Raw genomic sequence first — 241,664 nt, 5'->3', positions numbered from 1 at the left:
TCCCGGGGGCTCTGAGTCTCGCTCTCTGGGTTGCACCAGGAGAGCAGCGGTGCCGAGGGGCGGTGGCAGAGAAGCAATGGCCGCCTTTTCAGCCACAAGTGAGGGTTTGGCCGGGTCGTGGTGAAGACGCTTCCTGTCCCCAGCTCTGGCTCCTGACCCCAGCTTCCTGGCGGATGAGCTTTTTGGCTGCAGAACGTCTGTTCAAGCCCCGGCTACTCGGCTTCCAATCGAGCGCCCTGCTAGTGCACCTGGGAAGGCAGCGGGGGATGGTCCACGTGCTGGGCCCTGCACCCACGTGGGAGACTGGGATGGAGCTCCTGGCTCCTGGCCTCAGGTTCCAGCCTGGCCCAGATGTGGCCATTGCAGCTGTTTGGGAAGTGAACCAGCAGATGGAACACCTCTCTCTCTGTCACTCTGCCTTTCAATACATAAATAAATATTTTAAAAAAAAACTGCTTGAGTTTCAGTCTTTCTTTTTTTAACGGTGAAATTGCTTATCTTTCAATTTTGTTTTTCCATGAATGTCTTAAAGTTTCCTTGTTTTTCTGCATTGGCCTGGGCAGCTCTGAGGTTGCTCGGGTCACTTCTTGGGGGGCTCCTCCTCTACACACACCCCCATTTCTCAGTGTGCCCTTACCCTTCTCTGCCACTCTGGCCTCAACTCTTTTTTTATTTTAAAGATTTATTTATTGATTTTGAAAGGGGGGGGAGGGAATCTTCTATCTGCTGATTTGCTCCCCAGCTGGTTGCAATGGGCAGCGCTGGGGCAGGCCAAAGCCACAGGGCCAGGAGCGTCGTCCAGGTCTTCCAGGTGGAAGCACCATCCTCCGCTGCTTTTCCAGGCCGTTAGCAGCAGGGAGCTCGATCAGAAGTGGAGCAGCCAGGGCTCAACCGACGCCCCTATGGGATGCCAGTCCTGTAAGGGGGCGGGCTTTACAGCATAGGTCACAACCCTAGCTCCGCCTCAGTTCTTCTATTTTTCCTCCATTGCAACATGCACCCTTCACCCCAGAAAGCGATTTCTAGAACCTTCCTCCTCTTGTGATCTCAACACACACTGAAGGCGGTGATGGCTCCCATGGCTGCCCACAGGCTCAGATGGGGCTTTTCCTCGGGGCTACAGCTGTGACCTGCTGGGCAGAGGCATGGCTGGTGGTCATGGGTGCCTGATGGACCTCCTTGGTGATAAAGGGTCAGCCTGGAACATGCGGGGACACAGGCCACCCTTCCCTGTTGGCCTGAGTGCTGTGGACCCCTGTGTCACCGGGGGCTGCCCCTGTCCACCAGCTCTTCTCCTGCCAGGCTGGAGGGGGTGGGGGGGCGAGGCTGAGGCTGCCCGGGGCACTTCTCATTGTTCATCTTTGCAGACGCTGAGCCCAGGCAAAATCCGGAAGCAGCCACTTCCATGCAAATAATCACCCTTCGGATAACAATACGCCAAGTCTTGAACTGGGACTGGAGCAAAAACAAGCTAAACAAGTCTCTTCCTTGAGACTGATCTGAACCGTGCTGCCTGCCTGGCCGTCGCTCTTCAGGGGGCTCCAGGGAGCCGGGCAAGGGGCTGCGGCAGGCTGAGGTCACCTCCACTGGGAACTGCCCAGAGATGACCAAGGAGGGGTCAGGGGTGGGGAATGGACCCCCGGCCACACACCCGAACGAGCTGCTGGCTGAACCAGGAGGGACGCCCCCAGGACACTTGGTGGGGGAGGGCACAGCCCAGGGGCAGCTCAGTGCTGCTGGGGTATTGGTTCCACTCTGCTGGGTCCTGTGAGAGCAAGGGCCCCAGCGCAGGACGGCTGGACATCCTGCTCTGTGCTCCTGAAGCTTGCTTGCTTCCAAGCACCTTGCCAAGGTCATTGCCAGGAAGTAGAGGGTGCAGGGGCCCAGGCACTTGGCCATCTTCTGCTGATTTCCCAGGTGCATCAGCAGGGAGCCGGATCGGAAGTGGAGCAGCCGGGACCCGAACCCGCAGCTCCGTGACGCTAGCCCTGACCTGCACTTTCTTTTTTCCTTTTGGGTCGGACTTGGTTGCTTATTAATTTCTACCTGGTGGCTCCAGAAAGCATTCAAGGTGGAGAGAGAGTTCCTGAGCACGTGGTGGTAGGGCATGGTTGTCACCTTTTGGGGAGGGGACACTGTGTGGTCGTGAGCTCCAGAGACTCCACTGTTCTCCTCAAGGCAGTGGGGCCACGGCGCTTTCCTGAGCCCTGAGCCCGCACAGGTCATGGACCAGGGCCTGGGGCTCTCTCCTAGAGACGAGATGGAGGTCCCAAGGGCCCTCACCCCCCTGGCTGGCCTGGAAGGGGTTAAGCCAGAGCAGATCCTGCAGTGGCCCGGGCGCTGCCTGGCATGGTTTTGGGCGAGATGGGCGCAAGCTTTGGCAAGGGCCCAAGGCCCATCTGGGGAATGGACGCCATGGGGGTCAGTCTACACAACACGGGGTGCAGAGAGTGGGCCAAGGAGGGGAGAAGGTGGGGGCACGGCCTTGTCCAAAGATGGGCTCAGCCCACACTCACAACCTGGGGGACCGCTCATGAGCAGGAGGCCGGGACGGCTGGGCCCCCACACCCCAGGCCCTGCCTGGCGGATGGGTGTGAACAAGGAGCACAAAAGTGATCTTTCGGGGCCGGCGCTGTGGCATAGTGGGTGAAGTGACCACCTGCAGCGCCGGCATCCCATATGAGTGCCGGTTCGAGTCCCGGATGCTCTCCTTCTGATTCAGCTCTCTGCTGTGGCCTGGGAAAGCAGTAGAAGATGGCCCAGGTCCTTGGGCCCCTGCACCCACATGGGAGACCTGGAAGAAGCTCCTGGCTCCTGGCTTCGGATCGGAGCAGCTCCACCCATTGTGGCTATTTGGAGAGAACCACCAGATGGAAGACCTCTCTCTCTCTCTCTCTGTGCCTCTGCCTCTCTGTAACTGCCTTTCAAATAAATAATCTTTAAAAAAATTATCTTTTCAAAGCGATCCTCTGGGAACCATGGCTTTGGGGGCCTCCCAACTAGAAAGTCAGGGGTAGGGATGGGTTCCAGTCCAAGGAGGCTGGTTGAGTGCCCTGGTGGAGCAGTGGATGGAGTCTCTATTGGTGTTGCCCTTGCTCTCTGCCACTCTGCCTTTCAAATAAAAATAAATCTTGGGGGGGGCTGGCACTGTGGTGTAGCAGGTAAAGCTGACACCTGCAGTGCTGGCATCCCATAGGGGTGCTGGTTCAAGTCTCGGCTGCTCCACTTCTAATCCAGCTCCCTGCTAATGTGCCTGGGAAAGCAGCGGAAGATGGCCCAAGTCCTTGGGCCCCTGAACTTGCTTGGGAGACCTGGATGAAGCTCCTGGTTCCTCGCTTCGGATTGGCGTAGCTCTGTCCATTGCGGCCATCTGGGGAGTAAGCCAGTGGATGGAAGACCTCTTTCTCTGTCTCCCTCTCTCCCTGACTCATTATCTGTGTAACTCTTTCAAATAAATACATAAATCTTTTAAAAAGGGAGTGGAGAGAGATCTTCTGTCCTCTGCCTTTCAAATAAAAATCCTTTAAAAACAAACAAACAAATTTATTGGGGCCAGTGCTATGGTGTAGCAGGTAAAGCTGCGGCCTGCAGTGCAGCCTCCCATATGGGCGCCAGTTCGAGTCCTGGCTGCTTCTCTTCTTCTTTTTTTAAGATTTATTTATTTATTTGAAATAATTACACACAGAGAGAAAGAGAGGCAGAAAGAGAGAGGTTTTCCATCCACTGGTTCACTCCCCAGTTGGCCGCAGTGGCTGGAGCTGCACTGATCTGAAGCCAGGAGCCAGGAGTTTCCTCTGGGTCTCCCATGCGGGTGCAGGGGCCCATGGACCCAGGCCATATTCAACTGCTTTTCCAGGCCATACCAGAGAGCTGGATCAGAAGTAGAGCTGCCAGGACTTGAACTGGTACTCATATGGGATGCCGGCACTGCAGGCGGTGGCTTTATCTGCTACACCACAGTGCCAGCCCCTGCTTCTCTTTTGATCCAGCTCTCTGCTATGGCCTGGAAAAGCAGTAGAAGATGGCCCAAGTCTTTGGGCCCCTGCATGCATGTGGGAGACCTAGAAGAAGCTCCTGGCTTCTGGCTTTGGATCAGTGCAGCTCCAGCCATTGTGGTCATCTGGGGAGTGAACCAGCAAATGGAAGACCTCTCTCTGCCTCTGCCTTTCTCTAACTCTGCCTTTCAAATAAATCAATCTTTTAAAATTTTTATTAAAAAAACCAAATTTGTCATTTTCTTATTTTTTTACATTTATTTATTAGAAAGGCAAAGTTAGAGAGAGATCTTCCATCTGCTGGTTTACTCCCCAAATGGCTGCAACAGCCAGGGCTGGGCCAGGCCAAAGCCAGAATCCAGGAGCTTCTTCCAGGTCTCCCATGTGGGTACAGGGGTCTAAGCACTTGGGCCATCTTCTGCTGCTTTCCCAGGCCATTAGCGGGGAGCTGGATTGGAAGCAAAGCAGCCAGGACTCAGAATGGGGCCCATACGGGATGTCAGTGTTACAGGCTTAACCTGCTGCACTATAGCGCTGGCCCCTCCTTGTGGTTTTGATTTATATTTCTCCAGTGATTGCTTAGGCTGTATGTTTATTTGGCTAGTCACAACTCTTCTGTGGAGACATGTCTGTCTATTCAAATCCTTTGCTTATTTTTCTTTAAAAAAAAAAAGGATTTGATCTATATCTATCTATTTATCTATCTATCTACCTACCTACCTACCTACCTATTTATCCAAAAATCAGAGTTACCAAGAGAGGGAGCAAGAGAGAGACATTTTATCTGCTGGTTCGCTACCCAGATAGCTGCAGCAGCCAGGGCTGGGCCAGGCCAAAGCCAGGAGCCAGGAGCTCCATCTGGGTCTTTCACGAGGTGTAGGGGCCCCAGCACCTATGCCATCTTCCACTGCCTTCTTAGGAGTATCAGCCGGGAATTAGGTTGAAAACAGAGCAGCTGGGACTTAAAGCAGGCCTGTAACATGGGATACCGGGGTTGCAAGTAGCAGCCTATCCTGCTGAGCCATGGAGCCGGCCTGCTTTGTCCATTTTTTGAGAGTTTTTGTTGTTGTTGTTGAGTTTTAGGTGTTCTCTGTGCATTCTGGATCAAAATCCCATAAAACAAATGATTTGCAAAGATTTTCTCCCACTCCACGAGTGACTTTGTTGCTCTGTTGGTAAAGTCTTTGGGTGCACACAATGTCTTTTAAAAAAAGATTGATTTATTTATTTGAAAGGCAGAGTTACAAAGAGAGAGAGAGGGGAGAGAGAGAGGTCTTTCACCCACTGGTTCACTCCCCAAATGGCTGCATTGGCCAGGGCTAATCCTGACCAAAACCAGAAGACAAAACCTCTTCCCGGTCTCCCACGTGGGTGCAGGGACCCAAGGACTTGGGCCATCTTCCCCTGCTTTCCCATTTTTAAGCAAATGTTGCAGGGAATACTGGACATCCACCTGCAGAAGAGTGACGCAAATAACTCAAAGTAGATCAAAGACTGAAATGCAAGACCTAAAACCATAAAACTCAGAAGAAAACACAGATGTTGGATTTGGCATGGATATCTTGGATACGTCAGCAAAGGTACCAGCAAAAAAACAAACAAACAAAAAAGCTGTGTATCTGGGGGCCGGTTTTGGAGCACGGTGGGTTAAGCCTCAGCCTGTGACCAGCATCCCACATGAGCACCAGTTTGAGTCCCGGCTGCTCCACTTCCAATCCAGCTCTTTGCTAATGTTCCGGGAGAGCAGCAGCAGATGACCCAAGTGCTTGGACCCCTGCATGGGAGAAGCTCCTGGTTCTGGCCTGGCACAGCTCTGGCCACTGTGGCCATTTGGGGAGTGAACCAGCAAGTGGAAGCTCTCTCTCTGTAACTCTGACTTACAAATAAACAAATCCTAAAACAAAACAAAACAAAGAACAAATAAACACCTGTCCTTTCCCTACTGAATGGTGCCCAAGCCGAGTTTCTTGGTAGTCTCCGGGTCTTGGTTGCCTATGCTCTCTCCTTCTCACGACAAAAACACACTGGAGACAGTTTTTTTTTTTTTTTTCCCCAAGATTTTATTTATTTATTTGAGAAGTAGAGTTACAGACAGGGAGAGGAAAAGACAGAGAGATCTTCCATCTGATGATTCACTCCCCAAATGGCCTCAACAGCCAGAGCTGAGCCTATCCCAAGCCAGGAGCCAGGAGCCTCCTCCAGGTCTCCCTGCAGGTGCCCAAGCAGAAGTGGAGCAGCCTGGACTTGAACCGGTGGCCATACGGGATGCCAGTACTGTAGGTGGAGGCTTGGACCACTATGCCACAACCGTTTTTTTTTTGTTGTTGTTGTTTTTTTGACAGGCAGAGTGGACAGTGAGAGAGAGAGAGACAGAGAGAAAGGTCTTCCTTTGCCATTGGTTCACCCTCCAATGGCTGCCACGGCCAGCGCACTGCAGCCGGCACACTGCACCGATCCAAAGGCAGGAGCCAGGTGCTTCTCCTGGTCTCCCATGGGGTGCAGGGCCCAAGCACTTGGGCCATCCTCCACTGCACTCCCGGGTCACAGCAGAGAGCTGGCCTGGAAGAGTGGCAACCAGGACAGAATCCGGCACCCCAACCGGGACTAGAACCCGGTGTGCCAACGCTGCAAGGCGGAGGATTAGCCTATTGAGCCGCGGCGCCGGCCGCCACAACCATTCTTTTATAAAGACTGCAAACACCTTGCCCCTCCTCCACCAGGTGAGGCGGGGTCTGCGTCCCCTCCCCCTGACTCCTGGATTCGTCTAAGTGTGACTCCCCAGGGACACCTGGGGTGGCTGTGTTAGCGGTTGCCCACCTGCCCAACCCTCTGGTGGGCAGAGGGGCCTCTGCAAAGGGCGTGGGGGAAGGGCACCCTGCTGCACAGGCACTGCCATGTGGAGCAGATGAAAAACCGCCTGGCAGAGCCCTTCCTGTGTTCCTGGCCCACAGCCTCTGCACTTGTACACACACACACACTCACACACACTCTAACACACTCACACACACACACTCACACTCACACACACACACTCACACGCACGATGGCTTTCACAGTGATGCCGAGTTCTGGGCAGCTGCACCAGCCTGCACCGGCGTGGGCCGCCTGTGAGGACAACGGCAGGAACGTGTCTCCAGCTGCCCCTGCCCTGGGTAGGGCTCAGGGATCGCCGGGTCTTTTCCTGAGAGCCACAGCGGCCTCTCCCGTTTACCGGTGAGAATTCCTGGCTCAGTCTGGCCTGATCCACTGCCTTGAGGTCTGACTCACCTGGCAGGTGCCCCACATTTGCCCAAGACAGGGAGGTGGCGGCCAACAATCTCGCAGGCTCCATGACCGATGATGACATCCTATGAGCACACAGTGGGTGCTTTACTGACCTACTGTGTACATGCTGCTGGAGGTGCATGGGCAGAGGGCCAGCGGCTGCTCCCCAGAGCCCTTGCAGTGGGGTGGTGTGGACAAAGCCCATCCAAAGGCCCTGAGCATCCACTACCAATTCTCTTGGCTTCATTCACCATTCGTGTCCCACTTCTTCGTGCTGGGAGATTTTATGCCCCCTTTGGTGTCTGGATTCTCTGTGGACACCCTGATTGGGGCCGTGGCAGTGGTGTGCTGGCTCATCAGCACTTGTCACTCCCGCCTGGCCCTTGTGGGCCACAGATAAGAGCCAGTGTGCATGGGAGCTGTGCCACCGGGGGAGCTGACGGTGCCAGGAGGTTCCTTGCAAGCCCCACATGCAGGCTGAAGTCTTGCAGGTGTGCCAGGGCCCCAGGAGGAAGATGGAGCAGGCGCGCCCTCCACAGGCCACGGAGTTGGCTCGACAGTTCACCTGCACGGGGCACGAGTGCACGGGTGCACGGTGAGTTCAGCTCCAGTGCTTTCGGGGCTGGTTTGTCTTCCACACTAGGGCTGTGCTTGGAGGTCATAGCTGGTTGAGACTCAAGCATTTCTCAAGAACCCCCTGGAGCGATGCTTCTGCTCTGAGCAAACAGCTCTTTGTGTGGAGGGCGTTCCGTGGGCCTTGGCAGAGGCACAGGTGGGGAGCACCTGACCCAACGTGGCTCCCGGCAGTGTGCAGGCATGCATGGCCCAGCAGCAGGGAAGCTCCAGGTTGGGGGAAGGGGCGCTGGGGCCCCTGGAGTTAGTCCCCGCACCGTCTCATAGCATCGGCTGGCCCGTGGGTGTGCAGGAGCCCTGTCTGGGCAGCCTGCAGGTCACACACTGCCAGGCCCACACTCAGGAGCAAAGGAAAAGGCGCTCAAGGGAGGCCACTTGCCCAGAGGGACCCAGTGCCTACTGATGACGACGGCCAAGCTCACTTCACAGCGGGGTGCGGGGTAGGTGGGGCCAGCTGCTGAGCATGGAGCCACCTGTCCAACGTCTCCTCGGCAGACACCTGCTGCTCCCTGCTCGGCTTCCTGGTGCCTTTCTCCAAAGATGGACCCGCCATGGCTGCTGTCACAGGCCCTCTGTGGCACCCACCTGGGTGCCTGTAGGAGCCACCTGCAGAGCGGCTGAGGCAGACCCACGCCTCTCGAGGGACGGGACAAGGATGAGCAGAGGTTTGGCGAATGCGCTGTTTCCGGGCCAGGCATTCGGGTGGGGTGCTGGGGGACCCTGCTTCTTATGTGCGGAAGGTCCCAGAAGGTCCAGATGCGTGGTGATCTGTAACGGCATCCTGGTGATGCAGAGGCCGCACGGGCCCTGCTGTGGCTCCAGGCATGGAAGACCCCAGGTGCTTGCCTACCAGGTCCACCCAGACCCAGCATGCACTGGAGGAGCAAGGGCCACAGGGTCAGCATACAGGGCTGGGGGGAGGTGTCCTTGTCCTGCCTGGGACACACCCCCCTAGCTGCAGGCTCCAGTCGCCTTCTGCAAGTACGTCGTATGTGCAGGGGGGCATAACTGGGGGTTAGGAGTAGCCCCACCCTCCCAGCACATGCCAGGGGCTTCTGGGTGGGAACAGGGTGCGCCGGGGGCTTCGGGGAGGCAAGGACCAGGCAGCTGCTCCCCCAGAGCGCCCTCCGAGGCTGAGGCCGGGCAGATGGCCCTAGAAGCTTTGCTGAGGGGTGCTGACGCATGTGAGGGACGCAGGGGCCCCGATCTGCATGGAGCCACGCCAGCTTCTCACTGCCAGGCTCTGAGTGCCTGGTGAATTCAGGGCCCCTGCACTCCGGATGGGGCCTTCTGCCCATCACTGGCCCGCACCTGCTCTGCCACCTCTCTGCGGTGCCCACTTCTCCCCGGGTCCCCGGTGGGCCTGGCTCTGCCCACTGCGCACTCTCTCTGCCCTCCTGGCTCATCCCTTTCCTGGCCCTGGCCTCAGTCCTGGGCATCAGTGGGTGGCTGCGGGTCCTTGGCCTCCTGAGGCCTGGCCCTGGGGACCATACTCTGGGTCACCCACTGGTCAGCAGGCCGAGGCCAAGAGCGCTGGCCCCTGGTCGGGGAGGGGCGGGGAGAGGCTGGGGGATGTCTTCCCACGGCGTCTCCACCTTGAGCCTGCAGGTTTCCAGTGCACAATTTATTGGAAAATGCCCTCGGGTTTCCCGGGGCGGGGTGTGTGTGTTATGGGGAGGCAGACAACACTGCCAGGCCTGCGCCACGCCTCTCACGGTGGCAGTTCCCAACAGGAAGGCGGTTTCGGGAGCAGAGTGCGGGCTCTTTGGGCTGTGACTTTCGGTCCTCACAGGCCCTGTGATGCTCTCCCACCACGAGGTCCGGTGCCCGCCGCCCCTCCTCGTCACTGGGGGGGGGGGGGACGGGGAATGACGTGCGCAGGCAGTCACGTGAGTCGGGGCGTCACGTGCGCGGGTAGAGGGACCAGACGCTGATGCGCTGGTCCTTGGAGCCCGCAGCCAGCAGGCCGTCGGAGGCGAAGGCCACGCAGTTGACAGTAGCGCTGTGGAAGGCCAGCACCGCCAGCGGCTTCATCGTCCGCCAGTGAAACACGCGGACTCGGTGGTCCCAGCCCGCGGTGGCCAGGAGCCTGCGGTCCGGCCGGAGGGCGAGGTCGGCGATCCCAGGGTTGGTGAGCGGGTGGGTGCGGCACACCTGTGAGCGGGATGGAGGGGCAGGGACACGCGTGAGGCTGTCTCTGGGGCTGCCCTGCTGTCCATCAGCGCCAGCTCCGCCCCCGGCAAAACTGAGAGGGAGGAGGCACTGGGGTGGCCGCGGGGTGGGAGCCGGAGGGGGCGGCTGTGGCTGAGCGTGAACCCCCGCTCCGCCCCGCGGCTGAGACCCCAGTCCTTGGAACTGGCTCCAGGGAGGGGGCGGGGCACTGGCACATGATGGGGTGAGGCAGGCTCCTTGTTGGACCCCACCCAGTGCCTGTTGTAGGGAGCTGGGAGCCCCCAGCCGGCTCCCGGCAGTCCTTGGCTACATGGCCGCGGGCTGCTAACCCCGCATGCTCAGTGATGGGGCCTCTGCCATCCTGCGATAGGGGCAGACACTTGACCCTGGGTGCGGCCCCAGCACTTTTTTCCAATGCTGCCTGCTGGGGCCCAGCCGCCAAGAACACTCATTTCTACAAAGGGAGCGCAGAGGAAAGAGGAGAAAAACAATCCATCTTGCCATGAGTGAACGGGAGAGAGAGACCTCTGAGGCTGCATTTGTAAAGCAAACGCTCCCAGCAGGCGTGTGGCCTCCTGGTGACTGGGATGCACCTGCTGATAGCCCCTCCCTGGGGCCTGGCTCCAGCTCCCTGCTGATGCAGACCCTGGGAGGCAGCTGGGCCCCTGCCGCCCACATGAAAGACCTGGATGGAGTTCCTGGCTCCTGGCTCTGGCCTGGCCTGGCCCAGTCCCTGCCACTTAGAAGCATCTGGGAAGTGAACCGGCAGATGGGAGACCTCCATCTCTCAAAAAAAAAGCAAGATGCCAAATTGGCAAAACCCCAAAGAGGAAACCAGACATGCCAGAGCCGAGCAAAGAGACAGAAGAAGAAAAGGCTCAAGGGTGCTCACGTGCAGGAGAGCAACTCCTGACTTCAACAAATCCTGGAGCAAAAGCTACAGAACAGCCGATGTTAAGGGGTGCTCTCGGGGCCGGGACTGTGGCATAGCAGGTAAAGCCGCTGCCTGCAGTGCCGGCATCCCACGTGGGCGCTGGTTCAAGTCTCGGCTGCTCCACTTCCGATCCAGCTCTCTGCTATGGGAGACACGGAAGAAGCTCTTGGCTTTGGACTGGCGCAGCTTCAGCCATTGCAGCCAACTGGGGAGTGAACCGGATGGAAGACCTCTCTCTCTGCCTCTCCTTCTCTCTCTGTGCAACTCGGACTTTCAAACAAACAAATCTTTAAGAAGACGTGCTCTCATACAGTCACCAGGCCTAGGAGATTCTTCCGGTGGCCAAGTGGAAGGCTCCTACCCGCCATGGCCCCACCCGGGGAGCGGGCAGCGTGGTGGTGCCCGCGAGGGCTGGGGAAGGGAGAGTTTTATATCCAGCCAAACTGTCGCTCAAGCGCAGAGACGATATGAGACATTGTTGAACATGTAAGGACTCAGAAAGAAGACTGCTCCGTAAGCTCCTCAGGAGAACGGAGCGAGACTCAGCTCTCCTAGAGGTGACTGGGCGCCGCAGCAAGTGGCCTGGCACACGGCACAGCAGGATTAGGCCTGAGACAAAACGGGGATTAGGGCTTCAGAACCGGTTGAGTGACTACCAGAAGCCTGGGGAGGGACCGCGAGTGTGGAAAATGCGTATTACCACAAAACCGTGCCTGGATTTCAAAATTCGCCTGCACCAAAATAAAGGTATCTTGCAACTAAAATTTTCCAGGAAATTTTTAAAAAATTACTCGCACATCTGCATGGAGTCATAAAAACAGTAGCGCTGCACGGCAGCTCTATGATTATCCTATGTTAAATCCGAGCCTGTGCAAGTGTAGTGAGGGGGACCCAGAGGTAGGACTGACAAACAGCAGGAGGCCCATCTTAGCCGTGAACTTCAGAACCGAAGCATTAAGTTAGGCCACCTGTGACGTGCAACAATAGTCACAGAAGGTTAAGGGCCTGTGACGCCAGCACTCCATATCACAGATGATGGTTCAAGTCCTGGCTGCTCTGCTTCTGATCCAGTTCCCTGTTAATGTCCCTGGGAAGGCAGTGGAAGACGGCCAAGTGCTTGGGCCCCTGCCACCCTTGTGGGAGACCTGGATGGAGCTCCTGGCTCTTGGTGTCGGCCTGGCCCGGCTCTGGCTGTGGCAGCCACTTGGGGAGTGAACCAGGGAATGGAGAGCTATGGCTCTTTTCGTTCAGCCTAGAAACAGGTTTATCTCTCATAAGGTAAGAATGGCAGGACAGTGGCCACCACAGAGCAGCAGGTGCCACACCAGTGTCCTGGCTATAAGCAGCCACAGCAGAGGACAAAGCACACAGGCAACTGTTTGCAGGCCCCAGGTGGCAGGCACAGAGAAGGCCAGCTGCTGGGGTGACCCTCCCAAAAGCCCAGTGCCCTCTGCCCAGGGACAGTGTCCTGGCCAAAATGTCCAGGCAAAACACAGAGCTCACGTTAAGCTGAGGAGGCAGAGGGCGGAAGCTGGGGGCAGCTACAGGACGGATCTGCAGGGCAGGAGAGCGGGATGAGGAGGCCTGGGGGAGCTTAAGACGATGCGTGGGCTCCCTTGTCAGTCTTTGTGCGAGGACCGAGCTGTGCGTGCTCAGAGTGGCTTGGAGCTCAGCCGCTGGGGGGGAAATGGACCGAGATGACTGCAGGGAGACCGGGGGAGATGCCACAATGGCCTCCCTTCAGGAACAAGGTCTCCCTCCTTGGAGTCAGGCCTGCCTTGGGCCTCCTCTGTCACAGAGCTGGAAGCCAAGCCCGGCTCCGTGGGAAGGGGAGCAGTCTGGGGGCTGAGCTGTACCCATATGGCCACTGGTTCAAGTCCTGGCTGCCCTGCTAATGTGCCTGGGAAAGCAGCGGAGAATGGCCCAAGTGCTCGGGCCCCTGCACCCACGTGGGAGACCTGGAAGAAGCTCCTGGCTCCTGGCTTCAGATCAGCCCTGCTCTGGCTGTTGTGGCCATTTGGGGAGTGAACCAGCAGATGGAAGCTCTTTCTCCCCCTCTCGGCCTCTCCCTCTCTGTAACTGTCTTTCAAATAAAAAAATAAATCTTAAAAAAAAAAAAAAAAAAAAAAAAGAGCCCGGTGCCGTGGCTTAACAGGCTAATCCTCCACCTTGCGGCGCCGGCACATCGGGTTCTAGTCCCGGTTGGGGTGCCGGATTCTATCCCAGTTGCCTCTCTTCCAGGCCAGCTCTCTGCTGTGGCCAGGGAGTGCAGTGGAGGATGGCCCAAGTCCTTGGGCCCTGCACCCCATGGGAGACCAGAGAAGCACCTGGCTCCTGCCATCGGATCAGCGCGGTGCGCCGACCACAGCGCGCCCGCCGCGGCGGCCATTGGAGGGTGAACCAACGGCAAAAAAGGAAGACCTTTCTCTCTCTCTCTCACTATCCACTCTGCCTGTCCAAAAAAAAAAAAAAAAAATGACAGAAAATTTTCCAGTTTTAATGAAAAGCACTAACTTATAGGCCAAAAAAGCTTAGCAAAACCCAACTAGGATGAGAAGAAAATATGTACACATGAGCACTGGATGGTCAAGCTGCTGACAACCAAAGGGAACGGGAGCCGTGGCCACGGGCATGGGACCGCTGCGCCCCTAGCGACAGGAGGGGTCGTGAGTTCTCACCAGAGACGGCAGAGCAACATCTCCCAGGGCGAGAAGAAAAGCAACCCCAGGCTTTGTCCCCTTTGAGATGCCACAGCCAGGGAGGGGAAATAAGGACATTTTTCAGAGAAGCAAAAGCTAGAGAAACGTTTGCTAACAGAACTGTAGCACAGGAGTGGGCATCTGGAGCAGTGGTTAAAACACTGATTGAGGGGCCGGCGCTGTGCCCTAGCAGGTAAAGCCACCGCCTGCAGTGCCTGCATTCCATATGGGCGCTGGTTCGAGTCCTGGCTACTCCACTTCCAATCCAGCTCTCTGCTATGGCCTGGGATAGCAGCAGAAGATGGCCCAAGTCCTTGTGCCCCTGCACCTGCGTGGAAGACCTGGAAGAAGCTCCTGGCTCCTGGCTTCAGATTGGCACAGCTCCAACCGTTCACTGGGGAGTGAACCAAAAGATGGAAGACACTCTCTCTCTCTCTGCCTCTCTGTAGCTCTGCCTTTCAATAAATAAATAAATCTTAGGAAAAAAAATCGGGCTCGAGATGCCCGCAGCCCCTATGACAGTGTCTGGGTTCCAGTCCCTACTCCACTCCCTATTCCAGCTCCCTGCTAATGCAGACCCTGGGAGGCAACGGGTGATGACTCAGGTGCTTGGCCTCTGCTTCCCAGCCACACGGGAGACCCAGATGGAGTCCTGGGTCCTGGCTTCATTCAGCCTGGCCCAGCCTTGGCTCTTGTGGGTATCTGGGGAGTTGAACCCATGGACAGAATACCTCTGTCTCTCTGGCTTTGAGATAAAGTGAAAATAAATAAAACATTTTCAAAAAATAAAAGAGATTGGAGCTGGTGCTGCGGCATAGCGGGTTAAACTGCCGTTCGCAGTGCCGGCATCCGAGTCCCAGCTGCTCCATTTCTGATCCAGCTTCCTGCTAATGGCATGGGAAAGCAGTGGAAGAGGGCCTGAATCCTTGGGCTCCTGCACCCGCGTGGGAGACCTGGAAGAAGCTCCTGGCTCCTGGCTTCAGCCTGGCACAGCCCTGGCTGTTGTGGCCATCTGGGGAAATGAACCAATGGATGAAGATCTCTCTGTCTCTCCCTCTCTTTCCCATGTAATTCTGCCTTTCAAACAAATAACTCTTTAAATAAATAAATAAAAGAGAGTGTCAGGGTAAAAAAGCAAGAACTGCCAGTGCCCTGTGCCCCCAGGCACAGTCCCTGTTCCGTGTAGGCACCGGTGGTTGTGTGCCATGGCCAAGCACCAGCCCAACAGATCCCCCACTGATGAAACTGTACCAGGTGTACTCACTGACAGCAGGCTCAGACTAGATTAACGGCAGCTAACAGATATGTGGAAATGCAAGAATGTGCCGCCAAGGAAGCTACCGATGACCCAGAGGAAACCATGAGGGAGGGTCTCCCTCCTCACCCCATGGAGGGAGATGGGGCTGGGGGCTGACTCCAGCCCAGCAGAGGGCCCAGAACCCAGGGGTCTTCTCGGAGCAGGGGTGCCATGGATGCCAGCTGCACACGCTCAGTGGCCACCAGCACTGGCCACCAGGGCTCCCCACCAGAGGCATCTCCGCCAGATGGCCTCCTGGAATCAGAATGCCGGGAATGCACCCCCTGGAGCCAGCCCCAGCTTTGCATGAGAGACCCTCCCTCCCCATCTGAAGGTTCAGAAAGGTGAGAGGTAAAAGGGATTAAATACATATACATGTATTTAAATGCTGTAAAGGAAGTAGCAGCCTAAGGGAACCTGGCCTGGGCCACACAAGAGCGCTTCTGGAAGTCGGTGGAAGGGACCTCCCGTGGACTCTGGAAGTGCCCTCAGGTTAGCAGCCGTTGGGGTCAAGCGTGTGGGTTCCTAAAGCCAGCTCCCAAATGCATAAAGCGAGGTGGGTTCCCTGCCCCCCCCCCCCCCCGCTGGGAGGCAAAGCCACAGGGAGGGGGCTGAGGCGTGGGGGCGCCCCTCCACGCCGGCCAGCACGCCCGACCCCGCGTCTACAGGTACAGCTGTGCAGGCAACGCCACAAGCACTTTTCATTTGAAGCAACATGTGTGGGGCTTATGCAGACTGGACGAGCCTCCACATTTCAAAGGACTGATATCATATCGACCTTGTTCTGTGACCACAGTGCAATTAAGTTAGAGCTCGAAAAACGAAAGATAACGGGGCGGGGCGGGGGGGAAGGGGGAGAGTCAAACATTTGGAACCATAAAAACACTCTAATCAGCTCAGCGGCCAGAGAACAAATAAAAACAGGGTCCGCCAAAAAGTGAGGGCTGATGAAAACAGTGACATCTCGCAATGTGGGACCCAGCAGCCGGCTTCACCCCGTGGAGCACGGGTGGCGGGAGCCGAGGACGTGCAGGGCACACACCAGCTCCACTTGGAGCTGCAGATCCAACCCAGAGGGGACAAGGACAGACATGATGACACGAAGACAAAGAGTTCTCCAAGATGGACAAAGGCAGCACAGTGCTGACCAAGGCACGCAAAAGGAGCAGCACGGTGGGTGTGGCTGGAAGACACACAAATCACGACAGTGCGACCCGAGGAAGCCACTAGGGAGACACCTTGAAGAGGTTCACACCTACAGACTCACTCCTAGAAAAATACTCCTTCCCCCCAAACGGGCAGGCGTGGGGGCCCCTGCCTGGCGTACCCAGTGACTGTGAGAGGAGGGGACACCTGTGGCACGATGCCACTGCACAGGAAGCCACAGGAAGGGAAGTGCAGCCCCACCTTGGCCCAGCAGAGCCGGGGGCACATCTTTTTTCCCATTTTTTTAAAGCTCCTGGGGCCAGCTCTGTGGCATAGCGGGTAATGCCACTGTCTGCAGTGCTAGCATCCCATATGGGCGCCGGTTCAAGTTCTGGCTGCTCCACTTCTGATCCAGCTCTCTGCTATGGTCCAGGAATGCAGTAGAAGATGGCCCAAGGACGGGCCCCTGCACCCGCGGGGGAGACCCGGAAGAAGCTCCTGGTTCCTGACTTTGGATCAACCCAGCTCCCACCATTGTGGCCATTTGGGGATTGAGCCAGCAGATGGAAGACCTCTCTCTGCCTCTGTCTTTCAAATAAATAATCTTTTTTTTTTTTTAATTAAAAAAATTTTTTTGACAGGCAGTTAGACAGTGAGAGAGAGAGAGACAGAGAGAAAGGTCTTCCTTTTCCGTTGGTTCACCCCCCCAAATGGCAGCTACGGCTGGTGCACTGTGCCGATCTGAAGCCAGGAGCCAGGTGCTTCCTCCTGGTCTCCCATGCGGGTGCAGGGCCCAAGCACTTGGGCCATCCTCCACTGCCTTCCCGGGCCACAGCAGAGAGCTGGCCTGGAAGAGGAGCAACCGGGACTAGAACCCGGAGTGCCGGCACTGCAGGCGGAGGATTAGCCTAGTGAGCCGCGGCGCCGGACTTTTTTTTTTAAAGAAAAAGATCCACAGGTTTTTTTTTTGTTTGTTTGTTTTTTAAATCTACTTGGAAGGCAGAGCAAGACAGAGCTCTTCCGTCTGTGGGGTTCCCTCCCCAAATGCACACAACGGTAGGACTGAGCCAGGCCTCAGCCAGAAGCCCAGAGCTCCACCCTGGCCTCCCACGTGGAGGCAGGGGCCAGACCACTAGAGCTGTCACCGGCTGCCTCCCAGGCATGGTAGCAGGGAGCTGGGAGGGAAGTGGAGCGGCCGGGCTGGAAGCAGAGCTCGTGTACGGGGTGCGGGCAGAAGATGCCTCGTCCGGCAGGTGTTTTTAGGGGTATTCGGTTGTTTGAATGTTAAAGAGAACCACTGGATGATGACGTTCACTAATTTAACAGTGGGGAGAACTGTCTGAGTCTGGGAGGCAGAGCCGTCAACGGCGTTTGGCAGAACCCAGCACCCACTCACGCCTTGGGCTCCTCCGTGGGGGAGGGGGCAGTGGAGGCTCCCTGTCCACCTGCCCAGCACGGCCCTCCGCAAGGCAGGGTCTGGGCTGCTGAGAGACCTGCACTGCCTTCAGCCCCTTCATGCCCGCCGCTCTGGGGACAGCAGCCTCCCCAGAGGCCTGCGCCCCCAGCCCACTGCTCTCGGCCCATTGCCACCAACACTGTCTCCACATGCCCTGGGCGCTGTGCCTACCTCCTGTTTGTGCCCGGCAGGACCTGGCGCTGGGTCCACCACGCTCCCCGCCTGTGTGCGTCCTCTAGCAGCTGAATTGCCATGGTGCAGTGCGGAGCCCCGCCTGGGCGCCCCTCTCCACACAGGGCAAGACGGGGCCCCGGCTGCGAGGGCTGGCACACACTGGGGCAGGCTGGGGGCAGACACGGCCACGCGCCTGTGCGGTGGCAGTGGTGGGGAGAGGCACCTGCCTGTGTCTGCAGGCCCCGGAGGCCCTGCCCTGCCACTCAGAGCAGGCTGCTGTCGCACTGCCACCCTTTGCTCTCCTGCGTACTTTGCCCCTGGGCCAGGGGACCCCAAGGGGTCCCTCCCTGGGGTTTTCCTTCTTTATAGGAATGCACTGATGGCGTGATGTTTCCAGAGAGAAGAGAGCTGCTTTCGACCCTGCCATGGACACCCAGAGCCCAGGACAAGTGGGGGTTTGTGGCACAGCCCTGAGCCTAGGTCCCTGCAGGCAGAGGGTGGTGGAAGCACCCAGCCCCTGCCACGGGGAACAGGAGGGACGCCATATCCCACCCAGCTGCTGCAGGAAACAGGTGACAGCACAGAGGCAGAGCCGCCTGGCATAACTCAGCAAGAAGGGGAGCCCTGGAGGGCGAGTGATTCTCATGTGGATAAAGACCTGCACATGGGGCCGGCCCAGCGCCATGGTGTGGTGGGTAAAGCCACTGCCTGCAGTGCCAGCATCCCATATGGGCACCGGTTCAAGTCCCAGCCGCTCTACTTCCAATCCAGCTCTCTGCTATGGCCTGGGAAAGCAGTAGAAGATGGCCCAAGTCCTTGGGCCCCTGCGCCTACATGGGAGACCCAGAAGAAGCTCCTGGTTCCTGGCTTCGGATTGGCACAGCTCCAGCAGTTGTGGCCATCTGGGGAGTGACCCAGTGGATGGAGAACCTCTCTCTCTCCTTCTGTGTAACTCTGACTTTCAAATAAATAAATAAACTTTTTTTTTTTTTTTTTGACAGGCAGAGTGGACAGTGAGAGAGAGACAGAAAGGTCTTCCTTTTTGCCGTTGGTTCACCCTCCAATGGCCGCCGCGGTAGGCGCACTGCGGCCTGCGCACTGCGCCGATCCGATGGCAGGAGCCAGGTGTTTATCCTGGTCTCCCATGGGGTGCAGGGCCCAAGGACTTGGGCCATCCTCCACTGCACTCCCTGGCCACAGCAGAGAGCTGGCCTGGAAGAGGGGCAACCGGGACAGGATCAGTGCCCCGACCGGGACTAGAACCCGGTGTGCTGGCGCCGCAAGGCGGAGGATTAGCCTAGTGAGCCGCGGCGCCGGCCAAAACCTTTTTTTTTTTTAAATAGCATTTCAGAAAGACCTGTACATGCCCTGGGGAAGGAGGGGTGGGTACAAAGCTGGGCCACAGTGATGGTAGCCAGAGGAGTTGGCCCTGGGCCCTGTGGTCCCTGCCTGGCAGCCCCTGGTGACTGCTACTGGCGGGTGCTGAGTGAAGCGGGGGAGGCGCCTGCAGGCCACCCCCTGGCGCTGGCCCCCGCCCGCAGCCTCCTGCTCAGGCACACCCGGGAGGCAGCAGCGACAGCTCCAGTCACTGGGTCTTGGCCACCCACGTGGGAGACCTGGACTGAGTTCCTGGGTCCCAGCTCCAGCCCGGCCCAGCCCTGGTCCTTGGGGGCATTTGCGGAGCAAACCAGCAAATGGGAGCTGTCGGGCTCTCACATCAACTAAATGAATAAATAAGCCAGTGGATAAATGAGTGAAGGAATCAGCTAAGTGAAAGGTTTAACAGGCCGGGGAGTGGGTCGGCAGTGGCCGGTGCTGTGGTGCAGATGGGACCACGGCCCAGGGCGCCGGCCGTGGCCGGGCAGGGAGAGCCTCCGCTGCTCTGATCCTGGCCCGGGGCTGACGTGGGGTGGGGGAGCCTCATTATTACTTAAAGACCTAAAAATACCCCTGGCTGTAAATCAGTCCCGCTTCAAGGCGGCGGCTCTCGCGCCACGTGTGGGAGGGAGGCACAGGCCTGCGCGCCACCTGGGCCCGATGGCAGGCGCGGCCCGGGCCCCACGCTCACAGGAGAGCCACCTCGGGAAGACGGGCATGTGGCCGCGGCGTGGCTGGGTATCCCCCCCTTCCCTGCCCTGTCCTTGGCACCCCTGGGGCGCGTCCGGGCCAGGACGGCTTCCCGTCGCTGCCGCAGCCCCCGGCCCGGCCCGGGACCCTCTGGGAAGCATCTCTGGCCACCAGTGGCTCGCTCAGCGCATGACCTCAGGTGCCAGGAATGCACGGCACGGCCGCCATCTGGTTCCGATTACCCACGCTCCGCGGCGGGAACCTCACCCGCGGCTCTGCTCCCAGGGCCCGCGGGGGGAGGCTGATGTGGGCTCATTAGAGGCTTCGGCGGGAGGACACGAGGGAGGCCCATCCGGGCCCACGTGGCTCTCACAGCGCCGTGGGGCCCCCGTGGACGCTGAGGGCCTTGAGGCGGCCTCACCTGCCCCCAGGTGTCAGGGACGCCCTCAGGTGGGGTTTCTTAGCAAAGCTTCCTCCTTAAGGGCAGGGCCTCTGGGGCCAGCGCTGGGCATGAGGCCGGGTCAGGCGCACCGGGCTTGCACCCTCCCTCCCGGCACGGAGCCGTGCGCCCGCTTTGATGCGCCTCCCCCCTTTCCCCGGCTCTAACTTTCCGATTCATTAATTCCTGGTCCCCCTTCTGCTTTAACTTTTCGATTCATTAGTAAAGTAAAAGTTCGTCTCTGCACCGGAACGTGCCCATAAATTTCAGTCTTAAGTTCCAGCAGCTGTTTCCCAAACACACCAGGAGAGGCAGGGCGGATCTGGGCCGGGGCAACAGGAGGGCCCTTCCCCGGGGTCCTGGGTGCAGGCAGGGGATGGGGGCGAGGGGGAAGGCAGTGTGGCTGGGGCTGCAGCCCCTGGGGAGCCCTTAGGAAAGCTGCCTGGGTGTCCAGCCCTTGGCAAAGTCAAACCCACTGCAGGATAAATGCCAGGGAGCAGGGTGTGAGGGAGACACCCCCACCCCGCCGCCCGGCCGCCGCCGTGCCCACCTGGCCAGCTCAGCACCCCCACCCCCGCCCCGCCAGGCTCAGCACAGACTGAGGACTCAGCACCCCATTCAGCTTCCAGTTTGTGAAATGACTGACAGCTCTCTGCCTGGCCCCCACCTCCCACCTGGGGCCACCTTCTTCCCAGGTGGCGGCTGGGGAGCCCTGCCCCTCGCAGAAGGGCCTCCCTGGCTTCACACGTTTGACAACTGCCTGCCTGCCTGTCTCACCGATGGGCACACAGAAGCCCTCCCCTCCATTCAGCTCCCGGGCACCTTGCAGGGACCAGCCCCTCAAGCTGGCCCCAACTCCGCTGGGTGCAGCGCCTTCTCGGGCTGCCGCATCACCTTATGTCCCGGTGACCCCTGTCCCAGGATGACCTTGTGACAAGTCCCTCGGTTGTACCCCAGCCATCAGGATGCCCACAGGGCACTGGGGGCGCTCGGCAGCACCCTTGTCCCCTCAGCGTGTCCCCATTCTCACTGGGGGCCTTTCCATCCCTCCCTCCTTGGGGGCTGGCAGTGCCCACTCCCACGTGGGCCTGATGGCCAAAGCTAAGGTCCCTTCTGAGCTCCAAGCACCACATCTGCCAGGCAGCTTCTCCCCTTGGGGGCTGGCCTTGGCGTGGCCTGGCCCTCCACAGCCCACAGGCCCTGTCCTCGGCGCTCCAGGGCTGGGATCCCGGGGTTTACCACCCCCCACCTGGGTGCAGAGCTGTTTCCACTCACCGCCATGCTCAAGTCTCGGTCGTCTGAGGCTCGTGGCTCACAAGGAGGGTCTTCGCCCGCCCCCAGAGCCCACTCTGCAGCCAAGCCCAACCTCTGGGGGCCTCGAGACCCGGGATGCCCCAGCACCTCAGGGCCCGTGTGGCCTGCACCACCTCCAGCTACTCAAATGAGCCACGCATGCAGCCCGGCCACCCCGTGCCGGGCACCAGGGCTGCAGGCCCAGGCCTGGGCACCAGCACCCCGGAGCCAGGCCAGGCCAGGCTGGCTGGCAGAGTCCACAGGCATTGTGGGAAGATCTGTAGGCGCTCCCACTGGGCCCCGAGGCCTGCTGGGTGGGCGTTCCTGCTGCCTGTGAGCAGCAGCCTCCCTCGGGGCCTGCCCCCGCAGACCACCACAGGGGGCCTCGGCTCCATGAAGTCCCCCCTCCTTTTTTTTTTGATTAATCAGTTCCTCACTGAACAAATTCCTCTGAGTTTCCCACAAAGCGGCCTGAGCCCTCCTCAGGACTCTACGTGCCTTTTCGCTAGATGGACAAGACGTGACTGCTGCTAACCCGGGGTCTGCGAGAAACCCAAACCATGTGAACGGCCCGGCCGCGCCCACGCCCCCTGCTTCCTGTGCCGCCCGCGCCCGCCTCCGCGTGATGGATTAGCCGGGGATGTGCGCCGGCTCCTCTTCATGCCTAAATATTGTTTCAGCCTATCAGACTGTTAGTGCAGGGCAGGATGGATGGGGCCGGGCCCCCACCCCACCCCCGCACACTGACCTGCAGGGCCTGCTGTCCGTCCACGCTCCAGACAGCCAGCGCTTTCCCCGCCGAGCCTGAGACGCCCCGGGCCCTCTGGGGGTCGAAGTCAAGGCCCATGACCGGCTCCTCGTGGCAGGCGATGCGGCTGCACACCTTCCGCTCGGACACGTCCCACAGGGCCACCGATCCGTCCTCGTAGCCAGCCAGGAGGAGGGGGCGGGGGCTGGAGTCAGCCTGCCGGGGCGGGGCAGGCAGCAGAATCAGGGACCCCATCTCCAGAGCTTCAGGGTGAAGGGGCTCTGGGGCTCCTGCCTGTCCTGTGATCCCCACGTGGCCCCGGCAGCCATCAGCCCCAGAGACTCGGCTCCCTCACCGTGCAGCCGGCCAGGTCCCACTTGCCCCTTCCCTGCCTCTCATGCCCGGGGACCCGTGCTCCTGTATCCTCTCCCCTGGCCTACTACGCGGGTCACCTGTCCAGAGCCGCCAGCCAGGGGCATCCCGAGCTCCCTCCATGAAAAATGAACTTTCTGGGCCTTGTCAGCATGGCTGCGGAAGCCGCCCCCACTCCCCGCCCCCGCCCCGGCAGCCTGGTGTGAGCGGCTCTGCGGGGCCGTGCAGTCGTGATAAATGAGGGCCAGGGTCAGAGGGCTCCGTGCCCTGGGCAGACGCCTCGTTTATTTATCCTCTGAAACAGCCCCAGGAGAGGAGTGGGCTGGGACCCCGCGTCACCCTGGAGGAGGGCTGGGCGCAACCCGTGGCTCTGACGAGTGGACGCCGGGGCTGCCTGCAGGTCGGAAGGGGAGACTGAGGCTGGGCAGGGGGACCGACACGGGCACCAGCGCCTGCGTGTGGCCGTGGTTCACCTGCCAAGGCCAGAGCTGGTCCAGAGGCCGCCTCTGTGTGCCCGGACAGGGCTGCAAACCACGGTGCTCTGGTGACTTTGCCTTCACTGCGGGGCAGGAAGGAGGGCGGCTCCCCAGAGGGATGCGGGTGGTTGTTGTGCCTCCCTGGGTGCGCCTCCCCAGCGTCGTCCCTGACATGAGGACCTGCACCTACGTGCATGGGGCCCAGCCATGCTGCTGTGCTGTCCTGCCATGTCAGCCCCGAGCATGGGGACCCAGGATGCTCTCTCAGGCAGAGCTCAGGGCTCCCCAGACAGGGCTCCAGCGGCCGGCAGCTGTGCAGGGCAGGGTCGGGGCCAAGTACTCTGTCTGGATCCCAGCCACTGCCGGGACTCTGAAGACCTTGCCTGGGGCCCGGTGGGGTCTGTTACGCTACACAGTGGCTCGGCTCCCTTCACTGTGTTACCTTCCGCCTAGCCTGCCCATGCTCTCCTCCTGGTCTCCTGGGCCCAGGGGTCTGCTCACCACTGAGAGTGGCTCTGGCCAGGCTCGGTGTGAAGCCTGTGTGTGGCCTGTGAGCCTGATGCTCAGAGAACACCTGTAGTGGTGCCCAGCAGCAGCCGGCCCGGCCCTGAGGTCCTCACCTGCCCAACCCCACTCCCTGCTGGGGTCTCCCGGCCTCCTCCCAGGGACAGACGCTGCATTGCCAGTGTTTCTGGGGCAGGGGCTTTGAAGGCTGCAGCCTTGGAGACTCCTGACCGGAAGTGGCCCCATCTGCTCTTCTCTGGCCCCTCCTCCACTCCCTACGGAGACCCCTGTCCTTCAGCCTACAGCCCATAGTGGGAGGGGGTCCCACGGGGGAGCGGAAGCCACTTGCAGCAGGGCCTCTGCCAACTCTCTGCCATTCAACGCCGGCCGGGACGGCTGCAGGGACCTGAGACTCCGGGGCCGGGAGCCAGAGCCTCAGGCCGGGTCTCGTGTCCCCGACAGTCACCGCCTGTCCTCCTGTTGGCTGTGCTAATTACCCTGACAAGTTGGTACATCCCTTCCGACACATTTTTCTGCTGGAATTTTTACACGGTTGCGCAACACCACGGCTCCCAGGGTGTAGCCAGGGGCATCCGTCTGGCCCCGAGGCACTGTGGTCACCGCCCGCCTGCAGGCCCCAGGCCTGGACACACACCTGCTGGCCCAGGGGCTCCTTCAGAAGCCCCCCCGCCCCCTGCTCACCTCCACCAGGGGCAACACCACAGCCCCGGTTTAATTCCAGGTCTCCCTGGGGGAGGCACATCTGGCGTGGATCCCACCTGGCACACAGGCACCTCCGAGCAGCACGAGCCTAAAGCCCAACTCTTGGGAAGAGTTCAAAGGGCACTGGGGACAGGAGTCCCCTCCCCCACCCCTGGCCCAGCACCGGGTGGCTCTCGGAACTGGACAGCAGTAGGAAGACGCCCGGGAGGCAGGCAGGCAGGCGGGGGGCGGGGGGCGGGCAGGAGGCAGCGGGCGGGCGGGCGGGCACTCCGAGCCCAGCGCCTAACAGTGACTGAGCCTGGGATTCCCAGGACGCCGTTACTCTGCTGCCCGGACCTGACCCCAGGAGCTCTTGGTGACCTTGAACCCTGGACCCAGGCCAGCCATGCTGCCAGCCACCCCTGCCCCCGCCCCTCTATCCAGAAAGAACAGTCTAGAAAGATGGAAAACGGCTGTGGCTCAGGACGCCTGGGTGTGGCCGTGGGGTAAGCCATTGCCTTAAGCCCACTTCCGCCTCTAGGAGGGAGAGAGGAGAGCCATTCCCCAGCCAAGTGCGGACGCCCGGGCTCGCCGGGGCCGAGCTGGCACCGAAGGCACAGGCGCGGTCCCTCCAGAGAGCGGCCCCTGACTGTGAGGCCTGAAGAGGATGGGCACCCGCCACTGGGCTGCAGCTTCCAGCCAGGCCTGGCCCCTCTGGGTGATTTACAGGGGAGCCCCTTCTGCAGGCAGCAGCCCAGGGGGGCAGGGCGGGGGACATGGGCTGCCGGGGGTGGTGTGCACATGTTCTTGGAGGGGGTCCGGGGATAAATCAGACCCTGCATGGGGCATGACTCATGGCGGCGGCGGCGGGGGCGTGGCCGGCGTGCGCCCGCCTTACCTGCTGCAGCCTCAGGCACATGGGCATGCCCAGCTTGGCGCCCTGCTCCGGCTTCAGGGTGCACACCGACGTCTTGGATGGCATCTCCAGAATCCGAACCTGACGGTGAGAAAACAAGCCGATCTGGGCCGGTGCCAGGGCGGGCTGGAGTTGTGCAAACATGAGACTTTTAAGGCGATTAGCCAAGGCCGCTCTGAGTTTCTGTTCCCCTCCCCACGGGAGCCCAGTCTCCTAATTAGGACGCTGTGCATGGGGCTCCCTGCTCGCTTGCTCGCTCCTGGGGCCTGGGTGCTTGCTGGGTGATTGTGACACACGTGTTCGCATGGTGCCCGAGTGCCCGGCCCTCGGCGCTGGCTGCCTGGCAGCCGCCCCGGGCCTCTGGGTGGGGCTGGTAGGGCGCTGGCTCAGCTCGCTTGCCTCTCTCCGCTTCCGGTTCCTGCTGCAGGTTTCACATGGGGTGACCTCAGGCTTGTCCAACGGAGCAAGGACTGGCACAGCAGCGCCAGGGACCCCCCCAAGCTGGCCTAGGGAAGGAGCCCTGGCTTTCCCAGCACCCCCTGTGCCTGTGTCCCCTGGACAAGGGCCGTGGACCTTGCCCAGCCTGTCCTGTCCACCTGAGCTGTGCATGTGCTGATCGTCCCCAGGGGGACAAGCAGAGTCCCAAGGGGCAGACGCAGGTGCTGGAACGCCCAGACCAGAATCAGCCCCCAGCTGCGCTGTCCTGGGTCCCTGGGTCCCTGGGCTCCCTCCCTTCCCTTGCTGGGGTCAGGACAGCCCTCTTGCAGAGCTCTGAGAAGCAGGGGTTCCCACGAGGTGCGCTGCGGCTGGGCTGGCGTTGGTGTGGCTGGCTGGTCGGCTCCGCCAGTGCTCCGGGACTGGGGGTCTCTGCAGGCCCTGACCATCCCAGGTGGCAGTGATGGCGGCTCCCTGCCACTCTTGTGGCTGCACCCACGCCAACCACCTGGGACAGAAAGCCTGGCCAACTCTGCGCTCCCCCAGGATCGCAAACAAAGAGCCTGAGTTCCCAAGAGGTTGGGGCTGCTGTGTGGCCAGGTTGGGAGGCAGTGCCCAGAGAGCAGTGAGTGACTATGCGGGTGAGAGCCTCACTGCTCACTGGCCCACACAGGATGGGCCTGGGGCTGAGCGCTGCCGCCGGGCAGGGGCGGGGAGCTGAGGCTGCCCCTCAGCAGCACAGTCCTGCTGACCCCCGCCTCCCACAGCTGGGCCACACACTCCCCTGATGGCGGCGCTTCTGCCCAGCTTGGCTCACAGCTCTGACGGGCCTGCTGCAAAAAGTGAGTCCTGGAGTATGCCCACACGCGTGCACATGCATGAACGTGCACACGCACACATGAGCACACAGGCACGTGCACATACGCACATGCATACAAGCGCACATGTACACACGCCCAGATGAACACATGCACACACACACACATACAAGCACGTGTACACACGCCCAGATGAACACATGCACACACATACTGCACACACGCATATGAGCACGTGTACACACGCCCAGATGAACACATGCACACACATACTGCACACACACGCATACAAGTGCACATGTACACACACCCAGATGAACACATGTGCACAAGTGATGCACACACATGCATACGAGCACGTGTACACACGCCCAGATGAACACATGCACACACATACTGCACACACGCACACACATACGAGCACGCGTACACACGCCCAGATGAACACATGTGCACACATGATGCACACACATGCATACGAGCACGTGTACACACGCCCAGATGAACACATGTGCACACACATGCACGTGCCCAGAGATGCACACACACTGCGCACACACGCACAAGCACACAGACTCCCTGCCTTTCAGGCCCAGCACCCAGGGTGACTGAAGACGCCCACGGGCAACAACTGCGGCCATGGGATGAGGCTGTCCAAGGCTGTCACAGCCCTGGGACGAGGCGGCGACCAGGCGGGCCCGATGCGGTGGGGGCTGTCTGGGCACCTAGGGCTCCTCAGGGGAAATCGCTCAGGGAGAAGTTGCTGCACAGTGAAAGGAGACATGGGGAAGAGGACGTGCAGCCACCTGGGCAGGGAAGGGGCTGGGGGCTGGGGGCGGGGCTCTGAGCCTTTCCCTGCTTGCTGCAGGGGTCACAGTGGCTCTCTCACAGGACTCCAGCCGTGGTGGGAGGGGCCGTGGGCACGGGGGCGTGGCCCACGTGAACCCGAGTCCTCACGGCCACCTGGGGGGCTGGCTGGAAGTTCTGGGGAGCCTGGCTCATGGCCCGCAGGTCCCCGCGGTGGTGAGCACGGGCTCAGGGGCAGCAGGGGAGTGTGGAAACCAGGGCGGCCCTGAGGTCGCAAGCTGGGAGCTGTGCGGGGAGCCTGGGTGGCGGCACCTAGGGACCCTTCTGCGGGCAGCCCTGGCAGGCAGGCTGGTACACAAGAATGGGCCTCTGGGGTCAGGGGAGGGGCCGCAGAACCTCCAGTACCAGACCTGGGGGAGCCTGCCACCTGGCACCCAACTACACTCTTGCTTCCAGAAGGGAAGGAAGATGCTGGGTTCGGGCAGGTGTGGCCACCCAGAGCTCCGGGCACTGTCTGGGCACAGCCAGGGAGGCTTTTCCAGGGCCTGGTCCAGGCAGATTCCAGGTGGGACTGTGGAAAACAGCCCTTTTCCCTGGGGATGCCAAGGTCCCCACACCAGCAGCTCCTGGAAAATACAGATGCTTCCCGCACAGGCAGAGCCGCGGCCGGGAAGCCAGCCTGCAGCCTCCGGGGTGAGGGTGGGGGCAAGCTGACTGTGGGCCAGCACACGGAGAGCGGCCGGCAGCGCTGGCCCTGGCGGGCGGGGGCATCTCCAGGGTCTGGCAGCTCCCAGGGAGTTGGCACTGCTGGCTGCCACGGTCCAGGAGCAAACACGCCCCTTTCTCACATTAATAAAACTCAGAGCAGGTTTTTGGCAAACCAGCAAGAGAAGTGTGTGTAGCTCCTAATTGGCGATTTAAACGCAATCACGAGCAAATAAATGCCTGTTCCCGTCTCGTTATTTATGAATCTGCTCGAAGCCACGACGGCTCTTCCTGGCTGCGGGCCAAGGCGAGCCGTGCGCAGGGCCCTGGGCTGCCAGCTCCGGCGGAGCTGCCCTGCCCGAGCCGAGCCGACGCTGGCTGCAGAGGCTCTGGGCGGGTGCAGGAGGCCCTCCCTGGCCCCACTCCAGCCCTGAGGCAACAGTGAGCCGCACCCCTCCTGCTCCTGGAGGACGTGGCTTCCCCAGTGCCCAGGGCTATGGACACTGCTGTCCAGCCTGGCCCTTCCCATTGTCACCAATGCCTCTGGTCACTTTGGCCTGAACCCCACCTGCCAGTGATCCCTCAGCCCTGGTGTAGGCCCATCCACTGGATGCACCCCTGCCCACCTCCCCCTGGGGCGGCGGTCACTGCCATCCCTCACCCCTGCACCCCAGCCCTGACATGGTGCCTGTTGCTGTGCCCCTCCCTTCCCCACCCCAGCTTCACCAGGGCCTCCATCTCTCTCCCACCATCTCCTGCCCCTACCCAGAAGGCTCTTCCTGCTCCCCCAGTCCTCTGCAGACCTGGGCGGTCTCTCCCCATCCACTCCTGGTGGCCTTGTCCTTGGCACTGGGCCATCCTGGGCTGTTCTCTTCTGTGGGCGATGCCAGCCAGTGCCCCCTGAGCCCCTCCCTGATCCTCTCCACTGCCCTGGGCAGTGTGGGAGAGGGGAGATCCGAGGTGGGCACACCACCAGGGCCCAGCCAGCTGCTCACCCACCTCTGGAGGCCCCTGGAGCTGCAGTTGGGTGGCAGACCCCAGACCCCAAACTTGACCCCAGCTGCTCCCGCAGGGTCCTGTGCCGGTGGGTGCCCACCCCTACCCTGAGCGCCCAGTGGCAGGCTGGTCCTCACCTCATCACTGCCCTGGCCTGGCACGGCGAGCGTCCAGCGTGGCTGCTCCCCGGCCAGGATGGAGCTCCTGCAGAAGCCCACACTTTCCAGGGGCACGGAGTCCACGACGGCGTTCCTGCCCTCTGCCAGGCTCCAGAGGCACAGTCGCAGGTCCCGGCCCTGGCTGACAAAGCAAGAGGAGGCCGTGAGACTCCCATGGGTGGGCTTCGGGGCCTGTGTCTGCCGCCCCCTCCCCCCCAAGGCTGAGGGCTGGCAGGGACCATGGTTCCGGACACTAACTGCGGTGAGCACAGAGTCTTCGTGGATCAGGAAGTTCGGTTGAGGAAGGGCTTCTCTCTGCCAGGAGAGTTGGCATACAGAGCGCCCAAGGCCAGGCCAGGCAGCAGTCTGTGCCCGGCATGCTCTGCGGCATACACCCCACCTCCCACGGCCGCCACCGGCACCACAAGGTGCATGCCGTCGCGCCCTCCGCTCTGTGGCTGAGGCTGCAGCAACCCGGCAATCCCTCCCTCGGGGGAATTTCCCAAGTCAGCGGTTGCAGCAGCTCTAGTCACCACAGCCCAAACCGGAAACAGCTGGCTCGGCGTCGCCAGCAAGGCGTCCATCGGCAGGACGTGGCGGACCCAGGCCTGGCCATTTCCCCAGTAAGCCTGTTCTTCCAGTGCAGAGAGCCAATGGGAAGCCCAGGTCGGGGGCGCTGGTCCCCCCCCCCCCACGCACCACTGCCCAGGGCCCACTGCCTGCAGCTGTGGGGGATCCACAGACAACAGACTGCCGGCCTGGCTCAGCACTCTGCGGCTGGGTCGGGGGCGCCCACACACCCAGCAGCAGGGCACGCGAGCATGAGCGAGATGGACAGCGGGCAGCGGCAGGGTCGGCCGCGCTTCCCCAGGAAACCCGCTCCTGCACCCCTGCCTTCCTCAACGGCGAGGGCTGGGCTGGCTCTCTCCCCAGCTCGCCCTGCCTCCTGCCTCTGCTGACGTTCCCGGGGACAGGGAGAATTCAGCAGGAGTTTCCGAGGGGACGTCCAAACCGCAGTGCACACATGCACACGCGCACACACACACACTGATATCAGCCACACGGACACACACACACCTCTCCCATGGCCAAGGCCCCTCCCATACCCCGCCAGCTCACGCAGAGCCCCTCCACCCCACCCAGGCTCTGGCTTGCCTTCGCCTCTGCACAGCTGTGACCCACTAGGCGACGTGCTGTTGCTTAGCCCACCTCCCTTCTCTGGCTTGGTGTTGGGGGGAAACCATGGGTTTCCACGTGGGAGGCACAGCCCACCCTGCACCCTGGCCTGGAATTCTGCAGGCCGGCCATGGCTTCAAGAAACCTCACAGAGCTGGTGTCCCCCGCAAGACACAGGAGGCACAGGCCAAGACGGGAATTCGCCAAAGGGCCTGGCGGATCTGACTCCATGAAGACGAAGAATAATTCGGATCATTAGGCACTATGACAGAGTGGAAAACGCATGCCACTGTGCAGGGGAAACAGACTGGTGATGAAAAGCATCCACCATGTCCAGAATATACATTTAAAAAGAAAAAAAAAGACTCCTACTAAGAAAACAGCAGCTAATCCCGCAGAGAGGTGGGCAAGAGACGGAGAGGTAATGGGGGTTTATGCCATGGCCGACATGCCCCAGGGGACCCCAGCATGAAGTGTGGGTCACCCAGGATGCCTCTGACAGGAGGAGGTGAGATGTGGGCACACAGCCAGCAGGAGACACACAGCAAAGAGCAGTGTCCGGGATCGCGCGCAGCCACACACAAGGCCCCCAGGGGCGGGGAGAGGACCTCGTGGGAGAAGCAGAGTGCAGGGAAGCTGTGTCCTTTACGGCTCCATTTTTTTTTTAAAGGTTAAGGGGAAGAAATGGACAAACCCAGTCTAAGCTCTTCAGACACATCCAGACAGTAAAGCAAGAAGGAGAGGCTGGGACAGGAGTGGGGGTGGGGTACAGGCGATGGTTGGGGGAGGAGGTCCCTGGGTGCACATTCTGATAACACAATGGCCGTCTCTGAAGTGTGCTCCATTCAATAACAGAAAGAAAAAAAAAGGTGAAAGAAATGCCGAGCCAAGGTGGCTGTGGCAGGCACAGGTGCGGTGGGGCTGGGGGACATGAAAGCGCAGGGTTCTTCAAGGGCCACTCGGAGGGGCTCGGCGTGCAAACACAGCTGAGCGCTGAGCGCGGCCACGGCGGGCGGCCTCCAGTGCCCCGTAAACGCACCTGGCCATTGCGCACCTGCCGTCTCTGCCTGCGGAGCTGCTGACCCAGGGCCACCCCGCCTCCCACACGGCCCTGACCGGGAGCACAGACCCTGGAAGAACCCAGGGACCCCCAGACAACGCTCACCCTTTGCCACCTGCCAGCTATCTTCAGGTGGGGGGAGGGTACCACCTGAGTCTGGAACAGGAAGTGCTGTCTAGATGGGGTAGGGGCCAGACAGGCCTGGTCTGCTGGGATCTGATCCCCCGAGCCCAGGAACCCCAGGCGCTGGGGCTGGAGCGGAACAGGCCTGGCCTTCTGGAGCTGAGCCGGGAGGGCGGCAGCACGTGCCTGCTCCACATGGAAGTGTGCAGGCCCCCGGAGGGGCAGCAGCAGGCCAGGCAGCACCCTGGGCTCTGCTGGAGCTGCAGCCCAGCACCGGCTCCCAGGCAGAGCGCCTGTGTCTGCTCAGGTGCTTCTCGGCAGGCCCCTGCCCGGGGGCGCCGCGGATTCACAGATACCATGGGGGCCAGCAGCCAGCACCTGCCACACGAGCTGCCTCGGGACGGCCAAGGGCCCCAGAAAAGGGTGAGCTAAACGGATGCTGGGCCAGTGCCTACACAAGTTGATATCCAAGCGATCTGTGGGGGACAGGAAACACACACGTACATGCGTGTACACATGGGCACATGCACGCAGGCACCCTCAGAGGGAGCCTGGACCAGCAGAGATCACAGAGGATGCTGCAGGGAGCTGATGGGGAGCAGGACCCCTCACCACAGCTGCCCAGAACCACACTGAAGTAGGCCATCGTGGCGCAGTGGCTAAAGCCTCCGCCTGCAGTGCCCGCATCCCAGTATCCCATATGGATGCTGGTTTGAGTCCGGGCTGCTCCACTTCTGATCCAGCTCTCGGCTATAGTCTGGGAAAGCAGTAGAAGATGGCCCAAGTGCTTGGGCCCCTGCACCCACGTGGGAGACCTGGAAGAAGCTCCTGGCTCCTGGCTTTGGCCTGGCACAGCCCCGGCCATTGTGGCCATTTGGGGAGTGAACAAGTGGATGAAAGACCTGTCTCTCCTCCTCTCTCTGTAACTCTGCCTTTCGAATAAATAAAAAATTAAATCTCAAAACAAATAAAAAGTAGAGCATGGTGCCTGGTACCTCATGCGCTGTGGCTCAGTCACACACAACAGTGCTGAGAACAGGCAGGTGGGCCGTGCCAACCCAGGCAAGGGGCACACTCTGCTGTCAACCCTGCCCACTCCCCGACGCCACAGGGGGCTGCGAGGGGACATGCGGCATGGCCAACCTGGGTGGACCCTCTGGCCCCTTCCCCTCCCTGCCCCAGCCTCCAGCCACCAAGATGGAGCCACAGGCCTCCCTCAGAACTCCTGGTTCCCCGGACCCACCTGAGGAGCTGGTGCCCCCGGGGCAGCGTGTGCAGCCAGGTCACACACTGGCCCCCGTGGCCGTCCAGGGTGGCCTCGGGTCTCCGTGTCCGCAGACTCCAGATGTGCACCAGGCCGCTCTGACACCTGCAGGAGGCAAGCATGCATGGGAGGGGCCAACAGCTGATGGACGAGGGCGCTTCGCCTGGGGGAGCTCTAACCTCGAACCAAGGGCAAGACGGGCAGGATGCCACCCTCCCAGCCTCGGCAGCAGCCACTGCTCTCCAGAGCAGGAGGAGGCAGGGCCATGCAGACCCCAGGGGCTCAGTCGGCACCTGCAGCTCCAAGCAGAGCGCTCCAGGGCCCAGCGTGCCCATCGGGCTCTCGCTAGCTACCACCCTAGCCTCAGCCTTGCTCTGGGATCAGGCCTGACGCAGCTACTCACCCCGAGAAGAGGAGCGGGTGCCCCTGAGCCTCGTCAGCTCCGTGGAAGTGCAGGGCACACACTGCTGCCTGGCTGCCTCGGAGGACAAACTGGGGGTCTGGTGGTGGCGGTGGCAGCGGCGGCGGGTGGCCAGGGGCCGCCATGGCGGGCAGCGTGCAGACGCCTGGGGGCTGAGGGAGGATGTGTGAGTGCTGGCACACAGGTGTGTGAGACATTGCTCAGAGCCCCAGCCCTCCTGGGGTGCGGACAGAGAGGCAGGGTGGGGGAGACCCCTGCACCAGCAGCAGGGTGGCGCCATGAGCACCTTCTCCCAGCTGCTGGCCTCTTCTGATCCTGCTCCCAGTGGAAATCGGGGAGCCCTCCCTGGGTGCCAGTGGCCTCCCCTCCCCCCATCAGCCTCTGTACCCAACCAGCACCTCCCCAGGAGGGACAGCAGCATCCACACCTGTCCAGGCTGCTCTAGGGCTCCCTAGGGGGGCCCCCAGCCCCTGTCCTTGACGTGGGCAGGTCAGCTCCCAGGCACGCACGGATGAGGGGGGGTGTGGCGCCCCCTGGGCAGGAGGCGGAGGGGAGGCAGGCCCTCCACACTTGTGCAGCCAGCAGCCCCGCTGGGTCCTCTACCACCACAATCTGTTACAGCACTGTTAGCCTGTGTGCTGCCGCCAAGGAGCAGGCTGTCCAGCACACTGGTGTGTGGCTAGTCTGATCCCCTGGTCACTCTCGCAGGGCTGCTCCCCAGATCACGTGACCTTTGCTCAAGGCCTGCTGCATGGAGTCCACTCCACCCTGCAGCAGCGGCTCCCCAGTGTCCCCGCTGAGCACACTCCACCCACTGAATCCTGCAGCACCCCTCCTGGCACCCCCAAGGGGCCTGGGCCAGGAGCAGCCTGCTCTGAGGGCCACCTGCCAGCTGGGGTGGCTCAAAGACTAGGAGCAAAGATAGGCAGGAGGGGCAGGGGCCGAAGGCCAAGTGGAGGTGGGAGGGAGGGGCTCCAGGCTGAGGGTGGAGGCCACGCAGGTGCACAGGCAGGAGAGCATGGCCTTCCAGCGGGCACTCCTTCAGCCCCACCCACCCACCTCCCACACTACGTCCACCCCTTTCCCCACCTCTCCAGGGCAGACAGGCAGCAGCCAATGACAGGAGCACAGGGTTCCAAATGCCTAGGAGATGCCTGTCAAGGAGAATGGCTGGCGGGTTTCAAGCCACACAGAGCTCAGAGGGCAGGCGGAGCCGGGAGCCAAGTTCTGAGACCACCAGGGGCTCGAGCAGGGTGGACTGGGGAGGAGGGGGTGGCAGAGGCCTGGGGCCACACAGCAGGGGCCGCTCCTCCCCAGTGAGGAGGCTGTCCCCTGGTCTTCCCTGTATTCATGGTTGGGGTGCGGGAGAGTGTTTCTGCCTAACAGCCTCTCTCCCCTTTGGCTAAAAGCCAGAACTGACCCTCCCCAGATGCAGGGGCCGCCTCCTGCCAGCCCCAGCCCTGGTCGCTGAAGGTCAGTTTCCTGCAGGTGTCACCAGGCCAGGGCACCGGACGCTCCAAGGCTGCCCTCGGGCACACTAGCCTGGGGGACGCTGCCTGCCTGCGCTGAGCCTGCCAGGAGAGAGTGGTAGCTGGGCTGGGGCACAGGGCTGCAGGGCCCCACCCCAGGAGCCCCAGAAGGCAGGACCGGCTGATGCCCCTCAACTCAAGTCCAGGCTGGGGGCCTCCCACAAGGCTGGTGTGGGCAACGGAGTCTGACAACCACCCCCACAGGCTCCCACGTGCAGGCCAGACACGGCACACCCAGCACTCACACATGTGCCCATTTTACACCCACGCACGCCTACACACACACCTGTGTCCTCAGACAGGCACACACATGCTCATGACCACACGTGTGCAAGAGCTCACACACACACATACACACAGGGGCGGGGCCAGCCGAAGCCCAGCCCACACCTGCCACCTGCCTGCAGCCTGGCGGGAAGCTGCAGAGGCTCACGGTGAGGTGATGAAATCGAGGCCCCTGTATTGTCTTCCCCCAGGACGGCGGGGAACACACCCGTCACGTCGTTACAACAACCCCTCAACTCAGGCCAGAATGATGCATCGCCAATTAAGGCCTCCATCATTGCAAGCAATTAAAATAAACGCTTTATTTGAAAACTAATTAATTCTAGCTGCATATTTTTCCCATGACAATATCCTAGGAGTGCTTGATTTATGACACCTAATTATTCTTTATTAATCTAATTGAGAATAATCGCATTATCCTATCTCCCCTGGCACTGGGCCGCCCAGAGCAGAGGCCGCAGCCCCCGGGGCCAGGGATGTGCGGGACCCGCCTCACGGCAATGTTGGGGCAAAGGAAAGGAGACCGGATCCACCATGGCGCTACGCATGTACTGCCTGCTCCTGGAGATGTCCGAGCCAGACGCGTTTTTTCAAGAGTTAAGACAATCTGACACATTCGGCGTAACCGAGCTCTTCCAGAAGATGCCACAAACGCAGCCCTCCCCAAAAGCCCTGCGGGGCTCCTGGACTCAGCGCACAAAGTGCCGATGGCAGTGTTCCCCGTCCACGCTGCCCCACCAGGCAGTGCCCTAGGCAACGAGGTGGCACACGCTCACCCACCAGGTAGGCAGAGCAGCCACGGGTGTCCGAGGGCACCCTTGTGGGGGCAGCTGAGTGGGCATGCAACACCTGGGCGCTGGCACAGACCTGCCCATGGCCTGCAGGGCACATGGAACCCACACGTGGTTTGAGGCACATGAGCAGGGCTAGCAGCCGCTGGCGCCAAGACTGCAGGACCACTGTTCACTGAACACATCGGCAGAGCAGAGGAGTGGAGCAGGGGAGCCACCAGCCAGCACGGCCTGGGCACTGCCCCTGCCTGCCCCAGCCCTCTGGGTCCTCCTGGGTGGGTGAGAATGCTGGGACAGGCTCCCCGGAGACCTGGGCATTGCTCAAGGTCACGGGTGCTTTTCAGGAGGAATGCCATGGACTACCCTGCCCCCAGTGCTGACGAAACAAAAAACAAAACTTCGAAGATGGTCGCTGTGGGCACTGCCAACAACGCCAGGATCCATACGGGATGCGCAGGTTCAAGTCCCGGGTGCTCTGCTTCTGATCAGGCTCCTGGCTCATGTGCCTGGAAAACTGCGGGTGATGTCAAGTACTTCGTTCCCTGCCACCTGGGTCTAGCCCAGTCCCGGCCATCCGGAGAGTGACCCCGCAAGTCGATTGCTCTGTCCCTCTGTCCTTCACATTGAAAAAAATAAACTAAAAAATCTTTCAAAAAGTCAAAGCCATTGCTGAATTGGCCAAAAAAAAAAAAAGGAAAAAAAAAAAAGTATGGAAAAAAAAAAAGTATTAGAGGCCAACAGCCGGGGGGTGGGGGGTGGGGGGGTGGGAGCAGGCGCTTGGCCTAGTGATTAAAACTGTAGTGAGGATGGCCACACGCTATGCTGGGGAACCTGACCTGACTCCTGCTTCCTCCTAACACAGACCCTGGGAGGCAGTGCTGACGGCTCAAGCCACTGGGAGACCTGGACTGTTTGTCGTTTGTGGCTTCAGCCCCAGCTCAGTCCCAGCCACTGCAGATACGGGAGTGAACCGGATGAGAGCACTAACAGTAATAATGGTAGTAATAATCGTTAATAATAACAACGCTGCAACCTCATGAGGCCTGCGAAGCCAGCAGCTGGCTCCTGCCTGGGCTTGCGCTGGACGAGGAACGAACTGGTTCTCATGTCCTCCAGGAGACACAAGACGAGGCCTGGAGGCCTCCTGCGGTGGCTACTCTCCCAGGAAAGCCCCGTAGGGACGGGACTGGGAGCTCAGCCTCAGGCCCTCGGGCTTCTGCTGCCATTGACACCCCCCACACCTCAGGCCATCTTCCCAGGAGGGACTCACCTTCACCCCGGGACTGAGTCCACAGAGTCGGCAGAGAGGCATCTCACACACCACACGAGGAACCACCGCACCGTGAGTGACAGGCACCAGCAGGAGCAAGCAGCGGGAACCACCGTACCGTGAGTGACAGGCACCAGCAGGAGCAAGCAGTGGGAGGCCCACGGGCAAAGCCTTCTAGGTGCATAAACTGTGGATGCCGCGTGGTTCTGAGGGAGCTGACACAGTAAGGCAGCGGGCACGTCGGGGCTGGCGCTGCGGCATCCCATGTGGGTGCCGGTTGAGTCCCGGTCCCTCTTCCAACCCAGCTCCCTGCAGATGCACCCGGGAAAGCAGCACAAGATGCCCACACCCTTGGGTCCCTGCGCCCATGTGGGAGACTGGGAAGAAGCTCCTGGCTCCTGGCTTCAGCCTGGCCCAGCCCTGGCCGTGCACCCATTTAGGAAGTGAACCAGCGGATGGAAGATCTCTAACTCTGCATTTCAAATAAATAAATCTTTCAAGAAAACCCCTATGGGTTTGGCCTGGAGGACTGTTGTCGGGAGAAGGTGTGCATCCTGCCAAAGTTTCACTCCCCAGACTACTCATTAATCACAAGAGGAAAATGTTCCCTTACAGCGGAGACACCTGGCTGTCACCACCTTCACCGGTCACGGAAGCCCGCATGACTACCTCCCGATGTGACTCAACAGGAAGACGCGGCCCCCAGCACTGCTTGTCCAGGAACGGGCCACACCCAGACGAGGCCAGTAACAGAAGCACAGTAGGGTGACGCTTCCACGGTCAGAGACTGAAGGAGCCTCAGAGCCAAACACAACACATGGACCTCAGATCCTGGGCTGTGAGTGTTTGGGGAACATCCATGGAGATCTGGCTAGACTGCAGACCATACGGAATGACAAACTTTCTTGGAAAGGATGATGCCATTTTCTGAAGAAAAACAGCCTTGGGGGCCGTGCTATGCTGTAGCGGGTAAAGTTGCTGCCTGTGGCATCCCATATGGGCACCGGTTTGAGTCCCGGCTGCTCCACGTCCAATCCAGCTCCCTGCTGATGGCCTGGGAAAGCAGTGGAAGATGGCCCAAGTCCTTGGGCCCCTGCACCCACGTAGGAGACCCAGAAGAAGCTCCTGGCTCCTGGCTTTGGATTGGCCCAGCTCCAGCCATTGTGGCCATTGTGGGGGTGAACCAGCAGATGGAAGACCTCTCTGTAACTCTTCCTTTCAAATAAATAAACAAATCTCTAAAAAAAAAAAAATGTCCTTAAACCTAAGAGACATGCTAAAACATTTAGGGGCGAGATGTCCTAACGTCTACGAACTGTTCTCAAATGTTCCATAAAGAAATTTCAAAAATTTATTTGAAAAGCAGAGAGAGGGAGAGCAAGAGAGAGCGAGTGCGAGCGAGCTTCTATTCACTGGTTCACTGCCAGGTGACAGTGGCTGGGCTGGGCCAGTGTGAAGCCAGGAGCCCGGAGTTTCTTCCAAGTCTCCCACATGGGCGCAGGGGCCCAAGCCCTTGGGCCATCTTCTGCTGCTTTCCCAGGTGCACCAGCAGGGAGCTAGATCGAAGTGGAGCAGCCAGGTCTGGAACCGGCTAGCGTTGTAGGCGGCAGCTTAACTTGCTAAACCACAATGTCAGCCCCAGAAAATTTCTCTTAACTGCTACCTTCGTACAAGGGTACGTACAAAGCTCATGGAAAACTGGAATGAAAGGTTTATGGTGCTACGAGAAACCTTTAAACCCAGGCACATTGTTTTCATAATATGCATTCTCCATGTCCTTTCCCCTCACTCCCTCTGTGCCCCGACTCCACCTCTGAGTAACCGCCCACCGGTCTCTCGATGACAGCATGACAGTGCGGGCGCAGCCAAAGCAAAGCGTGATGTGCTGAAACACCCGGTGCCCGCAGCTAAGGATGAACAGGCACTTTCGATGCTACACCTGATAACTTCTTGGTGGGTTAAAGCAGAAGTGCACGGTGGGGTGGGGGAGGGGAGGGGACGGGAGGGGGACGAGCCCCAGCGGACTTGTAGCCAACACAGGCCGACGGACAGAGCAGGAAAGCAAACACCAGAAAGGAAAATGAACGGAAGACATCGAAGGGCAACGTCCATGTCCGATAAACACACGGAAAACTGCTGGCCTAATTAATAATCTTGGAAATGCCCTGTCAAAGCCACAATGTGGTATGATTACACTCCTAACAGATCAGCAAAGAAATTAAACAGTCTGTCCAACTGGCGCTGTCTCCAGGCTAGAAGAACCATCTGGTGCTAGCCTGCACGCCACACGTGTCAGCGGTGCTACCCTCACGTGGGCGCCCCCCAGGAAACGCACACCTGCGAGGGAACTGGCCCCAGAACTGCCCAGACACAATCCAAGTGGTCATCAGCTACTGAATTTATGGGATAAATTCGGCGAATTCTCCCCCACAGAACTGGAGACGAATCAGCGTGTGTCCACGCGGATGAAGCTCAGCAGCATAATTCTCACTCGCAAACATTAAAGAAGTAAATATATACACATGAGGCTACAGCCAGAGAAAATGCTCGCAAGTTACCTGCTGGACAATCTGCTCACTGACTCAGAATATGCATCACAGAATCCAACCAGGGACTGGGCAACGTGACATCCTACTCTCAGTACCAGCCAGAGCAAGCAGACAAGACGAAGCCAGGAGACCAAACATGAGCAACCATGGACAGCTCGATCCAGGTGGTACTTCGCCCTCTGGAAACAGGCTGCCCGCTTTTCTCAGGGGCACAGGGGATGTGTGTGAAAACTGACGGCATAGTGGGTCACAAGGAAACACCAGTAATTATCAAAAAGAAGTATTATATATAATATTTTATGGCCACAGAATTAAATCAGAAAGCCATGAGATACCACAAAGGCCCAGTCCACTAGAAATTAAAAACTATTAGGCTGGCGCCGCAGCTCACTAGGCTAATCCTCCACCTGCAGCACCGGCACCCCGGGTTGTAGTCCCGGTTGGGGCGCCGGATTCTATCCCGGTTGCTCCTCTTCCAGTCCAGCTCTCTGCTGTGGCCCGGGAAGGCAGTGGAGGATGGCCCAAGTGCTTCGCCCCTGCACCCACATGGGAGACCATGAGGAAGCACCTGGCTCCTGCCTTCAGATCGGCAGAGCGCCAGCCATAGTGGCCATTTGGGGGGTGAACCAATGGAAGGAAGACCTTTCTTTCAGTCTTTCTCTAACTCTGCCTGTCAAAAAAAAAAAAAAAAAAAAAGAAATTAAAAACTATTTATTGGGCCGGCACCGTGGCTCACTTAGTTAATCCTCCGCCTGCGATGCCGGTACCCCGGGTTCTAGTCCCGGTTGGGGCGCCGGATTCTGTCCCGGTTGCTCCTCTTCCAGTCCAGCTCTCTGCTGTGGCCTGGGAAGGCAATGGAGGATGGCCCAAGTGCTCGGGCCCTGCACCCGCATGGGAGACCAGGAGGAAGCATCTGGCTCCTGGCTTCGGATCGGTGCAGTGTGCTAGATATAGCAGCCATTTGGGGGGTGAATCAATAGAAAAAAGGAAGACCTTGCTCTCTGTCTCTCTCTTTCACTGCCTAACTCTGCCTGTCAAAAACAAAACAAAACAAAACAAAAAAACTATTAACTCTTAAGGGGCCCGATGCTGTGGCGTAACAGGTAAAGCCGCTGCCTGCAGTGCCGACATCCCATATGGGTGCCAGTTCAAGTCCCAGTTATTCCACTTCCTGTCCAGCTCTCTGCTAAGGCCTAGGAAAGCAGAAGATGGTCCAAGTCTTTGCCCCTGCACCCACATAGGAGACCTGGAAAAAGCTCCTGGCTCCTGGCTTCAGATTGGCGCAGCTCCGGCCGTTGCGGCCAACTGGGGAGTGAACCAGCGGATGGAAGACCTCTCTCTCTGCCTCTCCTCTGTGTAATTCTGATTTTCAAATAAATAAATAAATAAAGTCTTTTTAAAAAAATTAGGTAAAATAAGAATTACGGGCCGGCGCCGTGGCTCAACAGGCTAATCCTCCGCCTTGCGGCGCCGGCACACCGGGTTCTAGTCCCGGTCAGGGCACTGATCCTGTCCCGGTTGCCCCTCTTCCAGGCCAGCTCTCTGCTGTGGCCAGGGAGTGCAGTGGAGGATGGCCCAAGTGTTTGGGCTCTGCACCCCATGGGAGACCAGGATAAGCACCTGGCTCCTGCCATTGGAACAGCGCGGTGCGCTGGCTGCAGCGCGCCTACCGCGGCGGCCATTGGAGGGTGAACCAACGGCAAAAAAGGAAGACCTTTCTCTCTCTCTCTCTCACTGTCCACTCTGCCTGTCAAAAAATTAAAAAAAAAAAAAATTACGGAAATCACAAACATTAAAAAATGACCATGAACACTTCACACCAGAATGTCTGCTACATTTACAGCTCTCATCAGAAGTACAGGTGAGTATCAGTTGAGTATCTCACAAAAACCGAGTGAAATAGGAGAGGCCAGCACTGTGGCATAGCAGGTAAAGCTGCTGTCTGCGGTGCCAGCATCCCATATGGGTGCTGGTTCATGTCCCAGCTGCTCCACTTCCTACCCAGCTTTCTGCTATGGCCCGGGAAAGCAGTGGAGGATGGCCCAAGTGCTTGGGTCACTGCGCCCAGGTGGGAGACCCTGCAGAGGCTCCTAGCTTCGGATCAGCACAGCTCTGGCCATTGCAGCTGAGGAGTGAACCAGAGGATGGAAGACCTCTCTCTGCCTCTCCTCTCTCTGTGTAACTTTCAAGTAAATATATATATATATATATATATATATATATAAATTTTTGACAGGCAGAGTGGACAGTGAGAGAGAGAAACAGAGAGAAAGGTCTTCCTTTGCCGTTGGTTCACCCTCTAATGGCCACCACAGCCAGCGCGCTGCGGCCGTCACACCGCGCTGATCCGAAGGCAGGAGCCAGGTGCTTCTCCTGGTCTCCCATGGGGTGCAGGGCCCAAGCACTTGGGCCATCCTCCACTGCACTCCCTGGCCACAGCAGAGAGCTGGACTGAAAGAGGAGCAACCAGGACTAGAACCCGCCACCCATTTGGAATGCCGGTGCTGCAGGCGGAGGATTAACCAAGTGAGCCACAGCACTGGACTCCACATAGAAAATTAATACATGAGGGGCCGGCGCCGTGGCTTAACAGGCAAATCCTCCGCCTTGTGGCGCCGGCACACTGGGTTCTAGTCCCGGTTGGGGCGCCGGATTCTATCCCAGTTGCCCCTCTTTCAGGCCAGCTCTCTGCTATGGCCCGGGAAGGCAGTGGAGGATGGCCCAAGTGCTTGGGCCCTGCACCCGCATGGGAGACCAGGAGAAGCACCTGGCTCCTGGCTTTGGAACAGCACGGTGCGCTGGCCGCAGCGGCCATTGGAGGGTGAACCAACAGCAAAAAGGAAGACCTTTCTCTCTGTCTCTCTCACTATCCACTCTGCCTGTCAAAAAAAAAAAAAAAAAAAAATTTAATACATGATGACCAAGCAGAATTTAGCCAGGAAATGCAAGGTTGGTTCAATTGGGAAATCCATTAGTGTTACCAGATCACAGGAGACAAAGCAGGACATTATCTCCTCAGAGGCAGAACAAGCATCTGACAACTCTTAATATCCACTTTTTATTACAATGTAAACAGAAGTTGATGGATTCCTTTTTTTTTTTTTTTAGATTTTATTTATTTGAAAGACAAAATTAGAGAGAGAGGTAGAGCCAGAGAGAGAGGTCCTCCATTCTGCTGGTTCACTCCCCAAATGACTGCAACGGCCAGAACAGAGCTGTTCCTAAGCCAGGAGCCAGGAACTTCTTCCAGGCCTCCATTAGAGTGCAGGGGCCCAAGGACTTGGGCCATCTTCCACTGCTTTCCCAGGCCATAGCAGAGAGCTGGATCGGAAAAGGAGCAGTGGACTTGAACTGGTACCCATATGGGATGCCGGCACTGCAGGTTCGGGCTTTAACTCGCGTGCGCCATGGTGCTGGCCCCTGATGGATTCTTTAGAAACGAATGAAACACACACAGGCATCCCTCTTGGTCCTGAAGCCGATGCATTCCTTTTCAGGAGGAACTTAACACCCACTAGCACTACTATGAATACTGTGCTGAGGGGTTAAGCCAAAGCTATCAACAGGGAAAACCAAGTAGAGAAACATGAATTGAGGAAGAAGCCACTGAAATACCTTCTAGATTATATGATGGCATACAGGGAAAGCCGTAGGTAATAATTAAAAACAAAAACCTGCAATATGGTAACAGGATAAAAAACGAATAGAGGTTGGATAGCTTGCATAAACACAAAAATTCCATTCCTGTTGTAGTTCAGTGGTTAAGTCACCACCTATGACGCCAGCATCCCATCTGGGCTCCACTTCCCGTCCAGCTCCCTGCTAACGCGCCTGGGGAAGCAGCGGAAGACGGCCCGAGTGCTTGGGGCCCTTACTCACATGGAAACCCAGATTAAGCTCCTGGCTGTTGCAGCTACTTGGGGAGTGAACAAGCTGATGAAAACTCTAATTCCACCTCTCAAATAAATAAATCTTAACAAAAAAATTTCCATTTATGAGGATGATTAAATAGTCAGGAATTAATTTAACAAAATATGTAAAATCTTCTCAAAGGAAATTTTTAAAGACTCCTGAAAGACATGAGTGGACTTGAAGGAAAAGATTGCTTTGTTCTTGGCCAATACAATTCAACAACACACAATTCTCTCTTCTTCTGAGGACAGGCTTATGAATTTAACAGAACCCTAACAGAAACTCCAGCAGGCTTCTTTACGGAGTCAGACAAGCTGATGGTCACATTCACTCGGACAGACAGGAATACAGAATGCCCAGAAAACACACCAAGAGCCAGAAAAAAGGCTGGCCCTCTCCACACTGCACTGGAGCCTTAGGGTACAGGCTGGCCAGACCCAGCACCAAGCAGAAAGCCCAGGGATAAACGCAGGGATGCTGGGAGTTTCACAGGGAGAAGAGGGGCACCTCCCATCGCGGGGGGAAAGATGGACCGAGCCGGTTGGTCACTTGCGAGATGACGGAACCAGCTCCCAGTCTCACCGTCAGGGCGTACACCATATACGAGAACGCGATCCACACAGATCTGGGACCAGTATGCAGAAAACAAAAACCATGTACGTACCAGCAGAAAACACGGGGGAGCTGCTTTATCACTTGGTTTTAGGAAAGGTTTGCTATCTCTCACAATTTCGATGCAATAAAAGTTGAGAAGTCTGATTAGATAAAAATAAAAAACATCTTTTAAAATTTACATGGCCAAAAAAAGACCAAAAAATCTATTTAAAATACATATAAACATTTTAAGTTTAAGGAAAGGGATTAAAGACCTAATGGTCTAAAAAAAATGGGTCAAAGGCAATTCACCTAAAAAAGCAGTAAAACAGCTGTATAAAGCAGTAAAAAGTGCTGTGGTGTACTGGAGTAAGACCGCGGCCTGCAGCGCCGGCATCCCATATGGGTGCTGGTACTCTCCATCCAGCTCCCTGCTAATGGCCTGGGAAAAGCAGCCGGAGATGGCTGAAGTGCTTGGGTCCCTGCTGCCCATGGATGAAGCTCCTGGCTTCAGCCTGGCCCCAGTGCTGGCCATTTAGGACCATCTGGGGAATGAACCAGCAGATGGAAGGTCTCTTCTCTTCCTCTCCTGGGTCCCAAACACTTAGACCATTTTCCACTGCCTTTCCCAGGCCATTAGCATGGAGCTGGATCAGAAGTGGAGCAGCCAGGACTTGAACCGGCGCCTACATGGGATGCCAGCATTGCAGGCGGTAGCTTTAATTGCTATGTCACAGCACCAGCCCCAGTAAGTGAATATTTACAAAGGAAAAATGCTTAGCCTCAAGTGCTTTCATGGACACAAGGCCAGGACAAAGCTCACTCCAGTCTCCCTCTCTCAGGCCAACTGCAACTAAAACTCTGGACAAGATACAAACAGCAAATACAGGTGGTCTGAACCCACCAAACCAACCCACCAGCCTAGCGTGGTGACACAGCACAGGGCCTCTGCTGCTGTCCCTCACAGCCATGGGCTGACTGGCAGCTGGAGCTCCAGCCATGGCCCAGCGCTGGGAGAGAGGACTGGGGACACATCGCTAGCCTGGGAAAAGACCAGAATTCAAATCCCAAAGTGTGGGTCCCACTCAATGCACGCTGCCTTCAGCGCCAGGTGGGGAAATGAGAAAGTTCAGCGCTGTCTGAAAACGGGCAGCTAGAGCAGGTTCTAGAGGCAAGCAGGAGTTCTGGAGTGGTTGTCACAGGCGGGCGAGTGTCCTGGCCCCAGAGCTACAACTTGAATACAAAGGCCTAATTTTTGGAGCAGGGGTGGGGGTGGGGAAAGGCTCCTATGGTTCCAAGAATGTGAGGGGAAATCCTGAGGGTTCACTTTACAACACAGTAACGTTAGAGAGAAGCCTTTCAGGCCAGAGAAACCAAGGAAAGAGGCCCTGCAAAACGGAAACGGTGTGTGTGTGTGTTGGAGGGTGCTCTGCAGAGTGGGAAACCCAAGACAAAGGTCCCCAATCCTGTGAGGCACCAGGCTCACTGCTGAGGTGCGAAGGCACGGGGCAGACCCAAAGCGCCAAAGCGCCATCCACTCTGACACTGACCCGGGGCCGGAAACGGTTGCTCAAGGCTCTGGCCGAGTCCTGAAAGCAGCTGATGTGTGGGACAGAACCACACACTGGGGAGATGGGAATGAGATTAAGTCCAGAGCCCGCCAGAGCCCGTCGAGGGCGAGACGGAACTGGTGATACGCATCTAGCTGGGTGGACTGAGTGCTAACACACACCTCGACACTGTCCAGAGGACCCCCACGTCATACGCAACCCGGGGCACGTCTGGGATCCAACCCAAGATCACTCGACACACAAACACAGGAAAACAGGGCCAGGTCCCGGGAGGGGAAAGGCAGCCCACAGATGCCAGCCTTGAGACGAGTCAGATGTCTCACGGATCAGATAAAGGCTCCCAAGCAGCTCTTACGATTCTGCTTCACGAGGCAAAGGTAAACATGCTTGAAATGGATGGGAGGAAAAACATCCTTGGCTGCGAACAGGAGTTAGCTCTTCACAAAATGTGGATGTGGCAGAAAAGATGTCAGAAACAAACACACAGAAGACCCTGAGGATGCAGAGGGAGATGACAGAGGTGCAAATGTGAAGACGATCCACAGAGACCATTCAGTGGAAGAGCAAGACTGAGCCATGCGACCAGTGCACCAGGGACCTGCAGAACAGCAGCCTGATGGAACATTCCAGACAAAGGAGTCCAAGAAGTTGAGAAGAGGGATTGGAACAGGAAAGGTCCTTGAATATGTACGTAATGCCTAAAACCTCATCCATTTAGGGGAAGCCAAAAACATTCACTCAAAAACAGGATGAACCACTGCTGTTCTCTGTGGAGAGCAACTTTCCTTATATGCCAGGAGTCACTTCTGGGTCTCCCACATGGATACAAGGGCCCAAGCACTTGGGCCATCCTCCACTGCTTCTCCAGGCCATAAGCTGAGAGCTGGACTGGAACAGAAGCAACTAGACACGAACTGGTGCCCACGGGGAAGCTGGTGCCACAGGTGCAGGCTTAGCCTACTATGAAACAGTGCCGGCCCCCAGAGCACTCATTTGGGAACAGGTTGCTACTGAGGAGGAAGCCAGGGATGGACAGCTCTCTCGCTTCCCGTCTGGCAACGGGATCCCTCCTCCAACCACCGCAAGGCCATGTGCTGTTAGGAAACCATGGAGGCCCAGCCCTGCGGCTGCCCCATCTTGGATTTTTCAGCCTCCAAGACGGAACCACATGAACCCATTTCCTTTGTCAAGTCAGCCTGCTGCGGGCACGCTGTTACAGTAACAGGAGACATCATTAAAGTACTGAGAATTCTGTATTCCGCAAACGGCCCACTGGGAAGTGAGGGCTAAACAGAGACACTCTCAGGTGGGGCCAGGCCCTGGTTTCTGCCAGCAGCAGCACACTGACAAATGCTAACGAAAGCCTTCAGGAGGCCAAAGAAACCATCCTGGACAGAGGGGGAATGCCAGAAAGGCAGAGAAAGGGGAACGCTAACCACACAGAGAATGTAAGACGTTTCTTGAAAAACATTTCGTTCTTTAAAGGTCAGAGTTAGAGAGAGGGGGCAGGTAGATCTTCCACCCACTGATTCATTCCCCAGATGGCTGCAACAGCCAGGGCTGGGCCAGGCTGAAGCCAGGAGCCTCATCTGAGCCTCCCACATGGGTGCAGGGGCCCAAAGACTTTACTCATCTCTTGCTGCTTTTCCCAGGACATTAGCAGGGAGCTGGGTCAGAAGTGGAGCAGCCGGGATAAACCATTAACTGCTGGCATCTTCAATGACAGCTGCGACATAACCATGGGAGGCTAAGGGGCCTGTGTGGTGGCAGGGCTTCCACATTTCACAAGAAAAATTTAGGCTAAAAAGACTGGGGGGGGGGGGCAGCATTGTGGTGTGGTGGGGTGGGCAGAGCTGTTGGTTGCAATGCCAGCACCTCATATGGGCGCTGGTTTGAGTTCCAGCTGCTCCACTTCCAATCTAGCTCCTTGCTAATGTGCCTGGGAAAGCAGTGGAGGATGGCCCAAGTGCTTGGGCCCCTGTACTCTCATGGGAGACCTTTGGTGCAGCCCAGCTCCGGCCATTCCATTCCAGGAGATGAAAGATCACTTTCCCTGCCACTCAAATAAATAAATAAACCTAAAAAAAAATAAGACTGTGAAGGGCTAAACACGCATACTGTAACTCCCAGTACAGCCATTAAAATAACAAAATAAAGTGAGCCAAAAAACCAATAGAAAAATCAAAACATCGTACTTAAAAATATCTAAATAGCTGGAAAGACATGAAAGGGAGCACAGAGGAACAAAAAAGTAAAGAAAAATAGACAGAAATATTTGACCTAAGCACAACCAGATCAATTATTACAACAAATGTAAACACAACATGTTCATCATGAGCCCCAACTTTTTTTTTCTGGAAAAAAAAGATCCAGTTTTAAGTTATCTAGATGAAATCCAGTCTAAGTGTAAAAGTGTGAGTTAAAAAAGTCAAAAAGATGACAAAGATGTTATACAAATAAAAGCACCTGGAATGTGTTAATCAAAGTAGACCTCAGAAGAAATATTTATATAATAGTGCCAAGGAGACATAAAAAAAGGCATCAACCCATCAGGAAGACATGAAAGTACATTTTTAGCTAACAGAATTTCAAACTGCATGGATGAAGAAGTGACAGAACTGAAAGCAGAAACACATACACAATTATAGGTGGATGCTTAACCAACTCCTGAGGGTCACAGACGACCTGGACAACAGTACCCACCCCCACGACCCAGCTGGCCCCACAACAGCCAACCCCAGCAGGAAACTTTCCTCTCCATCAAGGCAGGCCACACCCAGGTCATAAAACAAACCTTAAATTCGTGTAAGACGGACACAGTTCTCTATCCCTAAGAAATTCAACTAGAAATCAGAAACAGAAAGGTAACCGGAAAATCTTCCAGCATTAGCAAGTCATCATTTTCATTTTGTAAAATGTGTACTTTCATCAATTTGAAAGGGAGAGACACAGAGATTTTCCACATGCTAGTTTACTCCTAGCATCAGCCAGGAACTCCATCCAGGCTCTCACATGTGTGCAGGGAGCCAAGCACTTGGACAAGCATCTGCCTCCTCCCAGGATACAATCTGGATTGGAAGCAGACTGCTGGAACCTGACCCGGCAACCTGATGTAGGACATGGGCACCCAAAGCAGTGGCTTGAGCCACTGTACAACACTCAACCCTCAACACTTCAGTAAAATGGGTCAAAGAAAGACAGTCAAAGGAAATTAGAAAATACTCTGAACTGATCACAATGAGATCACAACACATCAAAAATACGAAGGATGCAGCTGAAGCAGTGCTTTAAGTCACGTGCATTTATTCATAACTGACACACCCATCCACCCATATGGGGTCCAGTGCGGTATTCCAGTGCATGTACACAACATGTAGTGACCAGGTTAATTAGCATGCCTGTCACCTCAAATGCTGATCACTTGTGTTGGGAACATGCAGAATCCCACTAGCTACTCTGAGACAGACAATTCCTGTTCAGTGAGTGACCAAGTCACCCCTCCCACCCGGCTGCACCCGGGCACCCATGCCCGTGCTCCTCCTCCCGGCCTCTGGGGGTCCCTGTTCCTCTGCGGTCCGCTTTCCAAGCATTCACGCTGCAGAAGAACACGCAGTGGCTGTCTTTCTGTGCTGACACAACGTCCTCCTGCCTCACTGCTGCTGCTGCAAACGACAGACTGCACCCTTCTTACGGCTGAGCGCTATTCCACCACACAGAGGTGGCCATGTGCTCTTCATCCACGCGTCCGCCAACGGAGCACCCAGGTCGACTCCGCACCCTGGCTGTGTGAGCAGCGCAACCATAGACACGGGAGCGCAGGCGTCTCTTGGACATTCCGGCTTCCTTTCCTTTGGCTATAAAAACCCACGGTGGGACTGTTGGACCGTACGGCAGTTCTGGTTCTAGATTTCTGAGGAAACTCCAGTTTCCCACAGGGCCGCACTGATGACCATTCCCATCAACGGTGTAGGAGAGCTCCCCTTTCTCTACATCTCCACCAGAATCTGAGTTTTTGTTCGTTAGCCATAGGAACAGGTGTGATAGTATTTCACTGTGGCTTCAATTTCCCTTTCCCTGATGACTTCAGATACTTGTTGCCCAATTGTGTATTTTCTCTTCAGACATGGCTACTCAGGCCATTTGCCCACTTCTTAAATTGGATGTGGGTGGGGTGGGTGTTGGGTTGAGTTCTTTCATCTCAGCAGCTGGACAGCTTGGAAGTATTTTCTCCCATTCGGTTTCCGTGAAGAATGTCATGGTACTGTGACAGGGGCTGCACTGACTGTAGACTAATTTTAGTAGTATGGACATTCAAAAACATTAGTTCTTCAAACCCATGACCACGGGATGGCTTTCCAGGTCTTAGTGATCTCTTCCACCCCTTTGTTTCAATTTAGTCCAAGTTATTTTTCAGTTTTTGCTGCTGTTGTTTTAATGGGACTGCTTTCTTCATTGAAATGTTACTAATTTTTGCAGCTGATCTTGTACCGGCACTTTCACTGAAATCACATCAGTTGACACGTCTTTGTTTTGTAATTTTGGGGTTTTTTGGTGGAGGTTTTGTTTTCCTATATGTAGGATCGTGTCGACTGCAAACAGGGACAATTTGGCTTCCTCCTTTCCAAACCGGATGCCTTTATTTCTCACTTCATTGCTCTGGGCAGCACTCTCAGTCACTGTTGATAAGGGATCCACTAATCTGGCATGAACATGTAGTTCAATGATTTCGGTTTTTACAAATCTGTTGGTCCTCGTTTGGTGTTGGTCTAATGTCGGGTGCAAGCTGCAGCCAGGAATGTATGTGCAGCTGGGGGCAGCACTCCACAGACGCCAAGTCCGTCTCTTTCACTGCTGTCTGGAGACCTCCCGTTGACACGTGGGTGCTGAGGTCCCCAGCTTCTATCGCTGAGCAGCCTCTCCCTGCCTCTAAATGTAACAGCAGTTTGATTTACAGCAGTGTATGTATGTGCTCACAATGGTTACCACCTTTGTGAACCAGTCCTTTTTTCATTATTTAATGTGTCTGAAGAAAGTTTCTCATAGGCAGCACACAGCTGAATTTTGGTTCTCATCCAGTCTATACTCTTCTGGGAGCGGGACCCATTTACATTGAAGGTTATTGCTAATAGCAACAACGTACTTCTGTCATTCTGTCCAGTGTCTTCTGGCTGTCTTGTGTGTCCTGTCAATCTCCTCCTCTCTTACTGTCAAGCTCTGTGTTTGGTGACTGCAGTGGTAACATCTAATCCCTTTCCGGCTCATCTGTGTATCTACTCTACTAATGACTGACTGCACACGTCAGTGGGCTTTCCTGAGGGCAGTCACTGTACTGCCTCTAGATGTAGGACTTCCTGGAGCACTTCCTGCAAGGCTGGCCTGGTGCTGACGAATTCGCTTAGTTTCTGCTTATCTGAGAAGGACCTGACTTCCCCTTCGTGTCTGAAGGTTAGCCTTGCTGGGTACAGGATTCTCGGCTGGTAGTTCTTCCCTTTCAGCACTCGGAATACATCATTCCACTCTCTCCGGGCCTGCAGGGTTTCTGCTGAGAAGTCTGCCGTCAGCCTCACAGGAACCCCCTTGTACGTGACCTGGCGTTTTCCTCGTGCTGCTTTAAGAATTCTCTCTTTGTCTTTGACTTTGGACAGCGTGATCACAATGTGCCTGGGCGAAGACCTCCTGGGGTCGTGTCTACTTGGGGTGCGTTGAGCTTCCTGGATCTGGATGTCTGTGTCTTTTCTAAGACTTGGGAAGTTGTCAGCTATTATTTCATAAAAGATGCTTTCTGTGCCTTTCTCCATTTCTTCTCCCTCTGGAACTCCTAAAATGCGAATGTTTGTTTGCTTAATGGTGTCCTGTAGGTGTTGCAGGCTTTCTTTACACTTTTTCAATGTTTCTTCCTTGTCTTTTTCTGACTGGATTAATTCAGAAGACCTATCTTCGACTTTAGAAATCCTTTTTTCTAAACGATCTATTCTCTTGTTGTAGCTCTCAAATGCATTTACTTTGTTCACCGAGTTCTTCAGCTGCAAGACTTCTGGTTGGTTCTTTTCTTTGGTATCTTTCCCCACACTGACCACGTTACTCAAATCATGAATCGACTTTTTCATATCTTCAAGCTGCTGACTGAGATTCGCCTCTATCTCACAGAGCAACTTCAAGATTTGTACACGGAATTCCCTGTCAGACATTTCTTTAACTTCCTCTTCTTCGAGAGGTGCTGTTACAAGCTTAATGTGCTGCCTTGAAGGTGGCATGGTTCCTTGCTGTTTTACGTTTCTGGTGTCTCTACGTTGGTATCTGTGCTAGTGCAACAGTAATTTTTTTCAGTTTTACAGGTTTTTTTTTCTCTAGAGAAAAACAAAGGTATCGATTTGCTGTGAAGTGTCAGCTTTGATTGTGGGTGGGCACAGCACTGCACTTTCTGTGTGTCTTCTTCAGCTGTTCCACTAGCCCTAGGTTGTGAGTAACAGGGCGCACGGTGCTGCAGCCACTTGTGTGAGTGCAGGGGGAGAGCAGGGGGTGGGGGGATGACAGCAGAGTCTCGAAAGTGGGACTGCGCAGGGCGATGCACTCCAGCACCAGGTCCAGTTTCACGATGGCACAGAGTTACAGGAACGGAGGTCACGAGTGACAAGGGTAGATGACGTGGACTCGTACTCTGACATGCAAACTCCAGGCTGCGGTCAAGGGCGCTGAGGGCTGGGAGCGTCTGTGTGGTCGTCCACAGTGGCAACAGGGGCTCCAGGACAGCCTGGGCAGGGGAGCTGCTGGCAGGGGGCCTGGCTGTCCTCCCTGTGGTGCTGTGCTGGATTCCTGGGCTCCGCGGGGCTCTCACTTGCCCCTGCCACTACGCAGCGTGCAGTCAGAATGCAGCCGTGGACTCTGTGGCGAGCCCTTGTGCAGAGGGGACGAGCGACAGGCAGCTTACTCAGCCATCTTGCTGAAGTCACTCTCCTAGAGGGAAATTCACAGTGTCAGATGTTGACATTACAAGAAAAGAAAGGTCTCTAAACAGCCAGTTAGCTTCTTCATTAGACTAGAAAAAAAAAAACAGCAAAATAAGCCCAAAGTAAGCAAAGGAACAACAAAATTACACAAAAATAAATGATAGAGAACAACAAAATCATAGAGAAAAATTTTAAAAACCCAGAAGAAAGAAAAGAAAAAACACAGGATGTTTTTTAAAAATATCAATAAAATTGGGGGCTGGCACTGTGGCACGTGGGTAAACCCCACCACCTGCAGTGTCAGCATCCCATATGGGCACTGGTTTGAGACCTAGCTACTCCACTCCTAATCCAGCTCTCAGCTATGGCCTGGGAAAGCAGTGGAAGATGGCCCAAGTGCTTGGGCCCCTGAACCCACATGGGAGACCTGGAAGAAGCTCCTGGCTCCTGGGTTTGAATAGACCCAACTCTGGCCTTTGCAGCCATCTGGGGAGTGAACCAGCAGATGGTAGACCTTTCTCTCTGCCTCTCTGTAGCTCTGCCTTCCAAATAAGTAAATAAAAGGATTATCACTACAGATATCAGAAATGTTAAAAGATGTTATACCATGACCAACTCAATGTACATAAATTAGATTACTTTAGCAAAAATAACAGTTGAAAGGCTCAGAATAGGTGGAGAGAGATGACCAGAAGAGCCCCACAGTGATTTAGGGAATGTATTTTTATATTAAATCCTTGCCAAAAAAGAAAAAAAAAAAAAAAAAAAAAAAAAAAAAAAAAAAAAACCACTCCAGTCCATATTATGTTAATGGCAAATACTACCAAACATTTAAAAAAATAAAACTAGGTTTTTAAAATATATATACATATTTTTTTCTTCCAGAAAACAAAGAGTAAATTTTCTAACTAACTTTGAGGCTAGCAATAATTTAATACCAAATCAGTTTAATTAATCATTCATGATTTCTTAAGTTTTGGGGTAGGCATTTAGTATAGCAGTTAAGACACTACCTGGGTCCTTGGTGTGGAGTCCCCACACTGGGCCCCATCTCTAGCTTCCTACTAATGTCCCCTGGAAGGACAGTGATGGCTCAAGTGGTTCAGATCCTGCAACCCACCTGGGAGTACCAGATGGAATTCCCAGCTCCCAGTATCAGCCTGGCCCAATTCCAGCTGTTGTGGGCATTTGAGGGGTAAATCAATGGAGGGAGAGCTCTCTTTGTCTCTACCTTCCAAAACAAATGTAAAAATAAGTATCAAATACTTTCAATAGGTATAATCCATAAGAGAAAAAAAAAAAAAGAAAAGCTTGACTTTTCCTGAGAGATAGGTAACTGTTAACAAGGGACAGGACAGAGCTGAAGGCTCTGCTTCCTGCATCCTGGGAAGCAGAAAGAACTCGGGTCCCTGCCACCCACATGGGAGCCCCAGATGGAGTTCCTGGTCGCTCTGCCTTTTCAATACATAAAGGCCGGAAGCGCTGGCATCCCATATGGGCACCAGTTCAAGTCCCGGCTGCTCCTCTTTCAATCCAGCTCTCTGCTATGGCCTGGGAGAGCAGCAGAAGATGGCCCAAGTCCTTGGGCCCCTGCACCCACATGGGAGACCCAGAGGAGGCTCCTGGCTAAGGATCAGCTCAGCTCTGGCCATTGTGGCCATCTGGGGAGTGAACCAGTGGATGGAAGACCTCTTTCTCTGTCTCTACCTCTCTCTGTAACTCTTTCAAATAAATGAAATCTTAAAAAGAAAGAAATGAAAAGAGAAATCTATAGACAGGAAGAAAACTCTTGCCTACAGATCTGGCAAAGAGTCTGTGTAATGAATCTGAAGAACTGTCAAGATTCAGTAATAAAACAAAATAAAAACAGAATTTGAAATGCAGAAAAGATCTCAATACTTCAACAAAGAAGATATGCAAATAGAAAATAAGGGCCGGAAATCCTCAGAACATCTGTGCTCCACAAGGAAGCACAGACTAAGGCCACACTGAGATGCCACTGCACACTCAGCAGGGGAGCTAAAGTGCAGTGCGTGGAGCTACTGCAGGAATGCACTGCCAGGGAGTTCCAAAATGGCACAGCCGCTTGGCCGTCAATTTTGGTCATTTTCTTTAAATCGCACAAAAGGCCCCGAATGGAAACAACCCCAGCGTCTGCCAGCAGCTGAACAAACAGTGGCACCTCCACACAATGAAATACACTCGTACTCCACAGAGAGGGTAGGAAGTACTGACACACGCTTCCACAGGAACAAGTCTCAAAATAATCGCGTCGGGCAAGAGGCGGCAGAGAGAGAGTAAACAGTGCCAGTCTATTTATGTAAAATTCTAGGAAATGCAAACTGACCCAGAGCCACAGCAGGCGGGTTAGTGGGGACCTGGGGAAGGGAAGTGCGGGGGGCGCAGTGGGGGAGGCAGCCTTTGGGAACAATGGAGATGTTCTTTATCTTGAGTGTGGGGCTGGTGTCACAGGTGTTGAAATGTGTCCAACTGTCCACTTTAATTATGTGACATTTACTGCACATCAATTACACCTCAGTAAAAAAGCACCAAACTCAGCAGCAGCGTAGCCATCCAGTCACAAACGCACTTGGCATAGAGGGCCAAGCTGCCACTGTGACACCCACTTCCCACACCAGAGTGCCTGGTCAACTCCTCACCTCTGCTCCCAATCCTGGCTCCTGCTAACGTGCACCCTGGAAGCAGCAGGTGGTGGCACAAGGTCTTCGGTCCCTGCCACCCACAGGGAGTCAGTGCTTCAGGCTCCTGGTACTGGTATAGCCCTGCTCTGGCTGTAGCAGGCACTTGGGGGGTGAATCAGCAGATGGAAGATATCTCTGCCTTTCAAATAAAAATGAAAATAAAATGTACTACAGATTGGAACAGACATTCCATCTAGGCCGACAGATGGAAAAGCACAACGATTTCCAAATACTAGTAGCCAACTAGGGAAGCACAGATTAGACGCATGATGAAACACTACCGCACACCTATTAGAATGGCTAAAATCAAAAGGGAGAAAAAAAAAAAATCAGATGTTGGCAGAGCCAGCACTGTGGGGTAGCGGATAAAGCTGCCATCTATGGCCCCAGCATCTCATATGGGTGCCAGTTTGAGTCCCAGCTGCTCCACTTTTTTTTTTTCCCTGATCAAGGTTGGTTTATTCAACAAATCCAGTAGTATTTTAACATGACCAGCACACAAAAGATTTACATATCTAAAAGACTTTTGGGTTTACAAAGAGTTCTTCTACTTAACAGATCATAAACGTAATCATTGATTACAAGGGTACAATAAAACCCCTGAGGGACACATGCAGGTTTCAGGTGTGACTGATTATCGACATCCTCTCTTGTGAGAAGTCTAACAGTGAGACAGGGTTCTTCCTGCCTCTCCTGGAACCTCCTTAGCCTTTTGTCTGCGGGATGTCTCCATCCATATGTTTCAGCGTAAACAGAAAGGGCGACTGCCTGTGGCTGCCCACATTTCCCCCTTTTTTATTTTCTAAGGCACTGTTCCTGTCTTAGGTTGCCCACGTCTCTTCTTGCCCAGACATCTTCTGAGGCTCCTGTCTTAGGTTGGTACAAGGAGAACGAGTCTTACTCGTCATTGGAATTCAATGCCATCCTTTTTGGCTCGAGGGTGAAGCTGTGAGGGCAACTTTATTAGACCAAACGGCACCAAATAACACCGAGAGGCATTGGAATATACAGGGGAGGCACAGGAGAAAAAGCAGGGCTGCTCCACTTCTGATCCAGCTCCCTGCTAATGCACCTGGGAAAGCAGCAGAGGATGGCTCAAGTGCTGGGCCCCTACACCCTCGTGGGAGACCTGGAAGTTCCCGGCTCCTGACTCCAGATTGGCCAAGTTCCTGGGGTTGTAGCCATTTGGGGAGTGAGTCAGCACATGAAAGGATCTTCTCTCTCAACTCTACCTTTCAAATGAATAAATCTTAAAGAAAATAAAAGTATGCTACTTTAAAAAAGTATCAAGTGTTGGCAAGAACATCAACAACTGGAACTCATCACTGGTGAGAATACGAAGTAGGTAGGTGTGCTAGAAAATAGCTCGGCAGTTTTTTACAAAATTAAACGTGCATACATCACATCACTAGGTATTCCACTCCTAGATACTTAGAGAGAAATGGAAACTTAGGAGCCAACAAACACCTGTACACATACGTTCACGGCAGCTCTATGCATAAACACCCAAATGAGCCTGGACGCTGGGCAGCAAAGGAACAAACTGACGAATACAAAGACGTGTGGGAGCCTGCAGGGAATCACGCTGAGAAAAAGGCCATCTACCCTACAATCCCATTTCTACGCATTCTGCAAAAGGCAAGTGTGTAACAAATACCCCAGGCAGAAGAAGTCACTGCACAACACTCCACCGAGGCTTCCAAATCACTGCTTTATGTGAGAGGCAGAGACAGAGCTTCCTGTCTGCCAGCTCACTCCCCAACCACAGCTGGGACTGGGCCAGGCCAAAGCTGAGAGCCAGGAACTGAATCCAGGTCTCCCAGGTTGGTGGCAGGAACCCCGCTACTTAAGCCATCACTGCTGCCTCCCCGGGTCTGCACTAGCAGGAAGCTGGAGTCAGGAACCGCAGTCTGGCATCAAACCCAAGTACTGCAACATGAGTCGTGGGCATCCTAACCAGGGTCTTACTCTTGCCCTAATATGGACTTAAAATTAACAGCACTACCCCTAACACAAGTTGGTGGCTACTTGGTGGGGCACATCAGCTGGCGCGTTCATCACCACCCCCATGCCTTCCAGGATGCACCTTCTTCCCACACGAGCAGCAGCAGCAGCACACCAGGGCGCTGCTCTCCCCAGCCTGAGACAGGCAGACTCAGCATCCGCGGGTCCAACAGGCGAACAAGAACACGGCCCAGGCTATGAGGCCCAGGCGTGGCACGGACTCCATCCTGCCTCCTGCTCACCCCGCACCACACATGGAATAGGAAAGGCACTCCGTGTGCAGGCCCATCCTGAGCCTGCCCCCAGCCTCAGCCGGTGGCCCTGTCCCCACCAGACCCGTCCCAATATGGGAGCCACCTGGCAGTCTGTCTGCTCACTGGCACACGTCCTAGTGCTGGGGCCACTTCACACCAGGACACCAAGGTCTGAGCACCCTCCCCAGAGCTTGCACCCTCCTAGGGTCAGCATCCCATGCGCGGCCTTGGTTCTCTGCCCAAGACGAGGACGAGGGCAGCCCCAAAGTGATGCCTCAGCTCTACCCAATGCCAAGAACACAGCCTCCTCCCGGAGAGGCCAGAGCTGGCCCCAAGGGATGCAGAAAAGCCTGGGACAGTAAGAACCTACCCCACTACCTGCTGCTCATGGCCACAAAGAACCGGACATGCCCCCAGGCCAAGGAAAACGAGCAGCAGCTCCCGGCTCAGGCCCACGGCTCCCAGAGCGGGCCGTTAGGGGCGCCCAGGTCTCTGCCAGCGTCACCTGGCACTGGCCTGGCTGGGAAAAAGACCAGATCAGGCTGCCCACGCCACTGTGGCCCCCTCCCTGGCCCAGAGTGCGGGAAGCAGGGCTGCCCACGGTAACTCAAACTCCACAAAGGCCCCATTTCGGGCCCGGGTTGCGCTGGGTGCTGTGGAGTCAAAGGCGCACTTCATAGCTCCGTTCCAAATCCGGGCATTGTCAGCCCTCTCCCCTTTGAAGCCTCGCTGAGTGATTGAAGCGCCTACTTTCTGAGGGGCAGATAGCACCGGGCTGGTAATCTGACTCTAAGCCACGGGATAAAGGTAGTTTGTTTCCTCTCAGCCCGTCTGTCAACACCTCCTCAGTAATTAGCCCTAATTATTACAAAGGGCCAGCCTCCCATTCGGTTATTAAATCAGAAATAGTATCGTGGCCGGGCATCTGTCAACACCCTGCCTGGCGACCTTCGATGCATTGAATCCTCTGTCAGTATCCGCCTTTGGGAGCGCCCAGGCGGGCAGGGAGGCAGCGGCTTCAAAGATGCAGATCCCGGGGAGGCATTCCAGGGAGGCAGGAGGGCGGCTGCCGTGGGGGGAGCTGGGCAACCCCCGCACCCACACACCGCCTGGCAGCAAGTGCACAGCACAACACCCACCCCCCCCAGGGCTGAGCCCCATCTGCGTGTGGTGAGCATGGGGTGACAAGGCACCCCAACAGCCCCTCCCCCCAGAGGGCAGGGCGCCTCCAGGCCCACGTTCGCGCATGTGTCTCCAGGAGAGCCAGGCAGGCTGCAGCCTTGACAGCGGCCCACAACAGGCTCTGGGAAAGTGTCCAGGAGGGGGCGCTGAGCCACACACAGCCAGGGCACCAGGCACAGCACTGACCACAAGCAGGAGCCGTCACAGCCCTGCCGCCAGCTCCTGTGGCCTGCTCCTTTCCCCAGCGGCGCTACCAAGTCCCTGCCAGATGACCCAGGCCCCCACCATCACACTGACAGGGCCAGGCCAGGCAGTGGGAGAGGAGGACCCATGCTCCCTTCTTCCTTGGTGAGGTATAGAAGGCAGGGCACGTGGGGAGTACAGGGCCAGCTAGCCCCACACTCAGGCTCCCTGAAGCTGCAGGTCAGACCGCTGGAGACTGGGAGCGGAGAGGAAGTACCCAGGCAAGGGGGCTGCTGGGCCACAGCCAGGCTGAGCCAGGGGGAGGGCAGGAAGGAAGCCCAACTGGGATGCTGTCAGCCGGCCTACACCCCTTCCAGGCAGAGGTGGGAACCCGGGCAGCAGTGGGCCCGGGGAGAACAGAGACACGTGCTGGTTTATGGGACGTGTGACCATTCCTGTGCACCAGCAAGCGCCAGCACTGGAGCCCGCTCCGCTGTCTGCCCCACTGAGGGCAGACAATGCCCACTTGTGTGGGATGGGGAACGATCCCCTCAGACTGGTGCCTGGGAACAGGTCCAGCTGTGGTGGGGACATTTCCTGACAAGGGCTCACAGGCATGGCTCCTCCTGTGGCAGGGCCCACCTCAGGGGGTGGGGGGAGTTTTCCTCACATGCACAGGTGTGGCTGGCCAGGAGCACGCCCATGGACTCAAGCACTCACTCACGGGCACTGTTGGCTGCGCACTCCCACACGTGCAGGCGATACACCTGCCACAGCCAGGTCTACACACATGCAGAGGGCAGCGGCCAGTGCTTCCCGCCCTGAGGGACCCCACCTGCACAGCCAGAAACAGAGCACCATCCCCACGGCCCATAGGCTGCGAGACCCCACCCTGGCCAGGAGCCCCCATGTCCCACCTGCACTCACAGGAGCCCCCAAGGCCCCAGACACCCTGCGCTGCAAGGACAGAACGGGGTGGGGGCAGTCAGAAGTCCCTCTGCACTCATCTCTCCCCTCCCCCTGCCCCGCCACAGCCCCACCAGCAAGGAGTTGGAAGAACCCAGCAATGCAGGAGCAACCATCACTCTGGTCTGGGGGGCCCAGGGACAGGAGGGAAGGAATGGCCGCGCTGCAGGCACTATGCCCGTCATCCAGAGGCCACCACGGCCCAGGGAGGGACGGAAGCCCTGCGGGCTCCCAGGGCCCCGTCTGCTCTGTGCTTTAACAGCCAGCCTGCTTCATCTGATGGAGACTCCCGCAGTACAGAGGGATGGCAGCAGAGCCAGGCGTGTGTGACAGGGACAGCGCAGCAGGACAAAGGCACCGAGCAGTGGATGCAGGGGACAGGAGACACGGACCTCCTACCAGTCAGGATGGAAAACACCAGTCCCAGCTCACTGGCTTCGCACATCAAAAATTTATTTCTTGCTCATGTTACACACCCATGGCAGCAGCAGAGGGCCCGCCCTGAGGACCGCAGCTCCTCCCTCCAACCAGCCCCACTGACAACGCACTCAAGGTTAAATGTGAACAGCAAAGCCCAGGGAGCACAGAGCGACGTCTTAGTCCAGCCAGGCAGGGACTAAGACATTGTTTCTGAAGAATGAAAAAGCCTGGGGCACAGAACCAAGGGCAAGCTCACCTCTCACACAGGCCCGGGTACTCAGCATCCCGGCACCGGCACCGTTCAAGACTGCAAACATGCAAAGCAGACGCCCAGTTTGGGCCCTGTTCTAGGGTGGGCTGTGCCCCTCCCCTGGCTGTTCTGCTGGGACCCCACAGTCCTAACTCCTGCATGGGGCTGTATTCAGAGACAGGGCCCTCCAAGAGGTAACTGAGGTGTGGGTGTGGGCCCCACCCTCGCACCAAGCTGACTGGTGTCCAGTCAAGGTACATACAAGGGACTTGGGGTGGGGGCACCAGGCAAGCCAAGCAGAGGCGTCAGGAGAGACCAGCCAGCCAAACCTTGGTCTTGGTCTTGCAGCCTCTGGAGCTGGAAGACCGCAAATGTCTGCTCGAGCTGCCCAGCGCCAGGGTCAGGTGGGGACAGACTCGGCCCCCACCTGCAGCATGGCGCAGGCTCAACAGAGCATCTACCGGCTACTCACACGCCTCAGCCCTACAGGCCCTGGGTCTCAAGGGGCTTCCACACCCTCGGCGTCTAGAACTCCGGCCCATGACTACGGTCCTTCCTGCCTCTGGGTTAGCAGGGAAATCTGGGCCCCCAGGGGACTGAGGCAGCAGAACCCTGCCCAGTGCACCCAGGGTGGGTGTGTGGCGTGAGCAGGAACCCAGCGGGGCTGCTGAACATGGGAGGTATCCATCGGGGACAGTGTAACCAGGGCCGCCCTGGCTCCTGCTGACACCATGGGCAGCAGCTCCATGTGCTTGCTCCTTGGGACTGGGTACCTGAGCTTTTTCATGCAGCTGTTCCTACGGCACGGAACCCTGCGAGGCAGCCACCACAGCTGGGGTCCTGCAAAGGGAAGGGGTGGACGTGGTCCTCACGTAAAGCTCATCACAGCCTGTGAGCACCAACCACTGACCGGCCAGCTCAGAGAGCGCAAGCAAGTGCGCCTAGAACCTTCCTGTGGACAAATCACCTTCACACTCCTGCCAAGAGAAGTCTACTTCTCCATCCCATCAGCAAACCCCGAGCAGCTGGAACAGGGAACACAACCCACCCACGTCTCCCTGTGGAGCTTCAAGGTTTTTGTTCAAGGAAATCTAACGTACTTGCGATACAGGCAGGGACCTGGCTTCCCTATTTCCCAGAAGCCAGCGGTCACCCAGCTGCTTGTCCTGACTAACCCATTCCCCTCCCCCCACCAACAGCGTGTATTACATCTCCATGCTTCTGTGGCTCCACTTCCAAATTCTCTTTTCCCTGCTACACTGATACCCAAGTGCTTTAAGTACTGCAGCTTTCTAAACCACCCCAGCATCTCACAGGCCCTCATGTTCTGGACTTCCTGTTTTAGAATTCTCCTTGGAGACGGGCACTTTGAAAGCCATCCCCTTAGCGCTCATCACGTCCTATCCTTGGGAAGTAAAAACTGAGTGCTGCCAAAGGAAGTGAGGGGCAGCTGCTGGAGGCCGGCCCGGCACTCGGGCCATGCTGGAGCTCGCCCCTGCAGACTGCAGCTCAGAGTCCCCTCCTCCAAGTTGCTGACCCACGTGCGGGCGGCAGGAGGCCCACAGCCTCCTCTCCCAGGCCCTCGTCCCTTCCCCTGCCTGGGAGCAGGAAGGCTCCTCAGTGCGGGCAGGATTCGCACTGTCTGTCTGGAAGGCTAGGCCAGAGCGCCGCCCCCGTCCTCCATCCCACCCACACAAGCACCTGGGGTCATCCCCCTTTCCTCTCCGTAGTGGCAAAAGCCCAAGGGCAATAAACAGGACCCATTTTCCAAATTAAGACCAGGTCACCTGGGACTCTCCAGCCTGCCTGGGTTGCCACTGCTGGCACTCGGAGAGGTATGGCGTGTATGAGCCACGCCCCCGGGAGCTGCCCCCTGGGACAGGCTCGCAGAGAAGCGCAGGGATTCACAAGTCCACTAAAGGCAGACGGGGAAGGCGGCTGTGCAGAGCCCAGTGAGATGGAGGTGGCAACCCCCACAGCCAGGCCACCCCAGCTCTGTGACCTGGCAGAGGCCCCTCCCACATCACGCCGCAATCCAGCCTCCACCCTGGCTGCTTCTGTCTACTTGGCATAGGTTTACTTCCCACTTATTCCCAGAGTTCCAAGCTATCCACGCCTTGGAGCTCACACATAAAACCAAAGGGACCCAGAGCCTTTTTTAAAGTGACAGTGATAACCCCCAACAATTTCCAAATGTTTGCTTTTTCTTAAAATAACTGTTATCGTCCCAGAATGGGTATTTCTCCACTCCAATCCCCTCCCTGGGGCCTCACAGCTCATCTCCAGCTATGGGGAGGAGGGGTCCTGTTCTCAAGGGAGATGGTCCCACAAGCTGCTGCAAGGGGCCCCGGCCCCCACAACATTGAGTCAGAGCCCCCAGGGGAAACACAACACTGATACTGACCTGAGCCGCTGCGACAGCCACACCACACCACACGCTTGGCCGTGGATCCAGCACGTTTAACGAGCACCTGTGTACCACAGACCCAAAGCCAAGACAGAGCCCTTGCCCTGCTGTAGCGGCTCCCATGTCATTTACATCACTGGGGGTTTCAAGGGTTCAATCTGTGATGTACAAGGGGCTGCCAGTGCCAGAGGGAAGGAGGCCCTGAGTCCCACCCCAGCATCTGATGAGAACCAGGTGTGGCCAGCATTGTCACCCACTCCACAGAAGGAAGCGTGCCTACAGGTAGGCTGGCCAAGGGGCTTGCAACCCACCTTCCTGCACCCAAACCTCACCAGATCAGGCCACAGTAAACCCGCAGGGAAGCTGGACTCTCAGCCAAGATACCATCCCACTGGGAAACACCACTCACAATGTCCAGGATAGGCAATCAACCAAGGGGCACAGATAACACAGGGACCGGTGCTGTGGCATAGCTGATAGAGCTGCTGCCTGCTGGGCTGGCATCCCATATGGGCACCGGTTTGAGTCCTGGCTGCTCCACTCCAGCCCAGCTTTCTGCTATGGCCTGGGAAAGCAGAAGATGGCCCAAGTGCTTTGGCCTCTGTACCCCAGTGGGAGACCCAGGAAGCAGCTCCTGGCTTCAGATTGGCCCAGCTCTGGCTGTTGCAGCCATTTGGGGAGTGAACCAGCAGATCAAAGACTTCTCTCTTTTTCTGCTTCTCTGTAACTCTGCCTTTCAAAATAAAATAAATTTAAAAAAAGAAGTCAGGTATCTTTCAAAAAAAATGTCAAGCAATATAGGCTAGGTGATGGAGCAGCATTACAAAAAAAAAAAAAAAAAAAAAAAAAAAAAAAAAGACCCTGTTGTCTGTGGCACCCAGACGAAGGTGAACCTGGAGGACAACATTAAGTGAAATAAGCCAGGCACAGAAAAATACTACATGACCTCATTCATGTGTGCATTTAATGGAAGCAGGAGGGGATTATAAAGGCTATTAGGGCAACGGGAAGAGGGAGAGAGGGACGATGGACATAGGGCATCCAAGAACAAAAAATAAAATCTATGTTCACAGCACAATAGGGCAACTATGCAGACAACAGAGCACCATGTGTATGGAAAGATCTAGAAGACAGGGATTCAAAGGTGCCCAACACAAAGAAACGACCCCTGTTTAAGGAGACAGGAATGTTAACTACCCTGGCCTAATCACTACTCGCCGCGTGCATACAGCGGGTCGTTAACAAAATTCCCTCTACAATGAAATGGTACAAAAATGGGGGGGGGGGGGGGGGAGGGCAGACGGCACCAGAGGCAGTCACCAGGCAGCGACGAGCCCAAACCGGACAGGAACCCAGCCCAGTCCTGTCCTAGCCAGTGCTGGACACAAGGCACCTTTCATTAGGTGACAATGATGCAAATGCCCGACAGGGGACGACCCAGGGAGCGATGGCCCGGTGGGAAGAGGTCCAGGTACGGCGGCACTCCCAGGTGAGGACGCAGCTGGGCACCCGGAGCAAACAGGAGACGGAGGGCATGGGGCAGAGGCTGGGGGACAGGGAGCGGCTTGTGCCCAGGCATGGAAGGGCCTGAACAGGTGTGCGTCCTCAACCGGCTGTGAAGTCACCTGGACCAGTGGGAACATCACTCTGCTGAGTGGGGGTCCCGGGGCTCCCCGGCCTCACAGGCTGCTTCCTCACAAGGGGCACCACCACTGCCTGGGTCACGTTCAGAACCCAGGGATGTGGGCCGCGGAACAGAAGAAGATGATGCCCCCCCTGGGGCCCCCGGGGTATCCAGCACTTCCTGTGGGGCACCCGAGGACACCTCCAGATCTCCCTGCGCATCAGAAACCTCCTCTGTTTTTGGGGGTTCTGGACCCCCTGTACAAGTCAGGTCCGGTTTCTGGGCAAGGGGTCTCATGGCTTCTGAGAGTACAGGGGCAGGTTTGGAGGCCGCTGCCCCCACAGCACCAGCGCTTCCGGCGGAACTGGAGAGGGCAGGGGTGGGCCCAGGGGTGCCCTCCTTGGCCAGCTGCTGCTCAGCCAGGCCATCTCCAGGTGCAGAGTCAGGCCTAGGTGGAAGAGCAGGGGTGGCCGGCCCCGCTGGGGCAGGCCTGGGGACAGCGCCCATGTTGAGAGCCAGGGCTTCCGAGAACCTAGCTAAGTACTGCCTCACGACCGGCAGCTGCGAGGCCACGGGCGGCTGGCTCGAGGCCGGGGGCAGGGCGCAGGGCACTGCGGCGCGGTACTCAGCAAAACTGTGGGGGTCTTGAACAACTTCCTCCAGATCCTGGCAGAAGAGCTCGTAATCGTCAGGCAGAGGCAGATCGCCGTCGAGGTAGGGGGCTGCCCAGGCACGGGCGCGGCCAGTCAGGCGCCCGAGGATCTCACAGACGCGACTCAGGTTGTCCTGGTAGTGCTCGAAGCGGAAGGACATGTAGTCACCCAGCTGGGCCAAAAAGCGGTCCAGCAGCCAGGGGGAGCCATCAAAGGTGCCTGGGTCTGAGCCTGGCACCCAGTGGAAGTCCACCCTGAGGGGCCAGGGGCCAGGCATGCGCCCCGCCGGGGCACCCCTCTGGGCAGGCTTAGCACTGGGAGCACCACTAACCGGGCTCTTCTGCTCCATGACTGTGCGCACGCACACAGGGTCCCCACAGCAGGGCCTCTCAATCCAGGGGTCCACCAGGGGGGTGTACGCCACCCCAGGAGAGGCCGGGTCCATCTGCTGCCAGGGGTGCGCGTTGGCGTAATTGGCTGCCGCCCGGATGGGATTACGAGGGCCTTGCCGCCAGCGCCGGCCGCGAGGCATGCTGGGAGCAGAGGGCAGACAGGAGCTGGCGCAGGAGGGAGGGTGTGGATGGAAGAGGCCCACACGCCACCACAGGCTGTGGCTGAATGGGATGTGGCAGAGCCGGGAGCTGGCAGCTGCGGCCTCAGGAGAGCCGAGCTGGGCTGAGCCGAGGGGACTGTCAGACGCAGGCCATCCTCCGAGGCAATCTGTCCAAAGACAAGTGGGAAAGCGGGAACTAGGCCCAACCCTCACCACCACAGGCCGGCAGCAGGAGGGAGGGAGCAAGCAGGCAAACCCGAGACCCAAGTAGGAGCCTTGAGTGCATAGAGCAGCCCGGGGCGGCTGGCCGGGGGAGTCCACGGGAACAGGCAAATGCCACCTGTGACGTTGCCAGGGCTAGGTCCGATGCGAGATGCTGTCTATCCCAGGAGAACGTGGGCCAGGTGTTAACTGTCAGGGACTCCCAGGACAACAGGAGTGACGACTTCCCAGAGGGCTCCAGTCGTGCCAACGACACCCAGCCCAGCCCATCATGCGATTAGTGTGACCATCATCACCCAGGCACTGTGGTGACACGGCGTGGCTGGGGGCCACACACCAACCAGAAGTAGCAGAGCCAGCAGCAGTCGGCTCTAGAGACCGCAGGCACGACCACCACACGTCACGCAAGCTACACGCCAGGCTTCAAGGCTGGCTGAGTAGGCATCCGGCAGCCCCGAAAACCATGAACCACTACGTGCACAGAGCGTGTCATGAGGTTCTTGCCTGGCCTGGCCCAGCCCAAGGCACACCCAACAGAAGCAGGGTGCCCGCTGTTACCTGCTTCCTGCAGGCCCTCCCCGATGCCTTCCAAATTCAGCTCTCCCAGCACTGAGTGCCACCCGCACTCCGGCACCGCCTTCCTCCATTGCAGTCACAGCCCAGCAGCCTAATGTAGAATCCCAGAGTCCTCCTCACTGCATGCGCCCCCCTCTCCAGTCACCCCTGCCAAGAGCCTGGAGTGCCCCCTTCTAGCGGCTGGACCTGCCCTCCTCCGGACATCACCAGACATCAGCAGTGACAGCTCTCTGCCAGGACACAGAACCCTCCTCCGAGGCTATGGCTCTGTCCAGGTCAAGTGCAGCGCCCCCTCCCCCAGCTCTCTGCTCACTCAGGACCTCTGTGAGAACCCCTCTGTTCCTCCCCAGCTCTCGCTCAGCCAGCATCTAGGAGCATACAGGGTCTGCACGCCCAGTGTCCGACTTGCATCCCACCCTCCATCACAGCTCTTAACCCTGGTCTACCTGCTTCAAGAAAAAAAAATACAACACACACTAGCTGGCTGGCAGCAGTACCGCCCACAGTACCTGCCCTTCACAGAGCTCTAACCGAGCGACCACCACCTAGGACAAGGCTAGGCGTCAGCTGCCCCCAGAAGACCACAACCCCATGCCCAGGAGCCACGGTGCTACCCAGACCTCTGCCTTCCCTTGTCCCCAGTCTCGACGTCCCATGGCCTCCACTCCTGACGGTGGCTCTGCCGGCCCACCTGTACACCTGTGTGCTCCCCCGCCCGCCCGCCCTGCACCCCTCGGCCCTTCTGAGAACCCTGTTCGCCCCCCACTTCCCTCGCCTTAGTGATCATCTGGGGTTGGCTGCTTCCTCTCCGCCACCTTGCCCGCCCGGCACCTGGGGGATTGCGGCCCTTCTCCTGGACTGGACAGCGCTCGACAGGCAGAGCAGCGGGACCACACGGCGCATGTGCAAAGTCAAAGGCAGCGCCCGGGACGCCGGAGCGTCCCCTTCTCCGAGGAGACCCCAGGGACCCCGAGAGCAGGACTTGCCCGAAGCCTCGCAGCCAGTGGAAGGCAGACGACTGCCCCGCCCGCCCACCGCCCTGCGGCCGCCATGCAGGAAGTGGACCAGCATACAAGCACCCCCGGCCGCCACGTACCCACCTGCCCGCAGAGACGGGGTCCAGGCGCTCCGCAGCCGCAGACCGGGAAGGCGAGGGCGAGTCCAGGCGCCACCTGCAGTGCGGAGAACGAGATGGGAGGCCGTGAGAGCAGGCACGGGGGCGCGCCAGCCCCCTCGCACGGCAGGAACCGACCAGAGCCGTCTCCACACGCCCCTACCAACCCCACGACCCCGAACCCAGAGCGGGGCGTGCCAGCCGGAAACGGACCAGAACCCAGACCGGGAGCCCGAACACCCCTCCGCGGGCCGGGGCTCAGGAAAGGACGCGACGGCGCGGCTCCAGGCCTGCGCACGCGGCCACACTGACCCGCCAGCCCACGACGACGACGCCCTCTCGGCAGCGGCGCGGCGCGCAAAGGCCGACGGCGTCGCACGGCCACGCCCCCGGCGTGCGCGCGGCCACGCCCTTGCGTCGTCGCGCAAGCTCCCGGCACGCCCCCTCGCCCGCCTCCCTGGAGGGCCGTGCACGCGCGCTCCGCCGGCCGCGCCTGCGCCGTACTCCGTGGGGCTGCGGCCGCGCAGGCGCTCCCGAGCTCTTGCCAGCGCGGCAGCGCGGCGCGGGGGGCGATGGGAGCGCGACGCCTACGCCGCGCCAGGTGCCACGAGAGCAGGCGGGGCTGCGTGCGCAGGCGCGGGGCGGCCGCGGCGGGGAGGCGCTCCCTCAAGTTTCGCATCCCTCAGTGCGTGGGGCCGCCCCCGCGTCCCCGCCGTTAACTGCCCTGGGGCCCGCTCCGCGTCCGGAGGGCTCCGGGGGAGGCCGGGAGCCGCCTGAGGATCTGCGGGCATTTGAGCCTCGTGGGTGCTCCGTGGGCCGGCACGCGTGTCTGTGACCGCCCGCAGGCGTCAGAGGCGAGGACAGTGCCCCAGAGAGGAGCGGACAAGGAGGGCAGGCGGCAGACAGCTCCGAGGGCGCCCAGCTCCAGCCTCGACCAGCCCGGTGGACCCCACGGATCCTCTGCGTGTCCAGACCACAGGGGGTGGGTGTGCCGGTGGGAAAGCCACCCTCCCCACCCCACCTGCGAGCCCTCGGGTCAAGGCCCTGGTGCAGGCCCGGAGTCCCTGGGGCTCCCCTGGGAGATGAGGCTGCTCAAGGCGAACACGCAGACACACCGACTCCCTTTTGTCCTGGCCCAGCGACTCCTTTCATGAAAGATCTCCGGAACGTTATCTGCATTTACACCCCGGCTTACCGCTTTGATCCCTGGGACGCGAATCAAAGATGACATTGTACTCCCCCCCCGGGTCTGTGCGACTCTAATGCCCGGGCCAAAAATAATAAAAAGTGGCACCCGGCCAGGAAACGCCCCCGCGAAGTGTGAATGAAACTTGGAGTTTTTCGGTCGTGTCTTTCCTAATTGACCTGATCATTTAAACTTCCTCCCTCAGGGCAGAGGGGGGCGTTCCCGTCAGTGCAGCTTCACCTCAAGGCTCTGAGCAGCTTCCGGTCAAGGCCAGGCTCCAGCAGGCTTGTGCAAAAGGCACCTCCAACTGGGCCAGGCAGGAACCTTTTTTTTTTTTGCTTTTCTTTAAATGAATATAATCAAATAAAGAAATTTTGCCACTCCAGCCACTCTTGGGTATCCAATTTGGTGGCATGAAATAAGGTCCTTGTCTTCTAGCCATAAATCATTCAAAAATGGGGCCGGCATTGTGGCTTAGCAGGTTAAGCCTCTGCCAGCAATGCCAACATCCCATATGGGTGCCAGTTCGAGTCCTGGCTGCTCCACTTCCAATCCAGCTCCTTGCTAATGCGCCTGGGAAAGCAGTGGAAGATGGCCCAAGTGTTTGAGCCCCTGCACCCACGTGGGAGACCTGGAGGAAGCTCCTGGCTCCTGGTTTCCAACTGGCCTATCTCTGGCCATTGAAGCCATATGGGTAGTGAACCAGTGGATCAAAGAACTGTCACTCTTCTCTAACTTTGCTGTTCAAATAAATTTTATTAAAAAAACTTAAAAAAAAAAGAACTCAGGGTAAAAGCATGCTAGTCAACTTTCTTTTTTCTTTCTTTTTTTTTTTTTTTGACAGGCAGAGTGGACAGTGAAAGAGAGAGACAGAGAGAAACGTCTTCCTTTGCCATTGGTTCACCCTCCAATGGCCGCCGCGGCCGGTGCGCTGCGCTGTTCCGAAGGCAGGAGCCAGGTGCTTCTCCTGGTCTCCCATGGGGTGCAGGGCCCAAGGACCCAGGCCATCCTCCACTGCACTCCCGGGCCATAGCAGAGAGCTGGCCTGGAAGACGGGCAACTGGGACAGAATCTGGTGTGCCGGCGCCGCAAGGCAGAGAATTAGCCTGTTGAGCCACGGCGCCGGCCTAACTTTCTTTTTTCTTTATAAGATTTACTTATTTATTTAAAGGCAGAGTTAGAGAGACATCTTCCATCCACTTGTTGACTCCCCAGGTGGCTGTAATGGCCAGAGATGTGCCAATCCAAAGCCAGGAACCAGGAGCTTCTTCTGTGTCTCCCACGCGGGTGCAAGGGCCCAAGCACTTGGGCCATCTTCTACTGCTTTCCCAGGCACATTAGCAGGGACTCGAACTGGTGCCCATAGGGCATGCTGGCACTGCAGTCAGTGGCTTTACCCACTAAGCCACAGTGCCGGCCCCACCAAATTACATGAAGAGAGTACACCTGACAAGGCAGGTGGGCATCTCAGGAAAGAAGCTAGGGCCGGTCTACACCAGTTTGGAGTTACTATAAAAGCTGGGTGCAGGCCCTCTATTTCTCCTCCCCCTCCCTCTCCTTGGCTATCATTCTTGGGTGGAGGGTTTTCTGGGAGGTGGAGTTCCTGAAATTCCTCTTAGACATTCACAATGCACCTAAAAGCCCCCTTGGTGTAGGGTGGGAAGATCCCCCCCCCCCCCCAGCTGCCCCCTGGGATAGGGTTGGGACCCACCTAGCCAGGTCATTAACAAGAGCAGTACTTTACATATATAATTGCTGTTCTGCATTCTTCTGCATTTCTTATTCAACCACACAAAAATTCCCATTATCCTCAGCCTCCCCCCACACACAGGCCATTGTCTACCCAGCTACATGAAGATAATCATTTCCACCATCAGTTTCCAAAGCTTTGGGGCCTGCCCTGTGGCATAGTAGGCTAAGCCTTCACCTACAGTACTGGCATCCCATATAGGCGCCGGTTCAAGTCCCAGCTGCTCCACTTCCGATTCAACTCTGCTGTGGCCTGGGAAAGCAGTGGAAGATGGCCCAGGTGCTTGGGCCCCTGGTCCTGCACGGGAGACACGGAAGAAGCTCCTTGGCTCTTGGCTTAAGATCAGCTCGGCTCTTGCCATTGTGGTCATTTGGGGAGTGAACCAGCAGATAGAAGACTTCTCTCTGTCTTTCCCTCTCTCTGTCTGTAACTCTACCTCTCAAAAAAAATAAAATTTTTTCCATAGCTTTTTTATCACCCCCAGAAACTCTGCTCCCCATGAATTGACTTCCTGTGCCCCCGCCCCATCCCGCCCAGGACTTGGGCCATCTTCTACTGCTTTCCCAGGCCATGGCAGAGAGCTGGATTGGAAGAGGAGCAGCCGGGACTAGAACCGGTGCCCATATGGATGTGGGTGCTTCAGGCCAGGGCTTTAACCCACTGCACACAGCGTCGGCCCCAACCCTTCCTTTCTGAAGCTGACTGACGTTCCGTTGTCTGTTTCTGCCACAGTGTTTACCCACCCTCACTTGAGGTCCTTCCATCTTCTGGCTGTTATGGATAGTGGCACTGTGAACACTGCTGTACAGGTATCTGTTTGGGTCCCGATTTCAGTTCTTCTATGTAAGCAGAACCCTTGAGAGTGAAACTGCTGAATGCTAGAGTAGCCTTTTGTTGAACTTCTTGAGGACTTGCCAACCTGGCTTTCCCATCAGCAGTCCAGTCTCTCCCTGTCCCCTGCAGCCCTTGGTTATTATTATTATTATTTTTTGTAATAACCACCCTCATAGATGAGGTGAGAACTGCCATCTGTTTTGCATTTCCCTAATGACCAGAGAGAGACATCCTGTCCTGTTTATTGGCCTTTTAAAGATTTTTTTTCTTAATTGTCTTCCACTGCTTCCCCAGGCGCATTAGCAGGAAGTTGGATTGGAAGTGGAGCAGCCAGAACACATAGGGGGATGGCAGCTTCAACAGTAGCAGCTTAACCTGCTGCACCACGCCAGCCCCTATTCATTCTCTTCAATATTATTTTAGGGCCAGCGCTGAGGCATAGTAGGTTAATCCTCTGCCTGCGGTGCCGACATCCCATATGGACGCTGGCTGCTCCTCTTCTGATCCAGCTCTCTGTCTATAGCCTGGGAAAGCAGTAGAAGATGGCCCAAGTCCTTGGGGCCCTGCACCTGCGTGGGAGACCCGGAAGAAGCTCCTGGCTCCTGGTTTTGGATCAGCACAGCTCCAGCTGTTGTGGCCATTTGGGGAGTGAACCAGCAGATGGAAGATCTCTTTCTCTCTCTGTCTCTCCTCTCTCTCTCTCTGTAACTCTGCCTTTCAAAGAAATAAATTTTTTTAAAGAAGTTTATTTTGATACCAAAATTTTTTTTAATTAATTAATTTATTTGAAAGGCAGAGTTAGAGAGGTCTGCCATCTGGAATGGCTGGAGCTGCACCGATCTGAAGCCAGGAGCTTCCTCCGGGTCTCCCACACACGAGCAGGGGCCCAAGCACTTGGGCCACCTTCCACTTGAACCAGGGCCCAAGTGGGATTCCAGCACTGCAGAACTCATTTAATAATATGCATCTTCCATGAGTTATTTGAAGACCTCTCATGCACAAGGATCTCAGTTTTTGCATCAAAATAAACTTAATTTTTTTAAATTCACCTTGCAATGCCATTTTCCATGAGCATGCTGCAGTGCTCTTGTATGGGACACCACGCCCACTCAGAGAACACAGTTTGGTGAAATCCAGACACGCAGCCCCTGGGGAAGCCGAGCCAACAACTCAGCCTCTCCGGTTCCCTCCTGCCCTCTCCCGGGCTTCCCTCCCTCCACTTCCAGCTCCAGCTGATCCTCGCCCTTTCACCACCGACGGGTCTGTGTCTGATTGTTAAGAATGTTTTTCTTTATCTGTGAAGCAGAAACAGAGAGTTAGAAGGCAGAGTGCTCTTCCATCTGCTGGTTTATTCTTCAAGTGCCCACAACAGCTGGGACGGGCCAGGCCAAAGCTGAGAGCTGCGAACTCAAACCAGCTCAACTCCCACGTGGGTGGCAGGGACCCATCGCTGCTGTCTCCCAGGGTCTGCCTTAGCAGGAGGCTGGGCTCGAAGCCTTACAGTCCAGCTGGGTATGGGCGTCCCAAGAAGCATCCTTCCCAGAGGCTAAACACCTGCCCTTCGGATTCTTTCTTTCTTTCTTTCTTTCTTTCTTTCTTTCTTTCTTTCTTTCTTTCTCTCTTTCTTTCTTGGGGGGGATTTATTTAAATATTTGAAAGGCAGAGGTAGAGGTGGGAAGAAAGAGCTCTCCATCCACTGGTTCACTCCCATTGTTAGGCCGTCACAAAACACACCAAACACGGGAATAAGGGAAAGGGTTTATTGGGGAAAACTGACAGACTGGAAGGAAGGGACGAGGAAAGAAAAAGAGAGAGAAAGAGAGAGTAAGACAGAGACAGAGAGGAGAGGAACTAGTGAGGAGAGAAGAGAGAGAGCAGAGAGAAGAGAGCGAGCAGGAGATGTAAGAGAGAAGAGAAAGGAGACCAGAGGAGGAGGCTAGAAAAAGCCACATGTGCAGGAACAGGCCCTTTTAAAACTTCACTGGAGGGCGGGCAGGGAAGCAGGAGCAGGGAATCCCATTAGGAAGGGGGTAGAGCTGCCACCGGTGGCTGGGCCATGTGGCCACCTGGCTTTCAGCAATGGCGTTGGGAGCCAGGGCTTAGGATGTAGATCAGGGTGTAGATCGCGCCATAGATAAGATTTTCCTAACAGCAATGGCCTGAGCGGAGCCAATCCAAAGCCTGGAGCCAGGAATTCCATCCAGGTCTCTCCTGTGGGTGGCAAGGACCCAACTATCAGAGCTGTCACCTGCTATATCTCAGGGGTACAACAGCAGGAAGCTGAAACTGGGAGCTGTGGCTTGGGGTGTGCGTGTCCCAAGCAGTGTCTTAACCCCTGCACCAAAAGCCTCCCCATAGATGCGACTGTCAAACAAACAAACAAACAAAAAAACGTGTCCTGTAGTAGTGGTTGCCAGGGTACTCAGTCCAGAGATGCCACTTCTGTTCAGGTGTCTGATGGCGTTACAGGTCTCAGAAGAGATGAGTCTGCTCCCTGTGCTGACTTGGGAGTTCTGTGGTTAGCGGCACACACGGTTGTGGTTATGCTCTCTTGATGAACTGAGCCCTTTATCAAGATGAAATGTCCTTTCTTCTCTTGAAGTCTACGCCATTTGATATTGATACAAGCCGCACGATTTTGCTGGTGTTTTCCTTTTGGATCATATAAGGGCACGTTCAAAAACGTTGTGGGAAGATGGAATTAAAAGGCAAGCTCGTTTTGGTGCAAGGAATTTTGAAATCGTGCATAGTTTATTTGTAACGTGCATTTAAAATTTTTTTTAGCTTCTGTTTGATTTATTTACAAGGTAAAGACAGACAGAGATCTTCCATCCACTGGCTCTGTCCTCAAGCGTCCGCAGCAGCGGGGACTGGGCCAGGCTGAAACCAGGAGCCCAAATCTCAGCCTGGGTCTCCCACGTGGGTGGCAGGGACCCAGGTGCCGGGGCCGTCGCCTGCTGCCTGCCAGGGTGCACAGCAGCGGGAAGCCGGGAAGCCGGATGAAGAAGAGACTCAAGCCCAGGCACTGTGATTTGCTATACAAGTGCCTGCTTAACCCACCGCCTGCCACTCTGCTGGATGGGTAGATGTAGGTGTTTTTGTTTTTGTTTTGACAGGCAGAGTTAGACGTGAGAGAGAGAAGGAGAGAAAGGTCTTCCTTCTATTGGTTTAACTCCCAAATGGCCGCTACAGCCAGCGCTGCGCCGATCCGAAGCCAGGAGCCAGGTGCTTCTCCTGGTCTCCCATGGGGTGCAGGGCCCAAGCACTTGGGCCATCCTCCACTGCCTTCCCGGGCCATAACAGAGAGCTGGCCTGGAAGAGGGGCAACTGGGACAGAATCCGGTGCCCCAACCAGGACTAGAACCCGGTGTGCCAGCGCCGCAAGGCAGAGGATTAGCCTGTTAAGCCATGGCGCCGGCCTTAAAGTTACTTTTGCACCAGCTCTCACTCCTACATAATTCCATTCACAACCATGCTTTGCTATTGATGTTGCATGTTTTCATTGACATAAATCCAACTGTACAATTCTCATTTTTTTTTTTTTCCAATCTGGGGAGAGAGAGAGAGAGCGCGAGAGCAAGAGCGAGCACTCCCATCGGCTGGCTCACTCTCCAAACATCCACACAGTTGGAATTAGGCCAGGCTGGAGCTGACACCAGAACTCAAGCCAGGGCCTCCACGTGACTGGCGGGAACTCAGCCACTCGACAGCCCCGTCAGCACTGCCTCTCACGTGCCGGAAGCTGGAGTCCGCACCGGAGCTGTGTGTCAAACCCAGGCGCTCCAGTGTGGGTTCTTAACCGCTAGACTAAATGCCTGCCCATAATTCTTGTTGCTTTTAAAGATTCCTTTTACTTACTTGAAAGAGAAAAAAAGATCTTCCATCCTCTGGTTCACTCCCCAAGTGGCCGAAATGATGGGCGCTGGGCCAGGCCAAAGCCGGGAATCAGCAGCTTTATTTGTGGGAAGCTTTATGTGTGGGTGTGATATTGGAATCGACCCCCTAAACATAAATGAAAATGTGGCCCCTTAGAGTTCCCCAGAAGTGCTACCTGGGGGTGCCACATATTACCAGAATTTGGGGTGCCATATGATATCACCATATGCTTATTAATAAGTCCCCAATATTAATAAGCCCAAGTGGGTTCTTGCCTCATATTTAAAGAATTCTAAATACCGGCATAAATGAACGAGGCAGCATGGTACATTTTAAGCTTTTATTTAGTGCGAAAGATGCATAGGAGAGTGAGAGCGTTATCTAAGAGAGAGGGGTAAATCTGGGTTCATACTGAGCACCAGGAACCAGCCACGTGGAGGAGCATCCAGGCCAGGAAGCCTAGGGTGGGTGGCCCGAAGGCCATACGCCCTGGAGGCACAGGGCTACAGCCAGGCCCCTCCTGATAGAGGCCAGGGCGAGGAAAATGGAAGAAAAGAAGAAGGGCTGGACGCACCCTGTCCCAGGCTTTTAATCCAGTCTCAAAGGGGAGTGGCTAATTAACCTGATTGGCTGGTGGGCACTCAGGTGTGGCCAGGTAGGGGCATGAGGTCACACAGGGGCGTGATGAAGGCGTGGTCTTTCAGCTCACAGACCTGATCAAAAAATATTTTTTTTTACAGGCAAAGTTAGACAGTGAGAGAGAGAGAGAGAGAGAGCGAGAGAGAGAGAGAAAGCTTTTCCTTTTTCAGTTGGTTCACCCCCTCAAATGGCCACCATGGCCAGCACATTGTGGCCAGCACACTGCACTGATCCTAAGCCAGGAGCCAGGTGCTTCTCCTGGTCTCCCATGCAGGTGCAGGGCCCAAGCACCTGGGCCATCCTCCACTGCCCTCCCGGGCCACAGCAGAGAGCTGGCCTGGAAGAAGGGCAACCAGGACAGAATCCGGCGCCCCAACCAGGACTAGAACCCGGTGTGCCAGCACCGCAGGCAGCGGATTAGCCTAGTGAGCCGCGGTGCCGGCCTGACCTTATCAATTTTAACCTGTCTGCCTGTCTACTTCAGGTGCAGGGACCCAAGGTCTTGGGCCATCTGCTGCTGCTTTCCCAGGCCACAGCAGAGAGCTGGATTGGACGCGGAGCAGTTGGGACTTGAGTTAGTGTCCATATGGGATGCCAGTACTGCAGGCAGCAGCTTTACCTACTGTGCCACCTCACCATTTAATTACTTTTCTCAAGTTTCCCTTCGGTTTTCTATTATAGCTTTAACTTTCTGCTGAAATTCTGCTTTTTTCCCTTTTAAGACTTAACCTCACTTTAAAAAATTAAACTCCAACATCTGAGTCTTCTTGAGGTTGGCTTCTATTGATTGCTTTGTCTCATGGCTAAGATCCAATTTGAATGTTGCTTTGCATGTCTAAACATTTTTTAATGCATTCTGGACATTGCGTGGGGCACTTTGTAGAGGATTCTGTCATTTTCTTTTAAAGAGCCAAATTTTAAAAAAAAAATTATTTATTTTAAGGCAGAGTTAGAGAAAGAGAGAGATCAACCAGCTGGTTCACCCCCTCAGATAGCCCCAACTGTCAGGGTTGGGCCAGGCCAAAGCCAGGAGCTTCTTCTAGGTCTCCCACATGGGTGCAGGGGCCCAAGGACTTGGCTCATCACCTGCTGCTTTCCCAGGCACATTAGTAGGAAGCTGGATCGGAAGTGGAGAGCTGGGATGCGAAGTGGCATCCATATGGAATGCCAGGGTCATGGCAGCTTTATCTGCTACTCCACAAGGCTGGCCCTCGAGAGTGTTAACTTTTTTTTTTTTTTTTTTTTTTTTTTTTTTTTTGACAGGCAGAGTGGACAGTGAGAGAGAGAGACAGAGAGAAAGGTCTTCCTTTTGCCGTTGGTTCACCCTCCAATGGCCGCCGCGGTAGCGCGCTGCGGCCGGCGCACCGCGCTGATCCGATGGCAGGAGCCAGGTGCTTCTCCTGGTCTCCCATGGGGTGCAGGGCCCAAGCACTTGGGCCATCCTCCACTGCACTCCCGGGCCACAGCAGAGAGCTGGCCTGGAAGAGGGGCAACCGGGACAGGATCGGTGCCCCGACCGGGACTAGAACCCGGTGTGCTGGCGCCGCAAGGCGGAGGATTAGCCTAGTGAGCCGCGGCGCCGGCCGAGAGTGTTAACTTTTGTTCTAGCAACTTCCACTTAGAACTTTTGGAAGCTTGGTTTTCTGTTTTGATGATCTATTACAATTTTGCCTTTAGTCCTAGTGTTAACCCTTTAGTCCTAGAACACCACCCCTCTTTTTTTTCTCCTTGGGTCTGGAATTTCTGTGGTTTCAATGGTTGAATTTATGCTAGTTTCTGACCACACCGGGTTGATCTTCAGAGCTTTCAAGATTTTTTTTTTTTTTTTAATTTTGTCTAGAGGTGCGCACTGCTGTCTATGGAAAACTCAGCCCTCCACAAGCGAGCCACTCCTTAGCCAGCCCTGCAGCCATCCGCTGTGGTTAGGACACACGGGTGCCTGCTGACTGCGACAGATCTGGTGTCCTGTGGCCTTGGTAAATGAGAACCAGGAGGTGAGCTGCAGGAAGTCAGGTCAAGTCGGAACCACAGCCCGAACTCCACAGCCACAGGGCATGGGCACAGCGCACACCTGGGACCTTACAGAGCAGGGCACCGTGCATGTCTGAAAACAACACATGGGGCAGGCGCCCGCCGTGGCACAGTGGCGCAGGCTGCGCTCGGGATGCCTGCTTCCAGTACCAGTCCTAATGCATCCTGGCAGGCAGCAGAGGATGGCTCCCTACTCACCGCACGGGAGACCTGGTGCAGTCCTGACTCCCGGCTGTTGTGGGCATCTGGGGAGTGAACCAGCGGGATGGCAGCACACACACACACACACACTCTCTCTCTCTCTCTCTCTTTTAAAGATTTATTTATTTATTTGAAAGTCAGAGTTACACAAAGAGATGAGAGAGACAGAGAGAGAGAGAGGTCTTCCATCCTATGGCTCACTCCCCAATTGGCTGCAATGGCTGGAGCTGCACTGATCCGAAGCCAGGAGCCAGGAGCTTTTTCCAGGTCTCCCATGTGGGGGCAGGGGCCCAAGGACCTGGGCCATCTTCTACTGCTTTCCCAGGCCATAGTAGACAGAGAGCTGGATCAGAAGTGGAACAGCTGGGTCTCAAACCGGTGCCCATATGGGATGCCGGCGCTTCAGGCCAGGTCGTTAACCCACTGCGCCACAGCGCCAGCCCCTCTCTCTCTTTCATACCTATGAAAACAGGTAAACATTTAACAAAAAAATTAGCCTTCATGCATCCTTGAGAGCCATGCTATGCTTTGAGCACCTACTATGTGCCAGGCATCACACTAAGGACAGAGATGTAACAGGTGGAGGACCCTTTAGCCTAGGAGAGGAAGTGACCTGTTGAGTAGCAAACAGTACTCCTAGGAACCCTGAGCAGCCGCCTCACCTTGGCAAGGCATCAGGGAAGGTTTCTTGGAGGGCAGACCCTGTTCTGAGTCTTTTTTGTTTTATATATAAATTTATCGCATATATATATATATATATATATATATATATATATATATGCAAGGAAGCGTTATGGAGAGGGAGAGAGGGGTGAGAGAGCTTCCATCTGCTGGTTCACACCCCACGTGGCTGCAACTGCTGGAGATGGGCCAGGCCGAAGCCAAGAGCCTGGAACTCCATCCGGGTCTCCCACGTGGGTGCAGGGGCCCAAGCACTTGGGCCACCTCCTGCTGCTTTCCCAGGCCATAGCAGGGAGCTGCACAGGAAGTGGAGCAGCCGGGAATCAGTGGCTCACCCCACAGCAGCACTGTGCAGGCCCCTAGGACACCCACCTTTGGAGAGAATGAAAGCACTGGATTGGGGTGGGGGGGCTAGGGGGGCTGGGACTTGCAAAGTTGTCAGGAACAACCTGCTCCATTTATACAAGACTTTGAAAATCAAATACTCCCTGAGCTATGGAAATCCAAGCGCTGGCTGCCGGTTGGACTTTATTATTATAATCCCGGCCCAATTCAGCCACCAGGGGCAGAACAATGAGCCATTGAAGCCTGGTGGAGGGCTCGCCTCCCACTCAGCCTCTCTGCACGCGGGCAGGGGCCTGGTGCTGTGGCCATGGTGTGGGATGGCGGCGGGGCGGCGGCTGCTCACCCGCCTGAGCCCTGGCTGCTCCACTGCGCACCACGGGGACCCCGGGGGGCCCGGGCCTGTCTTCTCGCTCACCAAGTGGCAAGGCCCGAGGAACACATCCACACGTCACTTGGCTCCTGTGACACTGGGCCCCACAGCCCTGTCCGTGCAGGGCAGGGGCTCAGTGTCTGCCTTGGGGCGATCCACCAGAGACCTGCGTCCCTCGCTTTTAAAGAGGCTGGCTGTGGGTGCTCCCGGCCCTGTGCTGGGGTGATCAGGGCAGGGCTGGGCCCTCCAGAGCAGGGGACGCCTGCAGTTGGGGCCAGAAGCTGGGCCCAGCTGGCTCCCACCCCCGCCACCCCCCCCAGCTCCCATGTGACAGGTTCAGGCTGCCGCCCTGTTTATAGGCCCCACGCGATTCCCAGGCATTTGGTGTCATTTGATCATCAATTATAAGCCAAGAAGATCCAATTTTATTAGTGGGGGGAGAAGTTTAATTCTGTGCAAGTGCGAGGCCTGAGCAGCATCCCGTGAAACCCTAGAGGCCTGGCCTGAGCCGGGCCTGCTCTGCCCATCATTTCTGATGTCACTGCTGGCTTTGCACCTGCCCCACCCCCACCTACTCCAGCCAGGCAGCCCAGGGCCTGGCTGTCGGCCGCACTCACCAGGGTTTACCAGGGTAGGGCTGTCACCCCTCTGGACCTGGTTCCCCACCCTGTCCCTGGAGTCAGCTCCCGGCACAGAGGGTCCCCGAGAGGGAGTCCCCTTGCTGTGCCTCAGATGGCCCTGGGAAGGAGGCCGCGGCTGCTACTGCAGCCCCAGCTTGGGTTTCGGGATTAGGGTAACCCGAGCGCCATAAACCGCACCAGGGCTGGGATTAGGCGGGCTTGCGGAGGGGGGCCGGGGGGGGGGCCTCACTGCTCTCACGACACAGGTGCTTGCTGGGAACCTGGGACACGCAGAGAGCCCCAGACACCTGAACGCTCTCAGAGAGCCAAGGCCACACTGTGAGGAGATGGGGGACAGGGAGACTGACACAGGGGCGAGGAGGGGGCAGGGCAAAGGTGCCAGGCCCAGGCCGGAGGGCCACAACCCTGGCTGCTCACCGGGTTCCAAAGGCCTCAAGTCTCCTCTCTCCTCCCTTCCTCCCTTGCACGGTTGACTGCTGGGTCTGCCCAGAGTGTCCACCAGCAGTGAGCTCCCACAGTCAGCCGTCCCCAGTGGGCATGGTGGACAGGGGCAAGACAGGGAGGTGTGGCCGCCCTCAGCCTGCCACGGTGGATCCCAGAGACAGGAGGCAGTCACAGCAGCTGCGGTAGCGGGGCTGGCGGATGGGCCCCCTGTGCCTGCAGGGGACACTTGAGGAGCGCCCTGTCCTGCCCCCTCCCCCCAAGGTCTCCCGCAGTTTCTTGGAGCATCCTTGCCTGAAGAACCATCTAGAACCATCTAGGCAGTTCTCCTTCCCTGCTGGACATACTGGCTTTGTTGTTGGGCAGGCTTCTGCCATTTGCCCTTCACTGGCCCACTGGGGAGGCTGGTCCCAGCCACGGGCAGAGCCGAGCTGGGGGAGCCCCCTGGGAAGATCTCTCCGTCACGGGGCAGAGAGAGTAGCAGGGAGCCACCCCTCCCCGAGTCCTGGGCCTGGGCCCAGCAGCATCTTCCCAACCACCTTTACGCCACCACACACGCCCGGGGACGGCTGCTGTGCGTCCCTGTTGATTGATTTTGGCCCCTGCCTGGTACAGGAAGCACCTAAGGCAGTGTCCAGGAGGGCAGCCCAGAGACAAGCAGGGGGAGAAGGAACAGGCACCCAGGCCCAGGCCGTGTGCCTCTGGGTTCCACGGGAACCAGCACCAAGGGGAAGCTGGCTAGAGGCTCGGGGTGCAGCAATGGAGGGGGAGGCACAGGCAAGGCGCCCAAAGATTGAGGGGCTCCTTTCCCAGCCCGGGGTCGTCAATATGCAGGAGTCCCCAGAATGGGTCTGAAGCCGCTCCCTGGGGGGCTGTGGACGCTTGGGAATGGAATCAGCAGTCAACAATGACCCACGCCAGGCTAAGCAAGTGCACAGTGAGAGCAGGGTGGGGCTCCAGGTGGCCCCCTGCAGACAGGACACCCCACCTCCACCCCGCACCTGCCAGCTGCAAGGTGCTCACTCAGTCTGCGAGCTGTGGGCCCAGGACAGCATCTTCCTGAGATCTGGGCGGTCCCTGTGAGCCAGGCCCACTAGCTCAGGTCCCATCTGGAAGGCGAATCCATTCAGACACTTCCTGCTGGAACGGACCATGCTTCAGCCACGGGGGTCCCTGCGCGCAGGCTGGGCACCTGCTGGGCTGTCCCACCACATGCAGGGTCCCCCCCAGCGGCCTCAGGGCAGAGGGCGGGCAGGAGTGGGCAAGAGGGCCTCTGGCAGGGGCGCTCTGCTCCGTGTCTCTGGTGGCCCTGGTGGAGGTTCTGGGTCACCTATGGCTCCAGGCAGCTTGGTACCCAGGGCTGAGGGCCAGGTGGTGTTTGGGGAGGGGGGTCCAGGGTGTGCCTGAGCACCGGTGGGCTGCAGCAGCCACAGGCCAGGGGAGGTGAGAGGAGCAAGCACAGGGACTCGGGGACAAGCCCGTACCTGGGGCTGAAGCAGCCACCTTGCAATGAGCGAATCCCACAGGGCACCTCCACCTGCAGGGCCCAATCCAGCCAGCCAGCAGGGTTGTTAGGTGCTGCCCCTGTGAGCTACTGCCCTCCTCCTCCACGCTGTCCTCAGTCCCAGGCCTCCTCCTCAAGACCCCCCCCCCCCCCCCCCCGTCCCGTTCAGCTGTCAGTCATCCCTCCCCTGCAGGCTCCTCATCTACACCGGGGCGGGGTGGGTGCTCAGGACCTGTGAGCCAGCAGGGAGGGGGTGTGGCAAAGGGAGAGTGCATGGGGGTGGGTGGGAGGCCACTCCCCACTTCCCCGCAGAGGGCGAGGCTGCCCCCTCTCCCTGCGCCTCCTCCCACAATCCCCAGTAGGCAGGAGCATGCAGGACATTGCCGGGGCGGGGGGGGGGGGGGTAATTGCAGGTTACATGGAACGATCCGAGGAATTAGAATCATATTTTCACTGCACCACAGACAGGCAAAGGCGGCAGGGAGGCGGCCCCCGGGCCACGTGGAGAGCACTTGAGAGGAGGGGACAGGGCAGGGGCAGGCCCAGAGAAGTGGGGGGGGGGGGCCGCCGGGTATGCAGTGAGCCTGGAGCTCAGCAGTCCCGAGGGACACCAAGGACAGACGCCACTGTCCACCTAGCCCCAGCTCCTGCGGAACCCACCCATCTGCGCACCCCGCCAGGGCCCCGGTTCTCAGGACGGTTCTACAGCTGTCTCGATGGAGGCTCTGGACCTGTGCCCCCAACCCCCATCTCCATCCCAGGGCCCAGGTGGAGGCAGAGCCTGGGTCGTTCAGAGCAGAGCTGGACCCCTGCCCACCGTTTCCCAGGAGGGCAGGGGTCCCCGTGGAGGGAGCCAGCGGATCCGAGGCCTCTGGGATGTGGGCTGTTTGGTTTCAGTCCCTCCTAGGCAGTGGCGCAGGCTGCGGGGGACCTGGCTGAACCAATGCTGGAGCAGCATCCGCTGGGCAGAAAGGGGCACCCAGAACCCCCTGGCGGGAGAAAGGCCACATACAGGGAGCCCCTGCGTAGGACCGAGGCCCCCATGCAGGCTACGGCATTTAAAAAATCTTCGAAAGGCAGTTAGAGAGGGAGCAGGAGGGAGACCTTGCATCCACTGGTTCACTCCCTAAATAGCCACAATGGCCTGGGCCCTGGCCGGAGCCAGGAGCTTCATCTAGGTCCTCCACATAGGTGACGGGGCCCAAGTAGCTGGCGCTGTGGCTTAGCAGGTTAACTCACTGCCTGCAAATGCGGGCATCCCATTTGGGCGCCAGTTCGAGACCCGGCTGCTCCACTTCCGATCCAGCTCCCTGCTAATGCACCTGGGTAAAGCAGCAGCAGATGGCCCAAGTGCTTGGGCCCCTGCACTCCCATGGGAGACCGGGAGGAAGCTCCTAGCTCCTCAGCTCTGGCTGTTGTGGCCATCTGGGAATGAACCAGTGAGTGGATGGATGGAAGATCTCTCTTTCAAAACAAATCTTAAAAAAAAAAAAAAAAAAAAAAAAAGGAGGGGGGGGACAAGTACTTGGGCCATCTTCCACTGCTTCTCCCAAGCTGTTAGCAGGGAGCTGAATCGGAAGTGGAGCAACCGGAGCCCACACGGGATGGCAGCAGCTTCACCGGCTGCACCACACACAGGCCCGAGGCTCAGCAGGATCCCTGCCTGGCCGCCACCCAGAGGGAGGCCCTGCTGTTGGCCTCCGGGGCGGGGGCGGGGGGGGGTGCGTTAGGCAGGAGCTCAGCCATCCCAGAGCGTGTCACCAGCCGTGCGTTAAATGGGACACGGCTGATCTGGCTCTGCACTTGGCGTCTCAATTGGGCGTCTGAGAGCTGCTGTGCGCGCCCCGTGCCTCACACCGGGCCGCACGGCTGCAGGAGACATTCCTTTGTGGCTGACAAGCAGGGTCCCATCCAGGGCTCTCGGGCCTGCAGACTAAGTGATGTTTTCTTAAGGAAGACATGAGCTTAGCCGCCGCTAAAGCCCCAGCACAAAGCCCGGCCCTGCCTGCTGCTGTCAGCGCCGTCTCTGGGTGCAGGTGAGTGACAGGCAGGCGCGCCCTCAGCCCGTCAAGCCTCAATGCGTGGGATTAGCTGGAGCGGCCCTGCTGGCTCCCGCGGCTGCGGAGCACAGGCTGGGGCCGCCTGTGCTCGCCTTGGCCGCTCTCCTGGCTTGGAGGCCACAGGGGTGACCTGGTCAAGGGTTCCCAGAGGGATGGGGGTGGTGGTGGGAGCCAGGGCCGGCCCCTCTTCCCTCGTGGTGGCTGCTGGGAGCCCAAAGGTACCTATGCCACGCCCCCACCTGCCAGCAGGGCCTGTGGGGGTGACAGTCCTGGGGGAGGGGGCAGCACCAGCAGAACCCCACACTCTAGGAAAGAAATTGTTTATTTGCAGTCCAGAGACGCCAGGGGGTTTGATCGGACGTGAACAGCCCACGTGGTGGGTTTCTGCCCAGGCCGTCATCAGCTGGCGTGGGGAGCCAGGGGCCTGGCCCCAGGAGGAAGGGGGCAGGGTGCAGGAGAAGGGGCTCACGACCCCATGGGGCCATCCCTGCAGGGCACACAGCGGCTGCAGCTGCACAAGTGGGCGCTTGCTCCGAGCTCTTCGGGGGGAGAGGGCGGGCTACCAGAGGCCAGGCTAGCCCCTCTGCTCACATCTGCCTGGCCATGCAGGGACCCTGGAAGGAGGGATGAGATCAGCCCCCTCTGTGGAGAGCTGCCTGTGGCAGGGGGCCCAGCCCCAGCCCCGGGGGGCCCTGCACTTGGCATCTCTGACGGTGCCGCTGGGCGAGGTGTTAACACTCCGGTGCCCGTGTTCTCAGGACGCCCTGTGCTTATGCCACCTCAGAGGCGGCCCTGGCCTGGGAGGGCCCCGGGGTCCCGTGTGGGAGCAGGTCCTGTGCTGAGGCCTGCGGCCCGGCAGGCTGGACACATACATACCCACCCAGCCCCCTTCACCAGCACTCACACCCTGGAGCCTGCCCCCCAGGGCATCTCAAGGCCTAGGTGGCACTTGCTGCTTGGCCAGGGCCCAGGACACGGCCCCGGCCAGGGTCCTAGCCCAGGGCCGAGGCTCGGAGGGTGCTAGGTCAGAAGATGAGAGGCAGCAGGGCCAGGCCAGAGCTGCAGCCACGGACAGTCCCAGGCTCGGGCTGCTGCCAGCTACGCACAAGGTGGCGTCTGCACCCTCTGGGCAAGCACTGTGGGTTTGGGCCCAGCCCCTTCCACACTGCATGCACGTGGGGAGCAGCCACGACCAGGCTGGGCTCCTGGGGCACCCTGCTTCTCAGCCCCCACCCCAACCCGTGACCTGGACGCCCCCCCCATTCCGAGTGGCTTGGCAGGTGCAGCCTTAACCACACACCTGGAGGGATCCATCACATTCCACCTCCCCACCTCCCACGCTCTGTCCTCGAGCCTTTGCCACCTGGGTACCTGGGTCTGGGCACCCCCCGAGGAGCCTGGGGGTGGGGTGGGCACTGCGCCGTGCGCCCTTGGCCTGGCAGGGATGGCGGCTTAACCTCAGCAGCCCGTCACAGTGGGGTCCAGGCCTGACCGCTTGGAGATGCGCAGCTTGACCATCTCCTCGGCACAGGTTGGGTGGATGCCGACCGTCCGTATCACCTGCGCGTAGGAGGCCCCGCACCTGCATCGGGGGCCAACAGGGAGTCAGCCAGGGGGAGGCGTGTCCATGCCAGCCTGCGCCCTGGGGAGGCCTCGGAAGCCACAGGGTCTCCTCACAGCCCCTCCCCCGCCGGCCTTCTTCTCCAACCAGCAGCCAGAACACCTGCGCAGTGGCCGAGCGGCACCCCTGCCCCCCACCCCCATGCCTCCCTGGCTCGCTCCAGCCTGGCCACCCCCTGCTCCTGTTCTTCCTCTCAGCACTTGCCACACACGGCAAACAGAACACCGGGACCCTCAGCAGAGGCCACGCCCAGGTTCCAGAAGGCTGAACTTGCAAAGTCCCCAGACATGGCCCCTGCAGACCTGGACCCAGCAGAAAAGAAAGATGGCAGGACACCCTGCGTCTGGCTGGACAGGAAGCTGCCCCCCCCAGCACCTGCCGTGGGAGTCCCTGCTGCGAGCATGGGTGAGGCCACGCAGCAGGTGCTCCACAGGGTGGTGGTGGTGGGGGGCAGCCGGTGTCTGGGACACCGGGCACCAGGATGGGCGGAGCAGCCGGCGCCTGGGACACCGGGCACCAGGATGGGCGGAGCAGCCGGCGCTGGGGACACCGGGCACCGGCATGGGCGGAGCAGCCAGCACCTGGGACACCGGGCACCGGCATGGGCGGAGCAGCCGGCGCCTGGGACACTAGGCACCGGCATGGGCGGAGCAGCCAGGGTCCCTCTGGACTCACTTGATCCCCAGCGCGAATCCTTGAGTGACTTCTCCAGCGTTGGGACCGAGGAAGTGCAGGCCCAGCACGGGCTGTGGGGGCTGCCGCAGGCACACCATCTGGAAAGCCAGGGCCAGGTCTCAGCCCGCCCCGCCCTGCAGGCACACACAGGGCTCTCCCCCCAATCCCCGCCCCAGCCCGCCCCGCCCCTCTCCCTCTCTCCCCCCCACACGCCAGGGCAACGCCCACCTTTATGTAACACTGGGACGCGTCCTGCTCGGCCACCGTGAACTCCAGAGGTTTGTAATATGCGTGATAAACCTGAGTGACAAGACACGGATGGAAGCCACAGCATAGCGAGGGCCGCAGGGCGTCTGCTGGCTTCCAGGGGCTGGCTGCATGGGCGGGGAGGGGCTTGGGGCGGGGCGCAGGCGTGGCCGCGATGAGGACTCCCTGGCTGTGAACAGCGTCACCAAGTGGCTGACTGTGGGGCGGACCCAGGGCCGGGACCCTGTGAGTGACAGCTGCAGGGCGGGTGCCAGGCTGCCACGCCCCTGGGCCTGGAAGGTTTCCGAGCCTCCCAGTTTCCCTCCGGGCACATTCCACAGCCGCTCCTCAGGGGGCAGAGACCCCCTGCCCCACTGTCAGGGTGGACCCCTCAAAAATCAGCCTTGCCCCAGGGGACTCCCTCTGGGCTGCGTGCGCAGGCTCGGGTGGACACAGGGCCCCCAGCAGACCGGGCAGGGCCACGGTGGGCAGTGGACACGGAGCGGGGTGCTCGGCCTGGCGGGCGGGGGCAGCCACCCAGCCTTCCCGGGGCTCCCTGCTGCTCACCCGGCCCGCTTTTGGACGAGGAGGAGGAGGAGGAGGAGGAGGAGGAGGCGGCGGCAGGCGCCAGGCGGCCGAGGGCCAGGGTGAGCCCCGGCCACACCGGAGCTGTCGGATGAAGGCTTTCAGCACCCAGAAGTGGGGAGGCGGGACGGGGAGGGGAGGGAGGGAGCTGTGGCCGAGTAACAAATGAGCAGGGGGCCCACACATGTGTGGCACAGCCACTATTAATTAATGGAGCTCCGGACAACACTGTTCCAGCTAAGACGGAGCCGAAAAGAAAACAAACAGAAGGGTTTGGCCATTCAACATCATGAAACATAACACAGCGTTATAGAATGCCGAGAGCGTGTGTCCCAGCGCGCTCAGGACGGATCAAACAAAATTAGCAAACCCAGTGCCGTGGGGCGGGGTGGGGTGGGGGGACGGGAAGGCTGCCCTGTCGGGCCTGTCCCACGGATGGAGGCACTCGACATGGGGTGCAGGGTGCAGGGCCTGTGGTGCAGGGTGCGGGACACGCCCAGAGCCCGGGATGCTGCCCCAGCCGCACAGGCCCCGTTTATCTCGGCAGCGAGAATCCACCACGCTGTGGTCCTGGCTCCAGGGCTTGGCAGGTCTTAGAGCTTCCCAGCAGGCTCTGTGGCTGTCCCAGGGCCACGGCCATGCCTGCTGGGGCAGACCCCACCCCTCCCCCAGACACAGCCTTGCCCAGGGAGTGTCGGGGGGCTTCGAGGCTGGGAAGCATGGCCGGAGCAGGGTGGGGGGCGCTGCCTGCAGGAACCTAAGGCAGGAGGGGAGCTAAGGAGGGAGAAGCCCCTCCAGGTAGCATGGGGCTCAGGATGTGGGGTGTGGCGGGGGCAGCCACCAAGGCACCCGGCCCTGGACCTTCAGTGACAAGCACTGGACACGCTGGGATCTGGTCAGGGAGCTGGGGGTGCCGCAGTGGGACCCCTGATGGTGGTGGGTGCCCCTGCAGCACGGCAGGTGGGGGAGTGGAGGCTGCTGGGTGCCGAGGCCATTCTTTGGTGCCTCCTGGCGCGCTGAGGCAGCCTAGGGTCTCCCCACCCCACTCCCACGACATGCAGTGGCCACTGGACCAGAGGAGTGAGATTTGGCCACATGGCAAAGGCTGCCACCGGTTCGGCCTTCCCTTGTTTGTGGGGCTGCCCTCCCGAGAGCCCATCGTGGCTCTGGGGCCCCCACGCCCTGCCCCCTGGGGAGCAGGCATATTCGCACCTCCGCTCAGGGCGCCAGCAGCAGCGGTAGCCCTTACCTCAATCTGCTCCCGTCCGTGGCGAGCCACAGCCTCCTCCTCCGACAGCCCCACACAGCCGTACTCCAGCGGGGTGAAGACGGTCGTGGGGACCTGCAAGGCACATCCGAGTCAGGTCTGCCCCTCGGCCCCCCAAATCCAAGGTCCCCCCTACAGTGACGGTGGCCTGGCCTGCCGATGTGCTGGCTGGCAGGGCACAGGCACGGTGGGCGGAGTCACTCACCTGGGCCACACTCCTGGTGCTAAATCACTTTTGTGTGCTTGTCCGTGTGTGCAGGAAAACGCACACAGGGACAAGCATGTGTACATGTGTACGTGTGTACGTGTGCATGGAGCCTTCCCACACCCCCATGCATGCACACGTGTGCACAGTGAGCTCACACCAATGATCCGCACATGTGTGTACAATGCACTCGTACACATGCTTCCACACTCACACACACGCACATCCGTGGGGCACAATGAGATCATACGTGCATCGGCACACGTGTGCCAACGTACTAACGTTAGATGTTCCCAAACCCACACACGTACACTCTGAGCTGATCCAAATGATCTGCACACACATGTACACGACGCACTCAGACATGCTTCCACATACAAACCCATGCAGGGCACAATGCCATCACACACAGTGGCGCATGGGGACAAAAGTACCATGTAGATGTTCCCACATGCACGCCAATAATCTGCACGTGTGCACAATGCACTCACACACGTCCCTGCACACAAATCCACACAGATGTGACACCTGCACACGTGTGCACAGCGCACTCGCTCACACGTCCCCACAAGTACACACGTGTGCCATCTCACACAGCCGCACACGTGTGCGCAGCGCACTCGCTCACACGTGCCCACAAGTACACACGTGTGCCATCTCACACAGCCGCACACGTGTGCGCAGCGCACTCGCTCACACGTGCCCCCAAGTACACACGTGTGCGATCTCACACAGCCGCACACGTGTGCGCAGCGCACTCGCTCACACGTGCCCCCAAGTACACACGTGTGCGATCTCACACAGCCGCACACGTGTGCGCAGCGCACTCGCTCACACGTCCCCACAGGTACACACGTGTGCCATCTTGCACAGCCGCACACGTGTGCGCAGCGCACTCGCTCACACGTGCCCACAGGTACACACGTGTGCCATCTCGCACAGCCGCACACGTGTGCGCAGCGCACTCGCTCACACGTGCCCACAGGTACACACGTGTGCCATCTCGCACAGCCGCACACGTGTGCGCAGCGCACTCGCTCACACGTGCCCACAGGTACACACGTGTGCCATCTCGCACAGCCGCACACACAGCGCACTCGCTCACATGTGCCCACAAACACACATACGCACACACATGTGCACAACCTTACACCTGCACACGCGCTCACATGTTCCGGCACCCACACGTGCAGCACACAGACCCTTCACCCCAGGGGAAGGAGCCGGGGCGCTGGGTGTCCCCCAGGCTGGCCGTGGGCGAGGACTCACGTTGCTGTAATCCATCAGGTCTGAGGACCCCCCGAACAGCCGCTGCGCCAGGAGCTTCCCTGCCATGATGGCCGTGGGGGTCAGCTCGGGCCGCCCCTGGGGGAAGAAACTCAGGGTTACATCAGCACCGGGCCCCCCCCCCCCCCACGCCACCTTCTCCGTGGGGGCAGCTCCCTTCGGAAAGTCTGCAAGCGCTGATTTGCTTCTGCAGCTCTGACCTCCTTCCTGGCAAAAAGAAAACGAGCCGCCCCCACCGAAGCTCCGGAGAGAGGCCGGCCGTGTGAACAGGGGGGCGTTCCGGCTCACAGGGCCCCAGCATTCCAGCCGCTCCTGCCAGGAGGCTGGACGTGCACCACCCAGCCTGTGACAAACCCCGCATCAGAATGTCGTGCTGTTGGACACCCGTTCCGCTGTCCCAGGGTGTGCCTGCCCCGGGCGGGGAGCGGAGAGCCTGCACGCGGCAGCCTGGGACCAGCTGCCAATCACTGGGCAGCAGGAAATGCAGGTGCTGTTCAGCATTCCAGGAATGAGCAGAGATCGCAGAGATAAACTCGGGAGGGCGGCCGTGCATTCCACGGGGGTGGGGGGGGGCTGACCGGCTGTGGAAACATCCGTGCATGCACCAGGCAGGGCACGAGAGCAGGCCCAGGCCGAAGCCCCGCCTCCAGGGTCTTCCCAGCCGCTGGAAGGTCTATGGCCCCCACCGCGCTGCTCTGGGCTCTGCTGCCAGGGGACCGTCCATTTGCAAGGTGCCAGGGGAGGCTTCCTGCTGGGACACGGAGACGGGTGTGCGTGGCCTGCTCTCCTGGAGGGCCTGGGCGGGGCCTGGAAGTGGGCGCATGGCAGCAATAGCCCTTGGGCCTCAGTGGCAATTTGCCACCTGTACCCACTGGCCTCAGGGGTGCCCCATGCAAGATCCCCGGACCTCAGACCAGGTTCCCATTCCCTAGCCGCCTCCTCAAGGTGGGCTCCGGGGCGGGGGGGGGGGGGGCACCCGCAACCTTCTGAGGGCACAGGCTTGCTCTGTGCAGGGCCGGGGCCCCGTCTCTGACACCTGACTCCTTGTCACCTGCAAAGCCCAGAAAAGGGCGTTGGTATACAGCTGGCACTCAACCACTGCCTGATGAACGGGCGTACATTAGCGTCCTGGGATGGGTTCAGGGCCCCCAGGCATGCACGGGGACTGGCAGCAGCGGGAGGGATGCAGCAGCAAGCTAAGGGTCACAGGGTGACTGGAAGCTGGGAGGTGGCAGCCAGGGCCTTCACGGGGTGGGGGTGGGGGTGGTGCTGCTGACCACGCCCACCGCAGCAGGGAACGAACTTCCGCTGCTCTAAGCCATTCGGTGTGTGGCTGTGGCCCGCTCGCAGCTTCCGGCAGGTCGCACAGGGTCTTGGGGACGCGGCAGGCGTCCCTCAGGCTGGGATGAGGGGCTTTCCTGAGCCTCCTTCTTTGGGCTGCACGGGGCCGGTGCAGGACAGGCTGACAGCTCGTGAGGTTGTAGGGCGTCAGGTGCACGCGGGAAGGGCGGGAGTGCTGCTTGGACAGCTCCCAGGCCAGGGAGGGACCCTGGGGCTCCCGCTCCCCCGAGGGCCCCACCAGTCCCTGTGGCCAGGGGGCAAGGCAGGGAAGTGGCAGGAGCAGCAGGCCGCAGAGCCCCGCCATCCCCAGCTGCACCTCCCTGCCCCGCCCACCCCGGCAGCAGAGGGATGTAGAGAAACAGCTGGGCAGGGAGGGCGGGGCCGGGCGTGCTTGACCTGGGCTTGTCCCCCCAGCCCTTTGGGGCCATAGGGCGACAGTGGAGGGGAGGGTATGCCCAAGGCAGAGACTCCAGACCAACTGATGCCCCGCTCTTCCCAGCACCCCCGGGTTGGGCAGAAAGCAGCGTCTCTCCCACGATCCAAGCACAGGTCCATCGCCAGCACCCTGGCTGGGGTGGGGTCGGGGGCGCTCCCGGGGCCGTACCTCGGCGACGTCGCCAATGGCGTAGATGTGGGGGACGGAGGTGGCGTCGTGGGCGTCCACCAGGATCTTCTGACTCTCAGGGTTGGTCTCCACCCCGGCGCCCTCCAGGTTGAGGCCCCTCGTTTCCGGAACCCGACCTGGGGGAGACAGAAGCAGGGTGGGGACGTTTCTTTGGGCAGTGTTGTCCTGGGTTCCTGGTGTTAAAGTATTTCCTGGGCTCGGGGGTTGTGTGCAGCCTGAGCCAGTGCCCAGGACAGAACCTGTCTCAAGGGCTGCTCTCTGGCTTGTGGGAGGGAGCAGGTGCTGGCTGACACGCCAACTGCCCACATCAGAGCTCGGGGCGCGGGACTCCAGGACTTTCCGTGGGCCCCAGCCCAGGCCCTGGCCGGTGCTCTACGCACACCGTGCCCAAGGCTCAGGAACCATGACTTCCTGAGGCTGGGCGCTGTGCTGACCAAAGGGCCTCTGAGATGAAGCAGGAAGGGCAAACAGTAAGTACAGAGAGTGCAGAACATGGCGGGGGCCCCGGAGGGGACACACATTCACACACACGACAGCACATGTACACATGACACGTGATAACACGTGGTGCACATGTGGACACATGAAACATGTGGCCGCAAACATGTGCACATGACACATGTGCCCACACAACACGTGCATATGTACTGACATGTATGACCACGTGACACACATAAACACACATGCACACGTGTGTGCATGTGCAGAAGGCTCGCTAGTCTGTTCCTGCAGGTTCAACCAACAGTGGACCGAAAACATTTGAGGCAAAACTTGTGCCCGTGCAGACGTTCCCCAAGCAGCTCAGTAATGTAACTGCTGATGTAGCATTTACACTGAAGGAGGTATCTAATCCGGAGATGATCTGAAGTATGTGGAGGTGCGTGTGACAGGTGTTTGGCCTAGCGGCTAAGACGCTGGCTTGAGATGCCCACATCCTGTACCCACAGAACCTGGCTTCCGTCCCTGGCTCTGGCTCCCGACTCCAGCTTCCTGCTAGTGCAGACTCAGCCGTGGCGGCTGACGGCTCACGGAGCTGGGTCCCTGCCACCCACAGGGGACACCCAGACTGAGCTCCTGACTCCCCGGTTGTGCCCACTGCCCCAGCCCCAGCTGATGCAGGGATCTGGGGAGTGGACGGGCAGGGGGAGCTCTCTGTCAGTCTCAGATAATAAGGGACAATGTGTACAGGCCGTATGCACACATCATGCCATTTCATACAACGGACTAGAGCATCCACAGGTCTTGCTGTCAGCAGGGGCTCCCGGGACCAACAGCCCATGGTGCTGTATGCACATTTACAAAAGGGGTGGAAGGTTCCAGAAGATTCCAGAAGAGGACGGAAACACAGCCAGGAATAAGTTTGCTCAAAACACACCTTGTGCCCCCTTTTTCTTTTCAAAGATTTTTTTAAAAAATTTTATTTAAAAGAGTTAGAGAGAGGTAGAGCCAGAGAAAGAAAGAGGTGCTCCATCTGCCAGTTCACTCCCCAGATGACCACAATGGCCAGAGCCGCGCCGATCCAAAGCCAGGAACCAGGAACTTCTTCCAGGTCTCCCATGTGGGTTCAGGGGCCCAAGGAGTTAGGCCACCTTCTACTGCTTTCCCAGGCCACAGCAGAGAGCTGGATCGGAAGTGGAGCAGTCAGGACTTGAACCGGCGCCCACATAGGATGCTGACGCTGCACACTGGGACCTTAACCAGCTGCACCACAGCACTGGCCCCTGTGTCCCCGTTCATTGTTTGGAACCTCACATGTGACTTTCACATTAAAAAAAATAAAGTTGGCTTAACATAGGAAAACAATTCCTAAAACCTGCTAACAATCTAGAACACACAATTCTGACCGCACCTGAGGTTGGAGCCACAGCATGCAGGAAGCCCGGAGGCTGCACAAGGCCACGTTTTATTTTCCAAAAATTTGTCTCATTTATTTGAGAAAGAGAGGGAAAAAAAACAGAGAGACAGGAGAAAGAGATCTTGCATCTGCTGGTTCATTTCCTAAGTGCCTGCCAACAGTCTGGCTTGGGCCAGGCTGAAGCCAGGAGCCTGAACTCCACCCAGGTCTCCCGGGGAGGGCGCAGGGGCCCAAGCACTCGGCCATCTCCTGTTGCCTTTCCTGGTGTGTTAGCAGGGAGCTGGCTCAGAAGCGAGGCAGCCGGGAAAGCGGAGTTTTCACAGCACACACGGTAAGACAGCACCAAGAATCAGCCAGCGGCCTCTGCGCCATTCGCTCGGCCGACCGGTGAGAGTGCTGGCTAACACTCACATCCCACCTGAGCGCCCGCGTTCCATGCCCATGGCGTCTCACTACTGGCTGCTCTGGGAAGCAGCCGCGATGGCTCAAGTGGCTGGGTTACTGCCACCCACCCGGGAGACCCGGATTGAGTTCCCAGATGCAGGCTTTTGGAGAGTGGACCGGCAGATGGGAGCACTCTCTCATTCTCAAATAAACAAATACCTGTGGGGGTGGGGGTGGGGTGAAGGCCCTCTACTGTCCAACTTGAATTGGAAATTCCCGCGTTCTTTGCGGTTCAGCAATACAAAGTCCTGGGCTCCGACCCCAGTCCCAGACTGGAGCCTGGAAACCCCACGGACCGAGGGGTCCGGGCTCTAACAGGACCCGACATCTGTCCACGGAGCACAACAGGAGGCGGGGGGTGGGGGCCGGTGTGCAGGCCACGCATGCGCAGGACCCCTGCCCGGGATTCGCCGGGGCTGCGGCGCTGCGCTAGCTGGGAGGTGGGGTACCGGGGTTTGTTTGCATGGGCCCGCTGGCAGCTGCGGGTGAGCGGACAGCCTTGCCAGCCTCCACGTGACCCTTCCTGAGCGTGCCGTCCTCCAGGGCTCTGCCGGGACCCCAGGGTGCCTCCAACATACTCCGCACCCTCCCACAGGAATCAGGCTGGGCTTACAACTCTGTCCCACCTCCGAGACCATGGGCCGTGGCCTGCAGTGCTGAAAGGTGATGATGCCCTGCCCGGGGCCTTGGGACGGGCCCACTGCCCTCTCTCTGGGCAGCTGGCCTAGGGCCGACGTGAGAAGAGCAGGCGGTCAGGTGCTATGGCTGTTGCACGCTGCAAGCCTTGGTTAGCTCTCTCCTGAGCCCCGGCTTTGAGGGTCCAGACGGACTGGGCTGTGGGGCACACCCATGCCTCGGTCAGCTGGCTCAACTGGTCCTGCTTGCAGGATGCCGGCCCCTGGGAGGTGTGGGTGCGGCTCCCGGTGGGAGAAGGCAGCATATGGACCTCATCTTGGCTGAGCTGCCAGTGGGTGGCCACCGCGGCCGGGCTGCTCTCAGGGTTCGGGGCCATGTTTCGATGGCAAAAGCGATTGGGTATCAAAGGCAAAGTTCCCACAGCTCGCTGAGGGAGTTAGCTGGGATTCCGCGGGCAGCAGCCCGGAGGCGGGTAGTGCCCCGCCCAACATCTGGACCAGGCAGCCCTGTGAAAGGGACGCCTGAAGGCTCCAGCTGCTGTCCCCGGGAGCGGGAAGTCAAAACACGGAGGGCTCAGCTAAGCCGGGCTTCTCACGTTCACGGGAGGCCGGCTCCAGCCGCAGGAGTGGGGTGCCAGGCGGGCTGGCACCGTCAGGATCAGTCCAGATCGGGGTGGGGGTGGGGGACCGTGGGCAGGGCCGGAGAGCATAGGAGGGGGCTGGGGGCTCACGACAGAGCCCTCAGGCCTCTCCCCAGGCTGGGGCTGGAGTGCCCCAGGGTGGGCCATGTTGTACCCACAGCCCCTGCATGCCTGGCTGGCTGGTGGCCTGAGACCAAGACCACGGCCTTCTGTTCCCATGGTAACCATGGCCCTGTAGGTACTGGCCAAACCCTCTTCTGAGGTCTCAAAGGAAATAAAGATTCAGGGCGGCGGGGGTGGGGTGGGGTGGGGGGTATTTAGCCTAGCGATTGAATCACCCCGTTCCGTATCCCAACCCTGGGCTGTGTGTGGTTCCAGCTCCTGACTCCAGCTTCCTGGTAATGCACACCCGGTTGGTAGCAGCGCTGGCTCAACTAATTGGGTTCCTGATCCCAGCTCCTGGCTTTGCCTCTCCCTCAAATGAGCAAATGAAACACCGCGCTGCCCCGCGTGTTGCTGCACTCAATACCAGCAGCAGCTACAACACAAGGATAAGCAGGGGGGTACTGCAAAAAGTGCAAGGAAAAACAGACTTAAAACATTTTAAAACTTCATGCGGTTTTTTTCATAATGCGCATTTTCCATAAACTGTTTGCAAATGGATTTCAATGCCAAAATAAACGTCTCTCTTTTACATCTTGATTCTTGAAATTTCTTTTAAAGGCAGACAGAGATCTTCCATCTGCTGGTTCACTCCCCAAATGGTTCTGCCACAGCCAGGAACTGAGCCAGGAGCTTCATCTGGGTCTCCCATGTGGGTGGCAGGTGCCCAAGCACTTGAGCCATCTTCTGCTGCTTTTCCCAGGCTCAGTGAGGCCCACCGTGGAGGCTCAGGAGCATCAGCAGAGAGTAGGTAGGGGCAGACGTGGAGTAACAGGGACTTGAACCGGTGTCCGTATGGGATGCTGACGTCAGTGGCTGAGGCTTAACCCAAAATGCCACAGTGCCAACCCCTGCCCCCCACCAACTTCTAAAAGCTACTCCCCACAGCCGCTTGCAGTACCTGGCGTGTGTGTGTCTGAGCAGGCCTGCTGCCGCCAGCCGTCACCACACAGGTGCGTGATGCGCCCTTCTGCGGGGTCCCACCCACTGCTCCCGAGGCGGCCAGTGCCAGCCGGGATGAACAGCACCATTTGGAGCGCCAACTACGAAGCAGGAGCCGTGAAGGAAGGCACGGATGCAGGCGGCCCCATGGCCCGAGACCGTCCGTGCTGTTCGTGCACACTGGGAAATGGAGCCTGGAGGCTGGCGGGCAGCCGGGGAGGAGCCCGGGTCTGACGTGGCCACGCTCCCCTCACTGCTCCTGGAGGGAGGGAGTGAGCGGCCAGTGGCCAAGTCCACTCCTGGCAATGGCAGCTCTGATGCACCACAGCCTGCAGGCTGCTATGCCCATGGGCCTGGGGAGGGCAGGAAGGCCAGCCCCACCCAGGAGCCTGATGCTGTGAGGTCACGGGGACCCTGAGTTGGGACGGGCCCTGCAGGCCAGGACACGGGGCTCTGAGCCTCCACGGCGGGCTTTACTGCGCCACAGACCCCAAGGTCCTGGGGGAGGGGCCCAGGCAGGTGTCAAAGGCCCCACTTAGCTCAGGCCTGGGCCTCAGAGGAAGCTGGGGAGAACAGGTGCCCAAGTTGGGGGGAGCCAGAAGCCGGCCCCAGAAGCACAGAGGGGCCCACTGTTCTGGCAATGCCTGGAGGAGGCCCAGCGAGACCACAGCACAAGATGTGGTGGCCGGCGCTGTGGTGCAGCGGGTTAAAGCCCCAGCCTGCAGTGCTGGCATCCCATATGGGCACCAGTTCAGGTCCCAGCTGCTCCACTTCCGATCCAGTTCCCTGCTAATGCGTCTGGGAAAAGCAGTGGAACATGGCCCAAGTCCTTGGGGTCCTGCCACCCACGTGGGAGACCGGATGGAGTTCCAGGCTCCTGGCTTCAGCCTGGCCCAACTCTAGCCATTGTGGCCATTTGGGCAGTGACCAGCAGGTGGACACTCTGCTTTCAAGCCCATCTTTTAAAAATCAATTCTAAAACAAATTCCAGCTCCACACAGACGACCTCACCACATGGGAAAATGCTGTGCCGATACGCCTCTGGCTCTGAGCGGTTTCCCGGAGGGAGGACAGCCCCTCTCCCCCAGCCCCAGGGCCCTGACGTGGGGGCAGGACCAGCCTGCAGCAGCTGAGCAACGCCAGCCTGTCCTGCTCACACCAGCAGCTCCTCCAGCTGCTGCCGCTGGCCTGGGAGCTCCAGCCCGCAGGGGCCAGACAGTAGCAGCGCCGGTCATTACTACCTGCCCTGCTGGGCCGGGGGGGTGGGGGGGGGGAGGGCACAGGCAGCCGGCCGCGGGCAGCATCACGGCCTCTTTCATCCAAAGGCGGGAACACGGGGCGCGCCCTCCGATTTCACGCCCGCAGGGAGCACGTGTTCTCACCAGCGGAGGCCAATCCGCGTAATGAGGTGAGATTTAAGCGCTGGCGGCGGCGGCAGGCAGGGTGAGGGGGGCTGTGGGCCAGATGCACGCAGCCAGGGTGCTCGGGAGGCAGCCGGGATGGATGGAGGTGTGGGAGCGAGAGGCAGCTTGCTGAGCTGCAGGCCTGCAGAGCGCCCCTGCGGTGGCCTGGGCCACCCTCCTGAGGCCACGTACCCCCCCATGCCCGAGCACTCTCGTGCCTGAGCGGCCCCCTTTCCAGTGAGCCCCGGGCTCTCACTGCAGCTGAGAATCCCCCAGGGGCTGCTGCCAGGCCCCTGCCAGGCCGGTCTCTGGGACCCGGGCAGGGCTCAGACATTTCCTGAACGAATGAATGAATGAGCCCCCCAGACTGGATGTTGGCTGACAACCCTGATGGTTGTCTCCACCCTGGTGGCTGCGGTGAGGCCCTGGGTCTCTCCCAGGCAAGCTCACGGGCATCCACTGACCGTGCGGAGCCCTTGCCTCTGGCTCAGGAGGACGTATGTGCCACGAGGCGGGTGGCCACAACCACAAACGTGTCAGGATCATGACTTCCAGCCGGCTGTGGCACAATTCACGGTCTACTCGGTATCCACTGCGCTGGAGCAAAACCAGCAGTTCTCAATCGGCTTGCACTAAGCTCTAACCGTAAACACGGAATCTGACTCAGTAAAAAGACAGCCCCGGGGTGGGCACTGCGCCCAGCACTTAAGATGCCACTTAAAGACGCCCACGCCCACACGGAAGTGCTCGGGTTTGGTTTCTGGCCCCAGCTCCGGACCCCAGCTTCCTCCTAACACGCACCCCGGGAGGCAGCAGGTGATGGCTCAAGTACTTAGGTCCCTGCCACCCACGTGAGAGACTCAGATGGAGGCCCTGGCGCCTGGCTTCAGCCTGGCCCAGCCCAGGCCGTTGTTGAGTACTTGGGGAGTAAACCAGTGGGAAGCACCTGTCTTTATCTGTCTCTGTCTCTGCTTCTCAAAAAAAAAAAAAAAAAAAAAAAGGGCCAGGCTGGTGGCTGTTGGCACGCAGAGACAGGTCGCAGGGCAGATGGCGCAGGGACCAGAGTGACTTTGTGGACGCAGAGCTGGCCCTGGCTGGCGGAGGGTGCACGGCCGGGCAGTGCATGCCGGACGCTGCCTCCACTGCTCTTCCCCGGCCTCCCACAGCTGCCAGCACACCGTCCGGGGTCCACATGGTGTGGTGGCAAGGCCCCCGGGCCTCCTCCCTGGCCCTCGGGCTGTGCATTCAGAAGGCGCTCGTGGGGTCCCTGGACGTGAAACGCTGCCAGCCGACTGACCAGCGGCGCTCGATCCTGCCACCCGCCCAAGGCTGTCCCCTCCCCTGGAGAGCGGGCATCTAGGCATGGGGGTCAGGCTGCTCATGGCTCCAGGCGGGGGGCACACAGGCACCAGGAAGCTGAGCTCCTGCATCCCGGGGCTCGCTGGCGGCCTCACAGGGTTTCTCAGCCCAAGGAACAGGAAATGGCTTCAGCAGCCAGGGCTGCAGCAGGTGGATTCCTCCCCCCCCAGGCCTTGCGGGCTGGGGACCACCCTCCTCAGCACCCGGCCATCCCGGCCTCTGGCACCTCCTCAGCACGCCCGGCAGGGGACAGGTGTTCAAGGGCCTTGCTCTCCTCCCGTGACCACCTCAGCACCTGGCTGCACCCCGGAGCTCTCTCTGTGTTCACTCCCTGCAGCCCAAGCCAAGCCGAGGCGGCCGGATGCGCGCGGACAGCACGGGATTCAGGCCACAACTGGTTAACTCGGCGGCGGCGGGGAAGTGGAGCCCGGCGGCCCCGCGAGCAGCGAGCCAGAGCCAGCGAGGGCGCAGGCTGCCTGCCTTCACTCAGCGCGGTAATCGGCGCATCTGCCGACAGGAAATCCTCCCCGGGTTCCCAGTCTATTATCTGAGACACCTGGTGTGGGCGGGTGAGTCACAGACAAACAATGAGGGGCCCCCTGCACAGCAATTAACTGCTTTAACTGCTAATGTGCTTAATCCACCTCAGGAGATCAAGGACTGGGGGGGGGGGGGCAGCGCCACTGCCAGGCTGCGCAGCCCCCGGGCCATGCCGGCGGCCGGCCGGCCAGGGCGCCCGGCACACAGGCCACAGGCAGCGGGGCAGCGGCGCCCAGCCCCACACGGGTTCCCTTCCGTGTTGAGTCCTCAGGGGCAAGAGGACTTCCTGTTGCGGAGCCCCCGCCAGAGGCCGCCAGATGCCAGGCCCCCCAGGGCGCCTCCTGGAGGATCATCCTTTATTGCCAGTGGGGTGCAGGCTTATCCGGGCAGAGCGGGAGAAGACAGTGCTGGCTCCCCAGTGTTTACAAAACCTGGCTCAGGCGGGCCAGCCAGTGAGCAAGTCAGTGAGCAAGCAGCAGGGCCCGCACATGCCCGCACGGCCCCCAGGAGGCCAGCCAGAGACCCCCGCTGCCTGCCTGCCTGCTGCAGCCGGCCCTCTGAGAGCAAGGTCAGAGGCCAAGGGCTGCAAGAAGCTTCCACCACCACCCCCAGCTCAATCAGGCCCTGCTGACTGTCTGGGGGGTGCTTTTTGAAAACACAAAACATAAAGTGGACTCGGTGGGAGGTGGGGTGGGGGAGGGGAGGCATACGTTGTGGGGGTGCTGTAAGCTGTTGCCACTGGCTGCAGGGCCCGCCTCCTTGTTCCCAAGACAAGGGCCAGGGGTCCCCTGATGGGACGGGGCGGGGGTGAGGGCATTTAAGACAGGAACCCCAGCAGGCTCCTGGGTCCCAGGTGTGCCCTCTCCTGTCCCAAGTGTCCCCTGGGACACAGTCCCCGCCCACAACATGCCCAGAACTTCTCCTCCGGCCAGGTGAACACTGTGGCGTGGACAGGCACCGATGCCCTCCGCCGGCTCACGAACCTGCTCTGTGCATCCCCCGCCCCGGATTTCGCTTCTGACGTCCACGCGGTCAGAGCGCCGTGGGAGGAGGCGGGGCTCCTTCAGGAGCATTTGGTTCTGGGACCCCCACCTCCAGGGCGGCGGGCACCTCGGCAGCCCCCACCGCGGGCTGCTCAGCAACCACACACGCCGTTGGGCAGAGCTGGGCGACGCTTCTGAAGCCGCCCCCGGGGTTCTGAGGCCCCTTTGGTGACTCTCACCTACGGCACCCAAGTTCACTGGCGATGCGGAAAACCAGAAGCCAAAACCCAAAGGCGCGGACGTCAGGGTGGGCGAGGGTATCCGGTATCTGAGGAGGCACAGGTGCGGGCACCACCATCACCCCTACGAGAATCCACAGCCTCCACACGGGAGCCCACGCACGGCGGCCACCGCACCCGGCCTCAGTGGCATCAGGCTCTCTGCTCTGCCCACTGGGCTCCCAGCTGCACCTCCCCAGCCTCCCTCAGCTGGGCTCAGACCCAGGCCCTGGGGAGGAGTCTCTTCCTGCTATGAGAACACTCTCCATTCTCCCCCACGCCCACCCCCATCCCGCGGGACCTCGCCAGAGCAGCTCTGTGTTCAGCTAGGTGACCGACCAATGGGTTGCGTCTGCACAGACACACCTGGTCAGCCATGCACAATGGGCCCACACAGCCACAGGGAGCAGGAGGGTGAGAACAGAACCGGCCCACACCCGCCAGGCAGGGCCCTGAGCTGCCTCTGGAAGCCTACAGAATGGTACCTTCTGCAAAGGCCACCAACACCCACTCCTAGCACACAGTGATCAGCAGAGCCCAAAGCAACCCCTGGGACGTAGCAGGTACCATGAAAAGGCTTGGGGGCCAGCGATGCGGCGTAGCAGGTAAAGCCGCCGCCTGAAGTGCTGGCATCCCATATGGGCGCCGGTTCAAGACTCAGCTGCTCCACTTCCCATCCAGCTCTCTGCTGTGGCCTGGGAAAGCAGCAGAAGATGGCCCAAGTCCTTGGGCACCTGCATCCATGTGGGAGATCCAGAGAAGCTCCTGGCTTCAGATCGGTGCAGCTCCAGCCGTTGTGACCATTTACAGAGTGAACCAGCGGGTAGAAGAGCTCTCTCTAACTCTGCCTTTTAATAAATAAGTAAATTTTTAAAAAAGATTTATTTATTTATTTGAAAGGCAGAGTTAGAGAGACGTAGAGGCAGAGGCAGAGAGAGGAGAGAGAGAGACAGAGAGAGAGAGAGAGAGAGAGAGGGCTTCCATCCGCTGGTTCACTCCCCAGATGGCCACAATGGCTGGAGCTGCACCGATCCAGAGCCAGGAGCCAGGAGCTTCTTCTGGGCCTCCCAGACCTGGATCTTGGGGCCATTTAGGAAATCAATCAACAGACGAAGTCCTCTGTCACTCTGCCTTTCAAACAAATAAATCATTAAAAAAAAAAAGTTAAAATGGTAGTTCTGGGGCCAGTGCTGTGGTACAGAGGATTAATGCCCTGGCTTGAAGCACTGGCATCCCATATGGGCACCAGTTCAAGACCTGGCAGCTCCACTTCCGATCCAGCTCTCTGCTATGGCCTGGGAAAGCAGTAGACGATGGCCCAAGTCCTTCAGCCCCTGCACCCATGTGGAAGACCCGGAAGAAGCTCCTGGCTCCTGGCTTCGGATCGGCACAGCTCCGGCCACTGTGGCCAATTGGGGAGTGAACCAACGGATGGAAGACCTCTCTCTCTCTCTGCCTCTCCTCTCTCTCTGTAACTCTGACTTTCAAATAAATAAATAAATCTTTAAAAAAAAATGGTAGTTGTTATTTATATAAAGATTTCAAAATTTTTTATACAAAATAAGCTTATCTCTTAATTCCATTTTCTATGAGCTTTTTACATACTCATATATTATCCTAGTTTTTAAAAATACTTATTTGAAAGGCAGAGCGACAGAGAGAGAGAGAGAGAGGTCTTCCACATGCTGGCTCACTCTCCAGATTGCCACAATGCCCATGGCTAGGCCAGGCCACAGCCAGGCACCAGAGTCCCCTGCAGGTCTCCCACGTTGGGTGTCAGGAACCCAAGCACCTGGGCCATCTTCCGCTGCTTTTCCCAGGTGCATCAGCAGGGAGCTGGATTGCAAGCAGAACAGCCTGGACTCGAACCGGCAACCTTCCGGGATGCCGGCTTTGCAGGCGGAAGCTTGGTCCTGTGCTGATATGGGACCCAAGTGTCACAAGCAGCAGCTTAACCTACTGACCCCAGCGGTCACCATTTTAACAGTGTAAGGATCTGAATCGTCGCCGTGTCACAAACAGCTGGTCTGACGCTGCAGTCAGAACGCCTAGGGTTAGACACACACACACCCAGGCTTAGCTCCCGTGGGACACGCACAAAACCTGCGTGCAGTTGGCCAAGGACACGGGGTCAGGATCTTTCCCAAAGGGAAGCACTGGCTACCGGGAGGGCCCCTTCTGGTGTGTGTCCCCAGTATGGCACACGGTGATGGACAAAGGCACGGAAGTGACCCAGTGTGCTGAGGAAGGCCAGGTGGAGGCTGACCCTCCCCTCAGCCCTGCGCCAGGAACCGCATTACAGGGGGAATCCGCAGGCGGTGACTGGAAGAGGGGACCAGGATTCCCACTGCCCATCTCTGTGTCCATAGGCCCTGGGGAGCCCAGAGCCTATGGACACAGAGATGGGCAGCACTCGGCGCGCCCTTACCTATGGCCCACAGGACGGTGTTGAAGATGCCCGAGTCCTCCTTGCCACAGGTGCGGTCCTCCCAGGTGACCTGGAGCCTGCCGTCCGGGAGCCTTGCCACCCGGGAGGGGGTGCAGCCCCTCAGGATCCGGGTGCCGTGAGAGGCCATGTGGTCCGTGACCAAAGATGCCATTTGCTGCAAAGCCAAGAGGGGGCGCTGTGAGGGCCAGGAGCAGCAGTGGGAGACAGGCGCCTGGGGGTGGGCTCCTGGGAGGCTGGGAAGGGCTGTCTCCTCTGGGTCCTCTTGCTCTCTGCGAAGCTGGAGGCTGACCCGACAGAGTAGTCAGCTGCCCTCCCAGCTCCCATTCCCCGGGGTCCCTGCCCTCGGTCAGCAGGTGCGTGGGTCTGTGCTGTAGACGCCAGCTGACTAAGCTGTCACTAAAGCCAGCCTCTTTTCCGGGGGGCTCAATCCCGACGCCATTCCCCTCCTGCCTGGCCCAACCTTCCTCCTCCATCGGGCCACAGAGCCCCAATTCTCCACCCAGAAGGGCCGGGGCAGGTGTGCGTACAGGCTTGGGGGATGATGAGGGCAGCTGCTCCCCCTTCCTGGACTGTGAGACCCTGGCTGCACATGGGGGCCCAGCTCCCTTGATCACTGGCAGGGAAGGGTGTCCGTGCAGGTGGGTTGTGGGGCTGGCTGCAGCCGAACCTGTGCCTGCACCCCTCAGGAGTGGCTCTGCCCAGGTGGGCTAGGTGGGAGGTACCTGTGGTGGGGTGGGGGGCAAGGTGGGGCTGGGGGGAGGGCAGGCCCAGCTCCTCCCCTCCCTCCTCGGGTGTGTGTGTGTGTTTCCACGTTTCCTGACAAGCTCGTCCAACTCAGAGCGTACTTCTAAGGATTCAGACCACGCAGGCACCTGTGAGGTGCGGCTGGCAACTACAGGGGCCCACAGCGGCCTTGGCAGGTGGGGCGGGGGGCTGGGGGCGGCGGGGCTCTACCTGGTCAAAGCCTCGTAAGGGAATGCTTCGGATCATGATGGTCGTGTCCAGCCCGAGCCCCGTGAGGAAGCCGGCACACTCCAGGGCCACGTCTGGGGCCAGAGGCTAAGGAACAAAGGCGAGACCCTGGCAGCCCACGCCCCTCCCCGCCACCCTGATGTCTCAAGTCTGACGGCCCAGGGAGCAGGGGATGGGGTTCGGGCTCCCACCGGGGCCCACACGGGCCAGGCTGAGCGCTGCCCCCCTTCCCTGGGGCGTCTGTCCCAGCTCTGGCGTTTGGTCTCCGCCCCAGGGCTGGTGTCCACTTAGTGATGGAGAACTCCTGGCTGGCGCTCAGGCAGGAAGAAGCTAGCGCCTTGCAAGGGCTTTTATCTTCCCTCCGCCTTGCCCCTGCTGACCCTGGGCCGCCCCCCTGTGGCTCCTCTCTTGACCCTCCCCTCCCCCCACTCCAGGCTCCTCCTGGAGGAACTGAGCCAGAGCAGAGCCGCTCCCGGGGGAGACCCTTCCCAGCTGCCCAACGTGGCAGCTCAGGAAGAGTCTCCAGGAAATCCTAGCCACGGAAGGTCAGCCTCAAAGTGTCCCCCAGGCACAAGGGCCTGGTCAGATGCGGGGAGGGTGGGCAGCTGGGGCGGGGGGCAGGGGCACCCTATGCAAGGAGCATCCACGTCCCAAGACAGCTGCTTGCAAAGGATACAGCTGGCCCCCACGACCAACCTGTCAGAAAAAGGGACAAAGAGAGAAGCAAGTGAGTACTTGTGTGACCCGCCCCCCGGGGAGGGGGCGGGAGCTGGGGTCCCCCCGCAAGGGACAAGAAGGGCCCTCGCTCAGACTTCAGTGCCTGCGCGCGGCCAGCTGATGAGCGCCGGGTCTGCTGTTCAAACAGATCGCTGCGGGGAGGCACAAAGCACTGCCCAGGGGCTGCAGGCTGGGGAAGCAACCCGGCAGGCAGCGCCGGAGGCGGCAGCAATTGCCTGGTGCTGAGGGCCGTGTGGGCCGTGAGGAAGCGCACCTGTCTCAGGGCAAGGCATCCGGGATTCTGCCGACGGCTGGACAGGGGTCCCCCGGGAGCAGCATGGGGCTGTCCTGCCCAGAAAGGAGCGCTACCCAGGTCACCCCACAGGGTTGCGAGTGGGGCTCTCGGGTTAGTACTGTTCCCCTGTGCAAACTGCTCTGGGGCCACCACCGCCGGCACAGGGGTCCATCCTGCGCACCCAGCCCACCACACCGGGCCCAGGCAGGAGACCTGGCGCCGGAAGCAGGGGTGAGGGCACGCGGGGAAGGGCACTGGCCCAGGCAGGAGACCTGGCGCCGGAAGCAGGGGTGAGGGCACGCGGGGAAGGGCACTCGCTGGAAACGCGTACTGGCTCGAGTAACTTAAGTCCTCTTCTGCTATCCAACGCCACACGCTAGGTACTTGCGCCCACGAATGTACGCAGGCGCCCGTGCAATCAGACAGACCCGCGGCTGCGGAAACACGACACACGTGCACACTCGGCCTATGCGAACACAGCACCCGCACCCACTCACTCACACGTGCACACAAGTCGGCATGCGTGCACACAGCACCTGCACAGGCGCGCACACGCCGAGCGGCACGGAGCCGAGCGCAGAGCGGGAGGGAGCCCCAGCAGGGGTGGCTGCCTGTGGGTGGGCTCGGCAGAGCACCCCCTCCGGCCTTTGAACGCGAGGAGGCGATGTAAGGACGGATAAGCCCGATGTCAGCGCTAATCCCGGCAGGTACTAATGATATAATTCCGCCTCACAAAGCGGCGGATCCCCTGGGATGCTCCTGCAGGGGCCCTGCGGGGAGCAGCTGGCACCCAGGGCTTCCTCGCCGGAGTGGGGACACAGCTGCCAGGCTCACGGCGAGGCAGGGGACGGGGCTCCGACGCCGGGCCGGCCACGCGCCCGCAGCTAGCAGGGAGGCCGGGGGACCCTGGGCATGGGTCCGTGGGACCCCGCACATGGGTCCGTGCGACCCCGCACATGGGTCCGTGCGCGCACACGCGCAGGCGTGGACAGCCACACCTTCCGAGTCACAAAACCCAACGGGAAGAGAAGAAAGGCCGCTGGAAACAGCCAGAACCCGGGCGCGGCGGGCCTGCGGCCCGGAGCGTACAGCAGAGACGCAGGACCACACTGAGCTGCGTGGGGGCGGGAGCTGCGCGTCCCCGAGAGTACGTAAGAACGTAAGAACGTAGGAACGTAAGAACGTAGGAACGTAAGAACGCAGTGGCGCGCGAACATGGTCTGCGCGAGGCCAGGAGAGCGCAGCAGCCCGCGAACGTAACCGGAAGAGCGTAGCTGCGTGCCCCGAAACAACGTAAGAGCGTGGCGGCGCCAACGTGACCTGCGTGGGACCGCGGCTGCGTACGAGCGTCACGTCAGCGCCCCCTCCTTGCTTGTCTCGGGGCCCGCGGCCCTCCAGGCCCTCTCCCGACGTGGCCAAGCGCGGGGGCCGCCGTTGTGGCCGCCGCGGAGTCTTCGCGTCCGTGGCTCTCGGCGCGCGGGCGGGGGCTCAGCCTAGACCACCGGGCGGCCTTTCTCCATCAAGACTCGGGGGGCGGCGGGAGGAAGCAGCCACAAAGGCCTTGGTTGGGGCCCTCAAAGCCCCGGGCTCTCCAGCTGGCTCCCGCGCTCCGGCGACACCCACACGCGGGCCGCACCTGGGCCCCCAGCCCCGGGACGCGGGGAGCCCTCGGCGGGAGCTGGTCTCCGTTCTGCGGGGCGCGGAGGGAGGCCGGGCAGCCCAGCACTCGGCTTGGGTAGGCGCACTCCCTCCCTCCTGCCGCCCAGGGCCTAGCCCGGCAGAGGCTGGCGGCCCCACGGAGCCCGAGCACGGGCAGGGCCTAGCCCGGCAGAGGCTGGCGGCCCCACGGAGCCCGAGCACGGGCCTAGCCCGGCAGAGGCTGGCGGCCCCACGGAGCCCGAGCACGGGCAGGGCCTAGCCCGGCAGAGGCTGGCGGCCCCACGGAGCCCGAGCACGGGCAGGGCCTAGCCCGGCAGAGGCTGGCGGCCCCACGGAGCCCAAGCAGGGCCTAGCCCGGCAGAGGCTGGCGGCCCCACGGAGCCCGAGCACGGGCAGGGCCTAGCCTGGCAGAGGCTGGCGGCCCCACGGAGCCCGAGCCCGAGCACGGGCGGGGTCAGGGCCGCGAGCTGCCCGCGAGTGCACCCCGCGCGGGGCACCCTCGTGGGGACCGCGCACAGGCAGCTCTCAGGCCTGGCTGTCTCCGCCTTCCCCGCCTCCACCTGCCCCGCTCAGCCACACCTTGCCCTCTCTGCACCCCTGCTGCCCCGCACAGTGGGGTGCCCACGCGGGGTGCCCCCGGGGCCCTGCGCTGGCCAGACCCGCCTTCCCCCAGGCCCAGGAAGGCAGCTCCAGGCTGGTCCCGCTGGCCTCCACTGTGCCTGCGGGGGCGCTTGGCCCGGGTCAGCCACCTGTTAGGGTTCTGACTGTGCGCTCAGCCCCCGGGGCAGTGTCCCAGGGAGGAGGCCCGGGCGGGGCCACCCCACGCAGGAAGATGCACCTGATGACCCAGCTGTCTGCTCCCGGGGCAGGAGGAGGAAGGCCCTTGGGGCTCGGGCCCCCGGGCATCCTGCGGGAGGCCAAGTCCAAACGTCGCCCCCAGGTCCCGGGAGGCGTGGGGGGCAGCCCCCGGGGTCCATATTAATTTCAGCTCCATTTTAAAGGCGAGTTAAAATAAACACGGGGAATATTTATAAGGCAAATAAATCTGGCTGAAACAGCCCCTCCAAGCGTGAGCCGAGGCCTGCCCGCCCGGCCCCCAGCCCAAGCTGATAAAATACAGAAATGCTACCGTAGACCCCGCGGGCTTATTTTGACTGGGCCAAGGAATGTAGCATGTAAACAGTGACTCCCACGTTACACTGTTACGACTTGCATTAGCAAGGGCCCCACAAAAGGCGTGTTTCACAGAAACATCGTTCGGGGATACATCGCCAGCGTGATTTTTTTTTTAAAAAAACATTTCCTCACATAAATCATGCTCAGAACGGAACGGGTGACTGATACATTGCAAACACTTTTTTTTCTTCCCCCTCCTCTTAAACAATAACATACCTAGATTCCTTCTAAATGAAAGGTTCTGGGGAAAAAAAAAACCCTAAATGTGTGTGTTTTTTTTTTTTTTGGAAGAAAATAAACACCCGTGGTTTCTTTTCTGATCAGGATACCTACGCTCGGGTCTTCCCAGCCCAGCCAGGTTTGTTTCAGCCTCACAGTGGGGGCTGTCCCCCAAACCCTGGCCACACCTTGCTGGGGTGGGCAGGTCCGAGCGGGGGTGCGGGTGGGGAACACCGCGCACCCACAGTGCTGGGTCCCCTTTCCCTGCTCCACCACCCCTCCAGGAGTGGGGAGCAGCCTTTGCCAAGAAATATGCACCACCAGGCCGGTGCCGCGGCTCACTAGGCTAATCCTCCACCTGCGGCGCCGGCACCCCGGGTTCTAGTCCCAGTCGGGGCGCCAGATTCTGTCCCGGTTGCCACTCTTCCAGGCCAGCTCTCTGCTGTGGCCAGGGAGTGCAGTGGAGGATGGCCCAAGTGCTTGGGCCCTGCACCCCATGGGAGACCAGGAGAAACACCTGGCTGCTAGCAGGTCAGCCAGGATCCTGGCCGATCAGCGCAGCACACCAGCCGAGGTGGCTATTTGGGGCGTAAACTAACGGAAAAAGGAAGACCTTCCTCTCTCTCTGTCTATCTGTCTAACTCTGCCTGTCAAAAAAAAGAAAAAGAAAAGGAAGAGAAATATGCACCACCAGTGTTTGCAAAATGCTGCCTTCAGGGACCGGTGAGATGACCCAAGCACACGGGAGGGGCTGGGCAGGGGCTGGCCTCCAGGGCAGGGGTGGGGGCGTGGGGACGGGAGACTATAACCATGGCCATCAAGGCCATGGCCATCAAGGCCATGGCATCATGTGTTCGACAAGACAAAAAATGAGGCTAGACCCCCATGGCCAAACTTGGAGGCGGGACTCGGGACCCCCAGGTGGGGATGGGGCTCTGCCGGGGACTGAGGGTCAGGCTGTCGGCCAGTGGGGGGACCCCGGCATCCTGGCAAAAGATGGAAGATAAAGGCTCAGCCTAGGCAAGGCTTAAAGGAAAATACAGGGGCTTTTTATTTTATTTTTCTGGAAAGAGCCTGGGCTGGGGAGTAGGGTATGGTGGGGGTGGGGGAATGACACAGGCCTTTCTGAACATGTAATAAATCTAAAAGCCATTAAGTGTAAAAAGAGATTTAAGTTACATCCAAAAAAAAAAAAAAAAGACAAGTTAAAAGAAGCTGAGACGTAGCTGGGCCGTGCATGTCAGGGGATCGGTCTGTCTAACACGAACAGCAGCTGGGAGATAAGGCCAAGGACAGAGGGGAGGGAGGAACCTGCAGGGGGTGGGCGCCACGGCCCACGCTGATGACACACACGCTCATTTTCAAAGAAGGCCAGTGAACAGCAAAACGTGTGTGGAAAACAAACTGAATCAAAAACGTTTGCTGTCCAAAACAAAACACCAGATCCATTAATCCATTCGTAAATTTGTAAGGCACATTTCCTATGTACTTTTCCAAGACCCCCTGCACGGAAAACGGGGACAATCATCAGAGAGAGCAGAGATAGCCGAAGAGAGGAAGAAAAAAAGAGGGGGAGGCGCTGTGGTGTAGTGGGTAAAGCTACCGCCTGCAGTGCTGGCATCCCACATGGGCGCCGGTTCTAGTCCCGGCTGCTCCTCTTCCGATCCAGCTCTCTGCTATGGCCTGGGAAAGCAGTGGAAGATGGCCCAAGTGCTTGGGCCCCTGCACCCGTGTGGGAGACCCGGAAGAAGCTCCTGGCTCCTGCTTCGGACAGCTCCGGCTGTTGTGGCCATCTGGGGAGTGAACCATCGGATGGAAGACCTCTCACTCTCTCTGCCTCTCCTCTCTCTGTGTAACTCTTTCAAATAAATAAATAAATCTTTAAAAAAATAATAATTAAAAAAATTTGAAACTTAAAAATTCACCAACTCAACAAAAAAAATTTTTTTTTAAATTTCTACATGAAAAAACAAATCACCAAATCAAAAGCTAAGCCCCAGGCCGGGAAAGGAGCAGAAGAGCTGCTGTGAGTTCAGCGGGGGTTTGGGGAGGACCTGGATGTGCCGGCCGCTGGGACCCGGACACGCGGCGGGGGTTTCGGAAAGTGTACCAAAATAAGCTCATGATTGAACTGTGTTTTTCCCATCAGCCTTTCAGAAAGTCCCTCATCTAGATAAAATGTGGCTAATCAGCTCGCTCCACCGGCACAGCTACTGTCGGAAACCGGAACACGTCGGCAGGCACTGTGGCTTGTGGCAGGCTGCACCTATGTCCTCGTCCCACACAGGAGCACGGGTTCCAGTCCCGGCTGCTCTGCTTCTGAGCCAGCTCGCTCGCGCGCGCTCTCTCTCTCTCCCCCTCTCCCTGTCTCCCTCTCTCTCTCCCTGTCTCCTTCTCCCTCTCCCTGTCTCCCTCTCTCTCTCCCTGTCTCCTCCTCCCTCTCCCTGTCTCCCTCTCTCTCTCTCTCCGTGTCTCCCTCTCCCTGTCTCCTTCTCCCTCTCCCTGTCTCTCTCCCCCTCTCCCTGTCTCCCTCTCTCTCTCCCTGTCTCCTTCTCCCTCTCCCTGTATCCCTCCCCCTCTCCCTGTCTCCCTCTCTCTCTCCCTGTCTCCTTCTCCCTCTCCCTGTCTCCCTCTCTCTCTCCCTGTCTCCTCCTCCCTCTCCCTGTCTCCCTCTCTCTCTCTCTCCCTGTCTCCCTCTCCCTGTCTCCTTCTCCCTCTCCCTGTCTCCCTCTCTCTCTCTCTCCCTGTCTCCCTCCCCCTCTCCCTGTCTCCTTCTCCCTCTCCCTGTCTCCTTCTCCCTCTCCCTGTATCCCTCCCCCTCTCCCTGTCTCCCTCTCTCTCTCCCTGTCTCCTTCTCCCTCTCCCTGTCTCCCTCTCTCTCTCCCTGTCTCCTCCTCCCTCTCCCTGTCTCCCTCTCTCTCTCTCTCCCTGTCTCCCTCTCCCTGTCTCCTTCTCCCTCTCCCTGTCTCCCTCTCTCTCTCTCTCCCTGTCTCCCTCTCCCTGTCTCCTTCTCCCTCTCCCTGTCTCTCTCCCCCTCTCCCTGTATCCCTCCCCCTCTCCCTGTCTCCTCCTCCCTCTCCCTGTCTCCCTCTCTCTCTCCCTGTCTCCCTCTCTCTCTCCCTGTCTCCCTCTCCCTCTCCCTGTCTCCCTCTCTCTCTCCCTGTCTCCTCCTCCCTCTCCCTGTCTCCTTCTCCCTCTCCCTGTATCCCTCCCACAGCAACCAAGTGTCTGTCCACCAGCGGGTGACCACCATAAACAAAAGGGGAGTCTCCCAGGGCACCGGAATATGATGCTGCGTTCACAGGGCGCCCAGGGCCCAGGCTGCGTGTGGCACCGAGGCCGGGGAGTGCACGCTTAGACATGGCTATGCCGGCACGTGACCTGTGTGTCTGGTCACCACAGGAAAAACGCGCAAGGCCAGGCCGGGCCCGGTAAGCTTGGCGACCGTGACCACAGCCCACACCCACACCCACACCCGCACCTGCACACAAGCGCCTGGGTCTGACCCCGGCTCCCTGCAGACGGGAGCTGGGGAAGCCTGCGGTCCGCACGGCAGGCCTGGCTCCCAGCTCAGGGACAGCAGCACCCCTGCTCTGTGTCCACTCGCGCGGACAGGCCTGGGCCGCCCCTGGCCACCTCAGGGGCTCTGCCACCAGCGTTGGCGGCCGTGGGACGGGCCTCTGGCGCCCTCTGGTGGTCTCCCTGGGAACCTGCGTGCATGAAACCCCGCGCGGGGGTTTTGCAGCCCTTGCACTGCGGGGCGAGGGGAGGGGTGTCCCCCAAGCAACCAGCTTTCTTCCCTCGGAAGGGGACGAGGGAAGGGGCCAAGGTCCCTCGCTCACCCGGCCCGCATGCGCACTGGGGCTTACGTTTTTCCGGGGGATTCCTTCAGCCAGAAGATGTCGTCGCTTGTGATCCCGTACTCCAAGGCACCTTGGACCTGCAGGAGGGGAAGGGGCATGCATGGTGACACCGCCTCAGGGCCTGGCCCCCTCGGGCCACTGCCCCGCCCCCACCCAACCCGGGCACCTCCCAGGCTAGCGCCTCCCAGGCGGGTGTGGGGCTGGCGGCTTTCTCTGGGACCCTTGATCCACGCCCCGGGCACAGGACCCGGGCTCAGGGTGCCGGTGGACCCCGAGGGCTCCGTGCCCAGGATGGCCGAGCCAGCGGAAAAACCCCAGGGTCCAGCGCCCGCTCGGTGGCCCGTGAGCCAGATGTGCAGGCCGGCAGGAAGTGGATTTCAAGCGGTTTAGGATCCCAGTTGGCTAAAAAAAATTAAGAAGGCAGGTGTTTCTGGGGTTTGCTCAGGGAAGAGGGAGAACTAGGACACCAGCGAGCCTTGGCAGGGAGCTGGATGCACTGCCACCAGGGGGCGCACTGTCCCAAGCCCCCGCTTCACCTGCTGCGCCCCAACGCCTGCCCACCTGAGGAAGTTCCGGATGCTCCCTCCCACAGGCCCCACGAGGACCTGGCCACGTGGTGGGCGCTGCCATCTCCTGTCCCCGGACAGCGTTAGACAGCCAGGCGACGATAGGCGTGGGGGAGATAGGAGTGGGGGAGGGGAGGAGTCTGGGATGAACGCCAGGGACAGGCAAGGACACTCACGAGCGTGGGGTACCTGGGCCGTCCTCCAGTGGCAATGACGATGTGATCCGCCGAGAGCAGAGTCTGCAGGAGACACCAAAGAAGCCATGGGTTTTGCAAACGGGGACGCTGTGGCGCCCGTACGCCGGAGCGCCCTGCTCTGTAGGGTGGCCTGCAGCTCAGAGGCCCCACGACGCCGGCACATGGCCGTCTCGTCCCCTCCGAGCCGAGCCCCACACGCTGTCCTGCACGCAGGGGCAGGGGTGACGCCACGCACAGCTTAGTGTGCAAACCCCCGAGAGGCAGCAAGGCTACACACAGCCCGGAGTTGGTGCCCAGGGCCCGTGGGAGCCGCCGGGGCGGGGCGAGTTGGGCGCTCACCTCTTTCTTGTCCTTACTAACACCAAGAACCGTGTGCTTGTCGATGAACCTGGCCTTGACGTTCAAGTATTTGATTTTCCTGCAGAAATCAGAACAGTAGTGAGAACTGTGAAGACTTGGGGGGCTGGTTCCTCTGCACCCCAAAGATCACCGCTGGGATGAACTACAGAGCCCTGGGGCTGGCGCAGTGGCACAGTGGGTAAAGCCACCACTTGTGACGCCACCATCCCCTACAAGCACCAGCTGGAGCCCCAGCTGCTCCACTTCTGATCCAGCTCCCTGCTGATGCGCCTGGGAAAAGCAGAGGAAGACGGCCAGAGTGCTGGGCCCCTGCACCCGCGTGGGAGACCTGGATGGAGTTCCTGGCTCCTGGCTTTGGCCTGGCCCAGCCCTGGCTGTTGTGGCTATTTGGGGAGTGAATCGGCAAGTGAAAGCCCCCACTCCGTGTGTGTGTGTGTGTGCGCGCGCACGTGCTCTGTGCAGACTGCTCCAAGGTGATCTCCAGTCGGCCACCCAGGCAGACACCCCGTGTCCATGACTCAGGTGAGGCAGGAAGTGAGTGGACAGCCGTGTTGGCATGTCTGGAGGGGAGGCGGGGGTGACGTTGTGACCACAGGTGTGAAGGCGGGGACAGAAACCAGCTTGGAGTGGTCCCGACAGCCGGCACTAGGCCTGGAAACAGGGCCAGGCTCTGAAAGCCAGTCCTTATCACCTCGGGGTGCTCCATGGGGAGCCGAGGTGTCCAACGAGTCAGTGCCACCCTCGGTCTTCAAGGATGCAGTGAAGCCGGGAGAATGGGACCATTGAGGCTTCCGCAGCCTAACGGTGTTTGATTTCTTTTTTTTTTTTTTTTGACAGGCAGAGTGGACAGTGAGAGAGAGAGACAGAGAGAAAGGTCCTCCTTTCGCCGTTGGTTCACCCTCCAATGGCCGCCGCGGTAGCGCACTGCGGCTGGCGCACCGCGCTGATCCGATGGCAGGAGCCAGGTGTTTATCCTGGTCTCCCATGGGGTGCAGGACCCAAGGGCCTGGGCCATCCTCCACTGCACTCCCTGGCCACAGCAGAGAGCTGGCCTGGAAGAGGGGCAACCGGGACAGGATCGGTGCCCCGACCGGGACTAGAACCCGGTGTGCCGGCGCCGCTAGGCGGAGGATTAGCCTAGTGAGCCGCGGCGCCGGCTACGGTGTTTGATTTCATTTCAATGAAACGAGACAGGCCAGGAACTCCCCTCTGCTGGTTCACTCCCCGAATGCCTGCCAAAGCCAGGAGCCGGGAGCTCCACCCAGGTCTTCCACGTGGGACCCACCCACTGGAGCCATCACCGCTGCCTCCCGGGGGATAATATCGGGAAGCTGGAGTCAGGCGCCTGAGCTGGGACCACACCCAGGGAGCATAATGTGAGATGTTGTTTTTAAGCAGCAGGCTACACGGCCGCTCACAACCACACTCTGGATCAGGATGGCAATGCCGGGCTCGTGGGGGTACAGGAGCAGCAGGCTACACGGCCGCTCACAGCCACACTCTGGAATCAGGATGGCAATGCCGGGCTCGTGGGGGTACAGGAGCAGCAGGCTACACGGCCGCTCACAACCACACTCTGGAATCAGGATGGCAATGCCGGGCTCGTGGGGGTACAGGAGCAGCAGGCTACACGGCCGCTCACAACCACACTCTGGAATCAGGATGGCAATGCCGGGCTCGTGGGGATACAGGAGCAGCCGCCCCCCCCCCCCCCCCCGAGCCTGCAGAAGTTCTCCTGAACCCCGAGCCCTGCACCTGCCTCTGTGGGCTGCGCTGCAGGTGAGCCTGGGGCACCTTGGGCAGCAGGGCTAAGACACGGCGCGCTCAGGGCAAGCAATAGAGCACAGCGAAAAGGCAGGGAGAACCGAGCTCTGTGCTGGCCTGGGGAGTCCGCTGGGGGCCTGCCTGGAGGAGGCACCTGCCACGGTGGCCCGGGCCCAGCTGTGCCCCCCTGAGGCACCTGGAGGCCTCCCCAGGTTCTCCTCTCCATGGGTCGCCTCCTGGCCCAGCCCTGTCTGGTCATACAGCCACCCTGGCCCTCCCGTGCTGCGAGGACCTCAGGCCTGTAGGGCTGGCCCCGGCCCGCCCACTCCTCGTCAGCTTCCCCCTGGTCCCAGGGCGGCCGCAGCACTGCCCACCTCTCCTGCAGCTGGACGCGGTGCCCCCAGTTCAGGGATCTGATGTGGTTCTGAATAGCTTCTGCCATTTTGCTCCTGGTAACGACAGAACAGAGTCAGTGGGCCAGAAGTGCTTTCAAAGGTGGGGCCTGGCGACAGCCACCCTCCTGCACGGGGGTCGGGGTGGGGTGGGCAGGGGAGCCGCGCCTCTGTCCAGGTTTGGGGCTGTTGGGAGCTCTGGCGCCAGGGCAGAGGGGTGGCTTTGTCTCACAGCCACCAACACAGGGACTCTGCACCTCCAATTTGCACACCCAGCCCATCTGAGAATCGCTGAGCCAGGACCACGCCTCGCCTGCCCTGTGCCGCCGTCCCTGGGTTCCACGCAGCAGGTGCAGCAGGCCCTTCCCCCAGTGACAATGGAAGACATCTCCCAGTGTGGCCAGGGCTGAGAACGGCTGGCTGTCCAGAAGTGTTCACCGACAACAGCCACCCTCCGCCCCCTCCTCCCAAGGGAAGCAGAAGAGGACTGGGGATGTGGCACCGCGGGCTGCTCACCAGTCGTGCCGGGCGGGCTGGGCCACCTCCCAGCCGTAGTGGCCGGCGTCTCGGATTGCGCCCCCCAGCAGAGCCGCCTGGTGCATCAGCTTCTTGGGGATGCAGCCCACGTTCACACAGGTGCCGCCGAGGCCCCACCTGGTGCCTGCGGGAGGGGGGCGAGCTGCAACTGCCATCCAGGGCGCCCCGAGGGGTTCCCTGCTCTTCTGGGGTGTTTAAGAATTCTTTGGTGGGCTGAGGTGGGTGCTGTGGCATAGCAGGTAAAGCCATCGCCTGCAGCACCGAAATCCCATATGGGCGCCGGTTCGGGTCCCGGCTGCTCACGTCTGATCCAGCTCTCTGCTATGGATTGGGAAAGCAGCAGAGGATGGCCCAAGTCCTTGGGCCCCTGCACCTGTGTGGGAGACCTGAAGAAGCTCCTGGGTTCGGCATGGCCCAACCCTAGCCATTGTGGCCATCTGGGGAGGGAACCAGCTAGAGGATGGAAGATCTCTGTCTCTCCTTCTCGCTCTGTAACTCTGCCTTTCAAATAAATCGATCTTTGAAAAACAAGAGACTAGAAACAGGGCCCTGTCCAGAGACCACGGGCAGTAGGGAAGGGAGCTGAGTGACTCCGGCCCCACCCCCACCCCCCCACCCCTTCCCCCGCCTCTGCGCCCACCTCGGGGAGAAGGCTCCACAAAGTCCACCACGGCCACCTTCCTTCCCAGCTGGGCGGCTGCAATGACAAGACAACGCCAGGTGAGGCCGACAGCGAGCTGGTTTAGGGCTAGGGAACCGTGGACTCCCGGGGGCCTCGCAGGCCCAGATCAGAGCAGAGAGGGCCAGCGACACCTGCTGAGCAATGCCAGTGACCTCTGACCCTGCCATGGTGGCCACACAGCTGCGCCACCCACCAGCTCTCCAGGGCCCTCCTCATTGGCGTAACCACTTGGCAGAGCCCCACCCCCACCCCATGGAGCCTCCTGGCTGCCCTCCCAGCCGTGATTGAGGCCACTCAGGGCCACCGGTCCCAGGCCGTGAGGCCAACTCTGCCGTCATGAACCAGGGCAGGTAGCAGGTCCTCCATCCGGCCCTGGGCACAGCATCCGCACTGGGGCCCTGGATATAACGGCCTGGGGGGCCGTGCTGGACCTAAACTTCCTGAACCGGAAGTGCAGGAAACACCACAGAACTCACTCAGGGTGTGGCTGTTAGCAACTATGACTGGGGTGGCGCTGTGGCATAGCGGGCAAAGCTGCCGCCTGCAGTGCCGGCATCCCATATGGGCGCCGGTCCAAGTCCCGGCTGCTCCATTTCCAATCCAGCTCTCTGCTATGGCCTGGGAAAGCAGTGGAGGATGGCCCAAGTCCTTCGGCCCCTGCACCCACGTGGGAGGCCGGAAGAAGCTCCTGGCTCCGGCTCCTGACTCCAGCTTCCTGCTAACACAGACCCCAAAAGGCAGCAAGGGATGGCTCAGGTGCTTGGGGTTCCTGTCATCCACACGGGAGACTAAGTTCCTGGCTCCTGGCTTTGGCTCCACACAAATGCTGCAGGCTTGGGGGAGTGAACCAGCAGAAGCGAGCTCCCTCTCTCTCTCTGCCCCCACCCCCACGTAAAACCAAAAGACAACCCACAGAACGGGAGAAAGTGTTTGCAAAGTATGGATCTGTTAAGGGTCTGGTGCACAAAGCTAGCAGCAGGTGATGCAGCACACATGGCACACTCCCATCCTACACTGGGGTACCAGGTTCAAGTTCCAGCTACTCTGCTTCAGCTCGGGCTTCCTGCGAACGTACGCAGCGTTCGGAGAGTGAACAAGCGGGTGGGCGAACAAGCAGGTGGGAACTGTGCTCTTGTCTGCACTTCCTTTTTTTTTTTTTTTTTGACAGGCAGAGTGGACAGTGAGAGAGGGAGAAAGGTCTTCCTTTTCCATTGGTTCACCCTCCAATGGCCGCTGCGGCCGGCGTGCTGCGGCCAGTGCACCGCGCTGATCTGAAGCCGGGAGCCAGGTGCTTATCCTGGTCTCCCATGCGGGTGCAGGGCCCAAGGACCTGGGCCATCCTCCACTGCCTTCCCAGGCCACAGCAGAGAGCTGGCCTGGAAGAGGGGCAACCAGGACAGAATCCGGCGCCGGCCAGCGCTGCGGCTCACTAGGCTAATCCTCTGCCTGCAGCACCGGTATACCGGGTTCTAGTCCCGGTCGGGGTGCCGGATTCTGTCCTGGTTGCTCCTCTTCCAGTCCAGCTCTCTGCTGTGGCCCGGGAAGGCAGTGGAGGATGGCCCAGGTGCTTGGGCCCTGCACCCCATGGGAGACCAGGAGAAGCACCTGGCTCCCAGCTTCAGATCAGCGCGGTGCGCCGGCCACAGTGGCCATTGGAGGGTGAACCAACAGCAAAATAAGACCTGTCTATCTCTCTCTCTCTCTCTCTCTCACTGTCCACTCTGCCTATCAAAAAAAAAAAAAAAAAAAAAGAATCCAGTGCCCCGACTGGGACTAGAACCTGAAGTGCTGGTGCCACAGGTGGAGGATTAGCCTATTGAGCCCTGGCGCCGGCCACAAAACCATTTTTTAAGAAAACTTACGGCAGCCCACGCTGTGGTATAGCAGGTAAAACTACCGCCTGTAGCACCAGCAACCCACATGGGCGCTGGTTCAAGGCCCAGTTGCCTCGCTTCCGATCCAGCTCCCTGCTAATGCGTCTGGGAAAACAGCAGAAGACGGCCCAAGTGCTCCCACCCACACGGAAGACCTGGGAAAAGCTCCTGGCTCCTGGCTTCGGACCAGCACAGCTCCGGCCGCTGCAGCCATCTGGAGAGCGAACCAGCGGATTGAAGACCTCTCCACGCCCCCCCCCCTTTGTAACTCTTTCAAATAAATGAATCTTAAAAAAAAGAAAACACGAGTATTGAAAAGAAGAAAAAATGCTGAAACTCAGTAATAAAAAGACCTTTTAAAAACAGAGTCTGCACGGATGTTTCTTTCTTTCTTTTTTTTTTTTTTACGATTTATTTATTTGAAAGGCAGAGTTACAGAGAGGCAGAGGCAGAGAGAGAGAGAGATCTTCCATCCACTGGTTCACTCCCCAAACGGCCACAACAGCCAGAGCTGTGCCTATCCAAAGCCAGGAGCCAGGAGCTTCCTCCTGGTCTCCCACATGGGTGCAGGGGCCCAAGCACTTGGGCCATCTTCCACTGCTTTCCCAGGCCATAGAAGAGAGCTGGATTGGAAGTGGAGCAGCCGGGACTTGAACCAGTGCCCGTATGGGACGCCAGCACTGTAGGCGGTGCTTTACCCACTACACCACAGTGCTGGCCCCTGCACACACGTTTCTTCAAAGATTGCTACAAATGACCAACAAGCCCATGAAAGATGCTCAAATCTGTAAGCACCAGGAACCACACACAGCAGTCACGTCTCCACACCCACTCAGGGCGGCTTTGAGGGCAGACAACCAGCAGGTGCAGAAACTGGCACTCTGGGCACTGCGGGTGGGCAGGTGAAGGTGCAGCCGCCGTGGGAAACAGCCTGACTGTTCCTGCAGTGGCTACTCAGGGTTACCACGGGGCGGGACAGGCAGCCACACGCTCACAGCGGCCACAAACTGCGCCTGGGCCACCGCCCAGCGTCCGTCACCTCACAAAGGGGCACACAAAAGCGGCCCGGCCAGACGCTGCAGTCCTGACACGCACTCGCTCTCGTCCAGTTGCTGTCTAAACATTTAGGTCAAAGAAGAGGGAGGAAGTGACCAGTGGGGCCGGGCTGGAGGAGGGAGCAGAATTTTCCAGAGGCCAGAGGAAAGCGCCCAGAACCGAGACGGCTGCGCGGCTGCGCGTCCACAGGAAGTCACGCTGCACACGCGCACCTCAAAGATGAACTCATACACACAAGCATCTTAGGAACTTCAAGGAAAACGCCTATTATGAAAAACGGACCGGCGGGGGCCGGCACCGTGGCTCACTTGGTTAATCCTCCACCTGCGGCACCGGCATCCCATAGGGGCACTGGGTTCTAGCCCCGGTTGCCCCTCTTCCAGTCCAGCTCTCTGCTGTGGCCCGGGAAGGCAGTGGAGGATGGCCCAGGTCCTTGGGCCCTGCACCCGCATGGGAGACCAGGAGGAAGCAACTGGCTCCTGGCTGCAGAGTGGCACAGCACCAGCCGTGGCGGCCATTTGGGGCATGAACCAACGGAAGGAGGACCTTTCTCTCTGTCTCTCTCTTTCACTGTCTATAACTCTACCTGTCAAAAAAATAAATAAAGAAAAAGAAAAAGAAAAAAGAAAAATGGACCGGCGCTGTGGCCCAGCAGGTTAATGCCCTGGCCTGAAGCGCCGGCATCCCATATGAGCTCCGGCTCTAGTCCTGGCTGCTCCTCTTCCAATCCAGCTCTCTGCTATGGCCTGGGGAAGCAGTGGAAGATGCCCCAAGTCCTTGGGCCCCTGCACCCACATGGGAGACCCGGAAGAAGCTCCAGGTTCCTGGCTTCAGATCAGCACAGCTCTGGCCATTGCGGCCATCTGGGGAGTGAACCAGTGGATGGAAGAGCTCTCTCTGTCCCTCTCTCTCTGTAACTCTACCTCTCAAATAAATAAATATTAAAAAAAAAAAAAAAACTGCACATGGATTTCAGATTTTTTTTTTTCTTTTTAAACCAAAAGGCACTGGTCTTTTCAGCCCATCTTTCCATGAACTTTTTGAAGGACGCGCGTCTGGTATCACTTATATCTCAATAAAGTTGTTATCTAAAATATGAGCCACTCAGCGATAAACCTGACAGAAAGATGTACAACACCTGCATGCGGCAGGCTACAACAGAGTGGGCCCTCGGTATTCGAGGGGGTCGGCGTGGGACCCCCCAGGGTGCCAGCACCTGCAGACGCTCAAGTGCCCCACGTAAGGAGGTGTGGTGTCTGCGCAGAACACCAGTGCGCCGCCCGCCCGCCCGCCCGCTCTAAATCATCTCGGGATCGCTCGCATCTGGCACCTAACAGAGGAGACAGCTGTACGGAGTAACGGCACGCAACACTCCACGAGTTCAGCACAGACCCCACTTAAAATGTATACACACATGCGGGCCAGTGCGGTGGTGCAGCTGGTAAAGCGGCTGCCTGCAGTGCCGGCATCCCATAAGGGTGCTGGTTCGAGTCCTGGCTGCTCCACTTTGGATACAGCTCTCTTCTGTGGCCTGGGAAAGCAGTGGAAGATGGCCCAAGTGCTTAGGCCTCTGCACCCACGTGGGAGACCTGGAAGAGGCTCCTGGCTTCGGATTGGCCCGGCTCCAGCCATTGCAGCCATTTGGGGAGTGATCCAGAGGATGGAAGACCTCTCTCTCCCTCTCTTTGTAACTCTTTTAAATAAATAAAAATAAATATTAAAAAAAAAAAAACACCTAGATAAGAGACACGCTACATGACAACTGATCCACTTTGGGACCTTCCATGGGAGTTTTTTTTGAGAGGCAGAGAGAGAAACAGAGAGAGAGAGTGCTACATCTGGTTCACTTCCCACTTCTCCCTAACGCTTTCAAATAAATAAATAAATCTCTTTTTTAAAGATTTATTTATTTGAGAGGCAGAGTTAGAGACAGAGCGGTCTTTGATCTCCTGGTTCATTCCCCAAATGGCTGCAACAGCTGCGGCTGAGCCGGGCTGAAGCCAGAAGCCAGGAGCTTTTTCTGGGTCTTCCATGAGGGTGCAGGAGCAAAAACACTTGGGCCATCTTCCACTGCTTTCTCAGGCCACAGCAGAGAGCTGGATGGGAAGTGGGGCAGCTGGGACTCAAACTGGCACCCACATGGGAACCGGCACTGCAGGCAGTGGTCTAACCTACTACACCACAGCGCTGGGCTCAATAATTTTTTTTTTTTTAATTTAAAAAAGTATGCACAGTTTGTGGCATGTTGGTTACATTTAAACAAAGCTGGGGACGGCACTGTGGAAGCAGGTAAAGCCATCACCTGTAGTGCCAGCATCCCACATGGGCACCAGTTCGAGTCCTGGCTGCTCCTCTTCCAATCCAGCTCTCTGGTAATGGGGCTGGGAAAGCAGCAAAATTGGCCCAAGTCCTTGGGCCCCCGCACCCACCCGGGAGACCCGGAAGAAGCTCCTGGCTCCTGGCTTCCAAGGGCTGGCGAGGGGCCGACCCCCAGGCTCCTGCCCCCCCTCTGCCCGCCGCAGGCCGGCACAGAAGCCAGGCAGTGGATGGAGGATCTCCTTCACATGCCTGGAACCTGGGAGCCACACAGGGTTCGGGGAGCAGCAGCCGGCTGCATGCAGACACCGGCTCACAGACTGTTCGGCCCGGTGCCGTCCGCGCTGGCGTCACACACTCTGCTCTTTGCAGGATGACGAAGACATCGGCCCAGGATACTTTCCTCAGAGCCGTGCCAGCGGCTGAACAACGCGAGGCTGTACCCAGAATCACGGTTTCGAAGACAGAGGGCCAGGGGGTCACCCTCTCATTTGGGCCCCGCCTCTCTCTACCTGTCAGTCACCCACATCGGCTTCCGCATCGCTGCCCATATTTTCGGGGTGGCTGGGAACCCCTGCAGCAGGGCACGGGGTCCCCTAGAGCAGCCAATCTGTGTGCTACCTGGTAATATCCGTGGGTGGGTCAGGGTGCAGCCCGCGTCTCCGCTGGGAGCAAGGACAGGGAGCCGGTGGCAGGAGGGGACGGCAGGGGACACAGCTCAGGGGGGCTGCAAAGACTGGGAAGGCGAGCGAGCCCCCGCAGCTGAAGCAAAGGAAGGAAGAACCTTCTGGAAGCATCCAAAGGACGGGAGGAGGAGCAGGCATTGTGGTGCAGCGGGTAAAGCCGCCACTTGGGGTGCCCGCACCCTACACTGCAGTGCCTGGGTCTAGCCCCAGCTGTTCCGTGTTTCCGATCCAGCTTCCTTGGGCCCCCACCACGCATGAGGGAGGCCCGGATGGAGTTCCAGGCTCTCCGTCCTTTGGTCCCAGCCCGGGCTGGTCGCAGGCATCTGGGGCGCAAAGCAGCAGTGGATGGAAGCTCTCTCTCTGTGTGTCACTTTGCAAAAAGGTCGAGGATGCTGGGGAGGGTGTGAGAGCTGGGAGCTGAGAGTGACGGCTAGGGGGGCTGATCCCGGGAGCCCTGGGTGGGCTGCCACCGTGAAGAAAGCTGAGGACGGCCACTGGGACTTGCAGCACAGCACAGCCGGGGTGGCGGCACACAGGGCACGGCAAGGTGGCGTCTGGGATGGCCCTGGCAGGCTACAGAGGGGCACCTGCTCCTGGACACAGGCTCTGCAGAAAGGACACTGCCACCCTCTCCAGGAGGCCCCGAAAGCTTGGAGGCCCTGCCACACCAGCCGGGGCACGGGACACGGGGCACCTACCTTCTTTGGCACAAGCCAGGCCGCCGGATCCCCCGCCGATCACCAGGAGGTCATAGTTCGGCTGCCCTGCTGGGGAAGGGGGTGAGTGAGAAGGAAAGCAGACCTGGAAGGGCCCCTAACATCTCTCAAGGGCACGAAGCCTGGTCTGGTCACAGGTCGGGGCAATAGCTCTTTAATCACCAAGGAGACCCCACCCTGCAGCTGTCACAGGTGACAACGCCATCAGAGCTGAACGCAATGACCCCACACCTGGCCCCTGAACATGCAGTGGGGTGTGTGATGACCTCTGCAAACCACACCCCGCCCCCCCCCCCACAACTTCTCTGAGCTACCCAAGAATACAGGGGGCTGTGCTGTGGTGCCGCAGGTGAAGCCACCACCTGCAGCGCCAGCATCCCATATGAGCAGCGGTTCGAGTCCCAGCTGCTCCACTTCCGACCCAGCAAATACATAAATAAAATCTTTAAAATAAAGAAATAAAAGGGCAGCCATGTCTCATGGAAGCCGGGGGCACAGGCAGGCACCTGAGTGCCCGTCTGCTGAGCGTGACCCGTGAGAGAAGACTGTCCAGGCCACGGTCAGAGCTGCCCAGGCCCAGGCCCTAGCATTTTTTTTTTGTTAATTTCTAAAGATTTATTTATTTATTTGAAAGTGAGAGTTACACAGAGAAAGGTCTTCCATCCACTGGTTCATTCCCCAAATGACCAGCAACAACCAGGGCTGGGCTCAGCCAAATTCAGGAGCCAGGAGACTCTCCTAGGTCTCTCATACGAGTGGCAGGAGCCCAAGCACTTGGGCCATCTTCTGCTGTTTTTCCCAGGGGCATTAGCAGGGAGCTAGATGGGAAGTGGAGCAGCCGGGACTCGAACCGGCAGCTGTATGGGATGGCGGAGTCGCAGGCAGCAGCTTTTTATTCCTTTGAGCTTGCTGTGACATCACCTTGCAGGCAGCTCAGGTCCTACCCATGCAGCCTTCCAACCCTGCAGCGAGCGCCATCTATCTACAGTCTGCAAGCTGCCGGCAGAACTAGGGGTTCTCCCACCCCAGAGAGGAAGTCGTGGGGGGGTGAAAAGAAGTGCTTTGACCTGGGCCCCAGGCTGGGGAGACCAGCAGGAGGCACCAGCCGCCCCCACCTCCCTTCACCCCCAGTGAAGGAGGGAAAATAATGGAAACAAAGCAATCTGCAGGGGGCTGATGCTATGAGGTAAAGGAGGGGGGGTGCATACTCAAGGCTGGGGTGTGGTGCAGCAGGTAAAGCTGCCGCCTGCAGTGCTGGCATCCCATGTGGGTGCTGGTTCAAGTCCTGGCTGCTCCACTTCCAATCCAGCTCTCTGCTATGGCCTGGGAAAACAGTGGAAGATGGTCCAAGTGCTTGGGCCTCTGGACCCTCATGGGAGACCTGGAAGAAGCTCCTGGCTCCTGGCTTCAGATCGGCCCAGCTCTGGCCTTGTGGCCATCTGGTGAATGAACCAGCAGATAGAAGACCTCTCTGTCTCTCCCTCTCCTCTCTCTGTGTAACTCTTTCAAATAAATAAAGTTTTAAAAAGGCCCACGGCCTCCCCCACCCAGCTCCCGTCCAGCAGCCGGCATGAGACACGGCGGGCTGGATGTGGTGTTCACGGGAGTCACCGCTGACTTCTGGGGACTCCCAGCAGTGCCACGCATGCTCCCAGTGAATGCCCCAAGGCCTCTGATGGCTCTGACAGGCGCCCAGGAAACCAAGGCCCACTTCTGGCAGAAGAGACAGCCCTCCTGCCCCCACCCCGTCTCTCTCCTATGCCATTGCTCTGTGGTGGGGCAGGGGGTCCCCAGGCATCGCCCAGAACACCCCTACCTTCCATTGCAGGTGGCCTGTCCTCCCTGTCGCCAGAACTGGGCTGTCCTGCCCCGAAGCCCTGCACTGTGTCCCACGGTCTGCTATCAGAGCCGGCCACACGGACCTTGGGCTTAACTTGGGCGGTTTGCTCCCCACCCAGGCAACCACACACACCAGCGGGAGCCACTGGGTGTGATAAACCGTGTGGAGCAGGAAGCCTGGAGGCCCTGAGCCGGGAGTAAGCACTGGGCAGCTCCTTCCCACAGTGCATTCCCTGCCGGCCAATGTCTCCACCGGACAGAGGCAGTCCAGCAGCTCTGACCGGTGGGGTGCTCCATCCGAGGTCCCAAGGGTTCAGCAGCGACCCGAGGTCCCTCCAAGGCAGGGCCATCTCCCAGGACTTTGCGGGGGCCATCCTCCCTGCCCAGCTCCCTAGGGCTTCAAAAATAACAGCCCCGCCCATTTACGGGGGGGGGGGGGGGGGGAGGGGGGCGCAGCCAGCCATCTGCCTGAAGTTCACACTGGCCAAGGTCATCTGCTCCGCCTCCCACAGCTGCACCAAGCCCTGACCTGTCCCTGCTCACGTAAGGAGGCAGGGGCTCTGCCCCACGGTCCACGAGCCCAGAAGGGGGAACGGTGGTCACCGTGTGCATGTGTAGCTGGGGACTGGGACTGTGCATGGGCTTGGGCTCACCTTGGCAGATGGGGGTGCTGGGGCCTGCTGCGGGGGGAGGCGGGTGTTTCCTAGAGAGCAGGGTGTGAACCCTCTACAGTGACCAGGCAGGGCTCTGCTCAGGGGTAGGTAAGGTACTGCCCTGGCTTGGCCAGGGTCCCTTGGTGGCCCCAGAAAGACAAGTGTGCATCGCCCCGCCCCCACGCCTGCTGCCCAGGGGCTTGGCCACCAGTGAGTGCCCAGGACCCACGGGGTCCCCAGCTGCCCTTTGATTCAGGTAATGAGTATCTGTGGGGGCCAGGTTTGGTGGGGGCGGGAGCCTGGATATTACCATGGTCATGGGAGGGGTCGTCTCGGAGAGCAGAGGCAGGGACCCAGCCTCGGCTTCGCCAGCTAGCAGCTGCCCTGACTTTTGCCCACGAGGCTGTGCACACCCCCACGTGGACCGCACAGACACCCCCCACACTTCGCCCTCGCGGCCCCTCCACGTGGACCTCCAGCTCTGCACAGGGACCCCCTCATGCGGCAACCCCCCTCCCCCGCCCCCCGCGGGGACGCCCCCGCCCACACACCCCCGCCCCGCGGCGGCGCTGCAGCCCCGGCCCCCATACCTGCAGCGCCCCGCCCCCCGCGGACCCCCGCCCCGCGGCGGCGCTGCAGCCCCGGCCCCCATACCTGCAGCGCCCCGCCCCCCGCGGACCCCCGCCCCGCGGCGGCGCTGCAGCCCCCGGCCCCCATACCTGCAGCGCCCCGCGCCGCGCCCCGCGCCCCGCCCGCCGCGGCCCACCGCCGCCACCGGAAGCGCCCGCCGGGCCCCCGCCACAGCGCCACCGCCATCGTCGCCCTCGTCGCGGGGCCTCGCGGCGGCCGGGCTGCCCTCGGCGCTGCCTGTGCCGCCGGGGACGTCAGCCGGCCGGGCGCGCGGCCGCGGCGAGGTGAGTGCGCGGGCCCCGGCGCGGGCGGGGTCTCGGGACCTGCGCTGGGGGGGCTTGTGCTGGGACCCGGGGCCGGGAATCTGACCTAGGGTGAAGAGATCCGACCTTGGGCCCGGGTCTCCGCGCCTTGGGTGGGGGTCTCCGCGCCTTGGGCCCGGGTCTCCGCGCCTTGGGTGGAGGTCTCCAGCCCTGAGTTAGGATGGGAGGGGTCTCGGAACTTGGGGCTGGGGAGAATCTGAGCTGGGATTCGGGGGTGGTGGGTGTCCTGGGACCCGGGGCGGGGAATCTGACCTAGGGTGAAGAGATCCGACCTTGGGCCCGGGTCTCCGCGCCTTGGGTGGGGGTCTCCGCGCCTTGGGTGGGGGTCTCCAGCCCTGAGTTGGGGGGGGGGGTCTCGGAACTTGGGGCTGGGGAGAATCTGAGCTGGGATTCGGGGGTGGTGGGTGTCCTGGGACCCGGGGCGGGAAATCTGACCTAGGGTGAAGAGATCCGATCTTGGACTGGGGTCTCCGCACCTTAGGCAGAGGTCCTGGGCCCTGGGCAGGTATCTAAGTACCTGGGGTAGGGGAATCTGAGCTCGGAGAGGGACAGGAGTTGCCATACTCTTTGTGGGAGGGACATCTGTGCTGGGGTGGGGGCTCCAGGCAGGGGTGGGTCACGGGGTAGGGCCTTGCACTTGTGCCCCACCCATCAGAGGAGGGTCCCCTTGGGCTGGGGTCAGACCCTCCCTCAGAGTGGGAGAGTGGTTGGGATGCTCCCCAGGCTTTTCATTCCAAGAGAATGGTTGCCCACCAGGAGGGGACCCCCTGACGCTCAGGACCCCCCTACCCACCAAGGCTAGAGTGGGCTGGGCTGCCCTGGGTGGGGGGACATAGTTAAAGGTGAAGTCACCCAGGCCAGCCCTGCTAATAGACCAGCCTGTTTTTCCACCTGGGGACTTTTGTCTCTTTTTGCTTTTTATGGGTAAAAGTGGCCTTGGGAGCTGTCCCGAGCCTTGCTACTTTGGAGGGGGGAGGGGCTTCTGCAGGCCCCACGGGGGCAGACTAACAGGGCCACGCTGGTTAAGGCAGCCAGCACAGATGTCACTTGGGAAATACTGAGAGAAATTGCAGAAGTGGCCAGGCCTTTTGGAGGTGGGGGGGGGAGGGAAGGGCGGGGGACGGAGCTCAGGGGCCCATGGTTTGCTCGTGCACAGGATGGAGGCTGGGTGACAGGGGCCGGGGCTTCAGGTTTTGCTGGAACAGGAATTTCTCTGGGTAGGTGCTGTTAGGGTCGTGTGGCCCTCAGCTCTGTGAGAGCAGGAAAGGAGCTAGCCTCCTGCCTATGAACACACGCAAAGTTGGTTTTCTGGTCTGGCTGCTTTTTGTAGATGCAGGAGCTGAGCAGCTAGGTCTGTTAGGATTGGAAGGGGGCGGCTGCATTCCTGGGCGACGCAAACCAGCAAAGATGAGCAGTGCGTTGTGCTGGAAAGAGTTCAGGCGGGAGACGGGCCCATCCGCTGATTCACTCTCCAGATGGCTGCAATGGCCAGGGCTATGCCAGGCTGAAGCCAGGAGCTTCTTCCGGGTCTCCCACGTGGGTGCACCAAGGACTAGGGCCATCTTCCACTGCTTTCCCAAGCCATAAGCCGAGAGCTGGATTGGAAGTGGAGAAGCCAGGACTCAAAGCGGTGCCTGTATGGGATGGTGGCACTGCTGGCGGTGGCTTAACTCACTGTGCCACAGCGCCGTCCCCTAATTTCTAACCTACCAGTTGCAGTTGGCTGTAAGTGAACCCAATGGTTTTATTATTTGTCTTCACTTATTTTATTTTTTTAAGATTTATTTTAGGCCAGCGCTGCGGCTCAATGGGCTAATCCTCCGCCTGCGGCGCCGGCACACCAGGTTCTAGTCCCGGTTGGGGCGCCGGATTCTGTCCTGATTGGCCCTCTTCCAGGCCAGCTCTCTGCTGTGGCCCTGGAGTGCAGTGGAGGATGGCCCAAGTGCTTGGGCCCTGCACCCCATGGGAGACCAGGAGAAGCACCTGGCTCCTGCCATCGGATCAGCGCGGTGCGCCGGCCGCAGCGGCCATTGGAGGGTGAACCAACGGCAAAGGAAGACCTTTCTCTCTGTCTCTCTCTCTCACTGTCCACTCTGTCTGTCAAAAAAAAATAAAAAATTTTAAAAAAAGATTTATTTTATTATTTAAAGGACAGAGTTACAGAGAGAGATGGAGACAGAGAGAGAGGTCTCCATCTGCTGGTTCACTCCCCAGATGGCTGCAATGGCCAGAGCTGAGCTGATCCGAAGCCAGGAGCTTCTTTCTGGGTCTCCCACATGGGTGCAGGGGCCCAAGCACCTGGGCCATCCTCTACTGCTTTCCCAGGCCATAGCAGAGAGCTGGATCGGAAGTGGAGCAGCTGGGACTAGAACCGGTGTCCATATGGGATGCCGGCGCTTCAGGCCAGGGCTTTAACCCACTGCGCCACAGCGCCGGCCCCTATTTGTCTTCATTTATTTGAAAGCCACAGAGACCCAGAGGTCCTCCATCCACGGGTTCCCTCCAGATGCCCACAGCAGCCAGGGCTGAGTGCAGAACCCCATCCAGCTCTCCCATCTGGGTGCCAGGAGCAGCTGGGACCGGTGCTCTGATAAGGGACACTCGTGTCCCAGGCGGCAGCTGAGCCTGCAGTGTCACAACTGCCTGCTCTACACCCATTTTTTAACTTGTAATTCTTTGAAAGGCAGAGTGACAGAGAGAAAGCTCCTCCCTAGGTGTCTGTGACAGCCAGGGCTAGTCCACGCTGGAGGCAAGAGCCGGGTCCTCCATCCTGATTTCCCGTGCGGGTGGCAGGGGCCCAAGTGTTGGGGCCGGCATCCCCTGCCTTGCAGGTGCAGCAGCAGGAAGCGGCATCCGAAGCCTGGTTACTCGGGGAGCAGAGCTGCAGTGTCTGGAGGGGCTTCAGAGGCGCCCTGTAGCTCCGGGTCCTTAGCTGTGGTAGTGAGTTCTTTGAAGGTGAAGGTCCCTGGCTGCAGGCTGCAGGGCTTATTCAGACACACACACACACACACACACACCCGGGAAAGCACAGCTGAGCTGGTCCCAGTAAGGATCCCAGCAGTCAGGTGTGGGTGCTCAGTGCCACCAGGTCATCGGCTCAGTGCCACCAGGTCATAGGAGCCGCCACGTGGCAGGAGAGTGGCGCTGAGGGTTGGGTAAGGGCCGGCCAAGCATGGCAGAAGGCAGGAGGCCAACTGACAGGCAGACCGTAGACCTCAGACAGGGAGCGCTGGGGCCGGCGCTGGGGCACAACAGGTAAAGTGGCCGCCTGCGCTGCCGCCATCCCATATGGGCACTGGTTCAAGTCCCGGCTGCTCCACTTCTGATCCAGCTCTCTGCTATGGCCTGGGAAAGCAGTAGAAGATGGCCCAAGTGCTTGGGCCCCTGCACCCACGTGGGAGACCTGAAGAAGCTCCTGGCTTCTGGCTTTGGATCGGCATAGCTCCGGCCTTGTGGCCATCTGGGGAGTGAACTAACGGATGGAAACCTCTCTCTCTGTGCAACTCTGACTTTCAAATAAATAAATCTTTTAAAAAAACACAAATAAATAAGTACTTAAGAGAAAAAAAGACAGAGGGCCAGATTCTTCTCCATTGAAATATAGATTTTACCTTTTTTGATCAAAGAAATTCAAAATTACATTATTCTTGTTTACAACATAAGTCTGCTCTCATGATGTCTGGCCTGATTGTTGGGGAAGTGTGGGAAGGATGGCAATTATGGTGATTGTCCACACAGGCCTTTTTTAAGTTTGCTTTTTTTTTTTTTTTTTTTTTTGGTTTTCTTTATTTTTTTTGAAAAGCAGAGTTACAGAGGGAGAGAAGTTTTCTATGCCCTGGTTCATTGCCCAGACAGCTGAATTGGCTGGGACTTGGGCCAGACTGAAGTGGGGAGCCAGGAGCTCCATCCAGGTCTCCCACGTCGGGTACAGGGGCCAAGCACTGGAGCCATCTTCCTCTGCTCTCCAGAGCCGTCAGCAGGGAACTGGGTCGGGAGTGGAGCAGCTCATTTGGAACGCTGGCATTGCAGGTTGCTAGGCGGCGGTGTTACCCGCTGCGCCACATTGCCGGCCCCTGCTGAAACTTTGGATAAGGAATCTCAGCCTGGACTTTTTTTTCCCCCAAAGTTGGACAAAACAGGGAATTTGCAGCAAAACCGATATACACAGGCACTTTTTTTCTTTTTGTTCTTATAACTGTAGCTGTAACTCACACATATAGTGGAGAACATGTGATATTTATTTATTTATTTGACACACAGAGTTACACAGTGAGAGAAAGAGAGGCAGAGAGAGAGAGGTCTTCCATCTGCTGGTTCACTCCCCAATTGGCTGCAACGGCTGGAGCTGAGCAGATCCGAAGCCAGGAGCCAGGAGCCTCTTCCGGGTCTCCCACGCCAGTGCAGGGGCCCAAGGACTTCAGCCATCTTCTGCTGCTTTCCCAGACCATAGCAAAGAGCTGAATTGGAAGTGGAGCAGCCGGAACTCAAACCGGCGCCCTTATGGGATGCTGGCACTGCAGGTGGCAGCTTTCCCCGCTGTGCCACAGCACCGGCCCCTGGCTTATTTCACTCCACCTGATATCTTTGAGTTCCTACCATTTTGCTGCAAAAGATAGAATTTCATTCTTGTTTATAGCTGAATAATACTATATAATACAGTGTGTGTATATATGCCATATTTCTTTTTATTAAAATATTTTATTTATTAGAGAGGCAGAGTTACAGACAGAGGGAGGGAGAGACAGAGAGAGAGGTCTTCCACCCGCTGGTTCACTCCCCAAATGGCCGCAGTGGCCAGAGCTGGGCCGATCCCAAGCCAGGAGCCAGGAGCTTCTTCCGGGTCTCCCACGTGGGTGCAGGGTCCCAAGCACTTGGGCCATCTTCCACTGCTTTCCCAGGCCATAGCAGAGAGCTGGATCAGAAGTGGAGCAGCCGGGACTCAAACCAGTGCCTGTATGGGATGGCAGCACTGCGGGCAGTGGCTTAACCTGCTGTGCCGCAGCCTCAACCCCTAACAGTCTGACTACAAGACAGATACAGGAAGCAACCCGGTGGTCTTAACACGGAAGCAACCGAATATCAGTGTACTGGGGATATCTAGGCCTGTTTTTGAAAACTTTGTACTTAAATCTGTTTGTTCCTGGCCAGCTCTGGCTGAGCCGCCTAAAATTTCTCCTCTGCGAACCGTCTCCAGCTTCCCCTGCCATCTGGTTTGTCCCCTACTTTGTCTGCTTTTCGTTAATTAATTGACTTCTTATTTTACTGGGGATAAAATTACCCAACCTTTTCCTTAACAAACCCCATTCTGCATTCTCTGCATACTGTCCATTTCACAAACAAGGCCTCTTGTCCGGCCCGATGCTCCCGCGAGGTTTTCTCCCATGCTTCCAGTTCTCCCCTGTTCTGATCATTTCGTTCTCGTAAATGGGTGAACATGTCTAACCATCAGTAGCCAGCTGGACACACCAGTGTCTGCCGCAGGTGTATTATGAGAACACCGCCTCGTAATCGCTACAGATGCACACTTGTTTTATTTTTACAACTTTATTGTTTGAATATGCTCATTGTAGAAAACTATGAAGATACAGAAACATTCAAAGAAGATAAAACTTACCCAGACTCTCCACCCTCAAATACAAAGATTCTCTATACTTCTTTCTAGTCTTTGTGTGCATGAACATGGCATTTTAAAACAAGTACTGTAAACTTCTTACCTAGCTTTTCATGTTATATTACAGAACAGTCATTTCTTTTTCTTTTCTTTTTTTTATATATTTGAAAGACAGGGTTTCAGAGACTGGTAGAGACAGAGAGAGAGGTCTTCCATCCACTGGTTCACTCCCCAGATGGCTGCAACAGCTGGAACTGCGCCGATCCAAAGTCAGGAACCAGGAGCTTCTTCTGGGTCTCCCACATGGGTGCAGGGGCCCAAGCACTTGGGCCATCTTCCACTGCTTTCCCAGGCCATAGCAGGGAGCAGGATCGGAAGAGGAGCAGCTGGGACTAGAACCGGCGCCCATATGGGATGCCGGTGCTTTAGGCCAGGGCTTTAACCCGTTGTGCCACAGTGCCGGCCCCAGAACAGTCATTTCTTTTAGATAAATATTATACGAAAACATGATTTTCAGTTGACTGCTTCACACTAAGCCACAGCTAATTGCCTTATATTGGATATTCATATTGTTTGAAAATTTGCTATAACTAATCCTATTAAAAATTCTTATTTATACATGTATGTGATCATTTCTCAAGGAGAAATTCCTACGAGAATGCACAAAACAAAATGCCTGTGTATTTTTGAGCCTGTTGATCCATTTTATCAAACTGACCTCCAAAGATTGCACCACCGTGCAGTCACGCCAGCAAGGAGCCAGAGTCCCACTTCTTCCTCACCGTCCTTGGCAACACAGAAAACCGCCTGCTACTTCCCAGCCTGTACTGCTGCAAGTTTAATAGCCAGAGGGAAGAATGGTATCTTGTTTTATTCTAAAATGTAAGATGTTGGGGCCGGCGCTGTGGCATAGCGGGTAAAGCTGCTGCCTGCAGTCCCGGCATCCCATAAGGGCACTAGTTCAAGTCCCGGCAGCTCCACTTCCAATCCAGCTCTCTGCTATGGCCTAGGAAAGCAGTAGAAGATGGCCCAAGTCTTTGGGCCCCTGCACCCATGTGGGAGACCTGGAAGAAGCTCCTGGCTCCTGGCTTCAGATCGGCGCAGCTCTGGCCATTGTGGCCAACTAGGGGGTGAACCAGTGGATGGAAGACTTCTCTCTCTCTCTCTCTCTCTCTCTCTCTGTCTCTCTCTCTCTCTCTCTGCCTCTCCTTCTCTCTGTCACTCTGACTTTCAAGTAAATAAACAAATCTTTAAATTAAAATGTAAGACTTTTACCCCCACGCGGACGGGGCCCTTGCTTTCCTCCACGTCCTGAAGTCGTCCGTGTCTCCCAGGGGGAGGAGTCTTGAACATTTGCAGGAGTCTCTCCCCTGCACTTGTTTTCTCCCCCAGGCAAGTGCGTGAAAGCTCCACGTCTTTCCCAGGATTTTTTCTTCCCAGTTAAGCAGCAATTCCCACAACGACTGGAATTGGAAAGTCACCGTTTTCCTAGGGCTATTTTAATGTCTTGGTAATAAAAGAGAAAACTGGGCCGTATTCTTCAGGTTACGCAGGGTTTTGGACCATTCTTGGGCCCTATCTGAGGTATGGTGGTCAGGAGCAAACTTGTGGCTTTAGTGGCGTCTTCGCCGGTCCACTGAACGCTTCCTCATGCTCCTCCCAGGGCGCATAAGCTGTTGCCATGGCAATACTTGCATAGCGAGGTCCAGCCTCTCTGCCACATGGGGAGCGTCCACATATTTTTCAGTTCTTCCTTCTAAAATTTCTGGATCATCCAGGCCTGTTCCACCGATTATTGCAATCTGCACGGGTGCTGACGGCCCCTGCACAGGGCAGGAGGTTACACTGGGCGGGCAGGCGCGCGGGGCCACCAGCAGGCGCCAGTGAGCAGTGTGGAGTCCTGGGACCCGATGTGTGTGTGTGTGTGTATATATATATATATATATATATATATATATATATTTATTTATTTATTTTTGACAGGCAGAGTGGACAGTGAGAGAGAGAGAGAGACAGAGAGAAAGGTCTTCCTTTGCTGTTGGTTCACCCCCCAATGGCCACCGCTGCGGCCGGCGCACCACGCTGTTCCGATGGCAGGAGCCAGGTGCCTATCCTGGTCTCCCACGCGGGTGCAGGCGCCCAAGCACTTGGGCCATCCTCCACTGCACTCCCTGGCCACAGCAGAGAGCTGGCCTGGAAGAGGGGCAACCGGGACAGAATCCGGCGCCCCGACCGGGACTAGAACCTGGTGTGCTGGCGCCGCTAGGCGGAGGATTAGCCTATTGAGCCACAGCGCCGGCCCCGATGTATAATTTTTAGATACAGTTTTCTGAAAGGTTTATTTGTTTCTTTATTTGAAAAACAGAGGAGCTAGCCCTGTGGCTTAGCAGGTAAAGCCTCTGCCTACAGTGCCCCATTCCATATGGTAGCTGGTTCGAGTCCTGGCTGTTCCACTTCTAATCCAGTCTCTGCTATGGCCTGGGAAAGCAGTGGAGGATGATCCAAGTCCCTGGGCCCCTGCACCCATGTGGGAGACCTGGAAAAAGCTCCTGGTTCCTGGCCTTGGATCAGCACAGCTCCAGCCTTTGTGGCTATTTTGGGAGTGAGCCAGAGGATTCTCTCTCTTTATCGCTCCCTTTCTAACTCTCTGTAACTCTGCCTTTCAAATAAATAAATAGTGCCTTTTATTAAAAAAAAAAAGATTTATTTATATTTGAAAAGTAGAGTTACAGAGAGGCAGAGAAGGAGAGACAGAGAGAAAGAGAGCTGGTTCATTCTGTAGTGGCCACGACAACCAGGCCTGGGCCAGGCCAAAGCCAGGAGCCAGGAGCTTCTTCCAGGTCTCCCACACAGGTGCAGGGGCCCAAGGACTTGGCCATCTTCTACTGCTTTCCCAGGTGCATCAGTAGGGAGCTGGATCAGAAGTGGAGCAGCTGGGAATTGAACCGGCGCCCATATGGGACGCTGGCACTGCAGGCGGCGGCTTTACAAACCAGTATGCCACAGCGCCGGCCCCAAAATTTCAACATATTTTTTGTACCCAAATAAATTTACCTTTTTATTCCATATTCTGTGAGCATCTTAAAGCGCCCTCACGTGGGGAGGAGAGGTAGTGCAGAGGAGGCAGCCTGCCGGAGTTCACATTCTGTTTTTGGCCACCAAGCTGTTTGCCATGGGAGGGGCAGAAGCAAAGGGGGAGAACAAAGAGGCTTCGTGGAGCAAAAAAAAAAAAATTGTTCCTGGCCAAGAGTCAGGGAGTGAATCACTGCCTGAAACCAGGAGCCAGGGAAAAATTTTCCAGGCCGGGAGTTCATGTGCCAAAGCGGCCCCGGGATGCTTTGTAAAACACAGAATTTGGGGCCGGCACTGCGGCGTTAAAAGGTGAAGCTGCAGCCTGTGGTACCAGCATCCCATACGGGCACCGGTTCGAGACCCAGCTACTCCAGTTCTGATCATCAGCTCCCTACTGATGCACCTGGGAAAGCAGTAGAAGATGGCCCAAGTCCTTGGGCCCCTGCATCTGCATGGGAGACCTGGAAGAAGCATTTAAAAAATAAAAAAGATTTATTTATTTACTTGAAAGTCAGAGTCACACAGAGAGAAGGAGAGGCAGAGAGAGAGAGAGAGAGGTCTTCCATCTGCTGGTTCACTTCCCAGATGGCTGCAACAGTTGGAGCTGCACCGATCCAAAACCAGGAGCCAGGAGCTTCTTCCAGGTCTCCCACATAGGTGCAGGAGCCCAAGCACTTGGGCCATCTTCTACTGCTTTTCCAGGCCATAGCAGAGAGCTGGATTAGAAGTGGAGCAGCCAGGACTTAAACCGGTGCCCATATGGGATGCTGGCACTACAGGCAGTGGCTTTACCTGCTATGCCACAGCACCAGCCCCACAAGTAAATGTGTTTAAAAAATACATAGAATTTATCTTCTGCCATTTTAACTGTCTCTAAGGGTAGGATTCAGTGGCATTCAGCTGATGGTTCAGCTGTGTGGAGTCATAATGTCTCCTCCCCACCTCCCCATTCCCTCTGGCTGCCTCTCATCCACTTTGTTTCCTTTTTGTGTGTGTTTTTTTAAAAGATTTATTTTACTTATTTGTGTTTTTTAATTAATTAATTTATTTGAAAGAGTTACAGAGAGAGGTAGAGACAGAGAGAAAGGTCTTCTGTCCACTGGTTCACTCCCCAGATGGCCACAACAGCTGGAGCTGCGCTGATCCAAAGCCAGAAGCCAGTAGCTTCCTTCGGGTCTCCCACATGGGTGCAGGGGCCCAAGGACCTGGGCCAACTTCTACTGCTCTCCCAGGCCATAGCAGAGAGCTGGATCGGAAGAGGAGTAGCCAGGACTAGAACCAGTGCGCATATGGGATGCCGGTGCTTCAGGCCAGGGCTTTTACCTGCTGCGCCACAGCACCGGACCCCAATTTGTTTCTTTTAAAGATTTATCTATTCATTTGAAAGGGAGAGAGAGAGAGAGAGATCTTCCATCCGCCACTTCACTCCCCAAATGGCTGCAATGGCCGGAGCTGAGCCAATCAGGAGCCAGGACCTTCTTCTGGGTCTCCCACATGGGTGCAGGGGTCCAAGGACTTGGGCCATCTTCCACTGCTGCTTTTCCAGGCACATTAGTAGGGAACTGGATCGGAAGTGGAGCAGCCAGGACTCGAACCGGCATCCACATGGGATGCCAACACTGCAGGCTAGGGCTTTAACCCACTGCGCCACAGCGCCGGCCCCTAAGTCCAACTTTTAAAACTGGGTTGTCTTTTTGTTGCTGAGTTGTCAGCATTCTGTTCCTACTCTCTGTCGTAAGCCCTCGCCAGCTGAATGACCCACAAATATTATCTTCCATTCTCTGGGTTATTCTTTCACTCTCTTGATGCACAAAGAAATTTTAATGAAATCAAATTTACTTTTCTTTTGTTTTCTGTGCATATGCGTTGGGTCTGAGGATCCATTGCCAAGACAGGCATTGTGGTGCAACAGGTTAAGCCGGTGCTGCAGAGGCCACGTCCGGTATTACTTGTGGACATCCGGGTCTCCCACATGGGTGCAGGGCCCAAGCCCTTGGGCCGTCTTCCGCTGTCCTCCCAGGTGCATCAGCAGGGAGCTGGATCTGCAGTGGAGCAGCCGGGACTCGAACAGGTGCTCATACGGGATGCTGGCGTCACAGGCGTCATAGCCGGCTGCTATCCTGCGCCAGTTTTTAATTCCTATAGCCTAGTAGTGGGTTTGGAAGTCAGAGCCTGCCATTACTTTTCTCTGGTGCTCTCATGTTCCCATGGTAACGGCCCCGCCCAGCAGCTTCTGCCGGTGGGGCTCACTGGTGATGTCATCAGAGCCTGTGTGGGGACTCCAGCCCTCCCCTCCTGCACTCACTGCGATCCAGGGACCACAGGCACTGGTGGTGGTGGTGGAGGAGGGGGAGGAGAAGGAGGAAGAGGAGGAGGAGGAGAAGGAGGAGGAGTCAGGGGAAGTGGGCGTGGAGGAGGAGGAGTCAGGGGAAGTGGGCGTAGCTAGCCATGTGCAGACTTTTCTGGAAGGCTGGAGGAGGAGGAGGAGGAGTCAGGGGAAGTGGGCGTGGCTAGCCATGTGCAGACTTTTCTGGAAGGCTGGCCACCCCCGTCCTTGGGTCCCTGCGCCAGGAACACACAGAACTCTGCTTCCCAAGGAGGGCTCAGGGCTGACCCCGAGCATGGGACCACCTGGACGGCTCTGGGCGAGCCCTCCGCGTGTGGCTGAGTACTTTCCTTTTTAATTTATCTTTAAAGATTATTTATTTGAAGGCAGAGTTACAGAAAGAGAAGACAAAGAGAGACCTTCCATCCGCTGGTTCACTCCCCAGATGGGTACAACAGCCAGGGTTAAGCTGGGCTGATGCCAGGGGCCAGGAGCTTCTTCTGGGTCTCCCATGTGGGCGCAGGGGCCCATGCACCTGGTCCATCCTCCACTGCTTTCCCAGGTGCATTAGCAGGGAGCTGGATCAGAAGCGGTGCAGCTGGGACACAAAGCCATATGGGATGCCAGTGTCATAGGCAGAGGCTTGACCCTGCTACACCACAGCGCTGGTCTTTGTTTTTATATTTAAAGATATCTCTATCAAACAAAGCAATAGTTTAGTCTTTTATTTGTTTATTTATTTATTTATTTGACAGGCAGAGTTAGACAGTGAGAGAGAGAGAGACAGAGAGAAAGGTCTTTCTTCCATTGGTTCACCCCCCAATCCTGGCTTCGCCTATCCGAAGCCAGGAGCCAGGTGCTTCTTCCTGGTCTCCCATGCGGGTGCAGGGCCCAAGCACTTGGGCCATCCTCCACTGCCTTCCTGGGCCACAGCAGAGAGCTGGACTGGAAGAGGAGCAACCGGGACAGAAGCGGCACCCCAACCAGGACTAGAACCCGGGGTACCGGTGCCGCAGGTGGAGGATTAGCCTAGTGAGCCACGGCGCCGACCTAGTCTCTCTTTTTTTTCAATTGGAGAGACAAACAGAACTCCGATTAATTGGTTCACACCCCTGAATGCCCACAACGGCTGGGCTGGCCCAGGTGAAAGGAAGCCAGGAGCTGGGAGCTGCACCCGGGGTCTCCCACATGGGTGGCAGGGACGCAGTCACCTGAGCCATCCTCACTGCCTCCCAGGGTCTGCATGGCCAGGAAGGTGGAGCACCCAGCTGAGAGACGTGGCCGTCCTAACCCCAGACCCAACGCCTGCCACTGTGTGGTTTTCTGAGCCAGCAGAAACGGGCTCGGTTTTCAGGGCACCTGCACACCGGTCGTGCACTTGCTGATTCTGTGCTGGAAACCTCTGGGCGGCTTGGTTGATCAGTGGGCGGGGTCACTGTCCCTTGGTCCTCCCCCAGGCCCCGAGGTCCCTGTGCCCCCGCGTTCAGGAGCAGTGAGCAGTGAGAGCGAGAGATTAGAGATTGAAATGCCAAGTTCTCAGACGCTGCAGGTGCCCCAGGCATTGAGGTAAACAGTTTAGGCTTCTACAGCCTTCCAAAGCAACCCCCATTGAAGCGGAATCGACCTTTGCATTTTTGGAATTTACTTCCCACATTTACTGTTTTTTTTTTAATTTTTTTTTTTTTTTGACAGGCAGAGTTAGACAGTGAGAGAGAGAGAGAGAGAGACAGAGAGACAGAGAGAAAGGTCTTTCTTCCGTTGGTTCATCCCCCAAATGGCCGCTATGGCTGGTGCGCTGCGCCGATCCGAAGCCAGGAGCCAGGTGCAAAGAGCAAAGAGCCAGACTGGAAGAGGAGCAACCGGGACAGAACTGGCGCCTCGACCGGGACTAGAACCCGGGGTGCCGGTGCCGCAGGTGGAGGATTAGCCTAGTGAGCCACGGTGCTGGCCACTGTTGTTTTTTTGTTTTTTGTTTTTTGTTTTAAGATTATTTATTTGATGGCCGGCGCCGCGGCTCACTAGGCTAATCCTCCACCTTGCGGCGCCGGCACACCGGGTTCTAGTCCCGGTTGGGGCGCCAGATTCTGTCCCGGTTGCCCCTCTTCCAGGCCAGCTCTCTGCTGTGGCCCGGGAAGGCAGTGGAGGATGGCCCAAGTCCTTGGGCCCTGCACCCCATGGGAGACCAGGAGAAGCACCCGGATCAGCGCAGTGCACCGGCCACAGCGGCCATTGGAGGGTGAACCAACAGCAAAGGAAGACCTTTCTCTCTGTCTCTCTCTCTCACTGTCCACTCTGCCTGTCAAAAAAAAAAAAAAAAAGATTATTTATTTGAAAGAGTTACACAGAGAGAGAAGGAGAGGGGAGAGGCAGAGAGAGGTCTTCCATCCGCTGGTTCACTCCTCAATTGGCCGCAACGGCCGGAGCTGTGCCGATCTGAAGCCAGGAGCTTCTTCCAGGTCTCCCCCAGGGGTGCAGGGGCCCAAGGACTTGGGCCATCTTCTACTGCTTTTCAGGCCATAGCAGAGAGCTGGATTGGAAGTGGAGCAGCCGGGACTCGAACCGGCACCCATATGGGATCCTGGCAGCTTTACTCACTACGCCACAGCGCTGCCCCCCTCTTTTAAATATGGGGAACAGGACCAGCATTGTGGCACAGCAGGTTAACCCGCTGTCTGCGATGCCAGCATCCTGTAGCTGAGTGCTGGTTCAAGTCCCGGAAAGAGGTTTATTTCGACTCGCGGTTCTGGTCCAAGGTCCAAGGTGATGTGCTTCTTGGTGACAGAGGCAGGCGACTGGTGGGTCCCTTCAGGCCTCTCTCTTTATACAGCGCCCCCAGTACTCAACTGTGGGGACCCCACCCTGAGAGGCTTATCACATCGTGATAACCTCCCAAAGCCCCCCTTTGAACACCACAGCTGGTGTTTAACCCTCGGGGGTTAAAATCCAGCTTGTGAATGCACGCTCTCGCCAGAGCCAGGAGGCAACAATAACCCAGGAGAGAGAAGCACCATTGGACACGCGTGCAGGCCAAAGGAATGACCTAAGCGGGAGACGTTTTAGAACTATCTTTTTAGAACTATCGATTTGGGGTCGGTGCGGTCACGTAGCGGCTAAAGCCGCCACCTGTGACGGCAGTGACTATCGATTTGTGAGGGCATGGCCGGGCTCTGGGCTAAGGGTGGAAACTTCTGTGGGGTGTCCCTAAGAAATACGCGGGAACTGGAAAAACAGGTGCAAAGTGGGCTTTTCAAAGGTGCCGATTTCAGTGCAACGCGACCTTGCATCACGGAAAATGCGTCTTCCGACCGTGAACTGCTTCCCACCGGCACAAACCTCTCTTCGAATTCCATCTTTCCACGGAGGGCCCCGTGGTAGGGCTGGCGCCAGCGAGCTCGAAACTCAGATGAAGGCGGGCCCCTGTGCCCGGTGGCGGCTCCAGCCTCCCAAAGTCACCTGCCACTCCCCGCAATGCAGGTGACCCATGCTTAACTCTGGCTGGCGGCGGCCGGCAGCCCGGGACTGGGACTGGTGCAGAGCACTCAAGCCACGCCCCTTTCTCGCCCCGCCCCCGCTGTGGGCGGCCGGCAGCTCAGGACGGAGACAGGTGCAGAGCACTCAAGCCACGCCCCTTCTCGTCCCGCCCCCGCTGTGGGCGGCCGGCAGCCCAGGACTGGGACTGGTGCAGAGCACTCAAGCCACGCCCCTTTCTCGCCCCGCCCCCGCTGTGGGCGGCCGGCAGCTCAGGACGGAGACAGGTGCAGAGCACTCAAGCCACGCCCCTTCTCGCCCCGCCCCCGCTGTGGGCGGCTGGCAGCCCGGGACTGGGACTGGTGCAGAGCACTCAAGCCACGCCCCTTCTCGCCCCGCCCCCCGTAGATGCTGGAGGCCCCGCCCCTGCTGTGGGCGGCCGCCGCGCTGGGCCTGACTCTGCTGGGGCTGATGCTGTTCCTGTGCCGCCGCCGGCACTGGGCTTTGCTGCGGATCGGCTACAACGAGCTCCTCCTGCAGCCGCTCCGGAACCTGCTCATGGGCGACAGCAAGGAGCAGCGCATCCTGCGCCACGTGCGGCAGCACGCGCAGCGCGGGGACCCGCAGAGCGTGCTGGACGCCATCGACACCTACTGCTCGCAGAAGGAGTGGGCCATGAACGTGGGTGACAAGAAAGGTGGGTGTCGTGGCCGGGGGGCCCTGGGCGCCGAAGCTGGGTGACAGCCTGTAGGGGACTGGCCCCTTGTTCCTGGAGCTTGGGACATGCCCAGGCCAGGGTAAGGCGCTCCTCTTGCAGGGCTGGGGGCAAGGGTGGTGCGGGGAGCCTGCACCTGGGCCACCGACCCATCGGGTGAGCAAAACGTACTTTGCAAGGAGAGGAGAGAACTGGGGCGGGGGTGAGCCTCTACGTGGGCACGGCCACAGGTGTCTCAGTGGACACTGGGCTCTGGGGACTCCACACCAGCTGGCCACAATGGGGCTTGGAGCAGGTGCTGCACCAGCAGGTGTGGAGGTGGCCCCGCTGCTTGTGGCTTCCCGCCACTTACATCTGGGGACCTGTCAGTCAGGGCACCCCATGGCCCTGAACTCCAGCCAGGGCACAGGCATGGTTGCCAAACTCCCTGGAGTGGGCTTGGGGACAAGGTTTCACAGCCCCTGCCAGACCCCTGGGAACCTGATGATCCAGGAGGCGTGAACCAGGCAAGGTGGGAGAGACAGGGGCAGGTGTGAGAGCAGTGGGGCCAGGTGCCAGGACTGGGAGCTTGGGGTGTAGCAGACCCCACAGAGAGGAGGCCAGGGGGGGATCCGGGGCCAGGTGCCCCCCCTCCCAGGACACCCCCTCCCCACCCCTGCCCCTTGCAGGAGAGATCATGGACTCCGTGATCCGGGAGTACCGCCCCTCTCTGGTGCTGGAGCTGGGAGCCTACTGCGGCTACTCGGCGGTGCGCATCGCCCGTCTGCTGCCCCCTGGCGGGCGGCTGCTCACCATGGAGATCAACCCCACCTATGCGGCCATCACCCAACAAATGCTGGACATTGCTGGCCTGCAGGACAAGGTAAGCTCAGCTGACCCGGGAGACAGCGGCTGGCGGGAGGGAGCACCCAGAGGACACCCAGGCTCGATTCAAGGCCACGTTCACTGGACTCCCATCATGGTCGCGCCCCTCAGTGTATCCCAGGCCTGGGGTCCTGGAAGGAGCTCCTAGCAGCTGGGCAAGGGTGCTGTCACTGCCCCATTGTCCTAAGAGCTGGAACGTCGGGAGGGGTGGAGAGAGGGGACTGTCCTCCTAGAACCCCTAAGGAGAGCAGGCGTGGGTGCACAGGTGGGGTTCGCCTGGGGGTCCCCACAGGCGGCACCAACAGTGCACTGTGCCAGGTCACTGTGCTGCTCGGGGCGTCCCAGGACCTCATCCCCCAGCTGAAGCACAAGTATGACGTGGACACACTGGACATGGTCTTCCTGGACCACTGGAAGGAGCGCTACCTGCCGGACACATTCCTGCTGGAGGTGAGTCCCTCCCCCACGGACTGCAGGGGCTGCCGGGATGCCTTGGCCAAGCCCTGGGGGCAGCCCTGGGCAGGGACCTCCCTCTGCTGGAGCCACTGTCTGAAGCCAGCGCATACAGAGGATAGGAGGCCCCTGGGCAGGTGCAGATGGGAGAAGGGCCTTGTGGGGTAGGGGCCAGGTAGGGAGCCTCAGGGAGGAGGGAGAGGACAACAGAGAACAGAACCTAGGCCTGGTGGCGAGCACCTGTCCCTGTTTGGGGCAGGCTGGCCGGGCACCCCTGACTGCCCCCGCCCTGGCGCCATCTCTCTGTCGCCTGCAGGAGTGTGGCCTTCTGCGGAAGGGGTCGGTGCTGCTGGCCGACAACGTCATTGTCCCAGGGGCTCCTGACTTCCTGGCCCACGTGCGCGGGAGCAGCAGCTTCGAATGCACGCACTACAGCTCTTTCCTGGAGTACATGCCGGTGGTGGACGGGCTGGAGAAGGCCATCTACCTGGGCCCAGGCCGCCCGAACTGACCTTGGCCGTGCCCCCTGCCCTAGTCTCTCCCCAAGCTGGTCCCTGCCAACCCCGCTTCAGCTGTTGGGGGTCCAACAGGCCTGGCCCTGGTCTTGGCTGGCCTCCCTGGACTGTGGCTTTGGGCTGAGCAAACTTGGCCCACTGCAAAGGGCTACTGGCTCACCACGCAAAACACCTGCCTGGACCCTGGGAAAGCCTAATAAAGGCTGACTCGGAGCAGGCGGGGCCCTGGACAGCGCCCCCGCCTCAGCCAATGAGACTCCAATGGGGCCCTGTACTCTTGAGTGCAGGCACAGCCCGGAAGTGGATGCACCTGCGCGCTGTGGGGGCCTTGCACTCAAGTTGTCCACCAGGCGGCAGCACTGCCCAGCTGCAGCACCAGCGGCCGACACTCATGGGACAGCGGGCCCCCTGCGCCTTCACCTCCATTTAAGAATGCGTTCTCACCTCTTTACTAAGTCCATCTTTATGGGACAGGGAAGCCAAGTGCCATGTTTGTTTGCTTTTATAACAACAAAACAATTAGTCCTGCATTTTTTTTTTATTGTGATAAAATACACAGAATCTACTCTTTGCCATTTTACCCGTCTCCAAGCGTATGAGTTGGTGGCATTTATCTGGGTGGCTCAGCCATGCAGAGCAAGAACTTCCCCTCCCCCACACTCCACCTCTGTCTACCTCTCTCTCTCTCTCTCTTTTTTTTAAAAGATTTATTCATTTATTTGAAAGTCAGAGTTACACAGAGAGAAGGAGACGCAGAGAGAGGAGGTCTTCCATCTGCTGGTTCACTCCCCAAGTGGCCACAATGGCCGGAGATGCGCCGATCTTAAGCCAGGAGCCAGGAGCTTCTTCTGGGTCTCCCATGCGGGTGCAGGGGCCCAAGCACTTGGGCAATCCTCCACTGCTCTCCCAGGCCAAAGCAGAGAGCTGGACTGGAAGAGGAGCAGCCAGGACTAGAACTGGCACCCATATGGGATGCCAGCGCTTCAGGCCAGGGCATTAACCCACTGAGCCGCAGCGCCGGCCCCTACCTCTATCTCTTTTCTCATTTTTTTTTTTTTTTTGTTAAAGATCTTTATAAAGTTTATTCAAAAGGCCAAGTTACAGTCAGAGAGGAAAGCAGAGATGTTCTATCTGCTGGTTCAGTCCCCAAATGACCTCAACAGCCTGGGCTGGGCCAGGTCCAGGCCAGGAGCCTAGCGCTCCACGTGGGTCTCCCACGTGCATGGGGGGCAGGGGCCCAGGTCCTTGGGCTGTCACCTGCTGCAACTCCCATGTGTGATCGGGGAGCCGGGAGTGGAGATGAAGCTGGGACTCGAACTCGGGCACCTCTGATGCCGGCTGCAGGCGTCTTACCTGCCGTGCTGGATGCCAGTGTTTTCTGGATGTCTCCGAGTCCAACTTTGAAGATTCTGCTGGCGCTTTGGGGCTGAGTTGTCGGAGCTCTCTTCCTGCCCGGGGATCTTCATCCCTGGGCAGCTGTGCGCTATGCAAACAGGTTCTCCCATTTTCTGGCTGCTTCTTTCCCGCTCTGGATGCACACAGGTTCTGCAGGTTTTGTTTGCTGCGTGTTTGTGTCACATCTCAGACTCCACTGCCATTGGCAGGTGTCGGGGTGGGGGCATCAGGTTAGCCCGGTGCTCAGACAAGCCCACGTCCCTTAATGTATGCTTGGTTTGAGTCCTGGCTACTCAGCTTCTGATCCAGCTTCGTGCTAAAGCAGCGGAAGATGGCGCCAGGGGCATGGGTCCCTGCTGCCCACGATGGAGACCCCGGCTTCAGCCTGGCCCAGCCCTGGCTGTTTCAACCATATGGAGAGTGAACCAACGGCTGGAGATCTCTCTGTCTCTCTCTGAGCTTATAAAGAACCCCCCGGGAAGCTGCTCACTCCTCTGCCTTCCACCAGGCTCAGGGGCCCCTCCTACTGCAGCTCACGACAGCCACAGCCGGGGCCAGGGAGGCAGGACCCGGTGTGCTGACTGGGGGACACCGCAGGCCATGTGCGGCCACCTCTCCAAGGCCTCTCGCTGTCCCCTGAGATGTCTGTCCTCGCCCCACTGGACTCTGGTCCTCCACCTGGACTTTGGTCATTTCCATTTCCAGTTTCTGGTCACAATGAACCAAATGCAGACTTGAGCTGCACACAAAGTTGATCCTCTTTGCTGCAGACATCTCCAGCCCTGCCTGAAGCCAGGAAGGCAGGAGCTGGGCTCAGGAGCCCGCCAGGGTGGCCTCCATGCTGGCCAGCAGGGGGCAGCCTTGGGCACTGTTTGGGCTTCTGTGGTCTAATGTAATGTAGAGGTCCGGGGGGAGGCTCCCCCTGCCCCAGGCTGCCTGGAGCCGGCGCTTGGGCTGTATCCAGGGATCACAACCATCCTCAGGGGCTGACTGCTCTGGTCCCCCGGGCTCGGTGGGTGGGGCTGTGTCCTCTGCCCTGTTTGCTGTTGCCAAGAACACAAACCCACGGGCCGGGCACTTTAGGATGAAAGGTTTATTTTTGGCTCACGGTTCTGGTCCGAAGTCCGAGGTGCTGGCCTTTTGGCTGGCAGAGGCCCAGGGTGTCCGGGGCAGGGAAGCCCCTCCCTCTGCTTATACAACTCCAGGATGCAACTGTGGGGAGCCCCCCCTCCACGATGTGCTCACTGTATCCCAATAACCCCCAAGAGTGCTCCTCTGAACACCACAGCTGGGCTAAATGTCCACCCTCTGGGTCCCTCACCCTCGGGGGTTAAACTCCAGCCTGGGTCCCAGAGGGTTCAACCCAGGCTCTCCCCAGAGCCAGGGGCAGACACTAATCCAGGAGAGAGACGCACCATCGGACACGCATAGACTGATTGAAAGTTTTCCTGCTTTTCACACAAAAGAACGATTGATCTGTGAAGGAAGCGCAGGGCCACTGAGAGCCTGGGCTCGCCGGGAAATTCTGAGGGTGTCCCTCAGAACTACGTGGGACTTGAAAACGTTGGAGGAGAATGGGCTTTTAAAGGCGCTGATCTTGGTGCCAAAGACTTTTCTGGAACCCTCGCGCAGGAAGTTCATGGGCAATGCGTGTTCTGAGAAAAGTGCCTCTCGCCAAAAGCAACTTCTCTCTCCGGCCCGTCTGTCCACGAACCGGGAACTGTCCCAAGTGCCCAGTCTGGCGCGAGGGAGACGGGGCCGCGCTGGCCGAAGTGAGGGCTGCCACAGCGAGTGCATTCGGGTTCCCTAGTGTTCGGGGACCAGAGCTGCTCTCCCGCCTCGGAAGCCGGCGAGCTCCCCTGGCCAAGGGAGGGAGGGGCGGGTCTTCCAGCAGGTGCCATTCTCACGGTACCCAACCAGCAGGCTGCAGGTGACACATCCCTGACTCCTGACCTGGGGGAGGACCCAGGGAGTTGTGCCAGGGGGAGACCTGCGGCGGCCTGCAGCTGAGAACAAGGTGGGGTAGGGGGACGGGAGCAGAGCAGTAAAGCCCCTCCCCTCCAGGCCCCGCCTCTGCCCCCGTCGCCTCGCCCCTGCCCTGCATTGCCAAGATAGGAGGCAAGATGGGCATTAGAGCCCTTAGCCTCGCTGGGCCGGGCCCGAACCCCACCATAAAAACCCGCCCCTGTCGGGGCGCAATGCCAAGAATGGGAGAAGAGACCCAGCCCTGCCCACCGCGAAGCGGGGGCCCGCAGCTGAGGACAGGGTGGGCGAGGCAGGGACCGGCGCAGAGCACTAAAGCCTCTCTAGACCACGCCCTTCGCCCGGCCCCTTCTAGCCACGCCCTCTGGGCCACGCCCTTCCTCCGGAGTTGCCTCACGGGGAGGCAGGCAGTACAGGCGGAGAGTACAGAAGCCGCTCCGCCACGCCCACCGCCACGCCCCTCTTCCCGCCACGCCCTCCTCTCGTCCTGCCCCTCGGCCACGCCCCCGCTGCAGGCCCCGCCCCCGCTGTGGGCGGCCGCCGCGCTGGGCCTGGCGCCGCTGGGGCGGCTGCTGTTCCTGTACCGCCGGCTCTGGGCTTTGCTGCGGATCGGCTACAACGAGCTCCTCCTGCAGCCGCTCCGGAACCTGCTCATGGGCGACAGCAAGGAGCAGCGCATCCTGCGCCACGTGCGGCAGCACGCGCAGCGCGGGGACCCGCAGAGCGTGCTGGACGCCATCGACACCTACAGCTCGCAGGAGCGAACCATGTGCCTGGGCAAGAAGAAAGGTGGGTGCGCGGCCGGCGGGCGCTGGGCGTGGACCGCACAGGCCTTGAGGGAGGCCGTGGGAGAAGCCCTTCCGGTCGCCTTGTTCCTGGGGTTAGCGCCTTGCTCAGGCTGGGCTGGGGGGGGGATCGACGGGAGCCCTGGGGGCTGAGCCACTGCCCAGCGTCTGCCTGGGTGCTGCAGGAGCCTGGACACTTGGGGCCGGAGCCTCCACCAGGCCACTCTCCAATCGGGGTAAGGGGCGTGTTGGACAAATCGTGTTTTACCCAGAAAGAGAGCTGGTGGGGAGAGCCCCTGGGTCGCAGTGGACGCTGGTCTGTGGTGTCTCCTTGCGACCCTGCCACTGGCAGAGCCAACAGCAAGGCTGGGCACAGGCGTGGTGCGGAGTGTGGCTCCTGGTGACCTCTGGACATCTGAGTCACGGGACCCGCCAGTCGGGTACTCCCTCAGTTCTTGGACTCCAGCCAGGGCACAGGCATGGTTGCCAAACTCCCTGAAGTGGGCTTGGGGACAAAGTTTCACAGCCCCTGCCAGACCCCTGGGAACCTGATGATCCAGGAGGCGTGAACCAGGCAAGGTGGGAGAGACAGGGGCAGGAGTGAGAGCAGTGGGGCCAGGTGCCAGGACTGGGAGCTTGGGGTGTAGCAGACCCCACAGAGAGGAGGCCAGGGGGGGATCCGGGGCCAGGTGCCCCCCCTCCCAGGACACCCCCTCCCCACCCCTGCCCCTTGCAGGAGAGATCATGGACTCCGTGATCCGGGAGTACCGCCCCTCTCTGGTGCTGGAGCTGGGAGCCTACTGCGGCTACTCGGCGGTGCGCATCGCCCGTCTGCTGCCCCCTGGCGGGCGGCTGCTCACCATGGAGATCAACCCGGAGTTTTCTGCCATCACCCAGGAGACGCTGGACATTGCTGGCCTGCAGGACAAGGTAAGCTCAGCTGACCCGGGAGACAGCGGCTGGCGGGAGGGAGCACCCAGAGGACACCCAGGCTCGATTCAAGGCCACGTTCACTGGACTCCCATCATGGTCGCGCCCCTCAGTGTATCCCAGGCCTGGGGTCCTGGAAGGAGCTCCTAGCAGCTGGGCAAGGGTGCTGTCACTGCCCCATTGTCCTAAGAGCTGGAACGTCGGGAGGGGTGGAGAGAGGGGACTGTCCTCCTAGAACCCCTAAGGAGAGCAGGCGTGGGTGCACAGGTGGGGGTCGCCTGGGGGTCCCCACAGGCGGCACCAACAGTGCACTGTGCCAGGTCACTGTGCTGCTTGGGGCGTCCCAGGACCTCATCCCCCAGCTGAAGCACAAGTATGACGTGGACACACTGGACATGGTCTTCCTGGACCACTGGAAGGACCGCTACCTGCCGGACACATTCCTGCTGGAGGTGAGCCCCTCCCCCTCCCCGCTACATTGGAGGTGGAAAAGCCAAGACCCCTACACGTGCTCATATGTGATGCGGGCATCCCTGGCAGTGGCTTAACCTGCTGGGCTGCGGCACTGGCCCCATTTTTTTTCCTTTTAAATATTTATTCATTTATTTATTTAAAAGGCAGAGTTAGAGAGAGGCAAAGGCAGAAGCAGAGAGAAAATCTTCCATCCACTGGTTCATTCCTCAAAGGGCTGCAATGGTCAGAACTAGGGCGAAACAAAACCAGGAGTCAGGAGCTTCTTCCAAGTCTCCCACGTGGGTGCAGGGGCTCAAGGACTTGGCCATCCACCACTGCTTTACCGGTTGCATTAGCAGGGAGCTGGATCAGAAGTGGAGTGGCCGGGAGTTGAACCAGTGCCCATATGGGATGCCGATACTGCACGCGGCGGCCTTACCCACTACACCTCCACGCCAGCCCCTTCAGTAGCATTTCTATTTTATGGTTTTGTCAGCACTTCCGTGTTCCCAGGTCAAACTTCAGGCCTGAGCTGCCTTGCTCTGGTCTGTGCTTATGCCCCGCCCCCTGTGCTACTTCTGGGAGGGAAGCAGGTGCCTGTCCCAGCTCAGACACACAAGCATCCTAGAAGGTCTCAACCCTGTCCAGAGACGCGGGGCCCATCGCTGTGGCTGTGTCCAGTGCTTAGGCTTTGCTTCTGCAGAGAGCCCAGGCCAAAGAACCCGTGCACGCTGCTAGGGCCCCTGCAAGGGTGGAAATGGGGATCCCCAAGTGGAAGAGCTCAGGGCTGCCCAGAGCAGCGCCCCAGGAGGCAGCCTTGTTGGTGGGGAGGTCGGCCCCACCCCAACCCAGGCACGTGCCCTTGGTACCTCCCACTTGTGGGCACCTATGTGCATAGCAACCAGCTGTCTCTGGGACCCACTGGCCGGCGGGTCCACTCTCTTGCATTCACCCAGCTAGCATGTAGTGAGCACCAGCTGTGTGCCTCGTGCTGTTCTAGACCTGGGGATGGATCCAGGAGACAGTGGGGCAGAAGGTGCCTGTCCTCAGGGCTTGGACCTCCTGGAGGTGGGAGGAGACCCTGGCTGGGTCCCTTCCTGCAGGAGATGCGGTACCAACCCAAGGGTCTCAGCGACAGCCAGGCCCCCAGGCAGACCCAGGCCAGAGCATGGGGCTGAGGCTTGGTGATGAGCCCCTGTCCTTGTTTGTGGCCGGCTGGCTGGGTACCCCTGGTCACCATCCCCTCCCCTCCCCACCCTGTCGCCATCTCTCTGTCGCCTGCAGGAGTGTGGCCTTCTGCAGAAGGGGTCGGTGCTGCTGGCTGACAACGTCATCGTCCCAGGGGCTCCTGACTTCCTGGCCCATGTGCGCGGGAGCAGCAGCTTCGAGTGCACGCACTACAGTGCCTTCCTGGAGAACATACAGATGACGGATGGCATGGAGAAGGCCATCTACCTGGGCCCAGGCCGCCCGAACTGACCTGGCCGTGCCCCCTGCCCTGGGCCCCTCCCCAAGCTGGTCCCTGCCAACCCTGATTCTGCTATTTTGGGGTTTGTCCTCAAATGCCACGTGTACTCGGGGCCTGACAGGCCTGGGTCCAGGCCTCACTGGATTCCTTGGTCGGTGGCTTCAGGCTGAGCAAACTTGGCCCACTGTAAAGGGCTACTGGCTCACCACACAAAACACCTGCGAAAGCCTAACAAAGGCTGACTCGGAGCAGGCGGGGCCCTGGACTGCGCCCCTGCCCCAGCCAAGGAGACTCCAGTCAGGGCTCTGTAGCCTGGCACGCAGGCACGGCCAGGAAGCAGATGCACCTGCGCGCTGTGGGGCCTTGCACTCAAGGTGTCCACCAGGTGGCAGCACCGCCTCAGCCGCCACACCAGCAGCGGAATCTCCCCGCACACTTTCGCCTGCTGAGCTTCACCTCCATTTTAATGCACCTGCACCTCCTTCCTAAAGCTGGGTGGCTGTCCTCACCTTAACACGCCATGTCTGAATGATGTAGAGCGGAAATTAGAGGTCCAAGTCTTTCAGTACAAGATGGCCATTGGGTTCCATTCTTCTCAAATTCTGGGTCCTCACCCCTTAGTTGTTGGGCTGCCTTTGATGGGAGGTGACCCTTGCAGGCTGGGCCCTTGGCTGGCTTGTCCTGGGTGGCACAGCTGGCCCAGGGAGCGCCCCGCCCTGCTAGGCACTTCTGTTCTGGTGGCCTGGCCAGGGGCACCTGTTGGCCCTACAGGGATGTCTGTGTGCCCAGGGACCGGAGGGGAGCAGTCAACAGGCTTCATGCCCATCCGGAGACAGACGAGGGTGGCTGGCAGCCTGGGTGCATGAGTGTGGGGTACAGCAGATGAACCCCACTCCCCACCCATACAAACTGAGGCCTTGGTGTTGGGCCCCAGAGCAGGGGAGGCCGCCAGCGGCTGCCCAGAGAGACCTGAGCCACACAAGCCAGAAGTTGCTTTGGTTTTTTTTTTTTTTTTAATTTTTAACTTTTCTTACAAAAATTTAGATGTGTACCAATAGTCTCATTTTGGTTTACTGTAAATGCTTTTGTCGTAAGTGTTTTTCTCCTGTTTTTAAGCACAGACAGCAGGCACTGAACAGCAGCAGGCCCCGGTGCTGCCCAGGGTCAGCCCCCAGGGGGTCGCTCCTTGAGGTCCTGGGCAGGTGGACCCTGGGTGGCCACGGCCGGGCTACCACGCGTGCGCACGGGCTGGCCAGTGCACAAACAGCCAGAGCCCCGTGCCGCTGCCCTCACACCCGTGGTCAGCCTGCCGTGCGGCATAGGGCAGCCCCTCTAGCTTCTTTCCCTGAGCCCCCCTCCTTGCCTGGCTGCCTGCCCGCCCTGCGCGCACGCACACACACGCACACACACGCGCACGCACACGCGGGCAACTCTGCTGGCCTGGGCCCTCCTCGGCGCGCAGCCGCGTCCAGCCTTCTCTCTGGCGCCCTCTCTCGGCTCGCTGGGACACAGCACCAGGTCGGCCTAAAGCAATCAGGTCCGAGAAGAGCGCGTAGGGTGGCAGGGACCCGGTGCTGCGGGAGTTGAGGGTGGGGGGTGTCGCTGCCAACCCCGGCCGCCAGGGGGCTCCGAGCTCCACGGCAGGGGCCTGCTCCGGACGGCCCTGCTGCGGTGATCCGGTGGCTAGGAACCCACGGCCGGACCCGGGCCCTGCGGAGCGAGAGTGGGAAGCGGGCGCTGGAGCCCTGCGCACAGGCGGCGGGCGCACAAGGGGGCCATCGCCCCGGTCACGGGTAGCGCGGGCTGGCCCCAGGGGTCCTGGGTCAGGGCCGATCGATCACAGCCAGCTGATGGTGCTGGCAGGTTTGGGGGGCCCCTCCCTCCCTGCTCCGTCCCATCCCCCAAGGTCTCTCCCTCCGGGCACTGGCTTGGCCTCCCCACTCCCCCACAGGTATCAGGGCGCTGCACACCTGCCGTGGGCACACAGGGAGAGCAGAGCATGCAGCCAGCAGAGGTTACCAGAAGCCCGGCCCCGAGGGAGGGCACAGCCGGGAATGCGGAGAGAACGTACCAGGCATGCAGGCTAGACCCAGGAATCAACTGGCTGAGGCTTAGCGTCCCCCACGGCGTCCGCCAGCCTGACCGCGGGCCTGGGGGGCCCGGGGGGCGGGGCCTTCCTGCCGGGGTCGGGCTGCGCAGCGCACGGTGGGTGAGGGGCAGGTGGGCGGCAGAAGCAGAACAGAGCCGGTTAGTGGGGGCTGCGGGGTGGGCTGGCCAAGGCAGCACGGGGCGGGGAGGGAGGGATGCCAAGGGCAGGAGACGAGCTGGCTGGCGGGCCTGCGGGAATTGGCAGGGGGCGGGTGGTGGGCCCTCGCCCCGCGCTTGCGCACATGCAGGCAAGGATACAGACGGGCAGGCGGCCTCTGGCCCTGCCCTCCCCCCCACGACCAGCAGCGATGGGCTCCCATGGTGTCTGCACGCCAATTCCGACCTGAGGGGGCTGCCTGCCCGCCCAAGCTGTGGCCCGAGGGTCGTGGTGGGGCGGGACCCAGACTAGCGCTACCCGGGTGCTTTGTGGGCAACCCCTACGGGGGGGGGGGGGCGGCCCACAGCCACTCACTTTCAACGGTTCCTTCTCAGAGGCCTCCCCTGTGGAGTCACTGCCCCGCGCCCTGCACTCCCGGCGGTCCACAGTGGAGTAGCCGTCTGGGGTGGGGACAGGAGGAGGGGCACTCCTAGCACAGCTCCCTCTCAGCTCAGAAGGCGGTGTCTGCCCACCCTGGAGGCCTGTGCTGGTGTCAGCGCTCCCAGCAGCCCCTAAACCCAGCAGGTGCAGCCCCTTGGCTACAGGTCTGGGCCCTGGCTGGGAACCGAGCCTTCCCTGGCCCTCTGCCCCAAATCTCTCTCATCCAGCCAGCACCTCCTGGGAGGCCTTCCAGCCCCCCCCCACACACACACACCGCACCTGCGCTCACCTGGGCCGAGAGTGTCCATGGGGATCACGTCACGGCTGCCCTGCTTCTCGCTGTCTGCAAGGCATAAGCAGGCGGCTGGCCGCAGGTGGGGCCGGGCTGGCCCGCACAGCCTGGGCATCCTCTGTTGCCAACCACCTCTGCGCCCCAGCCTGGCCTCTGGCCACCAGCACCCACCCCCACCCCGACCTGCGGCCATTTGCACCTGTGCAGGCACCACGTGACAAGAAGCACCCAGGAAGCAGAGAGCCGGCAAAGGGCCCCCCATCCCCCATCCTGTCCGGAGGAAGCCTGGGTCTCTCCTGCAGCCCCTCGCCACCTTGTCAGTGTCAGTGCAGGTCAGGGACGGGTTCCCACACGCACCCAGGCTCTTGTCCACCAGCGGCAGCGTGCTGTCATCGAAGCCGCCGGGGCTCTGGGATCCCTTAGGCACCTTGCTGGCCGTGGCCGCCGACTGCGGAGGCACGGGACACAGGCATGGGGTGAGCTGGCCGCACTGCCCACTTGGGGTGGGGGGCCGAACTGGCAGAGTCGAGAGAGGGGCTGGCCAGGGCACCCCGCACCTGGAAGCGCGCCTTGGTCCAGCCGTCCCTCTGCAGGGCGCCGCGTAGCTCCTTGTAGCTCCACACGGTCTGCAGCACGTGTGACGCCGCCTTCGCTTCGCGCACGGACTGGCTGTGGCGCGGGGGGCGGGGTCAGCGGCCGCCCCGCCTCCCCTGGCTCGGGCCCCGCCCCGCAGCCCCGCCCCACCCACCTGGAGGCGCAGAGGGCCACGAGGGCGGGCACGCCGCGGGCCTGCAGGAGCGAGCGCGCGTTGTCCAGGCTGTCCGACACGATCTCGTGGATGGTGTTGAGCACGGCCACCACCGTGTCCTCCTCCAGCCGGGCCCCCGGGCGCGTGGGCGCCTGCGCGTTGCGCACGTTCCGCACCAGCTCCACCATGGCGTAGCTCCCTGAGAGGGGCAGGGGCAGGTGTTGGGCCGCGCCTCTGCCCCCCGCCCCTGCACGTGAGGGGCACGGAGCCCCAGGACACCACAGCCACACCGCTGTGGGGCCCCCAGGCGACAGGGCCGGGCCCAGGGCTCCGCGTCCGACCCCGAGGAGGCCTGCGGGTTCCTCACCTATGAGGTCCTTGTTGCGCCGGTCCAGCGAGAGGTTGCGCAGCGCGATGGCCACAGCGCGCACCACCTTGTCCGTCTCAGACTGCAGCAGCTCCACCAGCACTGGCAGCCCGCGCTCCTTGCGCACCGTGGCGCGGATGTACGTGGCCCACTGCGGCAGTCAGGGGGTGGGGACCGATTAGTGCGCAGGCGCGCTCTCCCCACCTCCGGACCCTGGCCGCTCCCGGCCTCCCCACGGCCCAGGGCCCCCGAGTCCTGCCCACCCTCTCACCATCCAGTTGCCGGCGCTGAGGTTCTGCAGGGCCCCCGCGGCAGCCTCCAGGGTGTTGAAGTTCCGGCTCTCCGTGAGCAGGGAGAGGTAGAGACGCACCACCTCTGGCTGGTACAGCAGCTCAAAGCCTGGGCACAGCACGGGGCACCCACCGCCCACTGTCACCCAGTCTCCTCCCTCACCCGGGGCCGGGGAGGGGCGTGAAACGGAGAATGTTTATTATCAGGGGAATCACCCCCAAGGAGGAAGCGCTCCCACTGCACAGAGGGGCAAACTGAGGCTCAGGGGACAATGGGTTCTGGTGAGGTCATGCCTTCCTGGACCCAGGAGGCGGGGCTCAGCAACTAAGGCCGCGCCTCCTAACAACAGGACCCGCCTTCCCTGGCAACAGAAGGAAAGCTTTCCTTCCTATGGAACTGAAAACTGCAACCAGGGCCACGCCCCTAGCAACAGGACCCGCCCCTGCCGGGAATGTAACTGAAGCTGAGCAGTCCGGGCACACCCCTAGCAACAGGGCCCGCCTCTGCCAGTGTATAATTGGCGCGGAGCAACCAGGGCCCACCTCCCCGGGTATGTAATTGAAGCTGAACACAGGGCCACGCTCGCAGCAACAGGGCCCACCCATTCCCCGTGGCAATGTTGCGGTGCAACCAGGGCTGCCCCAGGTTCCCCCACAAGTGAGGCCCCAGGCTGGCATGCAAGGTGGTGCCCTGCACAGTGCTCCAGAGCTGAGGGGCCAGGGCGACCTTCCAAGCCTGCCTGTCCGCACTTGGGTATTTGCCTGGCTCAGAAAGCAACCTCCCTCTGACTGTAATGCATCCCCACAGACCACCCCCCCTCGCCCCCCCACAGCTGGAAGGCTCGGCCACTTCCACCCACTGCGGGGGACGGGGCGGCCTCTGGGCTCTTCCACTTCACAAGGTGGCTCAGGTCCACGTGCTCAGGCAGGCGGGTTCCCATTGGACTGCACAGAGCAGGAGGAACCCCACAGATACGGGGGACCCAGGGATGCGCCACCCCACCCCTGGCAGGGTCTCTGTACCTGGATCTGACCACGCCCTCCTGGCTCCCAGTGCCCAGGACACATCCCCTCCAGCCCCACCTCTCATGGCCTCTTTGTCTTATCTCCCCCACGCATCCTGAACCCAGTAATCTACGGCATTGACCCTGACTCCGAACCGCAGCCCAGGGACCAGATCATCCCCCAGGGAACCACACACTCGTGGTCCCCATTTCCCACCAGATTCCCAAGGCCCCCCAGGCCCACTGAGCTGGGACTCGTCCAGCGACACTGGCCGGCTCACCTTTGGCGGCCTCGGTTCTCTTGGGCAGGTCCAACGTGTCAAAGTTCTGGTCCGTCTCACCATCCTTCTTCCCTAGAACACAAGGGTGGGAGGTGAGGTGGACCCCCCATGGGGGAACAGAAACATGTCATGAGGGCCCCCAGCCCAGAGTCCAAAGAGCACCCCACACCCAGGCCCTGGCGCCACTTGGAGTCGTTCTGAGTCCCACAGGCAGGTGGCCTGGGGACACCCCGGCCCCGCCCCCAGCGTCAAGGGCTGGGAGCCATGTGAGATGCTCCCCCTGCTGGCGGCTGCTGGGTTGTGTGAAGGAAGCCGCAGCCCAGGCTGGTTGGCCAAAGGTACAGAGAAACCGAAGCTTGCCAGGCTCAGGACTTGGTGGGCCAAGGGTCCTGTCCCAGGAAAACCACCCCAACTTGGGGGCGGAACCCCTCACAGCAGCAGCCGTGTGCACACCTCTCTGCCTCCAGCCACCCTCCCCACCTCCGAAGAGGGAGCTTCGGCCTCTCAAGGCGGCGAGCTCAGGTAAGCCGTCTCAGCTTGTGGGAGCTGGACACACACACACACACACACAGAGCCCGATCCGTCACAAGGACCAGGGGCCCTGCCTGCCCCACCCGGCTCTGCCCCAGCCCTGCCTAAGGGAGCGGAGTCTGAGGTTGCAGGAGCCGCCCCCTCGGCCTCCCAGCCCCCTGGGTGGAGGGGGTCCGCATTCCTGCCTTTGTGTGTCCTGGGCAGTTGTCATGGAGATGGCTGCCAGGGTGATGGGCCTGGAGCGGGCGGGGCGGGGCAGGGCCCTGGGGATTGGCGCGGCTTCCAGGGAGCCCACTGCACCCGCTGCCCTGCGGTTGTCATGGAAACGACAGTGGGCGCCACGGGGGCGGGACTGCCGGACAAACAGGCGTTCACTCACCTTGATGGAACCAGTCCTCTGGGCACCGGCAGGAAGCACAGGAAAGAGGAGACCAGCCTGAGCGGGGCACCCTCCCAGCGCCCCCCTGTGTCCCCACTGCAGGACCTCACCCTAAGGGATGGCGGGGGGTGGGGCAGGAGGGAGGGCTGAGTGCCCCCAGGGACTGGCAGGGGCAAGCCTGGGGTCAGTCTCCTCCGGGGGTGGAGCCCGGGCAGAGCGGGATCCCTCCGGGCTCCCGGCCCATCCGTCCCGCCGTCCTCCAGCCTCCCTAGCTGCCTGCCCTGGGCACGGAGAGCCTTCAGCCGGGAGCGCCGGTGCCAAGAGCAGGACCCCCGACTTGCCCACCCACCTTTGGCCTTCTTGCCGCCGAAGCAGCTGGCATCGTCCCGCCTCCGCCGCTGGGAGCCGGCAGCGCCGCCTGGGGGCCCAGGCTCGGCCTCCTGGTACCTGTCGGCCCCGGGCACCTCCTTGTGCACGTGGTACGACAGGTTCCGCATGATGCACACGCAGTTCTCCACCGACTGTGGGGGGAGGCGGGCAGAGGTGAGCGGGAGGGCGGGGCCTCGGGCTCAGGGCGGGGCCATGACCACTTCCATGGGGCCGTGTTAGGGGTACCCCAGTCAGGCATGCCCTGGACAGCCCCAGGACCCGGGGCCTCCCAGCTCCTGAACTGTCTGGTTCTCTGACCAGCGGGGGCGGGAGGCTATGGGGCTGTGCCTGCCCCGCCCCACCCACCTTGTTGTCTGTGTCCTTCCTGCCCACTGCCGACTGCAGAGCGTGCAGCAGCGCGTCCACCAGCCCTTCACACTCCCGGAGCCTCCGCCGGGCCTCGGCGCCGTCCGAGCTCACATTCCTGGGGGGCCGAGAACAGGCCCGGTGAGCCCGGCCTCCTCCGGGGGAACCCTGCCAGCCCCAGCCCTGGACACAGGACGGGGAGCTCATCCATCTTCCTCTGCAGATTGGACTTCGCGGTGTGGCTCTGCAGCCCCTGGCCACTGGGTGGCTGGCTGTCATCCATGCTCTGGGGACCACCAGGATGTGGCTGCCTGCGGGGGCGCGGGCTCTGGTGCCTAGATCCCACCTCCCTGACCGGGAACCCGGCTGTGCTGCAGGGGGAGGTAGGGGAGAGGGGCAGCCCCAGACGGCCCCGCCCCCACCTCAAGCAGCCCGAGGTATTCTTGAAGACGGTCGTCCACTCGGCGTCCCGGGGCTTGGAGTCCTCGTTGGGCTCCCGCTCCCAGCCCGAGTGGGGCACAATGACCTCGTGTGTGAGCGTCTGCAGGCCGTGGTCGATGATGACCATTTTCAGGGGCTCGTAGGACGACAGGTTCCAGAGGGTGCCTGTGGGTGCCACCGATGCCCACCGTGTTGACTGCAGGCCCCGCCCAACCGCTGCCTCTCCTGGGACCCCCGCTCGGGACCTGCCCGCCCTCCTCGTGTCCATGCAGGGGAAGGCAAGGAGTGACAAGAACCGTGAGAGGTTCGGGGGGCGAGGCGGGGAGGGCTGTCCCCAGTGGGGCTTCCAGTGGGGGTGAGAGGCCAGCAGGTGCCTCCTCCCACCCTTTCCCTGCCCCCTGGGCAGGGGGAACTAAGGGTCTTGAGCCCCTGGAGCCACACAGAGGTGGTCACATGACCCCCAGCTGTCCCCAGCCCCTGCCTGAGGGGCCCAGCGCTAGCCCGACTGTGGGTAGGGAACTGGGGATCTGTCCTAGCATCTGCATCCGATGTCTGCTCCAGCACAAAGCTGTCCCGGCAGCTGGGGCTCTGGCCACTGGGCAGCTCTCCCCAGCCGCAGACCCCAAGCAGCCCCACGCCTCCCGAGCCCGAGCCTCTGGCTCTCCTCTCTCCCGCAGGTGCGGCCGGGTGCCACTCACCGGTGACAAGCTCCCGGACCTCGTTGTCCCGGGCGGCCCGCAGCAGCCGCACCAGGGCAGGCACCCCGCCACAGTCCCGGATGGCGGCCTTGTTGTCCGTGTCGCGGCCATAGGAGAGGTTGCGCAGGGCCCCGCAGGCCCGGCGCCGCACCTCGGCGCGGGGGTGGTCCAGCAGCGCCACGAGCAGCGGCAGCCCCCGCAGCTGCCGCACGCGCCGCTTGACGCCCTCGTTCTCGAAGCACAGGTGCTGCAGGTAGGCGGCCGCGTTGGCCTTCACGGGGTCCACGGGGTGCCGCAGCATGGCCAGCACCTCGGGTAGCTCTGGGTCCCGCCAGCGCGGCTCCTTGCGGGCGCTGTCCACCGAGGGCGAGCGCCGCACCGCCCGGTCCAGGCTGCCCAGGCTGCCTCGCTCAGGCTGGGCCAGGGGCGCCGTCGCCGGGAAGGGGGGCCGCTCCTCCAGCAGCTCACCTCCGTCATCAGTCATGTCCTCGTAGGCCCTGAGCCGGCGAGAGGGCGTGTGAGCATGTGAGCATCATGAGGGGCCGGGCCTCCGCAAAACCCCGCCCCTCACCGCCTCCTGGGAACCCCACACCCCAGCTCCCAGGAGTACGGAGTTGGTGCTGAGAAACACGCCCGCAGCCCAGCAAAAACCCATCCAGAGGGGAGTCAGCGCTGTGGCCTAGCAGGTCAAGCCACCGCCTGCAGTGCCGGCATCCCATATGGGCGCCAGTTCCAGGCCTGGCTGCTCTACTTGGGATCCAGCTCTCTGCTATGGCCTGGGAAAGCAGCGGAGAATGGCCCAAGTGCTTGGGCCCCCACACCCACGTGGGAGACCTGGGGGAAGCTCCTGGCTCCTGGCTTCCTATGGGCCCAGCTCCAGCCATTGTGGCCACTTGGGGGGTAGGCCAGCAGATAGAAGACCTATCTCTCTTCCTCCTCTCTATGTAATTCTGCCTTTCAAAGAAATCAATCAATCCCAGAACAGGACACTCACGCACTCCCACGGTGTCTCCCGACCCCTTCCCCCAGTTCTGCAGGAGGCCCACCTCTGGCTGGTGCCAGGGTGTGGCGGGAGTGAGTGACCTCCCCATACAAGGCCATCCTAGTAGGATCATCTGTGGGGGGTACTGAGGCCACCGGCTGGCCCCTTGGGGAGGGAACTGTCCCTGGCTCTCAGTGGCAGGGTGGGTTGTGGCCTGAGGCTGGGAGGGGTCAGGCGACTCGCTCTGGGTCACACAGCAGCACCTGCCCCTAGGCTGTGGTGTTCCCATTCTGCAGGTGCACACACTGAGACCAGATGGGGCACAGTCAGAGAATATGGCAAGAAAGCCCGGGGCGGGCTCTGGGTTCCAGTAGTGCTGTGCATGGGGGAAGGAAACAGAGGCCCAGGGAGAGGAGCCAGCTGGGCCTCCGGTGCTCGGGTCCTTGCCGCCATCCGCCTGGAGAGGAGCCAGCAGGTGCTGGCCCGCCTAACTGCCACCCTCCAGCCCACGTCCAAGTGTGCACGACTGACAGCCCCAGCGGCCTGGCTGCCCGTGCTGGAGCATGGATGGGTGACTTCCTGGAGGCAGTGGGCACGGGGGGGACAGGGTGCTCACCTGGTACGCAGGCCCCGCCCACACTCGGGCCTCCTCCGTGTGGCTGTGCCGTAGTCGGGCTCCAGCTCCGGGCCGCCCTCGTCATCGTTGGCCAGGCTGCGGGTGTCATCCTCTAAGCCGTAGGGCTCAGCCTGGAAGCGCTCGGGCAGGGAGCGGCCCCCGTGGGGCCCGGGCTCGGGGCCAGATGGGAATGGCTCGCGGCGGCCAGGCAGGGTAAAGCAGCCATCGCCAGGGCCGGGACCGAGGGGGCCGGCACGTGGGGGCCGCACCCCCAGCCCTCGCGACAGGCTGCCATAGTTGGGGCCATCCCGGGGCTCCGGACCATCAGGGAAGCCACCCCCGCTGCTGAGGTAGGCCCGGGACAGCGTGGCCGCCGGGCCACCGCCCCGCAGAAGGAAGTGCCGGTCCAGGGGGCCGTCAGCAAAAGGGCCAAGCGGGGGGCCGCCATCTAGCAGGGGCAGCCCATCCGGGCCCACGGGCACTTGTCGTACTGTCCGCGTGGTCACGGTCTTGACCGTCTTGGTGACCTGATGGACAGGCAGGTGACCGGGTGAGGCTGGAGTGGCCTAAGTTTCTCCCCTCTCCCCCGCCCACTCCCCCGCCCTCCCAGCTCCACCTTGGTCTCGGTGCGCCGGGTTGTACCATCTTCAGAAGTCACAATGGACACATGGGAGGTGGGTGTGCCCGGGTCTTCCTCCACCGTCACCGTCTCCTCTAGCACCTCAGGTGCCTCTGGCATGGTGGCCAGCGAGGCCTGGCTGCCTGGGCTCTGCTCCTAGGATGGGGGTGGGGGTTGGGTGTGGGCAGTGTTACGGGGCAGGACCACCTCCCAAGTCACGCAACCCTGGAGTGCAGGTGCACCCTGCCCCCAGCAGGCTCATGCTGGCCAGGATGTTAGGGGGTTCCCAGCCCCCAGAGCCCACCGACCCCAAAGGCCTTCCTTGCAGCATGCTCCTGGCCTCTGACCACCGAGGGGCTGGCCCTGCCCTCCCGCAACCAGCCCATGGCGGGGCCAGCTCCCCACCAGGTGCCCAGAGTGAGCCGGCAGGAGTGCCCAGGTCTTGGGCAACTCTGAGCCACAAGGCCTGGCTGTCACAGGCTCCTTTGGGTCCTCAGAGGTGGCAGGTGGGACCTGTGGGACCCTTTCCCAACACTACCTGCACCCTCGGGGTGGGGACCCCTCCTGATATGGGGGGGCACCTCCTGTCCTGTACTCCCCAGGACCTTGAGTGCAGCAGCTGGGAGGCAGCTTTGGCTCCACCCACTGACTCCCATGGCCACGCCCAGGCTCCTGTCACCGAAGGCCAGCCAGACGCCTTCACAGGACAGAAATACCCAACTCCCAGAATGCCCTGTGTGTCCAGAGCACCAAAATATCCTGGCTGCTTCCGGCAGCCCGGACACTCCTGGGGCACGGAGCGGGTATGGTCTGGTCCTGCACCGGGGGTCAGAGGCCAAGTATTACATCAGAGACCACAGAGGGTATATGGGACCCGTGGCCACTTGCCGTCACCATACTGTACAACAGTAGAGTTCCAGGCCAGGCAGCTCTGGGCCGAGGCCCATAGGCCACCGTCTGGATCTGCCGTGGTATAAACAGGCTCCAAGAGGACAGGCTGGCCGCTGCCCTGCCGAGTGGCACAGGGGCCTGGGAGCCAGAGTCCGCCCCCGAGCCCCCACCACACACAGATTCCCCAGCTCCAGGGCCAGCATCTCAGGATTGGCTGGAACCCAAGCTATGGTGGGCAGGTCAGGGGCAGCACATTGCCCGGGGACAGTGGGGGGGCAGGCCCTGCTCCACGGCCTGGGGCCCCGGCCCTGCCTGGCTCCACAGCAATACTCTGCTACCATGGCCAGGGGGTCTGCCACGCCCACGCCCGGGGCTGCCCTAGCGCCGAGGGACAGGAAGCCTCCTGGGTCAGGGTCCTACAGGGTCCTATCCTAGAGGAATGTCCCCCCCCACACCCCGACACCATGCGCATCGTGGGGAGGGGCCTGCACCAACAGGGCACCCTCCAGGCTCTGGCAACCCTGCCAAGCTGAGGCCCCAGGATGCAGCCCCCCTCCTGCAGGAGCAGGGCCCCAGAAAACAGCTGGTGCTTCCCCTTAGGGATGGGGATGGGGGGAACTGAGGCCTGCACCTCTCCAGGGGGCGGGACTGCAAGCCCTGGGGGCCTTACCTTGCCCCCAGGTGGCCAGGCCCTTGGTGGCCTTGCCCCCTTGCTGGCTGGGGACCCAAGGCCAGGAAGGGGTGGGGGGCTGGGGGAGATCCTGTTCCCTGGGGAAGAAAGAGCCTGAGGCCCAGGGTGAGGGGCTGCAGTGTTTGCTGGGGGCTGGGGAGGAGCAAGGCTGAGGGGCGTTGCCTAGGACACCACAGCCAGTGGGGTAGGGCCCTGAGTTGATTTACATGCATTTGCATCCATTAAATACACAGGGAAGGCACCCTACCCACTACTAGGCCAGTGATGGGGGGGTGAGAAGGAGGGGAAAGGACACCATGGGACCTCAATAGCCTTGTTGGAGCGGGGGGGGGGGGGGGCAAGGGGAGCCACGTCCAGAGGGGGCCAGCATGCCCTCAGGCGGGGCCACCTGCAGTATCACCCACCAACACCAGGGCCCAGCAGCCCAGCGGTGGGATCCCCAGGCCCCAAGTCCCTGCTGGCAAGTGACCTCAGGGAGCTAAAAACGGGCTATGACTTCACCCAGCAGGCGTGTGAGTCAGCCGGCGCTCATGGGAAAGCCGGGGCCCCCTTACACACGCCTGGCCTCTTACACACACACACACGTGTGTGTACCTGATCCCTCGGACGCGACCCGTGTGTACCATCACCCAGCCTGGCATGCAGGCCCAGGCACCCCTACCAGTGGGCTCCCCTAATAGCACCCCAGGGGGACTCACGTGACCTCTGGCCTTTTGCCAGCAGAGCCCGAGCCTAATCCGTGCAATGCCTCCAGACCTGCTCTTAACATGTAGGGACTGCCCCCCTCCCCAGGCATCAACCGCAGGAGCCTCAGAACTGGAGGCAGATGGAGAAACTTGGGAGAGGCCCAAGGCTGTCGGGTGGAGCCACGGGTTGATGATCCGCACACAGCCGGTGCTCCCGGGCTGACTGGGTGCCTGGATCCCTGCCTGGCCCCTAATCCCTTCAGGGACGCCACGACTCGGGGCTGTTCCCCTCTGCACATGGGCACCGTCCTGGCCACACTGGCCACACCCACTCAGCCTTCTGCAGATGCTGACAAACCACCTTGCCTCATCCCCACCCCTCCTGCAGGGACCATGCCCAGCCTCCCACTGCCACCACCTGCAGGGCCGAAATCTACCAGGGCGTCTCCCATCTGGGGTGCACCAGTTCCACCGTTCCTGTGCCAGGCCAGACAGGGGCTCCTGCCGGGGGGAGGGACGGGGAGCCTCCAGTTCTGAGCTCCCCGGGCTTGAGGGAGGGGCCGGACCCTCATTCCCTCCCTTCACTGCTCTCAGGATGAAGGGCTGGGGGACCTATCACCACCCGTCGCAGTCCCCCCAGGGAGCCCACGGGGGTCCAGAGGCTGAGGGAATGACAGCTCGGCACTCCTGAGCCCGGATCTCTCTGGAAGACTGCAGAATGGGCTGACTGGCACTTCCTACCTGGCGGCAAGCCCCTGGCTACCACAAAACACCCTCTCCCCTGGTGCCCATGGGCTCTGCCCAGCAGTCAGGGCCAGGTGCTCACCTCTCCACAGCCACTGTGCACCACCCGCCAGGGCAAGTCAAAAGTGAGAGCTGCCGGCAGCCCAAGGGGTAGGGGCAGAGCAGGTCTGGCTGTCACCCACCCCAGCCACCAGCCACAGTGACCACAAGTTCCCCCAAGTGGCCCCTCCATCTCTGGAGCGCTCAGTGGCTGGACTCTGGGGGTGGGGTGGGCACAAAGCAGGCAGGGCCCTGGCTCCACAGGTGACCAGGAGTAGGGGGACCCGCCTCCCCCAAGGGCTCCTGGTGAATGCCCCTCCCCTCAGCCTCCACTTTCTCGCTGCCAGCTCCCCCTAAGGCTGCTCACTCGCTACCCCGCACCTGAGCACCGGGAGACCGCCCCCCGCCGCCACACGTGGGCAGGGCCGCCTCCCCTCACGTGCGTGGCGCTGCACGCAAGGCTTCCATTACAGCTCCGGAAGCTCCTTCGCAGGTTCCCCCCGGGGAGTCAGAGCCCGCGCAGGGGGTGTGAGAGGGAGCCGAGGCGAGAGACCCCCCCCCCCCCCGCCACTGCAACCCCCAGCCCAGGGAGCAGAAGGCCCGGCCAGGCTGCCCTCTCCAGAGAGGCTGCACGGGAAGGCCCTGGCCCCCCAGCCCCGCTCCGACCCCCCGGCACCTGTCCCGGGCGCGGGCTGGCCTGGGTGCACCCCGCCGGGTTCCAGCCCCTTCCCTGCGCTGGGGTCGTCCGCCCCGGGCCCCCGCGGGGTGGCCCCGGAGACCCCGCGCCCGGCGCGCGCGCGCCTCGCCACACTCCCCAGGCAGCGCGCTCTCTCCGCCGCCCCACCCGGCCCTGGGCCCGATGCAGCCCGGCCGGCAGCGCAGACAATAGCCGCTTCGGGCCGGCGGCGGCGCCGTGCAACAAAAGCGGGTCCTCGGGGCGGGGGGCGGCGGGGAGCAGGCCGGTGCCCCGCCCCCCGCCGCGGACCCCCCGGGCGCGCCCCCTCCCCCCCTTCCTCCAGCCGGGACCAAGTTCCCTCCAACCTGTCTGAGTTCGGCCGGCATCGGGCCGGGGTATCGGCACCGCGGGGGCCGGCGGGGGGCGGCGGCTGGACCGGGCTCGGCTCCGGCGCTCCGGCCGCTAGGGCTCGGGCTCGGCGGACTCGCTCCCCGCGGGGGCGGATCCGGCGGCGGCCACGGCCCGCAGCCAATCGGGCGGGGCCGCGCCCAGGCGGGGCGGGGAGGGGCGTGGCGCGGCCCCGCCCCCATCGGCGCGGGGCGGGGCCTGCCGGGGTCGCCCCCTGGTGCCCTGCAGCCTGGAGCGGGGAGCCGGTCGCCCGTGCCCGCGGCTGGGGTGGCCTTTTCCCGCCTAGCGGTCGCTTTTGCTGAGCGCGCCTCCCGGACCCCGGTTTGCTCCTGGTGAAGCAGCACGCACGCCCCCTCTGCCAGCAGACTTGGGGAAACTGAGGTGTGCCCCAAGGACGAGGGACAAGGTCATTCCGCCGGCACAAGGCACTCCACCCCGGCTGCGCCTGTTCCCCTCGCTGTGAGATGGCGGCCCTCCTGGGTGGGCCATGCGGACGGCGGTCAGCTCTCAAAGTTCTCTCGGATCTGGCCCCAGCCCCCACCCAGCGCCAGGAGGACCTGGCTGAGGGTTCCCCCCAAGCTCACAGCGCATCAAACCGAGGGCGGGGCGCAAGGGCCGAGGAGAGCACAGACAGCCACTGGGTGGCCCTAGTTAAGGCACATCTCTGAGCCAGCCCCAGACCCTGTCTCCTCCTGCCGGTGCAGGGATGGGGGGGCTGATCAGAGAGACCAGTCAGGATTGCTGCTCCCTGCAGCCTGGCATTGACCGCGCCACACCCAGGGAGTCTGGCTCTGCTGGGGGGACTCAGGTAGGGCTGGGGCCACCCATGGCCCTGGTGTCACCAACAAGGAGAGTTTCTGGGATCAGCAGCTACAGCCAGTGGCATGGATCTTGCCTCCCACCTGCTTCCCCTCCTGCGGGCCTGGTTTTGTGCCCAGGAGCCCTGGGTGCCCATCTGAGCCTGTGTCTTACGGCAGCCCCGCGTGGAGCCATCCAGGTCACTCTGAGCAGGAGGGAACCACCCCAGAGGCTTGGAAGCCGGTCCTGTCTTCTCCCCAGCTTCCCCACAAGCTGTTCGTCCCCCAGGGCCCCTGGTGGACCCCTGCCCACTGGGTGAGGTCAGTCCTGCACCAGCTGGAGGGCCCGGGCAGGCAGCCAGGATTCTGCCAAAGGCCCCGAGCTTCTCATGCCCCTGGCTCTGACCCTGTGGCTCTGCAGCAGAGCACCAGGCCCCCAGGCTGAGGCTGATCTGGGAGGCAGGTTTGGCTTCCGGGCCTGGCCAGCCTGGTGTGGCCCCGGGAACACACACGTCCTCCCATCCCAGGCTGAGAAGATCGAGGGCCGAGATGGGGGGGGGGAAGCAAGGGGCAGTGACCCCCCAGCAGAGCAGCTCCAGGCTGTGGGAACATCTGTCCCTTCCACCAGGGCACCGACCTCCCACACTGCCCGTCCCTGTGCTGGAGAGCAGAGCCTGCTCTGGCTCCCAGGGGCCTGGACTGCGCGCCTGGCGCCCTGCAGGCGGCCTTGGGGTCACAGTCCCCATGTGGCCCAGTGGGACTGTTCCACTTCCCTCCTGGGGTGGAACAAGACGCACCCTCCCAAGAACTGAGGCTGGGGGCTGCGGGCAGGGGTGGCTGCCAGGTGTTTGGAAAGAGGGCTCCCCTATGGCACCAGGGAATCTGAGATGCCCACTTGGCTCCGCCTACATCCCTGTGCTGGGTCCTGTGCTTTAAGTGGGTCTCCTCCACGGGCCATCAGGGAGCCGAGGTCCCCCCGGTCATTGCCCCAGGCACGCCCCGCCCCCAAGCCCGACGAGGCTGCTGCTTGGAGTCTCACATGTGCACCCAGGACAGGGCCCGGGGGGAGGACGCGGGAGATGCTGGGTGATGTGGGAGGGGGCGGGTCCCCCAGGGTCACTCTGTGAACCCCAGAGGCACTTCCGTTTTCTCACCTCTGAGCTGGCTGGCAGGGGTGGGGGGCTGCAGTGGGAACCAGAGGGGCCTTCCCCTCTCCCGGCTGCCACCCCCTGGCTCTGATCAGTCACAGGAGCCACACCCAGCTCCAGGCCTCCCCCTGCGCTGGGGACGGGGGAGCTGCTGTCACCCCATTCGCAGGTTAGAACATTGTGGCCCAGAGATCCTGGGGCAGGAAAAGTCCTCTGTGTGTGGCTGACCAAGGAGTTACCCGGAAAATACCCTGCCCAGCTGCAGAGGCCCGAGGGCTCGCTCACTGTAGGGTCCTGTTCTGGGGGTCTGGCTTCGTCCCACCCACTCTTCACATGGTGCCCCTCTCTCCCCCTCCCCAGCAGCCTCAGGAGGTCTTGCAAGAAGCCACATGCATGCTGGCTCGTGGTCTACTGAGACCCCTGGAGTGGTTTTCTCCCCCTCTTCCCGAGTCACTGGGCTGTTACCTGCAGGACCAGCTGTTGCCAGGCCATGGGCAGGGGCTGCCCACTGTGGCCCACACCACCGGTGCCCACGCCGGGCTGCTGGGCACGCTCCAGCTGCAGGGCCACATGGCGCCGCTCCTGCTCCAGTGCCCGCGTCAGCCGCTCGAAGCGGGCCTCCTGCTCCTTCACCGAGGCCAGGATGCTGGCGGCCGAGTGCACGTGGTAGTTCTCCATGGCTGGGGCTGCACCAGCTGCAGGCAGAAGCAGAGCATGCTCAGGGCGGGGTGGGCGGAGGCCTCATGGGGCCCCCCATGGGCCCCCTGCCTGCCCACCCAGCCGCCCGGAGCACACGTCAGGAGACTCGCTCCCTCTGGAGGGAAGCGCATTGATTAAATTCTGAATTAAAAGCCATTAATCCGAGGCCGGCCGGAAGCAGTCCGCTCACTCTCTGCAGGGCTCCAGGCTCATCCCAGGCTCCCCTGCTTCCTGCCAGGCCCACAGAACCAGAGGATTGGGGGTGGGGCGGCTCAATGGGAAGGGAGGGGGCTGGCGTACTATGCACTCACTACCTCTCAGGCCCTCTTCTGCCCAGGAGCCAGGAGCTTCTTCCGGATCTTCCAAGTGGGTGCAGGGGCCCAAGGACTTGGGCCATCTTCCACTGCTTTCCCAGGCCCATTAGCAGGGAGCTGGATCGGAAGTGGAGTGGCCAGGACTCGAACCGGCATCCATATGGGATGTCAGCACTGCAGGCCAGGGTTTTAACCTGCTGTACCACAGCGCCAGCCCTGCTCACCCTGATCTCAGGAGCCACCCCAGCCCTGTCTCCGGTCAGGCCTGCAAGTAGGCAGAGCTCAGATCCGGACTCACTGCCTGGAGCCTGGTGTGCGTGGCTCAGTGCCCCATGTCTGCCCACTGTGGAAGACTCCGAGCCCCACGGGGAGAGCACACAGTGGGGACGCTGTGGAGGACCAATGAGCTGCTAGGCCAGAGCCCCCCACCCCACCCCAGGAGGAAGGGCCAGGGACAGAGTGTACCCCAGGGGTGAAGGGAGGGACAACATACTGCTGTGACAGCTGGGGAAACTGAGGCCCAGCACAGGCCCCTGCGGCTGCTCTGCCTTTCCCCTGCCCCTGTCACACAAACAAAACTGTCCCCTTGACCTTGCAGGGACGCTGCTATGAGAAGAGGAGCCACTGGGAAGCCAAAGAACCAGACTCCTGTTGGGAGAGGTGGCGGCCACCACCCAGGGGATAGAGCTGGGTCGGGGGGGTGGGAGAGACGTAGGAGAGACAGACTGCCAAGGCACACAGGGACAGACAGCAGGGGACATGTGGCCTGGGTATACAAACCAGCTAATGCCAGCTAACGCAATGAACCTAGCCATGGGCCCCAGGTGGGCATGGTGGGGCCTCTTCCTTAGGCAGGTGAGTTGGGGGCTTGGGGGCTGCAAGATGGCAGGAGCCAGGCCACCTGAGCCCTCAGCCAAGCCTCGTGGCAGCAACGGCCATCTCAGCGGAGTCTCAGGACCAAGGGACAGAAAGGAATAGGATCAGGACCCCCTCCCCCACAGGTGGCAGGTGGTGCTGGCCTGGTGGGCAATGGTGACTTTCTTCCCCCCTTGTATGCTGCCCGAGCCCAGCCTTCACCTGCATGGCCTGGGGGCAGCCTCCCTGCCCTGGGGTCCACGGAAGTGTCCCCCTCCCCTGGAAGAAGACCCCTGCTGACTCTGGCTGGGGGCCCAGAATTCTGAGGCCCGCGGCCAGAGTGTGAGAAGATGGCCAAACTCTGGCTTTCCCACTGCCCAATTTGGTTCGCCCAGCGGGAGATAACCACGTGCCTCCAATGCTGGCCAGCTTGGCAGGCGGTGGAGTCCCGGCAGCACCCATGGGACCACAGAGGCCCGAGTGCCAGGCCTGTGCTGTCTGCCTTCGGACAACACACACAGGAGCACGTGCTTGGATACAGGGGCCCCGGTCCAGCACAGGGGAGAGGCTTCTCCGAGGATAACTCAAAATGCAATTTCTATATTAAAACAATAAATATGGGGGTGTCATGGAAAACAAAATGTGTGCATGAATTTTTAAGACAGATGGCGGAGCATCAGAGCATCAGAGCTGCTGTCTGTGGTTGGGGCTTGGCGTGGAGGGGTGAGGGGGGCAGGCAGGGACATGCGATGCTGCTGGCCTGGGGTGGCCCTGGCTCTCCCCGCTGGAAGGTCCAGCAAAGTCCTTGTGACCCTACCCAGACCCCACAGCGGCCAGCTTCACAACACTGTTAGTGCTCAGGCCCCCATCTTGCAATAAAATGACTGGGCAGCCCGGTGGGGGGGTGGGGGGTGGGGCTGACCACACCCCAGGAACCATGGGACAAAAGCCAACGTCCAGGCCAGGAAACATCAGATGCCCCTTGGGAGAGGGGTTGGGGGGAGTACGGGGTGGGGGGGCGGGCCAGGGCAGAGATGACATTCTGGAAAAAAAAAAAACGACCACAAAGCAAAGCAAACAGCCCCGTGCCAGCCACAGTGGCCCTGGCTATGCAGCCGGGGGCTGGACAGGGGCCTCGGCTAGTGCTGCCAGGGCAGGGGTTGGTGCAAGTGGGGAAAATGAGCTGCCCAAGGCCACTCAGGTGGGGACAGAGATGGGGGAGGGGACGGACGGGCAGGTGGAGCTGTGGTGAGGGAATGGGAGGGAGGGGCTGGGTGAGGGGGACCGGATGGGTGGGCTGGTGACAGGCAGGTAGCAGGATGAGTGGGAGAATGGAGGGAGGGGCCGGGCGGGCAGAAGGAAGCAGCAGGCTTCCGTGGGAGCAAACCGAGTTCAATGCTCGCCCGATCTGGGAACTGAAGGCCTCGTCGGAGGAACTCCGGGCTGGGAGCCGAATCCTCCCCCCAGCCCCCGGAAACCCAAACTCCACGTCTTCTTGCTGACCTTGACATTCCTCCTCAGGAGGCGGCCGGCCAAAGCCTTGCTCCGGAAAATCAAATTATGGGGCCCAGAGTCCAATCTGGGTGAGGAATCAGAGGAATTTCCTAGGGGTCAGGCTCCGCCCCCACACGCCACGTCCCGCCACGTCCCACGCAGGAGAGGGTGCCTGCTCCCCAGGGGGTGGCCCTGGGCTGCCTGGGAGGACACCCTCAGCACCGCCAGCAGCCAGGCCTTGTGGGGGGCTGGGGACACACAGGGCCAGGCTGGGGTCAAGCAGGCGGGGAGGTCCAGGGCGTGGCGTTCACGTGGGGTGGAGATTGCATCCAGCCATCCATCGTGCCAAAGGCAAGGACCACAGGGTCCTCTGGCAGTCACTGCTGGCCCTGGGGTGCTCCGGCTGTTTCCAGTCCCCTGGTCTCTCACGCCAAGGAGAGCTGCGGCCACATGACCTCGTAACAAGGGAACATTTCTGTACATGCAAACAAGGGTGTGCATGTGTGGTGCTCATGGCTTTTTTTAATAAAATGACTCTGGGGACCAGTGGGTAAAGATGCCGCCTTCAAAACACCAGCATCCCGTATGGACACCGGTTCGAATCCCTGCTGCTCCACTTCCGCTCCCGCTCCCTGTTAATGTGCCTGGGAAAGCATCAGAAGATGGCCCAAGTCCTTGGGCCCCTGCATGCACGTGGGAGACCCAGAGTAAGCTCCTGGCTCCTGGCTTCAGCCTGACCCAGCCCTGGCTGTTGTAGCTATTTAGGGAGTAAACCAGTAGATGGAAGATAGCGCTCTCTCTGTCTCTCTGTCTCTCTCTCTCCCAATCCTTCTCTCCTTCCATCTCTGTCTCTCTGTAACTCTGCCTTTTAAACAAATCTTTTTTTTTTTTTTTTTTTTTTTTTTTTTTTTTTAAAGGCTCAAACAAGGGACGTGGAGAGGCGGCCTCGCACCCTTGGAACAGGCTGGAAGGGGGCACGGAGCATCTGTGCCTTGTTCCACGGAAGCACCAGCTGCTGGCACAGGAACAGGAAAGGCTGACACCCGCCCCGGCAGGGAGGCCGGGGGCTGAAGCTCCCCAGGGCCCAGGGTGGTGCCCGCCCACTGCCCAAGACAGCAGTGGGAAAATCAGGCAGCCAGGGCCCTAATCGGATTCGGCCTGGAAATTAGATTTCCCTGGCAGAGGAGGCGCGCCACGGTGGGCCAGACGCCAGGGTGTGTGTGCCTGGAGATGGCCGCTCGGTGACCTCCTGTGGCCCCCACCCCGGGAGGGCCGCGGGAGGCACCCACCCCTGCCCACTGACCCTGCAGCGAACACTTTGCAGGGGGTTCTTCCCTGCACTAATGGGGTGCTGGAGGCAGAGGGCCTGCTGGGTGGGTGGTCCAGGGGGCTGGTGCTGGCACTGGGGAGGCCTCAGGGGGTCAGCAAGCCCAGGTCGTGTACCAGATGTGGGCGGGGGGCAGGTGGGTGTCCAGTGACGGCTCCTCCTTTCTCGGAGGCCTGAGCTACAGGGAGCCACCGCTGGATGCCTGCTTCTGGCGCCAACGATAGCACCTTCATGTCTCCAGGGTTTCTGTTTTTCCAGGAGGACATGGAGATGGGCTAGACGGGAGTCCCTGGGGCTCCAGACTCCAGCTGCAGAGGCCCCCAGGCTAGGGCATGGGCGGCAAGGCTCCGCCTCCTCTGGGGTCCCTGCGTCAGCAGCCTGCCCCAGGGCAACCCTGAGAGGACTGGGGGGCTCCAAGCAGGCAGGGTCCTCTCCCTGCAGGCTCAGCCCTCCCACCCACTGCATCCCATGCCGGGGTGTAGACACCAACTGCAAGACACTCAGGAGGGGCCGGTGCTGTGGCATGGTAGGCTAAGCCTCTGCCTGCGGTGCCGGCATCCCATACGGGCACCAGCTGGAGTGCTGGCTGCTCCATTTCCAATCCAGCTCCCTGCTAATGCAATTGGGAAAGCAGTGGAAGACGGCTTGATGGCTTGGACCCCTGCACTCACATGGGAGACCTAGAAAAATCTCCTGGCTCCGGGTTTCTGATCAGCCCAGCTCCAGCTGTTGGGGCCATTTGGGGAATGAACTAGCAGACGGACAATCTCTGTGTGTCTCTCTCAGTAACTCTGCCTCTCAAATAAATCTTAAAACAAAAACAAAAGCCAAAGCCAGACACTTGGGGAGAACAGGGTAGCATGGAGTTACGTTGCCCCTCCGAGGGCTGGGGCCTCACAGCCAGGCTGGGCGCTCACTCAGGCACAGGGGCGTAGGAGCCACGTCCCTGCTGCCACCCTGATGGCCCTACCGAGGCACAGTCTGGAACAGCCGTCCAGCCGGTCCAGGGGTTGGGAGTGGGGGTGGGGCGCTGGCTGGGCAGGTGCAGAGACACCGCGATGGCTGCCGGCCCGTGAGCCCGGTGCCCTCTGCCTGGAATGCCCTTCTCCCCACCATGGTGGGTGGACCCCTTCTTCCCAGCCCCTCCATCACCATGGCAACGCCCAGGCTTCTCCAGACGGACAGAGCCTCTTTGTGGCCACACAAAGCCCTTTTGAGGGGCGGTGGGGGGTGCAGCCCCTGGGAGCCTGTGGCCGCAGAGCCCCTCAGCCTGGCCCACCACCACCCCCATCCCGCCCCATGTTACGGAGCCAGGGTGGGAGAGCCTGGTGGTTAGGGGCTGGGATCCAGTGCCACCTGCCCACTGAACGGTCCCTGGGGAGGACAGGCCACAGCTAGGCAGAGACCCACGGCCTTGAGCCAACACTTCCTGCTCAGGACCCAGACACCTGGGGCCAGTGGAGGCCCTCAGGGTGGGGGTGGGGAACTGGCCAGCAGGAAGCCTTCCGTAAGGGGGCTGGGTGGGAGGTCGCCCCAGGTCTGCTGAGAGGGCTGGCCGTGGCATCTGGGCACCACCCCAGCCCACTGGCTCTTGACTCCCTGGCCCTGTTGGGCACCCTGAGCCAGCCTTGCTGTGGCCACAACCCCAGGGCAGGACTGGACAAGAGGGGACCTCGCTGCAGACTGGCTTGTTCCAGGGGCAGGGGGGACTTCAGGGGGGTTCTGCTGCACGGCGACAGGGATCCAATACAGACCCTCCCTGCAAGAGTGGCAGACGCATCCCCACGCCGGCCCCACGCAGTCAGGGGGTGGATGCGCCGGCCCAGCCCTGGAGCCCGGCCCCGTCCCTGCCTGGGGGTCCCTGTCTACCCTGCCTGCTGCTGCTGACCAGGCGTTTTTGGCAGCATCCCTGCGTGCCGGGCACCCTGCCCGGGAGGCCCTCCCCAGGCGACCTCAGGCTGACCCATGGCAGTCTTTGCTAACTAAGCCTCCGGGTGGGAGGCACAGGTCCCAGTGGCAGCACGAGGCAGCGCTGGCCCCGGGGTGGGGTGGGGGGGAGATCCGTCCCTTTGTGGTCCAATCGACACAGGCCCTGGGGAGGGAGGCCAAGGGGCCCGCCCCCGTTAGGGCGCTGCCGCTGAGTCAGCAGGCGCCCCGCGCCCCCAGAGGCCACCCCTCCCCGCCCTGCTTTCCCGGCCAGCTGCTGATGCCTGCGAGACAGCCTGGGGAGCCCTGGACGCAGTCTACCCTAACAAAGCCCCCTGGGCCTCCTCCATCCAGGCGTGATGGGGGAGGGGTTCTTGAGATGGCCCCCAACCCCCTAAGCGTTGTTCCCGGGGCAGGCTTGTTTTTCTTTCAAAGATTTATTTATTTATTTTGAAAGAGTTACAGAGAGGGAGAGATAGAGGGAGAGACAGAGAGAGAGAAATCTTCCACCTCCTGGTTCACTCCCCAGATGGATGCAATGGCCAGTGCTGGGTCAGGCTAAAGCCAGCAGCCAGGAGCTTTATCCAGGTCTCCCATGTGGATGGCAGGGCCCCCAGCACTTGGGCCATCTTCTGCTGCTTTTCCCAGGATCATCAGCAGGGAGCTGGATCGGAAGTGGAGTAACCAGAACTCGAACCAGTGCCCATATGGGATGTCGGCACTTCAGGCAGTGGCTTTACCCGCTATGCCACAGCGCCAGCTCCCTGGTGATGTTCTTGATGCTAGCTTCCTGTAACGCGCATCCTAGGAGGTGGCAGGTGATGGCTCAAGTACTCAGGCCCCTGCCACCCACGCAGGAGACCCAGAGTTCCCGGCTCCTGGTTTTGGCCTGCCCCCTCCCCCCTCAATTCCCCCAGGCTATTGGGAGCATCTGGGGGAGTGAACCAGCAGATGGGAGATCTCTCTCTCTCTGCCTTTGAAATAAGGGAAGAGAGAGGTGTGGGGGACCCATCCTCACTCCTTTACAGAGGAATGATGTGGGGCCCGAGCAGTGAGTCTCCCCTCACCACAGCCCCTGCCTGCGCGGTGTCCATGAGCTTCGACCTGGATCAGATCTGGGAGGAGGCGTGGGGACCTGGCTGGGGTGGAACTGCGGCCATCTGGTTCTGCATGGCTCAGAGGCAGGTGAGGGCCAGGGAGTGGGGAACTCCTGACCAAGAGCAAGGGTGGGGCCCACGGTGGAGGGAGGGCAGCGGGGTCCAAGCGGGGCTCCGTCGGGCTACAGAGGTGGAGAGGACGCTGGACACTGCCGTTTCAGGAGAGGGAGGCTTGGGCTGGAGACAGAACTTGGTGGCCGACGGACACTTGGTATCTTGGCTTGGAGATGGCACCAAGCCCAGCAGCTCCCGACCGTCACTCTCCTGCCATTGTCCACTATGGCACCGGAAGGGGTGGAGCCAACCCACAGAGGAGGGGCCCCCGAGAAGGAATAAGAGCTGTCATCCCCTGGGGATAGAGCCCCCTCCCCACACATACCCTCCTCCAGCCCAGGAAAACCCACGGGAGCCCCTGGCACGTGACCTTGAGCCAGCCCACCACAGCCCTGATTCTTCTGGGTCCTGCCCGTGTCGCGGGGGTCCTTGCATCCTCCCGAGAGCCCGAGGATCACTCCTTCAACTCCTGGAACCTGAGCTTGGACGCTGGCCCTGCTGCTCCTGACCCCACCTTCCCAGGGATGGGCCGGCCAGGGGCGCCCACGCCCCTGTGTCCGACACCACAGCATATGAGCAAAGACTGCCTCTGCGAGCAAGTGAGGCAGTGGAACGAGGGGGGCGTCTCCATCCCCACTCCCACCGGAGCCAGGCCCAGGCTGTCCCCACTGTCACAGTCTACAAGGAACCCCCTCCTGTGACCCCCAGCTGAGGTCTTCTAGGCCCGGATCTGGTCAGTGTCAAGGCCATGTCCGTGGCCTCCTAGATGTTCCGTCCACCGTGTTTTGCTCGGCCTGCTGGTGAAGAGGCTGGCTGCGATGCCTGCATTCCACAGCCAGGAAGCTGGATCAGAAGCAGAGCACGCGAGACTGGAGCCAGGCGTCCCCCTAGGGACGTTCCCCCACACTTCACCGTGGTGGCTGAACAGCCGCCCCCCACCCACCCAGCAGGAGACATTTAGGGAAGATGAACCCAGCTCTGAGGCATCGCAAGAAAGCAGCATGGTGAGGTTTGGCAGCATCAGGCCGTGAACAGGACTCGCGTGGAGAACCCCTGGGATCCCAGGCCTGGGACATCGGGGCAGGGTTTCCATTGGAGGTGGCTGTCACCTCTGGCTGGTGAGAAGCCCTCAGCTTGGGTGTGAGGGCAAAGCCCCTGGAAGCAGGAGAGCCGCCCCCAGGGGGACCCGCGACCGTGAGCGAGCGCAGCAGGAACGCTTCTGTCACCTGCTCCCGGGGAGCCCTCGGGTGGCTCAGGAGCAGGCTGGATCTGTGGGTGACGCCTTCCGCGGGGTGGGCGGAATTCAAGCGGCGTCCAAAAGCACGACCAGACCAGACCGAATATCGAATGTTCCGGGGGCGCCCTTGCCAGTACTGCCCCCGAAGAAGGCAGTGACGGGATGCCACGAATGTCACCAACAAAGCAGGCAGCCGGACGAAACAGGCCAGCTGCCGGAAATGTGGAAACTACCACGTCTGCATCGAGAGGAGACAGAAAAGTCGAACAGCAGGACCTGGCACTGTGGCGTAGAGGGCAAAGCTGTCACCTGCAGCACCAGTATCCCATATGGGCACTGGTTCAAGTCTTGGCTGCTCCACTTCTCCACTTCTTCTTCTTCTTCTTTTTTTTTTTTTTTTTTTTTTTTACAGATTTATTTATTTATTTGAAAGGCAAAGCTACAGAGAGGCAGAAGCAGAGAGAGAGAGAGAGAGGTCTTCCATTTGCTGGTTCACTCCCCAGATGGCTGCAACAGGTGGAGCTGTGCCAATCTGAAGCCAGGAGCCAGGAGCTTCCTCAGGGTCTCCCACGCGGGTGCAGGGGCCCAAGGACTTCAGCCATCTTCTACTGCTTTCCCAGGCCACAGCAGAGAACTGGAACAGAAGTGGAGCAGCCAGGTCTTGAACTGGTGCCCATATGGGATGCCAGTGCTACAGGCTGTGGCTTTACCAGCTATGCCACAGTGCCTGCCCCTGCTCCACTTCTGATCCAGCTCCCTGCTAATGCGCCTGGGAAAGCAGTGGACACAATATCTCATTGCACCTCACTCACCCTTCTTGCACTAACGTGAGATCCAATGATACAAGGCCTGTCTACAAGATGGGAGGAAGTGAGGGGGCGGGACATGTCCAGATGATGGGCAGCCCAAGGGCTGCTGGAGAGCATGATCTGAGCCGTTCGTTGTCCTGTTGGCTTGGACTGGGAGCTGATGCGGGGCGCTGAGAAGAAGGGAGAGAAGTCAAGGGGATGAGAACCAATGTTTTGGCCACTGCTGAAGACAGATGAGGCCGTGGAGGTTTGGAGAAGGAGCTCTTCCTGCTGGCCCGTGACAGGACTGGGGCTGGAGCGCCATGCTCTCCGCACCCGGGTAGGGCTCACCCTAGATCAGCTTGGACAAATGAGAACAGGCTCCCTTTGCCTCTTGGCCAGAAAAGAAAAAGACAGGCAATTGAAAACTTCTGAATTATTTATTTCTGGAATTTGGATTTTTTTTTTTTTTTGACAGGCAGAGTGGACTGTGAGAGAGAGAGACAGAGAGAAAGGTCTTCCTTTGCTGTTGGTTCACCCTCCAATGGCCGCTGTGGCCAGCACATTGTGCTGATCCAAAGCCAGGAGCCAGGTGCTTCTCCTGGTCTCCCATGAGGTGCAGGGCCCAAGCACTTGGGCCATCCTCCACTGCACTCCCGGGCCACAGCAGAGAGCTGGCCTGGAAGAGGGGCAACCAGGACAGAAGCCAGCGCCCCGACCAGGACTAGAACCCAGTGTGTTGGCGCCGCAAGGCGGAGGATTAGCCTATTGAGCCACGGTGCCAGCCAAATTTGGATTTCTGATACAAGAAATTTAGGGAACCATCTCATTTTCAATGGTATTTTTTAAAATAAAGCTTTATTTATTTGAGAGGTAGAGTTACAGACAGAAAGAGAGAGAGAAAGAGAGAGAGAAAGAGAGAGAGAGATGGGTCTTCCATCTGCTGGTTCATGTCTCAGATGGCTGCAAGGCCAGAGCTAGGCTGATCCATAGTCAGGAGCCTGGGGCTTCTTCCAGATCTCCCATGGGGGTACAAGGGCCCAAGGACTTAGGTCATCTACTGCTTTTCCCAGGTGCATTAGCAGGGAGCTGTATCAGAAGTGGAGCAGCTCAGACTCAAACTGGTGCTCATATAGGTTGCCAGTGCTGCAGCTGGTGGCTTTGCCCGCTATACCGTGGTGCTGGGCCCTGTGAGGGCATCACGAAGAACCAGGGGCGTGCGTGGTGGCACGGTGGTTGTGCTGCTGCGGGGACTCCCACATCCCATGCGGCACTGCCCGGGCCTGAGTCCCAGCTCTGCTTCCTGTCCAGCTTCCTTTTATTTTTATTATTATTTTTTTAAGGTTTATTTTACTGGGCTTGTACTGTGGCTTAGTGGCTAAAGCCACTGCCTGCAGCACTGGCATCACATATGGGCACTGGTTTCTGTCCTGGCTGCTCCACTTACAATCCAGCTCCCTGCTAATGCACCTGGGAAAGCAGTGGAGGACGGCCCGAGTGCTTGGGCCCCTGCACCCACGCGGGAGACCAGGACGAAGCTCCTGGCTCCAGCGTGGCCAAGCCCCAGCTGTGTGGCCATTTCGGGGGGGTGAACCAGCAGGTGGAAGATAACACCCTCCCTCCCTCCCTCCCTCCCTCTCCCTCCCATCTCCATGTGGGGGAGGGGAGGCCGACTACAACATGGATGAGGTGGAGAGCGTGGCGCCAAGGGACAGAAGCCGGGCCCACGGGACGAGTATTCTGTGGTTCCGACCCGCGAGGTGCCAAGGACAGACAGATGACGGACAGGCACGGTGGAATGATGGTTTGGGAGCTGTGTGCTGGGGGGGATGGAGTCCCTGTTCAGGGGGTGCAGACTTTGAGTCTTGCACGAAGAAAACGTCCTGGGATTGGTTCCATCACAGTGTGAATGCGCTCAGTGCTACTGCTCGGTACGCTTTGGAACGACAGGAAGAGGGGCAGGCACACGGCACAGCGGGAAAAACAGCGCTTGCGACACAGGCAATCCCACATCACGAGCACCGGCTCAAGTCCTGCTGCTCTGTTTCCCATCCAGCTCCCTGCTAATGTACGTGGGAAGGCAGCAGAAGATGGCCCAAGTACTTAGGCCCCTGCATCCATGTGGGACACCTGGATGGAGCTCCTGGCTCCTGGCTTCGGCCTGGCCCAGCTCTGGCTGTTGTGACCATTTGGGGAAAAAACCAGCAGATGGAACATGTGTCTCTCTGCCTCTTTATAATTCTTTCAAATACATAAATAAGTCTTAAAAAAGAAAAACTAAGCCTAGATTTCAAATTATTTTAGACCATTATAAACTTGCATTTTAATTCCCTTTTCCATGAACTTTTTGAAACACCCTCTCATAAAAGTGCAAAAGTAGCCAAACTTGTACTTAGAGGTAAATGAATACCCTGAAATGCAGCCATCGTGACACAATAAAGAACAAACACAAACAAAGACAAACGTAAAGCAAGGGAGCACACAGGCGTCTGGGTCCCCGAAGGCAGACGCTCACAGCAATGACCAAGAAAATATGGAAATTAAGGGGACAGAAGTTGCACCTGTCACCAACCACCTTTCCTGTTCCAGAAACAGGAATTTCTACAGATGACGGCGCAGAGTCCCCTGCTCTGCCTGCACCACCTCTCCCGATCAGGAAGATGCCCTGGAATCCGCCCCGCCTGGAACCGAAGGTCGGGCTGGGGGAGAGAGTCCACCTTGGCCAGGGCTGGGCAGCCTGGCGGGCAGCAGACGCTGGATCTGCTTCTGCCACAGCTGGAAGACGGTGCCCGGCCCTAGGCTGGGCCCCCTCAGGGGTCACCTCGAGGCTGGATTTCACAGGAAACGGGACTAGTCTCTGAGGGCCGCCCGGAGTCTGCGCGAGGCTCAGGGGGTGCAGCCTTGGAGAGGGCACCCCTGCCTCCAGCATGCCTCGCACACTGAGGTGGGCGTGGGCACAGAGGAACAGGCAGCGTCTCAGGGACCCGCAGGAGGTCACAGTGGGTGGCTGGTGGAGGGGTGGGGTGGGGGAGCCGGGCCAGGGCAGGAGCTTCCTCAGCCTGGGCCGCAGCTGCACGGCAGGGGACACCGGACGCCCCGCCACCCCCAGCAGGCCCTGCTCCCTGCCCAAGCCTGCAGACCACGGCCGGCCCCAAGGTTCACCTCTGGGAGGTCGTCCCCATCAGTGAACAGAGGAGATGGTGGGCAGGGCTGGGGACAAGTCACCAGGAGCAAGGACTGTGGCAGCCCGTGTGCTGGTCCCAGGGCCCCGGCTGCTGGCCTGGGTGGCTGTCAGAGATGCTTCCTCACTGTACCACAGCCCACCCATCACCCACTCCCACTCCCAGCAACACAGAAGTCCTAGAAACCCCAGCTCTGAGCGACATGGTCTTAATTAACGATTAACTGATCAACCTTATGTACTTATTTGAGAAGCAGACACACAGCACCCACTTCCACTCCCACCTGCTGGCTCACTTCCCCACAGGTTTCTGACGGCCAGGCTGAAGCTGGGAGCCAGGAACTCATCCCAGGTCCCCCTCATGGATGGCAGGGACCCAAATACTTGAGCCATCACCTGCTGCCTCCCAGGAAGCTGGGGTCAGGAGCCAGAGCCAGGATTCAAACTCAGGCACTCTGGATGTCTCAACCACTGGGCAAGATGCCTGCCTCCCAAGGCTTCATTTAAAACCAAGTACGTGCAATTTGAAAATCAACTGAATAAGACAATCAGAAACGTATCTACAGTAATGGATGAAATCCACGCTGTTCTGAAGAAAGATAATATAAAGATTGAAGACAAAGATCAGAAATCCAAGGAAAATGGTGCAAGTGTATGATAAAATGTGCTGTACTAATGAGGAATGGTGTTAAATAATGTAATATAAAAAATCATGACAAAAAATAAAATAAAATAAAACCAAGTACGGGCCAGCGCTGTGGCGTGGTAGGTAAAGCTGCGTGTGCAGTGCCAGCATCCCATATGGACAGCGGTTAGAGTCTTGGCTGCCCCACTTCTGATCCAGCTCCCTGCTAATGTACCTGGGAAAGCAGTGGACGATGTCCCAAGTGCTTGGGCCCTGCACCTGCGTGGGAGACCCGGATGAAGCTCCTAGCTCCTGGCTTTGGCTTGGCCCAGCTCCGGCTGTTGCGGCCATCTGGGGAGTGAAGCAGCAGATGGGAGATCTCTCTTTCTCCGTTTCAAATAAATAAATCTTGAAAAAAAAAAAATAACCAGTAAGGGGCAGGCAGCAGTTCAGACACCTCTTGGGCCACCTACCCAATGGCCGCTGCGGCCGGCGCATCTCGCTGATCCGAAGCCAGGAGCCAGGTGCTTCTCCTGGTCTCCCATGCGGGTGCAGGGCCCAAGCACTTGGGCCATCCTCCACTGCCTTCCCGGGCCATAGCAGAGAGCTGGCCTGGAAGAGGGGCAACCGGGACAGAATCCGGCGCCCCAACCAGGACTAGAACCCGGTGTGCCGGCGCCGCAAGGCGGAGGATTAGCCTGTTGAGCCACGGCGCCGGCCCTCGAATCCTGGCACCTCTGTTTCTAACCCAGCTTCCTGCTAATGCACGCTACGGGGCCGCGGAGGGAGGGGGAGCAACAGCTGATGGCTCAAGCACTCAGGCCCCTGCCAGCCACGTGGGAGACCCGGATTGAGTTCTGCACTCCAGCCTGGCCCAGCCTCATCCATTTGGGCCATTTGGGGAGTGAATCAGCGGATAGAAGAGCTCTTTCAAATAAATGTTTAAAAAGATTTATTTGTATTTATTTGAAAGAGAGAAGAAGGGAGAGAAAGAGAGATCTTCCATCTGTTGGTTCACTCCCCAACTGGCTGCAACAGCTGGAGCTGTGCCAATCCGAAGCCAGGAGCCAGGAGCTTCTTCCGGGTCTTCCATGTGGGTGCCCAAGGACTTGGGCCATCTTCCACTGCTTTCCCAGGTGCAAGAGCAGGGAGCTGGATCGGAAGAGGAGAGTCCGGGACGCGAGTCTGCATGCGTACGGGATGCCGGCGTCACAGGTGGCAGCTTCACCCGCTGTGTTTTTAAAGATTTGGAAAAACGAAAATGAGCCAATGCCCTTGGTTCACAAGTCTGGTGGATAAACATCTAGAAGTACTTCTTCATGCACAAACGCTTCCTGAGTCAGCTCAGATAAACAACAGCTCCCTGCAGACCGGCAAATGTGCGGGCAGGGGGCGATGGGTCCGCCCAGGAGCGAGCCTGCACCGCCTCAGTTCCCCCAAGGCAACATGCTGCAAGGGTCACACCCAAGTCCTCGATGCCGGCTGGGGCTGGGGTGGACACAGGGGCAGGGGCAAGCCCTGTGGGGCAGAGCTAGGGCCAGGCTAAGCAGGCTCGGTGGGGACCAGTCCCACCATGGCCTGGGTTCCTGACGATCTGAGTTCCCAAAGACACCAAGAAGCCCCACCTTCACCAGGCAGGAGGGACAAGTCAGGGTTCTCATGGTCTGCACCTGCTGCGGGGTGGGTGGGGCAGGAATCCCAGAGCCAGGACAGCCTGCCCTCAGAGGGCGTGGTGTGCAGCCAGGGTGCTTGAAACACACAGGCCTGTCAGCTTTGGCCTCCTCGCTCCTGCTGGAGCTCCTGGAGGCCTCCAGCACCTGCTCACTTCCCTTCCTGCAACCCGGCCCCTGTGCCACGTACCACGCCTCCTGGGTCCACACCCTGGTCCCCACGCCTCCAGCACCCCCCAGTCTTGTATGCCTCTCCCTCATCAGGCCTCTGCAAAGGTTCCCCAGGGCCTCACCTTCACTCATGGTATGCACATGGGGTGGGCGTGGAGTCTACGATTGGCCCCATAGGGCATGGCTGACCGCTGGGCAGCACCCTGGAGCCTCTAGCCCAACAGGGGCCTCACGGGCAGTGGTGGCCTCTCGCTGTGTGCACAGGAGGCTCAGCCCTGAGGTGACAGGTCCTGGCGCTCACCTGGGGGTGAGCACCTGCAGGAGTGCCCGGCACTGCCAGAACTCCCAACCCTCGGGGACCAGGCTAGGGGGCCAGAGGCTGAGGCCGGCACCCAGCAGCAGGCTGAGTGGGGGCCACTGCCCGGTTGGCCTGACAGCACACAATGCCCATGGCACGGAAAGGACCCAGGTGACATGACCCCGCCCACGTGCGGCTTCCAAGATGCGCCAGGAGGAGCCTGGCAGGGGACAGTTGAGGTGTGCGGGGGAAACCTGGGTAGCTGACAGGCAAGGCTCTTCCTCCTCCTTCCTGTCTGCTTCGTCTATGCTTTCTACCCACAAACCCACATTGCTTCACCACTAACAAAGGCAGGGGCCAGCACTGTGGCCCAGTGGGTTAAGCCTCTATCTGAGGTGTCAGCATCGCACATGAGCGCCGGTTCAAGTCCCGGCTGCGTCGCTTCCGATCCAGCTCCCTGCTAATGCACCTGGGAAAAGCAGCAGAAGATGGCCCAAGTCCTTGGGCCCCTGCACCCACATGGGAGACCCAGAGGAAGCTCCTGGCTCCTGGCTTCAGATTGGCGTAGCTCTTTTGCCACTGTGGCCATTTGGGGAGTGAACTAGTGGATAGAAGACCCCTCTTCTCTATGTCTCCCTCTCTCTGTAATTCTGCCTCTCAAACACCTAAATAAATCTTAAAAATAAATAAGTAAATAAATAGATAAATGCAAAACGGGGAGCCTGGCCCAGGCATGTCCTCGTGGCGTCTGTGGTACCCAGAGGCTGGGGCCTTGATCCTAGCCTGGGTGGCTCCTCTCCGTAGGGGAGTCGCTGCCCTGGGCAGCGTGAGCCTTGCCCTGGGCAGGGGGCTCCCCCACCCCACCCCCAGTCCGGACCTCAGTGCCCCGGCCTCAGCTTGCCCACACGCCCACTCGGTGCCCATGTCAGACGTGGGACTTTGCACCTGGCAAGCCGGGCACCTTCCTGCTGGAGGGCGCAAAGCCAGGGCCCCCCTGGGGGCGGGGGGTGGGGAGGACAGGGCTGGGCGGTGTCTCTGCAGCCTTATTAGGGTGGAAAGATGCCAAGAGCAGAAGTGTGTCCAAACGTCTGCCTGAGTGGCCTGATTAGACCGCTGGGCAGAGGGGAAGAGAAAAAAAACCAAACTTAACTAAAAGCAAATTTAACATCGTCCACTGCAAGGATGTCACCCCAGTGGGTTGGGCCCCGGGGCCGAGTGAGGGACACCCCAGCCACTGTCACCCAGGCCCAGAGAAGCCTCAGCCCTGAGTGTCCCCCCATTCCCACTGGGGTGTCCCTGCTGCACAGGATGGAGCATGCGACTCCTGGGAGCCCCAGCTGTGGGCCAGGTGGGGTCAAGGGAGCCCCGGGGCTGGGGAGAAGAGAGGTTTCGCAGGCAGGCCCCAGCGGCTGTTACAGCGGGAGGGCTGAGGGGGCTGGGGTCACCCTATGGTGGCTGGTGGGGACTTGAAGCTGGCAGTGTGGGCAAGTCAACCCGAGCAAGGGACAGCACGGGACAGCACGTGAAGGCAGCAGATGACGAAGACGGGTCTGCTGATCACAGCAGCCTGCGAGGCCGGGACGCAGACGGGACACGTGTGAGCCCCTGGAGGGTGGGGCCTTGGGTGACAAGCAGGCCAGAGCCTTTGACGTTTGAGAACGAGGCCAGTTCACCTCCCACTCCAGCCCCTCACCACACACACTCACACACAACATGACAAAGCCGCGTGGCCCTCCCGGATAAGACATCAGGAAACCCAAGCCTCTCACCACAGGGTGGCTCAGGGGCTGGGGTCCCCAAGACCTCAGCAACGTTCCTGGCTGGCGAGAGAGCTATGGTGACAACAGTTAATTGCACACTTCGATAAAGAGGACTCTGAGTGTGCCCGGCCCAGAGACATTGTATCTGAGGTGACACACATGCCAGTTACAGCAATGGGACGGGTACGTGCGGCATATGTGCCACACCGGAGTGGGATTTTAGTCTAACAGGGGCCAGCGCTGTGGTGTAACAGGTTAAGCCTCTGCCTGCAGCGCTAGCATCCTATATGGGTGCCAGTTCGAGTCCCGGCTGCTCCACTTCCAAGCCTGCTTCCTGCTAATGCTCCTGGGAAAGTAGCTAACTCATGGCCCAAGTGCTTGGGTCTCTGCCACCTAAGTGGGAGACCCAGATGGAGTTCCTGGCTCCTGAATTTAGTGTGACCCAGATCTAGCTGTTGTGGCCATCCAGGGAGTGTACCAGCAAATCGAAAAATCTCTTTCTCTTTCTGTCTCTCTTTCAAATAAATAAATCTGTAAAAAAAAATTTTTTTTTGACAGGCAGAGTGGACAGTGAGAGAGAGACAGAGAGAAAGGTCTTCCTTTTGCCGTTGGTTCACCCTCCAATGGCCGCCGCGGTAGGCGCGCTGTGGCCGGCGCACCGCGCTGATCCGATGGCAGGAGCCAGGTGCTTCTCCTGGTCTCCCATGGGGTGCAGGGCCCAAGCACTTGGGCCATCCTGCACTGCACTTCCGGGCCACAGCAGAGAGCTGGCCTGGAAGAGGGGCAACCAGGACAGGATCGGTGCCCCGACCGGGACTAGAACCCGGTGTGCTGGCGCCGCAAGGCAGAGGATTAGCCTAGTGAGCCGCGGCGCCGGCCTGTAAAAAAATTTTTTAAATGTAACTGGATTCTACCCATTCTCACGTGGGTTCCTGTACTGACTTCAGGCTCCTGACTCCGGCCATGGCCCCGTACCTGGCCACCACTGCAGTCATCCAGGCAGTCACCAGGCAGATGGGAGTTCTCGCTCATTCCTTCATTCTCTGTCTCCTAAACAAAATGCTTTCTTAAAAACACTTATTCATTTGAAAGGCAGAGTTAGAGAGAGAGAGAGAGGTCTTCCATCTGCTGGTTCACTCCCCAGTTGGCTGCAATGGCTGCAGTTGCACCGATCTGAAGCCAGGAGCCAGGAGCTTCCTCCAGGTCTCCCACAGCGGGTACAGGGGCCCAAGCACTCGGGCCATCCTCCACTGCCTTTGCAGGTACATCAGCAGGGAGCTGGATCGGAAGTGGAGCAGCCGGGACTCGAACCGGCGCCCATGTGGGATGCTGGCATTGCAGGTGGAGGCTTTATCCTGTGTGCCACAATGCCAGTCCCCACCTCATCTTTCCTATGAGGGCAGAGGGCACTGGCGAGGGACTGAGTGCCCATGATGGGTGACAACCAACTCGAGGATGTGTTGCAAGGTTTCCAGCTTCCAGTGTCGGAAGAAGCTGGTGGAGAAAGGCTGCGGTCTCCACTGTGAACACTTTTTAGTTCTCACTGCGTGTGTGTGTCAGAATAAACTCCCGGCAGAGTCAACACTGGGAGTAAAAGCAGAAGGCACAAGTACCTCCTAGAGGGAAAAAAAGTGCGAGGCAGGTCTGGCTGGCGATGATGACGAGCTAGGAAAGCCCACGACACACACGGAGCGGCGAGAGGAGGGAGAGGGAAAGGTCAGCATCTTGGGGCTGCGTTGTGGTACAGCGGGTCAGGCCAGCACCTGAAACTTAGCCCTGGGGCCTCCCCCACCTCCCTTCCAGTTGTGGGCCGAGCAGGGAGACACAAGCCACGGTTCAGGTTCTGCTTCCCAGTCTTCTACAGTGGGGCCAGGCCCAGGGCAGGGATGGCACCAACGCCACCACCCACCTATCTGCTGTCCAGGGCAGACAGGAACAATCAACCCCAATGGCAGACATGAATAATCAATCACCACACTCCAGATGGTCAAGGATTAGGGAAAGGCAGAGAGAAAGATGGGGTGAGAACAGGTACAGGGGGCAAGCAAGGAGGAAGAGGCACGGCAAAGGAGCAAGTTAACAGTAGGGAAGAGACATGGGCGGGAGCGTCTGGGCAGCCTCAGACCTGGCTGGCCACAGCCCTCCTGCGCGCCCTGACAGACCTGGTGTCCTTGAGGTGTGGTAGCCTATAAGGGGCTAAGAGGGTGGGGCCGGCCCCTCCTGCCACCCTTGTCCCAAGATGCCAAGTCACTACATCCAGAGACCTGGACACACTGGCCCAGTGCGTCCTCTGCAGCCTGACCCTCTTCATCCCCACCCAGATGACCCCATGGCCCGAGGGCAGACATAGGTCCCTCCCATGCAGTGGCACAGGGGAGGAGTCAGGCCACCCCAGCCTGCCCCTTTGTCCTACAGCCCCCGCCTGCCCCCCAGCCCAGGGCACTCAGACACCTGGGGCCACCGCCTCCCCTGCCCAGCCCCACCCAACCCCAGCACAGCACTGCTGGGCTAGGCGCCGACGCTGGCCACTGTCACTGAGAACCCACAGGGCTGGGGCTGGCTGAGCCTCCCAGAGAGGCAGGGTGGGGGATGGGCAGATGGCCAGGCCCCCACCCCCGCAAAGGGAGGCAAGATGGAGGGAGTGATGGGGGGCGTGGCTTGAGAAGAAGTCTGATAGGCCGGGGTGCCAGCACAGTGTCCTCCACCACTTGGGGGTCCGTCCATCCCACCCCACTTCCCAGGCACCAGGCCTCGGCTCTGCCACACCTGGCTGCCATAATTCAGACAGCACCCCAGGGTGCAGAGAAGCCTTCCAACACCATCTCTGGCGCCTGGCCCCAAGGCCCATCTCCCAGCCCCTTGGCCGGTGCCCACAGTCTCCCTGAGCCGAGGGCCAGGGCCAGGCAGGCTATGCCGACACCAGACACCGCCGTGGCTGGCATCCAAGCCGAGGTGGATGGAAACCAGCCCCAGCTAATGTCTTCATCTGCGCGCGCGCGTACACACACACCCCGGCAGCCTGGTGGGCTGACCCCCGCACGGCTCATCCCTCAACCAGGGGCTGCTGCTCAGGGATGCAAGGAAGGGTGGCGGGAGGCCACCTGCTGACCGCACCCTTGCCCAGGCCACTCACCTGTGTCTAGAGGAGATCCAGAGTGCCAGCGCCCATCCTGCCAGCTCTGGCTCCTGTGGGGAAACCACAGGGCCCTGGGGGAGGCCACCCAGGCACGCTGGCCCAGGCGGTCCCAGGCTCACACCCACAGGAGCCCCCACACACACCCAGGGACTGCGCGCTGTGGAGGAGGAAGGCTCCTCGGGAGCGCTAAGGCTGCTGACTTGGAAGCGCGACTGCTTGGAGCCGTGGACGGGTGGTGACGTTCTCTCCCCCTTCCAGAAGGCTGGCCACGTGACAGGGAGGACGCCCTTGCCTGGGGGTAGCCTGGCCCCGGCCCCTGCGCCCTGGAACCCATTTGTGTCCTGGGCGACTGGCTGTCCAAGGTCCCAAGTGCTCTCAGGGAGGGACCCTGGGGGCGCGCAGGGCTGCCTGGCTGGCAGGTGACATCCTGGAGCTACGGCCAGGTGGGACCTGGGACCTGTGTTTCACAGGGCGGCAGCCATGCCATGGACAAGAGGGAAGCTGTCTCTGGGCGGACGCCCTGGGGCAGGGGGCGGGGGGGGGAGGACAGACACATTTCCTCTCCCTCGTTATGCTTGAGCCTGGGGATGCTGCCAGAGCTTTCGTGTCATAAAAATGAAAACCAGGACGGCAGAGACAGGCGGGCAGCGGATGGGCCTTGGCAGGGGGCTGGGGGGAGGGGACAGGACAACGGGCGCCTTCTCCCCTGGGCGCTCTGGTGCTTTCCTGATTGTTCTAAGCTGCCGCTCAACCTTCCTGTGGGGTCCGTCTGGGGGCCCAAGGGTGGGTCTCTGCCTCCCCGGCAGTCCCTTCATCATCTTGGGCGGGGGACTGGCCAGATACCCACAGGTGGCTGAGGCCAGAGGTGGGGTGCCTGGGAGGGGCAGGCGTGGCCGCGGGTCCAAGGTTTGACATTTCTGGGACATCTCTGCTTCCAGCTCCAGTGCTCGCGGGGATCCCGGCCCACGGAGAACCACGTGACTCTTATCAGCCCTGAGAAGCGGCAGCCTCCTCTCTGGGGCTTGAGGCCCATCTGGGAGCCGTCATCCTCTCGCTCACTCCCGCCAGGTGCCCGGGGTCGGCCCAACACCCCATGTTACGGATGGGGAGACCGGGGTCCTGGCCGGGGAGTGGCTGGAGCAGGGTCTGCCTGATCTTGGATCTTGTTCGAGGATCCCCGTCGGTGAGGAGTCACCCCACCCCCGCCCCAAGCTGGGGATGGCCTCACAGGGATCCCCCAGGGAGTGACGGCCGCAGAGGGTACAGAGGGCACTGTGGTGGTGGCAACAGAGCTGAGGGTCTGTGCTGAGGTCACCTTGTCGCCATGGCATCCTACAGGAATGGATGGGCTGACCAGAGCAGCTGTGGCCAGCTGGGAATCGAAGGGGTGGACAGATATGAAGGTGGAATGAGTGATGGGGCTCTTGAGGAAGTGGGGGGTACTAGGGGTACTACTCCTCTTAGGGATGCCCCTGGGGCTGGATCGCAGGCCCCGGGGTCACCCACCCTGCTCTATATCCCTCATAGTGTTCCATCCCCCCAAAAGCCATGGTGTTTCCCTAAACTGTCCATACACACCCCAGGCCTTGGGAAGGCCTGCGGCTCTGACACAGTGTGGGTGGCCTAAGCAGAGGGCCGAGGGGGTCTCAGGTTGAGGTACAAGGCTGGCCCAGGCCACACCCGCAGGCTGTGTGGCTGCAGGAGGCAGCTCCCACGGTACCAGCTGGGCCCAGAGGAGGACCTGGCTGCGGGCTAGGCAGGCGGTCTGGGGCCACAGCGGCCAGTGAGGAGGCTGGGTGAGGGCCAGGCCGGCCGGCGAGCTCACTCTGCATTCACAGCCAGGTGGCCTCCGAAGACCACTGCCCTCCATGAACCTGCCTGGTGCCCTGCAGAAGATAGAGAGGAGACAGAAGGCACGCGGCTGTGGGCGCCCCCTAGCGGCAGCCCACGCAGCCGTGTCGGGCTGTCTGAGTGCACGGTTGAGAGCCTGCCCACTTCCACTGTGGACACTGCGGCACAGCCCTGGTCCAAACCCCTGGGAGATGGCAGGGCAGAGCCTGGGGAGGCCAGAGGGGTCACCTGGGGCACACACCCAAAGGAGGCCTCACTTGCAGGGTCCCCATGCTCCCCACCTGGCCCTTGGGCCCCTCTCGGGCTGCAGCAAGGATACGAGGGGCACGTTGGGGGCACCAGCGGACATTGCCCTGGGGGTCCTTGGCCTCTGTCTGGCTCCACACCATTCCCAGGCAGCAGAGCTGCAGGAAGAAGACTCCCAGCCTGCAGAGGGGGGCTGGGTGGAGCAGCTCTGCCTGCCGTGGCCGCCCTGGAAGCCCTCTGGTGGTCACACTTGCGTGCCCTGCTGTTCTGCCAGAGGCCGTGGCCGGCAGTCCACAGGGGGAAGGGGAAGGGCCAGTGCCTGGTGGGGTGGGGGTGAGGTGGGGGGGAGAAGCACAGACCCCCTGCTCTGGGCATGGCACATCTTCCAGACATGACAAAGGCAGGGACAAGCGGATCGCCAATGGGGAAAGCCCACGAGGGGACCCCTGACCCTGGGACACCCTCCATTCCTGACCCCCCTACCCAAGCTCTGCCAGACCAGACAGAGCATGAGCAGGGGGGAAGGGCTGGTGGGCAGGCCCTGGTGTCCTTGGTGCCCTGGGTGCCCACTGGCTCCTGTGGGAAAGAGGGAATTTCCCCCTCCCCCCAGGCCTGTCTGTCAGGATGACGGGGTACACAGTGAACCCACCCTTTATCCTTGTGCAGCACCAACAGGCACAGCCCTGAGGCCCCGCCCCCTTGGAGCCTCAAGGATGGGGGAGGGCGGGGCCTACAGAGAGGTGGGAGTCAAGAGGCCCAGGTAGGGTGGGCAGACGCAACTTAGCAGGACTGAGGGCCTGGGTCTGCCCGAGCCTGTGTCTGTTAAGACCTGTCCACAGGGCTGTCCACAAGAAGGGCTGGAGGCGGGGCCGGCTTGGCTGTGCCCATATCCTCCTGGCCAGGCTGGGACTGGAGACTCTCCCAGGTTCCACTGCTGTGTCCTGCCCTGGGGTGTGTGTGGGGGGGGGGAGGGAACCCATCTGGGGGTGGGATCAAGGGGTAGCCAGGAGCAGGCCCCAAGCGTGCAGATGTGGCAAGGATATTGGAAGGGTCTACACCGTCCCAGGTCCACCATTCCCACACACTGTGGCCTGACCCTGGGCCTCAGCCACCTGCCCAGGAACTGAGTGGCCCCAGGCCCAGCACGCTGGGCAAAGGGAGCTCTGTCGCCTGTGTCCAGCCCCACTGCAGGCCCAAAGACATCAGGGCAGGAAGCACCTGCTGACGGGCCAGCCCTCCAACCACAGCCTGGGCTGTGCACAGGCCCAGCCAGGTGTTCAGAGGGGGAGCGCTCATCCCCAACCCCCCCCCCGGGGGGTGCTTATAATTCCTGAGCCGGCAGGCACCTTGCATGGCAAACAGGGTGACATGGAGGGAGGTTTTTCTTCGCTTTTCCTCATGTCTAATTACTCCCCAGAGAGAGAAAGGGGGTGGATTCCTGAAGCTGGGTTTTCAAGTTCCACCCCTTCCACGTAGAAGCCGTGCAATGTCGTTCAGTACCCAATATCTCACGGTTTGCAAACGAAAACGGGAAAGCTGCCTGCTGCCTGCACACCCAGGCCGAGTGCCATCCGGAGCCAGCGGAGGCGCCCTCTGCACCTGCCGGGGTCCGACCGAGGGGGCGCAGGGCTCCCGTGGGGAAGGGGGACCCAGGCCGGGCCCCCGCCCCCGCCCCGAAGCGGGGATTCCCTCGGCTCGGCCGCGCCCCTGCGCATCCCCGAAGCGCGCCGCCCCAGGAAAGTTCCCCGGCCTCGCCGCCCCTCTGGCGATCTCAAAGTTTGCGTGGCCGCCCAGCCCCGGCTGCGGGCACTCCAGCCGTCGCGCGGGGCGGACCGCGGCTGCGGGGCCGGCTGGCGCACGGTGCGGGGGGCGCCCCGGCTCGGTCGGGCAGGGCCCCCGAGGCCGCGTACAAAGGGGAGCCGCCCCCGCCGGCCAGAGGGGGGCTCGGGCGCCGCGGAGGCCTTGGCGAAGCGCGGGTGGGGCCAAGCGGGGCTCAGACCCCCGGCTCCGAGCCTTACTGGGACCCCCCGACTCCCGGTCCAGGACCCTGTGCCCATCCCTGTCCTGGATCACGGCCCAGACCTGCGACCCCGCCCCCCCAGCCTCCACCCCAGTGCCGGTCCCGACGCCGGGCTTCGACCCCCGGCCCCTTCCCCTCCGCCGCCGGCCGGGACCCCGCCCCCCGGCCCCAGCTTACCTGGAGCGCAGCGCGAGCGGCTCCGCAACGCGGCCCCCGCCCCCAGGCGGGCGTCCTAGGTTCCCTCGGCGCGCGGGGAGCCGGTGTCCCCAAGACGCGGCGCGAGTCGCCGCCCACGGGGCCACAACTTGAGCCGGGGCGGGGGCGCCCCCCCTGCGCGGCCCGGTGTGCCGCCCGCCGGCCGGCCCTCCCCACCCTCGGCGCGGCCCGTGCGCAAAGCCGGCCTGGCCGGCGCCGCGGACCTCGGCCCGCCTCCGTCAGATCTCGAATTTTCCCATTGGCTGGGGAGACCAGGCGCGGCCCGGCAACCGGCGCCGATTGGACGGGCGGTCGCGGACGGCAGCTTGCCATTGGGCTCTTCGGCTGTCAGTCCCGACCGACGGCCAGCCCCCTCGTGGAGCGGGCCGAGGCCCCAGCACCTGCCCGGACCGCTGCGGCTGTGGCGGCCGGGCGCGCAGGGCCGCCCCCTCCCGGCCGCCTTCCGAGGCCGTCTCGGACCGCCGGGCCCCGGGCGGGTTCTGGCAGGGCCTGCGCCCCTTCCCCGGACAGCGGCCGCTCTGCCTCCGTCGCCACCCCCGGGTTGCAGGTACCCTTGTCCCGCGCCTGCCGCCGGCAGCGCGCGGTTCTCTCGTGTCGAGGTCTACCCGCGAGGGAGGGGGCCGCTGCTGCTGCCGCCCCCATTTCACACGGGAGACTGAGGCGCACACGGGTCTCATTTGCTTTAGGTGAGCGGTGTTTGAGTCCCGTACCCCGACGACTCCGGAACCCTGGAGAGCTCCGCCATCCCTTCCGGCCCCAAGGTTCCTGCAGCAGGGGCGGGGCTGTGGCCTCGGCTTAGGGTGGAGTGGGGGCTGCAGTGTTTCTGAGGGCAGAAAGAAACCCCTCGGGTGCGTAGACGGTTTATCTCCCGGCTACCCGGATCGCCTCCAGACCTGGATTCTCCCAGCCATGCGGCCCTCCCCCCCCCCCCCCCCCACAGGCTGCCATCGCTCATCTTCCAGGTCTCAGACTGAAGAGCAGGGGTTGAGCCTTGGTTCCCTGGTCCATACTCATGCACCATTTCCTCCAGTCTGCTTGGGGGAAATACCAAGCTTCAGCCACTGCCAGGTGAGATTAGCACAGGTGGACAGCTACGGTGACACAGGCTACACGTGGGACCATAATGTCCTTGGACAGCCAGCCAGGATGCTGTCCGGTGGGGCTTGGCAGGGGAGACCTGCCCTGGGTGCACCTGCAAATGACCAGTTCCTGGGCATGCCTCAGGGAGACACACAGCCCACAGCACTCCTAATCCACCCCGCCTGGAGTCAGCTTGCTTGGTCAGAACAAATAAAATGAAGCCGCCTGGGGCAAGAACTCACCACTGGTTGGTACCAGCCTCCCGTCCACCTGTGCCCCTGGCAGTCAGGGCGAGTCGGTCTCAGCAGCCTTTCAGAGCCCCGGCAGCCAGTACCAATCGATTGGGGTTGGCACTGCACTGAAAGCCATTTGGTATCCTGGCGGAGGGGAGGCTGCCTGTGGCTAAGAGAGGACAACATGCAGCACCCCTCCCTGGGATGCGGGGTAGCTGTCCTGTGGCGTGGCACTACTGCTGGTACTGCTAGTGGCAGAGGGCTGTCCTTCCATTTAGGAGTAGATTTAATTATTCTAGCGGTCCCCCAGGACGGTCTCTCCAAAAACATCAGACTCTAGACCCCCTCTCTCTCTTTTTTTTAAGATTCTATTTATTTATTTGAGAGGCAGAGTTACAGACAGAGAGGAAGAGATGGAGAGAAAGGTCTTCCATCTACTGGTTCACTCCCCAAATGGCCACAACAGCCAGAGCTGGGCCAGTCCAGAGCCAGGAGCTTCTTCCAGGCCTCTCAGGCAGGTGCAGGGACCATCTTCCACTGCTTTCCCAGGCCATCAGCAGAGAGCTGGATCGGAAGAGGGGCAGCCGGGGTTCGAACTGGTGCCCATATGGGATGCTGGTGCTGCAGGCTGAGGCTTAGCCCACTACGCCACAGCGCCGGCCCCTGGTCCTCCTTTTTCACTATGTCCCTGTGGTCCAGTCCTTCCCCTCACTTGCTGATGGTGACAGGAAGCACTGGACAGACTTCCGCCAGAAGGGAACCAAAGGGAGACTCACCCAGCAAAATGGGACTGCTTCACCGTTCCCTCCCACCTCCCCCCGACACACACACGCACACGCGTGCGCACACATACATACACACACATACACACATACATGCACACACGTATGCACCCACACATACAGACACATGCACACACATACATGCACACACATACACACGTGTATGCACACACGCACACACATACACACGCACATATGTACACACATGCACACAAACATATGCGCGCACACGTATGCACCCACACAGATACATACGCACACACATACTCACGTGTATGCACACATGCACACACATACATGCACACATGCACACACATACATGCACACATGCACACATGTACACACATGCACACACACACGTATGCACATACAGACACATACATGCACACAATACACATATGTACACACATACATGCACATACACACACGCACACACACGTATGCACACACGCATGCACACACACATGCACACAATACACACATGTATGCACCCACACATACAGGCACACACATACATGCACACACGCACACATATGTACACACATACATGCACATGCACACGCACACACATGCGTGCACACACACATGCACATAACACACACATGTATGCATGCGCACACACATACATACACATGCACACACACATGCACACACACACATGCACAGGGCTGCCCTCTCACTGGACCGCCAGCCCCTGTGCAAATAGGACTTAGGGCTGCCATCTGGCAATCGGCCACCCAGGCTTGCAGGCAGGGGTCAGAAACAGAGCAGGGTGACCCCAAGGGGTCCTCCCTCTCTTGCACTCTCTCCACCCAGCTCTGTCTTGGCAGCCCCCCTGGGACGTGCCACGAAGGCCACAGGGGAGACAAGTTTCAGGTGGAGGCTGGGATGTTCAGAGACTAAAAGGGAGGCCACGATAGGTAGTGAGCTCCCCGTCCAAGGACGAGTACAATTAGAGGCAGGGTGGTCCAGCACACACCCTAGACACAGCTTGTCTGCTCTTGCCTGGCCCCCCCAGTGCCAGAGAAAACATCAGAATGTCTCTCCAGCCTCGCTTGTTAGCTGGGAAGGCTACAGCTGGGCGGTTGGGGGGCTGGCCCCGGGGCCCCCGTGCTCTGTGACAGAGCTGGATTTGTGATGGGTAACTGCAGCCATCTTGGTGGGCTACAGGAAGCTGGGCCCATCTGTGTCCCACTGCGAGCTGCACTGCCTGCTGCTTTGGGGCAGCTGCCGCCCACGTTCTCCAGGGCAAGCCCCAGGTCCCGCTTGTCCAGCACTGCTACCTCTTGCCCACCCCCACCCCACGCCGGCACCACATGGGCTGGCTACTTGGAGAGAAATCGCTGGCCCCAGCCCAGACGGCGGGAGGCAGAATCACGTGTCTGGCTGGGCGTGCCACCTGCTGGCCACAAGTCTGGGTATGTGGGGTCTTCAGTTTCCCTGCCTGCTGGGGGTGCGTGGATGAGCCGGGCCCGGTTAGGCTCTTGCCTTTGCCGAGTGCCAGCCAGGCTCCTCCCCTCTCTGGGCGGGTTCTCCCTGCAGGGGCATCAGGGGTCAGGACTGGGACACCCAGGGCTTCGGCTGAATACATTAACAGCTCTGCATCGGCAAAGCGGAGCGAGGGTTCCAGACCGGAGGCGCCGGATTATCCTTAATGCAGTTGTCATCTTTGTCATAGTTTGTTGAGCATTCATTGTGGGGCGGGCCTTCCTGGGGCTTGGGGGGGGCCAGGGAACCCCACGGATGCCTCTGTCCTGTTGGAGGACCCCCTCCCCCAACCAGCGTCCACCTGCTGACCCCAGCGCAGCCCCAAATGAGTGGGGTCGGGCTGGAGTGCCGGGTCCACTGCCTGGGGTCCATCCTGATGGACACCGGAGGTTAGGGCTGCAGAAGGGAAGGGGACAGAGGTCCGAGAGGCAGACCGAAGCGAGCTGGCAGCGGACAGGTCCAGAGGTGGGGGCTGGGTGGACAGGGGTGCGGGGAGACCAGGACCCAGCCTGAGGGGGGGCGGCTTCTGACGTGAGCATCCCTGTCGCCCTCCAGGGAAGGACCGCAGGGTGGGCTGGCGACACGTGGTGCCTGCAAGGGGGCGTCCCAGCGGGCTGGGGAGCCCAAGGGGCCAGGAAGGCCGCGGAGGTCACGACGCGCCAGACGCCGGCGCAGCCCCAAGGCTTGGCGCAGCCCCGGGGGCGGAGCGCCGGGAGGGCTGCAGCCGCCGAGCGACAGCACGCGCAGCGAATGGGGCTCCGGGTCGCTGCGCGTCGCCCCGCCCCTTGCCGCACGACCCAATGGGGAGCGCGCCGCCGGCGGGCAGGGCGGGGCTTGGGCTGGCGGCGGCGGCGCGCGGGCGCGGCACCCGGAAGTCGGCGGCGGCGGCGGCGGTGAGTGCGCGGCGGGCGGACGGGGCTGGCGGACTCAGCTCCCGGAGGGGCCAGGCGGCGGGTTTGGGGTTGGAGGGTGGGGCCGCCAGGCTCTGGGGGCGCGCGGGTGGATCTTCGCTCCTGGAGGGCGGAGCGGGCCACTCCGCCTTGCCTTGCCTCAGTTTCCCCTTTCCGAAGCATAGAATGGAAATCAAATGGCGGGGCCTGGAACTCCGGCGGGAGTTCAGAGTGACCCCGGCCGCCCGAGAGGTGTTTCTGATGATCCCAGCCGAGACGGGGTGCGGGGGGCCACTGGCAGACAGGCCTGGACCCGCTGCGGGGAGGCTGAGACTCGGGGGGCCGTGAGCTGCGTGGTCACTGCAGGGGTGGGTGGGCTGCGGCGAGGCCAGCGTCGGGGACAGCTCCGGGGCCAAGTCACGCTGCCCCCCTCCCTGCAGCCTGCTGCGGGCCGCGGAGATGACAGCTGATGTCCTCCGTCTGAGCAGGCAGCGGTGCTGGGTCATCCCTGTGCCTGGATCCGCGGCCTCCCTGGGGCGGCTTGGGGAGTGAGAGCCACACTCCCGGGGAATGAGGGTGGGGGCGGGGCAGCACCGCACCCGCGCCGAGTCTAGCTCCGGTGCTGTTTTGCAGCAGCAGCCTGGGCTTTGCCTGTTTTCCTGGAGGGTCCAGTCGCTGAGACCGGAGGGGTCCCTGTCCCCAGCACCCCTCTCCTGCTGCTGGGCCGCAGCGTTAGCTGGAGCCTTCTGTCCTTGGACAAGTCCCTGAGCCACGGGCTCCCTTTCTGCTGTGGAACGTCCCGTGCGCAGCACAGGCCAGACCTGCCCTGTTGCTCCGGACCTGCTGACCACTGAGTCTGGCTGCCATGCGGCTCTGCCTGGGCTCGGAGCCCTCTTCCGTGAGGCAGCTGAGTCGCGCTGGGTCAGGCGCTCTCGTGTTTATTCTTGGCAGGTGTTCATTCATGGTGAATACAACTCAGGCAGAGGGACAAGTGATGTCCCCAAGGCCGCTCAGGGCCGGGGTCAGCCCCCAGCAGGGGGCTCTCCTGTGTGGAGTGGGGTGGGCTGGGGGCAGCCGGAGAGGGTGGTCCTACAGAGCCTCTGCCCTTTCTCTCGGGACATCTGATCCAGCAGGGCCGGGCAGGGTGCCCTGGTGCACCCAGTCCCTCAGGCCTCTACAGCGTGCGTCCTCACTCCCGCAGTTTCCTGTGCACGTGAGCGGGCCGCGTGCCCCTCAGACGGAGCCCCCAGCCTGTTCTGCCATGTGGTGACAGTAGCCCTTCTTGAGTGCCTGTGCTCTGTTGGTGTCTTTGCTGTGGACTGTCATTCCGGTCATGTTTCGCGATGGGCGTGAGCGTGTGCAGAGTCATGGGGACCTGTTCCAGTATGCCTGGCTCCCACACCAGGCTGCGTGCTCCAGGGGCTTCCTAGGGGGCTAGTGGAGCGCCCGGTACCTTCCCACAGTTCCTGCCCTTTGGGCTTGTCTGGTGCAGTTCACCCCAACCCCCACCCCTTATTATCTCAACTTCCTGGTTAGATTGCAAAAGTCACATGTGCAGGTGTTCGATAAAAAAGACCGGGCCTCGCCGGCACCGCAGCTCACTAGGCTAATCCTCCGCCTGTGGCGCCGGCACACCAGGTTCTAGTCCCGGTCCGGGCGCCGAATTCTGTCCCGGTTGCCCCTCTTCCAGGCCAGCTCTCTGCTGTGGCCTGGGAAGGCAGTGGAGGATGGCCCAAGTCCTTGGGCCCTGCACCCCATGGGAGACCAGGAGAAGCACCTGGCTCCTTCCTTCAGATCAGCGCGGTGCACCGGCCACGGCGGCCATTGGAGGGTGAACCAATGGCAAAAGGAAGACCTTTCTCTCTGTCTCTCTGTCTCTCTCTCTCACTGTCCACTCTGCCTGTTTAAAAAAAAAAAAAGACCAGGCCCCTGCACTCCGGTGCACCTGCCAACATTGGGGGTGTGATGCCAAAGCCTTCAGGAAGTCTAACTTCCTTGTGTGTTTTCGCGGCCTCCCGCAGGGCGAGTTGGAATGCCCCCCCCCCCCCCCCGCACTTTCACAGTCACAGACTGCAGAGGGCACCTCCAGGCTGGGTCAGTCCCTGGCGTATGGGAAGCGAGCCCGAGGCCTGGGGACCGTGCTGAGTCCCGAGCTTGCCATCTGGCCAAGGCACGCCTTCTCTGTGCCACTCCTCTGAGCTATGAAGATAGACAGGCTTGAGCTAACGCCCTAAAAACAGCGGGGAAGATCCGAGGGGAGCCCACCACCAGGGAGGACTGGCTGTGGTGAAGTGCCACCCGAGAGCCAAAGTGGGGACCAGCCAGCACCCCGGAGCCCTCGGCGGCACCCTGTTGTGGGGAGGGGGCGGGGGCGGGGCAGAGCAGTGGCTTGGCCAAGGCAGACCTTCCAGACGCCAGGGCTTTCTCAGCCAAGGCTCTGGGAACAGCGACACCGTGTTCCCGTGTGTTTACCTCCTCTGCTGACAGCCGCTGGGAGCCCGCGCGCGTCACGTCACGCGTCCGTGTCTGTCCTGTGCTTCAAAAAGAGCAGCTCCGCCCCCAGGGGCTGCCACAGCCGGCTGTGCAGGCAGGGGCTCCTGGCTTCTCAGCCCTGCTGCTGCTCACTGAGGGCTCCCGGCCCCACCAGCTGGTGGGCCTCCCAGCGTGCAGAGCACCGGGTGCACCTGGGTGAATCCACGCACTGTGGGGCTCAGCTGAGCCTCTGTCCAGAGCCTTGCCACAGGCAGCCCTGTTAGGAGCCTGACACGGTGGGAACCGGGAGCCCCACTCTTCCAAGGGTCTGGGGTGCCCTTGGCCCTGTGTCTGGCTGGAAAATTCCCTCCCCATCCCCTCGTGTGTGTCCCTGCACCTGTCCTCACTGCTTCTTATGCTATACGTCTCCCTCCCACCCACATGCCCTGTTTGCTTTTTTTTTTTTTTTTTTTTAAGATTTATTTATTTATTTGAGAGGCAGAGTTAAGAGAGAGGGAGAGACAGGTCTTCCATCCGCTGGTTCACTCCCCAAATGGCTGCAATGGCCGGAGCTGGGCCGATCCGAAGCCAGGAGCCAGGAGCTTCTTCTGGGTCTCCCACGTGGGTGCAGGGCCCAAGCACTTGGGCCATCTGCTGCTGCTTTCCCAGGGAGCTGGATCGGAAGAGGAGCAGCCGGGACACAAACTGGCACTGATATGGGATGCTGGTGCTGCAGGCAGAGGCTTAGCCTACTCCTGCCACAGCGCCACCCCACCCTACCCCGTTTGCCTTTTCAGTTGATGAATCCCCCAGGATCACCAGGTGTGCTGTTGCTCTGTGTCCAGGTGGGCGGGGCTTAAGTCAACCCACTTGCACAGGGTGGATCTGGCCTGGGAATGAGCATCTCAATCAGGCTCTTCCCGCCTTTCCTCTCCTCGCCTCCCTCGCTCCCCCCACCCCCCAGCAAGGCTAGCAGGGAGGGAGTGAGGGTCTGGACACCGCCTTCAGCTGGAGGCTGTTGGGAGTGGACAGTTGTTCCTTCTCCTACCCTAAAACACGCTTCCTGGGAATGCGCACGAGTCGGTGCCTGAAGTGGGGCAGTTGTACAGGGCACGTCCTGCCACGAGGTTACCATCCGTGCCAGGAGGGGAAGCCAGCACCCCCACGTGTCACTGGTACCCTCCAGACGGAGTGGCCCGTGCCCTGGCTTCTGTCCTTGTGGCTGCGTCTGGCTCGTTTTCCGCAAGAAAGACGGAGCTGCGTGCGCATGCGCGTGTGGTCTCCAGCGGCGGCGTCCCCCGCTAGTACCTTGGGTGCTGGGGCTCATTCCCGCATGTGGTGCTGGTGTGTGCACACCATCGTGGGAGGACACGAGTTGGCCTCCCGGTCCTTGCCGTTGTCACCTCAGGGCCTCAGGCTCCTGCACAGCAGCGCCTGGCGCGTACCGCAGAGGGTGGGGGCGTGGCTTGGGGTCTGGTCAGGATTCGAGCAAATTCTGTGGCTAGTCCAGAGCGAGACTTGCCGTGCAGACAGCAGAGTATGGGCTGGAGCTAAGGTCGCGACTGCAGCTTCGGAGGCCTAGTGACAGGTGCAGGGGGCCCTGAGGGGCCGAGGCACCCCCCGCCAGATGTGGCTGAGATGGGGCGGCCTGCACCCCGGGCGGCACCTGGCTCAGCCTCCCACCATCCCCACAGGCAGATGTGTAGACCCTAGACCTCAGCTCCCCCAGAGACGCAGGAGCAAGGGCTTCTCGCTTTGAGACGGGGACAGGGTTTTCCACAGAAGTTCCAGGCAAAAGCCTGTTTCTGGGTGGCCCCTGGCGGCAGGAGATGCTGGGCCCTGGGCTGGGGCACCAATGGAGAGGGTGCAAAAGCAGGCAGAGTGGGTGACAGGGCACAGGGTGGGGGCAGGCTCCTGGAGCAGAAGCTGGGGGAGATGATACTGCTGGGTGTGCCCAGGGCCTGATATCTGTTAGCCCCCAGGGAGGGCAAGGCTGGCAGAAGGCGGGGTCTAGAGGGCACAGGAGGCCGTCTGGCTGGAGGCCTGCCCTGAGCTCCACCAGCCGCTGGTGGGTGTGGACCTGGCCAGGACAGCAAAGCTGTTGGCTCGGCCCTGCTTGTCCCCTCTCCCTGTGGGCCTCCGTGAGGTCACTGGCCCGCCCTTTGCCCTCCATGTCACCCACCTGCTTCTGCAGGGGGAGCTGAGGTCTAGAGACCGCAGATCCTTGTCACTGGTCATACCAAGCCTTGTCCTTACACAGCCCTCACCTGAGTCACCACCGTAGTCACCGCGTGACCTTGGCCTGTGACCCTCACCTGTTTTTGGCCAAGGCCAAATCATTCATTTTCTTGTCATACCTTTTTTAAATTTTTTTTTAAAGATTTATTCATTTGAAAGGGATAACTAGAAAGAAAGAGAGATCTTCCACCTGCTGGTTCACTCCCCAAATAGCCACAATGGCCAGGGCTGGGCCAGGCCAAAGCCAGGAGGCAGGAGCTTCATCTGGGTCTCCCACGTGGGTGCAGGGGCCCAAGCACTTGGGCCGTCTTCCGCTGCTTTCCCAGGTGCAGTAGCGGGGTGCTGGATCAGAAGTGGAGCTGCCGGGACTCAAACCGGTGCCCGTGTGGGATGCCGGCCCTGCAGGCCGCAGCTTAACCCGCTGCACCACAGCGCCGGCCCAGCCTGCCTTTTGATTTTTATTTTTTTAAGCTGCTATACAGAGTGAGGTCACACTCTTCTTAAAGAAAGGGCTTAGCTCCTTGACCCTGAGGCTCCAAAGGCCCTGTGGTTCTTCTGAGAAGTCAGGAGAGGAGGGGGAGCCCAGGGTGGAGAGGGGCTGTGGTGGGGCGGGGCGGGGCGGGGCCAATGTCGGAGGCTGGCAGCGAGCAGAGAAGCCAGCACACGCTGCCGAGAGAGTTCTCGAAAGCATTATCAGCAGATGGGCGGGGAGTGCCTAGAAAGCTTCCGTCCCTCCCAGCCAGCGCCTGCGCTAAGAATAAACGCGAGCCAAATCCAGGACGCTCGCTTCCTGTTCTGCAGAATTCCCAGGTTCTTAGGCCGGAGTAGGGGTGGGGGTGGGGAGATGAGTGCTGTGATCCTGGGAGAACCCGGACGGCTGCATGGAGAGCACTGTGTCTGCTCATTTCTTGCAGGTCCTCTTGGCCCGGGGCCCAGGTGTGCCAAGGGACCGCAGGTGTGCGTGGGAAAAGCGCTAGGGGCTTTCCTCTGGGGGAGCGACCGCGTTCCTCATCACCCGGTGCAGCTGGGGTGGCCTTCCTGGTTGGCAGGGTGGGCAGAGACCACGCACGTTGGCCAGGCGGTCACCCCAGCCGTGTGGCTGGACCCAGGGGAGGACAGGGAGCCAGGGTGAGCTCCTTGTGGCTGGAGCCAGCACAACACCTGGACTCTGATCCCGGTGAGGTGGCTGGAGGGGGCGGCCCTGCTGCTGGAGGTCACAGGGCACCAAGGCCTTCTCGGGCCAAGGCAGTCACATGGCTGGAGCCTCACTTGGGCAGAGACACAAATGTGTTTGGCCTTTGCGCATTCCCTGCGTGCTCCAGGAGGGGGCGATGTGGCACGTAGCGCTGCATGGCAGGCACAGGGGACCTAAGCACAGGCTTTCTTTCTTTCTTTCTTTTTTTTTAAGTATGCAGCTCAAAGTTGCAAAAACGCCTTCCTCCGCAGATGCAGTGTAGGGAGTCCTGGACTGGCTCCCCCACCCCTCACAGAGCCACTGCACCAAGCGACCCTGATGGGCACTGGGGCAGGAAGACCCTATGAGGTGGTTGTGGTTCAGCTTGGGGCTGGTGCTGTGGCGCAGGGAGCTAAGCCATCACTTGCGACCCCTGAAACCTGTATCAGAGTGCTGGTTTCCAGTCCCAGCTGCTCCACTTCCCATCCAGCTCCCTGCTGTTGCACCTGGGAAAGCAGCGGAAGACGGGCCTGATGCCCACGTGGGAGACCCAGAAGTGCCTGGCTCCTGGCTTCTGCTTGGTCCAGCCCTGGCTGCAGTGGCCATTTGAGAAGTAAACCAGTGGATGGAAGACCTCTTTCTGTGTGTGTGTGTGTGTGTGTGAGATGCTCTGCCTTTCAAATCAATCAAGTTTGATTGATTCAAATCAATCAATTAAAAAAAAAGAGATTCCAGCTACAGAGTGTCTTTCTGACCCAGCGATGGCCTAGAGGGGGCTACTTGCTGGGGCAGAGAGGCAGGTGTGACAAGGTCCAGAGAGCCAGGCCTCGGGAGTGACCCATGTGCGGTGGAGCCCGGCCCCTCACAGGGACGGCAAAGCCAGTGGCCCCTGAGATGGAGAGTGAGGCATGAGAGCAGCTGTGTGGCCTCGGCCCGGTGCACTGGCCTCCCTGAGCCTCCGCTCCCTCACTCTCTATTGACCATTGACCGTTGTCCCTAGACGCCACCTGCTGGGTGACTGATTGGGAAGGCACAGAGAACTCAGAAAGGATGTCAAGTCACAGTTACAGTTTATTATTTTTATTTTTAAAAAATAGAATTTATTTATTTGAAAGGCAGAATTACATAGAGGCAGTGGCAGAGAGAGAAAGAGAGAGAGAGAGAGGTATTCCATCTGCTGGTTCACTCCCCAAATGGCTGCAAAGGATGGAGCTGTGCCAATACAAAGCCAGGAGCCAGGAGCTTCTTCCGGGTCTCCCACGTGGGTGCAGGGGCCCAGGCACTTGGGCCATCCTCCACTGCTTTCTTAGGCCACAGCAGAGAGCTGGATCGGAAGTGGAGCAGCTGGGACTTGAACCAGCGCCCATATGGGATGCCGGTGCTGCAGGAGGCAGCTTTACCCACTACGCCACAGCACTGGCACTGGTTACAGTTTGTTATTGTGGAAAAAGGATGCAGGTTAAAATCAGCAGTGGGCAGCGGCCAGGTCCTTATGACAGGCCAGGGGCTGGCAGGGGGTATAATAGCATTGGCAGAGGAGCTGGCTTTGAAGGGATGAGGCGGGGTGCCTATGGTGGAGGCTATGGAGGCTGTGATGACTAAGGCGGTTATAATGATGGGTATGGCTTTGGATCTGATAGATTTGGAAGAGACCTCAATTATTGTTTCTCAGGAATGTCTGATCATAGATACGGAGACGGTGGGTCCAGTTTCCAGAGCACTACAGGGCACTGTGTACACATGAGGGGGTTACCTTACAGAGCCACCGAGAATGATATTTATAATTTTTTCTCGCCTCTTAATCCCATGAGAGTCCATATTGAAACTGGACCGGATGGCAGGGTTGCTGGTGAGGCCGATGTTGCATTTGCTACTCATGAAGATGCAGCAGCAGCTGTGGCAAAAGATAAAGCTAACATGCAACACAGATACGTGGAGCTCTTGAGTTCTGCTGCAGGAACAAGTGGAGGAGCTTATGATCCCAGCTGTGTAGAACTCTCTGAATTCTACAGCAGGGGCAAGCGGTGGTGCTTACGGCAGCCACATGATGGGAGGAATGGGCTTATCCAGTCAGTCCAGGTACGGGGGCCCTGCTAGCCAGCAGCTGAGTGGCGGGTAGGGGGGCGGTTACGGTGGTCAGAGCAGTGTGAGTGGATATGACCAAGTTCTGCAGGAAAACTCCAGTGACTACCGCTCAAACCTCGCTTAGGTAGAGAAGAGGCATTTAGCAGCTCCTGCTACAGAAACAAAAGCTGTGCATTTGTGGGAGTGGAATAGAGTGGGAGGGATGTTTAGTAGATCCAGTATGATTGGCAAGTGGGAACTACAGTTGATTCTGACCGCTTTTGGTCAGCTTCCTCTCTTTCCTTTCTTTCTTTTTTATCTTTCTCCTTTTTTAAGAAAACAAAAGATTAAGTTTAACAGTTTTGCATTGCAGGCTTGTGATTCCCGCTTACTGTAAAGTGGAAGTCAAGATTGTTTTAAAACTTTATGCTCTGTCATTTTAAACACTGGAACATTCAGCTAGGATGTATTGACCATAACTGTTGGAGCAATTTTCAGCTTTCCTCAGTTAGTTATGTTGTAGGAGTGTACCTAAAGCAGGAAGCATATCTAGGTTAAAGCAGTTTTGCTTGTGTTAAATGTTGCTCTTATACCACAATACATTGAAAACTTCAGATGCATGTTGAGAAACATGCTTTTCTGTAAAACTCAAATATAAGAGCTATGTCTACGGTTCAAAGTGAAAACATTTGGCATGTTTGTTAATTCTAGCTTTTTGGTTCAATATCCTGTAAGGCACGTGAGTGTACACTTTTTTTTTAAGATCTGGGACAATTTTGAGATGTAATACCAGTACTTTAGGAGTTTGGTCGTGTTGTTTGTATGAAATTCTGAGGCTTTGATTTAAATTGTTCCTTGTATTGTGATTTCCACTGAGATGTATTGTACTAAGTGAAACTTGTTAAATAAATCTTCCTTTTAAAAACTGAAAAAAAAAAAAAAAATCAGCAATGGGAGCCGGCGGGTGGCCTGGCAGTGAGGTGCCCGTGTCTCATACTGGAGCGCCTGGGTTTGGGTCCCACCTCTGCTCTCCATGCCAGCTCTCTACTAATGCAGACCCCAGAGGGCCGCGGGTGACAGCCCAAGCGCTTGAGTCCTGCCAGCCCCATGTGGGAAGCCGGGATGGAGATCTGAGCTCCTGGCTTTGGACTGGCCCAGCCCCAGATGTTGTGGGCATTTGGTGGTGGGGGTGGGGTGAAGCAGTGAATGGGCTCACTCTCTTTCTCTCAGTCTACCTGCATCTCAAATAAATAGCTAAATAAAATCTGAATGTCTAAAAGCAGCAGCAACAGCATGAGCTGCAGAGGGTAGGGCCCAGGAGGGACCAGGTAGGAACCTCAAGTTGTCTTCTCCCAGTGGCTTGGGACTACACAAGTTGGGGGTAGCTTGCCCCAGCCTGGGTCAGAGGGCTTTTTAGCACTGGGCTGGGCAGGCAGCCAGGCTTGGCCAGTGCATAGCTACCTTTTTTCCTCCAGCCCACGGCCCAAGCCCCCAACAAGGAGTCACGTTGTGTCCTTAGCCTATCTGTGGTTACCCAAAGGCCCCAGATGAGCAAGGCGAACATTGGCAGGCCGGACGCCCCAAGGGCTCAGAGGTTGCCTCCCAGGAGCCCGGCAGAACTCTCTGAACCGTGCAAGGTGTGGACGGCACGGGCCCGCCCAGCTGGCCCTGCCTGCACTGCACATACAGTGACCTTGGCTGCCTGGGCTGCAGGTGGGAGGACTAGCAGAGGTGCCTGCTGGGGTGGATGGAGACCCCTCACCCCCACCCCCGGGATACTCAGTGATGTCTCTGCAGGCCAGGGACATGGCAGGAGCCCCCAGTGCAGGGACCGGAGCTTGTATACAAGCCTCTCCAGGCACCTGCGCCCTCGGCCTGCCGGGCTGAGGCGCAGCTCCGGGGCTTGGGGCCCTGAGCGCTGTCTCTGCACACGGGGCTGCGGCCTTTGTGTTCGCAGCATTGCATCTCGCTGCTCCCTCTCCATTGCTGGGAAAGTCCAGCTCATTTTTTTTTTCCCAGAGAGAGCTGTAGCTTGGCCAGGCTCTCAGGGGTCCGCTTTTCAACGTGACATCTGAGTTGCGACCAAGATTGCGTGGTTGTCGTGTGCAGCAAAGTGGAGTCCGTGAGCCTGAACTCCCGCCAGCGGCCGAGCGAGTGCCCTGGTTTTCCGCACAGAGCTATAAAGGGTGCAGTGAGCACGAGGCGGCTGCTGGGTGTGACACGGCGCCGCTGAGACACTCGTCTCCCTGCCCGGCTCCACACACCCGTGCCACGCTGCCACCACGTCACGGCCACGTGTCAGCCACCTGACCCCTCGCGGGATCTGCCTTCAGCCCCCCATGCCCCGTGAGTGGCTCCTCCTCACTGCTGCGCACACGGCCTGGGTCACACGGCTGGACTCTTCCATGGCCGTGGGCCTGGCTAAGGCCTGGGTCGTGGCGGTCACCTTCATAACTTGTTCCCAGTGGGACCGTGCGTGTATGCGGTGGCCACTGTGGCTGGGAGGAGGCTGGCTGCTCCACCCCCCCACAGGGGGCATGCAGAGGGCCTGGTCATTTCTGTGATGCGCTGGCTAAGGTGGCTTGTGTACCTACTGTGGTGGTACCAACAAACCAGTGTGGTACTGGGGGCATCGTGGCTGTTGGCAGGGTACCAGGGAATGGGTGTATGACCCCAGCACCCCATGTGTGCATGCCTGCTCTGGGTGGCCAGCCCACCACCACTCTGTAACTCCAGTTGGCAGGCACCCTGCAGGCCGACCTTGCTGTACCTCCACCTTGGCCATGTGGCCTGGGCCGAGGCAGGGTGGAGAGGGACTCTCGCCTGTGAAGCTCAAGGTGCGGGGGAAGGAGCTCCTCGGCTGTCCCTACGGCTGCCCTGAGGCCCGGCCTGCTCCAGGTCACCCTACCTGGGCACCAGGTTCTGTGCACCTGTTCCATCTGGTTGCCTGGGCATCCTCCCCATCACCCCTGTGACCTGGAGAGAAAGGCATGGGACGATCTGACCACACATGGCCATGTGACCATGGGCAAAGCTGGCGTTTCATGCAGGGGCCCCCTCAGGGCAGGCAGCACCTAGCACGGGACACAGAGAGCTGCGGACAAGGCCCCCAACTCGCCCAGGGCTCCGCCCCACTGCCCCTCCTCCTGCAACTGCTCTTGTGACCTGTGTGGCCCTGGTCACTCTGGCCATCTTGGGCTGCTGGACATGTGGCAATGCCGCCAGCGCAGTGTGGGGCGTTGGGACCCCATCGTCTCCTGCACAGCCCAGACTGGCATGCGGAGATGAGCCCTAACCCTGCCTGTTGCCATGGGACCTGCCGAAATTCCTCTCTGCCTTGCTGGCCATGGACAGGCATACAGCAGCATGAAGAAGACGTCCCGGGGCCTGTCCATGGACGAGTCCATCTCCCGAGTGGGAGACACGCTGGGCCCAGCGCTGCCCCCCAGGAGTTTGCTAGGCGAGTACATGGGCTCTTAGGGGAAGGAAGTGGCTACGGCGGGTGGGGGGAGGTGAAGCAGGAAGGGGCAGGGTGGCCTGCTGGCCCGCGCTGGCTGGAGGGACAGTGGGCAGCGGGCCTGGCTCGACTGGGGGGCGAGGGATTGGAGAGAAAGGCAGTTCCTGATGTTCCCCTCCCCAGGGGCTGGCTTTCCTCTGGTTCTTCCCTCCCAATGACCGCGTCTTCACTGAGGCTGCAGCCCTGTGCCCCCCGCTCCGACCTCTAGCACCAGGCTGCCCGGAGACCCGGAACCACGGAGCCCTCGCCGCTGCGGCTGTCTGGAGGGCAGGTCCCGTAGCTGACCCTGGGGGCCTCTGGGTCTGGCCTGCGAGTATCAGCGTACAGAGCCACCCCGGCCAGTGGACAGGCCCATGGCACCTGTGACACCAGTGCACTGGGCTGCTGGGGACAGGCCTTGGAGGAGCCCTGGGGCTCCAGGCCAGTAGGATTCCTGCAGGGACCACCACGAGGGCTTCTCATGTATGGGAGAGCCCGGGTCTCCTGGGGTGGGAGACCTGCGGCCTCCAGTCACGTGACAGGTAATGGGCTTCCCCTCGGCCCTGCATGCTTGCCAAGTCCCCGAACTGCCCTCCAGATCATTCTGCCTGCCCAGGGTACAGCTGTGTTTAATCTGCTTGTAACTCCAGGCCAATCTTAATTTGAGGTTCCTATAGCTTTCATTTCTTTCTTTTCTTTTTTTTTAAGATTTAGTTATTTATTTGAAAGGCAGAGTTACAGAGAGATCTTCATCTGGTGGCTCACTCCCCAGATGGCCACAATGGCTGGGGCTGAGCCATGGCAAAGCCAGGAGCCAGATCCAAGTCTCTCACTTGGGTGCAGGGGCCCAAGCACTTGGGCCATCTTCTGCTGCTTTCCCAGGCCAATAGCAGGGAGCTGGATCAGAAGTGGAGCAGCCGGGACTCGAACTGGCACCCACATGGGATGCCAGCACTGCAGGCTGCTGCTTTACTGTGTCGCAATGCTGGCCCCTAGCTTTCGTTTCTGAAAGGTCGTTTTGGAAGTTGCTCTTGGTGCTTTGTGCCTCTTCCGGCTTTCTCTCCATCTCGTCTCCTATCCCACAGATGGTGTTCCCACGTGGGGCTGCCGTGTGACATGGGTGTGGTCTCCGCTGGTTCTTGCTCTAGGCATTTGTTTCGCTGTGTGGCCCTTCCCAACACTGCTGTTTCTGCTTTTCCATCTTTGAAGAATTCGTGAAGCGTCTTCCAGGTCTAGGATGCGGTCACCAGGGGATCTCTAAAGCCTTTATGAAATGTGAATTAGGGAAAACCATGCGTTTAAAAAAATGAATCAAAAAAAAATTTTGTCATTTATTTGAAAGAGAGAGAGAGAGTCAGAGAGAAAGGGCTCTTCGTCCGCTGGTTCACTCCCCAAATGGCTGCAACGGCCAGGGCTAGGCCAAGCTGAAAGGCAGGTGCTTCCTCCCAGGTCTCCCACGTGGGTGTCAGGGGCCCAGGCACTTGGGCCATCTCCCGCTGCTTTCCCAGGTGCATCAGCAGGGAGCTAGATTGGAGGCGGAGCAGCCGGGTCTCGAACCAGCATCTATGTGGGATGCTGGCGCCCCAGGCAGTGGCTTAACCGGCCCCAAGGTTTCAAATATTTCTGCACCAACATGAATGAATCTTTTAATTCTGGTTCCCCTCCTCCCCCCCCCCCCCCCATGGACTTTTTGAATTTCCCTCAGGTCACTCTGGCTCCCTGTTGCCGCAGGCCCAGGGACCCTCCCCCTGGCTCAGGAGCCCCCGAAGGTCCATTCTAGGTTTGAGGGTCTCTGGATGCGGCCTCTCAGGGACCCCCCATTTCTGTGTAGTGCTGGCATTGCCCCTGGAGGTGGCCGTGGCTGTGGCGTACCCTCACCTTGATGACGCCTCTCTCTGGGGTTCCAGCCTCATGGGGAGGGGTATCCTGCTAGAGTGCCCATCTTAGGGGCTCCTGGGCCCTGTCCTCAAGGCCACCCGAGCCCACACCCTGGTTTTGCCCCCAATGGGCCAAGGCTGTGGGGCAGAATTACTGCCGCCATGCTCTGCTGTCCGCCCCCGGGGGCCCCGTGCTCTCTGAGGTGTCAGCAAACCCAGCATTCTGTGCTGTTTTTACCAAGCAGGTTGGCCCACCAGTTCTGGGGCTGGACGCTACCCTGGGATGATGGCACTGGGCCCAGGGTGTGGACGTCGGCTGACCTCTGGGTGCCCTTTCACACAGGCCTCTTCCACATGGGACATCCCTGTGGGGCACTGTCCTGGCAGGGTCACAGCCACCAGCGTGTCTCCGGCAGTGGCACCACCTACCCTCACCCCCAGCTCCACCGCCATGGCTGCACCTCACCTACACAGCCACTGGCTCCTTCCTAGGGCAAAGGTTGGTCCCCGCCAGCAGTCCAAGATGCCTGGCAGTGGGGGGACACCGATTGGAGGCTGAGTGCTGGGGGAGTCCCTCTAGGGCCACGTGGTGCCGGGGTGTGACAGGGACAACAGCAGATGAGCGTTCACAGGTGGAACGAATCCTTTGCATCCCCTCCCTGGGCCATACTGGTGAGCGGGGGGCCATCGGGCCAGTCGTGAGTGCCCACTGCAGGCCGTGGCCGGGGCCCCGGCACCAGCTCCGGTGGCAGAGACAGCGGCCTTGGGTCCAGGGAAGCGAGGGCCGAGACAGGAGCCTGGAAAGATTGCATTTGGAGACCCAGGAACCAAGAGCAGTGGAGCCCATGTTGGAGGGGAGCTGCCACTCTCCCATCGCCATGGCGACACTCAGGAGGCCCCCGCAGGCCTGGGGCAGAGAGGCAGGAGTGGCCCAGCTCCTCTGAGACTGGGTCTGCCTCTGGGCATCTCGCCCTGGCCTCCTGCTCACGCAGACTCCGCCCACTTCAAGATGCACTGGCACCCGAGGAAGAACCCTGGGCTGAGCATCTAGGGCCCAGGCCACTACATAGACCCTCACCCCCAGCCCCGTCTGGCACCTCCTGCTGGTGCACCCGGGGCTCCCGGCCATCGGTGGAACACAGCTCACGTACACACCAGGACACACATGCGTCCCTGGGACGCAGCCGCCTGTGCAGACTCGCCCTGGAGCAGGGCCACGCTCCAAGGACCTCCCATCCACCTTGTCCAGGATCTAATAACCTCAGTTCTCTGCTCCCTTGTGGGAAAATACCTGCGGGCCCCAAAGACACCCCCCTAAAAACACACACACCCAGGGTTGGGGGTGGGGACCTGTAGGGAGGGGGGTGTGCTGGATCCACACGCCCCTGGCACCTCGGTGTGTATTCCTGTCCTGACACATGTCCCCACCTCTGGGGTCCTGTGCGTAACCTGCGGGCGACATGTGCCCGAGTGGGGGAGGGGAGGCGTGCTGCCACTTCCACCGGGGGCTCCTGGGTGAATTTGGCCCTGCTGCGGGCATGCACCTGCATGCCAGGGGAAAGGTTTGCCGCGGACCGCATGCGCAGCGCAGCTGTCATCACAGAGGTGGCTCTGCTGTGGCTTCGGGGTTCGGAGAGGCAGTTGTGTTGCCTGCCACTTACTGAAGTGTCATTTTCCTTTTCCTGCAGACCTCGTGACCCCGTGTGAGCAAAGCCACCCCTTGGCCAGCCATGTGCATCATCTTCTTTAAGTTCGATCCGCGCCCTGTTTCCAAAAACGCGTACAGGTAACACGCTGGCTCTGCGCCAGCGCCCGCGCCCTGGCACTGCGCCTGCGTGCTCTGCGGGGTTCGGTGCAGCCTGGGCGGGGCCCACGGTGAACCATGTCCTGGCAAACAGGCCTGGCCCTGGGCTCCTGCTGCGGCGGCCGCTTGGTGTGGGACCCGGTGGGGAATGCTTCTCAGTGCGGGTCTCCCAAGTTCACGTGCGTGGCTGGGAAGACTCCGCCCCTGCGGGGGCTGTGCAGGCAGAATGCAGGAGTGGGGCAGGTGCACATGGAGGCACAGCTCTGCACTCGCAGGCGGTCAGGTCCGCGAATTCGGTGGTGCCGGTGAGTGAGTGCAGGGGGGGCCGACTGGTCCCAGGTGCTGGCGAGGCAGCCGGACAGTGGCGGCCTAGGTAGGGCCCGTGCCTCCGCGGCTGAGGAGTGAGGACTGGGTTTGGAGGGGAACCAGCTAGAGAAGGTGGCAGACTGAGGGCAGGGAGTTTACAAGCCCGCATTTAGCTCGCAGCCAAAAATGACATCTGAAACCACCGTGGAAGCTTCCATTTTTAAAAAAAGATTTATTTATTTATTTGAAAGAGAGAAGGAGAGGCAGAGAGAGAGAGAGAGAGAGAGAGAGGTTTTCCATCCACTGGTTCACTCCCCAATTGGCTGCAACAGCCGGAGCTGTGCTGATCAGGAGCCAGGAGCCTCCTCCAGGTCTCCCACATGGGTGCAGGGGCCCAAGGACTTGGGCCATCTTCCACTGCTTTCCCAGGCCATAACAGAGAGCTGGGTCAGAAGTAGAGTAGCCGGGACTCGAACCAGCGCCCATATGGGATGCTGGCACTGCAGGTGGTGGTTTAACCCGCTGTGTCACAGCACCGGCCCCTTCTTCCATTGTCTTAAAATCTGCACCACCAGTGATTTGACCATTTCAATCAGATCCCAGATTTTAGTCCACCTGCAAAATCACACAGAGACCATGGCTGAGTCCACTCATTGCAGGCCAGGGAGTGGGGAGTGAAGGGGGGCATGGCAAGGGATTGATGGGTAGCCAAGCCAGGGTCCCGGGGTGACCCCGTACAGCCCTAAGGCAGAGGGAGCTGGTAAGTGAGTCAGGATCCTGTCTGCAGGCCGAATCCTGCAGGGACGGTATAATATAAAAACTCCGACTTTATCAGGGACTGGTATAGACAGGGGCTGGTGGGTGAGAGGCCAACAGCACAGTAAAAAACGCAGGCATAGGACAGGCCTTGTGGCCCAGTGCCTTAAGTCACTGCGTGGAGCACCTGCATCCCAAATCGGAGTGTTTCTTTGAGTTCCGGCCACTCCACTCCTGACCCAGCGTCTTCCGATGCACACCCTATTCGGCAGCAGGTGATGGCTCAAGTCCTTGGGCCTCTGCCACCCACATGGGAGACCTGGGTGGAGTTCTAGGCTCTTGGCTTTGGCCTGGCCCAGCCCTGGCTGTTGTGGACATTTGGGAAGTTAATTAGTGGATGGAGATCTCTGTCTCTGTTTCTCCCTCTCTCTCTGTGGCCCTCTGCCTTTCCAATAAAAATGACAATAAAATTTTTTAAAAAGATTTACTTATTTGAAAGGCAGAGGTACAGAGAGGCAGAGGCAGAGAGAGGGGTCTTCCATCCGCTGGTTCACTGCCCAGATGGCTGCAGTGGCCAGGGCTGGGCCAGTCCAAAGCTAGGAGCCAGGAGCTTCTTCTGGGTCTCCCATATAGGTACAGGGATCCAAGAACTTGGGTCATTTCAACTGTTTTCTCACATCATGGCAGAGACGTGGGAAAATCAGAAGTGGAGCAGCTGGGTCTCAAACTAGCACCTATAAAGGTAGCTTTACCCGGTACACTACAGCGCCGGCCCCCCAATAAATTTTTATAAAGTAGGATCAGGGACCGGTGCCATGGCTCACTTGGTTAATCCTCTGCCTGTGGTGCCGACATCCCATATGGACACCGGGTTCTAGTCCCGGTTGCCCCTCTTCCAGTCCAGCTCTCTGCTGTGGCCCGGGAAGGCAGTGGAGGATGACGCAAGTGCTTGAGCCCCTGCACCCACAAGGGAGACCAGGAAGAAGCACCTGGCTCCTGGCTTCGGACCAGTGCAGCTCTGGCCGTAGCAGCCATTTGGGGAGTGAACCAATGGAAGGAAGACCTTTTTCTCTGTTTCTCTCTCACTGTCTATATCTCTACCTGTCAAATAAAGAAAAAGCAGGATCAGCAGGCATACAGAGCATCCATACCCCCTAGGCTGAGGTGGGGTACCCAGGGCAGAACCCCTGCTCCACCCCAGGTGGCCAAGGTCCAATCCAGACCTTGCTGGACAAGGTACGGCTGTGGCTCACAGGATGGGCTGAGAAGTCCCCTGGGGTATTGCGCTGGCAGACCTTAACAGAAATGTGCCTTCCTGGGTGCTGGGAACAGTCATGAGCCCGGGTGGGAGGGTCGGGTATCTGTGCCTGGCAGAATCCAGGAAAAGCGGCAGCCCCGTCTCCTCCACGGCTCTCCAGCGCCCTCTACTGACACAATGCAGAGGCCAGCTGCAAGTCGAGCTCCATTTCTCAACCCAGACAACCCAGCGTGGATGTGGAGCTGAGATGTGGGTAACTTGATAACTGGCACGGCCCGCCCTTCTCTGGCTTGTAGCTTTCCCGTGCACCATTTACATTCCCTCGACCTCCTGTGCTCAGCGGCACAACGCTGTGGTTCCAGCTGGCAAGTGAAGGTGTCCTTGAATGGGGACCCACAGCCAGGGGACGGGTGGACCCCAAGTGTGTCACTGGCTCCCTTGGTTACCCCCAGGTCCAGCCACAGCCCCACGTGATATTCTGCACCCTGAATTTATTACCTCTGACCGCCAAAACTGGAAGAAGGGGGAGAAGAGGAGAATGGCAAGCACAGTAGGACACACCTCGAGGCTGGCGCTGTGGCATAGTGGGTAAAGCTGCTGCCTGCAGGGCAGGTATCCCATATGGGCACCAGTTCAAGTCCCGGCTGCTCCACTTTCAATCCAGCTCTCTGCTGTGGCCTGGGAAAGCAGCAGAAGAAGGCCCAAGTCCTAGGCCCCTGCACCCATGTGGGAGACCCGGAAGAAGCTCCTGACTCCTGGCTTTGGATCAGCATAGCTCCAGCTGTTGCAGCCAGTTGGGGAGTGAACCAGCAGATGGAAGACCTCTCTCTCTCATCTCTGCCTCTCCTTTTCTCTCTGTGTAACTCTTTCAAATAAATAAATCTTTAAAGAGAGAGAGAGGACATACCCCCTGCAAACTGGCTACAGAGAGGAACCGTGCAGGGGTGCATACAGAGGGGGAACTGTGCATACAGAGAGGAACTGTGTGGGGGTGCACACACTTGCTGCCACAGTCTAGATGCTGCTTCCTGTATTTAAAAAAAAAAAAAGCCTGGGTTCGGGTCCTGACTCTGGCTCCCAGTTCCAGCTTCCCGCTGATGCTCACCCTGGGAGGCAGCGAGTGATGGCTCAAGCACCAGGTCCTTGTTGCTCACGTGGGAGACCTGGATCAAGTTCCAGGCTCCCCTGGCTTCAACTTGAACCATCTGTGGCTGTTGTGAGCATTTGGGGTTGGACCCATGGATGGGTGTAAAAGGGGGAGAAAGCAGGACCCATGCAAACCCACCAGCAGCCTCGCTCCCAGGTGGTGTGCAGGCCGTGCTGGGCTCCGGCTTCCTTGGCTGCTCTCGGCTCTGCACCCAGGGACCAACCTGATGCTCTGTGTCCGCACCCAGACCCTGCGGCTGTAGTTTTCCCTGAGCTGTTCTCCAGCCTGGGAGCTGGCACTCAGAGCTTGCCCATGTGGCCTGCTCGGCCTGCCTGGTCATTTGCTTCCATCCAGTCTTGGCCGGCAAGCTCAGACCCCCCCCAAATCACCCTGACCCCTGGTCAGCCCTCTTTCCCTCTACCCCCACCTTGGCAACCATGGATAACTGGAGAACTGGTAAAACTACCCAGGAGAAAGCCAGGCTGCTTGGGCCGGTGTGGTGGTACAGCAGATTAAGCTGCTGCCTGCAATGCCTGCATCTCATGTGGGCACCAGTTGGAATCCCGACTGCTCCACTTCTGATCCAGCTCCCTGTGAATGTGCCTGGGAAAGCAGCAGAAGATGGCCCAAGTGCTTGGGGCTCTGCACCCACAGTGAGACCCGGAAGAAGCTCCTGGCTTCAGATTGGCCCGGCTCTGTCCGTTGTAGATATTTTTGGAGTAAACCAGCAGATGGAAGATCTCTGTCTCTGTAACTCTGCCTTTAAATACACAATAAATCTTTCTTTGAAAGGGAGAAAGAAAGTCGGGTTTTGTGCCAAGGGTTCCCACTGGGGCTGTCCTCGCCAGCTCCCAGGAAGTGCGGGCACAGCCCCTTTGAGTGGGGGGTAACACCAGCCATGGAACCGACTTTTGGCTGTTGGGTATCCACAGTCACAGGTTGCCGTGGGCTGAATTCTGTCCCCCTCAGATCCCTGTGTGCAAGTCCTCCACTGCCAGTGTCACAGGATGTGGCTGTATCTGTAGACAGGCCCTGTCCAGATGTGACAGAGGTTCCGCCAGCACTGTGGCGTAGCAGGTAAGGCCGCTACCTGCAGTGCTGGCTTCCCATGTTTAAGTCCCAGCTGCTCCACTTTTGATCCAGCTCCCTGCTGGTGTGCCTGGGAAGGCATCGGAAGATGATCCCGGTCCTTGGGCCCCTGCGCCTACGTGGGGAACCTGGAAGAAGTTCCTGGCTTCGGATCAGCCTGGCTTCAGATCAGCCCAGCTCTGGCCGTTGTGGCCATTTAGGGAGCAAACCAGCAGGGGGAAGACTGACCTCTCTGCCTCTGCCTCTCCATATGAAAAAAACAGATGTGACGAAGGTGAATCGTGGTCACACGTAAGGGCCCTGGACGATTCTGCTGATGTCCTTATAAGATGACAGGCACAGACAGGTACCACGGGACGCCAGTGTGGGCACAGAGAAGGAAGACAGGTCAGGGTCCACGGCCGAGGACCCAGCTTCCAAACAGGCTCTCGCTGCCGACACCTTGACTTTGCAGAACTTTCCAGAACTGTAGGGCCTTGTTCTGGAGTACACGAGTCACCTCCAGGACCTGACCTCAAGGACCTGGCCACGGACTGAAACAGCCTCTGGTGGCTGGCTGATGACACACCGGGTGTCCCCAACTCTGTGTGTGTGTGTGTTGGGGGTAGGTGGGTGCCAGGGCCTCCTGTGGCCGCTTCCGTTCCAACGCTAAGAGGTACCGCTGGTGAGGACGGCAGCTGCAGCAGGTTGGTGGGGCCGATGCTTCTGTGGGGGCCCTGGCCAGTACCCCAAGAGACCTTGCACAGAAGGTTCCGATGGAGCTGGGCCTGGACTCCCAGACCAGTGTGCTGCTTAAAAGGGTGTTCCTTTAAGCCATCAAGCTTGTGGTGACTGAACTCTGCAGAGAAGGCCAGGACAACCCTGTCACCCTCTCATGTAGCCCCCCCCTCCCCTAAACCAGGCCCCTGCCTGCTGAGGCTGCTTGGACAAACCATGGCTCTCGGGGTGACTTCCACGGGGTCATCGAGGACAGTCACATGTCTGTGACCCTCAGGGGTGTGGGCGCGCACACACACACACCACTGAGGGAGCATGCACACTCCTACATGGTGCACGCTCACCCCAGTGGTGTGGGGAGTCCTGATGAAGGATAATTAGTTTCAGTAAAGTGGGGGGAAGTGTGTCTCCTGCTATCCGAGCCCCTCACCGTGCTGGGTGCACTCGGGCCCACCGGCACACAGGGGCAGGCGCTCAGACCTCCATCCGCACTGCACTGCGGTCCCCAGAGCATCCGCTGAGGCGGTCACCACCCCCTCCCCTGGGGTCCGCGCCGCGCATCCCTGATTGCTGCGTTTGATGCAATCCCCGGCGATCCACTCGCCTGTCAGCCGAGCAGCGGCTCCCGTGGTAAAAATAACCCGCCAGTTAACGTGTGGGAGTTATTAGGGGAGCACAGTCCTTGATTAAAAATAGGCTGTGCTGACTCAGCTCTTCTTCGCGTTCTCCCCACCCCCGCACTTTATTTTCTTTGCCGGAAGCTTACATAAGGATCGGAGCCAATAGTCAGGGCCCTCTCCCTGGGGGCAGCGGGGCTGCCGGACCTACTCCCTACCCACAAGCCAGAGGAGGAATGCGCACTATTTAAGAGAGGGGGCTGGGACCGGACCACGTGGGACTTGACCCCGCCCCGCCCCACCCACATTGGGGGTGGGGTTTGGGGGGAGGTGGGCGTGCCTCCTCGCAGCAGCTCCTTGTCTCCTGCTTGGTAATGGTGGACTCTGCGTCTTGCTGACCACTGCCTAAGCCTCACTAACAGGCCCCTTCTACCCAGCATGGTCCGCAGCGCAGAGGGACATGGGCTGCCTGCCAGAGCATTGCCGGGCAGGGAGGCACAGTGGTTGGTGTGGGCGGGGCCCCTCTGCCCAGACTGGACAGAGCAGCTGGAGTCCGGGTTGGAACTCCGTACTGCAGAGGATTGTCTGGGACAGTGGCCATCCCGCCCCCATCTGTCTTGGGTTGCACGGACCTGAGACCCAGTGCAGCCCTTGGAGCCGTCTGTGTGGATGGGACCCAGAGCCCTGGGAGGTCTGGGGCTTCCTGGGAAGGTACACAGAGGGGCACCTTGGTTCCCCTGGGTGCTGTTATGAATTTCACTTTGGATTTTTTTTCTTTTTTGAAAGACTTAGAGGGAGAACCAAAGAGAGCTCTTCCATCTGTGGTTCACTCCCAAAATGGTTGCAAACAGCCAGACGGCAGGGGCTCAAGCCCTTGGGTCATCCTCCACTGCTTTCCCAGGCACATTACAGGGAGCTGGAATGGGAAGTGGAGCAGCCGGGACTTGAATCAGCACTCAGATGTGGGATGCTGGCATTGCAAGTGGTGGCTTAACCTGCTATGCCACCATGCCGCCTCCTTCACTTTGGGTTTTAGCTACATCTCTATTAGTTTGTGTTTCGCCATGAGCAAATGCTTCCCAGAAGCAATGCAATTGATACGGGAGTTTTAAAAAATTCTTTATGGGGTCCAGGGTTGTGGCATAGCCAGTAAAGCCACTGCCTGTGACACCAGCATCCCATATGGGCACTGGTTCATGTCCTGGCTGCTCCACTTCTTTTTTTGTTTTGTTTTGCTTTAAAGATTTACTTATTTATTTGGAAATCAGAGTTACACATATAGAGAAGGAGAGGTGGGGAGGGTCCTCCATCCGCTGGTTCACTCCCCAATTGGCCTGAGCTGCGCCAATCCACAGCCAGGAGCCTCCTCCGGTCTCCCACATGGGTGCAGGGACCCAAGGACTTGGGCAATCTTCTACTGCTTTCCCAGGCCACAGCAGAGAGCTGGATCGGAAGTGGAGCAGCCGGGACTTGAACGGCACCTATATGGGATGCCAGCACTATAGGCAGCGGCTTTACCTGCTCCACCACAGCGCCGACTCCTGCCCCACTTCTGCTCCAGCTCCTTGCTGGTGGCCTGGGAAAAGCAGCGGAGGATGGCTCAGATGCTTGGGCCCCTGCACCCACAGAGGAGACCCAGATGAAGCTCCTGGCTTCAGCATGGCACAGCCCTGGCCATTGTGGCCACTGGGGAGTGGACCAGCAGATGGAAGACCTCTCTCTCTCTCTCTCTCTCTCCCTCCCTCCCTCCCTTCCTCTCTCCCTCCCTCCTTCCCCCTCTGTAACTCTTTCAAATAAATGAATAAATAAATCTTAAAAAAAAAAAAAAGCCTCAATATGGTCTCACCATCACATCCCGGCTTTAGACCCAGCATAAACAGCAGCCCACCAAGCTTCTGCCCGTGGAGGCTGTGGCACCTGCTTCACGCACCTGCTCATGGCACAGTACCTGAGGGTCTTCCAACCACCGTGGATTTAACCCAGGGTTAGGTGGAATTCCAGTTTCCTCCCTTGAAACCAGGGTTCTTAAAATTTTGACCACATCTTTACAAGAGAGAGAGAGATCCCATCTGCTGCTCACTCTCCAAAAGTCTGCAGCTGAGAGCCGCAGGAACTCAGTTCACGTCTCCCATGTGGGTAGCCAGGGACCCAACCGCGTGAGCCATCACCTGCTGCTCCCCGGGGTCACATTAGCAGGAGCTGGAGCTGGAGCTAGGCGGCAAACCTAGGCACTCGGACGTGGGACCCAGGTGTCCCAACGGCTAGGCTAAACGCCCGCCCTCATCTTTCGGTAACCACCAAGGAAACAACATGTTTGACTCATCACGCAAAGAAAGACTAAAACACAGGGAAGTCCCCTGCCCTGCCGCCCTCTCCAACAGCCAAAGCCTCGGCAGATGCGCATGCGCTGTGGACATTCTGTGTGTGCGCTGGGGCGCCTGCAGCAGGGGTGCTCACACGGGGCTCGCTGGTGTTCTCAGGGCATGGGACGGGGAGCCGCCCCCCCCCCCCCCCCGGCTCCAGACGCTCCAGACGGGGCTCCCAGGGCATGCTTGGTGCCAGGCACAACCCTTGCCTGCTCCTGGTCCCGGCCACCAGCTGGGAGGGGCGAGGTGTGTGTCGGCGGATGAGGCCACCGGGACCTGTCCCCGCCATGCGGAGCAGTGCAGGTACACGCAGTGTGCAGCACGTGCCTGTTTCCCGGGCAGGGACTCTGAGTGCAGTGCTGGCTGCCGGCGCCATCCTGGCGGGTGCACAGAGGGTGGGGGGCCTTGGCCTCTTTCGGGCTCACTAGGCTAAACGCCGCTGCTGCTGGGGCCGCTTTTTCTGTGGGAGCGAGAGAGGGAAGAGGGCGGCTTCTGTTGTTGTTCCGTTGTTTTGCTTGCGTTGGAGACAGCCAGGCTCCTTCCCCCCGCCCCCCCAGGCTCATCCTGGCCGCCAACAGGGACGAATTCTATCACAGGCCGTCCAAGTTAGCAGACTTCTGGGGGAGCAACAACGAGATCCTCAGCGGTGAGTCCACGCACTGCTTCTGCGCGCAAGTGCACCCGGCTGCCGGGCCAGGCAGACCCGGGACTGTGCACCCAGCACCGTCAGTGTGGCTTCATGCGCTGTGGGACCCCCGGAAGAACGGGTCACATCGGGCGAAAGGATCACCCTTGCCATGGGAGCGTGGGTTGGGTCCCTGTGCGACAGGTGCATACGACGTTGTGTTTCTGTTTCCCACCCATACCCCTTGCTGCGCCAACGGTCCCAGCAGTTGGCACGTCCACCTTACAGGTGAAAGGTGCTAAGGCCCCTTCCTCTCACTGTCCGGTGTCGGTGCAAAAGTTTAGGCTGGTGATTCCCCAGGTGAGGTCCTTGGACCAGCAGCAACAGCTCTCCATCGTACCTGCTGGATTGGATTGATAAAAACCTGGCTGGCTGGGACTTCTTCAAGTTCTTCCCCTCCTGTCTCCTGCTCGCCCTCTCTGTCCAGTACTCCCCACCCCCTCGCCAGCTCCAGTCCCATGTATGTTAGTCCACTTGAGGCTGTCCACATCTCGCTTCATTTTGGAGGACCTCCTTTTCTCTCTGTGTTCCGTTTTAGGTCATTTCTGTTGCTATGAGGGTACTTCTGAAAGCTGATGGAAAAATGGAGTTAAAATAATAAGTTTGGAGGTTGGTGTCGTGGTGCGGTGGGCTAAGCCGCCATACACGTCTCAGGCATTCATATCAGAGTCCTGGTTCGAGTCCCGGCTGCTCCGCTTCTGATCCAGCTCCCTGCTAATGCACCTGGGAAGGCAGCAGAGGATGGCCCAGGTGCTTGGGTCCCTGCCGTCCACATGGGAGACCCGGTTGGTATTCCTGGCTCCTGGCTTTGGATTGACTCAGCCCCAGCCATTGTGGCCATCTGGGGAGTGACCCAGATGGAACATCTTTCTCTCACACTGTCTCTGTCACTCTGCCTTTCAAACAAATAAAATAAATCTCAACAACAACAACAACAAAAAACAAAAGCGTAAGTTTGTTTTGGTACAGAAAACTTTGAGATCCACACATGGCTTTTGCGTGGTGCTCACTCTGCACACTGTGAAGACCCCTGTGTCCTGCCCCCGGGCCATCTGACCTGCTCTCAGCCCACCCAGCCGCTGTGTTCTTCATTGCGCACCTTGCAGTGTCAGCTCTAGAAATCCCGTTTTTATAGCTCATGAACACAGCCACAAGGCCAGTTATGGCCTTCGTGTCCTTTCTGTTCTTTTTTTTTTTTTTTAAAGATTTATTTATTTATTTTAAAGTCAGAATTACAGAGAAGGAGAGCCAGAGGCAGAGAGAGATCTTCGATCCCCTGGTTCACTCCCCAGATGGCTGCAGTGGCTGGAACTGGGTTGAGCTGAAGCCAGGAGCTTCTTCTGGGTCTCCCCTGTAGGTGCAGGGCCATCCTCTGCTACTTTCTCAGGCACATTAGCAGGGAGCTGGGTCAGAAGTGGAGTAGCCAGGGGCCCGGCACCGTGGCTCACTTGGTTAATCCTCCACCTGCGGCGCTGACATCCCATATGGGTTCCAGGTCCTAGTCCTGGTTGTTCCTCTTCCAGTTCAGCTCTCTGCTGTGGCCCGGGAGGGCAGTGGAGGATGGCCCAGGTCCTTGGGCCCCTGCACCCACATGGGAGACCAGGAAGAAGCACCTGGCTCCTGGTTTCGGATTGGCGCAGTGCCGGCCATGGTGGCTGTTTGGGGAGTGAACCAATGGAAGGAAGACCTGTCTGTCTCTCTCTCTCACTGTCTATAACTCTACCTGACACACACACACACACACACACAAGTGGAGTAGCTAGGACTGAAACTGAAGCTTAAATGGGATGCCGGCAATGTAGACGGAGGCTTAACGTCCTATGCCACAGTACCGGCCAGGTGTCTGTTCTTTAGTTAATGGACTGAACTCCTAGTGGGCTGTGCTGTCCTGCTGCTTTGCACGCCTGGAGATTTTTGGTTGAGTGGTAGGCATTTGTGGATCCTATCTAGTTGGAGGCTGAATATTTTTGCATATCTCTAAATATACTTTAAAAAAAATAAATTTATTTGAAAGGCAGAGGGGGGGTCCTTCCATTTGCTGTTTCATTCCCTGCAACATCTGGGGCTGGACCAGACTGGAGCCAAGAACTCCATCCGGGTCTCCCATGTGAGTGCAGGGGCCCAAGCACCTGGGTCATCTTTGGTTGCTTTCCCAGGTGCATTCGCAGGGAGCTGGATCAGAAGCAGAGCAGTGAGGACTGGAACCAGCACTCTGATGTATGGGATGCTGGCGTTGCATGCGGCGGCCTGCTTACCCTGTGGTGCCCTAGTGCCTGCCCCCCTCCCTTTAGCTATCCCTGAGCTTTTTCCCCCGGACCACAGTGAAGTCACTCGGAAACACCTGGCACCCTTTCAGATCTTGTTCTGAAGATCCGGTCGTTAGCGCTGGCTGTCCGCAGGCTAGTGCTGATTATCTCCCAGGGTCTTTCTCTCTGTTTTTCCCAGTGCCCCCTGCTTTCTAAGGTTTCCCAGCCTGGTTTCTGGAACTGGCAGTCTGCCCTGCCCTGTGTGAGCACCATTCCCCCTGGTCCTCCCAGGTAGCTCTTTCCCAGCCTTGAGAGTTCCCTATACACCTGTGCCAATCCGACCTCCGGGGTTTGCGCATCTCTCTGGACCTCTGTCCCAGAATCCTAGTGCCTCAGCCTCCCCCAGACTCCTGGACCCTGTCTTCAGCTCAGGGAGTCCAGTGGACTCTGCCTGGGTCCCCACTCAGCTCATTTGTTTCCTGCCTCTTGGGTCCTCTTTCTTAAGACCCATTGTTTCAGGGGCTGTTGTTGTGGCTTAGTATGTTAACTTCACGGCCTGCAGTGCCAGCATCCCATATGGGCGCCGGTTCAAGTCCTGACTGCTCCACTTCCCATCCCGCTCCTTGCTAATGCACCTGGGAAAGCAGTGGAAGATGGCCCAAGTGCTTGGGCCCCTGCACTCACATGGGAGACCCAGAAGGACCTCCTGGCTCCTGGCTTCGGCCTGGCCCAGTCCTGGCTGTTGCAGCCATTTAGGGGAGTGAACCAGCGGATGAAGGTTCTCTCTCTCTAACTCTGCCTTTCAAATAAATAGATCTTTAAATCAAACAAACCAACAAAAACATTGTTTCATGTGTTTTTGTTTTTAGTTGTACGTGTATGGACAAGTCTGGTTCCCGTTGCTTGGTCAAGGGTGAATATGGGGCTTTCATTCTCTCTCTCTCTCTTTATTTTTTGAAAAGGATTTATTTGTTTGTTTTATTTACTTGAGAGGTTGGGGCTGGAAATTCAACCCAGGTCTCCCACACGGGTGGCAGAAACCCAGTCACTTGAGCCATCGTGGCCGCCTCCCAGGGTGGGCTTTAGCAGGAATGTTGGACCCAGGGGCCAGAGGTAGGAATGAAACCCACGTACTGCAGTGGGGGGTGTGGGTGTCCTAACTGCTAGGCTAAATGTGTGCCCTCGGCTCATTTTCTAAATTGTTGATTTGTAGGATTTCTTTATGCATTCTGGTTATGAGTCCTCTGTTGGATAAATGTACTGCCTACTCACTTTTTTTTTTTTTTTTTTGGACAGGCAAAGTGGATAGTGAGAGAGAGAGACAGAAAGAAAGTTCTTCCTTTGCTGTTGGTTCATCCTCCAGTGGCCGCTGCGACCGGCACACCGCGCTGATCCGAAGGCAGGAGCCAGGTGCTTCTCCTGGTCTCCCATGGGGTGCAGGGCCCAAGCACTTGGGCCATCCTCCACTGCACTCCCTGGCCACAGCAGAGAGCTGGCCTGGAAGAGGGGCAACCGGGACAGAATCCGGCGCCCCGACCGGGACTAGAACCCAGTGTGCCGGCGCCGCTAGGTGGAGGATTAGCCTGTTGAGCTGCGGCGCTGGCCCTACTCACATTTTAAAAAAAGATTTATTTATTTATTTGAAAGGCAAAGCTACAGAGAGGCAGAGGCAGAGAGACAGAAAGAGAGAGAGAGTGAGAGAAAGAGAGGTCTTCCATCTGCTGGTTCACTCCCCAGTTGGCTCCAACGGCCAGAGCAGCACCAGATCCGAAGTTGGGAGCCAGGAGCTTCTTCCAGGTCTCCCACATGGGTGCAGGGGCCCAAGGACTTAGGCCATCTTCTACTGCTTTCCCAGGCCATAGCAGCGAGCTGGATCAGAAGTGGAACAGCCGGGGCTAGAACTGGTGCCCATATAGGATGCTGGCACTGTAGGTGGTGGCTTTACCCGCTATGCCACAGCCCTGGCCCCGCTATGGTCTTAAGGTAGGCAAAGCAGTAGGAGATGGCCCACGTCCTTGGGCCCCTGCACCAGTGTGGGAGACCTGGAAGAAGCTCCTGGCTCCTGGCTTCAGATCAGCCCAGCTCCAGCTTTTGCGGCTGTTTGGGGATGAGCCAATGGATGGAAGAGTTCTCTCCCTCTCTCTCTCTGCCTCTGCCTCTCTATAACTCTGCCTTTCAAATAAAATTAATAAATCTTTTTTTTAAAAGACTACAGCAATATTTTTCCCAGAAGCCTTTCGATTTGGGATTTTGGTCCGAGCTTTATCCCAGATTGTTTTTTTTTTTTTAACTTTTATTTAATGAATATAAATTTCCAAAGTACAGCCAGATTGGTTTTTGTTTGTTTATTCCTGGCTTGGAGCAGGGGTTGAGGTTCATCCCCTTCCCCCGGCTCAGCATTATTTCATAATTGGGTATTCTTTTGCTTCTTCCATGACTGTGGCAATTATAAATCAGTGCAGAGCCCCTCTCATGTCCCATTTGTCTCCGTGTGTGTGCATGTGTGTGTGTGGATGCCAATGCCAAACTGTCTCCATTACTATTTATTGTGACTTTTTTTTTAAAGGTTTTATGTTTATTTGAAAGGCAGAGTGACAGGGGCTAGGTTTTATGTTTATTTGAAAGGCAGAGTGACAGGGGCTGGGCGTGGGGTGGGGATATACAGAGAAGGGTGGTCCATCGTAGACTCAGTCTGTGATGGCCCACAGCAGCTGGGGGCAGGCCAGGCTGAAGCCAGGAGTCAGGAGTTCCATGCGGGTCTTTCACAGGGTGGCAGGAACCCAGGCACTTGCGCCATCATCTGCTGCCTCCCAGGGGCATTAGCAGGGCATCCCAAGCATCAGTTTAGCCCGTTGCACCACAAGGCCCACCCGGATGCCTTTCCCTAAGTCCTGAGATTAGTGCGTGAGTCCTCCTGCTCTGTCTGAGTCCTCCTGCTCTGTCTGAGTCCTCCTGCTCTGTCTGAGTCCTCCTGCTCTGTCTGTGCTTTCTGCTTTGGAGACAGCCAGCCAATCCCTGTGACAGACCTGCTGGGCGTTTTTGGTTTGCTTGTCTGTTTAAAGGCTCACTGATTTATCTAAAAGACTAAGAGAATCCTTCCATCTGCTGGTACAACAGGCTGGGTGAGGCTGAAGCCAGGAGCTAGGGACTCTGTCTTATTCTCCCAGGTGGGTGGCAGGGGTCCGAGTCCCTGGGCCGTCATCCACTGCCTCCCAGGCCCATCAGCAAGGAGCGGAGTAGCTGGGCTGTGAGCAGAGCAGCTGGGAGTGGAACCGGCAGTCCCATTTGAATGCTGGCATCCCAAGCTGCGGCCTAACGGGCTGCATCCCAGCACACGCCCCCTGCTGGTGGTTTGAATTGATTGGGATTGTCCTGCCCGGAGAAGTGTCCTGGAACGGTAGTCGGTCTTGACAGCTCTCCGTAGATCAGGTCAGCTCGACTTCTCTCTGTGGCACCCTGTGGATTTCCATCTTTAAGGATCACCCATCCCTCTTGAACATTTCCCTAAGTAACTTTTTTTAAATCATACTAAATTTTTTAAAATTTATTTATTTGAAAGACAGAGATAGAGAGAGACAGACAGACAGACCTTCCATGTGCTGGTTCATTCCCCAGATGGCCACAATGGCTAGAGCTGGGCCAGACCGAAACCAGGAGGCTGGAACTCCATTAGGGTCCCCCACATGCGTGCATGGGCCTAAGGACTTGAGTCATCTTCTGCTGCTTTCCCTGGTGCATTTAGCAGGGAGCTGGGTTGGAAATGGAGCATCCGAGACTCAAACCAGTGTTCATATGGGATGCTGGCACTGCAGCTTTATCTGCTATGTTACAATGCCAGCCCCCATACTAAGTGTTTTCTTTTTTTTTAAACACTGTTGTGAATGGCATACTTTTTTTTTTCCTTAAAAGATTTATTTACGGCCGCGGCTCACTAAACTAATCCTCCACCTGCAGCGCCGGCACCCCGGGCTCTAGTCCCGGTTGGGGCGGCAGATTCTGTCCTGGTTGCTCCTCTTCCAGGCCAGCTCTCTGCTGTGGCCCAGGAAGGCAGTGGAGGATGGCCCAGGTCCTTGGGCCCTGCACCCGCATGGGAGACCAGGAGAAGCACCTGGCTCCTGGCTTCGGATTGGCGCAGCGCACCAGCTGCAGCGCGCCAGATGTAGCAGCCATTTGTGGGGTGAACCAACAGAAGGAAGACCTTTCTCTCTGTCTCTCTCTCTCACTAACTCTGCCTGTAAAAAAAAAATAAATAAAAAGATAAAAGATTTATTTAATGATAGGCCAGCACTGTGGTATACCAGGTTAAGCTGCCACCTGCAGTGCCGGCATCCCATATGGGCGCCGGTTCGAGTTCTGGCTGCTCCACTTCCGATCCAGCTGTCTGCTATGGCCTGGGAAAGCAGTGGAAGATGGCCCAAGTACTTGGGCCCCTGCACCCGCGTGGGAGACCTGGAAGAAGCTCTTGGATCCTGGCTTCAAATCGGCACAGCTGCGGCCGTTGCAGCAAATTGAGGAGTGAACCAGCAGATGAAAGACTTTTCTCTCTCTCTCTTTCTGCCTCTCCTCTCTCTGTGTAACTGACTTTCATATATATATATATATATATATATATGCAGAGCCTTACTAAAAAAGATTTATTTATTTGAAAGAGTTATACACAGAGAGAAGGAGAGGCAGAGAGAGAGAGATCTTCCATCCTCTGGTTCACTCCCCAATTGGCCGCAGGGCTGGGGGCGGGGGCCGGGTGGGGTCCCGCCAGCTTGGCGGCGGGCGCTGTGGGTGGTAATGCTTGTGGTTTGCGGCAGGGCTGGACATGGAGGAGGGCAGGGAAGGCGGCACGTGGCTGGGCATCAGCACGCGCGGGAAGCTGGCGGCGCTCACCAACTACCTGCAGCCGCGGCAGGACCCGGAGGCCCGAGGCCGAGGTAGGGCGGGCAGCGGCTCCCGGGGCGGGGCCGAGTCTAGATGAGAAGGGGCGGGGCCGCGGCGGCTGGGCGGAGTCTAGCTGGGCAGGGGCGTGGCCAGGGCGGGGCTGAGGCCAGTGAGGCGGAGTCGACCTGGGTAGGGGCGGGGCTGAAGTGGGAGGGGCGGGGCAAAGTCGAGATGGGCAGGGGCGGGGCCGAGGTTCAGCAGGCAGGGACTAGGTAAGGCGGGCGTGATGGGGGTGCGGGTAGGGCGGAGCTGGGAGAGGGGTCAGGTGGGGTCCTGCAGGGCTTCCTCAAGTTGTGGGGTAGGGGTATGGGGATCACGTGGAAGAAAAGGAGAAGTGTGGACCTTGTTTGGAGCCACCTCAGCCTGGCCCACGTGACATGGGACCTGCTCCGTGCCTGCCTGTCATCCCCCAGAGTGTCACTCCCGACCACTGCCTCACTGTCCCCGCTGCTGACCAGAGGACAGCTCTGTGGGCACACATTGCCCCCGCTTCTGGTGCTTCCTCCACCCCGCCCCCACCCTCTTCATGATCCCTTTCCATCATGGAGAAATAATGAGGTGGGTAGCCTTCTGAAAGCTTTCGGCTGAGTTGAAGGGGCGTGGCTGACTCCAGGCGGAGGGTCTCCAGTGTGATTCCCTCTGCCCCCCATCTGCCTTCATCCTCCTTGGGGGCTCACCTCAGTCCTCCCGGGGAGAAAGGCTCTTTCCTGCTGCCTCGGCCACGGGCTTCTGTCCCCCTGCCTGCAGGCGAGCTCGTGACCCACTTTCTGACCACGGACCTGGACAGCTTGTCCTACCTGAAGAAGGTCTCCGTCGAGGGCCACCTGTACAACGGCTTCAACCTCCTAGCCGCTGACTTGAGGTGGGTCTGCCGGGAGGCAGGGACAGCCACCCTGCCCGGTGCCACCTGGCCCCAGGTGTCAAGGCACGCGGTTAGGCCAGGGACAGGCAGACAGGGCAGGGGGTCAGCACCCTGCTGCCTGCAATCAGCCTGCTCCTGGATTCTACGACAAAACCCTGAAATGTGCTGCTGCTGAAAGAGGTTTGGCTGATGGCATGGCTCACTTGGCTAATCCTCCGCCTGCGGCGCTGGCACCCCGGGTTCTAATCCTGGTAGGGGCACCGGATTATGTCCTGGTTGCTCCTCTTCCAGTCCAGGTCTCTGCTGTGGCCTGGGAAGGCAGTGGAGGGTGGCCTGTACCCGCATGGGAGACCAGGAGGAAGCACCTGGCTCCTGGCTTCAGATTGGCACAGTGCACCAGCCGTAGTGGCCACTTGGGGAGTGAAACAACGGAAAGGAAGACCTTTCTCTCTGTCTCTCTCTCTCACTGTCTAACTCTGCCTGTCAAAGAAAAAGAAAAAAAGAGAGAGGTTTGCTTAGTAGCTCACAGTTTAGGAAGCTAAGAGTCAAAACAGCACGTTGCAGACCGTGGCGAATGCCCCACATAGCGTGGGGTGGGGGGCGGTCGTTGGCCCCAAGCTCAGGCTTCTGGGAGGACCCTCCTGTGAGAACTGTGTTTCCAAGGCCGGGCTCCAGGGACCCAAGGACACCGCACTGGGCCCCGCTCTTGAAGATCGCACTGCCCCCCAGTAGTGCTGCCCTGAGGCTGAGGCCACCCCATGCTCAAAGCCTGTGATGCATGGGCCGTTGTGGTGGTGGTAGTTCAGACCCCAGCGCTGCCACGTCCAGATGTCCATGCTGAGGCTGCCGCCTCCCGTAAGGGCAAGTCCAGGGCTCATAAGCCCCAGGCCCACAGTGCCACGAGCTCCCAGTGTGCACGGCAGCTTCTGTCCCCTGCATGGAGAGACACCTTTGTCATCCCACGGGAGCTGCTCTGGAACCTTCCTACTCACACCCTTGGCTGCCTGTGCCCTCTGCTCCCCCACGTTCAGGGACCACCGTCAGGTGTTGATGGGACCCCAGATCAGAGCAGACCCGTGGCTGTGACGTGGTAGGAGTCAGTGCTCTCAGGAGCCCTGAGGGTGGGACATGAATGGCACTATTCTCAGAGTGGATGCGTGGGTAGGTGACTCCTGCAGTTGGGGCTGGAGCCCGAGCAGCTCTCCCAGCTCCCAGAGCCTGCAGGGTTCAGGTCCCGCCTCCCTGACACCGCCCAAGAGGGCATACAGTGGTCAGGGGGCGTGTCCCTGTGTGGGCGGCAGCTGGGAGCAGTTGGAAGTCTGAGCCTGGAAGGGAGGGAGACAGCCTGGCCACAGCTGTCCCGGGGTCAGAGCCTCCCACACCGGCTCCGGGGGGCCCTGGCCACAGCCGGAGAGTGGCCTCCTACTTCTAAGGTTCTCACACCAGAAGCTCGGAAGCGCCTTCTGCCTGTGAACAAAACCTCTGAAAAGCGTTATCCCAGCATCTTTTTTAAGATTCCATTGGTTTATTTGTGGGGCAGAGTTATAAACAGACAGAGAGGGAGAGACAGAGAGAAAGGTCTCCCATCCACTGGTTCACTCCCCAAATGGCAGCAATGGCTGGAGCTGGGCTGACCAGGAGCCAGGAGCTTCTTCTGGGTCTTCCATACAGGTGCAGGGGCCCGAGCACTTGGGCCATCCTCCACTGCTTTCCCAGGCCATAAACAGAGAGCTGGATTGGAAGAGGAGCAGCGGGGACATGAACCAGCGCCCATATGGGATGCCAGCCCTGCAGGCGGAGGAGACAGCCTGCTACGCCCAGCACCAGCCCCATAGCCAGCATCCCAAGAAAGCTGCTTAGGGCTGTGATAAGGGAGAAACATGAACCGGATGTGAACACAGACTGGAAACCCCGGAAGCTGGCTGGGGCGGGGGTGGGTCCTGCCTGTGGGAAGGGGAGGACCCCCCCACGCCCCCGACTCCGTCCCCACGCCTGCTCCTTTCTCCTCGGATGTTCTTCCTGAAGGCTCAGAGCCCCGCACCCAGCATCCAGCATCCAGCCAGAAGAGGCGTCTCCCGGGTCCCAGAGTGGTCCGCTTTAGTTCGCTAAAAAAGGGATGTTCCAGCAGGTAGACTGAAGTGTAGGACTGAGAGACTGGAACATTCCAAAGGGCCCTAAAATGCACACTCAGCACAGAAAAGTAGGAGAGCGTGGTCTGTGCCCCTGCCCCACCCCCTTAGACCACGAGGTGCCTTCAGGTTGGGGCCGCAGCCGACAGAGGGGGCTGGTGTTGGTGGGTGCAGGTCAGGCCTGTACCTGGCACAGGCGGCCTCCTTGTGCCCCTGCCGAGGGCATTCAGGGAGGCAGGAGGGTCGGCCAGGGGCGCTGGGCAGGAGCTGGGGTCTCTGTGACCCTACCTTCCAGCGCCTCCCCCGCCCTGGCCTGGCTGGGTGGCGCCAGAGGCAGACACCACCCCTTGTGTGTGTGCCCTGCTCCCACCCCCACCAACCCCCCCATGCCCCCGCCTGACCTGCTCTCATCCGGCCGCAGCACAACGAAGGGAGATGTCGTTTGCTACTACGGAAACCGCGGGGAGCCGGAGCCCATCGTCCTCGCGCCAGGTGAGCCTGCTCCGGGCAGCCTGGTGGGGAGGCGGCTGCTGCTGAGCCGGTGCTGCACTGCTCCCTGGGGGACTGCACTCTTTGCTGCCTGGCCTGGGATACTGAGAGAGCTCTGTGCCCTCCGGGCTCTGCGTATCCCGTCCCCACGTGGGGAACCGGCGGTGGGCACTGGGCCTCAGCCCTGCTCCCCCAGCCAGTCTGGGCAGAATGTCCTCTCTCTGTCTCTCACACACACACACCCTGTCCCGTGGGCACTTTAGGGACAGAGTCTATGTCTGGTCCCAGGTCTGATCCCAGGCGCCCCTGGGAAATGAGGTGGGTGGGGTCTGGCACGGCCCTCCGAGCTCAGGATGCTGCTGGGGCTCGAGCCTGGGTTCCCCGCCCCCGCCCCCGGCTGCCCTTGGCTGCTCCTGCTGGTCGCATTTTGAGACTGCGTGTCTTGGACCCTGCTGTGGTCCCGGCACCTGGGTTGTCAGCTTCCAGAAGGTGCTTTGAGCCCTGGGGGGAGGGGGCTCAGCCTCTGCAGCTCCGCCCACCCCTGGCCTCTGGGTGGCCACGCCCCCTCCGCAGCCCCACGTTGGGAGTCGCAGGCTTCCTCTGCAGTGGGCACACACACCTTCCACCAGGGGTCAGCAGCAGGCCCGAAACCCCGGGTGACCCCGAGCCCTCTGTGCCTGGCCGGGGCCGCACTGCAGACTTCATCTGTTGTCCCCGCCTGGCTCACACCAGGGCTGGCCTCCAGTTCCCAGCCTGCCCGGTGAGATTTCAGCCACAGGTGGCCCGGTGACTCCAGGGTGGCCCCCTTTGCTGGGTGGTATCCAGGCCCATTCATCCTGGGCCAGATGGGGTCCTCAAAGGAGGCAGCCCCCCCACCCCAGCACGCACACACACCCCTGAAGGGAGCGGGCCTCTCCCTGCACACACACCTGCTGCCCCGCCCATGGCCTCCGTGTGCGCGGGGAACGGGTAGCCCACCCTGCTAGCCGCTGGATGCTGTGGAGTAGCAGCAAGCCCCCCGGTTGCTCCCTGTGGACCTGGCCCTCCCCTCCTTGCCTTGACCTGAGCTGTAAGCCCCACCCCCCCACCAGGCCCAGCTGAGTTTCCAGGGGTGGGCGTAGCCACAGACAGGAGCCATGGGTGAAGCAGCACTGCAGGCAGCCCAGGTCTCGGACGCTGCCTGCACCCGGTCCGCGCCTGTCCCCGCAAGTCCCTGTGCTCCCCACCAGCCCCAGTGTCTCGGTGCCAGGGTCGCGGGGGGAGGGTTTGTGCCCATGGAGTCGACAGGAAGTCGGGGCCATGGGTGCTGGGGAAGAACTGGAAGCAAAAGGAGGTAGCGACGCCCGCTGCCCATTCCAAATGCTGGCGCAGAGGCCTTGGGGGAAGCGGCTGGAACGCACCCCCACGACAACCTCAGAGCTCAGCGCCCGAGACCCCCAGACGGGAGACGCTGTCATTCTGGGGAGAATCCTTCCATCTGCACCCTGTTCCACCCACACACGAATATTTATTTGCGAGCAGAGAGAACGCCTATCCATTGGTTGACCCTCCAGATGCTCACAGTAGCCAGAACTGGGCCTGGGAGCCCAGTCTAGAGCCAGGCCGTCCACCCAGGTCTCCCACGAGTACCTCAGCCGTCACCGCTGCCTCCCAGAGTCTGTGCTAGCAGGAAGCTGGAGTCAGGATCTGGGGCTGGGACTCCGATGGGGGATTGTGGACGTCTTACCCAGCACCTTATTGGCCAGGCGAAATGCCCACCCTGTGTTGTTGTTTTTTAATAGCTTTATTTTTTTAAAAGAAAGTATTTATTTATTTGAAAAGTAGAGTGACAGAGAGAGAGAGGGAGGGAGGGAGGGAGAAGGAGAGCAAGAGAGGGAGCCCTTTCATCTGCTGGTTCACTTCCCAAATGCCTGCACCAGCCGGGGCTGCCGGGGCTGGGCCAGGCCAAAGCTGGGAACAAGAACCCCCTCCAGGTCTCCCACGCGGGTGCAGGGCCCAGCACTTTGGGCCGTCTTCTACTGCTGTCCCTGGTGCATTAGCAGGGAGCTGGATGGGATGCAGAGAAGCCGGGACTCGAACTGGCATCCAACATGAGATGCCAGCATTAGAAGCGGCAGCTTAACCCCCTGCACCACAAGGCCAGTCCTGGGGGCTGCGTGAGTTCTTTTCCTTTGGCTTTGTGTTGTCAAGGTTCACGGCGTTGTAGCCTGAGCAATGCAACTGGCCCTCAGTGTCTCCCGGGGGCTGGTTCCCTCATGTAAAGTGTAACCTAAATAAATCCTCCCATAAGCTTTCTTTACTTTGAACTTGAAAGACAGAGAGTTCATTTCCCAAATGCCTGCAACGGCAGGATCTGGGTCTTACCGCGTGGGTAGCAGGAGCAGGAATGCAGCTACTGGTGCCATCACCGCGCCTCCCAGGGTCTGCAGGAGTCAGGAGCCCAGCCTGAGCTCTGGACCCAAGGCCTCCAGTGTCGGCCCCGGGACCCAAGGCCCCCCCGTGTCGGCCCCGGGCATCTTAAGTGCTAGGCTAAACACCCACACCCTGCCACCAAAAAATAAATTTTTAAAGTTATTTGAGAGGTAGGGAGACAGAGAATTCCCATTTGCTGCTTTGCTCCTTCAAAGCCCGCAGCAGCCAGGGTGGGCCAGGAGCTCAGTCTGGTCTCCCCCCGGGGGTGTCAGGGACCCCAAGTACTTGAGCCAGTATCTGCCACCTCCTGGGGGCGGGATGCATTAGCAGGAAGTTGGAATCTGGAGTGAAACCGGGACTTGAACCCAGGTGCCCTGATATGGGATGCCGGTGTCCCGAGCAGCACCCCCACCTGCCTGCCCTGTGGACTTTGGATTTTGTCGCTGTTGTGTGCATACCTCGGGGTGGCGTTGTTGGCACATGCAGTGACTACGTCACCTGTTGAGGAGCTTCCCATCTGTTCTCCTGAGCAGCTGCACCTGCAGTGTGCGAGGCCCCGGCTTCCCTGCGTCCTCCCCGTCCTTGTGGCTGCCTGACCACAGCTAAGCTAATGGGTGTGACTGGCCTTCCTCCAGGGACTGCCGATGTCAACCTTCTTTTCCTGTGAAACCTTTCTCCAGGTCCTTTGCCCCTCCCCCCCTTTTTAAAAGATTTATTTGGAAGGCAGAGTTACAGAGAGAAAGAGAGGACTTCTACCGCTAGTTCACTCCCCACAGCAGATGGGGCTGGGCCAGACTGAAGCCAGGAGCCAGGAGCTTCTTCCAGGCCTTGGGCCATCCTCCACTGTTTTCCCAGCGCATTAGCAGGGAGCTGGGTCAGAGGCAGAGCGGCCTGGCCTGCAGTCGGTGTCTCAAGTGACGGCTTAGCCTGCTGTGCCACAGCGCCGGCCTCGCCTCCTTGCTAGCTTTTGAGGCCCAGAACTTTTAACTTTTGATGCAGCCTCCTTTTTTTTTTTTTTTTTTTTTTCCCTATTTTTAAAAATTGTGTTGCTTGTGCTTCTGGTGCTTTGTCTCAGAAATCGTGGCCTGATCCGAGGTCAGGAAGCCTTGCCCCTTGCGTGTTTTCTTCTAGGGCTTTTACAGCTGTAGCTGTGTCATTCATGTCTGTGATGGGACATTTTGGCATGCCTATGGCGCGAGGTCGGGTCCAACTCCAAGCTTTGCCCATGGCTGCCCAGTTGCCCACTTCTAGGATTTTGAGGGGTCTTCTGAGTTGTTCCTGATGGAAACACACACACACACACGCACCAGCAGAGCTACAGCTGGGGGCTACATCAGACTCCGCGCACGTCCTCACTGGGCGGTCTGGTTGGGCAGAGGCTGCGTCCAGGATGCCGGGTCCCAGCACGCCAGCCCCTGCAGCCCAGGCCTCTGGAGATGGGGTCCCTGCACCTCCCCCACCAGTCTGCGTCGCTCCCTTCGGCAGCAGGAGAAACCAACCCTCTTCCTGTCGGTCACACCTCCCGTCTGCACTCTGGGAACTTGTTCTGAGAATCCACAGCTCACAGGCCTTGCTCGGAGACGCCCCCCTCGCTGCCCCCGCTGGGTCCTGGCTGATGTGTGTGCGCGCACGCATGCGCAGAACCGGGCAGGCCGTGCTCCACGCAGGCCCTGCCTAAGCCTCCCCCGACGTTGGGGGAGGGTAGCCCCCTTACTGCTGCCATGAGTCAGGACCGATCTTCGTGCAGGGTGCTCTCCCACCCTGCACCCTCCCAGACAGCCCCGCAGTGCCGGTGGGCAAAGCCCCGTTGAGTAACAACCCCCCCCCCCCCACCTTTGCCCATTGGGTCTTTGGTTGCCCGTCCATCCAGGCTGCTTGGGCCCTGTGCCTCAGGGCCTCCTGGGGGTGCCCTCGCTGCACTAGTGGGTCAGAAATGGCCTAGAGACAGTGTTGGAGTCCTGGGTGGGGCGGGGGGACCCAATGTGGTCTGGTCCGCCGTCCTCCTGGCTAGGTGGGCAGGTGGGAGTTGACGCCGGAGTCGCACAGCGGGGCCTCTGCATGGCCAGGCTGACCCCTCCCCGCAGGGACCTACGGGCTGAGCAACGCGCTGCTGGAAACCCCGTGGCGGAAGCTGTGCTTCGGCAAGCAGCTCTTCCTGGAGGCCCTGGAGCGGAGCCAGGCGCTCCCTAAGGACGCCCTCGTCGGCCAGCTCCTGGACGTGCTGAACAACGAGGAGGCGTGAGTTGGGGGCCCTGCTTACCCCACCCCCAGGCCCTCGGGGGCAGTTGGGGTTTCCCGGGGTGGAGGGTGCCATCACAGCTGGGGCTCTCAGTGCTGGGCAGCCCTGGGTGTGTCATGCGGGTCCTTACGGGGCCAGAGCAGCTAGGTTCTCTGCTAGCTCCTGGAAGGTTCCAGAATCTCCCCCGGAAAATTGGGGGGACGTGAGCAGCCAGGGTCAGAACAGATCTGGGTCTTACCGTGCTGCCTACCTGCTGTCCCCCAGGGACCATGAGCTGAGGATTAGCCCCTCCAGGAATACAGGGCGGGCGGGGCGGAGGGGAGCAACTGCCATCGCCCTCCTTGCCCGAGCTGGGCCTTGAGTGCGAGCAGCCTCAGAGGCTGGACGCCGGGGCCCCTGGTGCTCATCAGGCTGCCTTTGTCCCACATGCGCCTTACGATTTCCTGCCTGGACAGCCCAGTGTCCCTCCAGCTAGCAGCCTTTCAGAGGGACCCCCACAGCCTCCCCTCCCCCCTCTGTGCTGTCCGCCTCCCCGCCTCCCTGCCTGCCCCTGCTCGGCCTCCCTGGCCTCTGGGCCTCTGGGAGCCACTGCATCATTCTCCAGGCCCTGCACTGCCGCCCTCTCTGGGGTGCCTGCCTGGGCTCACCCAGCGGCCCCTGCTCAGCTATGAGTCTCCATGGGCCATCCCGGGCAGGCTGTGACAGGCCCTGGCTGCGCTTGGTGATGGCCGTAGCCTTGGTGCCAGTTGTAGGGGCTGGCAGGTCTCAGGGCTCCAGTGGATAGATTCCCACAGGGCACCGGGGGCAGGCCGGGGAGTGTGGGGTGTGCTGTTGGGAGCCCTAAGTGGGAGGGAGGTCAGAGCAGGAAACCCCCACCCCTGCCCCAGCCGCCTTCCAAGGCCAGTGGATTCCTTGGAAGCACCCAGGCCATTAGGACAGCAAGCAGGTCTTCTCCCCAACCCTGGCCACTCTGGGCTGTGGGTGGGACAGGCCAGGGAATGATGGCCACACCCCTCCTTCTCGATCCTTGCAGACAGCTGCCTGACCCAGCCATCGAGGACCAGGGCCGGGAGTACGTGCAGCCCATCCTGAGCAAATATGCGGCCGTGTGCGTGCGTGGCCCCAACTACGGCACCAGGTGAGGAGGCCCTGCTCCCCGGCTGCTCCAGCTTTGCGTGGCTCCAGTGAAATCCCCAAGGAAACTTATCTTGAAAGAGAAAAGGCTAGGCCGGCACCGTGGCTTAACAAGCTAATCCTCCGCTTTGCGGCGCCGGCACACCAGGTTCTAGTCCCGGTTGGGGCGCCGGATTCTATCCCTGGTTGCCCCTCTTCCAGGCCAGCTCTCTGCTATGGCCCGGGAAGGCAGTGGAGGATGGCCCAAGTGCTTGGGCCCTGCACCCACATGGGAGACCAGGAGAAGCACCTGGCTCCTGGCTTCGGATCAGCACGATGCACTGGCTGCAGCGGCCATTGGAGGGTGAACCAACGGCAAAAAGGAAGACCTTTCTGTCTCTCTCACTATCCACTCTGTCAAAAAAAAAAGAGAAAAGGCTAATTGACATCAACACCTTGGAGGTTCAGGTCCAAGGTCAGGCAGCACCACTGGCATGGGCTCTGCCCCCCCCGCGGCCCCACGGAGTGGAACCCCAGAGCCTCTGCCCCCGTTTCGAGGTGGCTGTGGTGGGGAGGGCGAGCAGACCCCACAGGTAAATGTCACACACAGAGGAGTCCGTTGCCTCCTAAGTGTGGCCCCTGGGCTGCCCCCCAACCCAGGAGGAGCCAGGAGGAGCCAGGAGGGGTGGGGATGCCTCAGTACCGCTCTGGTGAGCGGGTCCCCACGGTGCAGGCCTGGTACCGATGCTGCAGGACTGCTAAAACTGAAGCAGCTGGCACAGGCTACTTTATAAAGAGAGGCTTCTTTGGGTTCAGATTCCGGAAGCACACGAGATCAAGGGGCCCTCGTCCGGCGGCAGGAGCTTCTGGCTGGCCAAGGCCCAGGGCAGCCTGGGCATCCCGCGGCGAGAGACAGGGAGCACAGCTCCATCCAGGTCTCCCACGTTGGTGCAGGAGCCCAAGCCCTTGGGCCATCTTCTCTGCTGCTGTCCCAGGTGCATTAGCAGGGAGGTGGATTGGAAGCGGAGCAGCCAGGACGGGAACTGCGCTCCTATGGGATGCCAGTGTCTCGGGCAGTGGCTTAATCCGCTAGGCCCCATTCTGCCCTCTCAGTAACCTCACAGTGGGGATTAAATTTCAACACCTGGAGCCTTAGCGGGGGATACTCAGGCCACATCCAGACCACAGCGGGGCTGCCAGCAGCTCTCGCCGTACAGGTGCAGGAATGTCACTTCCCCTCAGTCCCTCCTGTGTCACGAGCTTACGCTGGTGACTGAAGTGTGCACCTGGCGTCCCCGAATCCAACACCCTCTGGAACCCTCAGCCTGTCACGGGGAGAGCTGGAGGGAGCACCCGGGGCAGGGCCTGCTGTCGGAGCCTGGGAAGTGGGGAGGTGCGGGGCGAGAGGGAGTTTCCCAGGTGAAGGCCCGGGCCCCCAAGGGGTTGAGAGCCAGGCTTCTTGGAAGGACCAGGCACCTGGGGTGCTGTGAGTGGGAAGTGGGCAGCTGAGGCTGAGCTGCAGAGGGGCGGGCTGGGGAGCATTTTGGGGTGCAGGAGACAGGACGCACCCAGCGTGGGTCTGCAGAGCCAGCAGGGAGCCTAGCTCCTGGTCACGGGCACCAGGTATGGCTCTGCTAGGTGGAGCCGAGGCTGACTGACGGCTGTGGGGTCGACGTGGGCCCCACACTGTCTTCCAGAACCAACACCATCATCCTCGTGGACACGGATGGCCACGTGACCTTCACGGAGCGCAGCATGCTGGACAGGGACCCCACCCGCTGGGAGACCAGCACCCATGAGTTCACGCTGCAGAGCTAACCCCTTCCCCGGGCAGGTCTGCGGGCTCCTGGGAGGCCCTGGCACAAGGAACCTTCCAGAGCCACACTGCACTGCCTGTGACTTGGCCAGGGCCCTCTGAGGTGTGCATCCCCCATCTTGTGTCCCCCTTTGCCCAGCTCGGGACCCACTCTATGCCAGTGGGGAGCAACAGAGGCTGTGTGAGGTGTGGAACAGCTGCACATGCGCTCTGTGTGTGTGTGTACGTGTGGGAGACTGTGCCTGGGCTCACTCTGCATGTGTGCACAGGCACACGTGTACGTGAGCACAGACATGGATAGGTGCATACACCCTCGACTGAGCTCGCACTTGGGAACACACCACACGTGCACGCGTGACAGGTGCCACTGTGCCTACACCTGTCACTCATGCCCCAGCCAGGACGTGTCTGCTCTGGTCAAAGTAAACAGGCATGGACTTCTGTTTAAATGGGGCCCTTCGGCTCTCCAGGGCTCAGAGCACTGCACACTGCCGTTCCCCACAAGGAAGCCACACTCAGAACAGTGGATGCTGCCGTGGCCCCGCACATGCGCACTGGGGTTCCCAGACAGTCCCCCTGGGGGATGCCAGCCCCCTGGTATGCACTGAGGACTCTCAGGCCCGTGCTTACCCGACAGGGGTCGTGCGTCCCCGGCAGGCCCACCTCAGCGAGGAGACAGAGCTGGCCCCTGCCGCCACCCCGCTTCACAGGAGTCCTGTACTTGAACCTGAGCTGCTGCGAATAAACTTGGAGGCTGGGGCGAGCGAGTGCATCTCAGGGTTCTTGCTTTGTGTGGCAGCGGGGGCTCCTGCCGCGGGCAGATGCCCCAAACGAGGCTCTCCCACGGCCCGCTGAGGCTGCGACGGAAGCCCGTGTGTCTGGCGACTGTCCATTTCCCAGGACACAGGAGAGCCTTGCTGGTTTACATTCAGGGCAAGCCCCACACCAGCAGGGGTCCCCCAGGCAGCAGTGGGGAGCCCCACGGGGAAGCCCCGGAGGGAGGGGCGTGCTCAACCTCCTGACTCCAGATGGTGGGAGGGGCAGCTTGTGGGGCAGGAGGGAGTTTGCCTCTGCCCCAGGAGCCCCTGGGTTGGGCCCTTGGAGCTCCAGTCCCATCCCCTGTGGAGCATCAGGAGGCCCATGCCACCAGTGCTGTGGGAAATAAGCCCACCAGAGACCCCCTTACCCATCACAGGATGGACTCCGACACACAAAGTCAGCAAAAAAGTGGGCCTTTATTCACGACCCTGCAAGGACAGGTGACTGGTGGGTAGGCTCACCTGGAGCGAGAACAGTTCCCTAGCGCACAAGCCCGTCCCCTAGTCCCCCACTGGCTGAGTCCTGAGACTTGGGCCATCTTCCACTGCTTTCCCAGGCCACAGCAGAGAGCCGGATCGGAAGTGGAGCAGCCGGGACTCGAACCAGCGCCCATCTGGGATGCCGGCACTGCAGGCAGCGGCTTTACCCACTAAGCCACAGTGCTGGCCCTGGTTACTTTTTTTTTTTTTTTTTAATCATGTGAAGATGGACCATTACATAGTTTCCCACAGTGCTCAGCCCCAGGCTGACCCCTCACTTGGCCTCCTGGGAGTGACAACAGCGTGGCATGGCAGGGAGGGGTGTGGACCCGCCCTGGGCCTCCCCACTGCGGGGGAGCAGGACCCCAACTTCTC

General features: G+C 59.7%; 7 protein-coding genes and 1 pseudogene across 25 annotated transcripts; 4 read left to right on the top strand and 4 right to left on the bottom strand.

Annotated features, from left to right (window-relative positions):
* Positions 1-9,043: 9,043 nt before the first annotated feature.
* Positions 9,044-67,870, bottom strand: GNB1L (G protein subunit beta 1 like). Of its 6 annotated transcripts, none has more exons than XM_062182457.1 (8): positions 67,795-67,870; positions 55,359-55,539; positions 33,233-33,402; positions 32,809-32,934; positions 29,186-29,348; positions 25,270-25,368; positions 22,318-22,533; positions 9,461-10,046 (listed from the first exon to the last, which is right to left on the bottom strand). In XM_062182457.1, exons 3-8 carry the CDS (start codon positions 33,373-33,375, stop codon positions 9,795-9,797), a joined length of 999 nt encoding a protein of 332 aa, XP_062038441.1. In that variant the 5' UTR covers positions 33,376-33,402; positions 55,359-55,539; positions 67,795-67,870; the 3' UTR covers positions 9,461-9,794. The 6 variants fall into 6 exon arrangements, with proteins under 6 accessions (XP_062038446.1, XP_062038445.1, XP_062038441.1 ...); XM_062182458.1 differs by having other exon boundaries at positions 55,359-55,535; XM_062182459.1 differs by having other exon boundaries at positions 67,791-67,843.
* RTL10 (retrotransposon Gag like 10) lies at positions 63,893-67,864 on the bottom strand. 2 transcript variants are annotated; one of them, XM_062182455.1, is made up of 2 exons: positions 67,795-67,864; positions 63,893-66,063 (listed from the first exon to the last, which is right to left on the bottom strand). In XM_062182455.1, exon 2 carries the CDS (start codon positions 65,873-65,875, stop codon positions 64,709-64,711), a length of 1,167 nt encoding a protein of 388 aa, XP_062038439.1. In that variant the 5' UTR covers positions 65,876-66,063; positions 67,795-67,864; the 3' UTR covers positions 63,893-64,708. The 2 variants fall into 2 exon arrangements, with proteins under 2 accessions (XP_062038439.1, XP_062038440.1); XM_062182456.1 differs by having other exon boundaries at positions 67,791-67,858.
* Positions 67,871-84,678: 16,808 nt separating the features above from the next.
* Positions 84,679-127,190, bottom strand: TXNRD2 (thioredoxin reductase 2). 2 transcript variants are annotated; one of them, XM_062181984.1, is made up of 18 exons: positions 127,169-127,190; positions 123,940-124,005; positions 117,268-117,324; positions 116,607-116,751; positions 116,073-116,147; positions 113,914-113,992; positions 113,554-113,616; positions 112,818-112,888; positions 105,559-105,578; positions 104,865-104,956; positions 103,890-104,064; positions 92,199-92,335; positions 90,236-90,331; positions 88,744-88,836; positions 86,892-86,963; positions 86,664-86,761; positions 85,739-85,949; positions 84,679-84,981 (listed from the first exon to the last, which is right to left on the bottom strand). In XM_062181984.1, exons 4-17 carry the CDS (start codon positions 116,690-116,692, stop codon positions 85,826-85,828), a joined length of 1,281 nt encoding a protein of 426 aa, XP_062037968.1. In that variant the 5' UTR covers positions 116,693-116,751; positions 117,268-117,324; positions 123,940-124,005; positions 127,169-127,190; the 3' UTR covers positions 84,679-84,981; positions 85,739-85,825. The 2 variants fall into 2 exon arrangements, with proteins under 2 accessions (XP_062037968.1, XP_062037969.1); XM_062181985.1 differs by lacking the exon at positions 116,073-116,147.
* On the top strand, positions 126,323-145,006 carry LOC133751835 (catechol O-methyltransferase-like). Of its 3 annotated transcripts, none has more exons than XM_062181988.1 (5): positions 126,323-126,339; positions 142,288-142,576; positions 143,263-143,456; positions 143,777-143,908; positions 144,228-145,006. In XM_062181988.1, exons 2-5 carry the CDS (start codon positions 142,288-142,290, stop codon positions 144,420-144,422), a joined length of 810 nt encoding a protein of 269 aa, XP_062037972.1. In that variant the 5' UTR covers positions 126,323-126,339; the 3' UTR covers positions 144,423-145,006. The 3 variants fall into 3 exon arrangements, with proteins under 3 accessions (XP_062037972.1, XP_062037971.1, XP_062037970.1); XM_062181987.1 differs by lacking the exon at positions 126,323-126,339 and adding an exon at positions 126,518-126,705; XM_062181986.1 differs by lacking the exon at positions 126,323-126,339 and adding an exon at positions 127,312-127,363.
* Positions 145,007-148,335: 3,329 nt separating this feature from the next.
* Positions 148,336-152,011, top strand: LOC133752313 (catechol O-methyltransferase-like). The gene is made up of 4 exons (XM_062182817.1): positions 148,336-148,593; positions 149,326-149,519; positions 149,840-149,971; positions 151,257-152,011. The coding sequence occupies exons 1-4, from the start codon at positions 148,458-148,460 to the stop codon at positions 151,449-151,451; spliced, it is 657 nt and encodes a 218-aa protein (XP_062038801.1). The 5' UTR covers positions 148,336-148,457; the 3' UTR covers positions 151,452-152,011.
* Positions 152,012-152,436: 425 nt separating this feature from the next.
* ARVCF (ARVCF delta catenin family member) lies at positions 152,437-193,325 on the bottom strand. Of its 9 annotated transcripts, XM_062182809.1 has the most exons (19): positions 182,082-182,183; positions 171,561-171,636; positions 168,655-168,884; positions 162,107-162,265; positions 161,491-162,017; positions 159,893-160,389; positions 159,176-159,359; positions 158,754-158,871; positions 158,368-158,539; positions 157,109-157,180; positions 155,805-155,932; positions 155,534-155,684; positions 155,167-155,365; positions 154,976-155,087; positions 154,776-154,866; positions 154,416-154,469; positions 154,061-154,146; positions 153,512-153,631; positions 152,437-153,150 (listed from the first exon to the last, which is right to left on the bottom strand). In XM_062182809.1, the coding sequence occupies exons 3-18, from the start codon at positions 168,865-168,867 to the stop codon at positions 153,524-153,526; spliced, it is 2,871 nt and encodes a 956-aa protein (XP_062038793.1). In that variant the 5' UTR covers positions 168,868-168,884; positions 171,561-171,636; positions 182,082-182,183; the 3' UTR covers positions 152,437-153,150; positions 153,512-153,523. The 9 variants fall into 9 exon arrangements, with proteins under 9 accessions (XP_062038793.1, XP_062038792.1, XP_062038795.1 ...); XM_062182808.1 differs by lacking the exons at positions 171,561-171,636; positions 182,082-182,183 and adding an exon at positions 193,176-193,325; XM_062182811.1 differs by lacking the exons at positions 171,561-171,636; positions 182,082-182,183 and adding an exon at positions 188,879-188,913.
* Positions 193,326-197,667: 4,342 nt separating this feature from the next.
* On the top strand, positions 197,668-240,765 carry TANGO2 (transport and golgi organization 2 homolog). Of its 2 annotated transcripts, XM_062182233.1 has the most exons (9): positions 197,668-197,690; positions 212,697-212,794; positions 221,626-221,714; positions 228,805-228,924; positions 229,679-229,793; positions 232,344-232,414; positions 236,908-237,061; positions 238,096-238,200; positions 239,873-240,765. In XM_062182233.1, exons 2-9 carry the CDS (start codon positions 212,739-212,741, stop codon positions 239,991-239,993), a joined length of 831 nt encoding a protein of 276 aa, XP_062038217.1. In that variant the 5' UTR covers positions 197,668-197,690; positions 212,697-212,738; the 3' UTR covers positions 239,994-240,765. The 2 variants fall into 2 exon arrangements, with proteins under 2 accessions (XP_062038217.1, XP_062038218.1); XM_062182234.1 differs by lacking the exons at positions 197,668-197,690; positions 221,626-221,714 and having other exon boundaries at positions 212,706-212,794.
* Positions 204,837-205,797, top strand: LOC133751958 (heterogeneous nuclear ribonucleoprotein H2-like; annotated as a pseudogene).
* Positions 240,766-241,664: the final 899 nt, after the last annotated feature.

This window comes from Lepus europaeus, chromosome 23 (assembly GCF_033115175.1).
Source record: "Lepus europaeus isolate LE1 chromosome 23, mLepTim1.pri, whole genome shotgun sequence".
NCBI classification, from domain to species: domain Eukaryota; kingdom Metazoa; phylum Chordata; class Mammalia; order Lagomorpha; family Leporidae; genus Lepus; species Lepus europaeus.
The sequence above is the reverse complement of the archived record's forward strand: the minus strand, read 5'-3'. Positions and strand labels throughout refer to the sequence as shown.

Bases quoted from the DNA above. Each gene is read 5' to 3' on its own strand.
- LOC133751835 (XM_062181988.1), top strand. From the start codon at position 142,288: ATGCTGGAGGCCCCGCCCCTGCTGTGGGCGGCCGCCGCGCTGGGCCTG. The intron at 143,457-143,776 runs GTAAGCTCAGCT...GCACTGTGCCAG, and splicing joins TTGCTGGCCTGCAGGACAAG to GTCACTGTGCTGCTCGGGGC. The intron at 143,909-144,227 runs GTGAGTCCCTCC...TGTCGCCTGCAG, and splicing joins CGGACACATTCCTGCTGGAG to GAGTGTGGCCTTCTGCGGAA.
- RTL10 (XM_062182455.1), bottom strand. From the start codon at position 65,875: ATGCCTCGCGGCCGGCGCTGGCGGCAAGGCCCTCGTAATCCCATCCGG.
- TXNRD2 (XM_062181984.1), bottom strand. From the start codon at position 116,692: ATGCACCAGGCGGCTCTGCTGGGGGGCGCAATCCGAGACGCCGGCCAC. The intron at 90,332-92,198 runs GTACGGCCCCGG...TTCTTCCCCCAG, and splicing joins CCATTGGCGACGTCGCCGAG to GGGCGGCCCGAGCTGACCCC. The intron at 86,762-86,891 runs GTGGGCGTTGCC...CTGGCTTTCCAG, and splicing joins CGTCCCAGTGTTACATAAAG to ATGGTGTGCCTGCGGCAGCC.
- LOC133752313 (XM_062182817.1), top strand. From the start codon at position 148,458: ATGGGCGACAGCAAGGAGCAGCGCATCCTGCGCCACGTGCGGCAGCAC. The intron at 148,594-149,325 runs GTGGGTGCGCGG...TGCCCCTTGCAG, and splicing joins GTGCCTGGGCAAGAAGAAAG to GAGAGATCATGGACTCCGTG. The intron at 149,520-149,839 runs GTAAGCTCAGCT...GCACTGTGCCAG, and splicing joins TTGCTGGCCTGCAGGACAAG to GTCACTGTGCTGCTTGGGGC.
- TANGO2 (XM_062182233.1), top strand. From the start codon at position 212,739: ATGTGCATCATCTTCTTTAAGTTCGATCCGCGCCCTGTTTCCAAAAAC. The intron at 221,715-228,804 runs GTGAGTCCACGC...GGTTTGCGGCAG, and splicing joins CAACAACGAGATCCTCAGCG to GGCTGGACATGGAGGAGGGC. The intron at 229,794-232,343 runs GTGGGTCTGCCG...ATCCGGCCGCAG, and splicing joins CTCCTAGCCGCTGACTTGAG to CACAACGAAGGGAGATGTCG.
- ARVCF (XM_062182808.1), bottom strand. From the start codon at position 168,867: ATGGAGAACTACCACGTGCACTCGGCCGCCAGCATCCTGGCCTCGGTG. The intron at 155,366-155,533 runs GTGAGGAACCCG...TGCCCCTCTCAG, and splicing joins GCGCAACAAGGACCTCATAG to GGAGCTACGCCATGGTGGAG. The intron at 153,632-154,060 runs GTGAGTGGCTGT...TGCGCTGCGCAG, and splicing joins CTGAGAAGGAACCGTTGAAA to CCCGACCCCGGCAGGAAGGC.
- GNB1L (XM_062182457.1), bottom strand. From the start codon at position 33,375: ATGGCGGCCCCTGGCCACCCGCCGCCGCTGCCACCGCCACCACCAGAC. The intron at 32,935-33,232 runs GTGAGTAGCTGC...TGCCTCCTGCAG, and splicing joins CACCCGCTCCTCTTCTCGGG to GTGTCAGAGCGGCCTGGTGC. The intron at 10,047-22,317 runs GTCAGTGTGCGG...TCCCGCTCACAG, and splicing joins ACGGACAGCAGGCCCTGCAG to GTGTGCCGCACCCACCCGCT.